Here is a 251,436-nt window from a genome sequence, read left to right on the forward strand (position 1 = left end):
TAAACTTTACTTAACTTTCAAGAAAAGTAACAGAGAAGTTACTAAAATAAAATTGGTCTAAATGATAGTAATCTTAATGATTATTTCAGGATATTTCTTTAACTTTAAATTTCCTCTGTACAAGTTTTCTTCCCCTTTCTTTCAATGCTACTCAGGGTGTCTGAAGAGGGTTAACATTTGTGGAAATGAAAGTCCCCAAACACCAAAGTTACTGTGGTACTTTCACCCTCGCTACTCCCGCAGCCTTCTGCTGGGATTTGAGCTCCCAGAGGAATCATCTGATACAAAACTGACCACACCAACCGAGTCCAAGGACACTGTTTGTGTAATACAGAGAGTGAATGAGACAGTTTCATTTCTGCTCTCTAGAAATTGCACAATTACTGCAGTTGGGTGTTTTTGTTATGATGAAAGTGCGTATTCTTTTCCCCCCTTTTTTTCCCTTTCCTAATATATATTTTTATTAGGGCGACTGGTTTAGCAGTAAGTGTTAAGCAATAGGTTTCTTTTTATCTTTTACAAATTTCTCTTAATTTAAATTTAAAACTAAATATGGAAGTATGATTGAACTTTTTCTTTTTTTTAGTTTGAATCTCATGTTTATATGCCACCCTTATATGACTCATTTTTTCCCAGCCACACCTACAATAGTTTCACTTTATGAACATCAGCATCTGTTGTAGCAAACGTTGTCCCAGTGTGACTGTAATAAATTTGAAATACAGTTGGATTTGGGGTTGTTGCACCTTGAGCTCAGGTGAATGAGATTACATCATTAAAGACACATTTATGAGTAAAAAGGGAGATTATTGTTGTGTATGTGGCGATGTTAGAGGCAGGAAAAAGAGAAAAAACTGAGAAAATTCTTTTCTAATGATATTTCCTATGCAGGTAGTCATATGACGGCATTATTTGGGAGGTGGGAGGATGGGGAAAGATGAAGGTGTCAGGAAGATCACGCAACCTAATCTAAAAATATGAGCTGCCAAAAGGGGAGTGGAGATGATGCATATCACACATTAGATATGTGGCAAGCTTGGATGTTCAACATGAAATGAAGACTTAACTTGGAGCAACTCCCGTGATTTTTGCTCATCATCATTAAAAGCGCACTCTTCGTCCTGTTTTTAAGACTTTAGAGGTGTTTTTGAAGTGCTTGGTGACTGGGTTTATTGCCTATGAGCACCACAAGATGGCCCTATAATCATTGGAGTGTGTCTGATGGGTTGCACCGAAGATGAAATGAGACTGTCAGCTGGGGGAAAATAAGCAAAAGTGTCTTTAATAACTGTGGCTCCCTGAAGTGAAGCCTTTTAAACGTGACTCTGATTCAAGGGTGGGTGGTATTTCCTGGTGTTTGTGTGCCTCTGTGTGTGTGTGATGCTATTTGACATCACCGGGTGTATTTTGACACAGAAAAAGGTCAGTTGAAATGTTAATGATGTACGCGTTTTGTTTGTGGTGTGCACACGGTGTGTTTTTTTAAAGTTTTTTTATTACCACAGAGCAAGCATTTGAATTGCTGTCAAAAGGGGTGCTCTCTTTTCAGGAGTCAGCCCATTGACAAGGTACATCTAATTCATTTGGCTGGTTTGTTTTGATGACTCACGATTTAGATGTCATCGCCTCTGATTCATCACCGGGCCCCTGCCTGTGGTGGAAAATGCTCTTCCTCACAGATAATATGGAAAGACAGTATGCTATGCTGGGATGCATACCACTGGAGATGGATTTAATTAACATGAAGATTTAATGCCGGGCTCATTTGTCCAGAAGAGTCTTTAAGTGAGATAATTGGGTTTCAGTTAATTCTTAGAGGTAACCAATCTAGTAAACTATTAATTATGTATAGCTTTAAAATACCCGTTCAGTGTAATACGAAGTCTTCTTACTCATAGACCTTGACCCCTGTGTTTCCTTGAATCTGGTGTATTTACTCATCAGAGAAACAAAAACTAGTGGTGTAAAAGTGTACAGCAGGACAGCACATTTTTATTTCAGACGAGTGTGCTGTCGTGTCACTTTCCGATCACAGCAAAGACTGTGACATCGACTGGATGTGAGTGTTGGATCTGAGCACAGCCATCAGATGAATGTGAGGGCCAGCAAAAGCAAAAGCATGCTTGGTAGGATATTTTCATCCACTGGGAGTGTGGTGCAAATGCCAGAGCGAGCACGGTCTAATAAAACCACAGAGCATCCTAGCCCGGACTCAACACAGAGGGCCACCTGCAGCTCAAAGCAAGGCACGTTGCAGTATTGCATTATTAGAATTACTCCTCACACCGAAGCTCAAAGCTGTGCTCGGATGCAGAGTGATTAACCTGAGGGAACTTCAGAGCAGAATATAACCTGCTGAAGTCAATCTAAGAGCATTTCCTTCATGGGGATTTCTTTAAACTTTCTAAACCACAATTCTTATGAAATCCTTTCACCAGATAAATGAATAGTGGTAGAGTAGTTAATTACTCTAACATTTAAGACAGCCCCAGGATTATATGTGACAGTCAAACCTCAAGGGTACTGTATATTTATTACAATTGTTGAGTCTTCAACTAACACCTGACGGCAGGAATTAAAGAATAAAGATTAATTTTATTGCAAATAAATACTACTGATGATTTCTGATGTCTGTCAGTTGTGCACTGTTAGTGTTTAAAGATGGCATTACTGTCATGGCTGGGGCAGCAGTCGTGTGGTGGAATGAACGAGGACCCAAGATGCAGATGGCAGTGGAGGTGCAGGTGGAGATTTATTTACAGTGAAAAACCCAAGGTGAGGGCAGAACTGAACAGAAACCTAAACTGGGAAAACTAACACAAACAGAGGACACGAGGCGAGGACCAGAGCGCCACGGCGATATACCAAAAGGATGCAGAGAAATGCAGACGACGCAACGAGGAGCACAGGCAGACACATACTATAAATACACACACCAGGTAATCAGGAAATAGCACACAGGAGGGGACACAGCTGGAACTAATGGGCATAACGAGACACAGACCTACAAAGTAAAACAGGAAACGCACAGACTGTTTTACAACACAAAACTCAGGCACCCGAACAGAGCACAGAGGGAAGACACAGGTAGGGATAATAAATGTGACAACCAAACCCAAAGAACTAATACAAAATCAGAATAAACTAGAAAATGATAATAAACTCCAGTTCCAAATAATTTGAGGTGCTGGGTAAAATGTAAATAAGAACAGAATGCAATGATTTGCTTATCTCATAAACCCCTCACAACAGAACACAGAAGGTTAACAAACAAACGAGTTTAAGAAAACTGTTGACTCAGCTTGAATTTGATGGAAGTAACATATCTCTAAAAAACAACAAGAAGAACAAAAAACTGGAGCACCTGCTCTTCTTTAACAATAGTCCATAAACCTCTGAGAACTAAGACCAGTAGCTTCACAACAGTCCTGGGACTTCTTAGTCATAGTTCTTGTTTCTTGATGGACAAATGTTTTCAGGTCCTGACTGCAGGCAGGGCAGTTCACCATCCAGACTCTATTACTGCAAAACCACGGTGTTGTTATACATGCAGTATGGAGTTTAGCATTGTTTTGGTGAAATTTACAAGACCTACCCTGAAAAAGTAATCATCTGAATGGGAACATATGTTGTTCTAAAACCTGTATATGATGTCAACTTTACAGACACAAGTGCCATCAGAAATGCAGGCTTTAAAAACGGAGCACTGACTATAAGCTGCAGGCTCTCTCTCCTTGTTACTCCAGAGGTCTGACCACAGTTTTTCATTTTGTCTCAGTCCTTTTTAAACGAGCTTTGGCTCAGAGAAGACGACGGGTCGACATATTGTTTCTTCTTTGCAACAATAAAGCTTTAAGCTGTATTTGTAGATGGCACGGTGAACAAACAGACAGTAATTTCTGGAAGTGTTCATGATTGATAGAGCCCAATTATAATGCAGTGTTGCCTGAGGGCCCACAGATCAGACATCAAGACTGATTTTCAACTTTGTCCTTGCACGTACAGAGATTTCACCAAATTTTTGTAATCGGTTAATGAGATTTAAGTCTTCACAATTTTGCTTCTCTAAGATCTGTAGCTGTAAAATGTTCCTCCAGCTTAGTACTCCTTATTTTTCAAGCTTTTGTCTTTTGTCCAAACAGTGTTTTAAGATGTATTGCCGCCACCAAATTCAAAATGATATAATATTTCTCATGAAACAATAAAACGTGTCAATTTTATCGCTTGATATACCCTCTGTGTTGGGTTTTTCCTGTGTTTTTTTAATATTTTACACAGCATCCCAAATTTCACAGATTTGGATTTGTAGAAGTAAATAAAAAAAATAGAAATTTTCAGGTCATTATGCAAGTTTAAACTGCAGTGTGTGGAATTTATGTCTTCTTCCACTACCCTTGCCATGGACATCAGCTGCTTCAAAAACAGCTGGTGGCATTAATTGTTCAGTCACGTGGCATTAAGTCATGGCAGAAAACGAGGGCACCATAAAGTGATGCCATTAACAGTCTGGCAGTCCAACAATTTAGAAAACACGTTGGAAATATGGTATTTATGTTTGATTTTCTTGTCATTAATTTCACTAAATCTATGTGTATTGCACATTCCTTAGAAACAGATGCATGTAAAAGATTTAATGGTGTGCATTTTAATCATTTAAAGACGACGGTGGAGGAAAAATTGCTACTTCAGACCTTGACCTAAATAACCTGACCTGACACGGTGGTCTTATTGATGATTGGTTGTTAATCCTGTGTATTAACTCTCAATGTCCATATATGCAGCTGTCTCACACCAGAAAGTGCTTTGCATGCCGCTGACCCGAAAACCTTCCCTGGTGTGCCTCGAGCTAATTTTTCACCACATTAGCCTGGGCAGACATAAAAACTGGGCCACCGTGAGGACAAAGCCAGTTTGTGTATACATCCACAGCAGGAAGGCATGGGACAACGCAGCGGAGAAAGAGCTGGAGTGTTCTGAATACTTCACTTCTCAGAGGCATAAAGACAAAGAATTAGGTGATGAGAAAAAAATCCCCAAAACATCAGAGTGACACGTGAGTGCGAGAAAGCATTTCCTGCCTGTGTGTGTGGATATGTGGCGGTACACAGAGACACACACCAGTACAGGCTAACCAGGAGGTGAGAGCAGGGTTTGACATTGATGAATGCCACCCTCTCCTTTCCGTCCTCTCTGTCTTAGAGGCACAGAGGAAGCTTTCTACCGCTTTCCTTTTTTCAAGAAAGAACCTCATCAGCATTCAGCATGCATCACCAGCTCACTGCATCCAATCACGTGCTCTCACCATACAGAGCGAACATTTGTGACTGTGTGTGTGTGTGTAAAGTCTGTGTGTGATGATGGGAGACTGGCATAGACAGGCAGGGAGAATCCCTTTGTGCTGCCTGTGAATGCCCAAGGTCATGTATGAACACATCTGAGACGGGCACCAAGAGGAAATAATAACATTCCAGGTCAAAGTGTGTGATTTGTTTGTTTGCTTGCAGTTCGTTAGGGTTAGTGGAAGCAAAGGGAAGATAAAAGGGTGCTTCTCGTTGGCTAGATTTGCCTTAGATTATTAATCTAAAGTGATGCTTCATCTCCCTTCTCTCCAAGAAAACCCTCCAAAGCTCATACATTTAAATTTATATTCAATCATAATCTTAGGTTAATCCAAAATGGTTAAGTGCTAAAAGGGGGATTAGAGGTGTGGGAGCGAGAGCTCGGCCACAAGTCGATTTCTCCGAGAGATTGCACTCATGTTTGAGACCCAGTTCCCATGGCAACCAGTTACTGTGGCGTACCTGACCTATATATGTGCTGTATGTACACAAACATGTGCTAACCATCTGTTACTGTTGCTTCGTACAGTGGCTCATGGGGACTTTGAGGAGCTGCTTAATGAGTTTTGGTAATTACAACAACAAACACAGGAGCCATAAGCTGCTTTTCACCATTTCTCATGAGCTGTGCAAACAGAAACCGCCACTCACACGGATGCATGTTATGTGTTTGTAATTAGCACTGTAAACGTAAGAGGACACGATTTTAGATATGGTGACACCTGACATGTTGTACCAGCAAAGCGCTCCAAAACGTACCACTAATAATAAACCGCCATAACTGCTGCAATGCTGGAAAGTAAAGTTACTCAAGAAACTTAATTACAGTTTTAAGGTAGATTTTACCTAATAACATTTCAGTTCAATTTTATCTATGTAGCACCAAATCATAACAACAGTCACCTCAATACTGTAAGTTACTTATTCTTCAATAATAAAGAGGAAAAACAATTAGATGACCGCCTATAACCAGGTCATCTAACTGTTGACCTGGCCTATGAGCAAGAACTTGGTGACACTGGGAAGGAAAAACTCCGTTTTGACAGGAAGAACCAGGCTCAGGGAGTGGCAGCCATCTGACTCAACAGGGGGGGACAGGACAAAGACCTGCTGTGGAAGAGAGCCAGAGATGATAATAACCAGAGCTGGCAAAAGTACAAACAATCTGTACTTATGTAGTATAAATCCTACTGTTAAAAAAAATACTCCAGTAAAAGCTGAAGTACTGATTCAACTTCTCGACTCAAGTAAAAGTAAAAAAGTACAGACTCTGAAATGTATTCAAAGTAAGAAAGTAAAAAGTTTGGAGGATGTTTCCATTTTGTACGAAGCTAGCTGAACCTTGTGCTATATTAACATAATGATAAAATAATATCAGTAGAATAAAAACCTTAGTCTTTTTAAAAATTCGAATCATATTCAGCTTGAATCAGAGGGAAAAGAAGGAAAATAAAAAAAATATATATCTATTTTCTGTTTCCTACATTGTAGAGGGCATCTTTGCCTCTAAACAGGAAAATGTGCACAGTCAGGGGGTTAAAGTGGATTCAGCAGGTGGAAGAACCCTAACTTTGCTGTAATGGTTCAGTGTGGGGAAAAGAATCATAACTCATGGTAATTTCTATTGAGAGCTCCAGTAGATTTTCATAGTATGCAGGCTGTGATCAGCTGACCTGCTGCGCTTTGTGGATGTACACAACTGAATTCAACAACATGTCAGCAGATGTTTCATGAGTTGTCCTGGCTGATTTCCATCCTCTACACTGACAGTACACTGTTTATGTTGTCTTTTTTCCTAGACGGTATAAAGTTGGAATTTAGTGAATGGATCTCAGCATCATCAGCTAAAATCATATGAATCTCTGTTGCACTTTATGTAACCTAACTCTGAAAGCACAGGATCTCTACTTTCACGTCATTGCAGCTACTAGAATAAGCAGCTACCCATTATTAAGATATTTCGCCTTTTAATCACGTGTAAATATAAAATAAGTAGCATTAAAATGAATAAAACAAACCTCAGAGCCTATTTTCATTTGTCTCCAGCACCAATCCACATAAACGTACACACTCCGCTTGTCACCAGATGAACCTTTTGATGTATTTTTCCACTTCCTGGTTGTAAATTGCTTTTCTAACACCATCCATCACTCCAGTTCAGAACAGCACAAAGTGGAGCCTGCTGATAGATTATCAATAGCCAGTGAATGACAGGGTGGAGAGAACCAGACAGGTCGGTAATTTGCTTTAGCTGACATGATGAGAATAAATTACGATCTGTGGTTCATATATATTAATAAAAATGTAACTAATGTAAATTAATTATTTTGATTTTCTGTTTTATTATAACAGAAATGGCACGGCTAACATCAGCCCTATGAGTTGATAAATGAAAGTCAGCACACAAGTTTTTAATTTGCTCACAGACGAAACAAACTGTGACACTGAGTTAATATGACTCACAGCTATCTGTTGCCATAGAAAGAAACCAAACTACCCCGACACTTATTTGGACACGTTTCCAGGTGTCTGATGAATTTGGGTCCAATATGCCCTCTGTATTTAGCTCTGTTTTGCTCTCCTCCTTGGCAACAAAATGCTTCACTGTGTTCACCAGCTAATTTTTGCTTCATAACTTTTGCACTGTCCACTTCCTGCTGTGGCAAAACAAATTTCCCACACGTGGGACTAATAAAGGTGATCTTATCTTATCTTATCTGATCACTAAAAGCATTTTCAGACATGTAACATTCCTAGAATTATCGTTTTATTCAGGCGACAGTGTTCTGTCATTTAGAACTAAAGTAAAATTCATGCTGTCATTGGAATCATGACTATAAGGTGACAATAGATAAAACATCAACAATGAGGACAAAACAAGGTATTGGTGCTTGTTTCTGCATCATAGACATTAAATTGTTCCTTTTTTTAGATTAGGTGTCCTTTATTATTTTTTTAGTTTGTTTCTTTTGTGTTCTTTTTTTCATATTTTTGTTTGCATGTACTATAAAATTGGAAAAAGTACAAAATAAAAAGTTTAAAAAAAATTGTTCCTTCTTAGACATTGAGTCTACGTTAAAGGCCAGTAACAACGCGTGAAATTGATTTGGTTGTCATTTTTGCTTTTTTCAGCTCTGACTTCCTGTAACTAGGTTCTGCAGTTATGAAGTTATGAGGAAATGATGAAAATACTTGCACGTTCTTTTAATACATTGATTCTGATGTGGCCGAGGGAGAATTTCTTAAATAGATTTTATGTGGAATAGCCCATAGCTAACTCTTACATTAAAGTTTTTACTTAATGAGAGTGTAAGGGATATCCATACAAAATGTTTTACAATTGTGGCAATAATCACTGTCAGCATCTTTATGCCATTAGGAATAGCTAGTTATCCTTAAACAAAGGCTCTGAGAGAAATTTAAAACAAATGATTTAACATGTGATGATATTTTCCTCCATGTATTTTATTGTGGTCAATAGGCAGGCTGGACTCAAATGCAGGACTCAGAAAGCAGGTTAAATTAATTTATTTACAGTGGTTGCTGCAAATGAAGTATTTACAAAATCGTCTAGCAGGAAATAATCCACAGTCTCCATTTACAAAGCGGTCTTCAGGTAGTGCGTCCATTAGTAAATCCAAGTCTGCAGAGTTTCCTTTACAATTGTGTCTCTCACATGAACACCGTAGCAGGGAAACATCCAGGATCCTGCACAGAGGAAATGAGAGACTAGAAATCTTTAGATAAACAACTGAAAACAGACTTGCAGGCCAGCAGGCTCACTAACGCAGTGCGACACTCAGATAAGCAGTAAAGGGTTGCCTCCAGCTTAGGTACGCTGCCAGCAGATTAGCTGATGACAAACAGGGCGGAAATCCAGGAAGACCCCACCCCTTTAAGGTAAGGTGTGGTTATCCAGACACACACACACATCATGAGAGACAGAGAGGAAGAAAGACAAACAGCAGGCAGAGATGCCCATGAGAACTGGAGGACCATGACATATTTAGGTTGAGGTGGAGGCAGATGACCCAATGTGGCATCTCCTTAAGAGAAGCATCAGAAGAAGATAATGCAGAAGAAGTTGGATTGCTATGCCATGAGGATGCCCATCACTTAGTGTAACAGCATGCCATACAGACTTGTGCTGTGTTGGAAATTAGAACCCACAAGGACCCTTATATCTGCAGGGTCGATATACCAGACTAAGCTGTTGCATAGTCTGACCTAGAAAGACTGTTCTCACTATTGTTCAGAGAACAGTGACCATGCAGGGCGCTCACACCAACATGAAGCCAAAAAGGAGTGCATGTCAAATAAGGGGCTTAACTGTGTCTGTCTGCTGTTTGGTGAGAGTAGAAAATGTACAGCAGGAGTTCAAGAGATTTTTGCTGAAAACAGCTGTCAGCTGTGACCGTAAATGGTGCAGTCACAGTGGCGATTTGGGTCACCATGCAAACCTACAATGTTGCATTAGAGCCATTTGTCGGAAAAACTAAAATAACTGATTAAATAGTGTTTTTATTCACTCAACAAGCATTTTAGTTGAGAATCATATCACCACAACCATCTGGACTTGGAAGAGAAACTGCAGTGAATTCACTGATTCAGAAGCGAACAAGATATGCTGTAGAAATGAATCAGTTAATAAGTTTTGTTGATGAGAAACGCAGACAGATGGACGGCTGTCAGTGAGGATGGTTGCTGTTGCACGGAACGATTGATTGTAGCTGCTTTAAATCTGTTGGGGTTATGTGAGCTTCATTTTCATATTCTGAATTAAAAAGTTTTAAAAGCTGAGAACGACTGACATGTTTCCTCCTAAAAACAAGTAGAGCTTCTCTGCCCTTCATGTCTTATCTGTATAAAAGAACTCACCGATCATCTTGCTTCTGCACTATGTGCTCCTTTTTTCTTTTTCTGAATTTTAATTTCTTTTCAAGATGCTCTCGCTGTCTCTCTCTCCAAAATAGCTGTAACTTCATCTCTTTTTCTCTTTTCTATGTTTCATCGATTCTGTGTAGACAGGTCATGGGACAGTGTTCCCCTGTGGGGCACTCTGGGTAATAAATCTAATTCCTGTCTACATGTGGAGGCTCATGGGAAGGTTCTGGCCCACTTTTCATCCAGACAAATATATCCTCAAATTGGAAGAAAGTGGGCCAAAAAAAAGTAGCATAGAGTAACACCTAAATTTTTTGCTAAAATCCAGCAGAGTCACCAGCTGAACTAACTATGATAACTTTAACATTTCATATAATCCAGATTTCTTTAATGGATCATTAAAGATTTAATTTTCTTGCTTTCAGCACAGTTTCCTTAAATAGTGTTTTACATATCAACTATCAATGTCCTATCTTCTAGCTTACTAAAATTATTCACATTAATATATAGAACGTCATAAATAATGGAGCTTTTCATTAATGCCAGGATTCATAAAAGCAGTGGTCATTATTAACCTAAAGGTCATAGGGCTGGGGATGTGCCATGTATGACTCACGTTTCCTGAGACCTCAGTCCCCTCTCTGCCTCATTTCTATTCATAATTTTAAAAAGGTGGGAAAGAGTGAGCACCGTGCACGTCTCCTGGGACAAAATACATGAAAATATAGGACTGGAATCAATGTCTATTCGCAGCTGTTGTGCTGATAACTAGGTCAGGAGAATCAAGCCATGTAATAAACGTGTCTAGTCACAGTTTTGTAAGAGAAAACTGCAGTGTTTGCATGATCCCATGCAGTGAGTCACTGTGATTTTGTACAGACAAAGTTTCATGTAAGAAAATCAGAGCAAAGATGGAAATGCTCTTTGGGAGAGTAAACTGAAATGAGCATGTCACTTTCAGTTATATGAAGCTAAGCATGCTATGAAGCCCCAACAGGAGAACTGTGAATCCTTTTAGCAAAAATGTATGACATCTTTTTTTTCTGCCATGCACAAAGACTGCACGTTTTTTACTAAGACTTTTTATTTAAAGACAAGAAATGACCAAAAAGGAAGAAAAAACCCAAACGAAATCTAAACACAGTATTTTTATGTCTTAAAATGATTTATTATTTAATACTTTTGTTTATTTTTTTTGCACTGTAAATTCACTCCAAAATACACTTCTTCTATTTTCATTGCTGGTTTAGACATTTGAATTATACATAAATAAAGAGCATAAATTTCTGCGTTTTCAAACACATAGTAGCACTTCTTCTGCCTTTATCCACATTTTCACATCTTCACCTATAGCTGTCTCCTGATCCAGGAAAGGGTTTGACATCTTCAGTCGCTCAGCTGACTGCAGCCATGAGAAACTTTCTGCTTGAATGCATGATAATAATTAAAAATGGAATTTATAGTCTAGAGACCAACCATTTCCGTGGGTTCATTAAATTTTAATGGTTTTCCAGAATGGGAATAGGGGGGAAATTATGTAAGATAATACATCACACTTCAGACGTCACAAGCCACAAACAATGGCAGGTGACGCTGTAGCCACTTCAGACCACTTTAGTTATTTAAAATTTTTAAAAGCTTCCTGTGGAAGTGCATCAGATGCTTGTGAATAATTGCGTGTTGCCGCGTCTCGTTAAAAAGACACAAAAGTTGACTGCAGCATAACGGCTACATTTCTTACAGTTGTGTGATTACTCTGCACCTTAGCCTCAAGATGCAAAAACAACTTAGTTGCAGTTTCTGATCTTTCTTCCATGTTACTTCTGCAAGGAACACTGAGCACAGATGCTCCCATGCTTCCATTCTGAACACAGTTCATTTCCTCACAGCTTCCCACAGAGACTGTATCTGCTGGCACAAAGTCTACCGACACAGCACTGTGCCTGCTGACACACTATGTATGAGAAGGTACCACAATTAGCCTGCAAAACCTTCCTTCTCCCCAAAGTGCCTCCCCCTCCCCTTTCCTCTTTCATCTCCCCATTTGCAACATGAGCACGCTATTTTTTGACTGCCTCACACATGATGAATATTTCTGCAAAAAAACAAAAGAGGACAACCTTCTCTGTCGGGGGCCTTTTGTGTTTTCACGCTAAGCTGAAGGCGAGCTGGTTGACTTGGCACCCGGATTAATCACACTTGAATGTTCCTTCCATTTAGCGATTCCTCCATGCCTAGTCATATTATTTCCCTCCACAGTCACATTATTTTCATCGGGGAAATCTCGGCAGACGAGGCCACCTCACTTAAAAATGCGATGGCATCAACAGATGTCATCTAGAGAGAAGTGCGACTCCAAATTCAAAGTGTAGTGATCTAAAGTCACAAAAGGACTTAAATATGTATTCCAAAATGTAATTTAGAATGCTCCAAATATCTTGTCTAGTCCTTTTTATTTACATCCCTGTTTGTTATGAGGAAAAAAACTTTTATAAAGGTGAAGAGGAGGCTTTTATTTGTTTATTTGGTACTGAATCCTGTGAAATATAAGGATATCAAACACCATACTTTCTGCTCCCTGCTGATAATCAGCAGGGTTCCCTTATCTTGCAGGGGCTCGCTACAATGACTGGATCCACATGTTTGATTTGCACAGATTTTACAACAGATGCACTTCCTGATGCAGCCGTCCCATTTATCCGGGCTTGGGACGGACACCGGGAGAACACTAGCTTGCAAATCCCTGAGGATGAGCTTTGGTTTCAAACTAAGGATCTTTCATCTGGGTGTGATTTTGTAGCTCGAGGGTGCTCATCCTGTTCCTAATTTCACAAAGGAGCAGATACCCGACCTGTTGATGGGTTAAGAGCCTTCAACGGCCTGTCCAGCTCTCCTACAGTAACTGTCTGTGTACCGGAATCTCCTCCATGCTCTTGAGACTGTTTCAGAAACGCAGCGAACCTTATGACAATTTCACATATTGATGTGTCATCCTGGAGGAGTTGGAATATATGTAGGGTTCAGGTATTGCCTCATGCTAGAAGTAGTGAAACTGATCCAAAGGATGAAAAACCGTAAAAACTGTCAAAAAAGATGAGGATGGATGGGAACACTCATTTAAAAATGTTTTTTTAACCGGTGTAAAAAAAAAAAAATTACTAAATTCTTTCTCTTTTCTTCCCTGAACTTGCTGTTCTCTGACTCTTTGCACTGGCCCTAACCCTTCCAGTGTTTAACATAAAATAACTGAAATATGCATCACAACACTTCTACGTTAATGCTTTGAACATCGAAATCTGTATTCCCATGAGTCTTTTGCAAGAGGAGAAATAACATGTTATGCTGTAACATTTACAGTAACTAGCTGTTAGCATTTTTTCCCCTGAAACACACAGGCTTTTACAGTTTTCAGCTGTAACACACATAATGAAACAATTGATGTTGCCGTCATTTGTGCAGAGGACAACACTAACTGATGAAGGAGTTATGTGTCGCTTTATTCTTAGAAAAAGAGTGCAGTCTCTTTTTAAAACTGCATTTAAAACTATGAGTCATAACAAACAGGCTGCAAAGGTGCAACAGAATCTTCAGTCACCCACGTTTATAAAAAGTATCCTGTTTTAAATGGAAACCTGAAGGTTACACGGCTGTACATTTAACAAGTCTCTGGCTCCAGGCTGTCACCAGAAATGAATCTATTGTTAAGTCTAGGTCTACTGCTCTGATGACAGAAGTCCTGATTGGTCACCACCCTGGGAATATTATTCACAGTTACAGCCGGGATTGGCTGCCGCTGGCTGTGCTGAAAATGATCACAGCAGGTTTAAGGATGCTTTCCCCATGCATAAAGCTCCGGTGCTTCCCCAGCCTGCAAGGTCATGGGCTCATAAGCCTCACCATTTACACGCCTGCATATTCAATCACTGCCGCCTAATGAGTTGTACAAATTGAATCATGTGGAAGGTTATTTAGTACTCCACCAGGTCCTCATTAGAGTTTGAGAAGGACAGAGTTTTCTCAGTGAAAACTGTAACCCCGCTAAAACAAAATTGATTACCAAGTGAATTATTAATGATTTCACTGGTGCGTGTTGTTGTTGTTAACCACACAGGTACACACAAGCCTGGATGTTTTTTGTATTAGTCACACTGATCACACAGCCATAATTGTTATTCACTTTTGGTTTGGTTTGCATGTGTGATCAGGTAGAAAAATCCAGTGTTTACTGCGATCAGGAAGTGCACAGATCCTTAGCTTCATTACTGGAGATCCATCATCTGGATGCTTCGGGATCATCATAACTTTTTTAGGAACTTTCTGTTGGCGTAGGGAGTAACACTGAAAACGAGAGCAGCTTCTCTCTTTGTCATCTTTGGTTCCTACCCACCTCTAAAGTCCCCTCCTCCTAAAGCTATATTGGGGTCTGCATGGCATAGAGACGTGCACAGTCCCGATGCCACTGTCAAACTGGCCATGTGACTTTGTTATGTTCTGTTAAAGATCACCACCATAAATTTGACTTCCTGTTCTTAACCTTTTTTCTGTTTTATTCCTATACGCTAACCATTTTGTATGTTAATCTAACACATATGTACATTGATCTTCTTGATTTTAAGCCCCAGAACAAGCTGACATGATGACTGTGTGCATCTAATTCAATGTCCAGAATAAAAGTTGTCCCTTCATGTCGTTCGTGTTTTGTTAAGCAAGCCTGTCATCACCCAAACTTTTCACACTCCTTGCTGCATGCTGTTTATTTATTTAAAGGTTAGCTAAAAAGGCAAAGGTCCCGGGTGAACACGGAGCTCCGCTCGTCTCTCTGCACGTACAGCTGCTTGTTTGAGTAAGTGCTTATGTGGATGAGTACCGGCGTCCTGAGAGAGGACAGGTGTAATATGCCTATTCAAATATGTACTTTTGCATGCCAAAGCCAAAAGAGATTTTAATTCATCGATGCTTGGCATTTTGCTGGGCTTTTATTTCCATGTTCTTGCGTTGCATTATATAATCTGTAGTCCCAAACTTATTCCCTTCAAGGAAAAAAATCCTGCACGCTAAAACGTCCCACGCCTAATCCTACCCATCCACTGATTTCTTCACCATTTATCTAATACTGGGTTGCCATGGCAACGGAGCATTAGAGTCACCCAGGCATCCGTCTCCTCGGTGTCCTTCAGCTCCTCCTATGGGATCCCAAATGTTCCAAGGCCACCTGAGGTACATCGTCGGAGCTGTATGCACTAAAGTCTTTCAGCCGTTTCAAAGGTAGACGTTAGCAGGTGAAGTTTGGTTTGTGCTTTGTGACTCAGTTGTCACTTCAGTGTTACAGGCCAATAAGATGACATCATCTGCAAACAAAACAGATACCAGCGTTATGTCATCAAAAAAAGACTCCATTCAGACTTGGACTCCCCTCGTTCTTCAGTCTGTTTTCATTTTTTAAGTTTGTTGGTGCTTTGGCAGGTTTTGTCACTGCTATAGCATTAAAACTGTTCGAGATTCAGTTACACAACTACAAAATACAAATAAACAACAAAACAAGGACTTCAAAGTGGGGTTGTAGTTCAACCTGCAGGTAAAGGGCCCTAGAAGTACCTCAAGAAGTATCTTCAGAGTTTATCATCATGTTAATCTTTTTGCATTGTCAATGCATTTCACTAGCTGGGCCCACGTCCTCATTTTAGTTTTGACAGCATTTTAGTAGGTAAAGGTGAATGCTTTGACATGAATTGAGCTGCGGTTTGGGGAAGGCCTCGAAGGGGACTGGCGATGGCTCCTGGGCCTGGCAGATCCCTGTGCACTAAATAGAAATGAAGAAGTTAAAGAATTGAGAACAAGGAGGCAGGGAGGGTGGGGCACGTAAACGAGAATGAACAGTTTGCAGAACTGGAGGAATCTATATAGATGACAACCGGAAGGAGCGTGTTTGGAGGCGTGGTCCTGCTCCTGAAATTCCGATAGATAATCTCCAATAGAAATTTACCATATGGGATATCCAGTGTTTTAACAGAGGTTTGTATTATTTTCTGTTGGACTTGTGACTCAAGAAAATTAGAATCACTGCTAATGTGATGCCATTACATAATCTTTAGATAAAATCAGCTCTTGTTTAAGAAACAGCCCCTGTTCCCTTGTGCTCAATCCAGCGAAACTAATCCTGCCAAGCCGCCTCTTCTTTGCAAAATCTTCTGCCTCATTCTGGTGCACTAAGCCATTATAAGCTAATTGCTGCCCCCGATGCTAACAGGCAGTGAACAGTCACTCTCGCTAAGCCTGGTGAAAGATTTGAGCTTTAAAAATGTTTTTCCAACGCTATATTTTGCTTTGACAAGACTGAAAGCTTCAAATGGTAAATGGCCTGTATTTATATAGCGCTTTTCTAGTCCCTAAGGACCCCAAAGCACTTTACATATCCAGTCATCCACGCACACATTCACACACTGGTGATGGTAAGCTACATTGTAGCCACAGCCACCCTGGGGCGCACTGACAGAGGCGAGGCTGCCGGACACTGGCGCCACCAGGCCCTCTGACCACCACCAGTAGGCAACGGGTGAAGTGTCTTGCCCAAGGACACAACGACCGAGGCTGTCCAAGCTGGGGCTCGAACCGGCAACCTTCCGATTACAAGGCGAACTCCCAACTCTTGAGCCACGATCGCCCCAGCTTGGACAGCCTCGGTCGTTGTGTCCCGATTCAAGGTCAAGGTGCTTGTTTTGCTTTCTAGTTAATGTGTTAACTTCTAGTAAAAGCAGTGCACAGCTGCTCTTTTTAAGTAAGGGGAAGTATCCTGTATTATCTTTAGAACTGCAACAGAAGTGTTGCATATAATGATGAATGCATAGTCAACCTTTCTATCCGAACCTTAATCTCACCACAGATCTTCACTCGGCTTAATCCACTCCTGTTCACACGTTGTTTGTTTCCTGTCCCAGTGGCCTAAGTGTGCTAAAGAAAATAGGTCAGAGATGGTGAAGTAGGAAAGAGACGCTGAATGACGCAGCTGGCCTCAGCCTGGTGCTCCAGCATGCAACTACAGATGCGCACAGTCCGTGCGAGGCTGCATGGTGCATCAGCGAAATCAAATGTCCAGAAGAATAACAGCAAGATGCTGATGGAGGTCTGATCCTGAGAGAGGAGCAGTGTGCCGGGGGGACTACACATTTAATATGTCTATTTTGCAGGGAAACAGTGTCCATCAATGCTCACTCATTATCTGGATTCCTTCACATGAATTCAAAGGAAATTCACACCAGCTGTATTTGCACACAGACTTAAAAACGTGCAGTCAATAACAGTGTTAGCGCATTTGGAATGACACTTACCACCGTCGCGTCATCCTATTTAATCTGTGTTTCCTTCACATATGTCAGGATAATATTTATAGAAGCTCATCAGAGTCAATGCCAGGATAGATGTCTGCCAATGGCAGATGGCGCTTCCTCTGGAAGCCGCAGCTTTTTAATAATGAGCTTGACGTAAAGAGCTCAGACTGAGGGAGAAAGAAACAAGGTTTGAAAAAACAAACAAAAGATAAAGATAATATATATATAATATACGGAGACAAATAAATCAGAAAATTGTAAAACATAACAGACTAAATGTTTCAGTGGAGGTTTTTTAATGCATCTGAAGCTCAGAGAGTCATATTTGCTGACACATTTACCTCACTGGGTCCTTTTTTATTTAACCACAGCTACCTGAATTTCCGACTCCCTCTTTAGATTTCCTGGCAAGTGCGTGGGGTAGTGTATTTTTGGTCTTCTTTTATTAACTGCCAGTTTAGATGTGATCCATCTTTAGAGATCCAGACTGGGGCATCTGTGATGCTGATGATGATGTAAGAGCTTCTGTGGGCCAAGACTGTGGGAGACCCACCATCTTGGCATTTTTGCAGAGACAGGAAGCCAAACACTTCATTCAAGTTTCTGACTGTCGGTAAAAGACTTCCAGGAAACAGATTTCGAGCATCATTAAAACAGATTTTGCCAGCATGATAGCACTGCTATCGCATAAGATACAGGCCTACAACTTTGCAGTGCTCCTTTCCGTGGGGTGAGGAGTGTTGCTTATAAGCCAGTGACCTACAGTTGTGGGACAGAAGTTTATGTCCAGTCAGCATGGGCACAGATGTCATGGTCATTTTGGGCTTTTAATTACTTCTTTGAACTATTCTTTTTCCAGGTTGGAGTGCACATCATTAATGACTTTAAAAAACAAGAATTGAGTGCAAAGGTTTGGATTTACTTTGTTTATCTAAGCCTGACAGGATCAGAAGTATACATACAGGCTCAAATATTGTAGCCAGGTGGAATAATCGGGGGGAGGGAGACATTTCTCCTTTCCACTAGTGGGATTGTGAGATATTGTGAGCATCTTCTCTGCTTTTGGTAAACAGTGGGTGAAGGGGAATGAAAACTACAAATGTCTGGACAAGAATCAGTCAGGCCAAGGAAGAGGGCCACAGCTAACACTTTTGGAACAAGGCATTCAGTTAACTGAGGTGAAATACTATGAAATATGCTTCTATCTATCTCCAGATTAATGCTTCGTGTGGATGAGCTGTTCAGCATTGTATTTACCAAGGAGTTACAGCTTTTTGCTAAATCCGCAAGCTTGTTGGTGTGGTTGAAGGTTGAATGACCTTGCAGGCCTGAGGGGATGAATGCCACTGGTTTTCCTTACTGTTTGCAGTATATTTTGGGGTGTTATTTCATGATTTACTGTTCTATTTTCTTATATCTGTTGATGCACTCAAAGAATACATTTCACCTTTAAATCATTCAGTTTGTTCAGAATAAAGGACCTTTATTTATTTGTCCAGACAGGACATGTATGCATACACTCAAATCTTTTAATAAGTTCTACAATGTCTTTTAATTTCACAAGGTAGTTTCTCGTAGTTTCTCTTAGCTAGCATAAAAACGATTCATTTGACAGCACTCGTCGGATTGATAAAACAGTTAAAAAACTCCTGGGAACTCAGTGAAGATCAAGACGGAGGACTGTAGATTCACACAAAAAAGATCCAAACTCCTTCAAACAGTAATTTTAACTGTCACCTTGGCCTACTCTAACTTGTCCTCTTCTCTTTGGCAGAAATCCCAGCAAACTTCCTGTAAGGAAGCTACTCACCTGTTCCAGTATCCGGATTCTGTGAGTCTTGTTCAGGCCGGATGCAAATGTAGACTCAGAATGCAGTTCTGTGAATTTATTTACAGTGATGTGAAAAAACTATTTACAGTGTCCTTCAAAAAAGGTAAAGCATCCACAGTCTCTATGTAATGTATCCATACCAATGGTCCCGAAGAGTCCACTCAGTCTTTACACTCAGTAGTAAAACAGAGTTCTCTCTCCAAACACACAAATCCTCCTCGAGGGAAACAGGCTAGGCTCTGCGACTGTGTTAACACTATGACAGGTTTCAGAGTTTTCTGTAAATAAACCAGAAAACTTAAATTATTTCTGGTCTGAGTCCTGAGTTTGGATCCATATTTTCTTGTTGCGTTGAGGTGTTTTATTAGTGTGTTGGTTCGAACTTTCTGTCAGTGTGATGAAGCGATGTAGTTTATTACAGTTTCGCAATCATTTCATTCCAAAAATCTGTTCAAAATCAAATGAAAAGAGAGCGTGGCTTTAGGTCTGAGCACCGCGACAAGTTCAATCATCTCAACATTTGAAGGCTGTGGCTCCCTTTTTTTTCTCCGCTGCTTCCACTCTCCTTTGAAGATAAGAGAGAAGCAATTAATGAGAGGTAATCCCAGAGCAATAATAACCAACCAGCTTTCAGTGTCAGGGTTGAGCTTCCCATCTGCCATTACTCAAAAGGCTGCCTATTTGATGTCCTTCTAATGCCATCAACTTCTAGGATTTGTGTAATGTTTGGCAGCCTATTCATGAAAGCATACAGGCTCATGAAGAGGATTTGGATGATTAAGCCGAGAGAGAGCCACATAGTATTATATTAAAGGGGAATTTTTCATACGGGCTGTCGCGCAACTGCAATGTGAAAGAGCAAAAGTCTCGGTCTTTTGTGTTAGACTTGTATGTCTGCCTTCAAGTTAGAAGTAAAAACATGCACCTAAAAAATGTTCTTACAAGAAACTCCAGTAAAAAACTTTGTATCTTGCACCCCGTTACTTTTATCTTTTCCTCTTCTTTATTCTCCCTAATTTCCTTCTTGCTTGCATTCTCTAAAGATCCTTCCAGCCCCCCTTTTTTCCTTCCCCACCTATACCCGTCTGTATGCATGAGCATGCATTACAAAAACCCCCGTTTGCCCCCAGGATTCTTAAGCAGGTCTGACGTAGTTGCATGGGAAGAATGACGCAGATGCCTTATTGGGAGTAGGTGGTGTAGTTCTCAGGAGAGAAACACAGGGGGGGAAAGTGGCAAAAGGGAAACAGGGCACCGTGCAGAAAGGCACGGAGAGGAGCGAGAAATGAAAGGAGACGAGGGAGCGGGGCTAAAAAGGGAGGTGACTGAGGGAGACAGATGAAGAGGGGGAATGTGAGAGGGGACAGATGGATGAATGAATGTTTGTGCGTGCCACGGCGAGGCAAATGCCAATTTACTACACCAAGCAAGTGTTTCAAATTGAAGTGATGTTTAGAAAGTGGCTGGAGGGAGATCCACTCAGATTCAAAGCACCCCCTTTTTATTCAACTTCAAATCCTGCCTGAGTGGAGTCTGGAAAACAGCTAAATGAACTCAACCAATTATTCAACCATTAGGGAGTGATATTTTACTTCTTTTTTTTAAACATGAAAATACCTGCAAGTATGCACCAGCAGACATTTGACGTTAACGGCATCTTGGTTCTGCATAAGAAAGTAACTCCAGAAGCACCTATAAGATGGACTTAACTGTTAGTTTTCAGGGATATTCTTAAATACAGTCATTTAAGTTTATCTAACGAGTATGTGCCATCAAGCTCTGAAAGCCTTTTTGTGTCCTCAGTAGCAGCATGAGCCCAGTGAGTATAAAAACATTTATTCGAGAAAATACATTCTTGTGCTTTTCTTCAGATATCGACAGCCTTCCCATATCTCTTGATTTGTGTGTATGTGTCTTTTTTCCTTTCCTTTTTCTTTCTGTTACTGTGTTTGTTTGCAGTCGTTTTAGGTTTACTCACCTTTGTCAGCCCTGCTACCTAATCAGTTCCAGGTCTATTTATAGTCCATTTTAATGAATTTTTTATGATACAAAGTTAAAGAAGTGCTCAGTTGGGTTGAGATCTGGTGGTTGTGCAGGCCGTTTGAGTGCAACTCATTGTCATGTTCGAGAAATCAGTTCGCGAGCCTTCGAGCTTTGTGACATGGTGTGTTATCCTGCTGTGAGCAGCCATCAGGAGACAGGTTCACTGTAGGCATAAAAGAGTGGTCGTGGTACTCAGGTAGACTAAATCCCTCACACCAGTACGCCACCATTGCCGGCATGGACTGCTCATACAAGGCAGGATGGATTTCGTGGTTTCTGACCCTACCATCCAAATGTTGCAACAGAAATCAATTGAATTGTAATGTCTGCTTCCTGTTTCTTAGCTGATGGCAATGGCAACAAACGTGGTCTGCTTCTTTAGCTTATCTGATTCAAGTTGAAGAGATGCTCTTCTGCAAAACTTAGTTGTAATGAGTCATTATTTGAGTATCTTCCTGTCAGCTTGGAGCAGTCTGGCCATTTTCTCTTTTTTTACCATCAACTAGGGATTTTTCTACAGTGAAGTGCTGCTCACAGATATTTTCTCCATTTGATACCATTCTCTAAACTGACACGCAATCTTGAAATGGTTCTCGGAGAAAATCTTAGTAGATCTGCATAGATCTCCATTACTCAGATCAGCCCATCTGGCTCTAACTGCCACGCCAAGCTCAAAGCCATTCATTCTGATGTTCAGTCTGACTTTCACAGGTCATCTTGATCATGTCTAATAGCTAAATGCATTAAGTTGCTGCGAAGCGATTGGCTAGTTAGATTTTTGCTTTAGCAAGCAAACAGGTGTGCGTAATAAAATGGCCAGTGAAATACACATTCCTCTGCTTTTTTCCAGTGTTAAAGAATTTTTGCTCCTTTCTTTGGTTTGTTTTGACTTGAAATGTTTTCACTTGTCTCTTTGTAGCCTTTTCATTCTCTTTACTCAATGTTTCATTACACAAAGCCAAAGAAATACCTACACTTAAAGAACAAACTAAAACTGTCATCATAAGCTTCACCATTGTTCTTAAATAAAACAAGTATAAATAAAAGAGGTAAATTAGTAGTCATTACTACCTTTATCCAAACCAGATTTTTATGTGTGTACACATACATATGCATATACACAATTATACACAAGTACACACACCATATCGCTTTAAATACCTATGAACGCTGTATATTTATGTAAAAATGTAGGTATATTTTTTTAATTTGTCATTTATACAAGCACAAAAATGCTTTTGTCTCTGTCTTTAATCTATTAAAACTTCCTTTTGAAAACTTCCTGTGTAATATCCGCACATGAACATGAATACATAAAACGTCAGTTAGGCTTTGTTATTTCATTGACAGTTTTCAACAAAGCTCAAAGAGTTTTCCTTTTCAAAGAGCCGACTCTTAACATAATGCATTTGTGTTATTACACATTTGATCTTAATCATAAATAACAAAGTGTATTCATTTCTTAAATGTTGCATAATGTAAATACGTATTCAATTCTTTCAAAAGCAGAGCAGACTTCAATCATTGCCATTCAGTGAGATTTTATTCAAAACTATTTATTTATTATTTCTGCTTCTCCTTGCAAGCTCTTGTGTTACTTCCTGTGTCTCTGCACTTTTCTCTTCTTCTTACTTTTAACTGATTGCGGCAAAGCGCAGCACGAGAGCGCAGACTCTCATCAGGACAGCATGAAAACACAATTACCGCATTTTCTGAAGTGATCCAACTGTCCGGGGCTAATCGGTGGAGTGTGAAGTGACAAACGTTTTGGATGTGCACGAGTCATTTTTTATACTTGCTGCATTTCGTGGCTTTTTTACACTGCCAAATGAGAGAAAAAACTTCGTGCCCGCCCCAAGGAAAGAAGGAGACAGAGTAAAACACATGAAAAAGTAAAGTATGCTAATATGTTCTTGGGTAACTTCCTTTAGCTTTCTTTTCTTGAAAGCTCATATTTATCAAAAGAACAACATTATCATATGCAGAAAAACCGAGACGGTGTATATAAGGTGAGAAAAACAGCGGATCTGAAGGTACAGTGAATTAATGTGTGGGTAAAAAAAAAATCAGTGCAATGACTAATGCAACATGCTAATTAAATTCATCTGGTCTGCACAGTGCTCATTTGTAATCACCAGCATGATTTCTTTGGCCGAAAAACTGCAACATTAATCTCATACACTGGGGTTGTGTTGGCCGAGCATCCTGAATGGACAGGATTTTTATGTTATACACTACAAAACTTTAATGAAGGCCATGGTGACGATTTCCTGTTGCATAAAAAGCTGTTATTGTGATGAACATCTTCTACCTTGCACTCTCAGTATCTCGGTGTTTTCTCTGGATCATTGTCACTACATTGAAATGAAGAGATTTGTACAGAGAAACATGAACACGGCATTTCCTGGGGTTTCATAATGCCGAACACTGGCTTGAAAAACAAGGTCTGCCCGAGCCATTTCTCAAATGAGAAACATCCTAAATGTTTACAGTGGCGCATGCTTTTAACTTCCAAGTTGTCCCCCCTCCTGCGTGCCTCCATCTGTTCTGATTTGGGCCAAGACTCAGTCGGTTCAGTCAAACAGGCCAAAGTACTTTTAAGAATGATTAAATTTTAAACTCTTATTCTGGTGCCAGCCATTGTACGACGTCTGCAAAAACAGCTTTCAAGAAATGCTTATGCAATGTGGCAAAATTTAATCAAGCACTGAGTTGCGTAACCAGCTTAAACCAGAACATATTGTAATTATATCTGGACCTGATTCCTATACACAGGGCATAAAGGCTTATTTGATACTTAATAAAAGTGCTTGTATTCTGTTAGGCTTAAACGTATTCCCAGGTTAAGGTCTGATTACAGATAGCTCAGGTCTGATTGCTGTAGGTGGAGCTGCAGAGATGAATTTTCATGTGAATCCAGCCCAGTGAAACTTATGTAATCAATAGGTGAAGACTGAGGTTCTCATTGATCTTCAACACTGGAGGAAAATGACACCAGGGGATTATATAACACAGAGCATTATGCTGAAATTGACTGCAATGTAACAAAGGCTGACAAGCTGTCATTAACAATGTCATCAGTTATCTTAGCTTTACGGCTGAATGGTAAGCTGATAGCTTGTACCTTCCTGCAAGGAATTGCAGCCTCATGTTGTCATGGTTGTTTTGACCCAATGTTTTGAGTTTGTTGTTTGAGATTTTCTACATTCTTTTAATTGTGTTTTTTCATTATGTGATTAAGGTTATTTTTTCATGTTCCTTCCAGGTTATATTTAATTCCTTGAGTTTTCAGCTTATCCCGTCTCCCCTGTGTTTACTGTGTCTAGTTGTAAAGTCTCCATCTGTGTAAGGCATCTCATATTTTAGTTATTTCCTGTTTTATTTTGATCGTTCCTTGTCTGATGTGTTGTACTTAGTTTCACTTCCCCCGTCTTGTTTGATCTGATTAGTTTTGATCAGGTTTCTCCTTATACAGCTGAGTTGGAAAAATCAAAGTCAGGAAAAAGTAATGCTTTTACTTTTCATTTAAACATATTTATTGTAGTAATTTTAAATATATTACAGAAAAGTCTCAGGTTGAAATTTGAAAGTGTTAATGGCATCCATTCATGAAGGCTTTGTGCAGATCCATCCAGAACTAAAACTGCCTTTAAACAATTTTATAAATCCAAACAAAAACCTGCACACAGATCACCATCTGCAACAATGACATATTTCTCTTTCAATTAGTTTTTGGCAACACGGGGATACCAGAACAAGTTGAACAACACTAACATATTTCATTTCAAGTATTGGCAAACGGATTTTCCTTTTCTTTTCTTTAAACTTGATTTCTGATGAACGGATGAATCATTTCTCTCCCTTTTATTCCCGTCTTTCGTCTGTACAAACTTTTCACCAGCTTCTTGACTTTGACCGTTTGCTACGCGCTGCTGATGGGTTGGCATATGTTTTGTTTTTGTCTTCTTTTTTTCTTCATCTCGGCGAAGATCTTTCTGCTGTTGCTGAAAACAACTACATTTCAATACAGTCTCAGAGAAGTTTGTGAAATACTCCTGAAATTTTATCTACAGATTTTCCCGGATCGTTTCGTTCCCTTTATTTCATACTGTTCAACAAAAAGGTTGCTGGAGGTGTGATGTCGTCCTTGATGTTGCTTTTACACTTACATTGCATTTTCCTTCATGAATTAGTTAGCTTTAGGCAATAAAACTGCTCAGTTTTGTTTAGGAACCAAAAGTAATTGGTCAGGGTTTAAAAGTTCAGTTTTCTTAACTGGCATTCTTTTTGCTGCCTTGTAAACCAAGGCAAGACCAACAGTCTGCTTTAAGGTCGTGTCAAAGCATCTCAATCGGATTTAAGTCTGGACTCTGACTAGGCCACTCCTAAACCTTTATTTTGTGTTTGAGACATTCAGAGGTGGATTTGCTGGTGAGTTTCAGATAATTGTCTTGCTGCATAGCCTGAGTGCCCTTGAGCTTCAGGTCAGAACTGATGGCCGGACCTTCTCCTTTCTTCTCTTCCAAGATTTTCTGGTAGAGAGCAGAATTCATGGTTCCATCATCTACAGCTGCTGAAAGAGCAAAACAACCCCAGACCATCACACTACTTCCACCATGGTGGATTGTTGGTGTGATGTTCTTTTTATGAAATGCTGTATTAGTTTAACACCAGCTGGACTCAAACGTTCCAACAAGTTCCGCTTTTGTGTTGTGAGTCCACAGAATATTTTCCCAAAAGTCTTGGGGATAACCAAAATGTTTTTTTGGCAAATGTGAGATTAAGATTTGTGATTTAGTTTTTTGAGGGTTTCACCTTGGAACTCTCCCATGGAGGTCGTTTTTGGTCGGTTTCTTTCTAATTGTTGAATCATGAACTCTGATCTTAACTGAGGCAAATGAGCCCTGCAGTTCTTTAGATATTGTGATTCTTTTGTGACCAAAAGCGCATTGATGCGCTTTTGGAGTAATTTTGGTTGGCCAGCCACTTCTGGGAAACTTCACCGCTGTTCCATTTGTGGATAAGGGCTCTCATTGTGGTTTATTGGAGTCCCAAAGCCTTAGAAATGGCTTTTTAACTCTTTCAGACTGATAGATGACAACGACTTTGTTTCTCACCTTTTCTTCAGTTTCTTTACATCATCTCACAAGCTCATCAGCCTGCTCCACAGTCAGGTTCTACTACAGGTGTGGTAGTAATCAAGCCTGAGTATGGCTACTGAAACTGAACAAAAAAGAAAAACAAGTGGCAAATCATAGTTGATTAATTATTCAACAAAGGGCCAATTACTTTTCACATAGGTCCGGGTGGGTTTGGGTAGCTTTTTTCCCTTTGATAAATGAAACGTCATGGTTCTGTACTGCTCTGGGGCTCCTGCATCACACTTTTTACTGGCCTCAGACCCCAAACCAGTCGCTTGAGCCGCTGAGCTTCCCTCGGAAGGAGAAAGTAAGCACATTCCTCAGTCTCTCTGATAAATTACTCACCTCACTCCACACTTGGACTAACCTACTTCTCTCTCCCAGAGCAACTTACCTGCAGTGCAAGTCCCAGTTCCTGAGAATGCCCTTGCCTTCTTCAAAGTTTCATTTGTGTCTGATTCAGTAAACCATTTGAACTGTGCTCATCTGTTCCTCGGGTGCTGCTTTAGAGTCTCCCAAAACCTTGTACGTCTTATATTTGTCGCACCAAGTCATCATATAAAAACTGCCTTTTGTATTTACTCGGGTTATCTTTGTATGTTAAAATCTGATGTTAAAATTTGATGATCTGAAACATTTAAGTGTGACAAACTTGAAATCGGGAAGTGGGCAAATACTTTCCAGTTCTGTACATGCACAGAATTTCTTCCAACTGAAATATATGCATTTCAAGGTCCTGCTGACTTAGATTGAAAATGGGACGTTTCGTGTCCATGCAAACGGGCAAATAGATCCAGATAGATCTTGATAACTATTTAATGTTTTGACAGGATATACATTCCTACTGCAGACATAAATGGCACAAATCTGATTTTATTTTATTTCTATTGTCCATATGAAACTCAGAGCTGTGAACAGAAAAAAAAATGGTGTATTTTGCTTTAAGCCACAGAGGTAGTAAAAAGCAGCCCTGGAGATTCAGAAAAACTGTTTTAGTAAAGACATTCATGGCACAATGCTACCACTCCCGACTGCCACTTATCCACAAAAAAACCCATGCTGAGGAGCTGGCTCCCTTTCTCTTAAACCTCACTGTCATCTGTTCAAGAAAAGGAAAAAGAAACTGATGTTTGTGATGTCTTTGTTTTTGTTCTTTTGTGTGAATCAGTTCAGGCTCTATTACAGAATACTCTGTTCCCTTTGAGGGTGACCAAAACAAATCACCCACCTCCCTACCATCCTCTTCCCCCACACTGACCCTCTGCATTTCCCCCTTCACTACATCCATGAACCCTCTTTGTTCTTGCTTGGCAGATCCATCTTTAATATCTTTTGTCCAATATATCCACTATCCCTCCTCTGCACAGCTGAAAAATTATATGATCAAAATAGGAAAAAAGTGACTCGATCAATAAATTGACTACTAACCTTGAAGAGTGAAGGCACAAAGCACGGAGAGAAAAAAACACAAGAACAAAGCTGTAGAGCTGCAGCTCACCCTAACTTAATGGTGGCAAAGACCCACTGAGAGACAGAACCTATAACTAATTTAGAATCAGCAATTAAACACAACATGAATGAGTCTGACTGGAAACACTGGGGGAGCAACAGTTATAGCATTAATTAAATTGTTTCAGAAAGGCCATGATTACACATGAAAAGATTGGCGAATATTTTAAGAATGTGTGCACACAGTATCCAGAGGTGCACATCTGTCACTGGATGCTGCGTGGTTATAGAGTTTAAAGCATCAAAGATGCAGAATATAGGCACGTATATAATCATCTCCAAAAATCAGAAGTTTAAAGGGAAAATCAAAAGTCCACAAGCATAAGGAGCAAAAGTAATCCAAGGCACAGGAAGACTGAACACAGCAGCATAAGGAGAGGAAGTGACAACGACAAGACACACAAGCTGAAGGCTGACTGGGGATGGGACACAGCTGGAAGAAATGAGACACATGTGCAATCAATCAAGGCAATCAGGAGGAAGTAAAACCGGCACTGGATGTGAAAATAAACAAGCCTTGAGACCGATACCAGCATGAATACTAACACCAAACAAGGTGTCCAGGACAAAGAACGGGCACAGGGACCTGACATGAAGCACAAGTTCAGAAAACACCAAGAAAATGAAAGCAGGGATCCAAAACCTCAAACAAGAGAACAATAAAACCAAACACCTTATTACTAATTATGGAAATAAATGTGCTGGATGCTAATAAGAAACGACTTACTTTACCATTCAGATCTGGATCAGTAAGGTGATCAAAATACCCTTAAATTAAAAGTCAATTCTTCTTCTTCTTCTTGTGCTTCTTCTGTCCGGTCACAGCCATGGTGGTGATTATATATACAGTGCATCGTCATGGCTAATACAAAGGACCATAGAGATTATGGAGATTAATAGTTTTCCTCAGACAGTAGTAGTTTATAAATAATATATATACAGTCATGAACTTGATCTGTGAAATGTGAAACATTAAAATATTACTTACTGAATACAAAAACTAAATTGCAAGTCTGTAACAATGATTTCTTATTCTAAAACAGTACCATACATGTAAATATTAAATTGGCCATTCAATTAGGCATTCGCTTTCTTTCTATTATTCTTTCCTGACGCTGTACGTGAAGCGAAGTAATTAACTGAACACCCTCTCACTTTCCTAGGTATGATTTCTTTGTGTTGAAGACTGATATTCCTCCTCCTTCCAAGAACTCGCTTCACTCTTACCCAAATTATTGATGTCTTTCCAAATCAATTGTAGCAACAGCGTCCGAGGCTTTTCTCAACACGTTCGAAAAAAGGGGAAGAAAAATTGCTTTTCAGCCTCGGTGTGAATATAACAGATATGACAAGGAGAGAGGGGCATTTTTCTAGCAAACACAATAAATCTGCCGCTCTGCGTGCAGCAGTCACTTTCTCTCTTTACCTTTGAGTTTTTAGTTATTTTTTGTTTAATGTCTCTGTGAAATGAGTTTGCAGTGATCTTGACCCTTTTCCCCCGTGACCTCATCGTTAGCAGACCCCTGACTCGCTTTAATGATGTGTTAAAACTGAAGAGCGAGTAGAACTACCCTAATTGCATTATATACAATGGGATAATTAATGAGGCAATCTGTGCTGCCTTGTATTTTGGGGCGTTAGTGCAATTAATGAGACAGAGCTGTTGTTTCTGTCTTCCACTGCTTTGAGAAGAGTGAATCACTTTTCTTTTGCAAACTCAAAGCACTCAGATTGGCACTCCCGGAGTCAAATCCAAAAAAGAAAGAAAAAAAGACCTCAAAGCTGCTAGTTTTCAAAGCATCTCATCTTTTTTCATGATGTATTATCTTTGACAAGGAGTGGATGGCTCTCTCAGTGGGCTTCCTGTTTGCTTCATAAAAGCTGTTTCTCTCCTCAGCCGTTTTAATGACAAACAACATGCATCCAGTCATATCCTGTTACCAGCCACGCTGATTATTCGAGATTACCCTGGCAACATAGGCGTGTGTATTTACACCAGATGCAAAGCAACCACTTCAGTCTGCGTGGAACACGTTTTAATCACCTCTTGGAAAACAGCGGTGTGTGTTTTGCACCCCAATCAAACTTTGTCTCTGCTTTACAGAAATGAGAACGGGCTCACAGTTTGTGATAAGAAATCCAGAGCCGGGCGCTGTCGGTAGTATAAGCGGTGACCGTGATTCACTTCTTCATTTCATTCACAGGGGTGCGCAGTATGACTCACTCGGGTCTCGACTCGTGTTACATATGTCTAAGATTTTCAGTTCATTTCTATTTTCAGCCTATATCTCTGCCTGCCTCCTCGCTCAGTCAGTGCAGCAACCAGTGGATGCAGTGGTGGAGCAAATCATAATATCATGTATTATGGATTGTTTTCTGTTGCTGTGTGATTTTAAACACTTCATTATACCACTGAGCACTGAATAAATAGAGTACTAGTACTGGAAGAATTAAAAGAAAATACTCCCCTTACCTGATACAAAACATGACTATTAATATTGATATATTTATTAAATTTAAATCCTCATTTCTAATCTAGCTAATGATTTTATGTATGTGTGTCGCAAAGTAACTCAACTGTACTTACAGACCTTTGTAGTAGTTGTGTAGTAATTTTGTACTCCCAGAACCTCTTAGGTGCCTCCATGGCTGATGGCAATGCCAAGGGTGCTCAGGTGAGAAAAAGCTCAGGCACTGACTTTATCTGTCAGTGCAGCGAGGCACAAAGTTTCAAAAATCTTCCAGTGGTGGAGACAGTATAAAGGATGTCACCAGTTGGTTTTGGGATGTGCATTTTGAAGCCTCAACTTTAGTGTTTTGTCTACCAACATTCAGTTTTTTGTTTTTGGAGCAAAAAGTCACCGCATGCTAAGTCACCAGCTAACCCTAGGAAGCTACATTCATGAACTGTATGAGAGCAGTACACAGAGAAAGACATATGCAAATTATGGCTTAATAATGACTGATAAATGCTACAAAAGGCACTACTGGGAAGAGGTCCAGTTCCAGAGAAGACCGGTTCAGGTCCAGTTAGCCAAGGTGAGGGCTAGCAGACACTGAAATGCTACAGCTGCCTGGAAGGACTCCTGTCAGTCAAAATTAATGGCCCTAACACCAGAGGTGGAAGTTGACAGTATCAATACCAGCGCTGGTATTGGTATCGGTATCGGATCAAATAAAGTTTAACATTCAGCATCCATGAAAACAAGGATTTACAAGGCTGAACAGAGTTAGCAGGAAGTTAGCTTGAAAGTTAAGATGCTATACCATTCTGACTGAGGGATTTCTAAATGTCAGAAAACTAAACAACAGCAATGTTTTTGTGGTTATTGAAATTTGGCTAGCAGGCTTATTATGGTTTTAGCTGGTGGCTACCTACAGAGCTATAGTTAAGATAATATAAACACATTAGCGCAGTGAAGAAAGAGGATGAGGGTTAACTTTCTTTCCCTCAATAAAAGTTAACATGAGGGTCCCCGATGGACAGAGACAAATGCAAGAATGTGGCAAGAAAACGACGCTGAAAACGAAGCAAAGTTCAGTGAAAAGAACATCTGAGGTGATCCCTCCACATCACAAGGTTACTCACTGATATAATGTTCAGCACTGCAGCCAACACATTAAAGCCAAACACTCTCCCTATCCGGTGTTGTGTTTTCATAGCTTCACTACCACAAGCAGAGTAGTTGGAGTGTTTGCAGACAAGTTGTAAGAAAGGATATCATACCGTGGTCAGCTGTGTTACACCACTTTTCTATTGTACCATAAAGATGCTTTTAAATGCTTTAAAGCACCCCTGCTTTAAAGCATTTTAACATGGGCCTCCACGTTGGAGCCAGCCCCTTTGTTAATACTATATTGGTGAGCAAGACAATTTTCAAATGATTTTCCAGACTGAAACCACAACTTACATTGTTGTGACAGACCAACCAATGTCTTGTTTTCAGTTATATTTTGTTTCCAGTACCTCGTTTATTTGGAGGCTCATTCTTAAAGCATGCTTATGTATGCATGACAGACACTTTGAGGATCCATATCGGATAAACATTTTTTTATGTAAACATAAACCAAATAAAAGCATCTGGAAGCACTGCTAAACTGATTCTTTTTAATTGCTTATAAAGCCCACAAAGTAAATACAGTTTAAAATGGTTGGTTGCACTTTTATAACGTGACTGATGTTTGTTGTGTGGTTGTGTGGTTGTGTGGGGTGGCAGGAAGCATTGCTTTGTCTCCACCCTACTACAGCAAGCCACTACTGAATAGGCTCAACCCTCTAGTGACAGGGTATACTGTAGCTGACAGTTATAAAAGAAGGAGGCCAACAAAACAAATTGAAATCGCTAACCTCCTGTGTGGTCTGAGATCACTGCAGCTTCAGACAGCACAAAGACTAAGGTAAAGAAAATGTGTGCTATTTGTAGAAAAGCCTGTTTTGCATACTGGACACTTCAGGTTAAAAAAATAAGTTAAAATACACATTCAATACATATGTCAATATGTACAGATGTCATATCTACAGATGTCAATCACGTAGGTGCTCAGAAGTCAAGTGCAAGCTGTAAGTGTTTGTCCATAACTCTTCTTGGTGTCATCTTCCACCCACTCCCATCCAATAATATGAAATAAATACATTTTCATAAGACCACATTTTGCCTGCAGGTTAAAAAGAAGAAAACATAACACGAGAAAAACTAAAACAAGCAGATGTTTGTTACTCAAGAAGAAGAAAAACAGCTGAAAGAATAATATACTAATAGAATACAATTTGTTTCTTGCTTGTTTTTTAATTAAGTAATGCATAATTTAGTTATAATTTAGTTTCTCCCAGATTTGCAGCTAAAAGTGAGGGTATCTCAGTTTCACCCACTCCTTATGTAATCTACTGCCTGTGAGTCTAAACTGCTGAAGGGCCTCACTTGACACAAAGTAAACGGTCGTTGCTACAAAAGACGGCGTTGTGGCTCCAAATAAAACTGATTTATCGACATTACAAAAGAAAAGAAAAGTAACAAAACAAAGAACTGCAATGGATGAAAGGACCGAGGCTGGTTCTTTAATCGCGGCGTGGAGTGAGGGGACTTAGTGACGGGACAGGCTGTTTTGTCAATAATATAAAATCTATGCCCCAGCAGGTGTCTTAAATACCCTTCACACACATGCTGACTGGAGGGTGCTCACCGAGCAGGGCTGTAAACGAAAGCATTGATGGGAGCTGTTTCCTACGATATTGTTGGTTGGTTGTTAAATGTCACGGCTATTAGGTGGGCAGCTTACGGCTTCCTGAAAGAAAGGAGAGCATTGCACTGTTCTGTTTGTGATCTCAGAGAAGAAAATTATCTTTGCTCGTCTTACCCAAATAAGGAACTATTAAAATGTTGCATTCAAGACAATGCAGGAAATCATCTCCCATGTCCACCTTGCAATGCTGATTTTGCTGCCTTCCTCTGTCAGCGAGTTTGCGGTGAACATGAATCATCTTTACAGAGCCGGTAGCTGTAATTCCTCTGTCACAGCTGCACCTCTTGTTTCCCCACTTATTACAGAAACTCATTAGCAGATAATTGAAAGTAACGACACTGATTATGAGAAGCGCTTGAACAGCATCCCCGGGGTCTTTGCAATTTACAAGCTGGCAATGACATGTACATGATTGCTGCCACAATCCAAAAGGGAGCACTGCTGTTTACAGGCAAGAGGAAAAAAATATGTTGGTTGTGATTAATAATTGTGTTTTGTTTCAGCATGTCTATCTCCATATCACCTCCCAAGACGAACCATGGACTTTGCTTTTCCCTTGTTGATTAATAAACAAAAATACTGAGTGGCTGAGGAATTTAAATAAATAAAACTTCAATATTACAAAAGAAACATCCCTCCAAAGGAGTTTAAATCAATTTAGTAAACAAATATCCCAGGTAATTTCAATGTCAATAAAGTTCAGAGCAGTAATATTCGAAGGAATATTATGATCTTTAGTAAATAAACTTTCTGTAGCAATTTGCCTTGATAGTTCCTAAAGACCAAAATAACAAAATAAAACCTTCCTACTGGGCAACCAGCAGAGATTTCTTGCATTCAAGAAATTTTAATAACTAAGACCAATCTGTAAAATTGAAATGTTAACACAATTACTGGCACAGCCCATAAAATCTTGCATTCTGCTAATGCATGTTGATTGGGTGGCTTATGAAGGACATAGTCCCTTGATGGCACGCTATTGTCACCCTTTGACAGATGGCAAGAATGCAATTCCAAAACACAAACTTAGCTGTGAGTATGAGACGCAGCTGGTTCTAGTGGTTCAAAGTGATTGCTATCAGATGGCTGCCACTAGAAATTCTGTGCTGCTGCTTGCCTGATGTATGAAATCAAAACGGCAAATGTCATGAAGTATCTCACAGTGCTGTGCATAAACAGTAAAAGACACTAATGTGGCTCCCAGGTCTGAAAGCTGAAGCCAATATTTAAGTGCCTTAAGCCTCCATTCTATTTAATGGCCACCAGTGCACCACCCCTGGTTTTTCTGTTTATATAGAAGTCAATGGGAAAACATTCCTTGGCTCTTTTGTTCTGTGACCACCTCTGCAAACACTTTCTTAAGGAATTTTCGATTATAATTATTATATGAGTCAAAAAGGAGGATCCAAGGATCCAAGGTATGCTCATTGGCTGACAACTTGCCACCCACGTGTCCTTAGCCAATAAGAATGCAGTTTCACAGTGATGTTCACCCCTCTCTTGTCACATCTTGTTTCTAAAGATCAAGAATGGTGATGATAAAAAGGCTTAATATGTCGCTGTGACATCACTTATACTTATATTTAAATGGACCCAAATGCAGGACTCTGGAGACTAAAGGGAAGCTTTATTGCTAATAATCAAAAACTAAAAAATACTAAATTCTCAGTCACAGATAAAACCAGGAACGTGGAAACTAAGAAACACACAAGACAGCACCCAACATGAGACTATATGTTAACAAAGAACAGGGGGAAACTGAATGGAGACACCCGGGAAACACAGCTGAACAGAATCCAACTAATGAACCACGGGAAGCAAAACTGAAAACAATGGACACAAGACGAGGGACTATCAAAGTAAAACAGGGGGGGGGGGGAACAGACTTAGATTAAAAAAAAAAAAACCAAAAAAACATGAGGGCAAACGGACAGGGACCACAAGTAACACCTAAATATTATAAAATATTTATAAATATTATATAAATATATAATGTAACTAAATATTATATATTATATATTTATTTTGATATATCATTTATATCATAAATTTTTCACAAGTTTCATAACTTATTTATCTTAGCAAAGTGTATGTTGCAGTTATTATGTCATGTTTCTATTTATCTTGATTTTGAACATTTGTATTGTTTCCAATTATACCTATTGTGATTTTGTAACCCCTTTCCTATGGCGCACTATAGAGAGCTAGAAGGTTTCTGAAAAACAAGTGCACAAGTGAGTTTAGCAGCAGAAGGTTTGTTAAAATTCAATGGTCAGGCTTAAGTTAAATTTTTGAAAGTAAAATGTTTAATTCAACAACTAATAAACTTATAATTGTAATTAAAATGAACGTATCAAAAGCTGGACATAGAGGGTTTTCCACCTACACTCTCAATCCACCCTTTTGAAAAATAGTAAAAGCTGGCAAAGACAGAAAAATACGATAACGCCACCGACCCCCTTTTTTTAACTTCTCTATCTTACAAGCACCACCTATGAAAACAAACTCTTTGAGAAAATGAGCTCTTCTTTTAATTCTCTAACATTATACTTTTACAGTTTAAAATTCTGAAGTCATTAATAAATATGTTCTGACATTTGGTTAAGACACCGAGATATCCATCAAAATCCTGGTCCACACTCTTGGATGACGTACTGAGTCTGTAAGACTGCCAACAGATAACAGAAAAAACAGCAGTTAGTCAATTAATGATTGCATCTGCAAGGTCGTGGAGACATTATCCCTTTAAAAAAACAGTATTAAAAACCTGTGGTTTTTAATATTGAGAACAAAAAAGTCATGTTTTTCCTAGAGAAGGGACTGAGCGCCATGCATAGGAAGTATGGGAATGCTATAACTGTGTAAAGTGTACGGACAACATCAATTTAAAGTCACTGCAAATAGCACTTTATAAATAAATGTTACTTACTTAGGGAATAAGTCTTATTTTACATGAGAGCAGATATAGAAAATATATTCAGTCTATCATGACAGATCAAAGCATCAAGTAACAATGCCACAGGCTCAGCAATACAAATCATTTAAATCAGACCTTCTAAAAATATAAGCCACACTAGAGCTATATGTAATTTTACTGGCTTTAGGGGGGATGAAACAAAGTCGGGGAAGCAAAGCACTGGTAAACAGTGACACTGTTTGTGCACTGGGCAACTTTAAATCAGTCTCACATCATAATATCAGAGCTTATATGAGGTAATGCTAATATATTAATGTGGGTTCATATAGGCAATAATAAGAGAAAAAGGCTGGCCATGCAAACTGCTAAAAAAGGAGAGACAAAGTGAGAAAGTAGATATTAATATCAAATTCTCTATATCAGAGGCTAAAGGTAGCTGTGTGGAATCAAATTAATAAAAGCTAACATTAATACTGGGCTCAGCAGACAAAGGGAAGCAGTAGAAAAGAGACAAGACTAATAATATGTCAGCTACCTTAACAGTACCTCTATACTATAGGAAATTATGATTATGTGAAACAATAGAGCGTGTTCTCATACTTGCAAAAGAAATATGTGGTAGAGAGTATAGTAATGCTAACAGGAACTGGAAGTTTTATTTTCTTCATATAAGTGGTCTTCTAAGGATAACTGGGGGGTTTCAGTCTGTGACTAAATCCAGAAAAATTGCAGTGATTCAGCTCCATGGATGCAAACAGCTATGTAAAACAAAGAAGCTGAACCGTTAACTTCAGTCAGGCTACTCGGCTTGGTTGTCGAGCTAAGCTAAGATAGGATAAGCTAAGCTAACAGGTTAGCTGTAACCTTATATTTAGCAAGAGTAGCATCAATCTTCTCATCAATCTCTTTGGTCAGAAAAATCAGCGGTTTTTCCTCAAAAACAACTATTATTTCTTTAAAACAAGTCCTAACCAAGCACATTAGTACTTTTACATATGAGCAGCTTAAAACGCTATGCTGCTAATTAGCACTGCACAACTGATCAAATTTTAAACTCAATCTTGAGGTTGCCAGTGCACAATTAAATAGATATGATCAAATGATCTTGAAATAGCATGCTTCACAAAAAATAAAATCAAATTAAATCAAGCACTCCCTAAATCAACACCTGCCCTTACCTGCATTACCTTAATCACAGCAGTCCCTATATTAATCTGGAGGAAGAACCAGACATTAAATTAGATGTACAACAAAATTCAGTAGAAGGTGGTTCTCCCTCAAAGCAGATAATCATCTGTTGTTTAGAAGTACTGTAGATTTAGGGTAGGGGATGTTAACCAAGAAGAAATCATATGGAAAGAGAGCTATGTAAATGGCCTGTATTTGTATAGCGCTTTACTAGTCCCTAAGGACCCCAAAGTGCTTTACACATCCAGTCATCCACCCATTCACACACTGGTGATGGCAAGCTACGTTGTAGCCACAGCCACCCTGGGGCGCACTGACAGAGGCGAGGCTGCCGGACACTGGCGCCACCAGGCTCTCTGACCACCAAGTAGGCAACGGGTGAAGTGTCTTGCCCAAGGACAAGACTTGGACACAAGACTGTCCAAGCCGGGGCTCGAACCGGCAACCTTCCGATTACAAGGCAAACTCCCAACTCTTGAGCCATGATCGCCCGGCTATGTGCCTACACTGCAAAGCAACTCAATTTATTCAACCACATTGAAACACACTACAAACTGCAACATAATTATTGAATGGAAGCCAAGAAACACAAATTAATGATTGCTAACAGGAAGCATCTGTGACAGTGAACCTGTATGGCACATCAGCATATCCATCCAACTCACTGAAACCAATGCAGTCACATTCCAATGGGCCAAAGATATGTGCTCGTTAAACACAGTGGGTAACAAATGCTTTAGGGAAGTAGTGATAGGTTATTCCCTTGCACAGTTACATTCACAAAGTGGCAATACCTGCACTGTATGCAAAATATGGCAGCAAGCACCTAGATATGTAGTTTACATCCATCATCCAGCTACAATGAATAGGGTGCTTCTAAGAGGTGAATTAGCACCTAATTGCCTGCAAAGGCTTTTAATTAAGAGGAATATAGCACAACTTAAAAGTGAGAACTGTGCTGTGGTGACTGTGAGTGCCAAATATCCTCAACACATATGTTAATTTTCAAGTAGGGTCATGTTTTAAATCTTGCTACACAAGCTGACATAACCTCCTTTTAGTTTCAAAGAGTCATGAAGGGGAATTCCCAAAGTCTGGGTCGACCCATCCACTCAGTGTCCTCTTCAGTCAAGCTGCTCACTATAATTGCTGGAAACTCACTAAGGTACTTTGAACCAAATAATGAAACTGAGCTCGCCCTGCAATAATGGGTGTTTTAGATTTTCATTACCAAATTGTATGAATTAGTGTAACTTATAGTTGAAGTGCATCAGTAGAATTCATCTGGACCCCCGAGGTCCATTCACAATTAAGTCATTTATTAACATTTATGTGACTTTCAGGCAATATTCTGAAACCTGGAATTAATCATGCATTATTTAAGGTCTTATTATTATTCTAGGGAGCATAGAAAGAAAGCGACTGGACTTCTCTAAGTTTCTGGAAGACATTGCACCTCTCATCCGAGAAGCTTCTTTGGTTCTAAGACCAAATGATGGAGAGTCCCGTGCATATAAATCCTAGTGGGGGTTATTCCTTAAGAAGGTCACTGACTCACTATTAATCCCGTGCATCATCACATGGCCCAAAGTGTGAAAAAAGGCATGTGTCATTATCACCAGAGGTTTCAGGTAAAACCATTGAGACCTTGCCTCACCCTATCACGTGACCCATTGAGGTCACCTGACGCAAGACCACCCCCTCTGTTCAAGATGGTCATTCACAGTAAGCATACATGGACCTCACAACCCTCTTAAGGGACAACCCCCACTATGGGAGACACCATTCGGTTTTTGAACTGAAGAAGCTTCTCGGATGAGAGATGGTGAAACATCTTCACAAAACTTAAAGAAGTTCTTTCCAAGCTCCTTAGACTACCATGACCTGAATGACTGAGAACCTGTATAGTCTTATTATTATGACAATCGTACCACTTTTTTCCAGTTTATTCATAATAACAGGCATTATAGAAATAAAATGTCACAAAACTTATGATTACTGCTTCTCAAAGTAGAGGTGAGGGAGGCAAAAGTCTGGAGGCATTTTTGAACTTAAAGTTTTATAAGTGTGATTGCCTGATATTCATAAAACTAACAGTAAATTTCTCCGTTGTAAGCATGCGTGGTGGTATTTATCCTCTGGGCTGGGTGTGAAGAGATGGAAGAATCGAAGCGTGGAAGATGACAGATGTTGGTGGGTGGCACACTCAGGTCTCGTGGCAACTGACAGTACACATTCAGGCTTCAAAATGCAGGGAGAATTTCTGCCCTGAGAGTTGACAGCATGAATATGAATGAAAATATGCAGCTTATGAGGTTCTTCGACAAAGTGGAATGTTTAAAAAAAAAAAACAGGACTCATTAATGAGTGGCAATATTTGAATTCAGACAATTTGTGGCCATCTGGGCCCAGATGTGAGCACTTCACGTGATGATTTCATTGAACACACCAGCCTTCTTATCATTATGTTTACATCTTACCGTGGTTTGTCCCTGGGCTCACATAAACACCAGCTGTTGTGCAACTTTTCTGCCCTTTGATTTTGAGCTGTGTTTATTTTAGGATTTAATTCAATTACATTGTATTAGACTTCCACAGTGCATGTAAGATGAATCTAAAAAGCTATTAAACAAACACAAATTGCAATCTGACTGTTAGAATGTGATGGATTGTGTTGTGTTTGGAGATCTGAGGGTGCCGTGCAGACTTAATAACTGATGATAGAGTGTGCAATGTTTTTAGCTTCGGGGTGAGCATGGATGATTAATTTTATGGCAACCTTTCAATTAGATTAAGTCTGATAGTGCCACTGAGGGAAGATCAGGAGGTAGAGTCGGATTAAAATCTAGATGGAAAGTCAAAGAGTCACTAGATTCATTATGTTTCATACTTCCTTAGAAGTTTGTGAGATATTTGATTCACGACATACTGTATAGGATATACCGAGACAGCATTGGATGCTTGCCTGCACCAAGGAAGCTAGTTGTGTATATGGGAAAATGCAGCACCAGCAGAAGCCCTCCAGCTTAACGATCCATCTGAGTGGGAGACAATACACTAACATAAATAAACAAGATTTTTCAGTATGATAAACCGAGATAAAAATACACAATGAAAAGCGCCTTAAGTGTTCGCAGCACCTCCACAAGAAGAAATGTGCTGCGGGTTTCTAAAACAAGGAGACAATTTCAGAGCTCTTCTAAAACGGGATCATCTCAGTTGCTATAGCAATGGTGGCAGACGACCACACACTGAGAATTTATGTCTGGCACAAACAAAATTTAGTAGCACACTGCAATCAAAGCACAAACCATACTCACAAATGGAAATATCCAAAAACATCTGACAAATTTAAGATAAAAGTGGTGGTTACGCTTTATATTATTGGGCGGAAACTCCACTTTGTCCTCTAGTACACAAACACATTTCCTTTTTTTTTTTTCCTCACACACTTGACACATCTCTTCCTGCTTGTAGCTCTCTGTCTTCTCTGCACTCTGACATTCTTTTCCTCCGCTGTCCTTTTTCATCCTGCTGTGATCAGACACTATTTCCACATCATGTTTGAGTGTAGATCTGAGGGAGTGGGTATCATCCCTTCGCGCTCAACCCCTGCTGAGATCACTATCACAATCAGAGTTTTCCGACTTTCAAATCTACAGCTGCTTCTCCGGTGCAATGCCCGTGGCTGTTTTGCAAAATGCATCACGAGACGAAGGGAATAGGTAGCGGTGCAGCTGACAGTTTCAAAGTGAATCGTCTGTAAGGTGCAGAGGCAGGATGCTGAGGAGATACGGGAGGTTCAGCTCTGTACAGTGTGTTCCTCGTGGTGTTAAAATGAGAAGAAAACAATACTACTCTGCAGCCTTCAATATGGAAAACTAAAAAAACAGAATACCTCCCCTCATTGTTTACTATGCATTTAATATGCAGAGTGCTTCTCCTGTACTTGTTTGCAAACAGCTGAATTGAAGGAAATGGTGGCTTATGTAAAAATTTAACAGCTGAAGCAGAGAGTAATTATTCTTTGTACCTAAAGCCTCTGTCTGCACAATTGTTTATCTTTTTTGAAACCAAGCACTATAAGTCACTGTCCCATCTCAGCTGTCACGGGGCAAGAGGTAGTGCCGTGCAATACTCCAGATTTTGGTATGATCCAATACCAAGTAAATATAGGTATACCAATGCTTTAACCTATGAGGTTTACAGTAGGGTACAGCAGTAGAGGTGATGGGATCAATCCAAATATTGATAGTACACTTTTTCTACTCTCTAAGTTCAGTATGTAGGCCACTGAATTTTGTTAAATAAATTTTTGGGGGGGGGAAATAGAATAATATCGATAGAATCGATATTTGGATCAATCTGCTCACTTTGAGCGATAGATGGTACAACCTGGACAGGTCAGCAATCTAGTTGCATCCACCCACATGCAACTTTTAGGATTAACTTGTGCCGTGTTTTCTTTTTTTATGTTAAGCCATTCAGCCGCACCTGGTATACATGCTGCAAGTGCACCTGTCCAGCGCTTTGATTCAATGAAACTGCAAGGTTCTGCCAGCCTCTTTTTTTCTGAGAACCATTTCACGCTGTGATAACATAAAGCTGCCAACACTTTGAAATCTTGCCACGTCTGCTTGAGCGGTGTATAGAGGAGGTGAAACCTGGTAGTTAGTGGTTGAGATCCAGTATTCTGACACGAATCTGTGAATGGTCTCCTTGTCAGTCAGCCGCACAGGCCCCTCACGCTGAGGAAGCATAACCAAAGAGGATTTAACACTTGATCTCACAGAGACAGCTGCATCCAGGGAAGATCGCTTTCCTTTGTGAACTATCTACTGAAGGCTTAACATCCAGCCATCTCCAGCCCTGGGATTCAATTTAGTTTAGCTGGCAGTCTTTAAAAAGGCTACAGTTAAGGAATAATCTGGAAAGAAAAAAATGCTTTTGGTATTTAGCCTCTCAGATTGTTGTGGAGACAGCTAATAATGAAAAAGTGCATGTCCTCAGAAAGCCCGGCAGGTCGCTGTGAGGGATAATGTCCTGTCTTGTACATTACATTCTTCAACTTTGAGTCAGTTTGACTGTTGCAGGTAACACAATTACCACACCACCACTAGGGCGGCTGTAGCCTTTTACAGGTGGATAATAGGCCATCACAAAGGACAACCTTCCCCCTACTACACAGGCCCAGTGTGCCAAGGCTGACCTTTCCTTTTTCTTGCAGTGTCTGAAGTGATTAGCTTCGCTCTGTGGCAGATATGCCACCCCACTGTCTAAAGTCAGCCTGATAACAACTTGAGCCAACTCCTCCACTCTGACAACAGTTGAGATGCAGCATGGACGGCTGGTGGGCTGATAATGGTTCCCATCTTCATATTCTAACCGTCCTTGAACTCACTTGCTCTTTGAGGGCCGTAGATAGCTCCTATCTACAGATGTGTTAATTGAGCTTTTTCAGAATGAAGTCAGCATATTCAAGTAGTCTGGGGGCTCGCTGGCAAACCAGACGAAAGCCAGAGCCTTGGGAAATCACATGATTGTAGCTGACCTTCATCTAATGGTCTTGGGACAACACAAAACTGCGGTGAATAAGCTTTGCCTGCAGTGACAGAAAAAAAAATCCCACAGTATTTTAAATTACCCTCAGAAATATCCAGCAGCCATTGCATGTGGTGCATAAATTTATTTCAACATATATTAACATTTTGTATATTCCTTTTAAAATTTTGTTAAAGACACAGTACATACAGTATTTACATGAGCTTCTACGATTTTTCAACAAAAAAACAAAAAACAGGCTAAGACGAAGGCTACTCTCTCTAGAGCTAAAATAAAACTCGATAGATTTTGACACCTCATCATTAAACTTGACAATTCCTGTCATAACAGTCCATGAGAAACAACAGTACACATTAGAACAATAGATAGCAGTTTGATGATGCTAATGGCTCTGATTTAAAACAAAGCAGCAGCTGCTCACATCTGTAATTCGCCCCAGTTTACGCACCGTAATGCCATGTTGAACTTTGCAATACACCTTACTCTGTGTTATGCTGTATTAAGTTAGACTACTACTTTACATTTCCTAATGCACACTGAAGGTCAGTCTAATCCCTGTCTTTTTCTTTTATGTAGATCCTACATAGAGTAAACAACAAGTTCTAAGGCAGAGCTAATTCACATTTCACTACCATCTACTCTAGGATTACCCTTTGATTAATTCTTTGAGGCAGCCAACATCTCAGTATACAGTACATCCTTCTGAGAGGCCTTGATATGGTCAACTCTACAGAACCACAAGTAAAGATGGAAAGAGACAAGGAAACTGATAGGGACCATCATCAGCTTTGATTATTTGCTGGAGGAAAATGTGTCATTCAGTACAATAAGTTAAGTCAGTGGTTCCCAACCCTGTTTCATATGACGTGATCCTATAGCCTCTGAAAAACACTTCAAATCCATAGCTTTCAAAATCAGTCCGCTTTTATATTTAAAGGTATTCACCTGAAATAACTGAAACTGGACAACTTTAGCTTGCTGTACGCTCAGCTAGTCAGTTAGGTATTTTGGCCATCCATTACTACTATCGTCGTACTTTAATCCTACATTTCAGTACATTCATTTGCTACTTGTTTACTACTTTTAGCAAAATGATTTAAATGCTATTATCTACCAGTTTCACAAATTATCCATTATGTTTAGGTAACAATTTTGTTGCTACTTTTAGCTAACAGATTCAACTGTGAATTATACTTTTATTATGCTATTCCAGTTGATACTCAGTGCTGTTATCTAACAATATAACTGCTAGTAACAATTTTAGCATTGACAGTTTAAAAAATTGGCACAGCTTCTAAAACCCTGCATTTTATCGGAACACCAGCAGGTGGCGCTAGCCGTGGCTGCAAAAAGGCTACCAGTCATGTAGAAGTCTATTTACCTGCTGAGTTAAGGGACTCCATCATTTACTTTGGTTTATGCTGAACAAAAAATTAAGTCTGTTTTGTAAATCTTCCTCATACTATGTTTCAAAATGAAGATTAAGTTTGGCGTGAAATCAAAAACTCATTAGCTAGCGACCCGGCAATCACAAGTCGCATCTGTTACTTTGCAACCAAGATGACAGCAGCTCAACTCGAGGCTTCAAAAAGGACTTCAGCAACCAGGAGGTGATGTAGCAATAACCACATCCATCATACACAGTTTTTAGTAATTTTTTTTAGAAGGTACTTTTTTGTTGTAATCTTGCTAGCTGCTGTATTCATTAGCTAACTGATAAATTGTTATCCAATATACTTGGCAACATATTTTTGTCTTTTTTTAGTTCTCTTAACTAATAATTCATCCATTAGCTATTTAAACAATCTATTTTAATCATTTACTTTTCTATTTTTAGCTTATCTGGCCCAAGAACCACTGAGCTTATGTAATCCCCCAGGCCCTCCATAATTAACCAAAATTACTACTCCTCTTAAAGTATTGGTCAGGTTATAGTTAAACTTGTACACTGATGTGTTTTAACCCAAATTGTGCTCAAGACTAAATTAACAATTGTTGTTTGACAGTCACTTATCCAGTTTAGTAGGAATTGCGACTCCTCCTAGAGTAGTGGCCAGATTTTGTCCAGGATACGATTAATCGTGAGCCTCCTTGACTTTTCAGATTATTTTAATTCATAGTGTGTGAAACACAACCAGCAGATTAATTTAGTGCATGATTTGTGATGGGTCATGGGCCGGATGAGCTACTATATCAATGACAATCTGGTGATAATTTATACATTCTGTTTGGTTGCCATTTACTTCTCAGTCCTCTTCAGCTTCTTCACCTAATATTTCTATGTACCCTGTGACTACCGCAGAAGTAGCCAGGGTTCATGAACTCAAGGTTGGGACTCACTGAGCTAAATCATTGTCATGAGGAGCTGTGGATGAGCACTTTTTTCTCTTTTCTTTTTTGTTCACTGGAGCTCAATTAGTCTTCGAGAAGCGGGCAGAAGCTATTAAACCTGAGGAGCGCTGGTACCGACAGTACAGGGACAGAGGTGATGAGCTGTCACAAGAGGAGTCGTTACATGAAACGAGAACACATTCACACAAAGCTGAGGTGGACACACACACCTGACTGACATAAGAGTGAAGCAGTTCAAGCAGAGAGAAAAAAAAAAAGGTAATTAGCACGCAGTGAAGCGTAGAACACACTGCTCCGGTTAGATGCATTCCTAATAAGCAGTATCTCGATGGAAGCTGAAGCCGGGGCTCTGCTCCGGTCGGGAACAATCAACAGCTCGCTCATTGTTAATGGCTGAGACTTAGGTCATCCTTCCAGACAATGTTTAAGTAATAGAGGGGCTGCGGCGACATATACCGAGTAACAATTGCAAGGTGTCGACCTGCACAGGGGCTCTCGTTAGCCTTAACTGATCAAATTAAGACAGTCTGCTGCTGCAATTGACAAACAGGAAGCATAATGATTTTTTTTTATGCAGGGAATGTGTGTTGCCCGTGATTAGGCTGGGGTGAAAGGACATGGCAGGAATTAATTAATTTGTGTGTCTGGCCAGGGTTAAGACCCAGTCAAATTAAAACCCAAAACAGTCAAAGAAGAAAAACGAAAAAGGGGACCAGCAGCTGCTACGATGATAGAGAAAGTGATATTTCTACATAGCACATCTATTTTTTTAATGATAGACTCTACACTCTGTCATGTTTTGATGCTACATATGATGCATTGACCCCGGCAGTAACCGTAAAACCCTTTCCTGTTGTAGAAAATTAATACAGCTACATCATTGAACTACCTGATATTACGGTGCCCTCCTATCAAATTATGTACAATATCGACCTTTTCTCCAAGAGTTCATTTACAAAAAAATCTTGTGCTTTTTTTCCTGTTGTTGTATTCCTCCGAAACACACATACACGTCCAAAAACGCACACGGCTGGTAGAAAAGAAACAATAAAAAGCCTTTTCTCCTCCTCGCCTCCTGTGTTCCTCCTCCATTTTCACTCAGAAAATGCACAATCCCTGCATTCAGTTGCGTTTAATTGGAAATGAATCTCACTGAGAGCAGTTCAAGATGTGGCAGATGTGTCTTCCAGCCACTCAAAGGATTCACGTTAATAATAAAACAGGAAGTGACCCACTGAAGTGTCCTGAGCTGATGCCTTTTCGCTGAGAGTCTGCCTCTCAGTCTAGACACCTACATGAAAAGATGCTTCATACAGACTGCTACATTTTTTTTTTTCATTTTTATCTTTGTAAAACTTTATCTTGAAAACATCTATGAGTTTTATCCACTGGAAGTTTGCAGGAAGTCCGAGAAATGGCAGTTGAATGTAATTGCGTAGATTGCCTTCTGATAACAAGCTTCCGTCTGAAAAGGTCGCCTGTTCAGAAGAATTTGGGGAATCTCCTGGACATAAATAAACACTAAAGTAAAGAGACACGAAGTAAATCTAAATATAATATCATAAGCACCACCACAGTGTATGGGCAGGAGAGCACAAATGTTAGGGTGGCAATAATGAGCTGCCTTGAGGAGTGACAACAGACTCTTAAACACGGCTTCTCAGCTTGGGAAGCAGTCTTTGGTCACAAATCAAAAGCTGAATAGTATTGAATGTCAGTGATAAGCTGTCCCAGTGTGCATCACTGACTGATGATGTCCATTTCCACTGCTTGGGATTGGATCCTGAGCTTCTCTTTCATGTCTAAATTCTCCTTTTTCACTGGGCTCTCTGTGCTAGTTATTAACACCTCTTCACAGCTTGTTATTACTGTGAAAAGCCCTCTAGTCTCCAGTGCTAGCGCTAGTGTGATCACACACAGATTTCTATGGCCGTCGCCATCACCATCTGGCTTTTGTTCTTGTCTCTTCCCGGAGACTGGTGCTGTCCGGACTCCTCTCTGGGAGACAACGGGTCGGAGAGGACGCTCCTTTTGAGGGGAGCCGGGCGCAGGCAGGATGTTCCCGGAGGCGTGGAAGGCTCGGGGTGTCTGTGGGAGGAACGCGAAGAAGTGGACGTCGAAGAGGTGCAGCTGCCCGTGCACACTCCAGAGCTTGACCTCTCACTTCTCTTGGCTCGACAAGACGCTCTGCGCCTGAGCTCGCTGACCAGCTCGTACTTGACAAAACAGAAGACATCCTTGACGCCGCAGCGTTTTTCCGGCTCAGCGGCGAGCAGCCTCTGAAACATGCGCAGAGCATCGTCGGTGAAGCGGCGCCACTGAGACGGGTAAGTTCCCACGGGACACCCCGCTTTCTGCCAGCGTCGGAACTCCTCATAGAAGGCGTCGGCGGGCATAGCTGCCTCCCAGGGGAAGTTGCCCGTCAGCATACAGAACACCAGCACGCCAAACGCCCACACATCCAGGCTGGTGGTCACCAAAAAACCCTCTGACCGGTTAGCGCGGCAAACCTCCGGAGCCGTGTAGGGGATGGTGCCACTCACCCGTTTCACACGGCAGCCCACACGTCGGGTCATACCAAAGTCAGCCAGCTTGATGCGGCGGCACTCGCGGTCAAACAGGAGCACGTTCTCGGGTTTGACGTCGCGGTGCACCAGGTTTTTACTGTGCATAAAGTCCAGGGCCAACCCCAGCTGCTGCATGCAGCGTTTGACCATTTCTTCTGGAAGACCCACCTAAGAGACACATACAGAAAAGAAAATCAGGCAACGTCGATTAATACAATCTGACGGGTACATTACATGGAGGAGGTGAGAGGTGACACAGAGAAAAGAGCCTTATGGTGAGAATACAGTACCAATAAAACATCGATGTTATATAAAGAAAAACTGAAACACGCAGAACCTCAGTTCTAAGTCCCGGTCCAGCCATTTTTAATGAGTCTTCAGAAGAACCTTGAAGTCGAGCATTCCCTGCACATCAGCCGGAATAGCACTAAAGGAAAGTGAAACGCTTTGCACAGAGAGGAAACCGGGACAAAGACGAGGCTCCTACCCCAAGAGAGCTTGTTAAAACTGCCGTGACTGAACATCATGACTGATTGGAGCAGCTCAGGCTGACTGTGAGGCCGGTGATTGGTGGAAGGATGAATGATGGCGTTACCTGTGGGGGTATGATGTCGAAAAGGTCCCCGGCGGGGGCATACTCTTGTCCAAACACATAGCTGTCCTCCGTTTCAAAAAGCACGTCCAGGACTTTGATGATAAAAGGACTGCAGCTAAGTGAGCCTGTTAGGCTGTATTCCCGCAGGAAACTTTTCAGCTTTGTCTTGTTCTTGGTAACAAACTTCAGGGCCATTTTGGTGCCTAAATAAATAAATGAAAAAAACAAAATCACACATTAACACAGAGAGCACACAAACACAGTTAAGCTCTGGTGTACTAAACCTGTGTCTCACATAAGTACTGCCAACATTTTGCTGTCCAACACTGTCCATGTGTTACCCAAAAAGCACTTAATGTGAATTTGGAACTATTTCCCGATACTCTCGGCGACTAGAAAGATTTCTGACTACTCAACCCTTTCTTTGTGACAGCTGCTGTGTTCATTCATCATTTACGCAAACGGTGCACGGTGAATGAAACTCACCTCCGTCACACACATAACCAGCTGTTCACAATCACAGCTGGAGGATCTCGTTAATGCTCGCACAGCTCGATAAATCTCCGACACATTGTCATTCTGCTCCACGCCGCTTTAAACACTCCCTTATACTGCGCTTATACTGAGCCAACTCTAATCTTGGGTTTCTTACAACAAAAGATTAAAAACTAAACCTGAGAAATCCTCAACCAACCCTTCTAACTCTGCCAAAATTAATTCCCAGCAAAGTGCCTCGAGACTTTGCAGCGTGCTGATCAGCCTTAAGTGGTTATGCTCAACTGTGAGGCCCGCTGGCACACCGTAGATGCTGAGATTATAACAATCTGCTATCCTAAATTTCAGTTTTTACGCTTGATTAGTTTGGAGACGGGAATGGCGGCTGGAAGAGCTTTTGCACCAACTCACCCTGCGTCCTGTGCACCACCAGGTCCACCTTCCCGTAGGTGCCCTTCCCCAGCTCGCGGATGTGCTCGTACTGTTTGGCTACGTCTGCGGCTGATAGAGAAGTGATGGCCAGGGCCTGCATATCCTCCACGGGCACCCCTCCGCAGTAGCCCATTTTTGACGTAGGGGAGCCTCCGCCGCTGCCCACCCGCCCCGGTCCAGACGGAGAAAGAGACAGGCTCGCCTTGACGCTGTGGGGCAGACTGATGGGAGAGGAGAAATCCGATTAGAATCAGATTACTATGATGATGCCTAGCACTTTATACATGTGCTATACTGCACGTGTTTATCCTTCTTGAGTGTCACATCCATGCATTACCCATCTAGACCGCCCATCCCAGGGGATGGTTAAATCAGGAACGCCTTAATGGACCTTAATTTCCATACAATCAATGCAGGGAAGGCATCTACAGGGGGAAAACTTTCAGTAAATGTGTCGTACTTCCTGCTGTCTCTCTGGATCACTCTGTCCAGCTATCAAATGTGGCTGTACTCAGACAGCACTTACTGGCAGACAGCAATGGGAAAATCAATAACAACAGGTAGAAGGAAAAGGAAACATATCGAGAGGGCTGACAGCTTTAAGGTGTAAACATGCTGGTACGACATGCATGCCTATCTGAGACGGCTCTGAACTGATCGTCGTCCGTATAAGTAATTAGCTTCGCCTCGACAACACATCTTACTTTTGCGCCACAGTCGCCCTGAGCATTTCTGTCAAACTGCTCAAAGTGAGGAATAAATGACTGCAACGGCAAAGTTTTGGCCGCTTTTCAAAAGCGCTAAGTTTGAAATAGGTCAATGCGATCCTGCGAGAATTTAAAAAAATATAGGCGGTTTAATTGAGTGTTCAGACACACATCGCTGGTAACAAATTAAATATCAGGGATGAGTGGATGCACGCGTATTGGTTACAAGGTTGAGCGAATCAAAGGAAAGTGAAAGAAAACCGAAGCTATCAAATAAAGTACACAAAATTGAGCTTTTGGTGAAATGAAGCAGAACACCCTAATGATCCCATCCATTGTCTCAGTCTCTCCTCCCGACACACACAATCAAATTTAATCATCCAATCATGCACAGTGAGCACACACACACACGCACACAAACACTAGTAGGAACCAAATCAGCACAAACAATTTTTGCTGATGGCCTTTTTCATCCGTCATTCAAAGCCAGCTGCCTTGCTCTTTGTTCTTTTTTCCCCTGGAGCCTGGTTTCTCAGCGCCGCTGCTTTAAAACCAGGCTCAGAATAAAGAGCATCAACTCTGTGTTTCCATTAACATTTTGGTACACCTTTGGTGAGAAACAAAAAAAAAAGGACTCTGACTTATTGCACAGTACTAGATGTTCAGCTGAAAATATGGCATGGGGTATATTTTCGAGGCATTTGGTTGGTGCTGCTCTTGTGGGTAGAATGTGATAAATATAGCTATTAGACAGTGAAGCCTAAAATAAGATACAGCCATTTGCAGCTTTGTGTTCTTGGCTCAACACCCTTTCTAAAAAGAAGAAGAAGGAAAAAAAAACAAGACTGCAAATAGAACGAGTGCCCTGTGTACCCCATGTACTGTGCAGATAACACTTGTTTCTTGATTTTATCATAACCGTGGAGATGGTTATATAAGAAGCTATGAATATTGTAGCCATCTCGTGCTGAGCGTCCTCGCCGCATGTAGCCTTCAGCGAGTCGACGCACGAGGCGATGACTTCCAGATCAGAGTGCAGTCCGGGTTTGGTGATACACAACACAGAACATTTCCTCTGACCGCCCACCCCGCGTGGCCCCCACAGCCCTCGATCGGGGCTTGTTTACCGGCACCTTCCAGTCAGCTCCACAGGCCGAATGTGGAGCATTTCAGCATGGATCCATAATCGCGTTACTCAGCAGCTCCCACAAAGACATCTTCCCCCACCCTGCATTTCCCTTTGCAGTAGTGAATTAAGAGGCCTAAAAATGCGACGGTGGATGGTTGGAAGATGCCCCCCCAACTGCACCCTGCAGAGATGTTGTAAATGTGAACAACAGGAAAAAGGCAGTGCAGTGAAGGTGGAGGTGAGGTGTGGGGATGAGGGTGTGTGTTTTTTTCCGTGTGAGTGTTTGCACGCGAGTGTCTGGGAGGGGAGGCAGGTGTATCAGTCCCACAGTGACACTCTATTAAAGGCTCTTTGTGTTCCTACCTCTGAGAGGGAGCAGCTGTCAGCCTCAGCACGACTCAGCGTTTGTGCCCGACCTACTGATCTGCCCCGCCGCCCTCTGCTCCCTCCTCGTCCTCTCAGGCGGCCACAGACAAGGTAACGCGCACATGCTCCACATACAGATGAAGATTGGGCTCGAGACTAATTTGCATATCTGGGGATTTTTGGAGCCAGTCTTATTCATTTCAATCAAAATAAAACAGCTCCCTAGATTGGCTGCTTCTTCTCATATTTGTGTTTCCGTTTTGTGAGAGGCCTAAAAACAACTGCAAAAAACTAATGATTTTTTTTATGTATAAGAAAGAAACAATCTGTTTTCCAGATTTATTCTTATTCTGTTTGGGAGATAATGCACTATAACAAGCTGTTTCCCCTTCTTACTGTTTTACTTCATTATCACCACAGCGATGGACTGACATTTCGTGTTTCCTCATCCAAGCTTAAAAAGGGAGCTGTTCACCTTTTGTTCTAGCTGGAGACAAACATAGTTGAACCCTGTGACAGATGCTCCTAGCTTTTTCTTCCACTGTCAAATGCTCAGAGGGTGTAGCCCTAAAAGCCAGGGTTGGCACTGTTAGTCCATCTGTAGGCCCACTGCATCAGATTAGACTGAAGTCTCTCCTGTGTGCAATAATAGTGTACGGAGAATAAATCCTACTGGGGTGATCCTTTGATTTTAGCTTTTAGCTCTCATATAGTACCTTCAGTAGGTCTTAAATCTTACCAGTCATCCCAAAGGAAGTGCAGCTAGCTAACATTACAGCTCAGCTAAGGTGTCACACACAGGTAGATGCAGGCAATTTTTTTTTTCTTGGAGTATCCAAGTCGCAGCTCCTGACATTGATAAACACTGCTGGAGAGCTTTTCAAATATATTTTATGGCACTTTGAGCACCGTCACACAAGCAGGAAAGCAGACATCTCTACTCAGACGGAGTGACAAATTTCATATTAGGTTAAATCCCTGCAAAACTGAACTCCATCCTCTGCCTGCGTTTGTGTTTAGTGTCACCGTGCACACAGGGTACGCCAGCAGGTCAACAGGGCAAACGTTCTGTTCGTGTTGATCTGAGCATTTCAGCGTTTGCTTCTTCAAGTGCAGCTTCACAGAGATGTCTGGAGACTCTTAACGGAGCGATTTGTCCTCCAAAGATAAACTGTAATAATGTCAACAATTCATTACCATAAGAAATCAGAGCTCGGAAGCAGACAAATCCTATCTGTCACATTAACATGGGGCTCATTAGGGAGAATTATTGTGTATTCAGTGAGCTACTGGATCTCCTGGTGTGATGAGTGTGAACGGCACAGCTGCAATGAACTGTGGCCTGACTTTGATCAGGACATGAAGACTTTATGAAGGTACGATTCAGATATAAATCGATATAAATAAACATAATAGATTATATATAATAATAATAATATTTTTTAAGATGAAAATGTATTAATCAATCTCCAATTAATATGTTAATGTGCATAAAGCGTATATATTATGGAAAGCGGAAACAAATCCAGCAGCTTTACACACACACACACGCACACACACACACACAGAGTTTGTGCTTTTAAGTCCGTCCCTGCTTCCTCCCTCCTCTCCTTCATCTCTTTTGTCTATTGCTGAAAATGTAAACAAGGGGCTAATGAAAGAAATAAATAGATTGCAGCTTTACCTCTCTGTGTTACTAATGGACTAGTTGCTTGGCTCTCGGCAGAAGAGTCATTATGGGTGAGGACTGATCTCTTGTGTCCAATTTACTGTCAAAATGCCCAACGTGCCTCGCCTGTGGGTCAAAGTGAAACCAGCGAGTGAAACGCGACGTGACTAATGCTGTCTGTCTGGGAAAAAAAGCAACTGCACGCAGCGAACAACATGTACAGTATCTGTTGGTCTGTCTGTCTGCATTTCCTTCCTTCTTGTCTCGCTATAGGTGGGCAGAATAAAAACACCGATCATTCAATCTAAACTAAATGGCTTCCTCCTGACAGCCACTTGCAGGGAGGACACTCTGTTCTTTGCCCAGAATTTTTAAAAAAAAGAAGCTGAATCTCCTTCGTCAGCAAAACAAAACTTCATGCCCAGTGAGTTGGTGGGTTTAGTGCCTCCGTCCTGCTGTGCTGTGATAGGTGAACCAGTATCCACAGACTGCAGACGCTCACTTTGACAAATCACCTGCTCTCAGCCCTGCACAGCTGCCCATATGGACGAACCCCTGCTGGGACCGAGCCTGTCGTAACCTGCTCCTGGCTTGCCTCGCTTCTGCCCTCTTTCCCCCATCATCCCTCCCTCCCTCTGCTGTATGTCACACAGCCTGGAACAAAAGCTGCCTCCTGCTGGAAAGACCAAAGACTCTGTATGGGATAACCCAAGGTTAAACCTTCCCTAACAAGGACTGAGAGCGGTGGTTAGCTGTGAGGGGTGACACTGCAAAGGACATGTCGTTCAAAGACGACAACCAAGGCCTATCTGTGACATAAAAGGGCAAAAAATATGAAAAAAAAACAACCTTAAGAATAGCAGCTATCATTATTGTAGTTTACGATTAAGGTCTGAGGTATAAGAACTTGTAAACATCTGATCAAAAATCAACGTCACCCTCGCTGTGATGTCTGTCAGCGGTGCAATAAGCTGCCTATGGGAGAAGCTGTAAGCTACCCTCACTCTCTTACAGCCTCACAATCCAGTAACCTAAAGTGATGAGAATGAGAGAGAGATGGTGTGGAAATCCAGTGAGAGAACTGAAGCATTGCCTCCTCAGTAACCACACAGCTCGTGTCCCTGTGATGTCACAAAGATGGGGGAATGTGACTTTAATTTGAGCTCGGTAAAATGGGGTTTAAACGGGGGTGTAGATAAATGATGTAACAGCTCCGTTAAGGAGCTGTTAGTTGCTTTTTTTTTTCTCCCCCAACCCTGAAAAAAAACAACCTCTACTTCAAGGCAAGCTAACAGTATATGGTGCTTTGTTATCTTGCACAAACACAATAGCCTCTAAGCACAATTACTAATGCTGATTGCTCAGGCTGCATTCACTAACTCTGCTTTATCTCTCTCTAAATACATCGGTGACAGATTATTCGTTTAAATCTGAAGCTGAAGACAAGAACAGACACAATTCAAGAATTGACTGACCAGTTACTAGAATAACGCCATATTAACGCAAACTGAAAAAAGGCCTTAAATAACAGAGTCTATACAGTGTTATTCGCACAGGACGAAGAAGGAAAAGAAGCCAACAGAGAAAACACAAGCACATGTGTCACAATATGTACACTAATTGGGTGTCATTAGATGTTCTAGGATGTAATCTGCACGTAATTGTTTTGTTTGTGTATTTTTTATACCCAGCAGGGGCCAGACATCTGAGCAAGGGGAGTAAAGAGCTTCGTGTCTTCTATGCATTTTAATTGACAAACCATTTGCATTCTTTGTGTCCTCTGGGCAGCCATGTTTTACCGTGACAGCCACTGCACAGGCAAACCGTGCCTGCTTAAATGGGATCTTTTGATAAAGAGATCTAAATCGGGCAAAACTTTGTTAAAGACGGCGTATTAGTCACGTGCACGTGGGTGTCAATGGGCGGAGATGGGTTTAGTAGGAGCTGGAGCTGGTTATTGCCCATTATAGCCTACTGTAGCTATCTGTGGAAGCTGGAGAAGTTCTGCAGGGTTTGTTTGGAACATTTTGGGTAACTTCACGCTGCTTTTTCTGTCATAAACAGTTAAGAATTTCAGCTGAAAGCGTAGAGCCCAACTTTAAGATCACATCATCTCTGGGGTGTTTTGTTTTCACACCGTTCAGGTCAATAATGTGCGTCTCCTACTTCACCAGAAAAAATTTTAATAAATCTGCCAAAGCAGAAAGAAATGTCAGCCACTGCAGCTCCTTTATATACAACCGTTGGCTGCTGTTGTGTTTCAGTTAGAGTCCATTACCAGCCTCCAGCTTGTGCTTTTTATGGGATTTTCAAGTCAGCTTCTCATTTAAATGCATTAGACAGCATTAGGGATGAGATATCACCTGTCTGCTCTGGACAAAGTCTGAAAGGGCCATTAAAGACCAGGATGCCCTCACATCCACAGTGCGGACTGAATAACAAAAACAAGGAGGGGGGGGGGGGGGGGTGATATATGCAGGTATCACAAATAATGTGGATGAAAACACAGATCGGGTCTTTTCTCAACCATTAATACCAGTTAGAATGACTCATAGCCTGGTGGTGGGGAAAAGATAAAGCTGCTGTGCTGTATAATAAGTGCTGACACCGGGATATTTTTATGTGCTCCTGTATTATTCATGCACGGATATGTTGTGAGTGGGTCAAAGTTGAAAGTCGCTCAGAGTGGGGAGCACCAGATTTTAATTGCAAGAGCGTTTTATTACATTTAAAGTATCGCAAATAAAAATTGGGACACTAAAAGGAAAAATAAAGATTTTCTACTTCAGCTGTTTCTTTCCTTCCTCTCTCATTTGCAGTGTCATGCATCATGCAGGCTGACCCGGTTTCAGGCACCTCGGGGTGCATGTGAGGTGTTACTCACTCACCTGCTGGCGACCTGTCTCTCTCCTCCATGGTCCTGCATCCGCTCGGCGAGCAGAGCCTCTGCGCTCTGCTCTGCTCAGCGCCGATCCGTTTGATCCGGTTCTCCTCGTTATTATCGATCACTCAGAAACGCCACAGAGTTCTTAAAAAACAACAACAACAAAAAACACCTTAAAGCCTTCGCAGTTTCACAGCGGGCAGCCTGCTGCCCCCCTGTTTTCTGGAGATGCTCTTCAGTTTGAGACTTTCTTTGGAGGCGGGTGGAATCAAAGCAGCATCTGATGCTCAGTGCTGAGATGGGGACACATGCTGGGATCCCTCCTCTGTGCGCCCACCATCTGAACCTGCCGTGCAGCGGGAGGATGAGGACGAGGAGAAGGATGAGGAGGGTGCGTGTTTATCTTTCGCTCCTCCAGCGGTCCGCATGACCCAGTTCAGCACCACACACACATACACACTCAGAGGCGAACCCATTCATTCGCATCCACGCAGGAACCTCAGCGCAGCTCCGCTCTGCACGCACGGACGCGTTTGCGTGTTTCCTGCGCTCCTCTCTGAACTCAGCCCAGCGGCCCCGCTGTTACTGACGGCCGGTCAGTCCGTACTGTCTTTCGCTCTAGAGTTGGACAGTGGGTGTAGGGGAGGGGAGGGGGTGTCTCAGATGTTTCTCCTGTGCAGGTCCTACCAGTCAGTTTCTTCATTGTTCGCCGTCTCCACCCCTCCGGCAAACTAATACGCTCACGTGTCCTAGGTCCTAGCGCCGGACGCGTCCACCCAACGAGCCTAAAATGCCTCCAGGGGCTTCTTTAACTTTTGATTCATGCTTTGAACGAGCAGGCTTCTCCGCTCTTGCGTAATTCAACAGCTTATGCCCCCAATTGCGTGTACTTCACACGGTGACTTTGCCAACTGTCCTTATTAGGTAACAGCGAGGCAAGACTTTCGATTAATTCACTGCCCGGCAGCTCCCCCTTTACTGTACATGTTAATCAACAGGCCTCCCGCCACACTTGTTTGCCAACCACAACAGATTGGACTGAGGAAAACGCCGTGATGTAATGGCTGGGTTTGTTTGGAGAATGCAATGCTTTCACACGTTTATGATTTTTTAGTGACATCCACTATTGATCCATGGGGTTTAATAAGATGTTGGTCCACCTTTGGCTTTCCACAAGGTTTAGGAGTGTGTTTATTGGAACTTTTGACCACTCTTCCACAAATGCATTTGTGAGGTCAGGCACTGATCTTGGATGCGAAGGCCTGCCTCACAGTCTCCACTCCGATTCACCCCAAAGGTGTTCTCTCAGGTTTAGGTCAAGACTCTCAAGTCAAGTTCTTCCAAACCAAATTAGCTCATCCATGTCTTTGTGGACCTTGCTTTGGGCACTGGTGCGTAGTCATGTTGGAACATGAAGGGGCCATCGGCAAACTGTTCCCGCAAAGTTGGGAGCTTGAAATTGTCCAAAAGTTCTTGATATGCGGAGGCATTAAGAGTTCCTTTCGCTGGAATGAAGGGGCTGAGCCCAACCTCTAAAAAACAACCCGACACCAAACTTTACACATGACACAGTGCAGTCAGAAAACTGCCATTCTATTGGCAACTGCCAAACCTAGACTCATCCATCGGATTGGCAGACAGGAAAGTGTTATTCATCACTCCATAGAACACATCGTCACCGCTCCAGAGTCCAGTGGTCATGTACTTTGCCACACTTCAACCAACACTTTGCATTGGAGATGTAAGGTTTTCATGAAGCTGCTTGGCCATGGAAACATATTCCATGAAGCTCTCTATGTGCTGTTCTTAATCTAATCTGAAGGCCACATGAAGTTTGGAGGTCTGTAGCCAAAGACTGCAGAAAGTTGTTGACCTCTGGGCATTATGTTCCTCAGCACACCGTGGCTGAGTTACTGTCATTCCCAATCACTTCCACTTGAGTGTATCCTTCTCTCATCCTCCCCCTCTTCTGATGAAGAACAGGACACTGATACCCAGCGTGTCAGTAAAGGTGAGTATGGTGAGTATATCCTTCTCTCATCCTCCACCTCTTCTCACGAAGCTTCTCCTTCAACCTCAGTTCTCACCTCCTCAGCAAAGAGAAGCAGAGAAGACATCTGCACTGAAGAGGTAAGTGCAAAGAGGTGCAAGGTAAGTGATGACACGTTCTGTGGCCCTTCAACATCATCAGGTTCTTTTGGTCTCAGACGCCTCTGGGACAGGCCTTTTAACCTTTCACTTGATGACAGTGACCCTGACTAGGTGATGTTAGAGCTTGTTCTTAAACTTTAAAAGTTTAAGTTGGCCTTTGCGTCTTGCAGTGTTTGTAAGACACTTTCTTGCTTTGAGGACAGCTTCTTGTAAATATCCTTTACTTTTTAATTAACTTTGTAATGTTTAAGTTAAGCCTTTGTGTCTTGTGATGTTTGTAACACAGCTAACTAAGAATATCTGACTTTTAAAGAATATTAACTAACACATGTGAAATGTATTGTTTTTTTCTTAATATGTGACATTGCCTGTGTGACTGTAAGGTAGTGTTTTAGGTGTTGTTACTTCTATTTTTGTTAATATCACAGGTAACTGTTTAAATGACTTACATATTTTTTCTCACGCTCTAGCTCACCATGCAGGACAAAGGTAAGTCCGTACTTAATGTCAACACAAATAAGTAGAAATGGTTTAAAAATGATGTCGTGAACTGACTGTAGTCTCTTGTTTTTACATAAGATATAGCCTGTGGCTAAGGGATCACAGGTAAGGTGAAAACACATAACAGAAGAAAAGTAAATTGAACAAATCAGTGATCTGTGAATTCATCCTTTTCTCTTTGTCTTTTTGTCTTCAGGTGCTTTACGCTTGTCCTCTCCCAGCATTCCAGACGGCGCTAACACAGAGAGATGCTCCACCCAGAAGACAGCCTTACCCCAACCCGATGAGAAGGATGGATGACCAAGTGACAAACTGGAGAGTGGTGCTGTGTTAAGTTATCACCTCATATTGGCTACAAACTGTCTTGAAGACTAAATGCTTCCAATAGCTGGTATAAATCATCGCCCTACAGTACTGTAGGTCTAAGTTTATTTATAGTTATTGTGTATATATGTTGAGTTTAAAATAGCATTTTAACAACATGCTGCAGCTACCTACTATGGAAATGCTGTTTTGTGTTAAAATTAAGTCTTTCTTGTGTTATTGCTTTGCAGGGCAGCTGAGAGTGGACAGAGTCATACCTGACTGGCCACAGCACCACTCCTCTTCACCCAGGGTGAGGAGGGTCCTGACTCCGCCTGCACAGAGGGAGTTGTGAACATGCACTTCTGTGTCGGTGGGTTTAGGAGCCTCCTCAAACACACACGGATAAAGACTGTCACTGGAAGATGTCTCCATTGCATCAGCAGGACAGGACGTAAGCATTTGTATAATGTTACAGTTTGTGATGTTTTATACATGTTTTTATTGCTTCATTTCAAACTAGGAGATATAAAATAAACCAGTTTTCATAATAGTTTCTGTCTCTTTAGTTGTTTTCTTAAAGCGATCCATTCTTTCACAAATGTTTGTAGAAGCAGTCTGCACGTCTAGGTGTTTGGTTTTATACATCCTCTTGTTTTTATACGTGGAAGTGATTGGACTGCTAATTTATATCAGACCAGCAAACTGTGCTCCTTATACTTTTCCTTATTTTCCCTTTTCACCCAGCATCGAAATAACAAAGAGAGGCAAGTTAGACTCAGATTACATATTGACAGTGAAAAATAAGCTGTTATGGCAGCTAAGGTTTTAGGAAAAAGAAGAATGACTCGTATAAAAAGGGGCAGCACAGGGGAATGTGATCTTTAGTTTCCTGAAAGTGAAAAAATCTGACCCATGTTGTTTTAATCCTTGTTGGGGAAGTGCTGGGTATTGAATAGCTGCATCTTCAGCAGCTCTCGGAGGCATTCAGGTGTCTCACAGTGCGCTGCACCATTAGGCCAACAGGCAGCGAGGCGAAGACTTTCCTCGGGGTTATCGTGGGAACGGAGCTGTCATAAATCATCGTGAAGGTCAAGAACTGTGCGCCGACAGCAGAGAGCATGAAGGGTCAAATACACTGAGGACACAAACACACACACCTCCAAGCTGTGAACAACTAGGGCTGCTACTCCTCTCCTCCCCTCCTCACTCCTTTTTTTTTCCAGGCACAAAACTCACGTCCCAGTTTTCACTTTTTTGTGTGTCACCTAAAGTTTTCCGCCTCTTGAAAGATGATGGCCTTGTTTTTTTTTTTTCCATGTTCTCAAATTCATCTTCATGTAGTGTTTACTGCATTACTTTGTATCCTAGCTTCACTTCGAACCGCAGTGTCCTAAGAGGAATTTACACAAGGCCTCAAGAACCAGAAAAGCCTTCTTCCACCCACAGTCCAAAGACAGTTGGTTAGGTTAACTGGTGATTCTAAACTGATCATAGGTGTGGCCGCAAATGTGGGGTTTTTTTTGCCTCTCTCTGTCTCTCTGTCCAGGATGTACTCTCTCACCCAACAGCTAGAATAGGCTCCAGCCCCCCGTGACCCATATTGGGTAATTGGATCAGCCAAGAAGAAGGAAAAGTACAAAAGCAGAAAGTTCCCTCAGAGATGGGACAAACCCTTCTGTTTCCACATTAATATGAAGACTAGTTAGCGACCTTAACAACCCTTTCCATCAACTAAATATCTGGGAACTGTTGCAACATTTGCTTTGAGTGGTAAAAAAGTATTTTAAAGAAGAAGATTTTCTTATTTAATGTCATACCCTATTAAAACGTTAGATGCTCATATATAAAAAATGGACGTTTCAAACAATGACATCAGCATATGTCTTCTTAGGCAAAAGCACAGGTTTTAGACTCCTGCAAACATGTAATTTCAGATCTTTTTTTTCTACTTTTGGTCCTGTGTGATGTCAAAGAAGTACAGCTGTTTGTGAGGAGCAGCCAATCAGAAGAAAGCTGGCTTAAAGGGAGTGTGGCCTTAAAATAAGAGAAACCAAAGTGAGTAGCTGAAGACAGAAGACAAACTACTTTTTGGCTTCGTGTAGGTTAAAAGGGGATTATTTTGAACTGTGGAAAACCAAAACGTGTGGAAACTTGACCTTTAAATAAATACTGGAGAAAAGTACCCTACTGAATTGAAACTTAGGCTGGTGGATTCTTGCTGTCTACTGACTCTTATTCCTTATATTCCCACTTTATGCCATTTCCCCAGTCTTTTATTTTGTCATTAGAAAGTACTATTTTATTTTTAAGCGAAATAAAAGCGATCAATGTTGACTATTGATGCGTTCACAGACATTAAGAAAATTTTAATGTCATAATCAAAGTGACACAAACCAGACTGTCCAAGTTTCAAGCTGTTTCCTTGTCTCAGAAACTACATTTCCCACATTGCAATGGGCCCGTCACAGGGCGATGACGCAAAATTTACGCGCGTGTAACCTTGTCTTCCTACTCAGTAGTGTTTCTAAATCAGGCGTGGATACGTTAGTTCGTTTTTGATTGTTTTTTTTTATTCCGAAGTTATGAGCAGATATATTTTACCCGTGTCTGTCTTTGGAACAGTGTTTGGATGCGCTGTTTTACTGAAGTGAGTAACTAATCATCATCATGAGTGAAGGAAATTGCCTTCCCGGGTTTCCTCCGTGGCGTGAGCGATAAGCAGAGTTTTGTCCTTTCCTTCTAAGATTCCTAATTATTTAAAGTAACACTCAGGTATGCCGTTCAGCTGGGTTAGTTACAGCGCCGGGAGCAGCTTGGGAGAACAAGGAAACACAGACTGCTTCAGGTTGCCTTCCCAAATCAACTCAAAGGTTTATTTGATACACAGCAGTTTATATAGATGAAAAAAAAGGTTCGTGTGTCAGCTTTCCCAGTTCAAACCGGTACAGACCAAATAAGGAAACGTCTTCCTGCCTTGTGAGCAAAGAAGTATCCTGTGTAGTTTATCAGTTCAGCTATAATTTATGATCATCCCAGCAAAATACACTCCTAGACATAAAATACAGAGTTCTTTCATTAGTGAATTCTGAAACAAACCACCTAGCCTTTAACGAGCCTTTTCCAGGAGATAAAGAAAAGGGAGGATGGGAGTAAGGAAGTGGTCTCATCTCTGTGGTGTTTTCGACCTTGGGGTACCAGCTTGTGAGTCCTACACATTAATTCTTGGGTCAGAGAGAAAAAGAAAAACAACTAGTAGATGGGCCATATTGAGTAACAGTTTTCCTGTATAAAACAATATCCTGTAAATGCTACTATGGTATCAAAATACCTAACAATGAGTACACTGCGATGTTTCTGGGTGCTTAATTTACACTGGAAATGTGTCATTTCTCAAGTGCATTCAATTCAGTGACAGAGAGTCGTCATACTGGGTATTGTCACGTTATTTAGTAGTTTTTGGAGTAACTGAAAGGGAAACACTTCACTCTTACACAACCCCACAAGGTACAGCCTTCTTGGCTAAATGGTATAGCTGAATAGAGCAGATTTTACAGATTCAAAAGGTGTTAATGAAATTCTGTTCGCACATTAAAGAGCGTGAAGGCAGGGTGATTTTTGATTTTCTGCCTTACTTAGTCAGAACAAAAACAAGAACATTTTGGGTAGTGCTGTGCAATACTTTTAACCTATAAAGGAAGCTTATTATAAGCAATTTATTTATCCAACACAATTCATCGGGCTATATGCTGAACTTAGAGCGGGCAATACAATATCAAGTCGATACCGGATCAGGTTTTTTTCTGGTAATGTGATGAAACACAAATAAAACCGGCAGAATGAACATTTCAGACACTGTGTTAATGCAGGCTCCCTTCTCAGACTGACACACTGTAAAGCCTCTCTGATTTCATTTCATTAACCTAACCCATGCATGTGTTTGGACTGTGGGAGGAAGCCGGAGAGCTTGCAAACTCCCCATTTGAACCCAGGACCTTCTCACTGTGATGAACGTCCTGTTAAATAAGTACGAAGCACTTTACAGGCAATAATCCTGTGTGGTGGCATGTTCTCCCTGGGTACCCTGCCCTCCCACGACCCTGACTTGCCCAGTGGTTAAGAAAATCGATGGCTGGATAGAAAAACAACAGTAATGCTGAGTTATAAAAGCAGCTATGTAGATTAGCTGCTGCAGGCCAATTAAGCTGTGAACTGAGATCTGAGGGTGGTTATGTAATGTTCACAGGTGTGACGACCTCTGGTTGTTTGCTCGAGTGAAATAAATCTTGCCGCTCTTCTCATATCTTACTTTCTGCATGCCCTCGCCTCCTCTCCTTGTGTTTTAGGCTTACGATGTTGATTTATTCGCCTGAACTGAAGAAAAACCCACTTTAGGTCAAGTCTTGTTGTTTTTAAACGTGGCGTATCAATAAAATTGACTTGACCTAACCTCCCACCTGAGATGCAAGCAGAGCAGGCGAGAAAGGAGTCAGGGCCTTTAACAAACTTAGATGTTGCTTCAGAGCTGTCATTCTAAAGCAGTCCCAGCATAATGTGAGATTCACCCGAATCATCTGCTCACTGTTTTGCTGATGCTGCCAGATGAGTTTGCAGAAAGTTTTGACACTCAGTGATCTGTGTGTCATGCTCACGGCTTCTTTTTGCTCCTTCTCGAGGTACATTTAAAGAACTGAGACATCCTTCAGGAGGGTGAGTGGCAGTCTCCAGTGTTTGAATAAGATACCAATAAACCTTTGTTTAATTATTTTCATAGAGACCGTATGACTGGAGGCCGGTGTCCTAGTAAGGCTACCATTAATGAAAAGACTGTGGTTATAACAGGAGCTAACACAGGCATTGGAAAAGAGACTGCCCGAGAACTGGCTAGAAGAGGTATGGAGAACCTGATTCCCCTCTGATTTGGTGCAAAAAGGTGCAACTACTTCTCTCTCACTGACACACCTTGCCTTTTTAAAAAAATAAAAAAATTCTCAACATCATCAGGTGGTCGGATTATTATGGGATGTCGCGATATGGAGAAGTGTGAAGCAGCTGCAAAGGAAATTCGGGGGAAAACCCTGAATCCTCACATTTATGCACGTCGCCTCGACCTGGCCTCCATGAAGTCAATCCGAGAGTTTGCAGAGAGGATCAAACAAGGTGATGAACCCAGAACAGTTCAGTTTAAGGTACGGGAGTAAAGCCTGCTTCTGTAACACTGTTTCTACTGTAGAGGAGCCGCATGTGGACATACTGATAAACAATGCTGGGGTCATGAGGTGTCCACAGTGGAAGACAGAGGACGGCTTTGACATGCAGTTTGGAGTGAATCACTTAGGTACACACTAACCTCTAAAAATCACAAGCTAGACTGACTATGCATTCCAGTGAAATTTCCCTTCGTCCGTCACGAGCTGATTCTGAGTTTGTCTCCCACCAGGCCACTTCTTACTGACGAATCTTCTGCTGGATAAGTTGAAAGAGTCCGCCCCCAGCAGAGTGATCAACCTGGCCTCTCTCGCCCACATTGTTGGAAAGCTTGACTTTGAGGACTTGAACTGGGAGAAAAAGAAGTTTGATACCAAGCAGGCGTACTGTCAGAGCAAGCTTGCCAATGTTCTGTTCACCAGAGAGCTCGCCAAGCGATTACAAGGCAAGTCTACTGGCTGCTGTATATGTGGGCATGTGTGGGAGAGAGTACGGCCTGTGTTCTTGTTTGTAATTGGCCAGTGGACACGTATATGTGCGGTATGTATTTTTAAACAATGCTGTGTGCAACAGGCACAGGAGTCACAGTGAATGCGGTGCACCCGGGAGTTGTTGCCACGGAGCTCGGGAGGCACACTGGCCTTCACCAATCACAGTTCTCGAGCTCTCTGCTCAGTGAGTATCCCGTTTCCTTACTGGATCCCGAATCAATAAAAGCTCACCACACTTAGCCCAGTCTGTGTAGACGCTAACACATCGGGAGAGGAACTGTTCTTTTTTTCTTATTAATTGGGGGGGAAATTTAAAATAACGTAACACACATCTAAAATAAGTTCTATTTAATTTTAGTTGCATAGCTCAACACTGTGACAAATGAATTTTAACTGTAACTCATGTTACCGCTCAAAGTCATGTAGTTTTTAATAGCACAATTACAGACAGTGTAAAACATGGTTGTAGCTTCTGGGTTGGAAAAATAAAGCTGATGCAGAAAGCTGATGCAATCTGTCTGAACACCACCAGATGGCGATAGATGTAGTTGCAAAAAGACATCTGAGGGAAATCTGCTTTCTGTCTTCACCTATGTAAATGCTTTCCTGCTAAATTCATGGGTTTAGTTATACTGAATACAAACTTAAATCTATTTTGTAAACGTTGGTCATGCCATGTTTCAAAAAGTAGGATTATCTGTGGTATTTTCCACTCGCTTATTGACTAACGACATATTCATCATAAGCTGTTACCCAAAATGGGACTTTTGGATGTCACAGTAGCTACGTTCATCCTTTATACTGTTTAAAACTAAAATGCAGGTGCTGCACATTTATTTCTCTGGTTCTCGACTTACAGTGCTGTGCAAAAGTCTTGAGCCACTTCCCATTTCTTTATATTTTGCTTTCAATGAGCCAGACTTGCTCTTTTATTATGGTGGTCTTGAGAAATACTTCCCCAGGATTTCTAAAAGACTTCTTTGAACACAGAAAAGTGCCATCAGATTTCAATCCACCACGCAATACCATCTGGAAAACATCTGAGTGGTAATGGCTTTGTTTTTCAGCACAACAATGATCCTGAACACACTGCCAATGCAGTAAAAGCATAGCTGGATAGAAAAACACACAGGGGAACACAATCGGTCATGGATTGGCCTCAGCAGAGCCCGGACCTCGACGTTATTGAGCTAGTGTGGGATCATCTTGACAGAGAACAGAACAAAAGCAGCCAACATCCAAGAAAATTATTTTTGCAGGTGTTTCAATAAGTCGCTGCACATATTTCACATTTTCCAGCAAAATATAAAGAAGTGAAGGCTTGCTAAAGACTTTTTCACAGTACTGTAAAATAATCTAAAATATGAATCAGCAAAGAAATGACATCCCAGTTCTATTAAAGCCTCTTAAATCAAACACCAGCAGTGTGGCAATGTTGTTCACTTACACTGTATATAAAACACTGATGCAGCCCCCTCCCTGCCTCTAACCTATATTCTTTCTAAGTGTATAGTGTTACCCTGGCAACTCCAACACAGGAGATGAGGATTTCAACGACAACTTCCTTCTATATTTTTTAAAGCTGTGAATGTACTTTACTGCTAAGGGAATGCAAATTCCAGGGTTTAGACTTAATAATTAAAGCCCTTATCTGTGGATAAGGGTTAGGCTATAATACTAATACTTCAAAAATAAATAAATAAAAATAAAAACACCTTAAAACCTAAGAAAAAGGGCCTGCAAGTTCCCAGTTGCATCTAATAGAGGATGATGTTGTAGGAGGATAAAGCGGGGTGTGTTTAAAGCTAATGTTACTCAGTCAGATCCACCTCCTGCTTTTTTACATCTGGTTTGAATCCCCTTGGCTACATAAACATTTTCTACTGTGGAAAGCAAAGTTTTTGGTGTTGAATTAAAATGAACCTTTCCTCCCAGGTCCCTTTTTCTCATTGTTGGTGAAAAGCCCAGAGCACGGGGCCCAGCCCAGCGTCTACCTGGCCGTGTCTGAGGAGCTGGAGGGGGTGACGGGGCGGTACTATGATGTTATGACCGAAAAGGAACCAGCGCCCCAGGCCCTGGACGATGAGGCAGCTTGTAGGCTGTGGGAAGTCAGCAGCAGGCTGGTGGGTCTGGAGCACGAAGGACAGCCCAGCGTGTCAAACCCATCAGCGGAAGGCCAGAACAAAGCTGCACAGACAAACTCAGCGCAGACACTCGGGCAGAATGTAGGAGCAGCTGTCAGCACTGTAGGCCTATAGGTCCTCTGAGCCAGCAGGAAATAATGGACCTTTATCACTTGAGCTGTGCCAGACACAGGAACAATTCTCTGTCTCAGACTTTGAGTCTGAGTGTCTCTATAATAGCAGTCTTTTGTATGTTCATTTATGTTCCTGCCTCAGGATGTTCTCTCTTTTAAAGAGAATCTGTAACATTGAAACACACTTACGGATTCAAAGTTACATCCAGTTTGTATTTCTGACTTTTCTCTGCTTGTTCTAGTGATAAAATGCAAGAAGTTTTAAAATAAAGTGCTACCATGTCATTATGAGCAAAAAAGTGAAAGAGGGTTTTCAACATACTCCTAAAAACCTGCCATAAAACAAACATAATGTTGTTTTGTTTTTTATGTCAAAATCACACCAACGTCCTGCTTTCTGTGGAGTTGAAACCTTGCACATTAAAATACACACCAGCAGAGGCTGTGTATGGTATGCTTTCTTTCACAGAGCACAAAATCAAATCTCCTTTGGTTGAATCATGTCTGTAATTGGAGAAGAAAGCATTGTTATGCAGTCTTACTGGAGGACTGGAGCTTTGAAACTTTTTTTGTGAATTCCGTCATGAAAAGTTGAAATAAAGCGCCACCTGCCTGCTTAAGATTAAAATACATGTGCTGAAAACCACATGAAACCCTATTTAAGAATTTGTTTTTTTTTTATTCATACATGCAGATTTGGCAATAATTTCTTCAGCTGTACAGCGGTGTTAATTATTTTTCCTTCAAATTAATTTGGCTTAGAAAGCATTTTTTTTGTGCACTGAAACTATATATTAAAACAACTTTACAAACGTAACTGACGAATTTACACACTAACCTTAAATTGTTCCAATTTATTATTGGAAGTATTAGAAAATATCTAAAAATACAAAGTATGACACTAAAGTTAAATGCAGGATCGCTTATGTTATTGCACACTCTTATGAGTTCTGCTTCATCGTCCTCACAAAAACAAATCAAGTTACCAAAGAACTCACAGTGCAGGTCTGATCCTCTCAGACATGCAGCCTGAGTGCAAAGAAAAACATCCATCCCTTAAGTATTTAGAGGATCCATTGCACGGGGTCCTCTCCAACAGTGTTTTCCAAAGTAAAGATCAATAGGGGGTGAGGGAGGAGGACACTGCACTAATGCACACTGATCAGCATCAGCCGTGATACCGTAAACCCTCAATCGTTTAATTCGGGGTTGGTTTACAGATGGAGACCCTCGCTGGTGCCATCCTAGAAGCTGATGGCGATTGTAGACGAGCAGCAGAATAATAACAGGGTTTTCCTTTGCTGGGGAGGAGACTGCCTCCAGAGGATGGTGCCGTCTGAATCAAACCAGCTTTGACCTCTAAAGTTTAGGACTCACAGCACCTTTTGAATTTTAACTTTGCTTTATTTGTATATTCATATATATATATATATATATACACATACATATACATATATACACACACACACACACACACACATATATATATATATATATATATATATATATATATATATATATATATCCGCCGTTTTTAACGTGTTTCGACCGGGATGTATTCGTTGTCTTGAATGCACCCTTGTCGGACTTCATTGCCCACTTCATTGCCCACAATGCACCACTAAATAAATACGAAAAGTAAACGTCCAAGGTACAAATCGTTCCTACCAGAAAAAAAGGTGCTAATGAGTGAACTATAAATGCAGATACGGGTGGGCCTGGTCGTGTGTTAGTGTTTCGTGTTCAGCACAGAGGCATTGGACTGTCAGCGCTACTAACCAGCTCGTCGTCTTCTTCAGGTAACACGACGAAGTGCTGCAAGTACACGGAGCCATACTGTTAATTAAAGGTGTTGGCAAAAACAACAACAATAGTAATAGTAAACTCTATTTTAAAGAGACGAACAGCTCACAGTACTCTGGAGCAGAGGTAGACCACTGCTTTGAGTGAGGCATGTTATTTTGCAAGTCCTCGGCTTGCCGTTTTTATTTTTTTAAATGACAGTATTTTATTAAAAACGTTTATTAGTGACTATAAATGAGAGCCTGCTTCACAATTTTCACTGTTCCGCTTTGGTAATGCAGTTTTCTTGTAGTATGACCTCTCACCTTGCCAGGAATTACGCAAACGTGTGTTTAAATATGCTGCTAACTTGCATTAAAGTCTCTGCACTCTGCAAAGATTTCAAAATAAGAGCGTCATACTGGATAAAACTTGTTTGAATACATGACAGTCCCAATTTTAAAAAAAAAACTTATTTGTTTTTATTTTGCATTTCTTTTCGCTATTTTTCTTACAGACAATCAACATGGCAGAGTCGAAAACAAAGGCAGAGCTGCTGCCTGAAGATGTTGACACGGATGACTGTCTGACTTCATACACTTACATCTACAGTCCGGATTTACTGAAGTAAGCATGAAAATATGCGTTTCCATCAGCACGTGTGATTTTAGTCTCTTTCCTGACCGTTTCATGGGGTGTACTGTATTTTACAGAGACCAGGTTGCTTTTATCACAGGTGGAGGATCTGGACTCGGTCTGCGCATAGCTGAAATCTTCATGAGGTGAGAAGATCTGCCTGCTCATCTCCGTAACAGCCAATCCTGTTGCAGTCAGTAAAATATCACATTGAACTCTAACAACATTTTAATTATTGATCTGTGCATGGTAATGTGCCGAGGTCTCGCGCAAACCCTCAATTTGTTATATTTTACTTAGTTTAATCACAGTTCTCTGGGCTTTCTGAAGGTCTTTGAAAGGTTTTCTTTGGACATTGGCTCCTGTCTCACTCATTTTCAGTTCACTCCTCGCACCAGACCATTTTCTGAAGGATGTTTTTAAGTGTTTAAGCCACTTAACACTAACCAAAGGTGGTGATGTTTGTTTGTTTTTTGTTTTTTTTACTTTAATGATTCAGACTAAAGCAATGAAAGTTGTTTATACATAACATAAAACTTTGCAAAGAAGCAACTTTAAATTGCATCTTTAAGGATGAAGTGGTAGACAAAAACCCTGTCTACAGCAGATGAACGGTATCTAAAAATCCAGCAAAGAACTGACAAAGGACCAGAGAGATGACCCTTCATTTCATTCTTCTACTGTTTACTTTAGCCTCAGTTGAAGGTTCAGTGGTCTCAGTGAAAGGGTGACTTTCAAGAAACCATTTATAAGGAAGGGCAACTGGGTGAAAACGCCAAGGTATTCCTGATTACACAAGAATTAGACTGAAAATCAGGTACATTTTCATAGCAAAATACACAGAAATGAGAGAGGGCTCAAGTGAGGCTCACTCCATGATGAAGCTACATTTGCCTAACCTTGTGCTGTTCTACCCTTTGTTACCTTACTTTCCATCCTGCCTGCCTCATATCTACCTTCTTTATTTATGGGTTGATGATCTTTTCCGGTTCTGATCAGCACAATGCAGCATGTGTTCTCTCTGCAGTGTTCTACATTTTCTCTGTCTTCCAGGCATGGCTGTGACACAGTGATTGCCAGCAGGAACTTAGACAAGCTCAATGAGGTTCACTCTTCCCACTCTTTCCGCAATCATAGAAGATCATTATATAACACGAAGATGCCAGTGTTAATGAATATTTATCCCTAGGCTGCTAAAAAGCTGTCAGCTGTGTCAGGGCGGCGCTGTCTTCCACTGTGTATCGACGTGAGGCAGCCCGACAGCATCATGGCTGCTGTGGATGAGATCCTGAAAGAGTTTGGCCGTGTGGACATCCTTGTTAACAGTATGTGATGCCTCGTGCACAAAGACCAGCTTTATATATCTCATGCATCTTATGGAAAAAAACAAACAAAAAAAAGGCGGGGCACCCCGCCACAAACAATTCCTGACCTTTGCAATCCAACCACTGAAGGTCCAAATGATTTTTAAAGCCAAAATAAGTGCAAATGTACTCTGTTCAAAGGTCAAGTGTGAAAGGTTTTGGTTTAATCATCAACCTTCCTGATACCTCATCTTTTTATCTTGTATTTTTACCCTGTTGCATCACTGTAGCATGATTAAGTGTTAGATACAGGTCATCTGTGCAAACTGATCTTTATGTCAGCAATTAGGCACTGCAGAGTTCTTTGCCTTGGAGTTGTCATAATTACTGTGCTGGTTTCAATCACAGATGCTGCTGGGAACTTCCTCTGCCCTGCTACCGCACTCTCCTTCAATGCCTTCAAGACCGTTCTGGATATAGACACGTTGGGTACATTCAACACCAGCAAGGTGGTTTATGAGAAGTGGTTCAAGGTACGGCGCTCGTTCTGTTTGTGTGATGCAGTGTTTCTGAGCTGTGCTGAAAGAGCCACAAGTACAGTTGTTAATGCTTTATCTGCCACAACATCAAAGTCTTCAATAAGATTGTTTTCCTGCAATACATGCTAGTCACCAGAAGAGGGCAGTGCACATTAAATTACTTATTGCATTACGATTCACTCAGGATCATGGTGGCAGCATAGTCAACATCTCTGCAACGCTTGGATACAGAGGACAGGCCCTGCAGGTGCACGCTGGCTCTGCCAAAGCAGCAAATGGTGAGGTGTGTTTTTTTTTTTTTTTTTTTTTTTTTTTTTTTTTTTTTTGGGGTGTGTGTGTGTGTTGTGTAGTGATATTAAAATGCAAATCTAATATCTCCATGCTGTCTTTCTTGTACCCAGATGCCATGACCAAGCACCTGGCTGTGGAGTGGGGGCCCAGTGGAGTGAGAGTCAATGCTGTGGCTCCAGGTCCCATCTCTGGGACAGAGGGCTACCGCAGGCTGGGTAAACACTGAGCTTAAATAATGATCCGTCAGTTTAAGGGATCTGTATTTGATCTTATAAAGTCTAAAACAACTTCAGGCAAAGCATTGATACTGTTGCCACTGTGCAGGCTTCTGCTGGAAACGAGCATTTATTCCTGATTTTGTCAATTTTCCAATATAGAAAGTTTTTGTACAAAGCCACTGTTTGGGATGAGCTGCCTCTGCAGTGTTAAATCTACAGCATTGATTCTCATGGGTACTTCAGATTAAAAGCCCTGAAGAATGTCATTTGGCTAGAAACACTCTGTGAATCACGTGCATCAGCATGATAAATTTAATTTTTGGTTAAGGGAGTATGATGTTTATTATGGTGTGATGCTATGTTTGCTGTATCCAGTTAAAGGAATTCTAGGAAGTGTCAGAAATTGCCAATTAGGTAAAGCATGTTCAGGCACATTTTTATAACACATTTTATCTTAGAATTCTTTAAAGAAATCACTACCTCATGATGATGATGATATCAATCTTTACAAAATTATTTAAAAGCATGAGCTCTTGAAGTCACCTAAGGGCTGTTGGGTCAAAAATACTGTAATCATGGTGTATACGTGTAGCTTACATCATCTGAGGATGCTCGTTTCTTCTTAAAACTTTCAGGTGGTCTTAGAGTGGAAGCTGCTGGTGCTTTCCCGTCCATTCCTTTGCAGCGAGCTGGCAACAAGACAGAAATGGCCCACTGCGCTCTCTTCCTGGCCAGCCGGGCGTCGTCTTACACGACTGGAGCCATCCTGGTGGCGGATGGTGGGGCCTGGCTGACCTCAGCCAACGATGTCTCCATGCTGTTGGGTATAGCTTCCTCTAAATCTGCTAGACTCTGAACGGGGCTCTCCTTTCCTCCTCCTGACGCCTCCCTCCCCAGGTGTGTGGGAGGAGGTGAAGAGAGAGTACAACTAGGAATGTGATTGTGCTGTTTTATGTTGCAGGAATGCAGTGAAACCTGTAATAATTGATGTGTATGTTATTGTCTTTCAGGTTATTGGTCAGCTGAACACAAAAGAGACAAGTAATTGCTGAAACAAAGAAATATTGCAGCCATCTGTAGTACTGAAATGCCACGTGTACAGTATTTGTAGTTCATGTAATCTACTGGTGCCTTAAGTCAGTATTGAGACTCATGGAGTTGAACACTAATGTACTATATTTGCTGTACTATAGTAGTTTACAGTCTTAGAAATTAAAGAAATACTTTATTACAAATAACCAACTTTGTTTCTCTCCATTCCACTGCTGTAAGTGTGCATTTAATGAAATCATGATAAAATATTTACCTAATATCTAAGGGTGCTGTTTGTATTTGTGGTCAAAAATCAGGTAACTGTTTCACTCTGTCAGATTGTGCCTGCAGCATGGAGCAAACTTTTAATTTTAAGTTACAACTGTTTAAGTTTGGGTCTTCGTGGCTGATTCAAGGGGGGGGGGAAAAAAAACTATGCTCATACAATGATTTTTATTTTTTAAAGTCTTACATGGCTCTAAAGGCTTATCCAACAGGTGCCCAACGCAAGAGTGAACACAAGGTCAGTAGGTGGGGAAAGTTTCTGAAGCACTCTGTTTAGTAAGATTTTTTATTTATTATTATTATTATTATTATTAATGTTATTATTATTGCTGGAGCAATTCTGCAAGTAAAACTGACCAATGTGTAGTGACTTAAAGTCTTCATCAAGGCCTGACAAATGCACCATACCAGCTCTGGGACGTTATTAGTGTGTGTGCGTGAATGTATATTTCATACACAAATTTAACAACCAGTTCGACAGGGATTCACAGTACCGCTGAGAGTCAGATGGGGGCGCCAAAACATTACTTTACATCCAATAAACAATTCTCCACAATCGTTTGTAATTTATAAACATAATTATATGGGTTAATATGTTATATGAGGAATATTTGTTTTACCCAGACAACCGTGCAGCCTGCTGACTCTCGCTGATCACGGCACTCTGATCTCTGTATAATGTGGAAGCTCCTCTGCTGAACCTTAACTTTGACCTCTGTGTAAATAAACATGAGTGCGGACCAGTGTTTTGAAAATTGTCTGTGGGCTTTCCAAGCAACGAGAAGACAGATAAATAAATCCCAGTTGGTGGCTGCTCATGATGCCAGTGATACTGCGGGGTGTTTAGTACGCGTGCGTGAAACGTCAGTGGTGTGTATGCGGCTGGAGGAGGAGGATGGGACACTGCTGATGCTGATGCGAGAGCTTTCGGCGTCTGTAATCAACATCGATGGTCTGACTGCCAAAACGATGGAGTTTCTTGGCCTCATTTGACACCCTGTTGGTTTCACTGTGGTCATCAGCGGGGGACGCTAGCGCAGGTGTGCTTTTGAGGACAGCGGAGGGATTTGATGAGGGAAAGAAAACGGTTTCGTCTCGTCACTCGTCTGGCCTGGCTTCTGAGGGACACAGGTGGACCGCCGCTGGAAAACGGCATCAAAATTAGGCAGTGATATTTTACTGCGAAGAGGACGATACTTCACGTAATTACCCTTTGAACCCCGAAGCTAGCATTTTGGTATTGTTTTATCAAGAGAGGACGAAAGTTAAGCTTGAGGGTTTTTTTTGGTGTGTTAGCCAGCTAATAGGCTAATTTCGTTAGCAAGCCTGTTAGCAGCTTCCCCGACCAATGGCACGGGAGAAGTGGGATGCTCGAAGGAGGAGTTAACGGTAGTTGCTGGCTTAAATTCATTCGAAGGAAAGACGGTCGGTGACACATGTGGGAAGCCGCTTTGCAACAACAGATTTGGCGTTAACGTTTTACAGCTTGGTGTTAATTCAGCTTCGAGTAACGCTGCTTACGTCGCTTCCCTCCGAGGCGATTGATAAGATTAGATAATCGGCTAATAAGGCTAATGTTGACAAACACTCTTGACCTAACGCGTTAATTCGTAACTCTAGTGTTTCATATCACCTCGCTGTCAGAGATGCTGTAAAGTCGTGTGCTTGTCGGTTCAGTTTCGAGACGTTATTGAGCAACTTTCAGGCCGCAAGTGAAGCATGCTGAAGCTGGAACATCTGACAACTACCAGGAGCGGACCTGTCATGGCAGAAAGGGATATAGTGAGTCCAGACGCATTTCCATCAGCACCATATTCAGTATGGCCAGGAAATCAGTATGATTTCTAGATTTAGGTAATGCTGTTCTCGAGATGTGGGGGGCAACCACTGAATTAAAAGTCAGAAATAGAGTCTTAGGCGTTTTTTCTAAACCTGCATATCTTCTTAAAACTATTGTAGTTTGTACTTCGTAAAATCACAATATCTGATAGCATCTTTTAAATGATAGCGGTGGAGAGCGCTTGTGGGGGCTCTCCACACTTGACTCACAATTTCACTAGAGATGTGCTGTGCCATATAGAAGCATGGCATTAAAATTGAAGGATTGGATCTTGACAGTAGTGAGATAAAAATAAATAGATACAAATCAGCAGCTTTCATAGGTTTCCAAAGGTGAACAGCCAGCATAAATGGAGCCGACAGTTGTGTCTGGCCCTTTGGGGCACACGCAGTGGGAGCCAGAGCAGCCATTTCCTCTTGGATTTGAGACACTGGATTCAGACAATGCAGGTGTGCCCTGTCAAAACAAGAGTGAACAGACGGGTTTGGACTTCAGGAATGGCGACCAGAACAACATATCCCAACAGACTCAGAAGGAAAAGGATTTAGTGGACAACCACCTGAATGTCTCAAATCTTTCTTTTGGAGATTTGCAGTTTGAGGGAGATCACACCACTATCTCCCAAACTTTTCTCCACAGTACTCACATTAAGGATTTGTCTTGCACAGAAAAAACAGAGGGACTTGATGAAATTAGTGACTGCACATTGTCCTGGCTATTTTCTCCCAACTTCGCTGATGTGATTGGAAAAAACTCTGCTCAAAAGGAGCTGACTCTTAAACGGGATTCCCCTCTGGAGGACTTAGAAGTCCTCAGTAGTCGGGTTGCGCTAATAACCCTCAGCGTGCCATCATCTCCAGTGAAGACCGATACAGGGGATCCATTTTTGCTAGTAGATCTCTCCAATGAACATCCTGCTCCCAACTCAGAGTCTTCAGGCGAGTTAAACCCACAGGGTGTCAGTGAGGAGCTGGTAAAGGTGCCATGTAAGGAGCAGGTCGACCTCCCTCCCTTACAGAGCAGGGAGACTTTGTCACCTGAAATTGGAGACAAAGGTTTATTCCCTGATCAAGTGACCGATCTACCTGTAACCAGTAGCGCTACCCTACAAGGTTTACCTGAGAACTGCCTCCTTCATAACACACACAGCACACCGCTGGAGTGTTTTGAAGGATCTGTGCCTTTGTTGGATTTAGACGTTCCAGATTTTGACAGCAGCCTAAGCCTGTGGCCTGCCAGTGCTGCCTCTGTTATCTACACAGGAACTCCATTAGATGTATCATCAGAGGAGTTAGAAGTGGTACATGAAGAAGCTGCTGTTATTAGGAATCTTACTTTGGAGCAACAAGGTGAGAACGACCTGCTTGCTCTGGGTTTATTAAACGAACCTTCATCACTGACACTGCCTCTGGTTGAAGATGCCCTCATCCAGGGTGATCTCAGCAGTCAGAGTTCCTCTGTGGAAAACACGCCTAAGGATTTGATGGAAGACAACATCTGTTCTGAAGTCAAAAATCAGGGAAATGAGGCAATGGCTTTGGATCCGTGCTTGACTGTTGAAGAGGTCCACGATGACGAATCTTGGGACTTGAAACCCCAGGAGGGAGTGCGGAATGAAAACAGTCCAGCAGCTGAGGAGAGGCCGGCCGACACTACACAGCTCCAGGGTTCAGGCTGTGATGAAGTGGCCTCTTTTGATTTTTCAGTTCAGGATTTAAATACAACTTCTTCTGAGCCTGAGTGGACTAGTGAGCAGGCCGTGGAGACGGTCTCCCTCTCCAACATGGTGGTAGATGACTCACTGCCGATGGTCTCAGCTGTGAGTGCAGGGGAGGAAGAAGTCTCCCCTCTGAAAGCTGTGTTCGATGCTTTAGACCAAGATGGTGATGGCTTCGTCCGCATTGAGGAGTTCATGGAGTTCGCCACTGCCTATGGGGCCGATCAGGTGAGAAGCTTGGTTTTTTTGTTTTTTTTTTTTAGGTTTTTTTTTAAAAATTTTTTTTTTTAGTCTTGCCATTTTTGAGCAGGCAGCTTCTTTGTACCGTATGTTGGGTAAGATTCAGTGTAACACAATAAACTGCTCCATATGTGTAAAATCTTTAGTATTGATTTTTAGCAGGAACTTGGAGTGCTTCCTGTAAAACACTGGTAATTAAATAAACTAAAATCCATCTACGTCTCATGTCTGTGTTTTAGAATGTGTATGATCCAGATTTATTTCAGATAAAACAAGTCAACTGTCAAAATGTGGTCATTTATCTGATAGGTTTTTGGGTGAATGTTTAAAACCTTCATACAGACATGAAAGCTGGCTCAGGTGATGTTACAGTGTCACGTAATGGAGTGGTAACTTAACCCCTGCTGAGGTGCTGGTATGTTTCTCTGCAGTTTCCAATGCTTAGTGTAACAGACAATACTGAAAGTGCAACTTATTATGAAAACCATGCCTGGATTAGTTTGTCATCTATCTTCAGTGAGTGTTGAAAGGCCAGGACTTGTTTTTCTCTCTGATAAATCTGTTAAACATGCTGTCTGTAATGAGTTATGTCAGGCCTGAAACTCCATATGTCAAATGACAGAATGCTCACTTCTTCATTTGTACACTCTGTGGCTAGGGGATTACCCCTTGTGGTATAGCTGCTGTGTGTCTCTGTACCCATTAGCCTCACTGGTTTGATGTTATCTTCCCCTTTACATCAGGTATTCAGTTTTATTTCCACAAAAATAGGCCTGTCTGTCAGGGGTACCTAAGTGAGTATACATTAATATTAGAATTTTAACATGATCTTCTTTAGCAGTTTTTGATATGTATATATCAGCATGAAACTAGCCAGCTCAAAAGATGTAGGTCAAAAAATTTGGGCAATAAGTTAATTTCCGCTACTTTAACCAGCTTGTTTTTAACACTGTGAACCTTTGGTACACACACACACTCACACACACACACACACACACACACAAAACGTAATGCGTGCTCACTAATGCTTTTTAATCTCTTCTTTCTCAGTTCAAAGCACCTCTATTGCTGCTGCTCTGTCCTGTGTCTAGCCATAGGCATCTGCAGCTCTCCAGGCAGGGAATTGTGAAGGATTAAGAATTAAATGTATTTTCCTGAGTCGGAGGGACTTCGTGCTTTGCGTGCAGTTCACCAGCTGCCGATGACCTTGTTTCGAGTGACACAGGAGCACAATGTCTCATGTTTGGTGTAATTAAAATAAGTTGCACCTGCTGATTGAGAGAGTGCTAAAGTTGACACATCTATGACACTGAGAGTTATTTTTTTTTTTCCCAGAGGTGTGGTCTGTTTGACTGTTATTTCCTGCCAAAAGGTGCTATCCAGATTGTGCAGGTGGCTTACTTGTTTGTTTGTTTGTTTGTTTGTTTTTCATTGTGTTAGCTATCCAATATCTGGTTTGCAAGAGCTCCATGAGCTAAATGTGCCCTCAGAGGAGGCTCCTCTCAGATTTCTGTCCTTTCCTGAGACCAAGGAGATAAACGTTTAGGCGCGCTTGTTATTTCTAACCTTATTTTTTTTTTCATTTGCAGTTGTCGAGCAGTCAGCAGACAGACTTATCTATAGAATTTGTGGAATGTTTTAAGCATGTTACCTTTAGGTGAGTTCATCATTCAGTAGCTCACACAAGGATCTGTAGAAAAGTCAGCTCTGCTTCAACAGGGCAAACATATTCACTTTATAATTGTTTCTTTGCTGAGTGTTGAAAGTGTTTTTCTCCTCCCATATCAGTGCGAACCACATATAAATGTGCTTTTGATATTTGACTAAGCCTTTCCCTGATATGTCATTGTATTTCAGCTATCTGGAGATAAAAGCAGTTTGAATAAGCTCTATGCCTGACCGAGTCCAAATGGGGAAATTATGACCTGGGCCTTGGTGGTAACACAAGTGTTTAAATATGTTGGTTCAAAAACCACAAGGCAAAAAGTAATACAGATCCATAAAAAAAATGCCCATTGAGAATTTATGATAAGCTCATCGTGTCATGTTTGTTATGTCATAGTTTAGCTGGCAGCTAGGACTGTAACTTGGGTTTCTCTTTGCAAATACCCCCAACACCTGATAAACACCAGGAAGGTATTCATAAGACATTTGCATGAATGTTCAGATGGCGTTCGTATGCTAAGCATGCAAATGTTTCCTCTAGAATTATTCCAGGATGTGATACCGACTATAACCGCACACAAATGTAGTGTATTGCGAATAACATGGCAGGGAAACACTGAGCACCAAATGTCTCTCTGCAGTAGTGAATCCACTCTATGAAACCTTTTTGACTATTTAAAAAAATTAAAAATAAATGTCCTGTCTGGCAGGTCTTAGTATGGCGCTATTGAAAAGACTTTCTAACTCCCACTCACTCTCTGGTTTTGACCCTGATTCTGCACAAAAGCCACACTGAACTTCATTGAGTTTGGGACTCTCTTCTGAGTCGACATCACCAAACCTACTTTGGTCAGCCTCCCTCCCATCACCCACTGCTGTTATGCACCACCCCTCTAATCCTCAGTGGAATGCCCCAAGCCCTGAAACATCCCCTCTCTTTAGTTCCCTTTTGTTTTCATCTGTGTTTTATTTACAAAGACTACTTATTTATTTTCATCCGAACCTGCCAAACTTATGATTATGGCTATCAAAGTTTCGTTTGGCAACTGACTATTGCGAAATGCCCTTTAGGAAACACTCTCACCAAAGGGTATTCTTCTCATCGGGGTTATGCACAAAAGTGGTCTGTGTGGAGGCGGTCAGGCGTGCCCCGGCACTGATTAGACACAAATGGAGGAAAGCGAAAAACCACAGTGCTTTGCTCCGCTGAGCAGTGGAACCGTTGAGCTGCATCTGACTTTTTATCTCAGTCTTTCCTCTAGGTCTCAGGGCTGTACATCTGTCTAAAAAAAGACACTGTAAAAGCTAAAAATGTAAGTTACCTTTTAGAAATGGAAGAAAGGATTAACACAGACACAAATAAACATGAAAAGTGCTTAAATCTATTTAATATAAAATCTTTCTGGAAAATAAGTGTTTAAAGAAATTACTTTTCAGAGATTTTGTATTAAATAGATTTATCAAGTTGTATGAAATACTTGTTCCATGTAAATAAACTATGTTATTGTTTAATATGTTATTGTATCAGGCTTAAAATAGGAAAAACAGGTCATATAGAGAACAGCAACAGTCAAAACAAGGACAATGATAAAAGTTATGTGAGTCTTAGAAGAGGATAATCTGATTTCTTTGCCCGGTTAATAGGTTGATGCAAAAATGAAATCACATTCACCTTTCAGTTTTTAGGTTAGACCTAGGAATAGCCAGCAGGCTCCACTAACAAGACCTGAGGGGCCTGGCACTGCTGTACAGCTGAAATGTAGGCCATGGACACTTTCCACAGGATAGTAGCTTAAAACTGATCTGGGAGCTTTGGCACTGGAGGTTTTTACAGTAGCGTATCCTACTCGGCTCAGTGGTGCATTTTTTTTTTTTCTTCTAATGCCACAGAAACGATACCCAAAAGCTGTTCTTTGCTTTTTATATCAGACGTGCACAAAAACGTCACTGAAACCACTGATGCTCGTTAACTCCCCGCTCACACCTCAGTTTTCTCGCCTTGCCCAGAAAGAGGTGTTTGTGAAGAGCTGTGTGGAATAAAAGCGTTTCCTCTGAGCTGTGATGTTCTGTGATGTTGGGATGTGGAAAAAGCTTCAGTAAAACACCTTACGCTGACCTAAAGCACACTTTGTTTTTCTTCTTCCGTGGACTTGCATACATGAAATCACTTGCTGTTTTGTGGTTGTGTTTTGAAGCCCCAGTTTTTACACTACACCTGTCACCGTCTTGGTTTTGTTTAGTTAGAAGTGTTCGAGAGTGTGTAGAGTGTCAATTTATCAGGTGATTCAGATAACTTCTAATTTAAGCCCGATAGCATGCAAATAAAATGCTAGAATTTCTACCATCAAAGGAGTATTTTTGCATGGTCTGTTAGAACAACCAGCGGGCATTACAACCTACAGCCTTTCTGTCAGTTAAAGCAGTCACTACTGTAAAATGTGTAAATGGATACAATGTAAATGGATGAAGTTATTAAACAAGTTCACCCTTATGAAAGGAGTAATAACCTATGGAACCTAAAAGCAGCAGGCTGGTTATTTATGCTGTAGAGATGGGAAAGTTAATCTCATGCATTGTAGGTACTTTGTCCATGTTGTTTTGTTTTTTTTAAGTGCACAAAGCCACTGTGCCTGAGGTTTTGGATTCTACATTTTGAAGTGTCAATGTTAGCATTTTAGCTGTTGTAGCGCATAGACGTTACTATATATGGATGAAAGGTTGCTAAGCTATCAGCTATCTCTAGCAGTCGTGGTTAGCAAGCTGTATTCATTAACTGTGCAGGGTGCAGTGAAGAGAGTCTGTGTGGATTGACTTTTGGTCATTTAAGGAACGGCAGTTTTTCACACTTATGCTTCGGCCCTTGGGGTCCTACTATTGATCAACATTTCTGACAAAAAATACTTTGCTGTATTTAGTGAGGATTGGCCCTGCTTTCATGTGACTGCATAGTTGTAGCACACATGTGTTATGCTAGCTATACCCAGTATTTTTTGCTGGATGTAGTTTTTGTTTATTTTAGAAGCGAGCTGTAGTACCCTTTGCATGTTTGTCTTGTTTGAACAGAGCATTTAGTTGGTAATCTATCCTTCTGTTTTTTTGTTGTTATTGTCCAATAACTTTTTAGTGCATGAGAACCAAAGAGGCACGGATGATTAAACAAAACAAAAAAAAAACCAAAACTTTATTTAAAAAAAAAAAAAAAAAAAAATGTAAGGGGGGGAAACCTAATGATTCCTAGTTGCTAGGGTTCAATACAAAAAACTGTCTTCATCTGTGCTCTTTTTAAACCTAGAAAATGGTGAGCGTATCAAATCTGCTGTAAGAAAAAGGGTTCACCATTGCAGACAAGCTTGCTGGATGCTTGAACTCAACATTGCTGCATGAACTCTTATTTAGCGATACCACTCACTCCCCTTCTCTCACCCAGTACAGCTGGATTTAATTAATCAAACCCAGATCATAAGCCACAGGCTTGACAGAGTCAGTTTGAGTAGTTTCAACCTTCTCAGCCTCTTGAGTAGGAGCTCAGTATTGCTAAGAAGATCAAGTTATTTTTATGTGTAACTGATATAAAAAATGTTCCAGAGACGCCACGCACAGAACAGCAATCCCTTTAACATGTTCACACTGTGCTGACGTTCTCAGAGAAGAAGTGATCCCAAACCACAGAAACCTCACGTCGCTGGTGCTCCCACCCAGCTGCTCTAATTCTGTTACATGCTTGAAAGTATGCTGCAATCATGTGTTAGTCTTTTTTTCCCCCATGTGTGACATTTTATGCTCAGAGGGTGAGGTACTTTTGCTGATAGCTAGTTCCCAAGTTAAATCTCTGGAAGCCAGATAACCTATCCAAACAAGCCCTCTTGGTAAATTAAAAAGATTTATTAAAAAAAAAAAAAGCTATAAAGCTAACATCCTTATAAACTTGTCCAGAATTCAATAAAGTGAAACTCTTTACATCTGCAAAAGTTGATTTTTCTTCTCAAGCTCTAAAGTGTTTTATTGGTGACTTTCTGCTCCTGTAATCAAAAATGGAGCTTGTGTAATTGTGCAGTTAAACTGTCAAATGAGTTGAATGATCCTGAGTATGACTTCTTAACAGTTTTATGAAGCCCAAAGCAATTTTGAATGCAGTGTGCTTCCCCCCCCCCCACTGAAGTCAGTATGCAAACATTGCAGCTAAGTAGTTTGTCGTTCTTTGTGGAAAACTTCCCCTTATGTCAGTCATTACATCTCCCTGAAGCATCCATGCTGAACATATGGTAGGTTTATGACAGGGAGCTTTTATGATGTCAGTGTAGTGAAATCTTTCTTGTTTGTGTCCCTCTTTAGGTGAAGGATCTGACAAAGTTTTTGGATCCAAGTGGGCTCGGTGTCATCAGCTTTGAAGATTTCCACCGTGGAATCTCTGCCATTAGCAATGGAGGTGAGTCATCGCGCATCTCCTTTTGTTTTCCTTGTAAACTTGTTCCTTAGTACCCTCTTTTTGTGGACCCACTACGTCTGCTTGTTTCAGACACTTGTACAAAAAATCTCTTGAGCTACCCCTTGCCCCAATTTCTTTACATTTTGTTTCCAAAGAGCCAGACTTGTCCATTTCAGTCCAGTCTGACCTTTATTTTGTGTGTATGTGTGAAGCCACTTAACAATAATCTATGAATTATTCAAGCATTAAAAAAAACCCCTGCTTCATACTAGAGATGGACCGATCCGATATTACGTATCGGTATCGGTCCGATACTGACCTAAATTACTGGATCGGATATCGGAGAAAAATAAAAAATGTAATCCGATCCATTAAATATCACGAAAGCACCTCGCAAAACTTGCAACACGCCGTAACTCACCTCAGAACGTTAGCACGTCGGAGCAGTATGCATCACGTGATAGAGGGCTGTGGCATGCGGGACCTGTCGGTGGTCTGGATAGCATGTGGAGCTTCGCTAGCAACCTGGCATTTCATCTCCGACAAAGTTATCCCCGAGAGAAGTAAAGCAAGTGTGTAAGTCCATCTCTGAATGTTTGTAAAGCATTCCTGCATTAAGCTTAACAAGCGACTGCCTCTCGCTCTCCGGCTGCTACTTCAATCGTGAAACTGCTTAATGATCAGCTGATCGGCTTTTCTGTCGCGAGTCCGTCTGTCTTGTTTGTTTTTGGCCCACTTTGCACCAGAAAGAGGAAACCAGCGGCTGAACAACAGCAGCACGTTTAAGCTTGATAAGCTGTTGTTAGAATTTATTTAATATTACTTTCTACTCGAGGATCTTTTTCTATGTAGCTGACGTAACTGTGCAGGGGCGGATCTAGCAAAGTTTAGCCAGGGGGGCCGATAGGGCATGAACAGGGAAAAGGGGGCACAAAGACATACTTTTCTTTCTTACTCTCATTTAAAATGTCGAGCTTTTAATAAATAATTATCTGACACCCAAAGTTTTAATTTGATGTAAAATGAATAGAAGTCAATTACTGTATATAGTGACTATTAAGTCTAATATATATACCCTAGTAAGCTATAGTACTTTTTACTTTGGGATGGTACCATCTGTGCTGTCTGCAATTTTGTTGAAGAAAGATGCTGAATCTATTTAATATTTCTTGAAAAATAATTGATTTCTGTGCATTTTTTTTCACACTTCATCAAATTAAGGTTGATTACGTCGATTAAGCATCATGAGGTGGAGCGTGAGGGGTGGTTCCCTATTTTTTATTTATTTATTTTTGTTGTTGCTGGGAGTTGGAACCCTATTAGTTAGGTTGCTTAATATTTACGCTAAGTACTCTTTAAAATACCAGAATAGTGAGGATGGTGTAGGTTTAAGTTTATTAGATTGATCAGTATTGCTGAACTATGAAATATTTTTTTTTGTATACAGGTATAACAGAATAGCTTTAGTGTAGTTGTTGTTTTAAACTTGAGTATGAACTTGCAGACTTGCAAAATGCAGCAAGATATTTTAAAAAACAGTTTTGTTGATTAAAAAACACTATATCGGATTCATATCGGTATCGGCAGATATCCAAATTTATGATATCGGTATCGGTATCGGACATAAAAAAGTGGTATCGTGCCATCTCTACTTCATACCTGAGCACACATCATTAGAGATGGCATGTTGCATCCTGAGTTTCTCATTCAGATCAGACACAACTCCTAATCCTTTTTGTGGGTTTGTTATAACATCAAAATCAAATCTTATCCAAATATTGAATTAACGTTCACATTTGCTCAAAAGTGGACATTAGTTCAAAGAGAGAGTGCTGGGTGTGTGGTGATGTCATTGCAGCAGTGAAACTGATGCCTCAATCTGCCCGGACTATTGATTTGAAGAACTCATTCCCAAGGCTTTCTAGGTTGCATATATCCAGTTTCTCAAACCATTAATAAGTCATGCACTGGAAAGTGTTAGATGCACAGACACATGGGCTGACTGGTGAGGTTTCAGAGCGGGATTGGCAGAGGGAGAGATGAGGTTTGGGCAGAGCGTCCTGTTCATCTTAATTATTTACAGTCTTCTCTCTCTGCCCTGTCCTCTCAGTTTTCCCCACTATATTTTTCTTCCACTAGTCACTACTGTTGATGCAGAGTACAGTGATGAAAACACAAAGAAAGGACAGATACTGCCTATATTTGCTTCCAAGGATAAATATCTCAACGTAAACTCTGCTTTTGTGTACATTTTCTTACTAGATGCTCTTATTTCACTGCTCAAGCAGTCTCAAGTAACTGGTTTAATAGGCAGTTTTTGTGCTCCTGTCATTTGAGCAGAGTCGTTCTGGTTTGTTTTGGTGTTTTTGTTTGATTAGTGCACATACCATATTCAAGGAACAAGGATGATATTGTTGAAACTGGCCACTAGTATTGTCCTGTGTTTCCCTTACTGCCTCTCCATTACTTTAGGTGCGTCTAGCTCTGTGGTTAATGAATCAGTTTTTTCCTCCTAGGAGAAAGTTTCTCATTGGTGTGTGAAGATCTAACTTCCCAAGTTGCTCACACACTGCTAACAAAATCACAGTGTGCTTGTCACTTTTCAGCTAAACTATTCCTATTTAGAGCCACTGCATCCATGTCGTATTCATTACCCCAGCAGTGACCTCCTCTTGTTGTAAACGGAGGCCAAAATCTGCTCCCTCGGGTCCCAGCCTGGCGTATACGTTCATCATAAGCTTCACTCAACTTTCTTCTTTTGTTTCCATTTTTGGATCACTCCTCACGGAAAATTGTACCTTTTTAATAAAGGGAAGTCTGCAGGCTATGGAAATGCCTTGTATCCCATAGTGGCTGTGGCATGTCTGGAACAACAAAACATTGCCTAGAAATATTTGTGCTCTGAAATTTTTACATGATGCCAAGAGACTACAGGTGGGCAGCCTGCTTCTCAGGCCCATTCTTTGTGCACTCCTTTCGCTTCAATAGCCCACAATGTCTGAGTCTCCAAGAGCAAAGGGTTGCATAAAAACCCTTGGGTCTACTGCCAGGACACTGTTTGTGTTCTGTTCTCCCAGCAGGGCGCTATTCATTCCTCTGTTTACTAGATACGGAGCCGCAATGGCTGATGGGACTGTCGTTGGTCCGTCTCAGGTTGCACTGTTGGTGCTTTCAGTGGAGGGTTTTATTGACAAATATAAAGTGGATATGGTTGCTTGTTGCCCTTTTTACAGTTTTATTGTACCAGTCGCTTGACATTCTGTAGCCCCTCAAACGTCTGTAAAAGTTACATAATGTTTGCTGTCAAATCACTCTTAGATTGCTGACTGTAAATATACAAGTAGGGCAGCTCAGGTGTAGACTCTGAAATGTGCTGATTAAAATGCTTAAGTCTGTTTTTCTCCCCCCTCTAAAAGTCAACATTTAAAATGAATCTTTGTTAACGGTGACACCTTTACTCATTTGCAAATTGAGGCTAATAATTTAATTAAATGGAGGTTTGTTCTTTTTACCACTGTAGGGAGAAGCAGGTTTCATGGTTTATTTATAAAAAAAAAAAAAAATAGAGAAATGTTAATGTAAACCGAAGACTGACATTTTAATAGAACCAAAGTAAGGCACGAATAGATTAAATAAATGCAGTTTTGTTATTGTGCTGTGCATGTAAGGGGAAACAAAAGCTGACAGGCTCTTCAATTTTAATCCCAAATTGTGCACAACATTTACATAAACACCTGAATCCATTGGTGATAATTTACCTGCACACTTGCAGGTGTGTTTTTTTTTTTTTTTGTTTTTTTTGTTTGTTTTTTTTTTCCTTTTAATTGTATTTTCCTTCAGTTGTTTCATTCACCTGCAGAGACATAATCCTGCATCCTGGCTCTCTGCTTTCTCATGGACATTGTACTGTGCAGACCAGTCTCGTGTTTGTTGAGCCTTCTTTTCTGTTTGGCTTTGTTTGTTCTGTACACATTAAACCTGTCTTCCTCCTGTCACATCTGCAGGCCCGGAGCCACAGCTATACAGTGTAAACTACAGTCCAGGGGATGGAGCTGTCGGCTGTCAAGAGGAGTACGATGAGGTGAGGAGCCATACATGGAGGCTTAGTCGCTCTCAAGTTGTGCATGCGGTCCAGCTGTTGTGCTGTCAGTTCCTGGTGGTGCATGCAGCAGCACAGTGTGAAGCTTGCAGGCTGAACTCCCTGTGTACTCTCACTCTTCCCACTGTAATTCACCGAGTGGCTTGCAAAGCTATCATTACTGCTCTATGAATGCTCCACGGGTTGAACACCCTGGTTTGGCTGACACTAAATAGCATCTGGCAGGCGAGGCTTTTGAGTATTCTTTGACAAATATTGAATTAGCTGGAATGTGAGCTTGTTTTCATGTCTCTGGACTTTTTTTTCTTTTTTTTTCTTTACTGTTGTGGGCAGCATATCTAGAATTCCTGTCTTCTCTGGTGTATGAAACTTGTATATTTAACAATCATTTTTGCTGGCCTCTGCAGAATTGAAAGGTTTCTGCTATTATGTGTGCCTCGAGCTGTGCTGGAGGACGACTGTTGTTTTAGTGGCTTTACAATGCATGGTATCGGCGCCCTCTCTTGATGTTGTGTAGAAGTGCAGTCACGTATGTGAGAGACTGATTGAATAAATATTTAAGCATTCTTCACAAATACTAGGATATAAAAATAAATAAATAATAAAAACAGAATTGATCTTTGTGTACTTTTTATTTTGGCTAATCTAATTTGAGCACAATAACTGTTATAGAGCTTCACTTGATTGACAGCTGAGGCTTAAAATTACAGTCATGGCCTTGTTGCAAACTAAATTTAAATGCATTAAATGAATCCACTAGGTTGACAAGTTGCTCTGCACAGTAAGGGCTTTACATGTGAAAGCTTGGTTTTCACCTGAGTTGCTTAAGGTTTATTTTCAGATGAGGTCTTGCTTTTCATAGATGTGAGACTTCTCTATAGATGACAAGACATGCCAGCCAGTCAAAGGGAAGGAAGCGAGAGGGCTCTACATGTTTGCAAAGAGAGGGGGGAAAAAGATAAGAGATACTGCTGGTGGGAGCAGTGTTTTATTGTCTGGCCATCTGTGAGTCTAGATGGATTCACACTTGTTGGAAAGCTTTTAGTTGTAGTTAAGAAAGCAACTTGTTATATTCTTTAAGGAAATGAGTGCACATAAACTGGGTAGATGACATACTTGCATGGGAATCATACTTCTGCATCAGGTCTACACTGTGACTTAAGCCATAAGCAGAACCGCATTTTAATCCCACACCACAACCTTCTCTAAACCTGATGTGCACATCCTGAGAAATGCAACTACACGTCGGGTCGACGTATACCAGAACAACTTGAGTAAAAGGTTGCAGTGTAAGGATAAGAGGAGTTTCTGGTTGCTACATTAGTTATGACATAGATTTCCAACAGAAGTCTTATCAAGCTTCAAAGTACTTTTTTAACAGGGACAAAGCCTGTTATGAATTGTATTATTTCTCAGTGTTTTTGTCTTGTCATATCTGTTGATTCCTTGGATGTTTATGGGTGATTTCTTTTTATTATTTTCCAAAAATAGCCATTTGAATTACTTACTACCTAATTACTACCAATAGATGCGGCTATTTGAAAGTAACTGTAAATTATCATCACCGAGGTGAATATACCCTAGCTGTAGCAGTCCACGCAGTGTTAACTGTTTTTGTTTTATTCTCTTTAGACTTTGGTTCCTTGTTTTTATCCTTGATGCAATTATCTATAATATTTTTTCTACTTAAAATATCCCAGCCGCTTTGGCTGCAAGTTTTTGGAACCCATAAGCAGAGTCCGGGGGTTTATTCTGTGAATGTTTGAAGGCGACGCCACACCTGTGTCCGTGGCCTTCTTTTTTTCCTCGAGTTTCTGGCAGGAAAAAGTTCCCCTTGCTCTCGCTCTCTGTCAATGGCCGTGCTGTTCTGTCCCTGTTTGCTTTCAAAACAAGCAAGGTGAGGCTGTTCAGCTCGAGCCTGGCATGAGAGAGAAATGCAACACCCAGTCCACCACATTTTTCCTTTATTAAATAACTTCTGCCCTTGCTGATGTTCACATTTCCACCTCAGCTTTAATTGCTTTACAGGGACAATGACAGGTGTTGTTGAGCTGAAACTTTGTTAAACACTGCCCCCTCAGTGTTTGCACACAGACTGTTTAATTTAGGTGGTTGTAACGTGGAGACCTCGTTCGCTGTACAGTCTTAGACATGCAGAACGTGGCGTGATCATTTAAACGTTAACACTGTGGCACTAAGTGAAGTTCTGAGGGGCGAGCCGGGAATGATTAAATTGTTAATCTTAACTGTTAGCTGATTGTGTGGCATTTTCACTCAGAGCTGTTAGCAGCTGATTGAGCATTACAGCTGACTTCTGTTGCTCTTTGGACTTTGTCACTGTCTCCACCCCTCTGACCACCCAGTGTGCAACAGTATTATTATTTTTTTCCCTTCCCTGACGCTCTCTGCACTCTCTCTGAGAGTGAAGGTGAGGAAGGAATAGTAGGAGTTATAAGTGGGCTCTTATGGCAGGCCAGCTTTTCCGTGAGTGAGCCTGGGCAGGAAAAATGGTTTTTGGCATGGTGGATACCCCTCAGGGTCCCTCATCTTCTGATACTCCATGTAGACTGGTATGTTAAATTTTCCAACATGACTCACCTTTGCCTTATTATCGCTTCACAGCTCTGACACCTGATGAGTCTCTGGTTGCTGATGACTTCAGATGTCTATTTTCTGGCGTGTATCAGTTTTAAGCAGTTGGTATTTGTTGTTTGCAAAGCATTTTGTTTGAACATGTTGCTTAGAGGTGTTGATGCAGCAGGTTTTGCTTGGAACTGCCATCAGAAGCAGTCTCTGAAGTCTGTTTGTGCTGAGATTTATTTGCTCGCTGCTTTAATTGGCATCAGTACCTGCTGGCTAGACAGGAATATTCAAGATTAGCTCATCTTTGAAATGACTGCCTTGTTGACAGCTGTAGTTTGTGTGTGTGTGTGTCAAATAAACAACAACTGACAATCTTATTTATCTTCCCCAAAACAACCAAAGCACCATGGTGGTTAGTCTCATTCAAATTCATAATCATAAGAAATGTGTAGAGCACTGTGAGTACTTTGTATTGGGGCAGTGTTTGCTCGATGTTAATACTTACATTCGGCCAACTAAAATAATATTTGCGCATATTAAATTCCACCCATAAATATGCCCAGCTAGTACTCCAGTAAATTATTAAAATTGTGATGGATGTGGAAGTTTACCGCCTGAGTGCTTTCCTGTAATGCAACCTTATTCTGTTTTTGTGACTGCAGCAAAATGAGGTGACAGACAGTGCATACCTGGGCTCCGAGAGCACTTACAGTGAGTGCGAGACCTTCACTGATGAGGACACGGGGGCCCTTGTACCTCCTGAGATGCACGAGGATGTGGAGACGGACAGCGGCATCGAGGCCACGCTACACGACCCTGAAGATGGCAGCAACAGGTTGGTATATAAATTTCATGTCAGTGTTGGCTGCTATGCCTTTATTTCCTGGGGAAAAAAAAGAACTTGTGTGTTTGTTCAAGGCTGAGAAAATTGGATTGTAAACTTCAGTGTCTTGAGTCATACATCATCCCTTTATTCCACTTGTCATGAGATGCAGAAATCATGTTTGTAATGGCTCCTGGGTACAGAAATCTCCCCCAAAAATGTGTGTTAAATCTCTAGCTGAGGGTTAGCCCTGGAGCTGCCCTGCACTGCCCTTTTACACAGATCATGTGGTTTATGGGTCTTTCGTGTGTGACACTGGATCACTTGGGTTCTATGTGGGTCAGCAGACAGGCAGATTAAAGAGAGGCAATAGACTAACTTAATGCCTTCAGTTCCCCTGAGGTCATCCATGTGTTACTGTGTTGTCCTTAATGGAGACACCTGTATTTCATATCTAAGTATAGATGTCAGTGGTTGATTTACCTGCTATCACTTAAATTATGTGCTGGTAAATTTCAAAAATGGTTTCATCCATACAGGAGACAAAAGGTTAGTTAGTAACTCTCTGTAATAAAGACTTTTGTTGTTTTGGCCAAATTGTTGTTCTAAGCTTCAGTATTGCCTCAAAACTTCGCCGGCAGAACATCAGTAATGTTCTTTAGCTTTTTTCTTTCTTACTTTTATTTTTCTTAGTGAAATCATACATGCTATAGAGTATTTGGGGCGAAGGTTCATAATCAGTGAGAACATTCACTGTTAGTGTTTTTAGTATGACTGAACCGGAAAGCTTATTCAGAGATAACTTGGAATCTGCACAGTGTAAGCACAAGAAACCTTGAACACAGAAAGCCCTTCTACTATTCTTTACCTACGGTGGTCGGAGTGAAGGAGTCTTTTTACTGACCTGAAAAGAGGCTGAGATCTACTCATCTTCTTTGGTTATTTAGTAAAGCTGTTTCTAATAACAGCAGGTGAGTTGTTTTAAAAGTTCTCTTTGCTAAAATTGGTCATTGTGTGTTTTCAAAAATAGTTTTTTTTTTTTGTTTTGTTTTTTTTTTAAAATCCATTCATGGTGAATGTGGGTTTAATTGTTTTGCTCTGGACTTTTAATTGGTTTTACTGTTAAATTTGAGGTTGTGCTCTGTAAAGCGTTCAGTTATCTCAGCACCAGTGCAGCCCACTCACAGTTGACAAAATTAGTAAAGTCTGCATTCCAGATCTACAGACTAGCGGGAGGTGAGGGTTGGTGTTTGATTCTCACATTAATATTTTCGTCAGTAGTCCTCGTTTAATCGAATTAAAGACTGTAAGATCTTCTTTTTTTTTCTTTTTTTTTTTTTGTCGTCTCAAACAGTCGGACACTTCAAATGACGGCCCACATAAATAACAGTGCCGGTTGCTGTGGCAGATGAGATTCATGTCAGCATGCAAGCGTTCTTGTTGATACAGTTTTTAGGGTAAACACGAGAGAGGAAGTGCACAGCTATGTGGCTTCATCTGCTGACTGTGTGACCTGTCTGTCCGGCTTGGTGACGGATCGGAGTGGACTGCCTGACATGGATGTGTTTGGACTTCCCATTCCATGTGTGAACCTTGAATTCCAGGAAGTGTTGAGTTGGCTCTTTTTTTGTGTTGTTTCCCCCCATTTTTTTTTTTTTTTTTTTTTTTTTGCAAGGCTAATCTGATTCTGCCTCTCCATTTACTCAAGTCATCACCCACACCTCTAAGTCTGACTCAAAGTTACATTTTAAAGTGTTTATATTTACTCACCTGCTTACTAAAAACTGGAAATGCATTAATTGCCAAAAAAAAGGACCCTTCCGTAATACCAGTGATATCATCAATCCTGTGAAAGGAGATTAGGTCCTATTTAAAATGTTATTACTGTCCAACACTGTCTATATAAGTTTTTTTTTTAATACAGCTTCCTTGTCAAATACAATCTTTGGCTTACTGTGAGCATTACTGATGAAATGAAACTAAGTGGACGCTACGTCAGCTGAGGTTTTGCCATGTAGCATGGTTAGCTGAGCGAACCCTAGCTCGAGTCTGCATTCAAAAGAGATTTTAGGATAGGAGTATATGCACTGAAGTGGGGATTAAGAATCTAACAGGATTAGCCACCTCCTCCCTTCTCTGTCCTACCCCTGTGTCCCCCACACACATTTGGCCCTTGGACAGTCAGCAGGGCTGTCTGTTGGTCATTGCTTAGCTTCAAATCTGATTAAGCCACTCAGTCAGCCTTTACCAGTACACGGCCTTAAGTCTTTGCGGCAGCAGCATCCGTCATGTAGCGCTGGCAACTTGCAGCTCCGCAGGATTTGTTTTCTCCACACTGGAGAGTGGTGGTTTTTGTTTTTAGATTGAGGTAAACTGTGAAAATTCAGGATTCCACTCTGGTTGTCAGGGGTTTTAACTCCAGTTGCTCCGAGGCTTTCACGCCAGGGCAGCGGAGGGCGCTTAAAAATGCGTTCTCTCTCGTCACCGTCTCTCTGTGCGAGGGACCTCAATATGGGGCCAAGTAGCAAGAGCCTGAATAAAGGGTGAGTAACAATAACATTGGTTTTGTTCAATTTAATCCGTTCAGCTCGATGCGTTTTTGTTTTGGTGTTTTTTCGCTAAAACTGAATTATTACTTCTTAAGAGTGCTTAGGAGTGTTGGCTTTGAATTAGACAATAAGCAAAACAAATCATGTCACAATGCGCTGAAAAAGCAGAGATTTCTGCTGATTTAGGCATCCTCTTCCTGTAAGAGTGTGTTTGTGCACATTTAAGACCTCCAACATCCTGCTGGACTACAGGAAAGCTCTTCTCTGAACTTTTCCTGGTACATGAAAGTAAATCTTGTTTTGTAACTCAAATTTACTATAAAGTCCTTAAGACCAGCCCTCCACCTGAATTATGTTTTGCTGCACACAACAGCCAGAGCAGTCATGTGGGTGAAAGTCTCAGGTTTTTCAGTAAGCTTGACCCACATTAAACACCACAAAGACTCCAGTCACATGTCTCAGGTGTTGCCCTTGAGGTTTTGCATTAACAGAGTACAAGACATGTTGTTTCAGCCAAAAGCAGGCCTCGGGATTAATGTGAATTAACAGATTACCTTTGAAGACGAGCGATCGAACTTGTCCAGACTGTTGCTCTTCTCGGGGAAAGATTAATTGTGCTTGTTTTGATCTGGTTAGATCCAAGATTCTGAGCTTTAGAGATTAAGGTTTGTTAAGTTTATGGAAGTGTGGCTATTTATGCTCAGACAGATGTTACTTCTGTCTTAACCTGGCACTTTTTTTTTTTTTTTTCCTCTTTTCTTTTTTTAACTCGGACTTGACATTAACAGTGTTGTTGTTTACGCCTGTGGGCACGCTCAGCAACTCTTCCACTGTGTGTTTCAGGTTTTCCTTGAACTCAGAGCTCCATAACCACTCCCTGGTGACGGTCATTGGTGGAGAGGAGGAGCACTTTGAGGACTTTGGGGAAAGTAACACTTCAGAGTTGCTGCTGGAGAGCACCACAGAAGGGCCCGAGGGAGAGGGTGACTCCCATCTCACACAGACGCCTGAGCAAGTCAATGGCTCAGCATTGCGCTCCCCCAGGTATGAGCTTGTCTTCCCTACACAACTCAACTCAGGCTTCCCGAAATTTAAGTTATTTGTAGTGCAAGTTATTTCAAATTTTAACCCAAAGTCTGTAGATCTGAGAAGCCATTAATAAGTGTAACCTGCACAAAGGTTATTTCTAAACGACATGAATCTATGAGAATTTAGGCTGTGAAATCATGGCTTTATTTTTATCAGCCCTTCCTGATAAGAGGTGTGAGACTGTCACATTCTCAGATGTGCTGTCCAGGCCCTGATGCGTATCTTTACATTCTTCAGAGAAAATGTTTCTCTTTTAACAAAGACACTGAGGTCAAGCATTGATAAGACATATCTGGAGACATCCTTGCCACCACTGTCTGCCTTCTTTTCTTGCCAAGGGAAAGATAAGATGGCCTGAACACAAAGTTCATTCTGGTTTAACTCTGCTTGTTGTAACAAAACTGAAAATGTGGATTTATTTCTCTTTTGGATGCTTCTTGGTATCCTTGGACTAAATGTGTTTTCAGTCAGTGTGTCTTAAAGGTGGCATCTGTTAGTGCAGGTCAGACAAAGATGGATGTTTTTGTTGCACTGAGTTTAGACGTCTTTAAGAGGCTCCAGCTGTGTAAAGTGCCCATTTAAAAACAGAAACGGCACGAGACACAAACGTATTCACGCTCTGCACCTTTATGTTGAATAAAGCTCCTGTTTTAGCCTTTTCCCGCTCATTTGTTCCCTTCCCCCCTCTTTTTCTCATCAGAGACTCTAAGCCGGATAATGTGTAATATCCGCTTGGGTGATATTTCAGTGACTTGACTTGCCAGGAAGCTCTTAACAGCTAACTGCCTAGTTGTTGTAGCCTACTGACAATGCAGAAATAAGATGGGGTAACTGGATTGGCACTAATAATACCATTTCAGTTATCACTATTAAAGACGTCAAGTACAGCCTCACTCAGTTCCTGCTGTTTTAGTAAAGCCTTTGTTAACATTAGAGGAAGGCTACATCACTATAGATGTATTATAATTCTTAGATTTTTGTTAAGTATATAAGCTCTAAAGAAATATTATGTAATATTTTTAAACAGAAAGTGCATCTTTTCCCATACAAGTTGAGCAAAAATCTGTTTAGTGGATAGACTCGAATCTCATACACAGAAAATAACCGCATCCCACAAGCTTCACCCACTCGGTGTGAATGCGTCACCGTGTTTTGAGCAAATCATGCTCATTGTTGGCTCATGTATCACTGCTGCCTACACACACACACGCCCCCACATTTATCTACATATTACCGTACTGAGTACATGTGCACACTCTGTCGGGTTAGTCCTGTTCTGCACAAACACACATCGCTGTGGGCATCGTTTAACACGCTGTCAGGATAAAATTGCTCAGTATGATGCTGCATATGGCCATCTAGTGACTCTCAGTCTGTCGTGTAACGCAGCCTCTCTGCCTCCAGGAACCGAAACGGGTGCCAGTTTATTAGGTAATTCAGGTCTGACTCTCCCTGAATAAACAGCAGCTGGTAGACGTGATGTGCAGAGAGCAGCAAGGAAATAAAATTCAGGCAGGCAAATTAATGGAATGGGTCTAATCACTCAATAAAGATAAGCACAGTCTTTATCTAAGAGATGTTTTGTTTCCTTACACTATCCAGAGCACGAGTCACAGCCACACTGCCGTCTGTCTCACGTCTCCTCTCAGCACTGCAGCCTTCACTTGTCACTCTTTTCAAACTCTTCTGTGGATTTCTCTGATACCCCAGTGGTGTCCCTTCCCACCTGTGTTCACCCCCTTACTTGTCCAGCACTCACCACATCCTCCCTTTCCTTTTCTTCCTCCTTGTTTCCTCTTTCCAGTGCACCCACTTCTCCCCCTGGCTGCTTTCAGAGCTTCCTCAGGGAGGAGGCACTGGACTTTTTCTGTAGCCAGTGTCACAAACAAATAAGTCGTCTCGAGGACCTCTCCACTCGCCTCAGTTTCCTAGAGATGACTAGGTAACACGTCATTCACAACCTCCTCTGGGTATAAGCTGTGTGACTGTGTGTGCAGTGCCGATTAGATGCAGTGTCACGCATGTTGTCATGATGATTGCATGACATTGGCATGATGGATAGCAGCGTTAGCATGTAGTATATATTAATAGAATAACATTGCTGATTTTCTTTTTTCCCATCGTTGCCATCTTAACAAATGATTTGTGAGTCTTAAAGAATGCTCATTTGAAAATAAGCATCATAGTCTGATTTTCACGTTTCATTCATTTGAGACATTAGCAGTATGAAATAATCACAGCTGAGTGGTGTCTGAGTTTCTTTTCGTTCCTCACATCATTGACTTCATGCTTCATTTGACTTTGACTGAATCCTTCTGCTAGTCAAGTGAAGGATCCTGCTTTTATTCCGACTTACTCGGATCCATATTACAGACACCCAGTAATTCCCAAACTTGGTTTATTTACAAACTGTAAATTCACAAGTATGTAATTCATTTTTGCCAAGTGCTGAAATTGCTATTTTATTTTAAAGGTTTCTGTAATACTCACATGGGTGTGTGTTAATCTGTTTGATCCTACATCAGCACCTGTTGGGTACGATTGATACATGCTGGTTTGTTGGTGTTCAGAGTGCTGTGGTGTGTGAATCCCTTGTAGCTTTAGTTATTATTCATCAACATGTTTTGTTTTGCTAGTAGATCTGCTAGTAGACAGAGGGATGAGGGGTTGGATAGGGATACCAAGCTGCGGTGTCTCTTTCCTTTTCATCGTTTTCTCTTCCTGACCATTTTTCCTGTTGTTCTGTCTCCCCATCCAGCGCTGGCAAGCGGCTATCCAGCAAGAAAGTGGCGAGGTAAGCCAAACTTTAGCTCTGTATTCTGTAGATATCAGCTCCCTTTTCTAGTATTATTGTAATTAATGGTTGTTTTTGGAAGCAGTTGTTTATCAAATATGAGTGGATAAGATGGAGTGATGTTTTTGCTCTTTACATGCAGACACCTCCTCCAGAACAGCTCAATGACTCTGGACACCATGAGCGACTTGACGCGGGACATCCTGGAGCTGGCTGACAACGACATCACAGACAAGGTGACAGTTGTGGTTACGCCGAGTGAGCTGCAACAGTTTTCACCTGTTACAGTTGTTGTGAAAGAAAGGAGGAAAACATTTATTGGCAGCCAGATCGATCGGTATAATTGTTAATAAGTCAAAACAAGTGTTTTTTTTAATTTTTAATAACTGTGAAATGTGTATACTGTCCAGGTGCTGCTCCTTGAGCGCCGAGTGGCAGAGCTGGAGAAGGAGTCCGAGGCTTCAGGGGAGCAGCACGCACGCTTGCGCCAGGAGAACCTTCAGCTGGTGCATCGGGCCAATGCCTTTGAGGAGCAGCTTAAGGAGCAGGAGCTCCAAGCTGACGAGGAACTGCAGCAGGAAACCCGGCGTCACAAGGAGGCCCTCAGCAAGCTGGAGAGAGAGAGAGGGTTGGAGATCGAAAACATGCAGGCGAGGTGAGGAGACTGCGAGGGGGGGAAATGGGTGTTTTTACACCTTTGTGGCTCCACGAAATATCAAAATATAGATTTTTACTGTATTTAATTTACTGCTTGTAATTATAATTATAAATGCACTTTGATCCCTTGTGCCTGCAACAGATGGGTTTTTGCGTCGTTTATATTTAATGGTGTTTTATAACAGCCTTGCTCATTGTGAGAAGAGGTTGTTGTTTTTTTTTTTATTGGAGGACTCATGGCTCTGCACTGCCACCATATGGCAATAATCTTCCACTGATGCTATTTTTTTTTTTTTTTTTTTTTTTTTCTCTTCCCCTTGTGCAGTCAGATTGTTAAATATTAATCAACTGAGCTGTTGTGGAGTTTTTGGTTTTGGTGTGTACTTTTGACAGATCTGTGCTTGTTCCTCAGGCTTCAGCAGCTGGACGAGGAGAACAGTGAGCTGAGGTCCTGCGTTCCTTGTCTTCGAGCAAACATCGAGAGACTAGAGGAGGTGATGACATCATTGTCACGTTGCTTTGTCTTTTCTCTTTTGTGGTCCTATCATAATATCTCCCTTGCATTCACTTGTAGGGACTGTAGCTCCGAAATGACAACACAGGCACGGCTTCCTCAAGACGGGCGCTTTGCTTCTATTTATTGAACGCCGTGAAAACTATAAACATAAAACACAAAAGCTGTAGGCATTTCAGTCACTTAAAAGTAACACATGTGCTTTAACAAAAATTACCTTGTGGCCGCCTGTCACTTCAGAGGTCCTAGACGAATAACCTTATAGTCTTGTGCATTCTAAATTAAATAATTAGAACACCATACATTACAAATTTGCACAATATTACACTTACAACAAATACCTTGTACAGCTAGTACACAAACCAGACTTCTGCAGATGGCTCACTAAAATCCTTTGTGTGATTATCAAACACAGGCCTCACAGCCATCACACCCAAACCTCGTGATAATAGCGGTGCAACATAAAAATTGTTCTTTGTGCCAAGACGAAATCATCTCATACACCAGATAAAACACACCTTCACAATATGTTCCACAGAAATTTACAAGCAAAAACATTTTAACTGCTGGAACGAACCATTAACCTCTTTTATGCAGAAGCCATTTCTGTGACACTTGCAAGGAATCATTTTATAATTGTTTTTGTCTCTTCTTGCTAACACTTCCCCACGTCTTTATTTTTTATTTTATTTCCTTCTCCAGGAGAAGCGGAAGCTGCAAGATGAGGCTGAAGCCATGGCCGACAGGCTGATGGAGGAGACAGAGTCTCGCAGGAAGATGGCCGACAAGCTGAGCCATGAGCGCCACCAGAACCAGAAGGAGAAGGAGTCCACGCAGGAGGTCAGACATGTTTTGTTTCTTTTCTCCGTTTGAAATGCGTAGCACAAAAATATAAAAAACAGAATACAGCTAGATCCCATCATATTAAAATTTTACATCATCTCGTTTTTTGTCATTAACATGATTTTTCCTCACATCCTTGATCTGTTTGTGCCACAGCTGATTGAAGATCTGCGAAAACAGCTTGAGCACCTACAGCTGTACAAATTGGAGGCTGAGGCAAAGAGAGGACGTTCACCTGGAGCAGGGCTGCAGGAGTACCAGACCCGCACCCGTGAAGCCGAGCTGGAGCAGGAAATAAAACGACTCAAACAGGTACCAAAAGAATCCTCATTCTGCTGTTTTTGTTGTCTTTGCGGTTTTGAGATGGAGAGGGGAATAATTTAGCAGCTGCATGGATTCAGTGTCTGACTTAATCTCTGCAGGACAACCGTACTCTTAAGGAGCAGAATGACGAATTAAACGGCCAGATTATCAACCTGAGCATCCAAGGAGCAAAGAATTTGATGTCTGCATCCTTCTCTGACTCCCTGGCTGCAGAGATCAACTCTGTCTCTCGCACAGAGGTAGGTTGAGGAAAGAAGTCGTGAACCGCATTCGCTGTCGGCTTTTCCCTCACTTCTGCTTCTCTCTGTTTCCAGCTGATGGAGGCCATTCACAAGCAGGAGGAGATCAACTACAGGCTCCAGGACTATATTGACAAAATCATCGTGGCCATCATGGAGTCCAACCCCTCCATCCTCGAGGTCAAATAAACAGCCAGAGGGACTCTACGGACTGCAATTAAGAAAATTGGAGATATTTCTAATAGAGGATATAAAAATATTCTGGAAGGAGAAAATAAACAGTAACGCCCAACTCCCCCCATCAGAGAGGATTTAACAAACAGTTCATGGCTGTCGTTGACAAATAAGCTAGTTTATTTTTGGTTAAGTACCCATCGAGTCTGTGCTTTTTGTGAGCGTCTGTGTCGGCCTTCCTGATAACACTTGGGTTCTGATGACGTCCATGTTGGTGGCTAGAGGGACCCAAGATTCCCCGTTTGAGTGAATGAATGTGTAAATGTGTGTGAGAGGGAAATATCCTACAAAGTAGAAACCCCTTTTCCAAACGATGCTAGAGCTAAAACCTGATCAGTTGTACCTAAAGGCCTTAAGTAAAAGGTGATCAGTCTTCATTAGTTATGCTACACATGCCTCAGTTCAGTCAGCGAAGGCTTGCTGGGATGGTGGCAGCATGATGGCTCAGATCATCTGAGCCGCGCTGAATCGTGTTTTTAAACAAAAGCCGTATGAAGCGCCGCTCAGGAGCCGAGTAGAATCTGTCCTTAACATTTTAAAAGTTTGCAGTGCTTCGTAGCACCGCGCGCTTCTCTCCTTTAACAGAGCTCAGCCGTCTTTTCCAGGGAACTTCTGCTGGGTCGCAGACAAGGAATGCCTCGGGGGGGGGGGGGGGGGGGGGGGTGTTTTTGATGTGTTCAACATTCCCCTTTTTTGCTCTGGTTTTGGAAGAAGCTTGGCAACACTAGGAGTGGAAAACATTCTTGAAACCTTCAAGTGATCTGTGTGCTTTATATCATTTATTTTTACAATGAAACAGGGTCCTGCAGGTCTTCAGGTGGGCTGGAAACACTACGCTTCCCATCACTCACTGGCACAAACATTTAGATATCTCCCATTTATTGCACAAAGTATAGGCTGGGTATACTGACTTTAACTCTCCAGACACTTGAACTGAACTTGAAGGGAAGCTGGCGAGTGATGGTGGAAACTGTAGTTTGGCTTCAGTGAAGTCCAGCCCACCTGACCTCTGCGTTCTCTTGCTGAGTGAAAGCGACAGGGAAGCTTATCAGTTTTTGTTTTTCCTTCACGAGCGATTTGTTATCAGTGGAAATGTCGTTGTGACTGAAACGCTTACAAATGACAACTGAGAAGAATCCAGACTTTGTCTTTTGCACTACATTTTGATTTAAATATTGTTTTTGTTGATGGAATAGAAAAAAAAGTTTATTGTAAAGGGATGAAATCATAAATGAAGATTGTCAAGTGTGGGATTTGTTCCTGAAGGAATCCCACTCATGCTGTATTGGGGGAGGGTGTTACATTGCTCTAATATAATTACATCAAATTGAGTTTATTTAGGAAAAAAATCCTGCAGCCATGACTTCAGATTAGTTTGTCATTGAGAGCTCAGATGAGCTTTCTGCTGACTGTCAGCCAGACCTAATCTGCATATAACATTGAGGAGAAGTGGCAGACCTTGGTAGCAATAATGCTGGCCCATGAAGTGGACATTGATGGGTGGGTTGAAGGGACAGGATAAAGAAAAGCTGCTCTCCATTTCCTCTGCTTAAAACGTTTCTCCTTATTGCTGTAATTGAGGACGGCAAGAAGGAACAAGGACTGATTCTGTGCTCATCGGTACTCTGCAGCCATCTTCAAACACATGGACATTTTTTTCCCCCTCTGACCTGAAAGTGGATGTTTAAGTTGGATTTACATGCCAGGCATCTTGTTGGACTCGTATCATGAAGACTGGGGGGAGGGGGGTATTTTTGTCCAAACAGCATGGCGTTCCGCACACACACACGCTAAAATGAATTCCTGTTTTTCATACGTTCACCTCTGAAGTCTATCTCACCGCTCCTCTTCTTCACCTGCCACTCCATGAAAAATGGCCTTGGATGTAAATGACTTGTACATGTAAAGTTTTTTCTACACTCATTCTAGATTCTAGGTATTTTTATAGTCAGGAGAAAAAAAAAATAAGAGCGTTTCTTTTCGTCTTATGCTGAGAGACGGCTGCCTGTACTCTTCTCTAGCATGTAGCGTGTACAGTATCGTTTGGGTTTCTCTTTTCTCTCATTTTAAATCACATGCAGATATTTATTCGACTTACACTCTGATCTGTTCTGCTGAAAATATATTTGTACATTTTTGAATTCATGAGGGGAGGTGATTAATTCACAGTGAATGAATCTATGGGCGAATTTACCGAATTCTGAGAGTTTAAAGCAAAGTTATATAATGTTTGGGGCAGTCAGCAAACACAAAACAAAGCTTGAATGTGACCTGCTCAGTGCGGTGATCTGTTGAGGTCTGGGCTCTCTTCCATTGTGCTGATGCTGCTCTGACCTCTTGGGTGTTGTGATTTAGATACGGCTGAGTCTGCAGTTTTCTAATGTCGTCTTCCCAGATGGAGTCAGGTACTGCATGGAAACACAGATTTCTTAATGTATATTTTACTTGTTTGACTTGTTCTCACTGAAGAATCATACGCTGAAACATCGGACGGCAGAGCTGTAGGTTGAGACCTCGATGTGACACACAAAACCTCGTATCCAGGCTCTATGTTCAGCTTCCTGCCCTTTTTTTTTTTTTTTCTTTTTTTTCTGTGGTTCTGGGGGTTCTTTGGGGGGGGGTTTCCACGACAGATTCTTTATAATACTGAACCATTATTATGCTATAATGTAGAAACAGGACGACACCTGCGCACAGTGGGATACATGACACTCGATTGGTGTTTTGTCTTTCTGACAGACGGTTTGATGACTGGCGACAGTTTGATTAGTCGGTGAAGCCACAGAGCTGACAAAATCTTTTCTTTCAGCAGAGCTGAAGGTGATTGCACTTTAACCAGATCTCTCTTCATTTTACTCCTGCCTTTTAAAAATGACCAAAGACTTATTTAAACATTGACGGATCAAGTTATCCATTAGATTCACTTTTATTAACACTTCTCCTGTTCTAGTAAAAGATAAAAACACGCTTTCGGCTTGGAAAGGAAAGAAGAAGAAACTGGCCTGCTAGTCTAAACACTGTGCCTCTGTCTCAAACTCCTCTAAACTAACCTGATCATGAGCCCTGGGGAAAGCACTGACCACGTGACTGTCAGTTTGTTAAATTATAATGATGAAATCTAAACTGTAAATATGAATTGTCTTTTTTTTTTCTCCTTTTTTTTTGTGGATTTCTTTTGTTTTTGTTTCTTTCATCTCACGCTCACTTCCAGTGTCCAAAGAAAGTTTGCTCAAGGCACAAACGTCACTACTGGAGTAGTGCATGGCTTACCATTATGTGACATGGGAAGATTAAAAGAGAATATTGTAGAGGAAAAAAATAAACTGTAAAACTATTTTCGAAGATAAATGTATAAATTATAACAGTATTGGTTACAGCTGTATTTTATTTTTTTTTCTGAGATCCCCAAAATGATCTAATCCTAATTGTTCTTGGGGAGCTATAATTCAGTCATTGTAAACAGAGAAAATTTAAAGGTAAAGGTGAAAGTAAGATTAGAAAATAAAGGAATAAAATGATCTGTGTGGTATTGGCTCATTTTGTTCGCGGACTCGATGCCTTGTCTGATCAACAAACCACAGACGCCTCCAACCGGCCATTCAGCACCATCTGCTGGTTATGCTCAAAACAACACAAATCTCTCATGCTCAGTGTTTACAAACTGCCCAAACTCAGTGTGTCTGTTTTATTGTATTTTACACTGCTCAGAAATATTAGAGGAGTACTTGATCACCACAGTACAGCATAAATCAGTTAAACTCCATGTAGGTGGTATGAGGTGCCAATGTCCTGTGCTGACACCCCAACACCATTTCTGTCGGCATTTCCCAGAACACACCAAAATTGGAGCGGCTGTCTCCTTATTCCCCCGAGTAGCGACCAAGACACCAACAAAGAGACCTGTACAAACAAAATTGTCCAGTTCTAATGAGTTTGTATTTGACATGACCACCTTTACTCTTCTGCACAGCGAAAGGTCACTCTTAGCTTAATTTGTCGTTTCTTTAAGTAGTCTTCAGAAATGGTTCTCCAGGCTTCTTGAGACCATTTCTGAAGATGTGATGAACCGTAATGATCAACTGAAAGTCCAGATGCTTGGTTTAACTACAGATACAATTTAAAACTCGTTTGCTGACCACAAATCTTTTGCAGTTTTCAATACTTGTGTACTATTACTTATGTAGCATAAAGACTTTTACCTAAATAAAGTACGTGAAGATTCGTCAGTTTGCTACACTATTTATCTCTGATCAGATACTCCAGTTACCAGCTGCTGAAACGTCAGTAATGTTGAAATGTACTTTTATATCTTCGCCTTTTGATGTTGGCATTAAGGCACGAAGTCATTATTTTATTTCTTGTTATATTTACAATAAGTTATGCGTATACAAGTGTGTTGTTAATCGATATGAGGGAGGTTATCCACTGATTAGACAATCTGCAACGTTACCAAAATAGATTAAATAAATCGTAGGTTTCTTGAACGCCACATCGGACCGATTATACCCGGAACCAATTCTATCCTGCTCACCACGAGCGTATTTTGGTGCTGCACTCTCGGAATCGCAAACGGCTACGGCGGCATGATTCTCTCGCTGAATCCACAGCTGTCCGTGGGGACGGATAATTTCCCCTGAAAATAAAGTCCTCATTTTACTGTGAGTGTAAATCGTGCTCATGAAAGCTCGTGTCGTTATAAAAATGTGCGGCTGCACATCAGCTTGACAGGCTAACAGCTGAAGCTAACCCATTCAACATATGGGACTCTACTAGACTTCATACTTTGTAGCACAAGTTTTTATTTCTCTACTTTTCTTAGTAAGTTGGAGGCTAGACCTTGGTAGAAACACTGCTGCTTGTCGTTATAATACCGTTATAAAAAAATGGAGTCGCTAACTACAAATACTGACGTGCGACTAACGGTGACCCGGTGTTTCCGCACACTCAAGTCATCCACGGACAGCTCAGACATCATTACGGCTCTTCGGACACTCCACTCCTACTTGGATGAAGGACCGGACAGCACAGCCACCTCAGCTGAGCGTGCAGAGTTCAGGAGAGCTCACTACTCTTCCGCTCTGCAGCTGCTGGTCAGCAACATTCAGGCTGACTGGTTACACCAGCTGACAGCAGCCCAGCGCGCAGAGCTGTGGGACGGCCTCTTCCTCGCAGGACCTCCAGAGCAGGCGCTCCTGGTGCTGATGGATGCAATAGGAGAGCTGAGGTGGGTGGTGCTGGGTGTGACGTGCTTATCATCATCATCTTCTTTAATAACCTTAATGCCTGTGTCTCGCCCCTGCAGACCCACCTCAAATCTGGACCACGTGGTCAGCATCACTGAGAAGTTCCTTCAGCGTGGTCGCCTGGCTGAGCTGCTCTGGTCCTACTGTCTGGAGGCAGCGCCCTCTGACTCGCAGCAGCTCAGAGAGACGCTGCTGGGGCGTATTAGCGCGTTGCCAGACATTACCGCGAACAAGCTACAGCTAAACAACAGAGCTCTTTTCCGTCCTCAGCAGTACTACCCACTGCTGGCCACAGAAATGCTCACTGCCCTGGAGCACACCTGCCAGGCACTCAGAGGTGAAGGGCATCTGTAAAGCAATGATGACACATTATTAGGAATACTACAGTGTGTGCCAGGAGACATCGTAATCTCTCATTCTGTGTGTTTGTAATTTGTAGCTGGAACGGACTGTAATTTGACTTTTGTGGCTCAAACACTTGGAAAAGTGTGTATCCAGGGGCACGGCGGTGAGTTTAAGGATGTATTTGGTTATAGTTGTTTGTCTCTGTACTGCAGGAGTCCTTAAGCTTTTTCAGGTTGAAAGCCAGCCTTCAGAACCTGAAAAAAATTCATACTCACGCTAAATTAAATAAAGATCAGCGCATTAGAAAACTTATTTTTCCTAAAATAAAAATATCAGTTTATTTTTCACCTAGTTTTCCAGTGGCTCTGCTCCCCACACTTTGCAAACCTCTGCAGTGTGTCCTCCCATTGTGCCACAACCTCCTGCATGTCTTTTGCTGTCAGAACATCCTGTTATTACTTATACTCCCCAGCTACTTTATTAAATGCACTTTGCTACTACTAGCTTTGCTCTCTTTTGCCATCAGAACTTGTATAAATTCAGACCATTCTCATTTTTTTTTCTTCACTTTTGTCCTGCTGCAGGTTCGGTCTTGGCTGTGATGGCTCCTCGTCTGTCCGCGTGCACGCGCTCAGACATGGTGTGGCAGAGGGTTTGCTGGAAGCTGCTGGAAAACGTTCCCCAGCGATGGATGGAGAGCGTGCTCACTGGGCTGGTGCAGGCTGTTAGTGGGTGAGACTGTTGCAGATTCAGAGAATCTGGGAAAGTCTTTTTATTTTATCCAGCTGTCAGATCTGTGTTTAATGGCGCACGTTTGTTGTGTTTTTGTTTCTTCAGGCCGGACGCACTGGGCAGGATCATCGGAAACCTAGTGCTGACAAATAAAAAGGCTCAGTTTGTCATCACTCATAAACTTCTGTTACTGCAATATAAGTATGAGGTACTACAGTAACTTCCTCCCTGACAGTTATATGTGTTATGAATATCGTGCTTTAATCTGCGGCTCTTTTCCTAGACTCGTGTTCTGAGAATTATTCTTGGTTACCTCGCAGCAGACAGGGATCGCAGACCTCTTCTTATCCAGGTGGGTGGACGTGAAGTTAAGCAGCCTAATATTATAAACATATTAGAATATAAATAACCACTTCACACCCTCACTCAGCTGTGCTAATGTGTTAGTTAATGATTTTGGTGTTTTCAGGTTTTACGGTCTGTGTCCCAGGCCTGGGCTAACTCCAGCGCAGTGAAACACACGCCTCTGGAGCAGCAGTTATACGTCAGCAAAGCCCTCCTGCTGAGTGTGAGCCTGCTGAAAGACTCTGAGATACAGGAGCTGCGCTCAGGTATAACAAAGCCTTCTGCTTTGTGCCCCTGAGGATGAAATAAACCCTGACTGTTGGTCTGTTTTTGTTTGTTTTTTAATTAAGAAAGACCTCACGGAGCATAAGATCACTTCAAACTCCATTATTAACTATTCTGGAGCTTCTGCATGACCCTTACTAGATGATTTATTAGTTATATATTTTTACATCTTCATATTTGTGCACATTAAATAAAAATCAGTCAGAGTTTTCAGCAGTAAAATTACTACTGATACTAATCAGATACTACAAAACAGCTACTGAAGTAATAAAATACTTGATTAAACTGAAGTCAGTTACACTGACCGGTTGAATCCGTCTCTCTCAGAGTTACTTCAGTGTATGCTTGGCGGCATGCAGACCCACCTTGACAGCAACGTGGTGCGGATCAGGCATATGGGGATGGTGATTGGAGAGTACCTGAGCTCCCGCATGGATATCAATGGAACCAAGCTTAAATTTGAGGTACGGTTCATTTATAGCAGGAGCAAATATAACAAGCCACCACGAGGCAGCCTGTCATTGTTTGTACTGGACTGTGAGGCTCGTGTGTGAGGTGATGCTGTGTCGTGTTCTAGTACGACCAGGACGAAGAGACTCGTGAGCTGCTGTCTCTGTTGGCTCCCGGCGCCTGTGACGAACCAGAGGCTGAGCCCGTAAATAGGTAGGTCGTACTCCCTGTCACTTCTGCTTAAAGATGTAAAAAGATGAAACTGCCAATCAGCTGACTTGCAAAGTGATGAGAATATTATTTTTTAAGGATCCTGAAATGTTTTACCTAAAATTTTAAAAATGATCTGATTCATCTTAAATGTATGCAATATGTATTAAATACAAATACAAAAATATTGTGTCATCTGTCATCTCCAGAGCTGACGGTCCTCAAGAGACAGCTGAGTCAGCTCAGAATGCATCGCAAACTACATCAGGAGCTCAGGCATTAAAAACGGATCCAGACTCTGATCTCGATAGGTATGTCAAGCATTCAGTAAGAATGACATCCTTTAAAGATTTTTTATTTTTTTTTTTAAACCCAACTTTTACATGTTTAGAGCATATATAAAAGTGCACGATTAACCTTTTATCACTCCAGTGACGATGAGCTCACTCCGTACGATATGTCTGGAGATCAGGAGATCAGTAAGGCGTCCCCGCCTCGCTACCTACGAGACTGCCTGGAAAGTATGACTTCACCCATCTCATCCCTGTTTGCCTTATGTGATCACCTGTGTCGTATTCTCACTCCAGCATGTCCTCATGTTTCAAACTTATCTAGTTTTAATATCCTCTGAGGACCCAGTGCGCGTGGAGCTTGCTTTGAAAGCTGCTGAGAGTTTGGTGCGGAAGAACAGTTTTGCAGCCAGAGAGGTACGACGGGAATAAGAGAGGCTCTAAGATTTGAATATTTCCTCTGGAAGATAGGGGTAAAATGAATTGATGTTATAATGTAGGTGTTTTCATTCTTGTTTTCAGATCAGTGTCCAGATGTCCAAAGTCCTCCTTCATATGGACGACAAATACAACATTAACGGCTTCCTGTACCTCAGGCAGGCGACGATGGTGGCTCTCACTGTCACTGACTGTATTCCTGTATGTTTGCCTTCTCTTAACAAACTACACACAGCTCCACAAACTTTCACTCATAACCAAACTGTATTTCTGTGTCCTTTGGTAGGTGGCTCACTATTTAACCACAGAGTTTTACTCCTTGAACTACAGTCTGCGCCAGAGACTTGATATCTTGGAGGTAAAACGAGAGGTCATAGTGGTTATCTGCGTGATGGTCTTTGATCATTGCTACATATCATGTAATTATGGCCTCCATTATTTGATATCACAGGTTCTTGCCTTAGCAGCTCAGGAGCTCTCTAAACCAGTCACTGAAAAGAAAGCTGCATCCATAAGCTCTGCTACAACAGCTGAGTCGACTCCATACCTCGGTGACAACCCTGTTCACTGGCAACAGGTGGTAGAAAAGCGAATCCAAAGCAAGACAAAACGCCTCACTAAGGTACTTCCAGTCTCTCTTGTGATTTGGAATTTGAGTGCAAGCTCACTCTGAAAAGTAATTTTGTGTGTTTTTGCCACAGAAAGTCAACCAACCTGTTACTAAGGCAACACCAAACCGCTACGCCCCTGTTGCCGGGCACTTCTTTTTCCCTCTGCTTAAAAACTATGACAAGTAAGCATGATCCTTGTTTTCAAATCCATGAACTCAGCTGTAAGAGAACATTTGTTTAATACATGATACCTTCCTGCTAGGCCTCAGGTGACCTTTGACCTGTTGGGCAGTGACCACCTGGTACTGGGCAGGCTGATCCACACTTTGGGCCTCTTTATGCATCTAGCAGTCAATGCACCGGTACATGAATTTCTCCTTCTCTGGCCTATTATAGATGCTGTATTTGTTTTACAATGCCTCTGTTATTTTGCTTCAGATAGCCGCACAGATGGGCTGCGCTTTGCTGGACTTTGTGTGGGCAGTGCGGTACCATGCTGACCAGTATGTGTGATTCATTATCTCTGTTTGTCTCTGTAGTGTAACACAGAATAATATCTGTGGACCTTTGTTGTCATCTAACCTGAATTCTGTGTGTTAAAGGATGGTGAGACGAGGCGTCCTCTTCGCTGTTTGCTCTGTGTTTCTGAGCATGCCCAGTCAGAACCTGCTGGTGGACATCAGTGATCAGCTGTTTGAGACCAGGTCTTGGCTGGCAGGTATTAAAAAAAATGTGGTGTGACATTTTAATGACAGAAAAGAAAAAGCCCGATGCCACACCTGCACCTGATAACTGTCAGCAATCTGTCTTTACAAACACACAAAAAGATAGTGCACAGTCATTCACAGCTGGACTGGACATTTCTGGGAAGCTGATGAGGAACCAGGATGTCCTGTAATACAGGGGTGTCCGTGATTTGATTGGCTTTTCTTTTTTTCTTTTTTTTTTATCCCAATGGGAATAAAACTCAGAGCTGAGTGATACAGGTCAGAGGGGTCACAACTTCCGTTTTACAGGTTGCAAATTGTCAATACTACTACTAATAATAATAATGTTACTGTCCACAGATGTTGCTGAAGGAGACCCGGATGCAGATTGCAGGAGTCTGGCGGTGCAGAGCCTGGTGCTGCTGGATAAGAGCTTGAAGAAGCAGCTACAGGATCCACAAGCGCCGACTGTGGAGACGTGACACAACGTCAGCAATGCACAATGACATTCTGGGTGTGTGAATACCCACACATGAAGAGAAATGCGTCTTTAATGTAGATGTTCCTTTAGCTCAGGCATGAATCCTACTTACTGCAGGTGCTGCTTTTTTAAAAAAATATCCTGCAGCATAGTGCCAACCAGAAAACATCTTCTCACACATGCACTAATGGCACATACGCTGGTTTGTGTATTCAGTGTCCGATTTACAAACCAAATGAAATATTAGATGGAAGATGAAGTTTTCCTTAAATAAAAAAGTTTAAAATGTATTAAAATATTTTGTTATGAGGATATCCTTTCTCTGCTTCTTTCCTGTATGGGTACTCTCTGTACTTTGGTTGTTTGTTTGCAGAGGACATCCTGTGAACATTCACATGAATATCACTCTGACAAATAATGGAAATACTATTAGTACTTCCTGTTGTCATGGTCAGAGGAAAGTCCACCACTGCATTGTCTGATAAAATGAAACTACAACGTCTTTTTTATTAGTCTGTTTGAATTCATATGGTTAATTACATTAATTATTTTCATTGTTAAAAAGTTAAAATGTTTTATAATTCAGACAACTGTATTCCTTGTTCTATCTAAAGGTTACACTGACAGTTTTGTACATTAAAAAGATTCTAAATTTATTTTTATTGAGAGAAAGTGTAGGGTTTTGTTTTGTTTTTTTCAAATAATTAAATCTGATGACGATGGGAAATGATTGGGATTTCAGTGTTTTGCCATGTATAAATATACTAGTGCTAAACAAGGAAATAAAAATTAAATATGCCTAGGTTTTGACAAAAACTAACAATATGTAGTTTGGTCTTTAAGTTTTTGAATAGAGGCATTTGTTATTTTGTGGGTTTACCTGTGCACGCCACTACTCAGTAGATTCAATTCAAACTATATGACTGAAGTGCAGACTTTCAGCTTTAATTCAAATGAATATGACATTAGCTGGCTTTTATATAAGTAACCAGACAAACTAACGATTTAAGATATAAGGACTGTTTTTAATACTTGGATGAAAATCCTTTCCCCGATTCCATTGCCAAACAGCTGCTGCTTATTTGTGGGTTACTCTCTCAGTTTTGTCTTCAGCAACTAAAAAGCAGCTCTGTTAAGTTGAGATCAGAGCTTTGGGGGTGCTGAGCACCCAGAGAGCTGCCCATCCAGGCAAGGTAAACTGTACTCGTCACGATGAGACTTCTTCCCTGTCTCTGTCGGTCCCTGCATCCTTAAATGTCTCCAGATGTCCCGAGTTCCCTCTGACTGTCTCCTTGGTGCATTTAAACCCCTGTTCCTCCCTGTCCTCGTCGTCTGTTGTATTCATCTCCATTATCAGTCATAATTTTACCATCTTTGTGCAAGTCTGCAAATTTCTTTATTAAATCATAAGATTCTTAAATTCATCAAGTCTCTCTGTGCCTGGGTCCTCGTCACAAAACATGACATCACTGTTTTGTACATTTTAACAATTTAATCCCACATTTTTTGAAAAGATGTAAGAAAACCATCAAATGTGATAAAGGTTATTTAAATGCTGCTAAAGAAGAATGGATTGGAAATTAAAAAAAAACAAAACAACATATCCTAACCTTAATTACTGCGGGAGAATAATGAATGATGCTCATAGTGAGTAAAAAGTAAACTGAGTGCATTTTTTGGACAGAGATTCACTTTTAAAGTGTGTGTTTAATATAATACAGATACATAAAAAACACTCCAAACTGTACAAAATATTATTTAAAAAATTACAAAAATGGAGACACCTTGGCCTTTGGTACAATGTATGAAAAGATGTTTACTGCAGATACTACTATGGCTCTGCAGATTTGTTCTTTTCTTTTATCCTATGTCGCCTCACCTTGAGGTTGGTAAATCTGTCGATCACATTTTGGTGGTCAAGTCTCTCAAGCATCTCTTTCTCAACTGACATCACAGCCAGGTGCTGGAGTCTGCTTTGACCCATGGTCCTTCTCAGCCAGGTATGGAGCTGACTCAAGTCACTAAAAGACCTCTCACAGCTACAGCTGCTAACTGGGTTTGTTAGGGCAACCTGAATAACAGTTTTCAGTGTGGGGAAGATCTGATTATCCAGAAGATTGTACAATGTTAACATATCTGGAATGGCACCAGCCTCACTCTTGAGCTTCAAAAAGTTTTTGGCAACTGTGACTTCCTCTGACTGAAGTTCAACGTGGTAATGCAGTGCCAGGCCAGGGCTGACAACCCACTTTGTTTTGCAGATTCTGTACAGCAGAACACAACTTCCAGATTGTACGAGTAAAATTAGTTGTTTTTTTCTTTGCCAGTTTAACAGTTTGTGTTGTGCCTGTTAGTACTCCCTGTCTGTTTTCTTACCTGGTTCTTCCTGACCTTGTACTTTCTCCTCATGTTCTCCTCTTTCCTCTCTCCCTCTTTTGACTGACTATCATACACAAATAGATTGTATTCAATTAGATTAAAAAATACTATTAAGATCACTAATAAAAAAAGTCCTCTCTCAGTTTCCTTTTAACCAAAAGGCAAATAACCAAACCACATGTACATCTAATAAAGGACATAAATATTGAAACACTGATCCAACATTATCCTTTATTGATGGATCATTTGATTTCACACTTTTACCTGAATGTGGCTACTTTAAAAAAAAAAGAAGAAAGAAAACACTTCCTCATATCCATTATGAACCTGGCTGCCTCTCTGTACACACACACACACACACACACACACGCACGCACGCACGCACGCACGCACGCACGCACACACACACACACGCGCGCGCACACACACACACACACACACACGCACACACACACACACACACACACACACACCATATAGTGCTACATAGGGGGTATGCTGAAAATAGAGGGTGATAAACTGGGAAGGTGAAAACTAGTGAGTGAGTGACAATGAAAAGGCAGTTTTCATACCGCTGTAGCTATAATGGAGCAGACTAACAGCACTAATGTTTCTATTGTTGTCCTCTTCTATTTCATATTGTGCTGAGTGAGCGTGCCATCAGCCTGACCAATAAGAGCCAAGAGTTGCAGTGATAGGCAGGCTGAACCAGCAAATAGCCAGAAACAACTGGTCAGTGCAGCACCGCCTCAGGTACCACATACAGATTTTAACTGGCTTCTGACTTTGTGTGGTGTGGAGTATGCTAGATTTTATATAAATATGGATGAGATTAGCTGGGGATGAACAAAATCTCCTTCAGCAACTATTAAATAGCCAGAAGGGGCCAGACAGTCAATATATTAATTCAGCGTTCCTACAGAACAGACCGTAAAGCATTCCCAAAAAGTCAAAACAATTATTTTAGCAGCTGATTTCTGTACTTAAAAAAACCCCAAACAAACATTTATTATAGCTCTATTATGTAGGTAATGTAGGAGACGTGGACACAAATACACAGAGGGTTAACGAGGGAAGTGGGAGCACACGGGGAACACAGGCGACACTGATAATCATAACGAGACACGGCAGGAGTAACACAACACTGACGGGAGACTATCAAAGTAAAACAGGAAGCACACAGAGACGCAGACCAGATTGGAAGAGAACACAGACATAGCGGGCTGGGAAAACATGGAATAAAACACAAGGAGGAGAAACGAGGCATGGGGGCTGGCAGATACACAGAGGGGGCACACAGGGGGTAAAGTCACGAGGGGAAATCAAATAAGCAACATCTTAACAGAACAACCGAGGGACCCTAAAGCTGACATCAAACAACAACAATACAAGACACACAAAAAACCAGGTAGAAGTCCCAGGACCATGACATGCAGGTGGTTACATATGGTTAAAATGATTCAAATGCACTAAGTATGCATGTTTTTCATATCAATATAGTCCATAACTTGATTACTGTCTGTAGCCCACATGATTAAACACTTTAGTTACATAAAACATGTGAGGTTAGATTTTATCTACTGTATAGCCTGTATAGTAAATTAATATGTAGCCCAATAAGTATAAAATCCAGAAAGCTACACAACATGGGGCGGTTCATTTACAAACACAGTTCTAACTTGAGTTTCACACAGTTTTTATTAGAAAACAATCAAATTGTTAAATGCTTCAAGTACACAAAATGTCAGAAATCTGCACCGTCATGAACAGAAATTTAGACCTAATTTTTCGTGATTTGTTGATTAACCCTCCGAGGTCTAAATCCCACGTTGTGCACATCAACATCACAGATTTGTACAAATAAAATTTATAACAAAGACATGTTAAATATTAAGCACTGGAAACAGCTTGTTGTTTTGTTGCCATAGCGTTTTGTTTTGTCTCCATTTAAAAGATATCAAAATCTGAGCAAACAACTTGATGTCAAAAGAATCTCTGCACATTCCGCAGTCTTTGCTGCTAAAGTGACATCACAGCATTTAAGCATGTTTGAATGAAAACATCAGCATATGAACACAAAACGGAAGAGACACTGCAACCGAATGAAAGCAGACCACTATTTAGTGACATTTGGACGTTTCCCTGAGGATTAACTGCTGTGTAATCTACCAAGAACTAAAGTAAGCTCAAATTTCAGTTTATAAACTCAAGATCATTTACTTAAATATATAAAGCCTGATTTCCCTGCTTGCCAGGACAGTATTTATGTACTTTACATTGTGCAAGACTAGACTATATTTTCCATCATAGAGAGGATGATGTGGATCTATTATTCAGGAAAACAAATGAAGACTTAACTATTTGTCAGCTGATGTAATATTTGACAAATGATACATAAATTAGAAAATGTTCTTAATCATATCTTAGAGTGACAGAAGCTCTTTTTAACACGATTATTTCTCAGATTATTTTGTTCATTTAGGAAAATAGAGAAGACGTAAGTTTTGTTCTCAAACAAACTATTAGAATTTCTGAGAAACTGAGCCTACGTGCACATGTACACGGCTATTTTTGAAAGCGCAGCTTTGTCTCTGCATTTGGGCCTTTCGTCCACACCTAAACAGCAGATTGAGTCACTGAAAGGTGAGATTTTTAAAAAGCACGTTTTTGTGTTCAGGTGTGGACGAGGAAAACGGACATTTACTCAGGCAATGTCAAAAGTGTGCGCCGCTGTTGAAGTCACGCTGTGGCCACGTTATTGTTTACGTGAGATCAATTTCTACAATGGCAGATGTAGACAACATACTGTGTCTGTTAATCTTAGTATCTGCAGTTTTTACACGCTTACATCAGACGTGGATTCTACATTCAACACAGATGCTCTCCCAACCCAAATCCTGACGTCGGTTTGGAAGAAATGTAATTTAAAAAAATGACATTTATGTATGCTGTATGCATTTAGTCCATTCCAAAGTTGTGAGTCTGTCTTTAGTTATTAACATTTGAAACGATGAAGGCACGTGAAAGTAACACAAAATTAGCTGCTTTTCCAGAAAAAGACAAAAACTTCTCAGAAGTACGTAAGGTTTTATGAAGTTTTCCCACCCAGGCTTCTAGACTTCTGATTGGCCAACATTTCTACACGGTTAAGATTTGGCGTGTTCTTGACAGCGTTTCACTTTGTTTTTAGTGTTTAGATGTGGAAGGAGATATTTTTTCAAAACTGCACATGTGGACTGGATTTTTTTTTTTTTTAAACGAAAAAGGAAAATTGTCCGTTTTCAAACATAGCCGTGTACGTTTGGACGCAGCCTAAAGTCATCACAAAAAAAGCAAATTCTCTGAACATTCTGGGTTGAGGTTTAGTGATCATTGTTGTTTTGTGTTCCTTGTAGTCAAAATGAGTGCAAGTGGAGACGGACCACAAAATAACCAAAACGGTAAGCACATGTACTCAGTCTTGAAATTGATGAAAAACAGATTTTCAGCAGATAGTTATGGATGTTAATTAAAAGATTTAATGATCTTGCAGGCCAACAGGTTAACCCACGAATGTTGGCAAATGGAGATCAGGAACCTGCTAATGGCTTCCTGAACGATCTGTATCTCGCTCTCTGTGATTGTTGTTGCTTTCTACATGAGCTAATAGCTTCAGTACTGGCACAATATGACAATTACCTTTACGGGGACGAAGACGATGACGACGACGACGACGACGACGATGACGACGACGACGACGACGATGACGACGACAACGACGATGACGGCGACGACGATGACGGCGACAACGATGACGACGACGACGATGACGGCGGCGACGGCGACGGCAACGATGACGATGACGACGACGACGACGACGACAACGATGTTCAAAATATTCATGTGAGGGACAATAATGCCAATGGTGACAACGATGAACAGCACGGGGATCACAATGATGTGGTTGTGATCATTTTCAATGTTGGTGGCATTGAAAATGAGGAGGCATTTGAAGGCCGCATGGATGGTCGCCAGTACATCCCAGAAGAGGACCCTCAGCCAGGTGTTTCCAGGAAGAGGTCTAGAGAGAGGGATGAAGAAGATTTAGGAGCAAACAAAAGAATGAGATGGAGCGATGATGACTCTGAAGTATTTGAAGATGCGCACGAAGAGCTTGAACACGAAACTGGAGGCTCGAGGAAGCGTTCCCGAGAGGATTTTGAGCAAGAAGAGCAATACTTGCCTGTGTGCAAACTTCAGAGGTGTTCAATTGAGTCGACCAGCAGCAATGAAGACTAAGACTACTTCGACGGGTTTTTTCAGTATCCTTTCAGTAATCTGATGGCCTACTCAGGTGATCCTGAATCCTCTATGCTGCAATAAGCTGGGCATACACTGTGCTGCGATTTTTCAGTCGCGTTATTCGGCTCCTGATCAAACTGTAGGATTGACTCGCAGGGGTGAGAAGTTTGATCAAGGCCAAACTCGGGACGATCCCCAAAACGATCGCACGACTGAAAAATCGGCTCAAAATGGGCCAAAAATCGCACAGTGTATGCCCAGCATTAGGCTGCCGGGGGATTCCCATGATGCACTGGGTGTTTCTTCTTCACCCACTATGTTTAATAGACCTCTGCACTGAATGGTACTTGTTATTAACCTCTGTCTCTGTTCCATGTCTTTATACTATTTTCCTTGCCCCTCCCCAACCGGTCGCAGCAGATGGCCGCCCCTCCCTGAGCCTGGTTCTGCTGGAGGTTTCTTCCTGTTAAAAGGGAGTTTTTCCTTCCCACTGTCGCCAAAGTGCTTGCTCATAGGGGGTCATATGATTGTTGGGGTTTTCTTTGTAAGTATATCTTACAATATAAAGCGCCTTCAGGTGACTGTTGCTGTCATTTGGCGCTCTTTAAATAAAATTGAATTGAAAATTAAATAGATGTCACTGTGATGATTTCTTCCCTGCGTAGAAAGCTTAGACCCAAATGCAGATTCAATGCACATGGTTAAACTATTTATAAGACTTTGTTTAAAGAGAGGGAATGGAGAACGTGGCTCGAGCTAGGAGTGTCAGCAGACAGCAGGAACCAGAGGAAAAGCTATCGAGAGACTGAACACCTGGCTCCTGATGGGAACAATCCAACGGGAATTCTGCAACAGAGGGAGAAGAAGTTGCTGGACGGGTAAGGGAGTTTGAGGGTAGGATGAGTATGTTGGCAGAGGAGACCTAAACACAGGGAAAACAAGGTTAAACACAGGGAAGGAGCACGCCAGAACTGGAGCAGAGGGGAAGCCTAGTTACCACTGGAGATGGCAGAACAAACTGGCGAGGAGTAGCAGGCAGCGCTGGTTTAAGAAGCCCTCCTGCTGATTGTTTGCAGATGAGGCCCAGGTGAGATGCTGGAAACTCCACCTCTGAAGTGTGGACACAGTATCCCCATTCCAAGTGGAAAAGCCCCTCAGACACTTCCATGGTGCATGACAAGAAGGATGAGAAAGCATTCATGGTCCATCCATCCCTCCGTCAGCGTAATGCCTAAAAGTTTATTCAGATGTAAATGTATTACATTTTTAAATAAAGATCATCAGTGTTTTTAATGACGCTGCAGTTCATTCATGTGTCTCTATTGGACAGTGTTGTAGAAGTTACAGAAGACAGGAATCAGTTCCAGCTTGGCCTGACATTTGATCACTAGTGATGTGTGATACCACTGATTTCCTTTCCGATCCCATACCAAGTAAAATTCAGGGTGGTATCGACGATACTGCTCCGATACTTTGTACAAAAACTTTACTCTTTTATTGTATCTCAAATTATAGCGTCATAATCATTACAGGACATCAGATTACTTGTTCTTATCACTTAATAATGCAGAATTCATCATATAGAAATCAAAAACCTGAAGTTGTGCACTATGTGAACACCTTGCCTGCCTGCAGCACTAAAGGACTCCCTGAGAGACGTCTGTCTCACCCTAGCAGCACCCGTCCTTCTCCTCCTCTTCAGTTTGCCTCAACATAAGCTCGTCATATTCTGTGATATGATTTACTTTGAGGTGTTTGACAAGGTTAGTGGTGTTGCCACAACACCTCACTTTCTTGCCACATGTATCGCAAACCACGTCTGGGCTGTTTGTGGATGTAAAATACGTGCGCACATGACTCCAGTTACGCTCAGCCATTGTTGTGAGTGCGCACGCCACAGGCTGCCACACATTTATACAGCCGTATTTCACACATGACTATAAAAGGCGGAAGAGGGAGTAGTTCTTTCCAATGTAGACAATCTGAATGATAGTTTCTTTCCACTGTGTTCCTGTTAATGAAAAACTACAATTTACCCCAAAATGATTCAAATATCGATATTTTAATGTGGAAACCTTCTGTTTCCACATCTGGACTTTCTGTTGCTGCCCACGCGGGTGAAACTTTCTTTGAAGTGGCTCATTGAAGTTGTAATTGATAATCAATTCCCACACAATGAGAGAATCCAATCAATTTGTTTATCAGGGGAAAGGTGTGATTTCTTAGGACACTGGAGCCTAACATTAACTGGTTTAAAATTAGCTTATTTCCATAAGAAGAAAAACATACTGAGAAAGAGATCACCAAAATATACATGTACAAATGTGAAATAGTCATATGTAGTGTGAAAGAGCTATTTGACATCTTTAAATTCAAAGTAATGTATAAATCCACTTACATAAAACATGAAAAGGCGGCGCAGCGATGCCCATCTCAGCCAGTGTATGATGGTGGGGCAAGATGGCAGCTTCCACAACATGACGCCAGCTCCTATGTATTTTTAGTAGATAAATGATACGTTTATGTATCAATTTGTTGGAAGATGTAATTACACCTTAATTATGTAATTAGAAGCAAAAATGATTTTTTTTAATCAAATCACCTCAAAAAATTACTGTACTTACTTTCTAAATCATTCTTTACCTCTGAAAGGGGTGGCTGTGGCTCAGGAGGTGGAGCAGGTCATCTACTAATCAGATGGTTTTTGGATCGATCCCTGGCTGCTCCAGACTGCATGCTAACTGTCCTTGGGCAAGACATTAACCCCAAGTCACTCTCTGATGCATTCATCAGAGTATGAATGTGTGTGAATGTTAGGTAGAAAGCACAGAAAAAGGGCTTCTATGAACAGGTGTGAATGAGGCAACCTGTATAGAGCGCTTTGAATGTTCAGGTAGAGTAGAAAAGCACTGTAAAAATTTCTCTGTGTTGATTTCTTTTGGACCTCAAACATTACTCACCTTGTTGCAGGTTTCTTTATTAATGCTGAAAACCCAGAATGGAAACTGACCTTACTGCTTCCTTCCTTTCCAAACTATTGCGGCTCCTCCAACCAACGGCCGCGGCAGGCTAAACATGAGGACACAGATGACGTGCAACAGTAAACACATGAGATACACCTCTGTACTATTTGCTACTTTTATTCCACATACAACTGTCCACTGTACAAATCGGCACACGGCCTCAAACCATTAAACAAATGCACAGACTGCACAAATAACTGCACCATTTACTATGCCAAATTTCAACATTGGCCTATTGCATAACTTAGTGCAGAAGTATACATAAACCAAAAGATGCATCAAAATGATTCAAGCTGCGCTCAAGCTGCAGTCAACAGAAGGTTTCGCCTCATGCTCACCCTACCTTTCTGCTCATTAACATCAGGTGCCGTGAACAGGTGAGTGCAACCACATTTATCACACCCATTAAATCCTTTTATCTCATTGTGTTTGAATAATTGTAATTCCTTCTACTGGGATCTCAGCCAGAAGTCCATCTTTCACCTCCAGCTCATTTAAATCTCAGCTGCCAGACTTATAACAAATTCAAAGAAATAAATCATCATTCTCCTCCTCACAACCTTTTGGGTATACGATACATGGGTACAAGCCTTGTTACAGATTTGGTCACTTTTTATGAACCAAGTCACTGCCTGCATTCTGCACATCAGACACTCTTAGCTGTCTGTGCAGCCTGGCTCAATGCAAAAAGAAAACAAACCGTTTCGTGTTTTAACTCTTTGAACTTTTCTTTTGTGTTTTTAACTAAGATTTTATTGTGTTCTTTAACACACTTTGTAACTGTTTTGAAAGTGCTAGGCAAATTAACTGTTAACTATTACTGTTATTATTGTTATTGACAGTCTGGAGCTTTGGCAGTATGGAAGGTGGATGCGAGAGGGAGACTTCATGGAAACCACCTTGTAAAACATGAATACAAGAAACCTTTAACTTGCTGCATCTTCAGACCGTCCACACCTGGAGAGTAAGCAGCCTTCGAAGTCCCATATCAAGTGGAAGAGTATGACATTTTTTTAATCAAATACTATTTTTTGTATTTTATTATAGTGATGTGGCAATGCTAGCTCGAGCATCTGTGAGAGGAGATGAGCGTGCGCTGGACAAGTTTAGCTGGAAGGGGGCACCTCTGAAGATGGGGCCACAGGAGGGACTTGGATTCTTTATCTGCACTGCAGATGGTAGGAGTTTGTGATTCCTGTTGGAGTTTGGAAAATTAAATCATTTGTTATTTTCAATGCATTTGACCATACTTTCTTTAAGACACAATTTGTTTTTTCATTGCCTTGTATAATTTTGTCTGAGGCCAGCAGTCTTCTGCAGTCACAGCCCTCAATGTATAAAGGCTGTTTATTTTATTTGTTTGTTCTGTAAATTGCATTGATGATACTTTGCTTTATTTTTGAACAGTTACGAAGAACAGTATGAGAAAAGTATTCATGGTTTTAGAAAGTCTGATTAATCCAGCAGACTTGTTGAAAATTATATCAAAAGTGTATTTTGCCTCTGTGAAGCAGTAATCCTGTGGGAGTCTCCAGAAAGGGGAAAATACAACAAGCTATAATGCTATTGATCCAGAATCCAGTCTGATCTTTAATAAATATGAACACTTTGTGGTTTGAGCTGTCAGATATTCCACTTATTTCATCTTTAATCCCATGTCTTATGCATATAGGTAAAGTCCATAGTGTGGATGAGTATTGTAAGACGAGTGTCCTTCTCAGTGTGGAGGGCTCCATCAAGAAACTTCTCTACATGCTACGTGCTACATAACTATGTTTTGTCTCTTGATGAGACTCTGGGATATGAGAGGGGAGAGATGATCAACTGTGTTTCATACTGTGCAGGCAAAGGCAAAAGTTTGCACAGAATTGTAAATGAAAAGAAGCTTTTTCTTTCCCATCACCATATTCCTGAATGTTTGCAAATGCATAGGTTTAAAAAAAAAAACTCGTTGCTTTTTTAAAAATTCTGCAACACTCAGAAATCCTAGCAGCTGGCACCACCAATGGACGCATAGCAATGTGGAGGATGGTGGTGCAGTCGGGTAGCAGTAGAGGTGACACTAAGCCCCAGTGGAAACTGCAGACACCAACAGAAATTGGAGGAAATGTCACTCAGCTACAGGTAATGTCTTGACCAGCATTAGTACATTACTTTCGTTTGGTTTAATTACACTTTTATTTTAACTGGAGATTGACAGTAACAACACTGTTTTTCTTTGAGCCAAAATTTCATTGAAGGAAATTTCAATGCAGCTTTGATGCTGGATGGAGACAGCAACGCATTTTAAAACCCTGACTTGGACTGTGGGAATCAAGTCTTTACAATACGCACACACACACACACACACACACACACACACACACACACACACACACACACACACACACACACACACACACACACACACACCAGCCTGACCAATAAGAGCCAAGAGTTGCAGTGATAGGCAGGCTGAACCAGCAAATAGCCAGAAACAACTGGTCAGTGCAGCACCGCCTCAGGTACCACATACAGATTTTAACTGGCTTCTGACTTTGTGTGGTGTGGAGTATGCTAGATTTTATATAAATATGGATGAGATTAGCTGGGGATGAACAAAATCTCCTTCAGCAACTATTAAATAGCCAGAAGGGGCCAGACAGTCAATATATTAATTCAGCGTTCCTACAGAACAGACCGTAAAGCATTCCCAAAAAGTCAAAACAATTATTTTAGCAGCTGATTTCTGTACTTAAAAAAACCCCAAACAAACATTTATTATAGCTCTATTATGTAGGTAATGTAGGAGACGTGGACACAAATACACAGAGGGTTAACGAGGGAAGTGGGAGCACACGGGGAACACAGGCGACACTGATAATCATAACGAGACACGGCAGGAGTAACACAACACTGACGGGAGACTATCAAAGTAAAACAGGAAGCACACAGAGACGCAGACCAGATTGGAAGAGAACACAGACATAGCGGGCTGGGAAAACATGGAATAAAACACAAGGAGGAGAAACGAGGCATGGGGGCTGGCAGATACACAGAGGGGGCACACAGGGGGTAAAGTCACGAGGGGAAATCAAATAAGCAACATCTTAACAGAACAACCGAGGGACCCTAAAGCTGACATCAAACAACAACAATACAAGACACACAAAAAACCAGGTAGAAGTCCCAGGACCATGACATGCAGGTGGTTACATATGGTTAAAATGATTCAAATGCACTAAGTATGCATGTTTTTCATATCAATATAGTCCATAACTTGATTACTGTCTGTAGCCCACATGATTAAACACTTTAGTTACATAAAACATGTGAGGTTAGATTTTATCTACTGTATAGCCTGTATAGTAAATTGATATGTAGCCCAATAAGTATAAAATCCAGAAAGCTACACAACATGGGGCGGTTCATTTACAAACACAGTTCTAACTTGAGTTTCACACAGTTTTTATTAGAAAACAATCAAATTGTTAAATGCTTCAAGTACACAAAATGTCAGAAATCTGCACCGTCATGAACAGAAATTTAGACCTAATTTTTCGTGATTTGTTGATTAACCCTCCGAGGTCTAAATCCCACGTTGTGCACATCAACATCACAGATTTGTACAAATAAAATTTATAACAAAGACATGTTAAATATTAAGCACTGGAAACAGCTTGTTGTTTTGTTGCCATAGCGTTTTGTTTTGTCTCCATTTAAAAGATATCAAAATCTGAGCAAACAACTTGATGTCAAAAGAATCTCTGCACATTCCGCAGTCTTTGCTGCTAAAGTGACATCACAGCATTTAAGCATGTTTGAATGAAAACATCAGCATATGAACACAAAACGGAAGAGACACTGCAACCGAATGAAAGCAGACCACTATTTAGTGACATTTGGACGTTTCCCTGAGGATTAACTGCTGTGTAATCTACCAAGAACTAAAGTAAGCTCAAATTTCAGTTTATAAACTCAAGATCATTTACTTAAATATATAAAGCCTGATTTCCCTGCTTGCCAGGACAGTATTTATGTACTTTACATTGTGCAAGACTAGACTATATTTTCCATCATAGAGAGGATGATGTGGATCTATTATTCAGGAAAACAAATGAAGACTTAACTATTTGTCAGCTGATGTAATATTTGACAAATGATACATAAATTAGAAAATGTTCTTAATCATATCTTAGAGTGACAGAAGCTCTTTTTAACACGATTATTTCTCAGATTATTTTGTTCATTTAGGAAAATAGAGAAGACGTAAGTTTTGTTCTCAAACAAACTATTAGAATTTCTGAGAAACTGAGCCTACGTGCACATGTACACGGCTATTTTTGAAAGCGCAGCTTTGTCTCTGCATTTGGGCCTTTCGTCCACACCTAAACAGCAGATTGAGTCACTGAAAGGTGAGATTTTTAAAAAGGACGTTTTTGTGTTTAGGTGTGGACGAGGAAAACGGACATTTACTCAGGCAATGTCAAAAGTGTGCGCCGCTGTTGAAGTCATGCTGTGGCCACGTTATTGTTTACATGAGATCAATTTCTACAATGGCAGATGTAGACAACATACTGTGTCTGTTAATCTTAGTATCTGCAGTTTTTACACGCTTACATCAGACGTGGATTCTACATTCAACACAGACGCTCTCCCAACCCAAATCCTGACGTCGGTTTGGAAGAAATGTAATTTTAAAAAATGACATTTATGTATGCTGTATGCATTTAGTCCATTCCAAAGTTGTGAGTCTGTCTTTAGTTATTAACATTTGAAACGATGAAGGCACGTGAAAGTAACACAAAATTAGCTGCTTTTCCAGAAAAAGACAAAAACTTCTCAGAAGTACGTAAGGTTTTATGAGGTTTTCCCACCCAGGCTTCTAGACTTCTGATTGGCCAACATTTCTACACGGTTAAGATTTGGCGTGTTCTTGACAGCGTTTCACTTTGTTTTTAGTGTTTAGATGTGGAAGGAGATATTTTTTCAAAACTGCACATGTGGACTGGATTTTTTTTTTTTTTAAACGAAAAAGGAAAATTGTCCGTTTTCAAACATAGCCGTGTACGTTTGGACGCAGCCTAAAGTCATCACAAAAAAAGCAAATTCTCTGAACATTCTGGGTTGAGGTTTAGTGATCATTGTTGTTTTGTGTTCCTTGTAGTCAAAATGAGTGCAAGTGGAGACGGACCACAAAATAACCAAAACGGTAAGCACATGTACTCAGTCTTGAAATTGATGAAAAACAGATTTTCAGCAGATAGTTATGGATGTTAATTAAAAGATTTAATGATCTTGCAGGCCAACAGGTTAACCCACGAATGTTGGCAAATGGAGATCAGGAACCTGCTAATGGCTTCCTGAACGATCTGTATCTCGCTCTCTGTGATTGTTGTTGCTTTCTACATGAGCTAATAGCTTCAGTACTGGCACAATATGACAATTACCTTTATGGGGACGAAGACGATGACGACGACGACGACGACGATGACGACGACGACGACGACGATGACGACGACAACGACGATGACGGCGACGACGATGACGGCGACAACGATGACGACGACGACGATGACGGCGGCGACGGCGACGACGACGACGACGACAACGATGTTCAAAATATTCATGTGAGGGACAATAATGCCAATGGTGACAACGATGAACAGCACGGGGATCACAATGATGTGGTTGTGATCATTTTCAATGTTGGTGGCATTGAAAATGAGGAGGCATTTGAAGGCCGCATGGATGGTCGCCAGTACATCCCAGAAGAGGACCCTCAGCCAGGTGTTTCCAGGAAGAGGTCTAGAGAGAGGGATGAAGAAGATTTAGGAGCAAACAAAAGAATGAGATGGAGCGATGATGACTCTGAAGTATTTGAAGATGCGCACGAAGAGCTTGAACACGAAACTGGAGGCTCGAGGAAGCGTTCCCGAGAGGATTTTGAGCAAGAAGAGGAATACTTGCCTGTGTGCAAACTTCAGAGGTGTTCAATTGAGTCGACCAGCAGCAATGAAGACTAAGACTACTTCGACGGGTTTTTTCAGTATCCTTTCAGTAATCTGATGGCCTACTCAGGTGATCCTGAATCCTCTATGCTGCAATAAGCTGGGCATACACTGTGCTGCGATTTTTCAGTCGCGTTATTCGGCTCCTGATCAAACTGTAGGATTGACTCGCAGGGGTGAGAAGTTTGATCAAGGCCAAACTCGGGACGATCCCCAAAACGATCGCACGACTGAAAAATCGGCTCAAAATGGGCCAAAAATCGCACAGTGTATGCCCAGCATTAGGCTGCCGGGGGATTCCCATGATGCACTGGGTGTTTCTTCTTCACCCACTATGTTTAATAGACCTCTGCACTGAATGGTACTTGTTATTAACCTCTGTCTCTGTTCCATGTCTTTATACTATTTTCCTTGCCCCTCCCCAACCGGTCGCAGCAGATGGCCGCCCCTCCCTGAGCCTGGTTCTGCTGGAGGTTTCTTCCTGTTAAAAGGGAGTTTTTCCTTCCCACTGTCGCCAAAGTGCTTGCTCATAGGGGGTCATATGATTGTTGGGGTTTTCTTTGTAAGTATATCTTACAATATAAAGCGCCTTCAGGTGACTGTTGCTGTCATTTGGCGCTCTTTAAATAAAATTGAATTGAAAATTAAATAGATGTCACTGTGATGATTTCTTCCCTGCGTAGAAAGCTTAGACCCAAATGCAGATTCAATGCACATGGTTAAACTATTTATGAGACTTTAGAGAGGGAATGGAGAACGTGGCTCGAGCTAGGAGTGTCAGCAGACAGCAGGAACCAGAGGAAAAGCTATCGAGAGACTGAACACCTGGCTCCTGATGGGAACAATCCAACGGGAATTCTGCAACAGAGGGAGAAGAAGTTGCTGGACGGGTAAGGGAGTTTGAGGGTAGGATGAGTATGTTGGCAGAGGAGACCTAAACACAGGGAAAACAAGGTTAAACACAGGGAAGGAGCACGCCAGAACTGGAGCAGAGGGGAAGCCTAGTTACCACTGGAGATGGCAGAACAAACTGGCGAGGAGTAGCAGGCAGCGCTGGTTTAAGAAGCCCTCCTGCTGATTGTTTGCAGATGAGGCCCAGGTGAGATGCTGGAAACTCCACCTCTGAAGTGTGGACACAGTATCCCCATTCCAAGTGGAAAAGCCCCTCAGACACTTCCATGGTGCATGACAAGAAGGATGAGAAAGCATTCATGGTCCATCCATCCCTCCGTCAGCGTAATGCCTAAAAGTTTATTCAGATGTAAATGTATTACATTTTTAAATAAAGATCATCAGTGTTTTTAATGACGCTGCAGTTCATTCATGTGTCTCTATTGGACAGTGTTGTAGAAGTTACAGAAGACAGGAATCAGTTCCAGCTTGGCCTGACATTTGATCACTAGTGATGTGTGATACCACTGATTTCCTTTCCGATCCCATACCAAGTAAAATTCAGGGTGGTATCGACGATACTGCTCCGATACTTTGTACAAAAACTTTACTCTTTTATTGTATCTCAAATTATAGCGTCATAATCATTACAGGACATCAGATTACTTGTTCTTATCACTTAATAATGCAGAATTCATCATATAGAAATCAAAAACCTGAAGTTGTGCACTATGTGAACACCTTGCCTGCCTGCAGCACTAAAGGACTCCCTGAGAGACGTCTGTCTCACCCTAGCAGCACCCGTCCTTCTCCTCCTCTTCAGTTTGCCTCAACATAAGCTCGTCATATTCTGTGATATGATTTACTTTGAGGTGTTTGACAAGGTTAGTGGTGTTGCCACAACACCTCACTTTCTTGCCACATGTATCGCAAACCACGTCTGGGCTGTTTGTGGATGTAAAATACGTGCGCACATGACTCCAGTTACGCTCAGCCATTGTTGTGAGTGCGCACGCCACAGGCTGCCACACATTTATACAGCCGTATTTCACACATGACTATAAAAGGCGGAAGAGGGAGTAGTTCTTTCCAATGTAGACAATCTGAATGATAGTTTCTTTCCACTGTGTTCCTGTTAATGAAAAACTACAATTTACCCCAAAATGATTCAAATATCGATATTTTAATGTGGAAACCTTCTGTTTCCACATCTGGACTTTCTGTTGCTGCCCACGCGGGTGAAACTTTCTTTGAAGTGGCTCATTGAAGTTGTAATTGATAATCAATTCCCACACAATGAGAGAATCCAATCAATTTGTTTATCAGGGGAAAGGTGTGATTTCTTAGGACACTGGAGCCTAACATTAACTGGTTTAAAATTAGCTTATTTCCATAAGAAGAAAAACATACTGAGAAAGAGATCACCAAAATATACATGTACAAATGTGAAATAGTCATATGTAGTGTGAAAGAGCTATTTGACATCTTTAAATTCAAAGTAATGTATAAATCCACTTACATAAAACATGAAAAGGCGGCGCAGCGATGCCCATCTCAGCCAGTGTATGATGGTGGGGCAAGATGGCAGCTTCCACAACATGACGCCAGCTCCTATGTATTTTTAGTAGATAAATGATACGTTTATGTATCAATTTGTTGGAAGATGTAATTACACCTTAATTATGTAATTAGAAGCAAAAATGATTTTTTTTAATCAAATCACCTCAAAAAATTACTGTACTTACTTTCTAAATCATTCTTTACCTCTGAAAGGGGTGGCTGTGGCTCAGGAGGTGGAGCAGGTCATCTACTAATCAGATGGTTTTTGGATCGATCCCTGGCTGCTCCAGACTGCATGCTAACTGTCCTTGGGCAAGACATTAACCCCAAGTCACTCTCTGATGCATTCATCAGAGTATGAATGTGTGTGAATGTTAGGTAGAAAGCACAGAAAAAGGGCTTCTATGAACAGGTGTGAATGAGGCAACCTGTATAGAGCGCTTTGAATGTTCAGGTAGAGTAGAAAAGCACTGTAAAAATTTCTCTGTGTTGATTTCTTTTGGACCTCAAACATTACTCACCTTGTTGCAGGTTTCTTTATTAATGCTGAAAACCCAGAATGGAAACTGACCTTACTGCTTCCTTCCTTTCCAAACTATTGCGGCTCCTCCAACCAACGGCCGCGGCAGGCTAAACATGAGGACACAGATGACGTGCAACAGTAAACACATGAGATACACCTCTGTACTATTTGCTACTTTTATTCCACATACAACTGTCCACTGTACAAATCGGCACACGGGCTCAAACCATTAAACAAATGCACAGACTGCACAAATAACTGCACCATTTACTATGCCAAATTTCAACATTGGCCTATTGCATAACTTAGTGCAGAAGTATACATAAACCAAAAGATGCATCAAAATGATTCAAGCTGCGCTCAAGCTGCAGTCAACAGAAGGTTTCGCCTCATGCTCACCCTACCTTTCTGCTCATTAACATCAGGTGCCGTGAACAGGTGAGTGCAACCACATTTATCACACCCATTAAATCCTTTTATCTCATTGTGTTTGAATAATTGTAATTCCTTCTACTGGGATCTCAGCCAGAAGTCCATCTTTCACCTCCAGCTCATTTAAATCTCAGCTGCCAGACTTATAACAAATTCAAAGAAATAAATCATCATTCTCCTCCTCACAACCTTTTGGGTATACGATACATGGGTACAAGCCTTGTTACAGATTTGGTCACTTTTTATGAACCAAGTCACTGCCTGCATTCTGCACATCAGACACTCTTAGCTGTCCGTGCAGCCTGGCTCAATGCAAAAAGAAAACAAACCGTTTCGTGTTTTAACTCTTTGAACTTTTCTTTTGTGTTTTTAACTAAGATTTTATTGTGTTCTTTAACACACTTTGTAACTGTTTTGAAAGTGCTAGGCAAATTAACTGTTAACTATTACTGTTATTATTGTTATTGACAGTCTGGAGCTTTGGCAGTATGGAAGGTGGATGCGAGAGGGAGACTTCATGGAAACCACCTTGTAAAACATGAATACAAGAAACCTTTAACTTGCTGCATCTTCAGACCGTCCACACCTGGAGAGTAAGCAGCCTTCGAAGTCCCATATCAAGTGGAAGAGTATGACATTTTTTTAATCAAATACTATTTTTTGTATTTTATTATAGTGATGTGGCAATGCTAGCTCGAGCATCTGTGAGAGGAGATGAGCGTGCGCTGGACAAGTTTAGCTGGAAGGGGGCACCTCTGAAGATGGGGCCACAGGAGGGACTTGGATTCTTTATCTGCACTGCAGATGGTAGGAGTTTGTGATTCCTGTTGGAGTTTGGAAAATTAAATCATTTGTTATTTTCAATGCATTTGACCATACTTTCTTTAAGACACAATTTGTTTTTTCATTGCCTTGTATAATTTTGTCTGAGGCCAGCAGTCTTCTGCAGTCACAGCCCTCAATGTATAAAGGCTGTTTATTTTATTTGTTTGTTCTGTAAATTGCATTGATGATACTTTGCTTTATTTTTGAACAGTTACGAAGAACAGTATGAGAAAAGTGTTCATGGTTTTAGAAAGTCTGATTAATCCAGCAGACTTGTTGAAAATTATATCAAAAGTGTATTTTGCCTCTGTGAAGCAGTAATCCTGTGGGAGTCTCCAGAAAGGGGAAAATACAACAAGCTATAATGCTATTGATCCAGAATCCAGTCTGATCTTTAATAAATATGAACACTTTGTGGTTTGAGCTGTCAGATATTCCACTTATTTCATCTTTAATCCCATGTCTTATGCATATAGGTAAAGTCCATAGTGTGGATGAGTATTGTAAGACGAGTGTCCTTCTCAGTGTGGAGGGCTCCATCAAGAAACTTCTCTACATGCTACGTGCTACATAACTATGTTTTGTCTCTTGATGAGACTCTGGGATATGAGAGGGGAGAGATGATCAACTGTGTTTCATACTGTGCAGGCAAAGGCAAAAGTTTGCACAGAATTGTAAATGAAAAGAAGCTTTTTCTTTCCCATCACCATATTCCTGAATGTTTGCAAATGCATAGGTTAAAAAAAAAAAAACTCGTTGCTTTTTTAAAAATTCTGCAACACTCAGAAATCCTAGCAGCTGGCACCACCAATGGACGCATAGCAATGTGGAGGATGGTGGTGCAGTCGGGTAGCAGTAGAGGTGACACTAAGCCCCAGTGGAAACTGCAGACACCAACAGAAATTGGAGGAAATGTCACTCAGCTACAGGTAATGTCTTGACCAGCATTAGTACATTACTTTCGTTTGGTTTAATTACACTTTTATTTTAACTGGAGATTGACAGTAACAACACTGTTTTTCTTTGAGCCAAAATTTCATTGAAGGAAATTTCAATGCAGCTTTGATGCTGGATGGAGACAGCAACGCATTTTAAAACCCTGACTTGGACTGTGGGAATCAAGTCTTTACAATACGCACACACACACACACACACACACACACACACACACACACACACACACACACACACACACACACACACACACACACACACCAGCCTGACCAATAAGAGCCAAGAGTTGCAGTGATAGGCAGGCTGAACCAGCAAATAGCCAGAAACAACTGGTCAGTGCAGCACCGCCTCAGGTACCACATACAGATTTTAACTGGCTTCTGACTTTGTGTGGTGTGGAGTATGCTAGATTTTATATAAATATGGATGAGATTAGCTGGGGATGAACAAAATCTCCTTCAGCAACTATTAAATAGCCAGAAGGGGCCAGACAGTCAATATATTAATTCAGCGTTCCTACAGAACAGACCGTAAAGCATTCCCAAAAAGTCAAAACAATTATTTTAGCAGCTGATTTCTGTACTTAAAAAAACCCCAAACAAACATTTATTATAGCTCTATTATGTAGGTAATGTAGGAGACGTGGACACAAATACACAGAGGGTTAACGAGGGAAGTGGGAGCACACGGGGAACACAGGCGACACTGATAATCATAACGAGACACGGCAGGAGTAACACAACACTGACGGGAGACTATCAAAGTAAAACAGGAAGCACACAGAGACGCAGACCAGATTGGAAGAGAACACAGACATAGCGGGCTGGGAAAACATGGAATAAAACACAAGGAGGAGAAACGAGGCATGGGGGCTGGCAGATACACAGAGGGGGCACACAGGGGGTAAAGTCACGAGGGGAAATCAAATAAGCAACATCTTAACAGAACAACCGAGGGACCCTAAAGCTGACATCAAACAACAACAATACAAGACACACAAAAAACCAGGTAGAAGTCCCAGGACCATGACATGCAGGTGGTTACATATGGTTAAAATGATTCAAATGCACTAAGTATGCATGTTTTTCATATCAATACAGTCCATAACTTGATTACTGTCTGTAGCCCACATGATTAAACACTTTAGTTACATAAAACATGTGAGTTTAGATTTTATCTACTGTATAGCCTGTATAGTAAATTAATATGTAGCCCAATAAGTATAAAATCCAGAAAGCTACACAACATGGGACGGTTCATTTACAAACACAGTTCTAACTTGAGTTTCACACAGTTTTTATTAGAAAACAATCAAATTGTTAAATGCTTCAAGTACACAAAATGTCAGAAATCTGCACCGTCATGAACAGAAATTTAAACCTAATTTTTCGTGATTTGTTGATTAACCCTCCGAGGTCTAAATCCCACGTTGTGCACATCAACATCACAGATTTGTACAAATAAAATTTATAACAAAGACATGTTAAATATTAAGCACTGGAAACAGCTTGTTGTTTTGTTGCCATAGCGTTTTGTTTTGTCTCCATTTAAAAGATATCAAAATCTGAGCAAACAACTTGATGTCAAAAGAATCTCTGCACATTCCGCAGTCTTTGCTGCTAAAGTGACATCACAGCATTTAAGCATGTTTGAATGAAAACATCAGCATATGAACACAAAACTGAAGAGACACTGCAACCGAATGAAAGCAGACCACTATTTAGTGACATTTGGACGTTTCCCTGAGGATTAACTGCTGTGTAATCTACCAAGAACTAAAGTAAGCTCAAATTTCAGTTTATAAACTCAAGATCATTTACTTAAATATATAAAGCCTGATTTCCCTGCTTGCCAGGACAGTATTTATGTACTTTACATTGTGCAAGACTAGACTATATTTTCCATCATAGAGAGGATGATGTGGATCTATTATTCAGGAAAACAAATGAAGACTTAACTATTTGTCAGCTGATGTAATATTTGACAAATGATACATAAATTAGAAAATGTTCTTAATCATATCTTAGAGTGACAGAAGCTCTTTTTAACACGATTATTTCTCAGATTATTTTGTTCATTTAGGAAAATAGAGAAGACGTAAGTTTTGTTCTCAAACAAACTATTAGAATTTCTGAGAAACTGAGCCTACGTGCACATGTACACGGCTATTTTTGAAAGCGCAGCTTTGTCTCTGCATTTGGGCCTTTCGTCCACACCTAAACAGCAGATTGAGTCACTGAAAGGTGAGATTTTTAAAAAGCACGTTTTTGTGTTCAGGTGTGGACGAGGAAAACGGACATTTACTCAGGCAATGTCAAAAGTGTGCGCCGCTGTTGAAGTCACGCTGTGGCCACGTTATTGTTTACGTGAGATCAATTTCTACAATGGCAGATGTAGACAACATACTGTGTCTGTTAATCTTAGTATCTGCAGTTTTTACACGCTTACATCAGACGTGGATTCTACATTCAACACAGACGCTCTCCCAACCCAAATCCTGACGTCGGTTTGGAAGAAATGTAATTTAAAAAAATGACATTTATGTATGCTGTATGCATTTAGTCCATTCCAAAGTTGTGAGTCTGTCTTTAGTTATTAACATTTGAAACGATGAAGGCACGTGAAAGTAACACAAAATTAGCTGCTTTTCCAGAAAAAGACAAAAACTTCTCAGAAGTACGTAAGGTTTTATGAGGTTTTCCCACCCAGGCTTCTAGACTTCTGATTGGCCAACATTTCTACACGGTTAAGATTTGGCGTGTTCTTGACAGCGTTTCACTTTGTTTTTAGTGTTTAGATGTGGAAGGAGATATTTTTTCAAAACTGCACATGTGGACTGGATTTTTTTTTTTTAAACGAAAAAGGAAAAACGTCCGTTTTCAAACATAGCCGTGTACGTTTGGACGCAGCCTAAAGTCATCACAAAAAAAGCAAATTCTCTGAACATTCTGGGTTGAGGTTTAGTGATCATTGTTGTTTTGTGTTCCTTGTAGTCAAAATGAGTGCAAGTGGAGACGGACCACAAAATAACCAAAACGGTAAGCACATGTACTCAGTCTTGAAATTGATGAAAAACAGATTTTCAGCAGATAGTTATGGATGTTAATTAAAAGATTTAATGATCTTGCAGGCCAACAGGTTAACCCACGAATGTTGGCAAATGGAGATCAGGAACCTGCTAATGGCTTCCTGAACAGACTGTATCGCGCTCTCCATGAATATTGTTGCTTTCTAGATGAGCTAATAGCTTCAGTACTGGCACAATATGACAATTACCTTTACGGGGACGAAGACGATGACGACGACGACGATGACGACGACGACGATGACGACGACGACGATGACGACGACGACGACGACGACGACGACGACGACGACGACGACGACAACGACAACGACGGTGACGACGACGACGATGATGACGACAATGACGGCGGCGACGGCGACGGCGACGACGATGTTCAAAATATTCATGTGAGGGACAATAATGCCAATGGTGACAACGATGAACAGCACGGGGATGCTGTGGTTGTGATCATTTTCAATGTTGGTGGCATTGAAAATGAGGAGGCATTTGAAGGCCGCATGGATGGTCGCCAGTACATCCCAGAAGAGGACCCTCAGCCAGGTGTTTCCAGGAAGAGGTCTAGAGAGAGGGATGAAGAAGATTTAGGAGCAAACAAAAGAATGAGATGGAGCGATGATGACTCTGAAGTATTTGAAGATGCGCACGAAGAGCTTGAACATGAAACTGGAGGCTCGAGGAAGCGTTCCCGAGAGGATTTTGAGGAAGAAGAGCAATACTTGCCTGTGTGCAAACTTCAGAGGTGTTCAATTGAGTCGACCAGCAGCAATGAAGACTAAGACTACTTCGACAGGTTTTTTCAGTATCCTTTCAGTAATCTGATGGCCTACTCAGGTGATCCTGAATCCTCTATGCTGCAATAAGCTGGGCATACACTGTGCTGCGATTTTTCAGTCGCGTTATTCGGCTCCTGATCAAACTGTAGGATTGACTCGCAGGGGTGAGAAGTTTGATCAAGGCCAAACTCGGGACGATCCCCAAAACGATCGCACGACTGAAAAATCGGCTCAAAATGGGCCAAAAATCGCACAGTGTATGCCCAGCATTAGGCTGCCGGGGGATTCCCATGATGCACTGGGTGTTTCTTCTTCACCCACTATGTTTAATAGACCTCTCTGCACTGAATGGTACTTGTTATTAACCTCTGTCTCTGTTCCATGTCTTTATACTATTTTCCTTGCCCCTCCCCAACCGGTCGCAGCAGATGGCCGCCCCTCCCTGAGCCTGGTTCTGCTGGAGGTTTCTTCCTGTTAAAAGGGAGTTTTTCCTTCCCACTGTCGCCAAAGTGCTTGCTCATAGGGGGTCATATGATTGTTGGGGTTTTCTTTGTAAGTATATCTTACAATATAAAGCGCCTTCAGGTGACTGTTGCTGTCATTTGGCGCTCTTTAAATAAAATTGAATTGAAAATTAAATAGATGTCACTGTGATGATTTCTTCCCTGCATAGAAAGCTTAGACCCAAATGCAGATTCAATGCACATGGTTAAACTATTTATGAGACTTTAGAGAGGGAATGGAGAACGTGGCTCGAGCTAGGAGTGTCAGCAGACAGCAGGAACCAGAGGAAAAGCTATCGAGAGACTGAACACCTGGCTCCTGATGGGAACAATCCAACGGGAATTCTGCAACAGAGGGAGAAGAAGTTGCTGGACGGGTAAGGGAGTTTGAGGGTAGGATGAGTACGTTGGCAGAGGAGACCTAAACACAGGGAAAACAAGGTTAAACACAGGGAAGGAGCACGCCAGAACTGGAGCAGAGGGGAAGCCTAGTTACCACTGGAGATGGCAGAACAAACTGGCGAGGAGTAGCAGGCAGCGCTGGTTTAAGAAGCCCTCCTGCTGATTGTTTGCAGATGAGGCCCAGGTGAGATGCTGGAAACTCCACCTCTGAAGTGTGGACACAGTATCCCCATTCCAAGTGGAAAAGCCCCTCAGACACTTCCATGGTGCATGACAAGAAGGATGAGAAAGCATTCATGGTCCATCCATCCCTCCGTCAGCGTAATGCCTAAAAGTTTATTCAGATGTAAATGTATTACATTTTTAAATAAAGATCATCAGTGTTTTTAATGACGCTGCATTTCATTCACGTGTCTCTATTGGACAGTGTTGTAGAAGTTACAGAAGACAGGAATCAGTTCCAGCTTGGCCTGACATTTGATCACTAGTGATGTGTGATACCACTGATTTCCTTTCCGATCCCATACCAAGTAAAATTCAGGGTGGTATCGACGATACTGCTCCGATACTTTGTACAAAAACTTTACTCTTTTATTGTATCTCAAATTATAGCGTCATAATCATTACAGGACATCAGATTACTTGTTCTTATCACTTAATAATGCAGAATTCATCATATAGAAATCAAAAACCTGAAGTTGTGCACTATGTGAACACCTTGCCTGCCTGCAGCACTAAAGGACTCCCTGAGAGACGTCTGTCTCACCCTAGCAGCACCCGTCCTTCTCCTCCTCTTCAGTTTGCCTCAACATAAGCTCGTCATATTCTGTGATATGATTTACTTTGAGGTGTTTGACAAGGTTAGTGGTGTTGCCACAACACCTCACTTTCTTGCCACATGTATCGCAAACCACGTCTGGGCTGTTTGTGGATGTAAAATACGTGCGCACATGACTCCAGTTACGCTCAGCCATTGTTGTGAGTGCGCACGCCACAGGCTGCCACACATTTATACAGCCGTATTTCACACATGACTATAAAAGGCGGAAGAGGGAGTAGTTCTTTCCAATGTAGACAATCTGAATGATAGTTTCTTTCCACTGTGTTCCTGTTAATGAAAAACTACAATTTACCCCAAAATGATTCAAATATCGATATTTTAATGTGGAAACCTTCTGTTTCCACATCTGGACTTTCTGTTGCTGCCCACGCGGGTGAAACTTTCTTTGAAGTGGCTCATTGAAGTTGTAATTGATAATCAATTCCCACACAATGAGAGAATCCAATCAATTTGTTTATCAGGGGAAAGGTGTGATTTCTTAGGACACTGGAGCCTAACATTAACTGGTTTAAAATTAGCTTATTTCCATAAGAAGAAAAACATACTGAGAAAGAGATCACCAAAATATACATGTACAAATGTGAAATAGTCATATGTAGTGTGAAAGAGCTATTTGACATCTTTAAATTCAAAGTAATGTATAAATCCACTTACATAAAACATGAAAAGGCGGCGCAGCGATGCCCATCTCAGCCAGTGTATGATGGTGGGGCAAGATGGCAGCTTCCACAACATGACGCCAGCTCCTATGTATTTTTAGTAGATAAATGATACGTTTATGTATCAATTTGTTGGAAGATGTAATTACACCTTAATTATGTAATTAGAAGCAAAAATGATTTTTTTTAATCAAATCACCTCAAAAAATTACTGTACTTACTTTCTAAATCATTCTTTACCTCTGAAAGGGGTGGCTGTGGCTCAGGAGGTGGAGCAGGTCATCTACTAATCAGATGGTTTTTGGATCGATCCCTGGCTGCTCCAGACTGCATGCTAACTGTCCTTGGGCAAGACATTAACCCCAAGTCACTCTCTGATGCATTCATCAGAGTATGAATGTGTGTGAATGTTAGGTAGAAAGCACAGAAAAAGGGCTTCTATGAACAGGTGTGAATGAGGCAACCTGTATAGAGCGCTTTGAATGTTCAGGTAGAGTAGAAAAGCACTGTAAAAATTTCTCTGTGTTGATTTCTTTTGGACCTCAAACATTACTCACCTTGTTGCAGGTTTCTTTATTAATGCTGAAAACCCAGAATGGAAACTGACCTTACTGCTTCCTTCCTTTCCAAACTATTGCGGCTCCTCCAACCAACGGCCGCGGCAGGCTAAACATGAGGACACAGATGACGTGCAACAGTAAACACATGAGATACACCTCTGTACTATTTGCTACTTTTATTCCACATACAACTGTCCACTGTACAAATCGGCACACGGGCTCAAACCATTAAACAAATGCACAGACTGCACAAATAACTGCACCATTTACTATGCCAAATTTCAACATTGGCCTATTGCATAACTTAGTGCAGAAGTATACATAAACCAAAAGATGCATCAAAATGATTCAAGCTGCGCTCAAGCTGCAGTCAACAGAAGGTTTCGCCTCATGCTCACCCTACCTTTCTGCTCATTAACATCAGGTGCCGTGAACAGGTGAGTGCAACCACATTTATCACACCCATTAAATCCTTTTATCTCATTGTGTTTGAATAATTGTAATTCCTTCTACTGGGATCTCAGCCAGAAGTCCATCTTTCACCTCCAGCTCATTTAAATCTCAGCTGCCAGACTTATAACAAATTCAAAGAAATAAATCATCATTCTCCTCCTCACAACCTTTTGGGTATACGATACATGGGTACAAGCCTTGTTACAGATTTGGTCACTTTTTATGAACCAAGTCACTGCCTGCATTCTGCACATCAGACACTCTTAGCTGTCCGTGCAGCCTGGCTCAATGCAAAAAGAAAACAAACCGTTTCGTGTTTTAACTCTTTGAACTTTTCTTTTGTGTTTTTAACTAAGATTTTATTGTGTTCTTTAACACACTTTGTAACTGTTTTGAAAGTGCTAGGCAAATTAACTGTTAACTATTACTGTTATTATTGTTATTGACAGTCTGGAGCTTTGGCAGTATGGAAGGTGGATGCGAGAGGGAGACTTCATGGAAACCACCTTGTAAAACATGAATACAAGAAACCTTTAACTTGCTGCATCTTCAGACCGTCCACACCTGGAGAGTAAGCAGCCTTCGAAGTCCCATATCAAGTGGAAGAGTATGACATTTTTTTAATCAAATACTATTTTTTGTATTTTATTATAGTGATGTGGCAATGCTAGCTCGAGCATCTGTGAGAGGAGATGAGCGTGCGCTGGACAAGTTTAGCTGGAAGGGGGCACCTCTGAAGATGGGGCCACAGGAGGGACTTGGATTCTTTATCTGCACTGCAGATGGTAGGAGTTTGTGATTCCTGTTGGAGTTTGGAAAATTAAATCATTTGTTATTTTCAATGCATTTGACCATACTTTCTTTAAGACACAATTTGTTTTTTCATTGCCTTGTATAATTTTGTCTGAGGCCAGCAGTCTTCTGCAGTCACAGCCCTCAATGTATAAAGGCTGTTTATTTTATTTGTTTGTTCTGTAAATTGCATTGATGATACTTTGCTTTATTTTTGAACAGTTACGAAGAACAGTATGAGAAAAGTGTTCATGGTTTTAGAAAGTCTGATTAATCCAGCAGACTTGTTGAAAATTATATCAAAAGTGTATTTTGCCTCTGTGAAGCAGTAATCCTGTGGGAGTCTCCAGAAAGGGGAAAATACAACAAGCTATAATGCTATTGATCCAGAATCCAGTCTGATCTTTAATAAATATGAACACTTTGTGGTTTGAGCTGTCAGATATTCCACTTATTTCATCTTTAATCCCATGTCTTATGCATATAGGTAAAGTCCATAGTGTGGATGAGTATTGTAAGACGAGTGTCCTTCTCAGTGTGGAGGGCTCCATCAAGAAACTTCTCTACATGCTACGTGCTACATAACTATGTTTTGTCTCTTGATGAGACTCTGGGATATGAGAGGGGAGAGATGATCAACTGTGTTTCATACTGTGCAGGCAAAGGCAAAAGTTTGCACAGAATTGTAAATGAAAAGAAGCTTTTTCTTTCCCATCACCATATTCCTGAATGTTTGCAAATGCATAGGTTAAAAAAAAAAAAACTCGTTGCTTTTTTAAAAATTCTGCAACACTCAGAAATCCTAGCAGCTGGCACCACCAATGGACGCATAGCAATGTGGAGGATGGTGGTGCAGTCGGGTAGCAGTAGAGGTGACACTAAGCCCCAGTGGAAACTGCAGACACCAACAGAAATTGGAGGAAATGTCACTCAGCTACAGGTAATGTCTTGACCAGCATTAGTACATTACTTTCGTTTGGTTTAATTACACTTTTATTTTAACTGGAGATTGACAGTAACAACACTGTTTTTCTTTGAGCCAAAATTTCATTGAAGGAAATTTCAATGCAGCTTTGATGCTGGATGGAGACAGCAACGCATTTTAAAACCCTGACTTGGACTGTGGGAATCAAGTCTTTACAATACGCACACACACACACACACACACACACACACACACACACACACACACACACACACACACACACACACACACACACACACACCAGCCTGACCAATAAGAGCCAAGAGTTGCAGTGATAGGCAGGCTGAACCAGCAAATAGCCAGAAACAACTGGTCAGTGCAGCACCGCCTCAGGTACCACATACAGATTTTAACTGGCTTCTGACTTTGTGTGGTGTGGAGTATGCTAGATTTTATATAAATATGGATGAGATTAGCTGGGGATGAACAAAATCTCCTTCAGCAACTATTAAATAGCCAGAAGGGGCCAGACAGTCAATATATTAATTCAGCGTTCCTACAGAACAGACCGTAAAGCATTCCCAAAAAGTCAAAACAATTATTTTAGCAGCTGATTTCTGTACTTAAAAAAACCCCAAACAAACATTTATTATAGCTCTATTATGTAGGTAATGTAGGAGACGTGGACACAAATACACAGAGGGTTAACGAGGGAAGTGGGAGCACACGGGGAACACAGGCGACACTGATAATCATAACGAGACACGGCAGGAGTAACACAACACTGACGGGAGACTATCAAAGTAAAACAGGAAGCACACAGAGACGCAGACCAGATTGGAAGAGAACACAGACATAGCGGGCTGGGAAAACATGGAATAAAACACAAGGAGGAGAAACGAGGCATGGGGGCTGGCAGATACACAGAGGGGGCACACAGGGGGTAAAGTCACGAGGGGAAATCAAATAAGCAACATCTTAACAGAACAACCGAGGGACCCTAAAGCTGACATCAAACAACAACAATACAAGACACACAAAAAACCAGGTAGAAGTCCCAGGACCATGACATGCAGGTGGTTACATATGGTTAAAATGATTCAAATGCACTAAGTATGCATGTTTTTCATATCAATACAGTCCATAACTTGATTACTGTCTGTAGCCCACATGATTAAACACTTTAGTTACATAAAACATGTGAGTTTAGATTTTATCTACTGTATAGCCTGTATAGTAAATTAATATGTAGCCCAATAAGTATAAAATCCAGAAAGCTACACAACATGGGACGGTTCATTTACAAACACAGTTCTAACTTGAGTTTCACACAGTTTTTATTAGAAAACAATCAAATTGTTAAATGCTTCAAGTACACAAAATGTCAGAAATCTGCACCGTCATGAACAGAAATTTAAACCTAATTTTTCGTGATTTGTTGATTAACCCTCCGAGGTCTAAATCCCACGTTGTGCACATCAACATCACAGATTTGTACAAATAAAATTTATAACAAAGACATGTTAAATATTAAGCACTGGAAACAGCTTGTTGTTTTGTTGCCATAGCGTTTTGTTTTGTCTCCATTTAAAAGATATCAAAATCTGAGCAAACAACTTGATGTCAAAAGAATCTCTGCACATTCCGCAGTCTTTGCTGCTAAAGTGACATCACAGCATTTAAGCATGTTTGAATGAAAACATCAGCATATGAACACAAAACTGAAGAGACACTGCAACCGAATGAAAGCAGACCACTATTTAGTGACATTTGGACGTTTCCCTGAGGATTAACTGCTGTGTAATCTACCAAGAACTAAAGTAAGCTCAAATTTCAGTTTATAAACTCAAGATCATTTACTTAAATATATAAAGCCTGATTTCCCTGCTTGCCAGGACAGTATTTATGTACTTTACATTGTGCAAGACTAGACTATATTTTCCATCATAGAGAGGATGATGTGGATCTATTATTCAGGAAAACAAATGAAGACTTAACTATTTGTCAGCTGATGTAATATTTGACAAATGATACATAAATTAGAAAATGTTCTTAATCATATCTTAGAGTGACAGAAGCTCTTTTTAACACGATTATTTCTCAGATTATTTTGTTCATTTAGGAAAATAGAGAAGACGTAAGTTTTGTTCTCAAACAAACTATTAGAATTTCTGAGAAACTGAGCCTACGTGCACATGTACACGGCTATTTTTGAAAGCGCAGCTTTGTCTCTGCATTTGGGCCTTTCGTCCACACCTAAACAGCAGATTGAGTCACTGAAAGGTGAGATTTTTAAAAAGCACGTTTTTGTGTTCAGGTGTGGACGAGGAAAACGGACATTTACTCAGGCAATGTCAAAAGTGTGCGCCGCTGTTGAAGTCACGCTGTGGCCACGTTATTGTTTACGTGAGATCAATTTCTACAATGGCAGATGTAGACAACATACTGTGTCTGTTAATCTTAGTATCTGCAGTTTTTACACGCTTACATCAGACGTGGATTCTACATTCAACACAGACGCTCTCCCAACCCAAATCCTGACGTCGGTTTGGAAGAAATGTAATTTAAAAAAATGACATTTATGTATGCTGTATGCATTTAGTCCATTCCAAAGTTGTGAGTCTGTCTTTAGTTATTAACATTTGAAACGATGAAGGCACGTGAAAGTAACACAAAATTAGCTGCTTTTCCAGAAAAAGACAAAAACTTCTCAGAAGTACGTAAGGTTTTATGAGGTTTTCCCACCCAGGCTTCTAGACTTCTGATTGGCCAACATTTCTACACGGTTAAGATTTGGCGTGTTCTTGACAGCGTTTCACTTTGTTTTTAGTGTTTAGATGTGGAAGGAGATATTTTTTCAAAACTGCACATGTGGACTGGATTTTTTTTTTTTAAACGAAAAAGGAAAAACGTCCGTTTTCAAACATAGCCGTGTACGTTTGGACGCAGCCTAAAGTCATCACAAAAAAAGCAAATTCTCTGAACATTCTGGGTTGAGGTTTAGTGATCATTGTTGTTTTGTGTTCCTTGTAGTCAAAATGAGTGCAAGTGGAGACGGACCACAAAATAACCAAAACGGTAAGCACATGTACTCAGTCTTGAAATTGATGAAAAACAGATTTTCAGCAGATAGTTATGGATGTTAATTAAAAGATTTAATGATCTTGCAGGCCAACAGGTTAACCCACGAATGTTGGCAAATGGAGATCAGGAACCTGCTAATGGCTTCCTGAACAGACTGTATCGCGCTCTCCATGAATATTGTTGCTTTCTAGATGAGCTAATAGCTTCAGTACTGGCACAATATGACAATTACCTTTACGGGGACGAAGACGATGACGACGACGACGATGACGACGACGACGATGACGACGACGACGATGACGACGACGACGACGACGACGACGACGACGACGACGACGACGACAACGACAACGACGGTGACGACGACGACGATGATGACGACAATGACGGCGGCGACGGCGACGGCGACGACGATGTTCAAAATATTCATGTGAGGGACAATAATGCCAATGGTGACAACGATGAACAGCACGGGGATGCTGTGGTTGTGATCATTTTCAATGTTGGTGGCATTGAAAATGAGGAGGCATTTGAAGGCCGCATGGATGGTCGCCAGTACATCCCAGAAGAGGACCCTCAGCCAGGTGTTTCCAGGAAGAGGTCTAGAGAGAGGGATGAAGAAGATTTAGGAGCAAACAAAAGAATGAGATGGAGCGATGATGACTCTGAAGTATTTGAAGATGCGCACGAAGAGCTTGAACATGAAACTGGAGGCTCGAGGAAGCGTTCCCGAGAGGATTTTGAGGAAGAAGAGCAATACTTGCCTGTGTGCAAACTTCAGAGGTGTTCAATTGAGTCGACCAGCAGCAATGAAGACTAAGACTACTTCGACAGGTTTTTTCAGTATCCTTTCAGTAATCTGATGGCCTACTCAGGTGATCCTGAATCCTCTATGCTGCAATAAGCTGGGCATACACTGTGCTGCGATTTTTCAGTCGCGTTATTCGGCTCCTGATCAAACTGTAGGATTGACTCGCAGGGGTGAGAAGTTTGATCAAGGCCAAACTCGGGACGATCCCCAAAACGATCGCACGACTGAAAAATCGGCTCAAAATGGGCCAAAAATCGCACAGTGTATGCCCAGCATTAGGCTGCCGGGGGATTCCCATGATGCACTGGGTGTTTCTTCTTCACCCACTATGTTTAATAGACCTCTCTGCACTGAATGGTACTTGTTATTAACCTCTGTCTCTGTTCCATGTCTTTATACTATTTTCCTTGCCCCTCCCCAACCGGTCGCAGCAGATGGCCGCCCCTCCCTGAGCCTGGTTCTGCTGGAGGTTTCTTCCTGTTAAAAGGGAGTTTTTCCTTCCCACTGTCGCCAAAGTGCTTGCTCATAGGGGGTCATATGATTGTTGGGGTTTTCTTTGTAAGTATATCTTACAATATAAAGCGCCTTCAGGTGACTGTTGCTGTCATTTGGCGCTCTTTAAATAAAATTGAATTGAAAATTAAATAGATGTCACTGTGATGATTTCTTCCCTGCATAGAAAGCTTAGACCCAAATGCAGATTCAATGCACATGGTTAAACTATTTATGAGACTTTAGAGAGGGAATGGAGAACGTGGCTCGAGCTAGGAGTGTCAGCAGACAGCAGGAACCAGAGGAAAAGCTATCGAGAGACTGAACACCTGGCTCCTGATGGGAACAATCCAACGGGAATTCTGCAACAGAGGGAGAAGAAGTTGCTGGACGGGTAAGGGAGTTTGAGGGTAGGATGAGTACGTTGGCAGAGGAGACCTAAACACAGGGAAAACAAGGTTAAACACAGGGAAGGAGCACGCCAGAACTGGAGCAGAGGGGAAGCCTAGTTACCACTGGAGATGGCAGAACAAACTGGCGAGGAGTAGCAGGCAGCGCTGGTTTAAGAAGCCCTCCTGCTGATTGTTTGCAGATGAGGCCCAGGTGAGATGCTGGAAACTCCACCTCTGAAGTGTGGACACAGTATCCCCATTCCAAGTGGAAAAGCCCCTCAGACACTTCCATGGTGCATGACAAGAAGGATGAGAAAGCATTCATGGTCCATCCATCCCTCCGTCAGCGTAATGCCTAAAAGTTTATTCAGATGTAAATGTATTACATTTTTAAATAAAGATCATCAGTGTTTTTAATGACGCTGCATTTCATTCACGTGTCTCTATTGGACAGTGTTGTAGAAGTTACAGAAGACAGGAATCAGTTCCAGCTTGGCCTGACATTTGATCACTAGTGATGTGTGATACCACTGATTTCCTTTCCGATCCCATACCAAGTAAAATTCAGGGTGGTATCGACGATACTGCTCCGATACTTTGTACAAAAACTTTACTCTTTTATTGTATCTCAAATTATAGCGTCATAATCATTACAGGACATCAGATTACTTGTTCTTATCACTTAATAATGCAGAATTCATCATATAGAAATCAAAAACCTGAAGTTGTGCACTATGTGAACACCTTGCCTGCCTGCAGCACTAAAGGACTCCCTGAGAGACGTCTGTCTCACCCTAGCAGCACCCGTCCTTCTCCTCCTCTTCAGTTTGCCTCAACATAAGCTCGTCATATTCTGTGATATGATTTACTTTGAGGTGTTTGACAAGGTTAGTGGTGTTGCCACAACACCTCACTTTCTTGCCACATGTATCGCAAACCACGTCTGGGCTGTTTGTGGATGTAAAATACGTGCGCACATGACTCCAGTTACGCTCAGCCATTGTTGTGAGTGCGCACGCCACAGGCTGCCACACATTTATACAGCCGTATTTCACACATGACTATAAAAGGCGGAAGAGGGAGTAGTTCTTTCCAATGTAGACAATCTGAATGATAGTTTCTTTCCACTGTGTTCCTGTTAATGAAAAACTACAATTTACCCCAAAATGATTCAAATATCGATATTTTAATGTGGAAACCTTCTGTTTCCACATCTGGACTTTCTGTTGCTGCCCACGCGGGTGAAACTTTCTTTGAAGTGGCTCATTGAAGTTGTAATTGATAATCAATTCCCACACAATGAGAGAATCCAATCAATTTGTTTATCAGGGGAAAGGTGTGATTTCTTAGGACACTGGAGCCTAACATTAACTGGTTTAAAATTAGCTTATTTCCATAAGAAGAAAAACATACTGAGAAAGAGATCACCAAAATATACATGTACAAATGTGAAATAGTCATATGTAGTGTGAAAGAGCTATTTGACATCTTTAAATTCAAAGTAATGTATAAATCCACTTACATAAAACATGAAAAGGCGGCGCAGCGATGCCCATCTCAGCCAGTGTATGATGGTGGGGCAAGATGGCAGCTTCCACAACATGACGCCAGCTCCTATGTATTTTTAGTAGATAAATGATACGTTTATGTATCAATTTGTTGGAAGATGTAATTACACCTTAATTATGTAATTAGAAGCAAAAATGATTTTTTTTAATCAAATCACCTCAAAAAATTACTGTACTTACTTTCTAAATCATTCTTTACCTCTGAAAGGGGTGGCTGTGGCTCAGGAGGTGGAGCAGGTCATCTACTAATCAGATGGTTTTTGGATCGATCCCTGGCTGCTCCAGACTGCATGCTAACTGTCCTTGGGCAAGACATTAACCCCAAGTCACTCTCTGATGCATTCATCAGAGTATGAATGTGTGTGAATGTTAGGTAGAAAGCACAGAAAAAGGGCTTCTATGAACAGGTGTGAATGAGGCAACCTGTATAGAGCGCTTTGAATGTTCAGGTAGAGTAGAAAAGCACTGTAAAAATTTCTCTGTGTTGATTTCTTTTGGACCTCAAACATTACTCACCTTGTTGCAGGTTTCTTTATTAATGCTGAAAACCCAGAATGGAAACTGACCTTACTGCTTCCTTCCTTTCCAAACTATTGCGGCTCCTCCAACCAACGGCCGCGGCAGGCTAAACATGAGGACACAGATGACGTGCAACAGTAAACACATGAGATACACCTCTGTACTATTTGCTACTTTTATTCCACATACAACTGTCCACTGTACAAATCGGCACACGGGCTCAAACCATTAAACAAATGCACAGACTGCACAAATAACTGCACCATTTACTATGCCAAATTTCAACATTGGCCTATTGCATAACTTAGTGCAGAAGTATACATAAACCAAAAGATGCATCAAAATGATTCAAGCTGCGCTCAAGCTGCAGTCAACAGAAGGTTTCGCCTCATGCTCACCCTACCTTTCTGCTCATTAACATCAGGTGCCGTGAACAGGTGAGTGCAACCACATTTATCACACCCATTAAATCCTTTTATCTCATTGTGTTTGAATAATTGTAATTCCTTCTACTGGGATCTCAGCCAGAAGTCCATCTTTCACCTCCAGCTCATTTAAATCTCAGCTGCCAGACTTATAACAAATTCAAAGAAATAAATCATCATTCTCCTCCTCACAACCTTTTGGGTATACGATACATGGGTACAAGCCTTGTTACAGATTTGGTCACTTTTTATGAACCAAGTCACTGCCTGCATTCTGCACATCAGACACTCTTAGCTGTCTGTGCAGCCTGGCTCAATGCAAAAAGAAAACAAACCGTTTCGTGTTTTAACTCTTTGAACTTTTCTTTTGTGTTTTTAACTAAGATTTTATTGTGTTCTTTAACACACTTTGTAACTGTTTTGAAAGTGCTAGGCAAATTAACTGTTAACTATTACTGTTATTATTGTTATTGACAGTCTGGAGCTTTGGCAGTATGGAAGGTGGATGCGAGAGGGAGACTTCATGGAAACCACCTTGTAAAACATGAATACAAGAAACCTTTAACTTGCTGCATCTTCAGACCGTCCACACCTGGAGAGTAAGCAGCCTTCGAAGTCCCATATCAAGTGGAAGAGTATGACATTTTTTTAATCAAATACTATTTTTTGTATTTTATTATAGTGATGTGGCAATGCTAGCTCGAGCATCTGTGAGAGGAGATGAGCGTGCGCTGGACAAGTTTAGCTGGAAGGGGGCACCTCTGAAGATGGGGCCACAGGAGGGACTTGGATTCTTTATCTGCACTGCAGATGGTAGGAGTTTGTGATTCCTGTTGGAGTTTGGAAAATTAAATCATTTGTTATTTTCAATGCATTTGACCATACTTTCTTTAAGACACAATTTGTTTTTTCATTGCCTTGTATAATTTTGTCTGAGGCCAGCAGTCTTCTGCAGTCACAGCCCTCAATGTATAAAGGCTGTTTATTTTATTTGTTTGTTCTGTAAATTGCATTGATGATACTTTGCTTTATTTTTGAACAGTTACGAAGAACAGTATGAGAAAAGTGTTCATGGTTTTAGAAAGTCTGATTAATCCAGCAGACTTGTTGAAAATTATATCAAAAGTGTATTTTGCCTCTGTGAAGCAGTAATCCTGTGGGAGTCTCCAGAAAGGGGAAAATACAACAAGCTATAATGCTATTGATCCAGAATCCAGTCTGATCTTTAATAAATATGAACACTTTGTGGTTTGAGCTGTCAGATATTCCACTTATTTCATCTTTAATCCCATGTCTTATGCATATAGGTAAAGTCCATAGTGTGGATGAGTATTGTAAGACGAGTGTCCTTCTCAGTGTGGAGGGCTCCATCAAGAAACTTCTCTACATGCTACGTGCTACATAACTATGTTTTGTCTCTTGATGAGACTCTGGGATATGAGAGGGGAGAGATGATCAACTGTGTTTCATACTGTGCAGGCAAAGGCAAAAGTTTGCACAGAATTGTAAATGAAAAGAAGCTTTTTCTTTCCCATCACCATATTCCTGAATGTTTGCAAATGCATAGGTTAAAAAAAAAAAAACTCGTTGCTTTTTTAAAAATTCTGCAACACTCAGAAATCCTAGCAGCTGGCACCACCAATGGACGCATAGCAATGTGGAGGATGGTGGTGCAGTCGGGTAGCAGTAGAGGTGACACTAAGCCCCAGTGGAAACTGCAGACACCAACAGAAATTGGAGGAAATGTCACTCAGCTACAGGTAATGTCTTGACCAGCATTAGTACATTACTTTCGTTTGGTTTAATTACACTTTTATTTTAACTGGAGATTGACAGTAACAACACTGTTTTTCTTTGAGCCAAAATTTCATTGAAGGAAATTTCAATGCAGCTTTGATGCTGGATGGAGACAGCAACGCATTTTAAAACCCTGACTTGGACTGTGGGAATCAAGTCTTTACAATACGCACACACACACACACACACACACACACACACACACACACACACACACACACACACACACACACACACACACACCAGCCTGACCAATAAGAGCCAAGAGTTGCAGTGATAGGCAGGCTGAACCAGCAAATAGCCAGAAACAACTGGTCAGTGCAGCACCGCCTCAGGTACCACATACAGATTTTAACTGGCTTCTGACTTTGTGTGGTGTGGAGTATGCTAGATTTTATATAAATATGGATGAGATTAGCTGGGGATGAACAAAATCTCCTTCAGCAACTATTAAATAGCCAGAAGGGGCCAGACAGTCAATATATTAATTCAGCGTTCCTACAGAACAGACCGTAAAGCATTCCCAAAAAGTCAAAACAATTATTTTAGCAGCTGATTTCTGTACTTAAAAAAACCCCAAACAAACATTTATTATAGCTCTATTATGTAGGTAATGTAGGAGACGTGGACACAAATACACAGAGGGTTAACGAGGGAAGTGGGAGCACACGGGGAACACAGGCGACACTGATAATCATAACGAGACACGGCAGGAGTAACACAACACTGACGGGAGACTATCAAAGTAAAACAGGAAGCACACAGAGACGCAGACCAGATTGGAAGAGAACACAGACATAGCGGGCTGGGAAAACATGGAATAAAACACAAGGAGGAGAAACGAGGCATGGGGGCTGGCAGATACACAGAGGGGGCACACAGGGGGTAAAGTCACGAGGGGAAATCAAATAAGCAACATCTTAACAGAACAACCGAGGGACCCTAAAGCTGACATCAAACAACAACAATACAAGACACACAAAAAACCAGGTAGAAGTCCCAGGACCATGACATGCAGGTGGTTACATATGGTTAAAATGATTCAAATGCACTAAGTATGCATGTTTTTCATATCAATATAGTCCATAACTTGATTACTGTCTGTAGCCCACATGATTAAACACTTTAGTTACATAAAACATGTGAGTTTAGATTTTATCTACTGTATAGCCTGTATAGTAAATTAATATGTAGCCCAATAAGTATAAAATCCAGAAAGCTACACAACATGGGACGGTTCATTTACAAACACAGTTCTAACTTGAGTTTCACACAGTTTTTATTAGAAAACAATCAAATTGTTAAATGCTTCAAGTACACAAAATGTCAGAAATCTGCACCGTCATGAACAGAAATTTAAACCTAATTTTTCGTGATTTGTTGATTAACCCTCCGAGGTCTAAATCCCACGTTGTGCACATCAACATCACAGATTTGTACAAATAAAATTTATAACAAAGACATGTTAAATATTAAGCACTGGAAACAGCTTGTTGTTTTGTTGCCATAGCGTTTTGTTTTGTCTCCATTTAAAAGATATCAAAATCTGAGCAAACAACTTGATGTCAAAAGAATCTCTGCACATTCCGCAGTCTTTGCTGCTAAAGTGACATCACAGCATTTAAGCATGTTTGAATGAAAACATCAGCATATGAACACAAAACTGAAGAGACACTGCAACCGAATGAAAGCAGACCACTATTTAGTGACATTTGGACGTTTCCCTGAGGATTAACTGCTGTGTAATCTACCAAGAACTAAAGTAAGCTCAAATTTCAGTTTATAAACTCAAGATCATTTACTTAAATATATAAAGCCTGATTTCCCTGCTTGCCAGGACAGTATTTATGTACTTTACATTGTGCAAGACTAGACTATATTTTCCATCATAGAGAGGATGATGTGGATCTATTATTCAGGAAAACAAATGAAGACTTAACTATTTGTCAGCTGATGTAATATTTGACAAATGATACATAAATTAGAAAATGTTCTTAATCATATCTTAGAGTGACAGAAGCTCTTTTTAACACGATTATTTCTCAGATTATTTTGTTCATTTAGGAAAATAGAGAAGACGTAAGTTTTGTTCTCAAACAAACTATTAGAATTTCTGAGAAACTGAGCCTACGTGCACATGTACACGGCTATTTTTGAAAGCGCAGCTTTGTCTCTGCATTTGGGCCTTTCGTCCACACCTAAACAGCAGATTGAGTCACTGAAAGGTGAGATTTTTAAAAAGCACGTTTTTGTGTTCAGGTGTGGACGAGGAAAACGGACATTTACTCAGGCAATGTCAAAAGTGTGCGCCGCTGTTGAAGTCACGCTGTGGCCACGTTATTGTTTACGTGAGATCAATTTCTACAATGGCAGATGTAGACAACATACTGTGTCTGTTAATCTTAGTATCTGCAGTTTTTACACGCTTACATCAGACGTGGATTCTACATTCAACACAGACGCTCTCCCAACCCAAATCCTGACGTCGGTTTGGAAGAAATGTAATTTAAAAAAATGACATTTATGTATGCTGTATGCATTTAGTCCATTCCAAAGTTGTGAGTCTGTCTTTAGTTATTAACATTTGAAACGATGAAGGCACGTGAAAGTAACACAAAATTAGCTGCTTTTCCAGAAAAAGACAAAAACTTCTCAGAAGTACGTAAGGTTTTATGAGGTTTTCCCACCCAGGCTTCTAGACTTCTGATTGGCCAACATTTCTACACGGTTAAGATTTGGCGTGTTCTTGACAGCGTTTCACTTTGTTTTTAGTGTTTAGATGTGGAAGGAGATATTTTTTCAAAACTGCACATGTGGACTGGATTTTTTTTTTTTAAACGAAAAAGGAAAAACGTCCGTTTTCAAACATAGCCGTGTACGTTTGGACGCAGCCTAAAGTCATCACAAAAAAAGCAAATTCTCTGAACATTCTGGGTTGAGGTTTAGTGATCATTGTTGTTTTGTGTTCCTTGTAGTCAAAATGAGTGCAAGTGGAGACGGACCACAAAATAACCAAAACGGTAAGCACATGTACTCAGTCTTGAAATTGATGAAAAACAGATTTTCAGCAGATAGTTATGGATGTTAATTAAAAGATTTAATGATCTTGCAGGCCAACAGGTTAACCCACGAATGTTGGCAAATGGAGATCAGGAACCTGCTAATGGCTTCCTGAACAGACTGTATCGCGCTCTCCATGAATATTGTTGCTTTCTAGATGAGCTAATAGCTTCAGTACTGGCACAATATGACAATTACCTTTACGGGGACGAAGACGATGACGACGACGACGATGACGACGACGACGATGACGACGACGACGATGACGACGACGACGATGACGACGACGACGACGACGACGACGACAACGACAACGACGGTGACGACGACGACGATGATGACGACAATGACGGCGGCGACGGCGACGATGGCGACGGCGACGACGATGTTCAAAATATTCATGTGAGGGACAATAATGCCAATGGTGACAACGATGAACAGCACGGGGATCACAATGATGTGGTTGTGATCATTTTCAATGTTGGTGGCATTGAAAATGAGGAGGCATTTGAAGGCCGCATGGATGGTCGCCAGTACATCCCAGAAGAGGACCCTCAGCCAGGTGTTTCCAGGAAGAGGTCTAGAGAGAGGGATGAAGAAGATTTAGGAGCAAACAAAAGAATGAGATGGAGCGATGATGACTCTGAAGTATTTGAAGATGCGCACGAAGAGCTTGAACATGAAACTGGAGGCTCGAGGAAGCGTTCCCGAGAGGATTTTGAGGAAGAAGAGCAATACTTGCCTGTGTGCAAACTTCAGAGGTGTTCAATTGAGTCGACCAGCAGCAATGAAGACTAAGACTACTTCGACAGGTTTTTTCAGTATCCTTTCAGTAATCTGATGGCCTACTCAGGTGATCCTGAATCCTCTATGCTGCAATAAGCTGGGCATACACTGTGCTGCGATTTTTCAGTCGCGTTATTCGGCTCCTGATCAAACTGTAGGATTGACTCGCAGGGGTGAGAAGTTTGATCAAGGCCAAACTCGGGACGATCCCCAAAACGATCGCACGACTGAAAAATCGGCTCAAAATGGGCCAAAAATCGCACAGTGTATGCCCAGCATTAGGGTGCGGGGGGATTCCCATGATGCACTGGGTGTTTCTTCTTCACCCACTATGTTTAATAGACCTCTCTGCACTGAATGGTACTTGTTATTAACCTCTGTCTCTGTTCCATGTCTTTATACTATTTTCCTTGCCCCTCCCCAACCGGTCGCAGCAGATGGCCGCCCCTCCCTGAGCCTGGTTCTGCTGGAGGTTTCTTCCTGTTAAAAGGGAGTTTTTCCTTCCCACTGTCGCCAAAGTGCTTGCTCATAGGGGGTCATATGATTGTTGGGGTTTTCTTTGTAAGTATATCTTACAATATAAAGCGCCTTCAGGTGACTGTTGCTGTCATTTGGCGCTCTTTAAATAAAATTGAATTGAAAATTAAATAGATGTCACTGTGATGATTTCTTCCCTGCATAGAAAGCTTAGACCCAAATGCAGATTCAATGCACATGGTTAAACTATTTATGAGACTTTAGAGAGGGAATGGAGAACGTGGCTCGAGCTAGGAGTGTCAGCAGACAGCAGGAACCAGAGGAAAAGCTATCGAGAGACTGAACACCTGGCTCCTGATGGGAACAATCCAACGGGAATTCTGCAACAGAGGGAGAAGAAGTTGCTGGACGGGTAAGGGAGTTTGAGGGTAGGATGAGTACGTTGGCAGAGGAGACCTAAACACAGGGAAAACAAGGTTAAACACAGGGAAGGAGCACGCCAGAACTGGAGCAGAGGGGAAGCCTAGTTACCACTGGAGATGGCAGAACAAACTGGCGAGGAGTAGCAGGCAGCGCTGGTTTAAGAAGCCCTCCTGCTGATTGTTTGCAGATGAGGCCCAGGTGAGATGCTGGAAACTCCACCTCTGAAGTGTGGACACAGTATCCCCATTCCAAGTGGAAAAGCCCCTCAGACACTTCCATGGTGCATGACAAGAAGGATGAGAAAGCATTCATGGTCCATCCATCCCTCCGTCAGCGTAATGCCTAAAAGTTTATTCAGATGTAAATGTATTACATTTTTAAATAAAGATCATCAGTGTTTTTAATGACGCTGCATTTCATTCATGTGTCTCTATTGGACAGTGTTGTAGAAGTTACAGAAGACAGGAATCAGTTCCAGCTTGGCCTGACATTTGATCACTAGTGATGTGTGATACCACTGATTTCCTTTCCGATCCCATACCAAGTAAAATTCAGGGTGGTATCGACGATACTGCTCCGATACTTTGTACAAAAACTTTACTCTTTTATTGTATCTCAAATTATAGCGTCATAATCATTACAGGACATCAGATTACTTGTTCTTATCACTTAATAATGCAGAATTCATCATATAGAAATCAAAAACCTGAAGTTGTGCACTATGTGAACACCTTGCCTGCCTGCAGCACTAAAGGACTCCCTGAGAGACGTCTGTCTCACCCTAGCAGCACCCGTCCTTCTCCTCCTCTTCAGTTTGCCTCAACATAAGCTCGTCATATTCTGTGATATGATTTACTTTGAGGTGTTTGACAAGGTTAGTGGTGTTGCCACAACACCTCACTTTCTTGCCACATGTATCGCAAACCACGTCTGGGCTGTTTGTGGATGTAAAATACGTGCGCACATGACTCCAGTTACGCTCAGCCATTGTTGTGAGTGCGCACGCCACAGGCTGCCACACATTTATACAGCCGTATTTCACACATGACTATAAAAGGCGGAAGAGGGAGTAGTTCTTTCCAATGTAGACAATCTGAATGATAGTTTCTTTCCACTGTGTTCCTGTTAATGAAAAACTACAATTTACCCCAAAATGATTCAAATATCGATATTTTAATGTGGAAACCTTCTGTTTCCACATCTGGACTTTCTGTTGCTGCCCACGCGGGTGAAACTTTCTTTGAAGTGGCTCATTGAAGTTGTAATTGATAATCAATTCCCACACAATGAGAGAATCCAATCAATTTGTTTATCAGGGGAAAGGTGTGATTTCTTAGGACACTGGAGCCTAACATTAACTGGTTTAAAATTAGCTTATTTCCATAAGAAGAAAAACATACTGAGAAAGAGATCACCAAAATATACATGTACAAATGTGAAATAGTCATATGTAGTGTGAAAGAGCTATTTGACATCTTTAAATTCAAAGTAATGTATAAATCCACTTACATAAAACATGAAAAGGCGGCGCAGCGATGCCCATCTCAGCCAGTGTATGATGGTGGGGCAAGATGGCAGCTTCCACAACATGACGCCAGCTCCTATGTATTTTTAGTAGATAAATGATACGTTTATGTATCAATTTGTTGGAAGATGTAATTACACCTTAATTATGTAATTAGAAGCAAAAATGATTTTTTTTAATCAAATCACCTCAAAAAATTACTGTACTTACTTTCTAAATCATTCTTTACCTCTGAAAGGGGTGGCTGTGGCTCAGGAGGTGGAGCAGGTCATCTACTAATCAGATGGTTTTTGGATCGATCCCTGGCTGCTCCAGACTGCATGCTAACTGTCCTTGGGCAAGACATTAACCCCAAGTCACTCTCTGATGCATTCATCAGAGTATGAATGTGTGTGAATGTTAGGTAGAAAGCACAGAAAAAGGGCTTCTATGAACAGGTGTGAATGAGGCAACCTGTATAGAGCGCTTTGAATGTTCAGGTAGAGTAGAAAAGCACTGTAAAAATTTCTCTGTGTTGATTTCTTTTGGACCTCAAACATTACTCACCTTGTTGCAGGTTTCTTTATTAATGCTGAAAACCCAGAATGGAAACTGACCTTACTGCTTCCTTCCTTTCCAAACTATTGCGGCTCCTCCAACCAACGGCCGCGGCAGGCTAAACATGAGGACACAGATGACGTGCAACAGTAAACACATGAGATACACCTCTGTACTATTTGCTACTTTTATTCCACATACAACTGTCCACTGTACAAATCGGCACACGGGCTCAAACCATTAAACAAATGCACAGACTGCACAAATAACTGCACCATTTACTATGCCAAATTTCAACATTGGCCTATTGCATAACTTAGTGCAGAAGTATACATAAACCAAAAGATGCATCAAAATGATTCAAGCTGCGCTCAAGCTGCAGTCAACAGAAGGTTTCGCCTCATGCTCACCCTACCTTTCTGCTCATTAACATCAGGTGCCGTGAACAGGTGAGTGCAACCACATTTATCACACCCATTAAATCCTTTTATCTCATTGTGTTTGAATAATTGTAATTCCTTCTACTGGGATCTCAGCCAGAAGTCCATCTTTCACCTCCAGCTCATTTAAATCTCAGCTGCCAGACTTATAACAAATTCAAAGAAATAAATCATCATTCTCCTCCTCACAACCTTTTGGGTATACGATACATGGGTACAAGCCTTGTTACAGATTTGGTCACTTTTTATGAACCAAGTCACTGCCTGCATTCTGCACATCAGACACTCTTAGCTGTCTGTGCAGCCTGGCTCAATGCAAAAAGAAAACAAACCGTTTCGTGTTTTAACTCTTTGAACTTTTCTTTTGTGTTTTTAACTAAGATTTTATTGTGTTCTTTAACACACTTTGTAACTGTTTTGAAAGTGCTAGGCAAATTAACTGTTAACTATTACTGTTATTATTGTTATTGACAGTCTGGAGCTTTGGCAGTATGGAAGGTGGATGCGAGAGGGAGACTTCATGGAAACCACCTTGTAAAACATGAATACAAGAAACCTTTAACTTGCTGCATCTTCAGACCGTCCACACCTGGAGAGTAAGCAGCCTTCGAAGTCCCATATCAAGTGGAAGAGTATGACATTTTTTTAATCAAATACTATTTTTTGTATTTTATTATAGTGATGTGGCAATGCTAGCTCGAGCATCTGTGAGAGGAGATGAGCGTGCGCTGGACAAGTTTAGCTGGAAGGGGGCACCTCTGAAGATGGGGCCACAGGAGGGACTTGGATTCTTTATCTGCACTGCAGATGGTAGGAGTTTGTGATTCCTGTTGGAGTTTGGAAAATTAAATCATTTGTTATTTCCAATGCATTTGACCATACTTTCTTTAAGACACAATTTGTTTTTTCATTGCCTTGTATAATTTTGTCTGAGGCCAGCAGTCTTCTGCAGTCACAGCCCTCAATGTATAAAGGCTGTTTATTTTATTTGTTTGTTCTGTAAATTGCATTGATGATACTTTGCTTTATTTTTGAACAGTTACGAAGAACAGTATGAGAAAAGTATTCATGGTTTTAGAAAGTCTGATTAATCCAGCAGACTTGTTGAAAATTATATCAAAAGTGTATTTTGCCTCTGTGAAGCAGTAATCCTGTGGGAGTCTCCAGAAAGGGGAAAATACAACAAGCTATAATGCTATTGATCCAGAATCCAGTCTGATCTTTAATAAATATGAACACTTTGTGGTTTGAGCTGTCAGATATTCCACTTATTTCATCTTTAATCCCATGTCTTATGCATATAGGTAAAGTCCATAGTGTGGATGAGTATTGTAAGACGAGTGTCCTTCTCAGTGTGGAGGGCTCCATCAAGAAACTTCTCTACATGCTACGTGCTACATAACTATGTTTTGTCTCTTGATGAGACTCTGGGATATGAGAGGGGAGAGATGATCAACTGTGTTTCATACTGTGCAGGCAAAGGCAAAAGTTTGCACAGAATTGTAAATGAAAAGAAGCTTTTTCTTTCCCATCACCATATTCCTGAATGTTTGCAAATGCATAGGTTAAAAAAAAAAAACTCGTTGCTTTTTTAAAAATTCTGCAACACTCAGAAATCCTAGCAGCTGGCACCACCAATGGACGCATAGCAATGTGGAGGATGGTGGTGCAGTCGGGTAGCAGTAGAGGTGACACTAAGCCCCAGTGGAAACTGCAGACACCAACAGAAATTGGAGGAAATGTCACTCAGCTACAGGTAATGTCTTGACCAGCATTAGTACATTACTTTCGTTTGGTTTAATTACACTTTTATTTTAACTGGAGATTGACAGTAACAACACTGTTTTTCTTTGAGCCAAAATTTCATTGAAGGAAATTTCAATGCAGCTTTGATGCTGGATGGAGACAGCAACGCATTTTAAAACCCTGACTTGGACTGTGGGAATCAAGTCTTTACAATACGCACACACACACACACACACACACACACACACACACACACACACCAGCCTGACCAATAAGAGCCAAGAGTTGCAGTGATAGGCAGGCTGAACCAGCAAATAGCCAGAAACAACTGGTCAGTGCAGCACCGCCTCAGGTACCACATACAGATTTTAACTGGCTTCTGACTTTGTGTGGTGTGGAGTATGCTAGATTTTATATAAATATGGATGAGATTAGCTGGGGATGAACAAAATCTCCTTCAGCAACTATTAAATAGCCAGAAGGGGCCAGACAGTCAATATATTAATTCAGCGTTCCTACAGAACAGACCGTAAAGCATTCCCAAAAAGTCAAAACAATTATTTTAGCAGCTGATTTCTGTACTTAAAAAAACCCCAAACAAACATTTATTATAGCTCTATTATGTAGGTAATGTAGGAGACGTGGACACAAATACACAGAGGGTTAACGAGGGAAGTGGGAGCACACGGGGAACACAGGCGACACTGATAATCATAACGAGACACGGCAGGAGTAACACAACACTGACGGGAGACTATCAAAGTAAAACAGGAAGCACACAGAGACGCAGACCAGATTGGAAGAGAACACAGACATAGCGGGCTGGGAAAACATGGAATAAAACACAAGGAGGAGAAACGAGGCATGGGGGCTGGCAGATACACAGAGGGGGCACACAGGGGGTAAAGTCACGAGGGGAAATCAAATAAGCAACATCTTAACAGAACAACCGAGGGACCCTAAAGCTGACATCAAACAACAACAATACAAGACACACAAAAAACCAGGTAGAAGTCCCAGGACCATGACATGCAGGTGGTTACATATGGTTAAAATGATTCAAATGCACTAAGTATGCATGTTTTTCATATCAATATAGTCCATAACTTGATTACTGTCTGTAGCCCACATGATTAAACACTTTAGTTACATAAAACATGTGAGGTTAGATTTTATCTACTGTATAGCCTGTATAGTAAATTAATATGTAGCCCAATAAGTATAAAATCCAGAAAGCTACACAACATGGGGCGGTTCATTTACAAACACAGTTCTAACTTGAGTTTCACACAGTTTTTATTAGAAAACAATCAAATTGTTAAATGCTTCAAGTACACAAAATGTCAGAAATCTGCACCGTCATGAACAGAAATTTAAACCTAATTTTTCGTGATTTGTTGATTAACCCTCCGAGGTCTAAATCCCACGTTGTGCACATCAACATCACAGATTTGTACAAATAAAATTTATAACAAAGACATGTTAAATATTAAGCACTGGAAACAGCTTGTTGTTTTGTTGCCATAGCGTTTTGTTTTGTCTCCATTTAAAAGATATCAAAATCTGAGCAAACAACTTGATGTCAAAAGAATCTCTGCACATTCCGCAGTCTTTGCTGCTAAAGTGACATCACAGCATTTAAGCATGTTTGAATGAAAACATCAGCATATGAACACAAAACTGAAGAGACACTGCAACCGAATGAAAGCAGACCACTATTTAGTGACATTTGGACGTTTCCCTGAGGATTAACTGCTGTGTAATCTACCAAGAACTAAAGTAAGCTCAAATTTCAGTTTATAAACTCAAGATCATTTACTTAAATATATAAAGCCTGATTTCCCTGCTTGCCAGGACAGTATTTATGTACTTTACATTGTGCAAGACTAGACTATATTTTCCATCATAGAGAGGATGATGTGGATCTATTATTCAGGAAAACAAATGAAGACTTAACTATTTGTCAGCTGATGTAATATTTGACAAATGATACATAAATTAGAAAATGTTCTTAATCATATCTTAGAGTGACAGAAGCTCTTTTTAACACGATTATTTCTCAGATTATTTTGTTCATTTAGGAAAATAGAGAAGACGTAAGTTTTGTTCTCAAACAAACTATTAGAATTTCTGAGAAACTGAGCCTACGTGCACATGTACACGGCTATTTTTGAAAGCGCAGCTTTGTCTCTGCATTTGGGCCTTTCGTCCACACCTAAACAGCAGATTGAGTCACTGAAAGGTGAGATTTTTAAAAAGGACGTTTTTGTGTTCAGGTGTGGACGAGGAAAACGGACATTTACTCAGGCAATGTCAAAAGTGTGCGCCGCTGTTGAAGTCATGCTGTGGCCACGTTATTGTTTACATGAGATCAATTTCTACAATGGCAGATGTAGACAACATACTGTGTCTGTTAATCTTAGTATCTGCAGTTTTTACACGCTTACATCAGACGTGGATTCTACATTCAACACAGACGCTCTCCCAACCCAAATCCTGACGTCGGTTTGGAAGAAATGTAATTTAAAAAAATGACATTTATGTATGCTGTATGCATTTAGTCCATTCCAAAGTTGTGAGTCTGTCTTTAGTTATTAACATTTGAAACGATGAAGGCACGTGAAAGTAACACAAAATTAGCTGCTTTTCCAGAAAAAGACAAAAACTTCTCAGAAGTACGTAAGGTTTTATGAGGTTTTCCCACCCAGGCTTCTAGACTTCTGATTGGCCAACATTTCTACACGGTTAAGATTTGGCGTGTTCTTGACAGCGTTTCACTTTGTTTTTAGTGTTTAGATGTGGAAGGAGATATTTTTTCAAAACTGCACATGTGGACTGGATTATTTTTTTTTAAACGAAAAAGGAAAATTGTCCGTTTTCAAACATAGCCGTGTACGTTTGGACGCAGCCTAAAGTCATCACAAAAAAAGCAAATTCTCTGAACATTCTGGGTTGAGGTTTAGAGATCATTGTTGTTTTGTGTTCCTTGTAGTCAAAATGAGTGCAAGTGGAGACGGACCACAAAATAACCAAAACGGTAAGCACATGTACTCAGTCTTGAAATTGATGAAAAACAGATTTTCAGCAGATAGTTATGGATGTTAATTAAAAGATTTAATGATCTTGCAGGCCAACAGGTTAACCCACGAATGTTGGCAAATGGAGATCAGGAACCTGCTAATGGCTTCCTGAACAGACTGTATCGCGCTCTCCATGAATATTGTTGCTATCTAGATGAGCTAATAGCTTCAGTACTGGCACAATATGACAATTACCTTTATGGGGACGAAGACGATGACGACGACGACGACGACGATGACGACGACGACGACGATGACGACGACAACGACGATGACGGCGACGACGATGACGGCGACAACGATGACGACGACGACGATGACGGCGGCGACGGCGACGGCAACGATGACGATGACGACGACGACGACGACGACGACGACAACGATGTTCAAAATATTCATGTGAGGGACAATAATGCCAATGGTGACAACGATGAACAGCACGGGGATCACAATGATGTGGTTGTGATCATTTTCAATGTTGGTGGCATTGAAAATGAGGAGGCATTTGAAGGCCGCATGGATGGTCGCCAGTACATCCCAGAAGAGGACCCTCAGCCAGGTGTTTCCAGGAAGAGGTCTAGAGAGAGGGATGAAGAAGATTTAGGAGCAAACAAAAGAATGAGATGGAGTGATGATGACTCTGAAGTATCTGAAGATGCGCACGAAGAGCTTGAACACGAAACTGGAGGCTCGAGGAAGCGTTCCCGAGAGGATTTTGAGCAAGAAGAGGAATACTTGCCTGTGTGCAAACTTCAGAGGTGTTCAATTGAGTCGACCAGCAGCAATGAAGACTAAGACTACTTCGACGGGTTTTTTCAGTATCCTTTCAGTAATCTGATGGCCTACTCAGGTGATCCTGAATCCTCTATGCTGCAATAAGCTGGGCATACACTGTGCTGCGATTTTTCAGTCGCGTTATTCGGCTCCTGATCAAACTGTAGGATTGACTCGCAGGGGTGAGAAGTTTGATCAAGGCCAAACTCGGGACGATCCCCAAAACGATCGCACGACTGAAAAATCGGCTCAAAATGGGCCAAAAATCGCACAGTGTATGCCCAGCATTAGGCTGCCGGGGGATTCCCATGATGCACTGGGTGTTTCTTCTTCACCCACTATGTTTAATAGACCTCTCTGCACTGAATGGTACTTGTTATTAACCTCTGTCTCTGTTCCATGTCTTTATACTATTTTCCTTGCCCCTCCCCAACCGGTCGCAGCAGATGGCCGCCCCTCCCTGAGCCTGGTTCTGCTGGAGGTTTCTTCCTGTTAAAAGGGAGTTTTTCCTTCCCACTGTCGCCAAAGTGCTTGCTCATAGGGGGTCATATGATTGTTGGGGTTTTCTTTGTAAGTATATCTTACAATATAAAGCGCCTTCAGGTGACTGTTGCTGTCATTTGGCGCTCTTTAAATAAAATTGAATTGAAAATTAAATAGATGTCACTGTGATGATTTCTTCCCTGCATAGAAAGCTTAGACCCAAATGCAGATTCAATGCACATGGTTAAACTATTTATGAGACTTTAGAGAGGGAATGGAGAACGTGGCTCGAGCTAGGAGTGTCAGCAGACAGCAGGAACCAGAGGAAAAGCTATCGAGAGACTGAACACCTGGCTCCTGATGGGAACAATCCAACGGGAATTCTGCAACAGAGGGAGAAGAAGTTGCTGGACGGGTAAGGGAGTTTGAGGGTAGGATGAGTATGTTGGCAGAGGAGACCTAAACACAGGGAAAACAAGGTTAAACACAGGGAAGGAGCACGCCAGAACTGGAGCAGAGGGGAAGCCTAGTTACCACTGGAGATGGCAGAACAAACTGGCGAGGAGTAGCAGGCAGCGCTGGTTTAAGAAGCCCTCCTGCTGATTGTTTGCAGATGAGGCCCAGGTGAGATGCTGGAAACTCCACCTCTGAAGTGTGGACACAGTATCCCCATTCCAAGTGGAAAAGCCCCTCAGACACTTCCATGGTGCATGACAAGAAGGATGAGAAAGCATTCATGGTCCATCCATCCCTCCGTCAGCGTAATGCCTAAAAGTTTATTCAGATGTAAATGTATTACATTTTTAAATAAAGATCATCAGTGTTTTTAATGACGCTGCAGTTCATTCATGTGTCTCTATTGGACAGTGTTGTAGAAGTTACAGAAGACAGGAATCAGTTCCAGCTTGGCCTGACATTTGATCACTAGTGATGTGTGATACCACTGATTTCCTTTCCGATCCCATACCAAGTAAAATTCAGGGTGGTATCGACGATACTGCTCCGATACTTTGTACAAAAACTTTACTCTTTTATTGTATCTCAAATTATAGCGTCATAATCATTACAGGACATCAGATTACTTGTTCTTATCACTTAATAATGCAGAATTCATCATATAGAAATCAAAAACCTGAAGTTGTGCACTATGTGAACACCTTGCCTGCCTGCAGCACTAAAGGACTCCCTGAGAGACGTCTGTCTCACCCTAGCAGCACCCGTCCTTCTCCTCCTCTTCAGTTTGCCTCAACATAAGCTCGTCATATTCTGTGATATGATTTACTTTGAGGTGTTTGACAAGGTTAGTGGTGTTGCCACAACACCTCACTTTCTTGCCACATGTATCGCAAACCACGTCAGGGCTGTTTGTGGATGTAAAATACGTGCGCACATGACTCCAGTTACGCTCAGCCATTGTTGTGAGTGCGCACGCCACAGGCTGCCACACATTTATACAGCCGTATTTCACACATGACTATAAAAGGCGGAAGAGGGAGTAGTTCTTTCCAATGTAGACAATCTGAATGATAGTTTCTTTCCACTGTGTTCCTGTTAATGAAAAACTACAATTTACCCCAAAATGATTCAAATATCGATATTTTAATGTGGAAACCTTCTGTTTCCACATCTGGACTTTCTGTTGCTGCCCACGCGGGTGAAACTTTCTTTGAAGTGGCTCATTGAAGTTGTAATTGATAATCAATTCCCACACAATGTGAGAATCCAATCAATTTGTTTATCAGGGGAAAGGTGTGATTTCTTAGGACACTGGAGCCTAACATTAACTGGTTTAAAATTAGCTTATTTCCATAAGAAGAAAAACATACTGAGAAAGAGATCACCAAAATATACATGTACAAATGTGAAATAGTCATATGTAGTGTGAAAGAGCTATTTGACATCTTTAAATTCAAAGTAATGTATAAATCCACTTACATAAAACATGAAAAGGCGGCGCAGCGATGCCCATCTCAGCCAGTGTATGATGGTGGGGCAAGATGGCAGCTTCCACAACATGACGCCAGCTCCTATGTATTTTTAGTAGATAAATGATACGTTTATGTATCAATTTGTTGGAAGATGTAATTACACCTTAATTATGTAATTAGAAGCAAAAATGATTTTTTTAAAAATCAAATCACCTCAAAAAATTACTGTACTTACTTTCTAAATCATTCTTTACCTCTGAAAGGGGTGGCTGTGGCTCAGGAGGTGGAGCAGGTCATCTACTAATCAGATGGTTTTTGGGTCGATCCCTGGCTGCTCCAGACTGCATGCTAACTGTCCTTGGGCAAGACATTAACCCCAAGTCACTCTCTGATGCATTCATCAGAGTATGAATGTGTGTGAATGTTAGGTAGAAAGCACAGAAAAAGGGCTTCTATGAACAGGTGTGAATGAGGCAACCTGTATAGAGCGCTTTGAATGTTCAGGTAGAGTAGAAAAGCACTGTAAAAATTTCTCTGTGTTGATTTCTTTTGGACCTCAAACATTACTCACCTTGTTGCAGGTTTCTTTATTAATGCTGAAAACCCAGAATGGAAACTGACCTTACTGCTTCCTTCCTTTCCAAACTATTGCGGCTCCTCCAACCAACGGCCGCGGCAGGCTAAACATGAGGACACAGATGACGTGCAACAGTAAACACATGAGATACACCTCTGTACTATTTGCTACTTTTATTCCACATACAACTGTCCACTGTACAAATCGGCACACGGGCTCAAACCATTAAACAAATGCACAGACTGCACAAATAACTGCACCATTTACTATGCCAAATTTCAACATTGGCCTATTGCATAACTTAGTGCAGAAGTATACATAAACCAAAAGATGCATCAAAATGATTCAAGCTGCGCTCAAGCTGCAGTCAACAGAAGGTTTCGCCTCATGCTCACCCTACCTTTCTGCTCATTAACATCAGGTGCCGTGAACAGTTGAGTGCAACCACATTTATCACACCCATTAAATCCTTTTATCTCATTGTGTTTGAATAATTGTAATTCCTTCTACTGGGATCTCAGCCAGAAGTCCATCTTTCACCTCCAGCTCATTTAAATCTCAGCTGCCAGACTTATAACAAATTCAAAGAAATAAATCATCATTCTCCTCCTCACAACCTTTTGGGTATACGATACATGGGTACAAGCCTTGTTACAGATTTGGTCACTTTTTATGAACCAAGTCACTGCCTGCATTCTGCACATCAGACACTCTTAGCTGTCCGTGCAGCCTGGCTCAATGCAAAAAGAAAACAAACCGTTTCGTGTTTTAACTCTTTGAACTTTTCTTTTGTGTTTTTAACTAAGATTTTATTGTGTTCTTTAACACACTTTGTAACTGTTTTGAAAGTGCTAGGCAAATTAACTGTTAACTATTACTGTTATTATTGTTATTGACAGTCTGGAGCTTTGGCAGTATGGAAGGTGGATGCGAGAGGGAGACTTCATGGAAACCACCTTGTAAAACATGAATACAAGAAACCTTTAACTTGCTGCATCTTCAGACCGTCCACACCTGGAGAGTAAGCAGCCTTCGAAGTCCCATATCAAGTGGAAGAGTATGACATTTTTTTAATCAAATACTATTTTTTGTATTTTATTATAGTGATGTGGCAATGCTAGCTCGAGCATCTGTGAGAGGAGATGAGCGTGCGCTGGACAAGTTTAGCTGGAAGGGGGCACCTCTGAAGATGGGGCCACAGGAGGGACTTGGATTCTTTATCTGCACTGCAGATGGTAGGAGTTTGTGATTCCTGTTGGAGTTTGGAAAATTAAATCATTTGTTATTTTCAATGCATTTGACCATACTTTCTTTAAGACACAATTTGTTTTTTCATTGCCTTGTATAATTTTGTCTGAGGCCAGCAGTCTTCTGCAGTCACAGCCCTCAATGTATAAAGGCTGTTTATTTTATTTGTTTGTTCTGTAAATTGCATTGATGATACTTTGCTTTATTTTTGAACAGTTACGAAGAACAGTATGAGAAAAGTATTCATGGTTTTAGAAAGTCTGATTAATCCAGCAGACTTGTTGAAAATTATATCAAAAGTGTATTTTGCCTCTGTGAAGCAGTAATCCTGTGGGAGTCTCCAGAAAGGGGAAAATACAACAAGCTATAATGCTATTGATCCAGAATCCAGTCTGATCTTTAATAAATATGAACACTTTGTGGTTTGAGCTGTCAGATATTCCACTTATTTCATCTTTAATCCCATGTCTTATGCATATAGGTAAAGTCCATAGTGTGGATGAGTATTGTAAGACGAGTGTCCTTCTCAGTGTGGAGGGCTCCATCAAGAAACTTCTCTACATGCTACGTGCTACATAACTATGTTTTGTCTCTTGATGAGACTCTGGGATATGAGAGGGGAGAGATGATCAACTGTGTTTCATACTGTGCAGGCAAAGGCAAAAGTTTGCACAGAATTGTAAATGAAAAGAAGCTTTTTCTTTCCCATCACCATATTCCTGAATGTTTCCAAATGCATAGGTTAAAAAAAAAAAACTCGTTGCTTTTTTAAAAATTCTGCAACACTCAGAAATCCTAGCAGCTGGCACCACCAATGGACGCATAGCAATGTGGAGGATGGTGGTGCAGTCGGGTAGCAGTAGACACTAAGCCCCAGTGGAAACTGCAGACACCAACAGAAATTGGAGGAAATGTCACTCAGCTACAGGTAATGTCTTGACCAGCATTAGTGCATTACTTTCGTTTGGTTTAATTACACTTTTATTTTAACTGGAGATTGACAGTAACAACACTGTTTTTCTTTGAGCCAAAATTTCATTGAAGGAAATTTCAATGCAGCTTTGATGCTGGATGGAGACAGCAACGCATTTTAAAACCCTGACTTGGACTGTGGGAATCAAGTCTTTACAATACGCACACACACACACACACACACACACACACACACACACACACACACACACACACACACACACACACACCAGCCTGACCAATAAGAGCCAAGAGTTGCAGTGATAGGCAGGCTGAACCAGCAAATAGCCAGAAACAACTGGTCAGTGCAGCACCGCCTCAGGTACCACATACAGATTTTAACTGGCTTCTGACTTTGTGTGGTGTGGAGTATGCTAGATTTTATATAAATATGGATGAGATTAGCTGGGGATGAACAAAATCTCCTTCAGCAACTATTAAATAGCCAGAAGGGGCCAGACAGTCAATATATTAATTCAGCGTTCCTACAGAACAGACCGTAAAGCATTCCCAAAAAGTCAAAACAATAATTTTAGCAGCTGATTTCTGTACTTAAAAAAACCCCAAACAAACATTTATTATAGCTCTATTATGTAGGTAATGTAGGAGACGTGGACACAAATACACAGAGGGTTAACGAGGGAAGTGGGAGCACACGGGGAACACAGGCGACACTGATAATCATAACGAGACACGGCAGGAGTAACACAACACTGACGGGAGACTATCAAAGTAAAACAGGAAGCACACAGAGACGCAGACCAGATTGGAAGAGAACACAGACATAGCGGGCTGGGAAAACATGGAATAAAACACAAGGAGGAGAAACGAGGCATGGGGGCTGGCAGATACACAGAGGGGGCACACAGGGGGTAAAGTCACGAGGGGAAATCAAATAAGCAACATCTTAACAGAACAACCGAGGGACCCTAAAGCTGACATCAAACAACAACAATACAAGACACACAAAAAACCAGGTAGAAGTCCCAGGACCATGACATGCAGGTGGTTACATATGGTTAAAATGATTCAAATGCACTAAGTATGCATGTTTTTCATATCAATACAGTCCATAACTTGATTACTGTCTGTAGCCCACATGATTAAACACTTTAGTTACATAAAACATGTGAGGTTAGATTTTATCTACTGTATAGCCTGTATAGTAAATTAATATGTAGCCCAATAAGTATAAAATCCAGAAAGCTACACAACATGGGGCGGTTCATTTACAAACACAGTTCTAACTTGAGTTTCACACAGTTTTTATTAGAAAACAATCAAATTGTTAAATGCTTCAAGTACACAAAATGTCAGAAATCTGCACCGTCATGAACAGAAATTTAAACCTAATTTTTCGTGATTTGTTGATTAACCCTCCGAGGTCTAAATCCCACGTTGTGCACATCAACATCACAGATTTGTACAAATAAAATTTATAACAAAGACATGTTAAATATTAAGCACTGGAAACAGCTTGTTGTTTTGTTGCCATAGCGTTTTGTTTTGTCTCCATTTAAAAGATATCAAAATCTGAGCAAACAACTTGATGTCAAAAGAATCTCTGCACATTCCGCAGTCTTTGCTGCTAAAGTGACATCACAGCATTTAAGCATGTTTGAATGAAAACATCAGCATATGAACACAAAACGGAAGAGACACTGCAACCGAATGAAAGCAGACCACTATTTAGTGACATTTGGACGTTTCCCTGAGGATTAACTGCTGTGTAATCTACCAAGAACTAAAGTAAGCTCAAATTTCAGTTTATAAACTCAAGATCATTTACTTAAATATATAAAGCCTGATTTCCCTGCTTGCCAGGACAGTATTTATGTACTTTACATTGTGCAAGACTAGACTATATTTTCCATCATAGAGAGGATGATGTGGATCTATTATTCAGGAAAACAAATGAAGACTTAACTATTTGTCAGCTGATGTAATATTTGACAAATGATACATAAATTAGAAAATGTTCTTAATCATATCTTAGAGTGACAGAAGCTCTTTTTAACACGATTATTTCTGAGATTATTTTGTTCATTTAGGAAAATAGAGAAGACGTAAGTTTTGTTCTCAAACAAACTATTAGAATTTCTGAGAAACTGAGCCTACGTGCACATGTACACGGCTATTTTTGAAAGCGCAGCTTTGTCTCTGCATTTGGGCCTTTCGTCCACACCTAAACAGCAGATTGAGTCACTGAAAGGTGAGATTTTTAAAAAGCACGTTTTTGTGTTTAGGTGTGGACGAGGAAAACGGACATTTACTCAGGCAATGTCAAAAGTGTGCGCCGCTGTTGAAGTCACGCTGTGGCCACGTTATTGTTTACGTGAGATCAATTTCTACAATGGCAGATGTAGACAACATACTGTGTCTGTTAATCTTAGTATCTGCAGTTTTTACACGCTTACATCAGACGTGGATTCTACATTCAACACAGACGCTCTCCCAACCCAAATCCTGACGTCGGTTTGGAAGAAATGTAATTTTAAAAAATGACATTTATGTATGCTGTATGCATTTAGTTCATTCCAAAGTTGTGAGTCTGTCTTTAGTTATTAACATTTGAAACGATGAAGGCACGTGAAAGTAACACAAAATTAGCTGCTTTTCCAGAAAAAGACAAAAACTTCTCAGAAGTACGTAAGGTTTTATGAGGTTTTCCCACCCAGGCTTCTAGACTTCTGATTGGCCAACATTTCTACACGGTTAAGATTTGGCGTGTTCTTGACAGCGTTTCACTTTGTTTTTAGTGTTTAGATGTGGAAGGAGATATTTTTTCAAAACTGCACATGTGGACTGGATTATTTTTTTTTTTTAAACGAAAAAGGAAAATTGTCCGTTTTCAAACATAGCCGTGTACGTTTGGACGCAGCCTAAAGTCATCACAAAAAAAGCAAATTCTCTGAACATTCTGGGTTGAGGTTTAGTGATCATTGTTGTTTTGTGTTCCTTGTAGTCAAAATGAGTGCAAGTGGAGACGGACCACAAAATAACCAAAACGGTAAGCACATGTACTCAGTCTTGAAATTGATGAAAAACAGATTTTCAGCAGATAGTTATGGATGTTAATTAAAAGATTTAATGATCTTGCAGGCCAACAGGTTAACCCACGAATGTTGGCAAATGGAGATCAGGAACCTGCTAATGGCTTCCTGAACGATCTGTATCTCGCTCTCTGTGATTGTTGTTGCTTTCTACATGAGCTAATAGCTTCAGTACTGGCACAATATGACAATTACCTTTATGGGGACGAAGACGATGACGACGACGACGACGACGATGACGATGACGACGACGACGATGACGGCGACGACGACGACGATGACGACGACAACGACGATGACGGCGACGACGATGACGGCGACAACGATGACGACGACGACGATGACGGCGGCGACGGCGACGGCAACGATGACGATGACGACGACGACGACAACGATGTTCAAAATATTCATGTGAGGGACAATAATGCCAATGGTGACAACGATGAACAGCACGGGGATCACAATGATGTGGTTGTGATCATTTTCAATGTTGGTGGCATTGAAAATGAGGAGGCATTTGAAGGCCGCATGGATGGTCGCCAGTACATCCCAGAAGAGGACCCTCAGCCAGGTGTTTCCAGGAAGAGGTCTAGAGAGAGGGATGAAGAAGATTTAGGAGCAAACAAAAGAATGAGATGGAGCGATGATGACTCTGAAGTATTTGAAGATGCGCACGAAGAGCTTGAACACGAAACTGGAGGCTCGAGGAAGCGTTCCCGAGAGGATTTTGAGCAAGAAGAGGAATACTTGCCTGTGTGCAAACTTCAGAGGTGTTCAATTGAGTCGACCAGCAGCAATGAAGACTAAGACTACTTCGACGGGTTTTTTCAGTATCCTTTCAGTAATCTGATGGCCTACTCAGGTGATCCTGAATCCTCTATGCTGCAATAAGCTGGGCATACACTGTGCTGCGATTTTTCAGTCGCGTTATTCGGCTCCTGATCAAACTGTAGGATTGACTCGCAGGGGTGAGAAGTTTGATCAAGGCCAAACTCGGGACGATCCCCAAAACGATCGCACGACTGAAAAATCGGCTCAAAATGGGCCAAAAATCGCACAGTGTATGCCCAGCATTAGGCTGCCGGGGGATTCCCATGATGCACTGGGTGTTTCTTCTTCACCCACTATGTTTAATAGACCTCTGCACTGAATGGTACTTGTTATTAACCTCTGTCTCTGTTCCATGTCTTTATACTATTTTCCTTGCCCCTCCCCAACCGGTCGCAGCAGATGGCCGCCCCTCCCTGAGCCTGGTTCTGCTGGAGGTTTCTTCCTGTTAAAAGGGAGTTTTTCCTTCCCACTGTCGCCAAAGTGCTTGCTCATAGGGGGTCATATGATTGTTGGGGTTTTCTTTGTAAGTATATCTTACAATATAAAGCGCCTTCAGGTGACTGTTGCTGTCATTTGGCGCTCTTTAAATAAAATTGAATTGAAAATTAAATAGATGTCACTGTGATGATTTCTTCCCTGCGTAGAAAGCTTAGACCCAAATGCAGATTCAATGCACATGGTTAAACTATTTATGAGACTTTAGAGAGGGAATGGAGAACGTGGCTCGAGCTAGGAGTGTCAGCAGACAGCAGGAACCAGAGGAAAAGCTATCGAGAGACTGAACACCTGGCTCCTGATGGGAACAATCCAACGGGAATTCTGCAACAGAGGGAGAAGAAGTTGCTGGACGGGTAAGGGAGTTTGAGGGTAGGATGAGTATGTTGGCAGAGGAGACCTAAACACAGGGAAAACAAGGTTAAACACAGGGAAGGAGCACGCCAGAACTGGAGCAGAGGGGAAGCCTAGTTACCACTGGAGATGGCAGAACAAACTGGCGAGGAGTAGCAGGCAGCGCTGGTTTAAGAAGCCCTCCTGCTGATTGTTTGCAGATGAGGCCCAGGTGAGATGCTGGAAACTCCACCTCTGAAGTGTGGACACAGTATCCCCATTCCAAGTGGAAAAGCCCCTCAGACACTTCCATGGTGCATGACAAGAAGGATGAGAAAGCATTCATGGTCCATCCATCCCTCCGTCAGCGTAATGCCTAAAAGTTTATTCAGATGTAAATGTATTACATTTTTAAATAAAGATCATCAGTGTTTTTAATGACGCTGCAGTTCATTCATGTGTCTCTATTGGACAGTGTTGTAGAAGTTACAGAAGACAGGAATCAGTTCCAGCTTGGCCTGACATTTGATCACTAGTGATGTGTGATACCACTGATTTCCTTTCCGATCCCATACCAAGTAAAATTCAGGGTGGTATCGACGATACTGCTCCGATACTTTGTACAAAAACTTTACTCTTTTATTGTATCTCAAATTATAGCGTCATAATCATTACAGGACATCAGATTACTTGTTCTTATCACTTAATAATGCAGAATTCATCATATAGAAATCAAAAACCTGAAGTTGTGCACTATGTGAACACCTTGCCTGCCTGCAGCACTAAAGGACTCCCTGAGAGACGTCTGTCTCACCCTAGCAGCACCCGTCCTTCTCCTCCTCTTCAGTTTGCCTCAACATAAGCTCGTCATATTCTGTGATATGATTTACTTTGAGGTGTTTGACAAGGTTAGTGGTGTTGCCACAACACCTCACTTTCTTGCCACATGTATCGCAAACCACGTCTGGGCTGTTTGTGGATGTAAAATACGTGCGCACATGACTCCAGTTACGCTCAGCCATTGTTGTGAGTGCGCACGCCACAGGCTGCCACACATTTATACAGCCGTATTTCACACATGACTATAAAAGGCGGAAGAGGGAGTAGTTCTTTCCAATGTAGACAATCTGAATGATAGTTTCTTTCCACTGTGTTCCTGTTAATGAAAAACTACAATTTACCCCAAAATGATTCAAATATCGATATTTTAATGTGGAAACCTTCTGTTTCCACATCTGGACTTTCTGTTGCTGCCCACGCGGGTGAAACTTTCTTTGAAGTGGCTCATTGAAGTTGTAATTGATAATCAATTCCCACACAATGAGAGAATCCAATCAATTTGTTTATCAGGGGAAAGGTGTGATTTCTTAGGACACTGGAGCCTAACATTAACTGGTTTAAAATTAGCTTATTTCCATAAGAAGAAAAACATACTGAGAAAGAGATCACCAAAATATACATGTACAAATGTGAAATAGTCATATGTAGTGTGAAAGAGCTATTTGACATCTTTAAATTCAAAGTAATGTATAAATCCACTTACATAAAACATGAAAAGGCGGCGCAGCGATGCCCATCTCAGCCAGTGTATGATGGTGGGGCAAGATGGCAGCTTCCACAACATGACGCCAGCTCCTATGTATTTTTAGTAGATAAATGATACGTTTATGTATCAATTTGTTGGAAGATGTAATTACACCTTAATTATGTAATTAGAAGCAAAAATGATTTTTTTTAATCAAATCACCTCAAAAAATTACTGTACTTACTTTCTAAATCATTCTTTACCTCTGAAAGGGGTGGCTGTGGCTCAGGAGGTGGAGCAGGTCATCTACTAATCAGATGGTTTTTGGGTCGATCCCTGGCTGCTCCAGACTGCATGCTAACTGTCCTTGGGCAAGACATTAACCCCAAGTCACTCTCTGATGCATTCATCAGAGTATGAATGTGTGTGAATGTTAGGTAGAAAGCACAGAAAAAGGGCACAGGTGTGAATGAGGCAACCTGTATAGAGCGCTTTGAATGTTCAGGTAGAGTAGAAAAGCACTGTAAAAATTTCTCTGTGTTGATTTCTTTTGGACCTCAAACATTACTCACCTTGTTGCAGGTTTCTTTATTAATGCTGAAAACCCAGAATGGAAACTGACCTTACTGCTTCCTTCCTTTCCAAACTATTGCGGCTCCTCCAACCAACGGCCGCGGCAGGCTAAACATGAGGACACAGATGACGTGCAACAGTAAACACATGAGATACACCTCTGTACTATTTGCTACTTTTATTCCACATACAACTGTCCACTGTACAAATCGGCACACGGGCTCAAACCATTAAACAAATGCACAGACTGCACAAATAACTGCACCATTTACTATGCCAAATTTCAACATTGGCCTATTGCATAACTTAGTGCAGAAGTATACATAAACCAAAAGATGCATCAAAATGATTCAAGCTGCGCTCAAGCTGCAGTCAACAGAAGGTTTCGCCTCATGCTCACCCTACCTTTCTGCTCATTAACATCAGGTGCCGTGAACAGGTGAGTGCAACCACATTTATCACACCCATTAAATCCTTTTATCTCATTGTGTTTGAATAATTGTAATTCCTTCTACTGGGATCTCAGCCAGAAGTCCATCTTTCACCTCCAGCTCATTTAAATCTCAGCTGCCAGACTTATAACAAATTCAAAGAAATAAATCATCATTCTCCTCCTCACAACCTTTTGGGTATACGATACATGGGTACAAGCCTTGTTACAGATTTGGTCACTTTTTATGAACCAAGTCACTGCCTGCATTCTGCACATCAGACACTCTTAGCTGTCTGTGCAGCCTGGCTCAATGCAAAAAGAAAACAAACCGTTTCGTGTTTTAACTCTTTGAACTTTTCTTTTGTGTTTTTAACTAAGATTTTATTGTGTTCTTTAACACACTTTGTAACTGTTTTGAAAGTGCTAGGCAAATTAACTGTTAACTATTACTGTTATTATTGTTATTGACAGTCTGGAGCTTTGGCAGTATGGAAGGTGGATGCGAGAGGGAGACTTCATGGAAACCATCTTGTAAAACATGAATACAAGAAACCTTTAACTTGCTGCATCTTCAGACCGTCCACACCTGGAGAGTAAGCAGCCTTCGAAGTCCCATATCAAGTGGAAGAGTATGACATTTTTTTAATCAAATACTATTTTTTGTATTTTATTATAGTGATGTGGCAATGCTAGCTCGAGCATCTGTGAGAGGAGATGAGCGTGCGCTGGACAAGTTTAGCTGGAAGGGGGCACCTCTGAAGATGGGGCCACAGGAGGGACTTGGATTCTTTATCTGCACTGCAGATGGTAGGAGTTTGTGATTCCTGTTGGAGTTTGGAAAATTAAATCATTTGTTATTTTCAATGCATTTGACCATACTTTCTTTAAGACACAATTTGTTTTTTCATTGCCTTGTATAATTTTGTCTGAGGCCAGCAGTCTTCTGCAGTCACAGCCCTCAATGTATAAAGGCTGTTTATTTTATTTGTTTGTTCTGTAAATTGCATTGATGATACTTTGCTTTATTTTTGAACAGTTACGAAGAACAGTATGAGAAAAGTATTCATGGTTTTAGAAAGTCTGATTAATCCAGCAGACTTGTTGAAAATTATATCAAAAGTGTATTTTGCCTCTGTGAAGCAGTAATCCTGTGGGAGTCTCCAGAAAGGGGAAAATACAACAAGCTATAATGCTATTGATCCAGAATCCAGTCTGATCTTTAATAAATATGAACACTTTGTGGTTTGAGCTGTCAGATATTCCACTTATTTCATCTTTAATCCCATGTCTTATGCATATAGGTAAAGTCCATAGTGTGGATGAGTATTGTAAGACGAGTGTCCTTCTCAGTGTGGAGGGCTCCATCAAGAAACTTCTCTACATGCTACGTGCTACATAACTATGTTTTGTCTCTTGATGAGACTCTGGGATATGAGAGGGGAGAGATGATCAACTGTGTTTCATACTGTGCAGGCAAAGGCAAAAGTTTGCACAGAATTGTAAATGAAAAGAAGCTTTTTCTTTCCCATCACCATATTCCTGAATGTTTGCAAATGCATAGGTTAAAAAAAAAAAACTCGTTGCTTTTTTAAAAATTCTGCAACACTCAGAAATCCTAGCAGCTGGCACCACCAATGGACGCATAGCAATGTGGAGGATGGTGGTGCAGTCGGGTAGCAGTAGAGGTGACACTAAGCCCCAGTGGAAACTGCAGACACCAACAGAAATTGGAGGAAATGTCACTCAGCTACAGGTAATGTCTTGACCAGCATTAGTACATTACTTTCGTTTGGTTTAATTACACTTTTATTTTAACTGGAGATTGACAGTAACAACACTGTTTTTCTTTGAGCCAAAATTTCATTGAAGGAAATTTCAATGCAGCTTTGATGCTGGATGGAGACAGCAACGCATTTTAAAACCCTGACTTGGACTGTGGGAATCAAGTCTTTACAATACGCACACAAACACACACACACACACACACACACACACACACACACACACACACACACACACACACACACACACACACACACCAGCCTGACCAATAAGAGCCAAGAGTTGCAGTGATAGGCAGGCTGAACCAGCAAATAGCCAGAAACAACTGGTCAGTGCAGCACCGCCTCAGGTACCACATACAGATTTTAACTGGCTTCTGACTTTGTGTGGTGTGGAGTATGCTAGATTTTATATAAATATGGATGAGATTAGCTGGGGATGAACAAAATCTCCTTCAGCAACTATTAAATAGCCAGAAGGGGCCAGACAGTCAATATATTAATTCAGCGTTCCTACAGAACAGACCGTAAAGCATTCCCAAAAAGTCAAAACAATTATTTTAGCAGCTGATTTCTGTACTTAAAAAAACCCCAAACAAACATTTATTATAGCTCTATTATGTAGGTAATGTAGGAGACGTGGACACAAATACACAGAGGGTTAACGAGGGAAGTGGGAGCACACGGGGAACACAGGCGACACTGATAATCATAACGAGACACGGCAGGAGTAACACAACACTGACGGGAGACTATCAAAGTAAAACAGGAAGCACACAGAGACGCAGACCAGATTGGAAGAGAACACAGACATAGCGGGCTGGGAAAACATGGAATAAAACACAAGGAGGAGAAACGAGGCATGGGGGCTGGCAGATACACAGAGGGGGCACACAGGGGGTAAAGTCACGAGGGGAAATCAAATAAGCAACATCTTAACAGAACAACCGAGGGACCCTAAAGCTGACATCAAACAACAACAATACAAGACACACAAAAAACCAGGTAGAAGTCCCAGGACCATGACATGCAGGTGGTTACATATGGTTAAAATGATTCAAATGCACTAAGTATGCATGTTTTTCATATCAATACAGTCCATAACTTGATTACTGTCTGTAGCCCACATGATTAAACACTTTAGTTACATAAAACATGTGAGTTTAGATTTTATCTACTGTATAGCCTGTATAGTAAATTAATATGTAGCCCAATAAGTATAAAATCCAGAAAGCTACACAACATGGGGCGGTTCATTTACAAACACAGTTCTAACTTGAGTTTCACACAGTTTTTATTAGAAAACAATCAAATTGTTAAATGCTTCAAGTACACAAAATGTCAGAAATCTGCACCGTCATGAACAGAAATTTAAACCTAATTTTTCGTGATTTGTTGATTAACCCTCCGAGGTCTAAATCCCACGTTGTGCACATCAACATCACAGATTTGTACAAATAAAATTTATAACAAAGACATGTTAAATATTAAGCACTGGAAACAGCTTGTTGTTTTGTTGCCATAGCGTTTTGTTTTGTCTCCATTTAAAAGATATCAAAATCTGAGCAAACAACTTGATGTCAAAAGAATCTCTGCACATTCCGCAGTCTTTGCTGCTAAAGTGACATCACAGCATTTAAGCATGTTTGAATGAAAACATCAGCATATGAACACAAAACTGAAGAGACACTGCAACCGAATGAAAGCAGACCACTATTTAGTGACATTTGGACGTTTCCCTGAGGATTAACTGCTGTGTAATCTACCAAGAACTAAAGTAAGCTCAAATTTCAGTTTATAAACTCAAGATCATTTACTTAAATATATAAAGCCTGATTTCCCTGCTTGCCAGGACAGTATTTATGTACTTTACATTGTGCAAGACTAGACTATATTTTCCATCATAGAGAGGATGATGTGGATCTATTATTCAGGAAAACAAATGAAGACTTAACTATTTGTCAGCTGATGTAATATTTGACAAATGATACATAAATTAGAAAATGTTCTTAATCATATCTTAGAGTGACAGAAGCTCTTTTTAACACGATTATTTCTCAGATTATTTTGTTCATTTAGGAAAATAGAGAAGACGTAAGTTTTGTTCTCAAACAAACTATTAGAATTTCTGAGAAACTGAGCCTACGTGCACATGTACACGGCTATTTTTGAAAGCGCAGCTTTGTCTCTGCATTTGGGCCTTTCGTCCACACCTAAACAGCAGATTGAGTCACTGAAAGGTGAGATTTTTAAAAAGCACGTTTTTGTGTTTAGGTGTGGACGAGGAAAACGGACATTTACTCAGGCAATGTCAAAAGTGTGCGCCGCTGTTGAAGTCACGCTGTGGCCACGTTATTGTTTACGTGAGATCAATTTCTACAATGGCAGATGTAGACAACATACTGTGTCTGTTAATCTTAGTATCTGCAGTTTTTACACGCTTACATCAGACGTGGATTCTACATTCAACACAGACGCTCTCCCAACCCAAATCCTGACGTCGGTTTGGAAGAAATGTAATTTTAAAAAATGACATTTATGTATGCTGTATGCATTTAGTCCATTCCAAAGTTGTGAGTCTGTCTTTAGTTATTAACATTTGAAACGATGAAGGCACGTGAAAGTAACACAAAATTAGCTGCTTTTCCAGAAAAAGACAAAAACTTCTCAGAAGTACGTAAGGTTTTATGAGGTTTTCCCACCCAGGCTTCTAGACTTCTGATTGGCCAACATTTCTACACGGTTAAGATTTGGCGTGTTCTTGACAGCGTTTCACTTTGTTTTTAGTGTTTAGATGTGGAAGGAGATATTTTTTCAAAACTGCACATGTGGACTGGATTTTTTTTTTTTTTAAACGAAAAAGGAAAATTGTCCGTTTTCAAACATAGCCGTGTACGTTTGGACGCAGCCTAAAGTCATCACAAAAAAAGCAAATTCTCTGAACATTCTGGGTTGAGGTTTAGTGATCATTGTTGTTTTGTGTTCCTTGTAGTCAAAATGAGTGCAAGTGGAGACGGACCACAAAATAACCAAAACGGTAAGCACATGTACTCAGTCTTGAAATTGATGAAAAACAGATTTTCAGCAGATAGTTATGGATGTTAATTAAAAGATTTAATGATCTTGCAGGCCAACAGGTTAACCCACGAATGTTGGCAAATGGAGATCAGGAACCTGCTAATGGCTTCCTGAACGATCTGTATCTCGCTCTCTGTGATTGTTGTTGCTTTCTACATGAGCTAATAGCTTCAGTACTGGCACAATATGACAATTACCTTTATGGGGGCGAAGACGATGACGACGACGACGACGACGATGACGACGACGACGACGACGATGACGACGACAACGACGATGACGGCGACGACGATGACGGCGACAACGATGACGACGACGACGATGACGGCGGCGACGGCGACGGCAACGATGACGATGACGACGACGACGACGACGACGACGACAACGATGTTCAAAATATTCATGTGAGGGACAATAATGCCAATGGTGACAACGATGAACAGCACGGGGATCACAATGATGTGGTTGTGATCATTTTCAATGTTGGTGGCATTGAAAATGAGGAGGCATTTGAAGGCCGCATGGATGGTCGCCAGTACATCCCAGAAGAGGACCCTCAGCCAGGTGTTTCCAGGAAGAGGTCTAGAGAGAGGGATGAAGAAGATTTAGGAGCAAACAAAAGAATGAGATGGAGCGATGATGACTCTGAAGTATTTGAAGATGCGCACGAAGAGCTTGAACACGAAACTGGAGGCTCGAGGAAGCGTTCCCGAGAGGATTTTGAGCAAGAAGAGGAATACTTGCCTGTGTGCAAACTTCAGAGGTGTTCAATTGAGTCGACCAGCAGCAATGAAGACTAAGACTACTTCGACGGGTTTTTTCAGTATCCTTTCAGTAATCTGATGGCCTACTCAGGTGATCCTGAATCCTCTATGCTGCAATAAGCTGGGCATACACTGTGCTGCGATTTTTCAGTCGCGTTATTCGGCTCCTGATCAAACTGTAGGATTGACTCGCAGGGGTGAGAAGTTTGATCAAGGCCAAACTCGGGACGATCCCCAAAACGATCGCACGACTGAAAAATCGGCTCAAAATGGGCCAAAAATCGCACAGTGTATGCCCAGCATTAGGCTGCCGGGGGATTCCCATGATGCACTGGGTGTTTCTTCTTCACCCACTATGTTTAATAGACCTCTCTGCACTGAATGGTACTTGTTATTAACCTCTGTCTCTGTTCCATGTCTTTATACTATTTTCCTTGCCCCTCCCCAACCGGTCGCAGCAGATGGCCGCCCCTCCCTGAGCCTGGTTCTGCTGGAGGTTTCTTCCTGTTAAAAGGGAGTTTTTCCTTCCCACTGTCGCCAAAGTGCTTGCTCATAGGGGGTCATATGATTGTTGGGGTTTTCTTTGTAAGTATATCTTACAATATAAAGCGCCTTCAGGTGACTGTTGCTGTCATTTGGCGCTCTTTAAATAAAATTGAATTGAAAATTAAATAGATGTCACTGTGATGATTTCTTCCCTGCATAGAAAGCTTAGACCCAAATGCAGATTCAATGCACATGGTTAAACTATTTATGAGACTTTAGAGAGGGAATGGAGAACGTGGCTCGAGCTAGGAGTGTCAGCAGACAGCAGGAACCAGAGGAAAAGCTATCGAGAGACTGAACACCTGGCTCCTGATGGGAACAATCCAACGGGAATTCTGCAACAGAGGGAGAAGAAGTTGCTGGACGGGTAAGGGAGTTTGAGGGTAGGATGAGTACGTTGGCAGAGGAGACCTAAACACAGGGAAAACAAGGTTAAACACAGGGAAGGAGCACGCCAGAACTGGAGCAGAGGGGAAGCCTAGTTACCACTGGAGATGGCAGAACAAACTGGCGAGGAGTAGCAGGCAGCGCTGGTTTAAGAAGCCCTCCTGCTGATTGTTTGCAGATGAGGCCCAGGTGAGATGCTGGAAACTCCACCTCTGAAGTGTGGACACAGTATCCCCATTCCAAGTGGAAAAGCCCCTCAGACACTTCCATGGTGCATGACAAGAAGGATGAGAAAGCATTCATGGTCCATCCATCCCTCCGTCAGCGTAATGCCTAAAAGTTTATTCAGATGTAAATGTATTACATTTTTAAATAAAGATCATCAGTGTTTTTAATGACGCTGCAGTTCATTCATGTGTCTCTATTGGACAGTGTTGTAGAAGTTACAGAAGACAGGAATCAGTTCCAGCTTGGCCTGACATTTGATCACTAGTGATGTGTGATACCACTGATTTCCTTTCCGATCCCATACCAAGTAAAATTCAGGGTGGTATCGACGATACTGCTCCGATACTTTGTACAAAAACTTTACTCTTTTATTGTATCTCAAATTATAGCGTCATAATCATTACAGGACATCAGATTACTTGTTCTTATCACTTAATAATGCAGAATTCATCATATAGAAATCAAAAACCTGAAGTTGTGCACTATATGAACACCTTGCCTGCCTGCAGCACTAAAGGACTCCCTGAGAGACGTCTGTCTCACCCTAGCAGCACCCGTCCTTCTCCTCCTCTTCAGTTTGCCTCAACATAAGCTCGTCATATTCTGTGATATGATTTACTTTGAGGTGTTTGACAAGGTTAGTGGTGTTGCCACAACACCTCACTTTCTTGCCACATGTATCGCAAACCACGTCTGGGCTGTTTGTGGATGTAAAATACGTGCGCACATGACTCCAGTTACGCTCAGCCATTGTTGTGAGTGCGCACGCCACAGGCTGCCACACATTTATACAGCCGTATTTCACACATGACTATAAAAGGCGGAAGAGGGAGTAGTTCTTTCCAATGTAGACAATCTGAATGATAGTTTCTTTCCACTGTGTTCCTGTTAATGAAAAACTACAATTTACCCCAAAATGATTCAAATATCGATATTTTAATGTGGAAACCTTCTGTTTCCACATCTGGACTTTCTGTTGCTGCCCACGCGGGTGAAACTTTCTTTGAAGTGGCTCATTGAAGTTGTAATTGATAATCAATTCCCACACAATGAGAGAATCCAATCAATTTGTTTATCAGGGGAAAGGTGTGATTTCTTAGGACACTGGAGCCTAACATTAACTGGTTTAAAATTAGCTTATTTCCATAAGAAGAAAAACATACTGAGAAAGAGATCACCAAAATATACATGTACAAATGTGAAATAGTCATATGTAGTGTGAAAGAGCTATTTGACATCTTTAAATTCAAAGTAATGTATAAATCCACTTACATAAAACATGAAAAGGCGGCGCAGCGATGCCCATCTCAGCCAGTGTATGATGGTGGGGCAAGATGGCAGCTTCCACAACATGACGCCAGCTCCTATGTATTTTTAGTAGATAAATGATACGTTTATGTATCAATTTGTTGGAAGATGTAATTACACCTTAATTATGTAATTAGAAGCAAAAATGATTTTTTTTAATCAAATCACCTCAAAAAATTACTGTACTTACTTTCTAAATCATTCTTTACCTCTGAAAGGGGTGGCTGTGGCTCAGGAGGTGGAGCAGGTCATCTACTAATCAGATGGTTTTTGGGTCGATCCCTGGCTGCTCCAGACTGCATGCTAACTGTCCTTGGGCAAGACATTAACCCCAAGTCACTCTCTGATGCATTCATCAGAGTATGAATGTGTGTGAATGTTAGGTAGAAAGCACAGAAAAAGGGCTTCTATGAACAGGTGTGAATGAGGCAACCTGTATAGAGCGCTTTGAATGTTCAGGTAGAGTAGAAAAGCACTGTAAAAATTTCTCTGTGTTGATTTCTTTTGGACCTCAAACATTACTCACCTTGTTGCAGGTTTCTTTATTAATGCTGAAAACCCAGTGTAGCATCCAGTCGAACTGAGAAGGCCAGAACTGATGGTTGTTGAATGACCTTTATTATTCCTTGCCGTGTATCAGACAACGAACCAACGTAAGAGCTAGACAAACAAATAAAACAATTACCATATTATTCATGTAACAGCATCTTAACCGCTCATTACGCTGGTCTAACCGTTTTCTATTAAACTATATAAAACATATTATGCATTTCAGATTGCTCAAATTAAATCACATACATTACAAACCTTGTTCCCCTGTCGACTGTAGCTAGAACCATTCGTTTTTGTACAATTTAACTATATTCTTCTCTCCCTTTTCTCCGTTAGCATTAGTTTTCCGTTTTCTTCCATCTCTTTTGCACATCAAGTTGTTTACCGTTACATCATTCACTTCCGGTCACACAGGAAGTTACCACAATAAAAGTACAAATTTTATATTACGTGAATATGCGCTAGCTTTACATATCCGCCTTTACACTCCCACCAAATTATTTGCTGTTACAAACAAAATAAAACACAAATAATTTCTAAACAGGTAACTTAACAATGATAATACCTTTGTATATGCAACAACTAATTCTCATTGCATTTTAACTGCTTAGTGCATCTTGCTTTTGACAACTTTCTAACAGTAGAACCAACTTATGAACTGGGCGTTCCACTGTAGACATCTTATGCAAACGTTCACCCCTTTTACTAAGGTTTCTGTCTGCAAAGGTTACTTTGACCTTTCTCACAAGTCCATCTTCGTCTGTTATGGTGTCCACAACCCTACCAAGTCTCCATTGGGATCGTGGCAGTATTTCTTCCTTGTCCATCACTATGTCACCTACTTGCATATTCCTTTTAGCAGCATGCCATCTCTGCCGAACCCTGATGTTGTGAAGATATTCTCCAAAATTGCTCCGTTAGGTATTGTACCTGACGCCATTGCTTCCAAGCGTACAGATCCTCTTTAACAAACTGTCCTGGAGGAGGCAAAGCTGTTGTGGTTTTCATAGTTAGGAGATGATTTGGAGTTATTGGTTTCAAACTGTTTGGATCATTGAGCTTGTCTGTCGTCAACGGGCGGCTGTTTACTATTGCAGCTGCTTCATAGAGAAAGGTTCTGAGCGATGAATCGGTGAGTCGTCTCTTTGCGAGAGCAAGTGTGGAGTTGAGGATACACGAGGTCTGCGGTTGTGAGGCCGGTTGGATGTGCTGCCATATTCTCTGAAACGCCTGTGGAGACGGCTTATGGTTGAGAAATGAACATTCAATGCACGGGCGACAGATCTGGTTGACATTCCTGCTGTCAGCATGCCAATTGCACGCTCCCTCATTGCTTGTGGCATCTGTGGCATTTTGCTGTGAGACAAAACTGCACATTCCAGGGTGGCCTTTTGTTGTGGGCAGTCTGAGGTACACCTGTGCACTACTCATGATGTCAGATCAGCATCCTGATGTGGCACACCTGTGAGGTGGGATGGATTATCTCAATATAGCAGATGTGCCCACTACCACACATTTGGACTGATTTGTGACCACTGTTTGGGAGGGATGGTTATATTGTGTATCTGGAATGAATTTTAGGTCTCTACGTCCATCCCATGGGGAATGGGAGCAGTAACAAAGGTGTTGCGTTTACATTTTTGTTGAGTGTATATTATACTGTTGCGTAAACGTGCCTATCCAGAGTTGGGACTAGGAATAAGTGTTGCAGACTTACCTGCCTCTCTGCAGCTTCTTTCCCCCTGTTAAATTTACACATAAAATCTGCAATCTTAAGTCCACCTTGTTAATCAACCAAAGACCCAGACAGAGTCTTAATTCATTCGAAAGCCTGATGCTTAGCCTTTTCCACCCCAGCTGGAACACACAAAAACCTTTTTTTATTTTTTGTTATCTATCATCCACCTGGGACCTACTTAAGAGTTTGTGCCATATTTCTCAGACTTTTTATCTGATTTAGTGCTCAGCTCAGATAAAATGATTGTCGTGGGTGATTTTCACGACCATGTCGAACTCTAGATCTTTTTCTGACATATGGCATAGAAACTGAAAACTTAATAATATTTCCTGAAAACCATCTTTTGTCAGACTCTGGAACTCTCTCCCTTTGAGCTTGAGATCTGTGGACTCAGTGGTCTCTTTAAATAAAAAAAAAAAAAGGCTAAAAACTCATCTTTTTAAACTTGCTTTTGGTTAATTCTTGTTTTTGTTTTTTGTTTTAGCTTTTCTGTGAAGGACTTTGATTTTGATCTTGAAAGGTGTTATACAAATAACATTATTTCTTTAAGGTATTTTTTCTCCAATTGATCTTTCTGAGTTAACTTCAGTAATTGCTTCCTCCAAACCATCAACGTGTCTTTTAGACCCCATTCCTGCAAGCAGAGGTGGCTAGTAACGAGTTATATTTACTCCGTTACATTTACTTGAGTAAGTTTTTGAAAAAAACGTACTTTTAAAGTACCTTTTTTGCACGATACTTTTTACTTTTACTTGAGTACATTTATGAAGAAGAAACGGTACTTTTACTCCGCTACATTTGCAAAATTCGACTCGTTACTTTTTAAAAAATAATTCGTTTAACACATTAGATAACATGCCGGCAGTGGAGTTTCCGGTAACTTTTTTACCAGTAAGATGTGGCCATGCAGTCACATGACCAGTTTGAAACTGTGGCGGTCAGAGCAGCCCAAGCGTTTCAAAGTAGCGGACACACGGAAAGAAGAAACACGAAAACATGGCAGAGTCTACGCTAGAGCTGAAGAGGATGAACAGCATTTTCCTCACATACAAAGAATGTTTCTCTTAAAAGCAGTACAAAAGAACAGCTATGTCTTCAGTGTCGGTGTCTTTAGTGAGAGCCAAAACAAACAAACTCGTGTAACCTGAGGAAACGGTAAGTTTTCTCTAAATATCTTTTTAGCTGTGGTTAGCTGGATGTCAGTCTTATGTTACAGCAGCTGTGTCGAGTTCGAGCTGCGAGTGAATGAAAAACATTGACCAGGCAGCTGTGATTGAGCAGCAATGTCCATCCAACTCTTTTTGTGGTTGTTGTAGTCGTGATAATTTTGTGAGGCCACATTGAAAAGCCTCGGATACGGAAGCGTAGAGCTGCCACCCAGGCAAAAGAAAAATAGAGCTATATGACGTTATAACATGAAAAGTATATTATTATTGTTCTAACAATATACTACCATGTTAGTACAATATACCTTTCATGTTTGAACAATATAATATCACGTTATTACAATTAGGGCTGGGCCATATTATACCGTTCACGGTAATACCGGTATAATGTTAGGCAACGATAGGAAAATGAAATATCGCGATAGAATATGAGTAAAACGCGCATGCGCAGTGCCTTTGTTTTCATACGCACATGGCCGATTGTTGAGTGAAACAGATGAACCAGAATTGGTTTGTAAAAATGGTGCAACTTCCGTGATGTGGAACTGGTTTGGTGTTTGTCCGTCAGATACACGACAAAGCACATTTTTTTGCAGAACATGCAAGCGGCCGTCATTATTGTCGTATTTGTCGGACTAAGATGCTCTTAAATCTGGGAGTAATCTGGGTCCAAAACTCTGTAATTTTCAGGTCAAACAACACTGCAGCACCACTGAGAGTTAAAAACTGTCTAAATTCTTTCATCTTTAATAAAACGATCAGCATTGCTGCTTTACCAGGTGTAACTATGAAGTTTAACTTCCAGGCATCCATGAAAACAAAATTTATTACATTTAACGGAGTTAGAAGTTAGCAGGAAGCTAGCGGAAGTTAGCTCGCTAGTTTCGCTAGTTACGTAAGCATGATATTGCATGTTCTGACTGAGAGATTTCTGAAAAAATTCAAACGTACAGCTCTGCTATCACTTCCAACATAAATGAAGACAGGAAACTAAACAGCAGTGACGTTTGTAGGGTTACTGAAGTTGGGCTAGCTGGTATATAATGATGTGCTACGTGATCGCTAGTGACACAGCTATGTTAGCATAACATAAACAGTGAAGCTGGAGGACAAACACTAACACTTTTCCACTTATAAAAGTTAACGTTAAGGTTCCTGATAGTTAGAGACAAATGCAATCGCATGGCAGGATGCTGTAAACGGACCAAACTTCAGTCAGGAGAACAACTGAGATAATCCATCCACAATACAAGGTTAGTCATTAATATACTGCAGCAACATGGGAATAGAGCAGCTGCCAGAGAATTCAACATTAATGAATCAATGGTACAGAAGTGGAGGAAGCAAGAAGAATGAGTTTAATAAAGTTTGATTTATCTGACTGCTTTGTTTCGCTTAATGTGCCTTATAATCCCTTGCACCTTATGGTCCGAAAAATACGTACTGCACACTGCAGTTTAATGTTGCAAAGCACCTCTTTTTAACTTCAGTGGATATTATACATGGTTATGCTCAGGATATGTCAGCCCATTTCTACTGGAAATGCCTTTTGGTTAAACTTTCAGCAAGGAATTTGCATTTGCACTGTTACATTTTTATAAAGCTTTAATGTACATAAAAACCAGCTTCTTGTTTAAGTGAAAATAAATGGAAGGTTGTCTTTTTGCGCTAGTAATGTTGTGGAGTTGTATTTTGTCTCGCATCAATTATATTGTCAGTTATATCGTTATCGCAAATTTCAAATATATATCGTGATAAATATTTTTGGCCATATCGCCCTGCTCTAATTACAATATACATAATTATCACGTTCGTACAATATAAATATTATATTGTACGAATGTGATATTATATTGTTCAAACGTGAAAGGTATATTGCACGAACATGAAAAGTATATCGTTATGACAATAAACTTTTCACGTTATAAAGTAATATAGCTCTATTTTTCTTTTGCCTGGGTGGCAGCTCTACGCTTACGTATTCGGATGAGCTTGCCAAAGTCCTACAAGTTGTGCCTCCATCTCCTGTGTCCCGATCACACGCTGCACTGCCGTGCTGCTCCACCTTTTCTCTTTCATTTCTGTGTTTGTGTGAGAGGCTGCGTTGAGGCGCGACAGGATTTCAAACAGGTTTGATTGTCTTGCGACCATACGATTGATGATTGGGAGCTGGTCGTGAGGTGTTAACTGCTTTTCGTTACCCCATGTATACTACACGATGCACACACTATTAAGGCAAAACTTGGGCCGATCCCCAAAACGGTTGCGCAACTGAAAAATCGGCTGAAAATGGGCCAAAAATCGCACAGTATATGCTCAGCTTTTGGAGGCTAGCTCCAAACAAACATCTGCAGCTTGGCAGTGTATACAGCACTATAATGACCAGACCTAATTCTTTTGAAAACCATACATCTTTCCACAGGTCTCCACTTCATCAGACATCACCTAGACTCAGAGCTGGATGAGGCCAGCACAAACAGCGGCCTATTCGACGAAGATGATGGATCCATGGGGTCAGGAAAGCCAGAAGCAGGGGAGCTGGAGAGGTACCTTTCTTGTCCATTCACTGGAGGTGTGGATCTATTGCATGGCGTTCCTCACATCAAGAAGCTGTCGATCAAAGTCAGTACAGCTCTTCCTGCATCTGGAGCTTGTGAAGGACTTCTTAGTCATGCAGGACTCCTGTTCACTGCTAAACGGTTACAGCTTCACAGAAAGAACCTTGACAGCAAACTGCTGCTGAAGCTTAACCATCACCTTACTGAGTGAAGAAATGGCACATTTTTGCTAAATATGCAGAAATAAATGCACACCCATACAATTTGTGGTAAACTGAGCTGCCTTGTATGTACATATGTTGAAGATGCCTCGTTCTAATGTTTTCTCTGAGGCTGCTGCTGTTTACATATTTATATTATTTACTGTAGATATTGGTGAAAAAAGCTTTATGTTGTGAAAAACTGAAATCTGGAAATTAGAATTGTTGTGCCTTATTTTGTTGATGTTTTCACATATAGTCCTTTTGAAAATACTAAAATTTGTATTTTTACTCTTACTTGAGTAACTTTTTTGACCACTACTTTTCACTTTTACTTGAGTAATAATATTTTAAAGTAATGCTACTCTTACTTGAGTACAGTTTTTGGATACTCGACCCACCTCTGCCTACAAGACTGCTCGAAGAAGTCCTGCCATTTATTCATGCTTCAATCTTAAATATGATCGACCTATCTCTAATAATCAGCTATGTACCACAGGTGGCAGTAGTTTAAACCATTAAACTTAAAAAAACATCTTTTGACCCAGCGGCCTTAGCTAATTACAGGCCAATCTCCAACCTTTTTTTTTTTCTCATTCCAACAGTTCTCGAAAGACTAGTTGTAAAACAGCTAACATCATCTGCAGATGAATGGCTTATTTGAAGCACAGAAACAGCTTTAGTGAAGGTTACAGATGATCTTCTTATAGCCTCTGACAGCGGACTCATCTCTGTGCTTGTCCTGCTAGACCTCAGTGCAGTGTTGAATACTGTCGACCATGAAATTTTATTACAGAGATTAGAGCATGTGGTAGCTTTTACAAATACTGTGTTACAATGTTTAAATCATATCTAATAGATTCCAATTTGTTCATGTAAATTGGGAGTCATCTTTACACACTAAGGTTAACTATAAAGAGAATGCGTTTCTTGAAGAAAATGCGAATGCTGATACGTTAATATTCTTTTAGCTGTAATTCTGTAATTGCTGAAATATTTGGGTAACTTGATAAATGTAGCACCCCTGACTCAGTACTCCACTATAGCCGGATACGCCCTGAGTTCTAGTTACCTTGAACTTACCCAGTTGCCCAGAGTGCAAGCTCCCCTGAGTTACACACGTAACACCTTTATCTTACTCTGAACTATAGATAAGAAACAGTACCAGACACAAGATCTTCTGTTTAAACCAAGCAGGTTTACTTAATGAACTGGTGAACACCCAATAAATCAATAAAGTAAGAAGTCTCTTGCAATGATAAAATATAACAATAATAACAGTTACACAGTTCTTTACCGTAATGGGCCTCACACACACACTCTCACACACCACCCAGTTTCCCAAGTCCCCTCGGTGCAGGCCTGGATCGATGGTAGGGTGCGTAGGAACCAACGGTCCTAAAAGAAAACAAAATGGTGCTCCTACCTGGAAACCTTAGTCTTTTGTCCACAGTACACTCACAGCACACCGAGAGGTCCGTTCCTTAGGTCGCCGAGCTGCACGCTTACTCCTTTTAAGCAGCAGACCTGGGCGAAGACTCCTTCTGCCCCCCCCCCCCCACACACACACACAGGATTGTACATTAACATAAAACTTTTGTCGGAACCATACTGAATTTCACAAGAGAAACATATGAAGAGAGAGAGAGAGAGTATGCATAGTATGCAAACAGCTACCAAACAGCCATCATAATTCGTCATACAATGAGAACAGGACAAATCAACAATTGACAATCACTAATTAATATTACAATCTGTAACATAATGTATCGTTTGGAGTTTAGTCTGTTACTGTTACCATTTTTACCATTTCTTTTTGGAGCAACTGTAATCCACATTATTTCCTTAGGGATTAATGAAGTATTCTGATTCTGATTGTTACAGGATGACCTGTCATTATCCAATGACACATCTGCTTACCTGTATCTTTTGCTCATTTCTCCTCCTCTTCTTTTCTCTTTTTTCTAAACTGAAGACCTGATGGCTTTGAACCCAGGATTCAAATCATGAATACATAATGGGCTTGGATTTACAACATTATGAATGAAATGTGCTCTATTTGGAAGCAGCAGGGCCCCCCTCCCCTTCCCACGGGTTGTGTGTAAGACATTAAATCATCAAACTGTAAATTATAAATTTTAAATTGTTAGTGATCCCTTTGCCTCGAGTTCTAAAGTCTGTATTTATTTTCTTACTCTTCTTATATTTATTGTTTGTTTACTTGCACTGCTGTAACTGGAGCCTCGCCGTCTCATCTCTCTATATACTGGACTGTATGTAGCGGAGATGACAATAAAGTTTACTTTGACTTCAGCAGCGAGCAGGCGCACCGAGGAAAAACAGTATCTTACTGACAGGAGCTTTTGAGAGAGGGCCATCAAATGAGCAGATAAATTAGTTTTCAATGAAAAGATAATTGTAAAAGTCATCGACTGCCTCCAACTGCCCAGATTTGAACCACCTGTCTGCTGAAGACAAATCCATCAATGAAAAATAAGCCTGAAATTAATGTGCCAATCAGAATGCTCTATCATTCCCATACATTTAAATTCACTATCTGAAAATAACTGCCAAAGAGCTTTGAGTTGGACTGCAGTAAATACTAAAATAGTGTTACTCTGTAGCAAATTCCTGTCAAATTTGTCTTGGTGCGCCTGCTTAAAAAACTGCTTCTAAATCCAAGATCTTGACTCCTATCAAAATAGTTTTTAAACCACGAGGGTCCAAAAGACTTGTTCTACACAACAGTGTATTTTAATGTTTCTGGTCTCAAAAATGTGGTCACAAGAGTAAAAACTTTCAGTCTTTTCTGCTCTTGAGACAAACTCCTCACTCAAAAGACAATGGATCACAATGGGTCAGTTAGATAGTACTTCCTTTACTTTCATCTATGAAGCTCAAAAAGTGTACATCTCTTAGCTTTGAGAGACACATCGTTAGGAAGTGACCCACGATTGGAATGCTTTGAGGGTAAAATGATGGCTGTAGAGCGAAAACTGTGGACACGGCAGCAGCTGAGAGATACGTTTTTAAGATGAATCTTTTGGTTTCTGCCACTGTGGCAGCTGATCTTCTCAATTAAACCGCCAACATTCCGTCCCATAGAGACATCCATTATAAACTGTGAAACGGGTGAAAGGAAGCATGAAACTTAAACTGGAACTGATGGAAAAACTTTAAAAGGTATTGAAACGATAAATACAACCTGAAAAGTTCAATGTCTTGGCTTTGTTTTAAACTTTGAACAGTGTCTGTAGGTGAACGTATGTGGAAGCAGAGTTAACCCTTTTGCTCCCCTTTGGGGCAGCTCCAGACCCCGGGGGTCCCAGAGGAGTACCCCTGGGTCGCATTTCACAGGCCGCGCATCAGGGTTGGCTCCCGCGCCCTGTACACCCACGTTTCCCTCCCTGAATGCCACTCCCATTTCAATTTTTCTCCTAGTTTCAGGCAGGCTCTATCACGTTCATCCATGGGAGGCCGCTGTTAACCCTTGTGCTCCCCTTCGGGGCAGCCCCAGACCCCGGGGGTCCCAGAGTACCCCACCCTCAGTAGAGACAGGTGAATGAAAATGAAAAAAAAACCCAGAACGATCATTTGGGGTCGTCGAGTGCCCCAGAGCGATTCTAATGGGTTTCGTCAGGGGCTCGGGAAAGAAAATGTAGCACTTGGGGGCCACGCACAGAAGCTGCTGCGGCAGCGTGGGGGTCATTGATACCCCAGTACATGAAAATGAAGCATAATCAGAATCAGAATCACAATAATGATAATAATGATAAGAAGAAGAAGAATACAACACATAGACGCTTCTGAGTTTTATTTTATTTTATTTGAAATTACACTCAAGGATGTGTAATTGGGCGCCTCCTGGGTGAGGTGTTCCAGGCATGTCCCACCGGGAGGAGGCCCCGGGGCAGACCCAGGACACGCTGGAGAGATTATATCTCTCGGCTGGCCTGGGAACGCCTTGGTATTCCCCCGGATAAGCTGGAGGAGGTGGCTGGGGAGAGGGAGGTCTGGGCCTCTTTGCTTAGGCTGCTGCCCCCGCGACCCGGCCCCGGACAAAGCGGATGAAGATGGATGGATGGATGGAAATTACACTCGCGATACAACTGAGGCAATCTGGAAGGCAAAATAAAAGTCAACAATGGGGTTGAATCAGCCTTTCAAGACAAACGAATCTCAGTAGATATGTCAAGAACAGGTTTACATGAAAAAAAAAGGTTTACATGAAAAAATATCAACAAACGGTCTGTGTTTCAGGCGCTCAGTGCTGTACAGCGCCTCCTGTGGATGAACGTCATAGAGCCTGCCCGAAACTAGGAGAAAAATTGATACGGGAGTGGCAGCCACAGAGGGAAATGATGACCTATCCAGGGCCATACCATTTAGTGACATGCGCCCCCCCCCCCCCCGGGGCTGTATTTTTGATTACAATATCAACAAACTGTCCGTGTTTCAGGCGCTCGGTGCTGTACAGCTCCTCCGGTGGCTGTGAATACATGATAAAAATGTCACCGTAGGATGCGTGCATTGAAAGAATCAGCCTTTCGTGACAAACGAATCTCAGCAATCTCCTTTGTAACACTCTGTGGCCAGCTGCAGCTGGCCGATTTTCACCACATCCTCTCCCACCAGTTTGTCGTAGGCCTCGGTGATGGCGTTGAAGATTTTCCTCGCCGATTTCAGCTCATGCAACAGCGTCTCCGCCACGGTGCCGACCTTGACGTCGCCCGCTTCCATGTTGCGGGCGATCAGGAGACGATGAATGGAAGGAATGAAACGAGGCGTGAGGAGTCTTTTCCTGATGCTGTAATAATGTTCAGCGTAAAAGTCATCGTCCAAGACTCGCAGACACTCGTGTTGTCTCTGGCTGGGGTGATTGGTCTTGCACCCGTTGCACGCTTCGGTGCGGTACTCGTTGATCACTAGGTCGAGTAGGTGATAAACCGCAGTTTTCACTGTATCGACGAGTAAAGAAGACGCCCACCCGTCAAGCTCGGCGTCTTGCCGCTCGCCCACCGCCACTTCGCGTCGGACAGTATCTCCCCCTCTTCCGAGGAACTGTCAGTTGAGCCGTCCGAGGAACGGTCCTCCTCGTCGCGACTTAGGGGTGCAGAGTCCATCTTTTTCTATTTTTTTTGTTGTTTTATAGCGACTTCATAGAACAGCTACAGCATAGGCAAACATTCAGTGAGTAAGTAAGTAAGTAAGCAAGTAAGTACAAGTAAATCTACACCGCTCCTTCAATTCGATCCTCTCCTCTTCTTCCCTTTTTCTTTGTTCTTCCTCCTTTCTCCCCTTCAGCTTTTCTCCTTCGAGTTTCTTCTGGGCCGCCTTATACATCTCGTCGGTGTAGTGGTTTCCTCCACTGAAATCCACCATTTCATCTATTTCATCCAGAAGACAGCCCCGGAGTGTCGATCACAGCGATATTTCTTCCGTCTTCGCCCTCTGCCTCTTTTCTGAGACAGGCGTCGGTGACAGACTCGGGCGAAACGTCTTCTTTGAAAGCGTTCGCATCCCCCAGGATGGTGTTTCCGGACGCACTCTTTCCCGATCCTGTTTTACCGACCAGAAGGAGTCTCAGTTCTTCACGGGTCGCAGAGCCTGCGGGGTTGGGGAAATGATGGTAACATTTGAATCATTCCAGAAAAAAAAACCCATAAAACACTACGTTACACTAGGCTTTTCTTTTGATGTTGACAGCAAGCAGTTTGTCCACATAAAGCGAGTACCACAAGCAGCACACAACCCTGGGATTGCACTTTACCTTTGTATCGATGTTGACAGCGAGCAGTTTGCCCACATAACGAGCACAAGCAGCACACATCCCTGGATCCGGCCTTTGGTCGCCAACATTTTCAGTAAGCTAATGTTAGTATACACATCCAGAAATGCATATACTGTATGCATATATATATATATTGTACATATATTTATTAGTTTCAGATTTAGCCATTCTTATATTTTGCTTGTTTTACGTTATTGTATTTTGCACAGCTCTGCTGCTTGTGAAGCACACAAGAATTTCACTCACGTGTACTGTACCAGTGTACCTGCACATGTGATGTGACAATAAAAGTGATTTGATTTGGATTATAATATTATTTTATGCCATGTTAGACCCCTAATTAAAGATTGTGAATTATTATGTAGTTTTAGTTTGCATTATTCTCCTGAATTAGAAGAAGGTGATAACTATTGCATTTGTTAAACTGATTTGCATTACATTAGACTGCTGATTTATTGTGAATGAATGATATTGTTTAATGATGCATTATACTGCTGAGTTAAAAGAAATACTGTTCGCAGAAAGTCATCGCCTTATTTGTCTGATTAGAAGAGAACAGAACATACTGGAGAGGTTTTCTGCCCCATCTCAGCAGGAACAGATAAACAGGGAGCCAAGGTCATAGCTTAGGCGCTGTGTGAGAGAAAGAATGTGAATGTTTAGGCTTTTATCATTAGGTGGGGGCCACTAGAGGCTATAAGAGTTTGATCAATGCTCCACCATTTTGAGATCTGATGCTGTCTGCGTACGGTGTCCATCTCCCACGCGTGTGATCATTAAAATCATCGTTTGACTCAACCCGGCCGGACCAGTGTTGTTATTGTGGTTTTTCCTCTTGTATCCATCCCCAATATTTCAATCCGTAACACTAAGAAAAGAAGAAAGAAAAAAGAGGTGAAATTAAGGCACATTCAAGGAAAGTATTTCAGATCAGATTAGCAAGTTAAACCACACTGAAAATACACGTTGAATAAACCATGGCCCCAAACTGGTTGGTTGTCCCATGTGTTTCCCCCGTAGCTGCTCCGGGCGCACACACAATGAGCCCTGGTTTCGCGACGCAGGCGTAGCAACGACCTCCTTCTACTCCTCACTGCCTCCTGTGTGTGTGTGTGTGTGGTGTTCGCAAAACCCGCCCTCCCTCCCGGTGTTCGCGTACTAGGCAGGCCAAACAGCTGCGCTTTCACTAGCGAGGCACTTGAGAATGATGGAGAGAGAGCAAGGAGGACACGGAGGCACGGAAAGCCCGAGGTCCTCACCGACGGGGGTGTTCGCGAAACCGGCCCTCCGGAGACCTAAGTGTACACTAGTGAGGAGCATGAGAACGATGTAGAGGGAGCAAGGATGAGGAGGAGGCAAGGAGTTTCTGAAGTCCAAACGGAGGGCGGTGTTTGCGTAATAGGCACGCCAAGCAGCTGCTCTTTCACTAGCGAGACACTTGAGAAAAATGTAGAGGGGCAAGAAAGATGGGGAGCAACGGAGATCCCAAGGTCTGCACCGAAGGGGGTGTTCGCGAAACCCACCCTCTGCAAACCTAAGCGTACTCTAGTGAGGAGCGTGACAAGGATGTAGAGGGAGCAAGGAGGACGAGGAGGCACGGAGAGCCTGAGGTCCAACTGGAGGGCGGTGTTCGCGTAATAGGCAGGCTAAGTAGCTGCTCTTTCACTAGCGAGGCGCAGGAGAACGATGGAGAAGGAGCAAGGAAGACGAGAAGCAATGGAGAGCCCGAGGTCCTCACTTAGGCCCATTTACGCGTAACCCAAGTAATCGTGAAGTAGAGAGCACCCCCGGTCCTCACGGAGGCCTTTTATCGCGTAACCTTTGGCCCCTCTGGCTAAGCGCTCGCCTGCGAGGAGCAGGAGAACGGAGCAGAACGAAGAAGGAGGACGCTGAGGCAGGGAGAGTCCGAGGTCCTCACTGAGGCCCGTTTACGCAAACACTGCCGAAAAGGAGACGATGATGATGATGATGATGTGAAGTTGAGAGTTGTTTCCTCCGGCGGTGCGGGGTCCCTCCATACCCCAGTGTTTCCCATCCTAACTTACGAATGTGCATTGGGGTTGCGAAATACCCCATCGCGATTACTAAGGGGTCACAGTGTATCCACGTAGTAGAAAGCACCCCCATTCCTCGCGAAGGCCAGTTTACGCGAACACTACCGAGAAGGAGAAGATGATGATGATGATGTGAAGTTGAGAGTTGTTTCCTCCGACGTTTCGGGGTCCCTCCAGACCCCAGTGTTTGCCATCGTAACTTACGAATGTGCATTGGGGTTGCGAAATACCCCATCGCGATTCCTAAGGGGTCACACAGTACCCACGGAACACAGAGTGCCCGAGGTCCCGAGTTAGCCCTGTTTACGCGTTATTTGGGGCCCACCCGGCTAAGCGCTTGCCTGCGAGGAGCAGGAGAATGGAGCAGAAGGAGGTAGGAAGGCGGCAGGGAGAGTCTGAGGCCCTCAAGGAGGGCGGTTTACGCGAACTCTGGCCTCTGTAAAGCCAAGCGTCCAACAGCGAGGCCCAGGAGAACTGAGGAGAGGGCCAGTTTACGTGAAGACTACCCTCTGTAAAGCTGAGGGTTTGCAAGCGCAGGGTAGAAGGACCAAGGAGAAGGAGGAAGGAGACGATGATGATGATGATTTGAAGTTGAGAGATGTTTGCTCTGGTGATTCGGGGTCCCTCGAGACCCCAGTATTTGCCATCGTAACTTACGTATGTGGGGTGGGGTGGCGAAATACCCCATCATGATCACTAAGGGGTCACAGAGTACCCATGGAGCACGGAGCGCCCGCGGTCCTCACTTAGGCCGGTTTATGCGTAACCCGGGGCTAAGCGCCTCTCCAGCGTCCCTCCAGACCCCAAGGTTTGCCATCGTAACTTACGCGATCGATGGAGGGTTACAACCAATTAGGTGCCTTTGTCCGACGCTGTGACGAGACCCGCTATAGCCGGAAGTCCGCCTGATCCCCATCTGCCCCCACCGCGAACCGGAGCCCTGTTTCGTAAGCGACGAGAGGGGCTTTTACCTCGTCGCAAGCATATCCTATCCACATAGGATATGCTTGTGAAGATGGAATATGGGGGAGAGCAGAAGTGCGTTAAAGTTCCACAAAGTGATGAATGAAGGACATGCATATTGTATTGAAGAAATAAGTGATGAGAATGTTGTTATTTGCATTTACCAGCTCACCTATGTCAGACTTTTTGATAAACAAAATTCTAATGAAAGTGAGAACTGTCATGATCCTGGGCCATGTTGGCCCAGTATTCTTAGTTTTCATGTATTTTTGTATTTTGTTCCTTATTTAGGCCATGCTTCCTGGGTTGCCCTGTTACGTTGTTCCTTATGTGTTTTCCCCTTGTGACTCTTACCCCCTGTGTGCCCCTCTGTGTATCTGTGAGCCCTCGTCTCTCCTTGTGTTTTATTCCATGTTTTCCCCAGCCCGTTATGTCTGTGCTCTCCCCGTGCTCTCTCTCCTCCTGTCTGAACCTCCGTGTACTTCCTGTTTTACTTTGACAGTCTCTCGTCAGTATGCGTCATGTTGTGTTCACTCCTGCCCTGTCTCGTTATCTGTGTCAGCTGTGTTCCCCATGTGTTCCCACTTCCCTCGTTAACCCTCTGTGTATTTATGTCTGCGTCTCCCTCAGTTCGGTGTCGTGTTCTCCCTCATGACTGTGTGCCCCTCCGTGTGTTTCCTCGTAAGTCAGTTCCTTAGTACTTTCCAGTTTAGTTTCATGTTATTTTGTATCGCTGTTATCTTTTGTCATCTTTTGTCAGCAATAAAGCTGTATTTTGAGTTCAGTCCTGTTTTCCCGTGAGTTTGCGTTTGGGTCCTATTTCCTGCCTGCCACACAGCCAGTTCATGACAAGAACATGTACACTGTTACATCTTTCAGAAAATGTTTTGAAATTGTAGTGCACAGTTCAGAATAAATGTTTTTCAAAAACCATTGCGTCTTTTTAGTAAATGTTTATTTCCAAAAGAAATTTCTAAAAGTTCAAAACAAGAAAATTCACGCTTTTTAGAATTAATTAGAAGATAACTCTTATGTAGTTAAACTAAAATACTCTTTGAGAGTTAATATATAAACTCTTAACACCTAGTTAGCATTAGTAAGTGTTAAATTATCAACTCCAGACAGATTTGGTGTTTAACACTAAATCAGAGTCAACGTTCCAACTCTCCAAAAAGAGTTAAATTAACACTCTCTGGTGTGGACTGTCGCGAAATCGATCAATGTAGAGCAGTGTCACAAACCACGGAGGCCCCAGGAAAGTGCAATCAAACGTTGAGTTTATTAACAGCCCGGAGAAAACATCAACATATGTCTTCTAATAGCTATAAACAGACATAGAACTTCTCATTTTGATAACACCTTCCATACAAGGTAATAATCTTAAGCCCTCAGAGTGACTGAGGGCTGGTTATCGCCTCCAGTCATCTGTTACCAAGTAGAATAAGATGCAACAGGTTTGCAACAAGAAGCTGGAAACATTTGGGCCTCTGCTCAGGCCTATTCCTAGATTATATGTATTATATGCACTGTAAGCATGCATTGCAGTTATCCTTCTATGTTCTAGTTTCCCTCAGCATGTATCACCTGGACAGTCACGCCAGTGAAGCTTAAGACCCTTAATGAACCGAACATCAACTCAAAATAAGCACAGATATGCAATGTGTATAAAATACTTCTAACCGTACTTGTAATAAAAGTTAACATAATGGAAGGATCCTCAAATGGACATCTTCAATAAACAACTGTAATGCAGTATCAATACTGTGAGAAATATTATTAGATGAAATAATGCTGTAAAGAATGTTATTAATGCAATTACAATGATGCAGATTATATGGCAGCAATAAAAGAATTTCTGTATCTTCACAGCACCCATATAGACACTTTCATAGTGTTGAAATCAAATCTGACAGTGTTAATTTGAACATGCTGGATTTGCTGTGTGCAGGACGCCGGCCCTCGAGGCCTGGAGTTTGACACCTGTGGTCTAGGGGCTCACTGCTGTAAAAACTCTGTCTCGGTTTTGTATGCTGCACATGAACTCAGCTGGGGATTAATGGATGTAAAAGTTCTCTGGTGTGCAGTAATGGTTATCCACACAGAGCTCTAAAATTCAAAACCTGAATCTTAAATTGGACTGAAATTATCGGTAAGCCAGTGTAACTGAATTTTTAACATGGTCATATTTGAGTACTTAGATGTTTTGGTAAGAAAATTGCATGCAGTCCAACTTTTAATAAATTCTCACCGCCTATGAAAGGTCTGTAACTTAGAAACATCTTGGGGCTTAATAGATATATGTAACTGAATATTATCTGCACCCCAGTGATAGGAAATTTTCTTTGAAAGTGCAGAAAAAAGGTAAAAGCCCCCAAAATTCACACGACGGGTAAGAGAAGTGGACCTGAACTTCAAAGCAGCTACAAAAAAGGATCGCTCAGACACGTGTGAAGAGAACTACTCTATAGCAACATACTTTAAATTTACGAACTTATTTGATACCAAGTAAATACAGGACCGATATGGATACTTTCTAGGTTTTTGTTTATTTATTTATTTTGAGACCTGGAATCTAATTGTTCCCGTCTTTAAAGCACTTTGGGTCAACCTCTATTGTTTAAATGTACTTACAAACAATAGCCATGTAAGTCAACACAAAAGTGCATGTTTCATAGTGCATATTTGAGGTATTGTTTTAATTTCTTTTCTTCTTTTCTTTTCATTACTATATAAAGCACCCTGAGTTGACTGTTGTGATTTTGCACTATATAGATAAATTAAAATGATTATTATTTAATGATGAAATTATGAAATTATTTATTAAAAAAACAAAACTATTTATCGAACACTAGATACTGAACTGGTATATATTCGTTACCAATACCAGCATTGGTATTGATACTACTGATATTTGCCGACCTCTCTTATTGAGCATGTGATGGTCAACAGTATCAAGAGAAGAGGTCAGGCCCAAGATCAGCAAAGCAGAACATTCTCCTGCATCACCCAGCATCAAACTGTCATCAGTCCAATAAACAGCACAGAAGCCTGATTGTGATTTATGAAGTGCTTGTCCAGGAGAGCTGTCGCATAGCCACAATCTTGGCTAAAATCTTTGCAACAAACGGTTAAAAATAGTGTTATTCCTTAAAAAAAAAAAAAAAAAAAAAAAAAACTAAATAGATTGAATAAACTATTTTTTGTAATTATTATAGTAATTTTGCTGAAAATGTTTTTGGATGTAAACGTTTACTTGTCAATAAAGCTTCCAGAAAGAAAAAAAGCGGGGTACTTCCGGTCTCCGCTGCTTCGTAAACGTGCCGTACGTCATTACGTGTTCATATTTACGGCAGCAGCTCCATCCATGTGGTTTTAAGATCTGCGGTTTCTCGACGTCAGCTGCTGAAGAAGCGTAGCAGTCGCTAACTATGTTCATGTAAACAACAGTGAAGGATATGGTTTTTGACGCTTTGTTTTACAGCTAACACGATGGCGCAGCCGGCGGAGAAAGGTATGTGTCACTACAAAGTTATTTATTAAAAACACAGCAAGCCAGCATATTTTACTGAGCTGACCAAGACCTCTGCTTGTAACCCTGCAGACGCTTCCCTAAAAGTGACCAAGTCAGCATTTTATACTTCCAGTGTCACAAAAAGAGCTCGTGACTGTAGAAGTTGGCTGAACACGAAACTCAGTTCGCTCTGTGCGTAATTAGCACACATAATTCTCCACTCTGTTCTTCGTAATTCATAAGCTTAACTGAACAGAACAAGAATAATTACATATATTTTTTCCTCCTTTAAAAACAAAAAACAGTGTCAGGTCGCACAGTAGCACTTTGTTAAAAACCAAAAATATCCTCAGACATAATAAAATATTTGTTATATTGGCTGCTGCACTTTTAAATCACCTGATGTTGCCCTTTCTTTATTGTGCTTCACTGTCTTGCAGCATACTATCGCTTTGTGGTGCTCTTCTTTAACTGTCTGCTGACCTTTGGGTCCTACTTTTGCTTCGACATTCCCAGTGTGTTACAGGATCAGTTCCAAGGGGTGAGCAAGAGGCAGCGCTGCTTACAGATCGCATCAATATTGCACGACTTGATTATCAGCAGGGAAAGACTGATGTTGTTTTTAATGTTTGACAGAACCTGACGTGTCCCAATGCGACGGTGATCAATGGGACAGTGGACTGTGTGGAGGGACTGGGGATGACCCCTCAGCAGTACAATCTTCTCTATGCCATCTATGCTTGGACGTAAGCACGTTAATGCATTGATTTCACTGTGAAAATGCAGAAAAGTGGCTTATCAATGAGAAGCTTCTCTCTGTTATCAACAGGAATGCAGTAGTGGTGATCCTGGCTGGATTCCTGATTGACAAATTAGGAAATCGCTGTAAGTTTTGTTTTATGTTTTCTCTCTGCATGGTCTGCAGTTATTTTTAATCTACTGACAGTAAAATGATGGTACAACCATTTCTTTTGCTCCTCTTTGCAGTCGGTGTGTTTCTCTTCTCTTTTCTCTGTGTTTTGGGCTCATCGCTGTTTGCTCTCGGCTCCCACTTCAAGGGATCTCCCTACTTGCTGCCGCTAATGCTCACCGGCCGTCTGCTGTTTGGATCAGGCAATGGATCTCTGACTAGTAAGTTCTCTTCATGGATATGAACAAATATTCTCTGCAGCGTTGCCTTTGAGGAGCATTTCTTAACCACTCAGTTACCTTTCTCCTTCTTCATTAGTTGTTCAGAATCGCATCACAGCCTTCTGGTTCAAAGGGAAGGAGTTGGCTTTGGCTTTCGGCCTGACCCTGGCCTTCTCGCGGCTGGGCTCGGTGTTGAACTTCTTCCTCACGCAGAAGTTTGAAGAAAAATATGGCATGCAGTGGACACTCTGGGGTGGTAGGTGACGAATGCGAAGAAATCTCAAGGATTATGGTGTGGTGCCATGTGACCTGGGTTTCTCATGTTATTGTTTCTTAGGCGCACTGTTGTGTGTGCTGGGCTTCACTTCCGCTGTCATTGTCAGCACCTTGGACAAGATTGGAATGAGACAGCTGGGTCTCGATGGAGCCATCCAAGAAGAGTCTCGCAAAGTGGTACGATCAATATCCTTTAATAATAACAACATGCATACATAGGGATGGGTATCGTTTAGGTTTCATCCGATACCAGTACCAAACCGGTACTTTTGAAACAGTGCCGGTGCTTAAACGGTACTCAAACCAGTGCTTAAAGAATAAAGAACACAAAATTGGTCCAAAAACCTCATGTTCAGCTGTTATTTTGTAAAAAGATAACAATGTTAGCCTTTTCTGCAGCTATAGGGCATATATGGTATCACTCTTGGCTGGAAGCAGTGCTTAAATAATGGAAAAAACACAAACTTTGTCCAAAAACCTCTCATGTTTAACTGTTTTCCACTTTTTCTTTGGTCATTTTAGCCTTTTTGGCCAGGGTGAAGGGAGTATCTGCCATCAAACAAGAAGACAGCCGCATGTAACTACGACTTTGTTTGCTAGTTCACCTTACATGCATTAATGTAATAACGTGGTTAGCCTACTCAACGTAAATTACGCATAAACAACATTAAGCTACTCACGCAGAGAAGAACGGCTGCTGCTGCTGCCATCATCATCCGTCATCATTTCTGCTACACTGGCAGGGCTAGGGGCCAGGACTCTCCTCTTCGGGTTTTTGGGGGATGTTGCTAACTCCGGGTCGATAACAGGCACCACACCCGCAGTAGATGTGCTCGGTGTGAGGTCTCGCAGGAAGCGATCAAATACGGCGCATTTCTCGGCTTTTAAAAACACCGCTATGCGTCGCCAGGTGTTTCATCGGATTTGAGGTGTTACCTCTTTTGCACAGTATGACCTTAAAGCACTTGTTGCAGGCTGCTGAGTTTGCATCTTTTGCTGTGAAGTACAGCCAGACTTTTGACCGCTTCGCCTTGGGCATTTTTAATCTGTAGCTCTGCTCTAAAAGAACGTACGTACCTGGGCCCACCTACTATCCTCGGAAACGTAAAATGATTGGCTAGAATCTAAAGTGTATCACAGCTCAGGAAAAACAAGCACCGAAATGAAGCACCGAAATCTGCGCTGCTTTTCGGTCTGGTTACTACCGTTTATGTCAGAACCGGTGACATCATGGCACCGGATACCGGTACCCATCCCTATGCATACGTAACATTGATGATTTAAACCTTGTTTTTTCAGTATTATGGACACACTAGTGATCTGTGTGTGGAGCATCATTTATTGTTGTGTGTTTTTTATTTGTAGAGGATTCAGGATGTGAAGCTCCTGTCAGTAACATACTGGCTGCTGGTTCTCACCATCATGTTCTTCTACAACGGCATCTTCCCCTTCATTGCTGATGCAAGGTAGAGTTCTTGACATAAAGTGTGTGCATACTGATGAAATACAGTGATGTGAAAAAAATGTTTTCCTCCTGCCTGATTTCCTGTTTTTGTTTTTGTTTTTTTGCTTGTTTGTTTGTTTTCAAGCATTTGCGATAACTGGCAATGCGTCTTCACAACGCTGTGGAAGAATTTTGGCCCATTTGCAGAATTGTTGTAATTCAGCCACTCTGGAGAGTTTTTCAGCATGAACCAGCTTTTTAAGATCATGCCACAGCATCTCAATCGAATTCAGGTCAGGTCTTTGACTAGACCACGCCAACGTTTTTATTAGATAAGATGAATTAACTGTGGTGTGTCAAATCTTTGGAAAGCTGAGTTTAGTTTCTCTAGCCACACCCAGGCCTGATTACTTCCAGACGTTTTTATAAAAGTAACACAGCATTTTAGAAAAGGAACATTAAAATATGGTGGTGGTAGTAGAGCAGGGCGATATGGCCAAAAATATTTATCACGATATATATTTGAAAATTTGCGATAACGATATAACTGACGATATAATTGATGCGAGACAAAATACAACTCCACAACATTACTAGCGCAAAAAGAAAACCTTCCATTTATTTCCACTTAAACAAGAAGTTGGTTTTTATGTACATTAAAGCTTTATAAAAATGTAACAGTGCAAATGCAAATTCCTTGCTGAAAGTTTAACCAAAAGGCATTTCCAGTAGAAATGGGCTGACATATCCTGAGCATAACCATATATAATATCCACTGAAGTTAAAAAGAGTTGCTTTGCAACATTAAACTGCAGTGTGCAGTACGCATTTTTCGGACCATAAGGTGCACGGGATTATAGCGCACATTAAGCGAAACAAAGCAGTCAGATAAATCAAACTTTATTAAACTCATTCTTCTTGCTTCCTCAACTTCTGTACCATTGATTCATTAATGTTGAATTCTCTGGCAGCTGCTCTATTCCCATGTTGTTGCAGTAATGACTAACCTCGTATTGTGGATGGATTATCTCAGTTGTTCTCCTGACTGAAGTTTGGTCCGTTTACAACATCCTGCCATGCGATTGCATTTGTCTCTAACCATGAAGAACCTTCACGTTAACTTTTATAAGTGGAAAAGTGTTAGTGTTCGTCCTCCAGCTTCACTGTTTATGTTATGCTAACATAGCTGTGTCACTAGCGATCACGTAGCACATCATTATATACCAGCTAGCCCAACTTCAGTAACCCTACAAACGTCACTGCTGTTAAGTTTCCTGTCTTCATTTATGTTTGAAGTGATAGCAGAGCTGTACGTTTGATTTTTTTCAGAAATCTCTCAGTCAGAACATGCAATATCATGCTTAGGTAACTAGCGAAACTAGCGAGCTAACTTCCGCTAGCTTCCTGCTAACTTCTAACTCCGTTAAATGTAATAACTTTTGTTTTCATGGATGTCTGGAAGTTAAACTTTATAGTTACACCTGGTAAAGCAGCAATGCTGATCGTTTTATTAAAGATGAAAGAATTTAGACAGTTTTTAACTCTCAGTGATGCTGCAGTGTTGTTTGACCTGAAAATTACAGAGTTTAGGACCCAGATTACTCCCAGATTTAAGAGCATCTTAGTCCGACAAATACGACAATAATGACGGCCGCTTGCATGTTCTGCAAAAAAATGTGCTTTGTTGTGTATCTGACGGACAAACACCAAACCAGTTCCACATCACGGAAGTTGCACCATTTTTACAAACCAATTCTGGTTCATCTGTTTCACTCAACAATCGACCATGTGCGTATGAAAACAAAGGCACTGCGCGTGCGCGTTTTACTCCCATTCTATCGCGATATTTCATTTTCCTATCGTTGCCTAACATTATACCGGTATTACCGTGAACGGTATAATATGGCCCAGCCCTAGGTGGTAGTGTGATGGTCTGGGGCTGTTTTGCTGCCTCTGAACCTGGAAGACACGCTGTGGTAAATGGAACTGTGTGGCACGTCTATCAAAACATCCTGACGGAGAATGTCAGGCCATCTGTTCATGACCTCAAGTTGAAGGGCACCTGGGTGACCCAAACCACACCAGCAAATCCACCTCTGAATGGTTGGAAAAAAACAAAACAAAATGAAGACTCTGGAGTGGCCTAGTCAAAGTCCTGACCTGAGTCTGATTGAGATGCTGTGGCATAACCTTAAAAAGGCAGTTCATGCTTGAAAGCCCTCAGATGTGGCTGAATTACAACATTTCTGCAAAGATGAATGGGCCAAAATTCCTCCACAGCGCTGTGAAGACTCATTGCCAGTTAACGCAAACGCTTAAGTGAATTTGTTACTGCTAACGGTGGCCCCGCCACTTATTAGATTTAGGGGCAATTACTTTTTCACACAGGGCCATGTAGGTTTGGATTGTAATGTAATATTTACATTTGTTTGATCTGAAACATTTAAATGCGACAAAGATACAAAAAAAAAAACACCTTTACACACCACTTTCAGAGCAACCAGTGAATTATAACCCAGCATTCCTTTGAATAGACCAGCACCAAAGTGATACTGGTGTCATAAGCATTCACATCTGCCATTTATTCTTTTCATTTGCCAGCAAGTTCATCCAGGATAAGTACAGCTACTACAGCCAGAAGGAGGCGGCTTATATTGCAGGAGCAGTCTATGACAGCTCACTGGTCCTCTCAGCCAGCGTGGGCATTCTCATCGTATGTATCTTTAGTCTACACCAAATTGTATTCCTGCATTGAGTTGAGTTGGTTTATCATGAAACACTCTCGCTGCCATGTGTTTCAGGATTATGTGGGTCTGCGGGGAGTCTTCGCAGTGGCGTGCGCTGTCCTCACGCTGCCCGTGTTTGGACTCCTGGCTTTCACTTTTGTCCCTCCTCTGGTTTCAACCATATGGCTGGGAGTCACCTACTCCTTTGCGGCTGTGAGTAAATAGACATCAGTAAAATGGTAAATTATTACTATGAATTAATGTATTTCCTAGTATGTTAAACTTGTTGCTGCCTGTGTGGCATTCCAGGCCAGCATGTGGCCGTCTATTCCCCTTGTCGTACCTCAGGCGACCCTGGGAACTGCCATGGGCCTGGCCACCTCCGTACAGATGATTGGGATCGGGATCTCCAATCTCGTTGTTGGACAAATACTAGGCACCAAGTCCAGGTGGGGAGAACCTGACATTAGAATCTCATTGCCGTGCACTAATGTCCTTCCAGTCTTGTTTAGCTTTGCAGTTTCTCTATTTGTGTTGCAGTGAAACTAAGATCCCGCTGTGGCGTTGGCAGAGGATGATGATCTTCATGTTGGCCAACACCATCAGCTGCATTGTGACCTCAGTGCTGCTTAATGTTGTTGATCACAGACAGGTCAGACATCTGTAGAAGTTATCTCATGAGTTTATACTCTATACACACACTCAGCAGGAAGTTAATTATTATTTTTTTGTCCCTACAGGGTGGGACCCTGAACAAGACAACCAAGAAGTCAGGGCAGGAGCAGAGAGACCCGGACCGAGAGCCGCTCACCCAGGCAGAGGAAGAGCCAAATGAGCAAGATGGTGATGCTGTTCAATCTCGTTCTATTAACTCTTAAGGTTTTCATTTGCACAGTTTTTTGTTATTTGAGCATTATTCTTGCTGTTTTTGAGTGATGCAGTCAACTCAGAAGGTATTCAAGACCTTTCCTTTTCCTTTTTCATGCCATTCATTAAGTTTTCAGCAGCTCTGACGAGTATCCCTATCATACAACCATCATGCTGCACTGTAGGGATTACAGTGAAGTTTTGAGCAGGTTATGAGTCATGTCTGGTGTTGGCTAGATTATCTTTTCCTTTCCTTTGAGAAAGTTTGCTGTTTGGAAGCTCAATGAATCTGTTATGCCTTTTAGTTAGAGTAACTTCCATGTGGCTGCACAGCCGTGAAGGCGATTAGTAAGGTGCTGTTGAGATGGATATCCTGGGCTTCTCTCATCTCACAGATAACCAAACTACCGTTAAAAGAGTCTCAGGTCCTTGGTCGCCTCTTTGACCGAGATCCTTCTTGCAAGAAAAGCATACGACGAGTCCTGCCAAATCAGGTCCTTTATATCACTTTTTTTTTAAAAGTCAAATCGTTCCTGATTGCTTCAGAAGTTGTTTTAAAAATAAAAAATTTCTTTAAAAAATCTACAGTTATAAACCATGTTTTAAATTCCCTCTGGTGGATTTCACTCAGGTTCTAGAAACATTTCCAGGATTGTTAAAGAAAAAGGGATGTATCTGATGATGGTAACACAAAAGCAAACAGTCTGAATACTTTTGTAAGTTACAGATTTCTGTTCGAGTTTTAACTTTGTGTTAAAAATTGATTACAAACACTGAAACACATTTTGTCAGTCTTGTTGTGACTATGACTTTACTGCTATAAATAATTGTGTGGAAATTCCTGCAGTTACTAAATTTTATTTGTAACAACAGTGAGATTCTTGTAATTCTGCTGCTTTCCAAACTTCTATCATTTCAGTTTAGTATTTTATCTGTGCAACTTGAAACTTAATTTGTTTTCCCTCACAGTGACCACAAACACAGCACATGACAGACACGATCAGCACCTAGCTGCTACACACGGTGGTGCTTATAACTGCTAGAAAGAGTTATTTCTCTCACACATTTGGTTTCATGAAAACAGATTTAGAAAAGAGTCATCAGAACTTGCGTTTATTGAAATATGCAACATAAATGGTGATCATGTAAGTAGTGTTCACAAAATGTTTTTCTTCACACAAACATGTTAAAGATGTTCTTGCAAAGTTGCGATTTCAGCACGTCAACTTGACCTGCAGGTGGAGCGTTCGGTTGTAGTCTCTTTTATGAGTGCATGTTAAACACACAACAGCCATTAGGTGGCGCTCCTCACACATGTACAGTTTGTATCAAGATCATGGGATTGTGAAGAGTCCACTTTTCTCTTTGCAGGATTTTCACCTCAGTTGGATGTTTCCCGTATTTTAACCTTTTGAATTTTATTGTCAATCCCCAAATATGCAATGGGCCCTTTTTTTTAATTTTTTTTTTTTATAAGTGATTGTGGGAATTTTGGGGGAGGTAGGCAGAATAACAGTACTTCATATCACACCCATCAAACTGTCAACACCTGTAAGAATGTGGCCTTGGTTAAAATAGCTGCAGATAAATAGCAGCACACCCTCTTCAGTGAATACCACAGAGTCTTTAAGGCGTTCACTGATTTTCCCCATGCCGCCTAATTCTGGACATGCTACTACTTTTTATATTGTTAGTGACATCGGTGTATTTAATTCCGTTTTCCATTTGTATTGGTCCAGTGATACTCGGTCTTGTACAAGTTTTTTCCATTTCTAAAAGACAAAACATCAATGCTACTAAATAAAATCTAAATGCAAATACTTGTGCAAAATGCCTTTTGATTCTTGAGTCATAACTTACAGTATCAAGGAGTATGACAGGAGGAAGAAGTAAAGTTGGTGAATCTGACAACATTTGAAGATTTTCAATTCATTCCTCTGTGCAGCTGTAACCAGGTTAAATCAGTTATAATAACAATAAATAAAATAAGCTGCATTTTCTTCTCTTTTGATAAGAAAAACAATCCTGCAGATGATGTAACAATCGTACTGTTCTGGATCTGCTGTGTCACATTTACTGTTCAGTCACTTGTGTTGTGCTTCATTCATCTGCTGGTTAGATTATAGCAAAGCTGAGACAGCATGAGTAAGGTGGGTTAAACGGTGTTATAAGGTTAGTGAATATCATTTACATGTACATGTGTGTCTGTGTCCAGCTGTCCTTTAGTTCAGCCATAATCCGTCCAACCATCAAACAGACTGACTTGTACAGATATGGATGGCCCTTTTTTTCAAAGCTTCAAATACGGGCATACAGCTCATAATCTTCTTAAAAAACTGCCCCAATTGAGTAGAAAAGTAAGATTCGAATGCTGACATACTTGTGTGAAGTCAGTGTTACTAAAACTGAGGTTTTAGTAACGGAGGTTACTTGAAAGAGACTTCCAAGAGCTGAGATCCTCTATTACTGTGAGGATCAACCCTAAAAATACACCTCACCTAAGCTTCTTAAGGGGTGTGCGGTGGGAGTTAGTCTGCGACTGCCTGATGGACAACACACACTAACGCTGACTCACAAAGTCGATTTAATACCTGACATTCCACACAAGGGCTTGACCTCTTCAAGTTTGCTTTATGGTTTCTAACCAGCAGTCGGTCTTCAGCCTGAACTGTTTGGCTGAAAGTCTCGACAACATGAGCGTGTCAAGCCTTCTCAACCTCAGCAACCTGGGCAAGATCTGCGGCTCCAGCCACAGCAACGACATGATAGTTCTGGACCGGGTGAAGAGGAAGAACTCCGTCAGGCGCATGTCAATAATTGAAGACGGTCAACTCGCAGAGGTTCTCTACTTGATTCCAAAGCAGTCCATAATGGAGCAGCTACCGTTCCTCAACCCTAACGACTACATTCTGTGTGAAAAGCTGGCAGGTATACCTGCAGAGCTGTCAGGTAATGACTCGTTACTTCATTAGGTGTTAGCTATTGGTCGTATCTTTTGAAAAATGAGCTGCTGCTTGATATTTCCCTCAAGTTTATAAAGTGGTATAACGTTTTCTCTAATCCATACTGGGTCAAAATTATAGATACAGACATAAACCCCTAACTAATATTTAGTTAAATGTTCCTTAGCAAGTTGTACCTTTGTTAAAGATATTTTATTATCAAAGTACTCAGATGCAATGAAATATCACTCAGACACTTAGAGCAGTTTTAAACGTGCACGGGTGAGAGACTCAGGGAGAGACTCACACACCTCCTTGGTGCAGTCTGGCTTTATTTATACACATCATGAAGCATACAAAAAAGGAAATATCATCCTTATCTTGTCAAGAAAACAGGTGTGGTTTATCAAAAAACTTCGTGTTCTCTACAAGGTTGTTTCTTACTCGTGGGTGGCGGTTTCCTGCTAGTGTGAAGGCAAACAGTGACAATGTGAAGGCAAAGACTGATAATGTGAAGGCAAGCAGTTTCCGTTATAAAGTAGGGAGCCAGCAATTAAAATATGCAGCTGGTTGAGTACAGAACAGAAATATAAACACTCTTAGCTGATTATTATATGAATAATAAAATCTTAGAAAGCAAAAATACTCTGACATTCCCTCCTGTTGTTTAGATTTCTTACATGACAGTACTGTTATTTTTGTCAGTTCATAACCTCTTGTCTAAACATTTTCGGTTTGAACGTCATAAAACAGTCCTGTGTTCAATTAAACTAAACATTACTGTATGGATCATCTTTCAAAATTTCTTCCATTTGAGACATCATCACATAAGCATTGATAGAAGTTGTCACCATGTTTGATACCATTTTCTTCAGACAGGGTACTACACATGTTGTGAAAACACATAACAGTAAAAGCAAAAATGCTATTCCAACAAGTCCTTTAATCAGAAGGGACTTCCATGAACCACCTAGTAACCATGTCAACCAATCATCAGTGCTTGTGACATAGTCTTGTTGTTCAGCATCTTTAATCTTTCTCAAGGTGTTCAAAGCGTCGGTCATGTTTTGTGAGTGTATGTTGTCTGGGATGTATGTACAACATGTAGTGTCAAACAATACACACAAACCTCCTTTTTCAGCTAGAATCATGTCTAGTGCGACTCTGTGTTGCATCACTACAATGCGTATTGCGTCGATTTCTTCATTTTGCGCTTTGTTGATTTTCATTGAAGCATTTAGAAACAGTCCAAATCGATAGTCAAGTGTCTCGATCCTCAGCATGTTTTTCCCAACTCCTACCCAAGGGAACAAGGAGTGGAGGACTTTCTGACCATCAGTCCATAGTTTGAAGTTCTTGGGCACATCTGATCCATAGACTGAGTCATGTGGCATTACTTCAGTGACTTCAGCAACTTCACGTTTTGCTCTTGACGTGTGTGTCTCTGCTGTGATCTTGAAGGTGTGGTCTGAAATTAGTACTGGTGCACACAGACCGGTGGAGTTCGGTGGGAGCATGAAGTAGGTTTTAGGCCCGCAGGCCCAAGCGGCTCCCTAGACCCAGAAAGTTCCATTTTTGAAGGTGTGTATTCCTTTGGATTGGGTCAGGTCAAGTGTCTGTGTGCAGTTGCGGTTTCGTCCAAGTTTCCTGTTTCCATCGGAGAAGTTGAAACACATTGGGTGCTGTATGTCCGGCGGCAAAACTATGGCGAATGATTTGTTTTTTGTGTTGTTGGCTTTGACGTTTACCCAATGTTTTTCGTTGCAGGTGTAGTTCCAGTTCGTCAGATTGTAGGCACAAGGGGTTGTCTGTTCAATTAGGATACGTCGTTGTGAAAGTGGTTTCGTGACACGTTTGACGTCTGTGTCACTACACCATGGAATTAGGTCTTCTTTCTTTGTGCTTTGACCTTTTAGGGTCAGTCCTGTTGCCATCAAATCTCTGCGTGTGCAATTGCCAGTTGTTGCTTTGTTGAACACACACATCGCTTCATCAAGTTCAGGTGCCTTTCCATATATTGTTGCGTGTACGGCTGTTGTTGGCATATGTGAACATACATAGCATTCCGTGCTGTTGTCGGTGCGTGTTCTATCATACACATATCTATACCACGCGTTGTTCATCCATGGGTGGTTATGGTCTTGGTTCAGGTCACGTAGATGCGAATTATCATGTGTCCATCTTTTTTGCAGGTGGTGTTGTTTATTTCCTCTCATCTGGGTGAGTGTTAGTAGGCTCACTAGGAGCGCAATGCTGGCCACTAGGAGGACAAGTGTCTTCATGATGACCAGGCACACCTAGACTTCTGGTGAGTAGACTATTGGCGAGAAGTAAAAAAGGGCGGGATATACCCAATCAGCCCTTCCCTTCACCAATAGATCACCTAGAAGCCAGGGGAGCCGGCGTCTAAGCGTCTGGATTGTCACTCACTTTTTTACAGTGGCTGTGGTGGATCCAAGATGGTCTTTCTGCTATTTTGCAGGCGGTGGGTGTGGTAAGCAGTGTTGGTCAAGTTACTTGAAAAAAGTAATCAGTAACTAATTACTGATTACTCCCCCAAAAAAGTAATCCCGTTACTTTACTGATTACTTATTTTCAAAAGTAATTAATTACTTAGTTACTTAGTTACTTAGTTACTTTTTAAAAACACGATTTACAACCTGAAGAGGTGATAAAGTGATAGATCTTTCAGCCCAATTCTACTTTTTCTACATAATCCATCATACAAAATGTAATCAAATGGAAAAGTCTCTTTTTTTAACTTGTTTTATCAGTTTTAATCTTTTAACTTTATGCATCAAGCAAAACATTTAATTGCAACATTCTCTGACTTGAATAAATTAGTTTAACATTTAAACCTATTTTCTACACATTCCAGCACATAAAATAAAATATTTTTTGTGTTTTCACTCACTCTTTCAAACAGATGCAAGTAAAACACAGCAGAAAATAAATACAATCAAAGACTCAGCGGTCCTTTTGCTCTATTTTCACCTGTAAAGCAGGAGCAGGGTAGGCGGAGGGTTACCCTGGTGCAGGTGTGCTGCGGTCAGTTGAAGAATCCGCGCGAGTGTCTCTGTGAGTTTCCCATCACGTCGTAGCTACTCGGTGCTTGCTCAGAAGTTTAGGGGTTTTTTTCGCTGTAAAAAGAAGTTTTCTTCCCACGCACGATGGACGCTAATGTTTTTGTCACTTTTTATGGAATCAAACTCAAAGTAAGGTCAGTACTTCCACACTTTAAACGCTGCACGCTCATACTCTCTCCCGCACTCGATATATTATCCATTGTTGATCTGCACACAGCTGCTGTCACCAACGTCGCACTTGCTTACGTCACTGTCATGAGACATTCTCGCAAAAAAATCACGGTTTTAGTAACGCAGTAACGCAGCGTTCCTACGGGAAAGTAACGGTAATCTAATTACTGATTTTGCAATAGTAATCCCTTACTTTACTCGTTACTTGAAAAAAGTAATCAGATTACAGTAACGCGTTACAAGTAACGCGTTACTGCCCATCTCTGGTGGTAAGTAGGACTTGGTATGGGCCCTCCCACCTTGGTGAACTCCAATTCTTTCTCTGGAGTACTTTGATCAGGATCCAATCACCTGGTTGTAACCTGCAAGACACTGGAGAGAAATCACTCGGCAGTTGGTTGTTTAACACAATCTCTTTATTTTCAAACAGTTTAGTCATCCATTCTGCTAGGGTAGTTTCCCTTATTGATTTATTAATAGGTTCACTGGTAATTGGCAATGGAAACGCTCTCCCGTGGATGATTTCAAAAGGTGTAAGTTTCTGAGAACCTTGTGTTATTCTCATCCACATCTTTACTAGGCCTAGACATTCAGGCCATGGTCTTCCTGTTTCTTCCATGCATTTTCTTAATCTCTGTTTTATTGTGCCGTTAGTTCTTTCCACTAATCCTGCGCTTTGTGGGTGATATGCACAGTGATGTTTGATGCTAAATCCTAGAGCTTCAGAGACTTTGCTGATGATGTCATTAACAAAATGTGTTCCATTGTCTGACCTTATCAGACTGGGAATGCCATATGTGGGGATGAAGTGATTGCATAAACACTTTGCCACTGATATTGCATCTGCTCTTTTTACTGGATAGATTTCTGGCCATTTTGAAAATACATCTATAATTACTAGAGCATATCTTGATGCTTGGCATTCGTTAAGTTCAATAAAATCCATGTGGATTGTATGGAAAACTAGCCTCTCTTAGGTCTTAAGTTTCCTTGTGAGTTGTGTTGTTTTTTTTTGTTTTTTGTTTTTTGACAGAATAGGCATGTTCTTACAAATTATTCGCTAAAGTTTCAAAATTTATAGTGTGTATTGCATTGTTTATCTATACTATATCTCCCTCCTGTTGACACAGGTGTTTACCTCATGTGTCACTACAACCGCTGTCCTGTGTAATGACTCTGTTAATATAGGTTTTCCATCACAGACCATTAAGTCATCTTTCAGTTTACTCCACATTTCAGCCACTTGTTTTGTTCAGTGATTGTTGCAGCTTGTTGTTCGGTTTTTAGTACATCAAGTGGTATTTGTAGGCAGTAGTTGGTTTCTAGTAGCTCTGCCGATTGTTTGCAGCCTGTTTTGCTGCTTGTTCTGCAAAATTATTTCCTTTTGTGACAATATAATTGTCTTTTTGATGTGCTCCACATGTGCACAGTGCCAATTGTTTTGGCAAGGTGATCACTTCCAGCAAGATTTTTTTTTTTTTTTTTTTTTTTTTTATAGATGGAACATTACATTCTCACTTGAGGCATTTTTAGATAATTTCTAGTTTTTCAAAGAATTCACACATCTCACACATCTTACATATTTTAAACAAGTATTGTCACGAATTTGTTTCCAAATCAACAAAATAAAATAATCAAACAAAACCGAAAACATACATGAGTCAGGACCCAAAAAGAAAAATGCTGCTACTGAAACAGAGCAGACATGTGAGGGAAAACTGAGCTCACAGACAGCTGCATGTGTTGGCTTTTATGCAGCTTCTGCTCTAAAAACAAATAAATAAAAAATAAAAGAAAATGTGTAACATGCTCATCAACTTAGCGGTGTCCACATATTTAATTCAGCTTCACAATCCTGTAACTTTAGCTGTTGTCTACAGGGTTTGGCTTATTAGTTGTTACTATAGATGTGCTCTATATCTCAGTAATATTTTATCCAGGTTTTCAAGCATGTCAAGTGCCTCTATGCACCTAAGTAGTTTAGATATTTCCTTTATTTTCTTCATCTCCTATGTCATTATACTGAGTTTGAGCAAACCTTAAGCTTGATGCAGACTACTTCATAACAATTGTCCATCTCACATCATACTGACTAGGTTACTTCTTATTATTATCATCTTTTTCTTTCCATATAATAACAACAGTATATTACAACATTTTATCAGTGTATATAAAAGTGTATATTACTATACTACTACTGAGCCAATTTAATAGTTGGGATCATCTTACTCAGCAAACAGATAACTTAGAATTCATCCAATCTGTACAAATTTGCTTCTTCTCTGAACAGGTTTGTGCCTACTTTTTAGACTGGTCTTCTGTTTGCCTCATCTCAGATCCAACCTTCGGTCACTTTCATTCTTTCTGTTGCATGTCTAACCAAGCAATTTATTATTATATATTTTATATTTTATTTTGTGTCCATCAAGGGCTTCGGGTGATCTGCAGCTTCACCTTTTCCCAAGCTGGAGACATTTACCTTTTCACACACTTTCCTTGGCTGACCAATGACACAGCCTTAATGTACCTTATGCATCTCTCTATTTTATTTAAAAGGTTTTCGTGTGAATTATTTCCTTTTATTTATTTTATACATTCTGGGCATGAACGTCTTGCCAACTATGTTTCATTGTTAATATAAGTTTACAGGTTGTTATCCTTCCTATTATTAGTTTCAATACATTAAAAATAAGTTCTAATGTAATTTTGTCTTTATTTATTTTATTTTTGTACTTCTTATATTTATATCTATTCGTTGAGGTCTGTTTCCAACCTTTTTAAACTACTTTGATCTCTAGTTTTCACTTAATAAGGGTTTTATCAGTCACTGCAGTTTGTCCGGCGCCTGGACATTTTTCTCTAGCCACTGCTCGTCAGCAGTGAGTTTTGTTGATTTATTACCCATTTTTCTTTCTTATTATTTTTATTAGCTCATAGATATATTTACGTTTACACACACACATACACACCCGTGGTGCTTTCTCTGGCACGAGGAATGGGAGAGGCTATTGACACGGCCTTCTACTTTCAAGCTAGCCTTGAAAGCGGTGTCAATTTTATGTGATGAAACACAACCTTTTCCCGTTCCACCAGAACTCGAGCAACCAACGGTAAACAATTCGGTGGAGTAGTTCAGCCTCCTTAATGTGCTGTAAAATCAACTTACTCCACCAACAAAACAGTAAAACAACAGATTATACGCGTAATGAGTTTTTTATTCTGGGCAACACTGTGTCTTTCTACATTGCTCCAAGCCCTCTTTCAGGCGAGCTGCTTCGTAACCTCTACGAGTCCTTTTTCAGACGAGAATGTTACTATCCTGTCGTATTTTGACATTAAACTTGCTCCAAGCCCTCTTTCAGGCGAGCTGTAACCTCTACCAGTCCTTTTTCAGACGAGAATGTTACTTAATTAATCTGTCATACATTGACGGGAAACTATTTAATGTACAGACCACAGGTTGCCTCAGTCGTTTTGCGCAAGATGTGAGTGAGTGCTAAATATTCACCTGAGTTATTGTGTGGTTGCTTTGGTTTCCTTCATCAACCCCTGAAGTCGTGGACCTCTTATAAGAACGCTGGCCAGAACCCGAACGTCACGTCTCTGGACTTTATCCTCTGCCTGGAGAGGAGTCGACAGCGTGGGCTTCTCACGACGTCAGGACTTGACGAAGGTCTCCTATTGGAGCATTGAAAAAAATATCAATGTCCACTCCGGCTCGAAGGACCAATTAAATGTTAAAGATATTTTATTATCAAAGTACTCAGATGCAATGAAATATCACTCAGACACTTAGAGCAGTTTTAAACGTGCACGGGTGAGAGACTCAGGGAGAGACTCACACACCTCCTTGGTGCAGTCTGGCTTTATTTATACACATCATGAAGCATACAAAAAAGGAAATATCATCCTTATCTTGTCAAGAAAACAGGTGTGGTTTATCAAAAAACTTCGTGTTCTCTACAAGGTTGTTTCTTACTCGTGGGTGGCGGTTTCCTGCTAGTGTGAAGGCAAACAGTGACAATGTGAAGGCAAAGACTGATAATGTGAAGGCAAGCAGTTTCCGTTATAAAGTAGGGAGCCAGCAATTAAAATATGCAGCTGGTTGAGTACAGAACAGAAATATAAACACTCTTAGCTGATTATTATATGAATAATAAAATCTTAGAAAGCAAAAATACTCTGACAACCTTGGATCAGATGCTTTTGGTATCCATCAACAAACTTCTGACACAATTCTGGCTGAATATTTGACTGATAGAATAGGTAGAGTTAAATCAATTGGTTTCTTGGCACAGACACGGCTTTTAAGTGTAGTTCACAAATTGTCCATAGGGTTGAGGTCTACATGCACTCATGATGACTGCATGCATCACAGTTTCAGTCATCATAAGTCTGCACAACCCTTGCTGTGCACATCTTGAAGCTGAAGTTTATTGAGCAACACAAGAAAGTCCTGAAACATCACAGAAGACAGCTAAAGTGTATAATGACAGAATTATTAGTTGGTTTTAGAAAAGGTTAAACATCTGAAGCCTTTGCCAGAAAACATCAAACAGACTTTGAACAGTTCTGGAAACAAAATCTGGGCAGTGGAACGAGGTGATCAGTGTTTATTGATGATGTATCTGCTGACAGAAGAAGCAGGATAACTTTTGAAGTACACAGGACGATGCTCTCTGCTCGGTTTCAGACAAATGCTGCAAAATTATTTGGACATTGCTTCACAGTGCAAATGGACAATGAGGCATGGCTTTTGCAGCGAAGCGCAAAAGCAAAATAAGAGTTTGGTGCCAAAAATGCACTTTTCTGAACACAAGAGCCAATTTAAAATAAACTATTAGCCAAACAGGCATGCAGAGATCCCCCAGGAACGTTCAGTCCCAGAATGATCTGACAGTCCCAGCTGCTGCACCAGTGTGATTGTTTTTCGAAAACAATCAAGTAATCCTGATATATGATCATCATTTATGTAATGCCGACATAGAAAAGTTTGTATGTTTTTCCCTCTAAAAGAAAACCCCAACACTAATACTTCAGAATAACACACAAGTGCAGCAGCGTTATATTTCAGAGAAACAATTACATCGTTGCAGTGAGCTCACATTCACATACTCTCCCCCTCGGAATGGATGAGGTCATAGATTAGAAGCACAAGAGAATTTAATGGCAGTCCTGCTGTCCTCTGTCATTGACACACACACACCACACACACACAAACACACACCCCTGGCCTTTGTGTTGTGGAACCACCCCTTTCTCTTGGACCAGCAGTCCAGTTAGTGCCTCTCCTCACTCACGCCGTGAACTTCAGCGCAGAAGAACAGAAACCATGAAACAGAAAGGTAGACATTTTCACGTGTGTTTGTGTTTGTGTATAGGTAACAAAGAAAGGAAAAATGTCTCCTTGTGTATATTTTTGGTTGTCTTTTTATATTTATGAGATGTTATTTGTGTTGAGTCAAAGTTGGATCCGGATGACACTTTTGGTTCTGGTAGTAAAAATGAGAAATGTGACGTTTTCATTTCAGATAAATTTATCACTGAACACCTACATCTATGCTAGATTGACACTGTGCATGTGTAAAAGTGTACGGTGAAAAGTGCAAGTACAACTGTTACAATAAAAGTAGAACATAGTTGGGAAAGAACAGCATGTGATTTCAGAAATACCTCTGAATTAAGCAGCGATTAGCCCACTGTGCAGCAACAAGGAGCACTCAGATGTGACTAAAATGTGGAGGTGACTCTTATCAGAGTGAGGGTATTCTGTCTTCCACAGCAGCAACAAGAAACATCTATAAATAATTTAAAGACATTCAACTAAATGAGCGGTTATTTGTATAATATTCTCACACATGGTGCTCTCTACTCTAGAAATTCCCATTGCTACTTTGCTCCTACTGAACCTGAAGTAATTTGAAGGGTTACACTGATTTTACATCTTTGTAGTGTTGGAATCACAGCCTGAGTGCTTTAATACAGCCTCTGTAGAGCGCAGGTAGGGTGCTTTTAAATCTGTCTGCCCAAGATAATGATGGCATCACAATACACTGCAAGACTTTGATTTGTAGTACATTACAACATCTGTGAATATGAAAAAACAGCCTTAAAAATCCAGATTAGAAATGTAAATATTCCCTGCATCACAGTTTTATTTAGGTTTAGTAACGTGTCACTTAAGTAGATCTCTGAGCTAAGGCAAAAACAGATTTTGTACAATTCTAATGAACTTGAAAGTCATTGCCTGGTATAATCACCTTTATTATTTAACACAGCCTGAACTCTGTTAAGCAAGTTTTCTCGTAATTTATCTAAGTAGTCTTCAGGAAAGTTTCTCCAGGCTTCTTGAAGGACTTTCAAAGCTCTTTTTTGGCTCTTTGTAGGCTTTCCTATTTTACTGCTCTTTAAAGATGATCCCACACTGCTTCAATAATGTTGAGGTCTGGGCTCTGGGGAGGCCACCGTGTGTTTTTCTATCCGAGTACTGTATGCTTTTACTGTTGGCAGTGTGTTTGGGATCGTTTCCACGCTTAAAAATGAGGCAGTTGCCACTCAGAGGCTTTCCAAATGGTATTAGAAGGTAGATCAAAATCTGATGTTACTTATCAGTATTCATAATTCCATTAATTTTCATAAGATCTCCACCACCACTGGTTTTACAGCTGTCTGGAGACACTCGCTGTTGTACACTGTTTTATTATCAGAATTCTCTAATTTGGACTCATCACTTCATCAGAGCTGTTGTCAGATACTTTTTAGATAATGTTTTAGGCCTGCAACATCTTCTTTTGTCCTCCACTTATCCAGTTTCCTCATGTTTTTTAAGGTCACATTGATATGCCAAATTTCCAGCTAACAGCTCTTTGGGAACCACCTTCCTGATATCGCCAAAAGTTAATTCTGTCCATGTGGACGTTGTGTTTTCAGTGGGAGAAACGTTTCGTAACTCATCCAAGTGACTTCTTCAGTCTCAGCTGACTGCAAGTTTCCTCAATCTTATAAACAGTACATTAATGACTGAAACTAGCACCACTGAAGGAACAGTGGGCTGGGAGGTCATTTCCTTGATCATTATTCAAGGATCAACTTTTGGGGAATTTCTTACCTGGATGATTGAGCATCAAGACACCTTACTGATACAAAAATACTACTTTATGCCTGTCAAACTGTGTTACCTTTGGCATTTTTCACAGATTCGGCTAAAGAATTTTCAATGTTTCATAGGTCAGTTTTAAATGACAAATGAACCAATGTCCAAAGGAAAACTTTGAAAGAGCTTCAAAAAGCCTGGAGAGCTATCGTTCAAGACCACCTTAAAATATGATAAGAAAGTTTGACTCCTTGTAAAGTGATGAGCGGTGATGAAATGATAGGCAATGAGACCTTTGCACATTATTTATTATTGTGCAAATTATATGTTATTAAAAAACAAATTCAAAGTCAGGCATTAAGGTTACTCGGATGAAGTCCCGAAGCTGATTTGGAAATGTATTTGTTTGACAATAGAGTTCTAAGAACCACTGAAGTTTAAATCTTCTGATGCCATTTTACTTCCCCCTACGTACATAAAAACTAAGCATACCAAAAATAGATGCTCCCATACTCCTCTCTCACACACACACACACACACACAGATACAGATTTTCATAGCTGGGCTGTGTGCGATTAGCTGTTCGGCTCGGGTTTCTCTCCATTTGCTGTCTTTCTAAATCTACCGTTTGCTAATACTTGACACATATCACATATCAGCTTCAGATTCTGGAAGAGATCAAGAAAGTGTGGGAGGGCATTAAAAAGCTTTCCATCTGAGGGCTTCAATCATTTTTTAGTTTTACCATTTAAAAAAAGACAATTAAAAGCACACAAAGGGTGCATATACTTCAGTGCAGGATGACACCACACAGTGCAGAATAGTACAGCTAGACCTGAATATATCCATCATCTAGTTTCCAGCAAGAACAAAACTTAAAGTATTTCTGACTTCAAGACAAGTGAATTGCATGAATTCGTGCTGGCAGAACATCTCTGTCATTAACAAATGTCTGAGGCGCTCTAGGACAAAGACCTGTTTCAATAGTTGTTACTGTCCTATGCCCTAATTGATGGGCTACATTCCAACTAGGATCATCCCATCTGCTCTAACACTCCAGATTTTTATGTTCAGTTTTGTTCCATAACATTGGGATAGATTTTTGATTGATAGGCTTTTTCATAACTGTTGTGCTAAATAATGTACATTTAACCATAGTGTCTGTACAATGAGCCTTTGAGATATGGTCCCTAAATGTCGCTTGTTGCCATAGTAAGAAATCTCTCCTGGTGCGGGGCAGATCGGAGCCACATACCAGCGGTGCTTGACTCACTTCAGTAACATTCACAAGCCCGTGCAAAAAACATTTCACCTTCAAGTCTGCACAAATCTTTCTGTTTGAATCAAATAAGTTTAGACCCAGCTCATTGAAATTAGTGTGACTAATAGTATCTGAGACAGATTTCCAGTTAGTGAATTTAATAAGAGTGTGTATGTGTGTGTATTATGGAGCACTGTTGACTTTTTGGTTGCCAGCAGTATATGAAAAATGAAATTCATGTGTCTATCTCTTTGTATGCAGAGTGTCCGATTACTGGATGACAGACTGCTCTCGACACAACACATTCTTTCCTCCCTCTCCTTAGATAATCACATTAAGGACGTTTCAAGAGGCTGTGATTAGATTGTACAGGCACGCTGGTGCTGCCATTCAGAAAGATACAGAAAGAGAAATTATCTTAAGAGTTTTAGTAAGATATAAGACAAAACTTTGCACAAGGGCCACTGCTCTTGTACATTATACCTACTAAAAGTGGTGTAACATTAAAATTTTTATGTTTCCATGGTGGGAAAAACTTTTGTGATGTTGTCTGACTTTTGTGGGGTAATATCCACCTGGCCAGCCTGTATTCAAAGTCTGTGGATGTGTAATTAAGCCAAAACATAGTGCACATGTACCCAGTTCTGAAAAAGCTGGGATGCTGTGTAAAAAGTAAATATTCTCTTGTAAATAAAAAGAGAATGCAATGATTCTGCAAGTCTCTTAAATCCATATTTTATCCACAATAGGACCTAGAAACATATTAAATGTTTAAACTGAAAAAATGTACTGATTTAAGAAAAATATTAGCTCATGTTGAATTTGATGGCAGCAAAATATCTACAACAAAAGTTGTGGCAGGGGGTGGGGGAGTAACGTTGCCCCATTCTTGTCCGATACAGGATTCTAGATGCTCAACAGTGCCGAGTCTTCTTTATTGTATTTTTTGTTTCATGTGGTGCCAAATGCAGTCCAGACCACGCAGTCCTAGACTGCACATAGGGTGGTATGAAGCCATGTTGTTGTAATAGATGTTTAACTTTGTCTTGCTGAAATATGCAAAGCCGTCCCTAAAAAAGACTTTTTGGATCATATTCATAAATGGCTTTTGGATAATACACCCTTTAGCCTACATTTGTGGATGGCACAGTGGACTGTGTTTACAGACAGTGATTTCTGGAAGTGTTCCTGAGCCCATGCAGTGATTTCCACAACAAAATCATGACTGTTTTTAGTGCAGTGCTGCCTGAGTGTCTGAAGATCATGAGCAAACAAATACTTTCCAGCTTTGTCCCGTGCGCACAGAGATTTCTCCAAATTTTTGAAAGTCTTTGATGATGCTGTGTAACGTATATGATGAAATATTTAAAATGTGCACAATTTTATGTGAGGAATATTAGCTCTGCCACTCTAAGAAGCTCTTTTAACCCAGTCATGTTAAATACTTTGTCGAGAAATGTTCTTACAGCCTTTTCTTTTTAGTACCAACTTTTTAAAATGTTGCTACCATTGTATTCAAAATGCATATTATACCTTTCATGAAATAGTGCCATATTTTAGTTCAAACATCTGATATTTTTCTTTGTTCTAATGTGAATAAAATACAGGTTTTACATACTACACAGAGTCCGAACCTTTCAGATTTGGGTTGTATGTTTATCTCAGTTATGTAAAAGCTGAACTGACTGGCTGACAGGATTAACGTTATGAGCTGTTCAGGCAGAGCAGGATAAATTCCTCCTATGGATGAAAAACGATGATGACAGAGATGATTGCTTTACAGTGACTTGTATTAGAAAATGAAGTAATGTTGATTGTCATGTAATGGCACTGTGGGCGTGTACATTTGTGTACATATGAGGGGCACAGCGACACATTTTGTGTTTTAACCTCACTGGTTTGCATGGCTCCAGGGAATTAGGTTTAACCAACTGGTTCTAGACAAATAGAGTGGGAAAATAGAGTGAAACCTGTGAGAAAATAAGTAAGTCCTTTAATGATACTCTTTATTTCCCTAAAATTGAACTCAGTTTTGTTATGTTGCTAATGGTTGATAAAAAAAAAAAAGACATGATCATAAATGGGAGCATTTAAACTAGTGTTCTGAGAACCACTGGTGTACACCGTCCTAACAAGTACTGGGCAAGTTGCCTTAAATTATCTGAGGACATTCATGGTCCCCACAGGATGAATTCTGGATCAACAGGTCAAAATTTTAGTTCGTCCAATTACTTTTTAAAACACCTGCAAAAAAAATGGCCAGTCCTCATCTCGTCTTAAGCACTTATTAGCAAATGTGAACATGCTATGTTGCTAAACATGTTCACAGACTTTTGTGTCTGTGGAAGTTTCCTCTACCAACATGATGTTGCAAATATTAGTTTGCAAATAATTATGGAAGACTCTGCAATGCACAACTCTGTTGCATACAATAGACAAAAAAGAGCAGTGTAAAGAAGCAAAACTATAGCAGTTAATCGACTGATCAATACTTAACTAATTTATTTATATCTTGTGTTCATGTAGTACTACACACCCAGGATAGCTGCCACCCCTGCCCTCCAGCAGGGAAGAAGGTCATCTGCTGCTTCAGGTGTGGGGAGTCATGCAGAGGAGAGGTGCTGCGTGTTCAGAGCAGCTACTTCCACATAAACTGCTTTACATGCAAAGGTGAGTGTTGATGGAAGGACACCACTGCACTGGTATTACTGTCCTGGTAACGCAGCACTCGAGTTTTAGGCTGAAAGAGGAATCTGTTTATAACAATGTTCCTGATTGTCATTTCCATTTCAGTCTGGCTTTGTCTAACCAGACAGTGATGCAATTTTCCTGAGGACAACAGGCCAGTAATTCAGCAGTCTATTGTGAGAACCACCTGGGTTGTCAAATGGCCAATCAGTGGTGTTACTCTGCTTCGTGGAAAACATGCAGTGCTTCCTCTGCAAGCAATTGTCCCCACTAATAAGCTCTGACAAGCTTCTAGTGTTGTTGTCCTTTCATGTCATTGTGACGATGTTTACAGCGCAGGGGAAACAAAGAGACTTTCAGAGAAGAGAAGCTTGCAGTACGGAGAGAGCAGGGCGAATGAATCAATGTCTGACTGTCAGAAATGTGTCTATCAGTGTTACACTGCAACACATTGCTGTTAAAATACAGGACATTTTAAAGTAAAGTAACCACACACTGTTACTGTTATTGTTCTTCAGTCAGTCTTTTTTGAGTCTGTTGCTTGCAAAATCATACCACTACCTCATTTCGTAAACATATCTCATACAAAAATTCAAATGTCAGGAAAAAATATTGCAGTGAGCCAAAGAGGTAGTAACTCTGGTCAGCAGCTATCCCAGTAGTTTCACATGAATGCTAATATTTATGTTAAAGTAAATCTTGTGTCATATCAGATGTGTTGTGTTTAGCGTTTGATTGTATAAGATGTGTGATTTATTTTTCAGCTGTTTATGTGGCCAAGGACAGTGTTAAGCTTTCGCCAACTTGGTGCCAGTAAAATATAATATCCTTGTTAAAATGCAGTGAATTAGGGCTGTTGATATTTTGTGGAGGACTGTCATTATTTTTGTGCAAATTTAAAGAAATTTGCACAAAGTTTCTATTGATTAAAAAAAATCTCCTGCTTTGAACATGGAAGCAGGGACATGTTCAAAGATGGTTGAATTCAAAATAGCATAATTTGGAACTTGTTTACATTGTTAGAGAGTAGCAGGCGGACAGGAATAGAGCAGCACAAATCTGTCCTTGGCATTGTGTGCATTCTGTTGTGGCAGGCGCAGCAGGACAGGTTGGATGCTGCAGTATCAAATAACTAATAACAAGCAGACAGACAACTCTATATATCGCCTGTAAACTGGCACGAAGCTGATCAGTACACACGCACAATGTTTACATTGTGTGTAATGCACAAAACCACAGAAATGTTTCAGGAAGCCTTAAAAATCAGAGGGTCAGGGAGCAGAAATAGCCGATGCTTTATTAACTTCCTACTGTGACAACATCAAGAGTGAAGGTGACACTTTACGTTAGCTATGGTCTGAAAACTAAACTAAAGGGCAACAGAGTAAACAAATGCACAAAGACAAAGGGAAAAGTAAGAAATATTACTTTTTAGACCAACTTAAAGTGGCCACTTTGGGGTCAAAGGTTTGATGGGTTTTGATGAAAAAGATGTCTGCAATGACTTAAAGATAAATGGGTCAGGCAAAGTCTCTAAATAGAGCTGGTAATAATCCTCTTTGGTGTTATCACTAGCTTTTACATCACTAACTTGTAACAGTCTTGATATAAAACATTGTAATATTGATCAGATCTTTCTCTGAATGTGTCTCTGTGCAGTGTGTGGCTGTGATTTAGCTCAGAGTGGCTTCTTCATGAGGAATGGGGACTACCTCTGCCCGCTGGACTTCCAGCGACGTCATGGCACAGCTTGCAACAGCTGTGGAGAATTTGTGGAGGGAGAGGTGGTTACGGTGTTGGGGAAGACCTACCACCCAGCCTGCTTTGTTTGCGCCATTTGCAAGTAATCTTAAAAAATATGTTTGGGAGGTTTTAGTTCTACATACATGTCTTACAAATCTGTGGTATAAGTGTGTCTCTTACTTTGATTCTCAGACAGCCTTTTCCTGCTGGGAATTGTGTCACCTTCATTGGAAGAGACTGCCTCTGCCAGCGCTGTATGGAACCTGTGTCGCCGTCTCCAAACGCCACCAGCTATTCCAGCAGTAAGAGCATTCCTGCATACTCTCTAAGCAGTGTTCATATCAAAATATTTAAAAAATATATCAAAGGTTTTGATCCCTTGTAGTTTTAATAAGACAGTGGATTATACATTGAACACTGGCCAGCTGTGGGTCTTCTGCCAGCTGCTTGTGTATTTAGTCTATCCTGTCTTCAAGAGTCATTCAAGGTCAACATCTGTTAGCAAACAGGAAGTTTAAGTCTTCACTTTTTTGCAGGTAGCACATCAGACTCTCCTGTGCTTGTGTAGAACGAATTGGATAACAAAAGTATTTGGGATCATTCATGAAATCTGCATGTAAGAGGGGGAAAGAAATCAATCATCAATTGTAAGCCTTTTCTGTGTCTGGGTAATGTCACCTTTCTTATCACTATGACGGCTACACAGTGTCACTAAATCCAGTCTAATACCCGCCTGCAGCTGTTGTGGATTTCTTTACAACCCTTTAAGTTGACTTTCCTTCATGAATCCAGTCATCCTATTGTGAACCTGCCAGTATGAAGCAAGAGATACAGTAAAACGTAACTCTTTACCTCTGCTTGACCTCGTCTGTGTACTGATTATAGATAAATGGGGGATAAATCGGGGATTTGGACTCACAAAGCCTCTGGACTAAGAGGATCTCTCCGCAGGAGTGTGCGGAAAGGTGCTTTTCTCATGGCAGAGATTCATCAAGCTGCTGGAAACTTTCCTCAGAGATGTTGGTCCATATTGACATGAGAGCATCACACAGTTGCTGCAGATTTATAGACTGCACAGCCATGATCTGAATTTCCAGTTCCATCCCAAAGGTGCTCTATTGGATTGAGAGCCAGCGACTGTGGTCATTTTACTACAGTGAACTTACTGTCCATGTTCAAGAAACCAGGGGAAATGATAAGAGCTCTGATGTGTTTCCTGCTGGAAGCAGCCGTCAGAAGATGGGTAGAGTCAGGTCTTGAAGGGATGGCCATGGTCAGCAACAACACTCATGTAACCTGTGGTGTTTAAACATTACTCAGCACTAAGGTGCCCAAAAATGGAAGCTCAGAGGGGACAGGGCATTCTCTGTTGCCTCCCCTAGTTTATGGAATACATTTCTTTAAAGCTCATCTTAACACACATTTATAGTTTCTGGATTTTGACCCAACATTGGTTTTTTTGGTATTGTTCTTACTTTTCATCATTGTCATTGTATTTATTTTTAGCATACCAAATATAAATGAATGAGTTATTATTTTAGGTACAGTTGCCTTCCTATAAGCGCCAAGCAGTCCAGCCATTCCCCTTTGACCTCTGGCATCAACAAGGCCATTTTTCATCCAGAGAACTGCTGCTCTCTGGATGTTTTCTCTTATTCAGATCATTCTCTGTAAACCCCAGAGATGGTTGTGTGGTAAAATCCTAGCAGATCAACAGTTTCTGAAATACCCTTTCCTCACTGTGATGCTTGGTTTGAACCTCAGCAGGGTGTCTTCACCAAGGTCTACATGGCTAAATGTCATGTGATTGGCTGATTAGATATTTTCATTAATGAGCAGCTGAGCATGTCTAATAAGTTGAGCAGCTGCCTTCTAAGTGACCACTGAGTATAAACATATATGTTGTGTTTTCAGACTGCACTGGCTGTGGGAGAGACATCAAGAATGGACAGGCTCTATTAGCCCTCGGAGGCCAGTGGCACCTAGGCTGCTTCAAGTGTAAAACCTGCAGGAAAGCGTTGAGCGGAGAATATATCAGGAAGTAAATATAAATGTCTCATTCATGTACTCACTCATTCAATATGCTTTGTCTTCCGCTTCCTTAATCTTTTATTTCTAAATTGAGTATGATATGATGAATGCTGCTAAAATGATGATATAAAAGTTCCACATGTACTGCTGGGTAAGAGTATGTCATGTGCATCTTTCAGGGATGGAGTTCCCTACTGTGAGAGAGACTACCAGATTCAGTTTGGGGTAAAATGTGAAGCATGTCAGAAGTTTATAACTGGAAAACTCTTAGAGGTAAGAGAGGTCGGCTTTCAGCGAAGAGTCTTTGTTTCTTTTTCTGTTGCAGTACATTTTATTACAAACATTAGTCTCAGAAGCCCTTCAGAGATTTAAATCTGTTAAATTCCTCTTTGTAGTCCGTAGCTGCCTGTCTTTAATTTTGCTGAGTGTTCATGCAACTTCTTTCCCTGGAGCGTCGCGTGTGCCGCCACTTCTTCTGTTCCTAAAAAGGTCTAATCACCTGTTTTGAATGTTATCTGTCTATTTAATGGCTATTATCATTTCCCACTCCTAACAAGTGTCCTCCCACTCTAACGACCACACTCTAGGCTGTTAACACCTCATTTAGTCAGCGGTCCAACTACACTGCTGGGCAGACGTAACCTGGTGAACTGCAATGTGATTTCTGCAGCTGTTCATTTCATGCAGCTCCTGCACATACGCAGTCTGTGAGCCACTTTTGTCTTCCTCATTATCTGACTTAGGCTGGGGACAGACATTATCACCCCAGCTGTGCAAGATGCAGCCAATGCGACAGGATGTTCACAGAAGGAGAAGAAATGTATGTGCAAGGTCAGTTTGAGATCGTAGCCTCTCTTTAAATAAACGGCCTGTCTATTCGAGACCAAGAAGCATTTTTGGTCATTGATGAATGCATAAGAACGGTCCTGTTGGTTAAAAACGGTAAAAGTCTTCTCATTTTGGTAAAAGTTGCAAAAATCAATTGTCTCTTCTTTCACAGGATCAGTAATTTGGCACCCAGATTGCAGAGAAACCAGCAGAATGGAGGACAGCTACAGGGTAAGGTTTTTTTTTACTCATTGTTAAACATGTTAGAGGCAGTTTGAGGATTCTTACTATCATTTTCTAAAACAAATATAAGTGATTTTACAAACTCACAGAGCAAAGACTTACTGCAGCTGTAAAAGGTGATTTCTTTACGAGATGTATTCCTCCCCAGGTCGGGAGACCTAAAACGCCCTGTCTTGATTTCTTTTTCCCTCAACATGAACTGAAGGTTAATACTGCGAGCAGGTCTGCGGTTTGCAGTGAGCAGGCTGCGATCTCGTGCTTCGAGATTAACCACACGTGCTTGTTTCACAATTCAATATGACAGACACTTTGCTCACCTGGCTGGTCAAATCAGAGCTTGTTTCATCTGATTCACAGTCTACATTAGATTTGTTTGCATTGCACAATGATTAGCAGGACCTTTAATAAGCTACTGCTTCTGAATGAACTTTGTTGGCAGTGTTGCATGCTCGCCTTCACACTTTTTTTTGCCATCAACCACATTGAAATTGGCTGGAAATCTCTTAAATAATCACATTACTTAGTTAAGTGCCTCTATTGTACACTGAGTGTGCCATGGATTGCATTCCTGAAAATAACGCTTGTGTGTGCGTGGATGTAAAGCCATGTGAAAGGCCACAATCAACAGCAAAAAAAGAGTACCGTTTCCAAGGTAGCTCTTTCTGTTGCTTGATTTTTTTCTCTCCCATTCTCAGCAAACTAGATCATCATCTGAAAGCTCCTGTTCCAGGCCGGGCTCATGCACTCCTGGCAGCCCAGGTCGAACCATCTGTGTAAGTTCACAGGCCAGCATTTGCGTCTATGGTGTGTGATTCACCGTGGGTTGATCTGTGTTTGACCTATCCTTTATTTATACAGGGGAGTCGCACGGACGGAGTTTCCCCCTTGCAAAAAAATTCATATTGATGTGAAATGTGGAGGAACACTTAGGGAAATAGAACATTAAAATCAGTAACATAATTCAACAAGTGGTACCTTGACTGATTGGAACTAGTTTCTTGGTGCTTGTTAGGCAAAATGTGATTTTAGTTGTGGCTGAATGATAAAGAATGTCAATGCATCCATAAATTTACTGAGAAAATCAGGGTTCGAATGCATTCAGACCGACTTTGATCACAAAAACTGGTGCTTTCGGTGTAAATCGTTTCCTCCACCCAGCTTTTTATCACCCACAGAAATGAAATAAACTTTACTCCCACCAAAACACTTCAGAATATAAGAAAACTACCTCTGCTGTGCACAAAAGCCTGGAAATCATTTTGCATGTTAAAACAAAAACATTGGATTTTATTCTAGACTAATGGAATCCGCTCACCTCATGTGCCTAAATCGCGGGATTAAAGTTTAATTCCTCCCTGAAATGATGTAATAAGACACCTTTGACCTTTCATAAGACCTAATCTGTTGTGTCTGCTCCTTGTGCATCCTCTTCTCTCCTTTCCTCCCTGTCCTGCTCCCAGGCCAAAGTAGATAATGAGATCATTGATTACAGAGACTTAGCAGCAATTCCCAGAGTCAAGGCTATATATGATATTGAGTATCCTGATATGATATCTTATAAGTCTGTGAATGACCACCCCTCCACTTTGGATGAGAAAGGAAACACACAACACAGCCAAAGAGTCCAAAAAAGTCCTGCAGAGGTAATTACATCCAACGCTCCAACTTGTGTCGAGTGACATGTTTGTGTGTTTATTTTATTTAGGAGTCTAACCAACTACTTGTTTTTCCTCATTCTTGTGTTTAGTTGTATTTGGCCAAGAAAATAAAAACATCTATTGTAAAAACAATTCTTTAGAGGGACAGATCACCCTAAAATGAAATATGCATGTCATTATTGTGGAATGTGGAGCTATTTATCTATTTAGTCTGTTTCACTGTCTTGAAGGAAGCATGCTGTGCAGGGAGGTGGATGCTCATGACAGTGGCAGCAGTAATGACGTCTCTCTGAGCTTAGCTGTAATGTGAGGTAACTGCATGCTTCCTTTAGTTTGGTAGGTGGAGTCAGAGTTCCTACATTAAACTGCTTAAAATTAGATCAGTGGAAGCACCGATGCTGAGGTTTTCCAACATGTTTTTTGGTTCTTGCCATTTAGTTCAGTTGTATTCAAAAGAAGCCAAAACTTGGCAGCTAACATCAGAACAGTCGAGATGGATAAATAGCGCCACAGACCAGAAGAAAAAGCATGTATATTTTTGTGAATTGTCCCTTAGAGTGTGCTTTGAAGCAAGAGTGCTTCAAGTTTAAATTTTTACATTAAAATGGTCCATCAATCCACTTTCATGTGTTTATCTCACATTGAAATCTGAGTCAATGTTTGAACATGAATCTCTCGAAAGCTATTAAAGATACAAGCCTCAAATTTTCACTGGTCTCACTTGCCATCACAATGAACCAGAATCTGTAGTTGGGACATATACATCGAAAAATGTCTTCATACGGACTAATTAAAATATGAAAACAATTGAAGAAGCCCTGTCAAGTCCCATATTTGAGAGTGTGCACTAGTTAAAATAAACAACCTTGACATTGCAAAAGACAATTAGTGAGTATTTCTAAACATTCAGATTTCATAGTCATGCAAAAATAAAACACAGATTACTTGTTAACATGAAATTCTTAGTCTAAAAATGAAAAAAATCGTATTTTAATAAACCAATACTCAGATATTTTGAGATGTATCTGTCCCAAATTACAGATCCTGAGTCGTTTTAAAAGGGATTCAGGATTTGATTTTTTTTATAGTTTTTTAGATTTTCATTGTCAAGCATTGCCTCTAAGACTGACAAATGAAGATAAAACACATGGAGAAAACATATAAACTTTCTAATTTGGGATGGAATCACCCATATGCTTTGTTACCTTCGAATTAACTACGCGATTCAGTGAATGTGCTGATTTTGCTTCTTTTCTTTGTCTGATTTAGTCACCAGAAATCAAAACTGAACCCACAGAGGTAAAACACACTTTTATTAACTTTACTTACAACAGACGCACAGAAATACCATGAAATCTGGTATCATACAGTGTGAGCCAGTCTTCCCTTTAAATCGATTTATTTTCACGTGGAGTTTCAGCTGGCTTTGTTTTCCTCTTCTCAGGAGAGTTTTGAAATAAGAACACGTGTACCCAAATCTAAAAGCCAAGGGCCTTTCGGACTTCATACAATGTATCATCGCCATAGCTACACTCCAACTTCGTCCAGATCACCACAACACTTCCACCGACCAGGTGAGATAACACAAAAGAAGCATACCAACACTCTTGTTTAAAGATATGAAATGCATCCCATGTTCAGCTGTTCTCTGTTTTACCACCACAACTCCTTCTGTCTGCACTTCCCGAAATCCAAAGGGTTCCCGCTTTCTTCCTCTTTATTCTGTGGCAACACTGGCACTTCCCCTCCTTCTCTTTTATATCACACCTTTCCCTCTCAAAGCAAAGGTAAGACCCCTGCTTCTGTGCCACCCTCTTTAAGTCTTCTCCTCTATTAGTGTGTTAAATTGCATTTTGTATTCCTTATTAACCCAAATTATTTAATGGTGAACGCAGCACTGGATTTCATTTGGATGAAGTCTGAAACACAAAAATAATACCAACAAACTATTTGGAACTAGCACGCATGGTTCACTTTATTCTTTGAAACACTGTGCCACCTAGTGGTCAAAATTCAGAACTTAAATTCTGCCTGGTTTAATTATTTTAAAATGGCTTTGATTCGATAAATAAATATTTCAGTCTCTTTACAACTTCACACACAACTTCCTGTGCAGCTGTGGTTATTTATAGCAGCGTTGTGCCTTTGAGTGAAGTTTATCGTGTGCGAACGAGATCTGCCGAGCTTTGATCAGTCATCACTGGTCTGTGTTTTTGTTGTGGTATACTACAAACTAACTGCCTTAAGGAAACCATTTTTGCATTTTTCATTGCTTGAAATGCTTCCTGATTTTGAGGGTTGATGTTTTCAATTTCAAGCAAGACGCTAGTGTTAATACTAACTGTTTAAAACACTGAGAATAAAAGTGGAATAGTTTGACAGCCACCTTCCAGAGACATACATTCATACTAATCTAATGTTTCCACTGTGCAGTAGTGAAAAAAATGAAGCATCTGCTAATACTGCATTCTTTTCTGACAGCAGACGAAAGCTTCAACGTGTACAGGAGGGCCCCGATTTATAAACAGCAAGGTACAGTATTTAAACCTGGTATAAGTTATGCTTGAATCACTCAAAATTACATTTAAGTTTCAGTTGTGTTGTTTAAAAGTATGCATTTGTATCTTTGTAAGTTAAGCTAAAGAAGCGACTTTTTATCAAGACCTTAAGATCTTGATAAAACTTTACCTCAAGTCACTACAAGATATTTTAAAGTCAGTTTTGCAGTATAGTTAGTAGTAAATGGCTGAGCTAAGAACCGGAGAAGGTAAATTTTTCTCAGTAGGTCTATTTCGGGCAAAGATCCCAGTGTAAGTGTAAATCGTCTCGTGATGAGCTTATCTGTCTGCTTTCACACAGATCCAAATTCCTTGACATCCCCAGCATCCTCTTTGCCCGGTCGGAACAGCCTCAGCCCGGTAGGACACGCGTTACTAATGCTTAAATCTCACTTTGGAAAGATTGCATAAGCCTGGTACATGACATTCGTCTAATTGCTGAATTAATTAGATACACACTTTGATTAAGCTTTGTTTTAAAGTCAAATTAAATGAGACACATCTACAAACAAACATTTAATCTTGTACACACACGCACACACACACACACATACATATATATATATATATATATATATATATATATATATATACAGTTTATTTATTTTTAATGCTTTTCTATTTGATATATGTAGGCGCTAAATAAACACTTTAGAAAAGGTTATTATATTAATATTGTGAAAATTTTGTTTTCATGTGTTTTCTAAGCCACGGCCAGCTGATTTCTCCCACTACCATGACGACAGATGCAGAGGTATCCATGTAGACAGATGTGGTTAATTACTATTTTAACTACCATTAAAATGAAATTAATTACACTTTGTTGGGATTTACTCTCGCTCTTTCAGACTTCAGGGTATGTGACAGTAACCGAATGGAGTTGGTATTCGAGTCAGTCCTGGTTCCCTGTTTGGTTTGTGGCATATTTTTTTGAAGAACTGGCCTAACTCATTGTGTGAATATATCTTTATTAACTCATATTTCTACATAACCCGCTTTTTAATCATGCATATATTCAGCTTTACTCGCATTTATCTGGAAATAATCAGCAAGTCTTCAATCAGGTCATGATATTTTCCAATTGCATGTGTTTGCTTCATTTTGTAGCTCATCTATGACCATCAGTACCCATTAACACAAATGGAGAGAGGAGTGTCTATGCCTAATTTGTTGGAACCAAATGCAAGTATTATATTTTATTTTATTATATAATTTGTCTTTTAACACACTTATATCACATGAGAGTTTTAGTAGATGCACCTATGGTGTGATTCCAAAAAAGTAAGTTGGTTTGTTCTCGGGTTATTGCAATCACAAACTTGGGTCACCACAGCACCCACATGGTGGTGTGATGACAATACCACATCGGCCTTTTACGGCTGAGGGATATAGCGTCTGGTTCCATAGCAGGTCCTGAAAATATGTAAATACAACCTCAGCTGAACAGCAACACGACACATTACACCATGTTTAGCAACATAACTTAAAGTAATGATAAAGTATGACTTTTTCTGTTGTGATTTGGGTTTTGCTTGGGATCACTGTCCTGCTGCATGGACCCAGTTTTGCCCAAGCTTTAGTTGTTGGACAGATGGCCTCACATTTGATTTTATATAAAGTGCTCCATAACAAATGCTCCAAACATGGCCCAGTGCATTATTGCCAGACATCTCCACTTTGGTTTCATCTGCCCAATACATTGTTCCAGGTGTCTTGTGATTTGTTCAGATGCAACTTTGCAAACCTGAGATGTTTTCTAATTGTACAGCCATGAACTTAAACATTTAACACACTTGAATGCTTCAGACCAGCAAGCTGCCAAAACATCTGCTTTTATGCAACAAGTTCTCACATTTGTTGATGATCAATTAACAAGTGAATACTTACCCACTAAATTTCTATGGAAGCAGTAAGGGTGGACTTGTTATTTTTCACACACTGCTTCTGAACTTTGGCTTAGTTTGTGTTAAACAATGAAACTGTAACTTGTTATGTATTTTTCTTCATCTTAAGTTGTATTTACCAAATTTTAAGACCTGATGAGGTTGTGTAGATTTAATTAATGAAATGTTCTCAAATGGTTTTTATTTGTTTGTCAAGATCTATCCATATGAAATGCTCACAGTTAGTAACAGAGGACGAGTGAAGCTTCCCAGGGATGTTGACAGAACAAGACTTGAGGTGTGGCTTAAATGGTTTTCTTTAAAAAAATAGTTATAAGTTTCACTTAAATGTAATGTTTGAGCTTTATATTAAGAAATAATCAGACAGAATTACTCTGCGGCTTTATGCACAGAAACATTTAGTTCATCCTGCTTTCTTTTTGCAGCGTCACCTGTCCCCAGAATCATTCCTCCAGATCTTTGGAATGGATATTCAAGAATTTGACAGACTTCCACTTTGGAAACGTAATGACATGAAGAAGAAAGCCGATCTTTTCTAATACATGCTGTGAATATGCGATGCACGAGTTCCTTTGAACCTGTATGTTTATTCCAATGTAAAAAATAGCACAAAAAGTAAGGACATTTGTGGTTGGTTGATTTTTCTTCTTTTGTCTTTTTAATTTTTTTGTAACAATTGCATTTGTAGATTCAATAGCAAAATAACTGGTAGAGAAGATTTGGCAATTTTTTTCATGGGCACAACCCACAGACTGCTCAACCTACAAATACATTTTCTTACAAATGTAGCACCATTTAAGGGAGAATAAACCGGCTTTTCAGCCGCATAAGATTTGTTGCCAAGAAGCATTGTTCAAAGCATCAACCAAACAAATGTCCTTACTTTCTGTACTAAATTTATTTGGCACAGAAATATGAAATGTTTCCCTAAAAACCGGACAGTTCACAATTATCCTGGGACACTGTACCTTTATCACTTTTTTTTAGTTGTTCATAGGTTAGAGTAAGGAATAATAGCATAATTAATATTATAATATTCAAAACTTAACCTTATTTATTTGTGTTTCCACGGGCAGCCGTGTATCCTCTAGATTCCCTGCTTATATTAAACAACTCTATATTTTTATTCTTGGAATCTGCTAGAGCAGCTGTTCATGATTCACAGTTTTAAATAATTTTCCTTTCCCTCTCCTTTATGACAACTTTCTTCTGGTTCGTAGATGTCCTCACAACAGATCTGTGCCTGAGATGACAATATTAATACATCATACAGAGCCAAGGGTAGAATAAACTGTCAGTGTTTAGCGGTTTAAAGCCTGAACTTCAGACGCATAGATATTATCGCTTGGATCATTTGAAACCATGGCCTTGTTTAACATGAGCCTCCACCGTAGTAACTGTATGCAACACTATATGGACAATAGTATTGGACCGTGCCTCTAGGATCACTGAATTTAAGTGTGGTACTGTAATTGGATGCCACTGTTGCAGAAAGTAATTTTGTGAAAAGCCTTCCCTTCCAGATATTGAGTGATCAGCTCTGAGACATTTTATGCTACACTCAGCAGGCACTTTGTTAGTGTCGCTCAGTTTGAACTTCAGCAGGTCATGTTCACCAGCGGTCCCCAACCAGACCGGTGTATGTTGGACAATATTTTCACGGACCGGCCTTTAAGTGGTCGCGGATAAATACAACAAAATAAAACCAGTACCAGTACCAAAAAAGAAGAAGATTTATTCATAACACACGAGAAAAGACCCAGGGAAACAGAGTTAATGATAAAAAAATAAAGATAAAAACCCTGAAAACCATAAATTTCACACCCGAGCCTCAAGTCTCATGGCCCCGTACCAAACAACTCATGGACCACTATCGGTCCACGGCCTGGGGGTTGGGGACCGCTGATCTACACCATGCCTAAATGCACTGAGTTGATGCGCTGTGATTGGCTGGTTAAACGATTGTGTTACCGAGCAGAAGAACAAATGTACCTAACAAAGTTGCTGGTGAGTATATAAGTAAAACATAAGTTTGCTGGTGAAAGAAACTGAATATGATGATGATATGTTTTCCTATTATGTTTATAGAATTTAACTCTGTTTCATACCCAGTGATATAACAGAAGTACTGGCATGCTGCAGGAATTCCTCAGACCTGAATGGATCCTTTATGTAAATCCCATTGATTTTGTTGTGGCTACTTGTTAACTGTTACAATCAAGCTCAAAATAAAGTCACTGATGCACCATGAGCAAGTAGCCTGCGATGAATATAAGTTCAGTTTTCAAACAAAATCTGAACAGTCTGCTTGCTTTTTTCCACAGCAAGTAAGCAAACAAAGAACAGAGTGCCACTCAGTTGAATTTCAATGTAATTCTATTTATGTTCTTTAGGGAAAACATACGGCATGGACGATGTTACAAAAACCAAAGGAAGACAATTTTTAAACACTAATTGGGGAGATGGGAAACATCAGGGAACACAGCTGAACAGAATCTGACTAACGAGACAACAAAACCAAAAACAGCAAAATAAAACAGGAATACACATTTGACACATTGACAACGTTGAGTCCACTGTCAGAGGCCATAAGTAATATTACTAACCCTCACTAGTTCTGTTTCTGTACTGTGACGAGTTCTGAAACCTAACTGAACTCTTCAAATATACCATTCCTCTGCAGATAATTGGTTAACTGTTTTACAACTACTTAAGAATTTTTGACATTAAATTGACATAAAAGTTTAATTACTGCCATAATAAAAGCCTGTGGTACAGAGGTCGTTAATAAAGACAGCATACACATATTCAAGACAGAAGCATTAATTAATGGTAAGACGTTTTTAAGCAGTCTTGTAGGAATGGGGTCTAAGAGACAGATTGATTATCTGCAGGAAGTAATTATACAGTTTGTGAAGGTTCTCAGTCATCCAGGTCATCGTAGTCAAAGGAGCTTGCAAAGAAGTCCAGACGCTTTTCTTTGCAAGCTCCTTTGACTAATTATACAGTTGCACATACTGTTCTTGAGAACTTTATACTTGGGCAAAACTAGCAGGTCTAATACTGAAAAGAAAACTGTAAACGCCTATTTTAAATGCAAAGAATACAGATGATTAACCATTTAATGCAACTGTCTTTTTTTTATTAGGAAACATCCACAAAGCCAAAAGAGCGATTTAAAATCTAAAGAAGAACATTTGGTGAAAATGCCCTCAATGTGTAACTGTAAGCACAAAGAGCACTGAAAATGCTGTTTTTGGCCAAATGGGAACATTTTCTTACTACCATCTTCCTGCAACTTTGAAAAGCAGCTGCACTAAAAGCATGTCGTTGTTTTTTTTTGTTTGTTTGCTTTTTATGGACAGAGTCGACTGCCGATGCAACCTGAAATTGGTTTGCAGCCTTTTAAAGTGATCCTTCAAAATCCTTTATGTTTCTATAAAAATTCCTTAACTGGAACACCTGTGCACACATGCACACCTGGGGTTGTGTATCTCTTTTTCAAAGGAGATCTGACCAAGAAGCCATGCTTTATTTGCACTTTATTATTAGACACTTTATTTATATAAAGGGTCCTTAAACATTTTTACAATTCAAGCTACACTGAGTACTCATCTAATTAAATTCTATATAAAATGCACAATACACAAAGTGTGATAGGTGCCAGCTTTTCTAACCAAACTAGGCTTTCCTTAAAACGTTTTATATGAAATTTAAATAGAAATCAAACATTGCTTTTTCCTCTGGTGGGGTTAGCAGATTTGATCATTTGTATTTGGGATGAATTTGGTAAAACAAAGATGGAGGCAGAGAAAATCAGGAAACAGCCATCTGAGTTTAAATCAAACTTCTAGACTTATTTTTTTAACAAGGATCAAGGATTTAATCAAGGGAAATGAATGTGTCGCATGGGAATTGCCTTCGTATGAAAATAAAGTACAATAGGAATAATAAGATCACGAGGGCTCTGTAATGTTCCTGAATCCTGTTGTGGTGCGATCATTATTTTTACTGTCTCTCTACTAACAGGAAGTAGCACTTTTTTTTAATTAGCTTAACTGTTGTTGATAGCGTTGCTCAGAATGGAGTGTAAATAAGAGAACATGGCTGAAGCCGGCAACTCCAGATGATGGTGTAAGCGTGCTACCAGAAACAAAAAGCTGGCGACACAACATCACACCATAAAATCTTTTTCATTAACCGAAGACGTTAAAGCTAACTCTTAATCTGTTCCATTAAAAAAAGCAACCAATGCTGGGCCCAACTAGCTTAATAAAGCTATCTTTCAATTAGAAATTAGCTAAGAAAATAACATAATCCACCACATACTTTATCTGCAAAGACCAGCATTCATACAACACTGTGAAAAGGGGTTTTGTTACATGCTCAAGATGATGTAACCCAGGTAATGTGATGCTGTCGTGTTTTTTTCACAATTGTGCTTAAGGTATACAGCAGGGATATAAAACTAATTTTATGTTGTGTGCTGTAAGTGGACCAGTGAAACCTCCATTTCTGTCAGTGTAAAATATTTAATCCTTGAGATATTTTATAAAAAGACATCTCAGAGATTAGAATTTCAACATGGCAAACATCCTGCATCACATCATTAAGCATGTAGAACATAGTATGTTTCTTCAGTTCTCAGCACTTGGCTCCTTCTTTTTCGTAATCAGTTCTACCCATCTTTTCTTGAATTTGATTACTTGTTTTAATCTAGGTCTGGAATAAATTGGACCTGAGGCACCATTGCATTTTATTTTGGTTAAGTTAAATGTGTGTTTGCAAGCTAATTAGTAATTAACATCCTTAGCTAGCTAGCTAAGTCAGCTGCCAGGAAAAGCCGTGTCCGTTAGCTAATCCATAGACATAAATAAATTTAAGTTAAAAATAAACACTTAGCTAAAGTTGAGATTTTGCAAGAAACTTTGATCAGAAAAAAAATAACAACTGGAAAAAAAAAAAAAACAACTGGAAATGATCAAAAGTGAAGTAATTATTAAGAGTGAGAAAATACTTGAATATATACAAATGACACTCTTAAGACGACGGGACGTAAGTGATATTTCAACTTGGTACTCCACAGTATTGTAGTTTACTTACCCTAGTGTAACAATAATTGAAACATTTGATTAAAACTTTTTTTTAAACTTGTATTAAGCAATAGGCTTAAACATTAAATTTAAAAAAAATTGTTTCTCCATGAACCCTTTCAGACTATTACATACTACAGCATATTTAAGAACAGAAATTTGGTGATTTTAATAAGCAATGTCATTCTCTGAATATTTTATTACGGACATATTTTATCCGTCAAGACTTATTTGGCTGAATTTTGAGCTGCGAAGGACTATTTACAAATTTATCTTCCCTGATCTTGAGCATGATCCAGTTTTTGGTTACTTGCTGTTGAATACCCCTTTCTGTACTTGCAAGATCTCCACCGGCAGTTTCCTCTCATGAAAATTTGTTTCTCTGCCATTGCCCAGCAATGCCAGTGGAGATGTGGTCATCCACAGAAGATGGACAAGGCTCGATGCTTTGTGTGATGGCTACCTTTTTGTGGTAGTATTGTACAGCATCCATACGTGAAGCATAGGAATCTTGGCCACTTTTTCTGTGATGGTGTTCATTCAAACCCTTTGGGAAATTATGTTTTTAGGAAATAAATATATTAGGAAATATTGCCCTTTGTCTGTTGACTTTGGACTTTCCATTAACCTTTTGGCAGCAAAATAGAAACCTGCAATTTTATTCTTTGTATGTTTTTTTAATTTAAAATAATTTTAAATTTTTACTTTTTTTTTTTGCCAGGGTAGCCGTCACACTTTTCACTGATGCCACAGTTCTTTCTCTTACTCTGTCATCCTCTTCCAAGCCTCTAACCCTAGCCTTTCCATCTAGTGGGACTTTCTAATTTGTTTTTCCCCACAATAAATTTAGCTTGTATATTGCTGTAAACATTTTTCTTTTTTAAATTCACCTTAAATTCAGCATGGCTTTGATTTGATATTGCATTTTACATTCTGCAAAATGCACTGATTTGAAATCAACAGCTTTTTCGAGAGTTATTGGGTGACATCCTTTAAGGTGCAAACTTGTCGTTAATCTCCGGGGACCTGGCATATGTGGACATCACATTTTGGGTTGTCTAGGCCACAATACTAAATTTTACTTTACAAGGGCCTGATATCCACTTACGAGGACATTATACTGCCACTGTTCTATCGAAATTTAAAACAAATATCCTCTTATGTGGATCTCATTTTTCTCAGAACCAAAAATCAGGTTAAAAAAAATTTCAGGTAATTCTTTGTTTTTACATTTATCAGGTCCCAATCAGCCCAAATAGAAAAGAGAAATTAAAAGTGCATGCAATGAAAGAGTTCAGGTCTTAGGAGGTTAATCACAATCTTAGCTCTTTCCTGTACTTTTTTACCATTTCTTCTCTACCTTGATTTTTCTGCTTTAAAGGCATTTTATTAATAATTTAATAGGGAAAGTTTTTGCAATACTGTCGATTTATAGCTGACCAAGACATTAACATGCTGTAGATTTATAGTTAGAAAGTCGTGGTTATATATTTTTAAATTACATTGAAATGCAATGGATTTATAATGTTAGAGGAAATTATATTGAAATACTGTGGGGCTGTAGTTCAAAATTTTGGATTAGTTCACTCTAAAATTTTATTGAAATATCGTGAATTTATAGTTGTAAATGTATCGATTTATGATAGACTGGGAAAATATATTGATACGCTGTCGATTTACGTTTGAAAAAATGTGAATTTATGGTTGGAAATTATATTGAAACGCTGTGGATTTATGGCAGACCAATTCCATCCTCTCAGGTAAGTGTTGTCATTTTGTCACTCCCAGTTGTGTCTATTATAATGGAGTGCAGATTAATTAAAGCTCAGTTGTTTCAAGGCTGTTCATTTGACTGTCAATTATCTCTAACAAATGTGTTTCACTCAGCTAATGCCAATGCCTTGGTTGAGGTATTCCACTGACCTCATCTGTGACACATGCAGATCAGGTTGCACATTTAATTTGCTGAACCACTGAGGTCGGTGACTGTTCATTTTTAAATCTGTTTGCAGAAACACTGGTTGTAGGAACCTCAGTTGCTTCACTTGTGGGTGAAATAAATGAGGTAAATGGTGCAAGACCGATATTAAGGATGTGTCTGGTGACAAAAACTACTCCTTGGCCCACAGAGTCACGGTCCGCGGATGCAGACTCTGTGGAGGTGAGGTGTGGATTCAAAAGTAGACTCGTGGAACAGAAATTGGTTTTAGCGGAAAGCGAGCTGTTTAATAAGGGCTGGTAGAAAAAATACAAAAAAAGGGCAATGGCTGAACTAAACAAAAACCTAAACTGGGGTAAACTAAGATTAAATATGAAAACACCCCGAACATGAATTTGATTGTGAACGAGAAACCTGGACTTAAGATACATGAACTCATGAAACATAAGACACGGAAAACAGACAATGAACAAAAGGAGACAGGACTTAAATACACAGAAGGGTAACGAGGGAAGTGGAAGAAGACAATACATGACTAAGACACAAAAAGGACGAGGGAGACTTAAACACAAGGGAAACGACACACTGCAGACACGACATAGACAACATAGTGAGGGAAACAAACATGGGAGGAACCTAAACCGATAAGAACTAAACAGAGAAACCGATAAGTGAAAACAGAACTAACAGAATCCTAAACTACTTTTATAAAATTATATAACTTAGAGCATAATACAAAAAGGCACAAAACTCAAAATGCTGGGTCAAAGTGACCCAGAACCATGACACACATACACAACTGGAGCTATAACAAAAAGGAATGAAGAGCTGAAAGATTTGTGTTAACTCTGGTAGCAATAGTTTCTTCTTCGTTTCTTTGAAGACCTCCTTGGACAACATTTTGTTCACTCTCTTCAGATCCATTTAGGGTGTGAGACTGTTCAGGTTCAAAGCAGTTTACAGAAACACTGGTTGTAGGAACCTTGGCTGTTTCACTGGTGGGGAACCGTTCAGTTCCCTGCTGACTTTCAGTTGTCAAATTGAATTTGTGAATACGTTCTTGTTCCCTTGTTGTGCTCGAGGTTGAGCAAGTACTCCCAGCTTGGTGTATTATACTGCTCTTGTTTCTGCAAACCTTTCTGAAGCGATACTAGCTAGAATAGGTTGTTTATTAGTTTCACTCAACCTATAGAGTTCTCTTGGTTGAGGTCTTTCACAGACCTCATCTCTGGAATCATCTGCATCAGACTTTTAGTATCCAAAAAAATTGCACTAATGAAAACCTGTCCATTCTCTCTCTTGCTTCCCCTGCTCTTCTTTCCTCCATTTCCCTCTGCAATCTGATATCCCCCCCTAATCAAATCTAACAATTCATCTCCCCTGTCCTCCTTTCTCTTTTGGCTTCTTTGCTCCAGCTGGCCCTCACCCTCATCTTCCTGCTCTTCTTGAACCTGCTCTTGGAACTGCCGAACTGGGCATTTGAGTGTCCTCCTGGATGGAGGCAATTAGGACTGGAGGCCTGGTAGAAAGCCGTCCTAACTCCTCATCCATAAGGGGCAAACCAGGGCAGTGTAGCAGCAGTGGCCTTCCCACATTCACCTGACGTCGGACACATGCAATTCTAAAGGCAGAGGAAATCAAAATTGGCAGTTTACAAAAACAGCAACAGCACAGTTTCACACAAATACACTATAGTACATTTTTTGTATGTTCAGCAAATAGTTTATATAATCACCACTATTACTTTTTTACATTTAAATTAGAAAATAAAAAATCTGAAGTACTCATTCACTTGTAATGATCCGTTGTGACACACACTAGATGATCCTCACGCAGTCCCCATGACTCGAGAGCTTCCCCAAGGCCTCTGGCTATCATTTCTCCTGTGTGGTCATCAGGAAAATAGCCTGTCTGTAAACATCAGCTGAAGAGTGTCCAGTCTCGAATGAAATGCACCGTCCTGCTCATATAGGGGTGCATTGTGTGCCTTGTCCACATATCCATTGTTGCAGCGTAGTATGCAAAGTTGTGGACTTCCTCCTCTACTTTGGCCCAACACTCGTAATATAAACGAGGCAACTCGTGTGTTTTCGGATGGGCATTGTGTACTTGGAGTCGAGTATTTTTACTAATGCACGAAACCCGTTTCTCAACAGTGTAAAAAGGGATCATATCTTTGCAGATATAAGTTGCAATGGCGGCTGTTATCTCCTTCCATTTTCGTGAGTCTTTGTTATGTGGCGTGCCACGGCACTCTTCTGCATAACAGATTACAAACTGCACACTGTTGCTGTACCTCCACGCCACAGTGGCTGAGTTTTGGGCTCCAGTGAAAAGGTTTTCGTTGTCTCGGCGGAGTTTAATAAACTCCTCCATCTGCTCCTTGTTACCTAAAATATATAAGAGGCCATTGGAGTAAATTTTGTTTACTACCATCTAACACAACATGGTTACTCAGCAAGCATCCTGTACGTTTTCTGGTTGATGTTTGTACAGCATTTAATATTCAGCTGTGTGAAAACTAATATACAACTTTTATGTTTAAAAAGGAGCGGGACCCTGCATCTACGTAAGTTACATAAGTTTAACGAATGCTAAGAGTTTAACTTAACATTTATAATAATAATAATAATAATAATTAAATGTCACATTTTTATCGCTAAGTCAAAAATACCCTACATTTAAAAATGAATGTTTCCTCTGCCGCTGTCGCTGTCATTTTCACTTTTAGTCTTTGGAATCTGAGCGTCCATCTTTTACATTTTTAAGATAAGTTTTAGCAATTTAATTTCCCATCTTTGTTTTTCCAGCTTCCATCTTTGTAATTTCAGTTTCTGTCTTTGTCTTCTATATATCACCTTATGGAGGTAAACACAGACGACACGGAGCTCTTAGTTCTCACTCCTGCTTTATTCCTCTCTTCACATCAACTGAACACATCGCGCCACAAAACACAGCAACACGCTTCCTCAAAACTGGGTGTGAGAAGCCCTCTAGTGGTCCACCACAACCTCTTCCAATACTCTCTGGAATTCCATTAAATCTCTCCTCTCATTTTCTGTTTCAATATTTGCATTTTTCAGTATTTGCTTCCAGAATTCAGCTTGCAGGTGTGTGATTTCAGTTGCTTTTTGTTTTTCTTGTGGCTTTTCAGTCACTTTCAGTGCCAACTGCATTTTATTCTTCTCTCCCATTGCTCTCTAGACCACCGTCATTTTCATCTTTGCCTTTTTCTGCCAAGAGAACTGATTTTATACATATTTGGATGCATAATGATTAAAACTAATTAAATGAATGAACAATTGAACATATTCTTTAAAAAAATACTTAAGATTGAATGAAATTGTAACAATTCTTATTCTTTATTATTCTTTTGTCAGTGGTATTCTTAAATGTCAGTTTGCATATGTAATGTTAGACTTGTTATTAGGCTATTTACATCACTCTTTATGCCTTTTTAGAGCCCGTTAGTAAGTCAGAGTCCCGTCAGCGGGGCTTCCGAATTCGGGGTTATCACTTGGGTCATGAAGACTTCAAATATTTAGTGCTTTGCTAATTTAAAAAAATACTTCTTACTTGTTTCCTATTAGAAAGGCATCTTAAACTTCTATGCTGCTATATCTCTCTGGTGAAGCTAGTCTGCCGGAGTTAACGGAGATGATGGGACTCTTTCATTCATGCCTGAGCATGGACTTTTGTCTATAGCCATAAATAGGCAAGAAGTTTCAAGGCAACAGTGTTTATTCAGTTTATCACCCAGATGTTCAGCATAGACTCACAAGTCTACAACATGTCTCAGAGAAAACAGCACAAAAGAAAGAAAGTTTGCGCCAGCTCTCCTAGCTGGGGTGATCAGCCAAATAACCCAGATCATGTTTTATCAATCTGAACAAGTTGTGAAGAAATGGATTAAACAAACAGAGGAGAAGAGAATTCAACTAGAGGACACATGCAGAGAGATGGAAGCCTAAAATAAACACAAACAAACAGGACATGACAGTTAGGGAATGATCTTTAGTCAAGCATGGCAGTTATTATAAACTTGACTACAGAATAGAATAGAATAGAATAGAATAGAATAGCCTTTATTGTCATTGTACAGAGTACAACGAAATTGGAGTGCCACTCACTTGGTGCAAGTTTCAATAATAAATATAAATGTAAAATATAAAAAGTACAATAAAACAATCGCAAGTATTCAAACAATAGTAAGTAAGATATATACAGGATAGCAGCATTAATATAATGACAGTATGAATAGCAGCATAATACAATGGCAGTGACGTATGGTATAGCTAAGCAGGTTCAATTGTTTTTGTGCTTATTTACTACGGTGATAGCTCTGGGAAAGAAGCTATCCCTGAATCTGTTTGTCCTGGTTTTATGTGACCTGTACCGTCGGCCTGACGGTAATAGTTCAAACAGTTGGTTGCTGGGGTGAGAGTGGTCCTTGATGATATTGCCAGCTCTGCTGAGGTACCGAGAGTTTACAATGACCTCCAGGCTGGGCAGAGAGCAGCCAGTGATCTTCTGGGCTGTGTTGATGACCCTCTGCAGTACTTTCCTGTCCGCAGCTGAGCACCCTGCATACCATGTTGTTATGCCGTACGTTAGGATGCTCTCTATGGTGGCTCTGTAAAATGTCACCAGCAGCCTCTCCTCCAGGTTGTTCCTCCTGAGCACTCTCAGAAAGTGGAGATGTTGCTGGGCCTTTTTTACCACCGCCGTGGTATTTGCAGTCCAGGAGAGGTCATCAGAGATGTGCACGCCCAGAAACCTCATGGAGTGTACCCTCTCCACACAGCTCCCGTGAATGTAAAGTGGGGCCGGGTCTGCTCTGCCCTTCCTGAAGTCCAAGATAAGTTCTTTAGTTTTCGTGGTGTTCAGTTGGAGGTTGTTAACTGAACACCACTCAGTCAGTCTGTTGACCTCATCTCTGTAGTCCGACTCATCCCCCCTTGAGATGAGTCCAACCACTGTGGTGTCATCCGCGAACTTTATGGTGGTGTTTGAGAGATGGGTAGGGGAGCAGTCGGATGTGTAGAGCGTAAACAGGAGGGGACTCAAAACACATCCTTGTGGAGACCCGGTGCTGAGTGTGATGGTGCTGGACAGGTGGGGGCCGAGTCTGACAGACTGTGGTCTATTTGTCAGGAAGTCCTTGATCCAGAGGCAGATGGGGGTGGAGAGTCCCAGGTGAGACAGTTTCTGGACCAGGATCTCCGGGATGATATGATTGAATGCTGAGCTGAAGTCCAGAAAGAGCATTCTCACATAGCTTCCTCGGTGCTCCAGGTGACTCAGCGCAGTGTGGAGCGCTATGGTGATAGCGTCCTCGGTGGATCGATTTGTCCTGTAGGCAAATTGGTGGGGGTCCAGAGTGGGAGGCAGACCGGCCCTGATGTGCTGACAGACCAGTCTCTCAAAGCACTTCATCACTACAGGCGTAAGTGCAACAGGCCTGTAGTCATTTGGGCTGACCACAGCTGACTTCTTGGCGATGGGGATGATGGTGGAGGTTTTGAGGCAGGGCGGGACGGTGTTTGATGACAAGGAAAGGTTGAAGATTTTAGTGAAGACTCTGGTCAGTTCGTCAGCACATGCTCTGAGAACCTTTTCATGTATTCCATCAGGACCTGCCGCCTTCCTGGGATTCACTGACCTTAGAACACACCTCACTTGATGCTCCCTGAGTGTTAGTGTGCCAGTGCTGGGGGCGGGTGGAAGTGGTGTGACAGCTGAGGGCCTGGTCGTCTCAAAGCGGGCGAAGAAACGGTTTAGATCCTCAGCCAGCGAGGCATCAGTCCTAGACGTCGCCTGGTTATTGCTTCTGTAGTTGGTAATGTGATTGATCCCCTGCCACATTTTTCTGGGGTCGTTGTCAGCAAAGTGATCTTCAATCCTCCTCCTATAGGCAGCCTTAGCTTTCCTGATGGTGACGGAAAATAAGAAAAACGATGCTCAGTTACAAGAAATGTACAGCTGCAAGAAATGCAATCAATAAATGAGGAGATAAACTGGAAGCTCCAAGACACAAAAAAAATCAGGTTTGCAAGTAATGCTTATGAACCACTGAAGTTCTGTGTCCAGCCGTCGACGGCTCCCATGCCGCCACTTGGAGGCTCAGGAGAGCCTTCCAAGCCGCCTGCTCCATTAGAGGTCCTCATGCCAGCTGGTCCTGCCAAGCTGCCTGAGGAACTTCGCCTGGGCTGCCGCTGTTGGACGTGCAGCCGGCCTCCAGAACGGCTTTTCCTTCGTTGCTGGACGCAGTTGTCTGCCAGGCCTGCCTGTCCGCGCTGCTGGTGCTGCAGCCATCCACCAGACCTGCTTTGCCTTCACCTGCACTACCACGGTCTTCCACATGGCCAGCCTCAGGACCTGCTTTGTCTCCGTCACTGCCACTGGACACGCAGTTATCCGCCAGACCTGCCTCGCCTGCGCTGCTGGTGTTCCAGCCGACCGCTAGACTTGCCTCGTCTGCGCCACTGGTGCAGTCTTCCACACGGTCAGCCTTCAGATCTGCTTCTCTTTCACCACTCGACTATTTTCAATTCAATTCAATTCAATTTAATTTTTATAGCACCAAATCACAACAACAGTCGCCTCAAGGCGCTTTATATTGTAAGGTAGACCCTACAATAATACATACAGAGAAAAAACCCAACAATCATATGACCCCCTATGAGCAAGCACTTTGGCGACAGTGGGAAGGAAAAACTCCCTTTTAACAGGAGGATTCAGGGTCACTTGATCCAGCCCTAACTATATGCTTTAGCAAAAAGGAAAGTTTTAAGCCTAATCTTAAAAGTAGAGATAGTGTCTGTCTCCCAAATCCAAACTGGAAGCTTGTTCGATAGAAGAAGGGCCTGAAAACTGAAGGCTCTGCCTTCCATTCTACTTTTAAATACTCTGGGCACAACAAGTAAGCCTGCAGTGCGAGAGTGAAGTGCTCTAATGAGGTGATATGGTACTATAAGGTCATTAAGATAAGATGGGGCCTGATTATTTAAAATCTTGTTAGGGTTTTGTTTTCCTTGAAATCCATTTAACCATTATTTTAACCATTAAAGCAGGAATAATGAAATCTTCTAAAAGTTTATAGTTCAAATTCAAACATCAGTTTCAGTCAATTAAGCTCAAAATCATTGTTTGCAACTCAGATTTACAAAACGAATTAGTCTAGAATTCAAATTCTGGAGTCATACAATAAAGAACCAGTATTTCCCACACAGATTTTAAGGTTTATGATATAATTAATAACCAAACTTGACAAAGTATGGTGATGTCTGAATTTCTGAATCTCTTACACTTCACTAACACAAATGCAGTGTTTACCTGTACGGAGACTGACAACAACTTCATTTTACTCAACATTTACATTCAGCAATAACTTCCTTGTCAAATGCTTATGCTCATCAGATTAAATAGGCTTGTTAAAAGACATTATATTTAGTTCTTAATGTCAGATTTAGCTAATTAGATTCATTTAAAAAAGATATAGCAGACAAGTTCATATTTTATTGATGAAAACTTTGACAGAGGAGCAACAAATAATTAAAGAAAGGAATGTCAGGACATATCATTTCTAGTGTTTTTACAGCCGAGTCTTTTGCATGTTATGATGTTTTGGTGATTAAAACAAAAACCAATGCTGATAATATGCAAGAAAACTGAAGTGAAGGAAAGCAATGACTCTCTATCTGACCCTGACTATGACCTGAGCAGCACTCTCGTCTCTGCAGTTTAATGAGGTAGACGTGGAGACAGAGTTCTTGAAGAAGTCAGACGCCTCCTGTGATGTTGCTTGTCTCATGTACGACATCAGTGACCCCCATTTATTCAACTATTGTGCCAGCATATACAAGGTCAGTTACAGGACCATTTGAAGGATAAAGTGTCAATTTCTATTCATTTTTAATTTTGAGATCAGTTCTACTTTTACTGTGTGTTTTGCTGCTGTTTACCCACAGTTACCCTATCTGATAACAGTTACCCTATCTGATAATCCAGCACAGCTCACTTTGCAGCCTCTCCAAGTCTTTACCGTTCGTATATGTAATTACAGAAAGATAAGTTTGGAGAGCTGAAGATTGCAGAGGTTAGACGGTCCAACATATTAAATAGACTTGAGACAGACATCCTTCCAGCATCATTATTAGTTTTTTAATATTTGTTTGACTAAAGAAAGATTCAGTCACAATTACTCTGCAGTTACTAAGCAACATGTAAACATGTTCTATGCTGTTGCATGCTGGGGGAGCAGGCTGAGGGTCGCAGATGCCAACAGACTCAATAAACTAATCCATAAGGCCAGCAATGTTGTGGGGATGGAGCTGGACTCCCTCAAGGTGGTGTCGGAGAGGCGGATGCTGTCCAAGATAAAGACAATGTTGGATAACACCTCCCACCCACTCCATGACATGCTGGTCAGTCACAGGAGCACGTTCAGTGAGAGACTGAGATTACCGAAAAGCACCACTGAACGACACAGGAAATCTTTCCTGCCTGTGGCCATCTCCCTGTACAACGCATCCACTTAACACACTGTTTGCTGCTACAGCTACACATGTTTCTTTTTCAGCTATTTATTTATGAGTGACTTATGTATGTATGTATGTATGTATATATATGTATATATTGTACTATTCTTAGTTAGTGTATTGTCTGTCTTGTCTTAATGTTGGTTTATAATGGAGCACTGTAACAAAAAATAATTTCCCCCAGGGATCAATAAAGTATTCTGATTCTGATTCTGAAACATAAACTGTGATTTCATTTTCTTGTATTCGGACCCACTGGCTGTAATTAGTTGACAACCCCATAGTTATGTGTTATCTGAATTACATTAGAACACCCTTTTATATAAATTTACTCTCCCTCAACTCAGCTTTTCAGTGTTTGAATTTTTTCTATTTTTTTATTTAGCAACATTACATGGAAA

General features: G+C 40.9%; 15 protein-coding genes and 9 long non-coding RNA genes across 32 annotated transcripts; 22 read left to right on the forward strand and 2 right to left on the reverse strand.

Moving 5' to 3' along the window:
• Window positions 1-43,089: 43,089 nt before the first annotated feature.
• Window positions 43,090-56,892, reverse strand: sbk1 (SH3 domain binding kinase 1). The gene is made up of 4 exons (XM_085465965.1): window positions 56,181-56,892; window positions 49,401-49,642; window positions 48,495-48,697; window positions 43,090-48,067 (listed from the first exon to the last, which is right to left on the reverse strand). Exons 1-4 carry the CDS (start codon window positions 56,216-56,218, stop codon window positions 47,243-47,245), a joined length of 1,308 nt encoding a protein of 435 aa, XP_085322091.1. The 5' UTR covers window positions 56,219-56,892; the 3' UTR covers window positions 43,090-47,242.
• Window positions 56,893-61,609: 4,717 nt separating this feature from the next.
• Window positions 61,610-67,745, forward strand: LOC146702901 (retinol dehydrogenase 13-like). Of its 2 annotated transcripts, none has more exons than XM_085465966.1 (7): window positions 61,610-61,781; window positions 63,906-64,024; window positions 64,136-64,291; window positions 64,365-64,469; window positions 64,572-64,784; window positions 64,913-65,014; window positions 66,766-67,745. In XM_085465966.1, exons 1-7 carry the CDS (start codon window positions 61,717-61,719, stop codon window positions 67,086-67,088), a joined length of 1,083 nt encoding a protein of 360 aa, XP_085322092.1. In that variant the 5' UTR covers window positions 61,610-61,716; the 3' UTR covers window positions 67,089-67,745. The 2 variants fall into 2 exon arrangements, with proteins under 2 accessions (XP_085322092.1, XP_085322093.1); XM_085465967.1 differs by lacking the exon at window positions 61,610-61,781 and adding an exon at window positions 62,525-63,807.
• Window positions 67,746-68,705: 960 nt separating this feature from the next.
• Window positions 68,706-73,169, forward strand: decr2 (2,4-dienoyl CoA reductase 2, peroxisomal). 2 transcript variants are annotated; one of them, XM_085465969.1, is made up of 10 exons: window positions 68,706-68,886; window positions 69,387-69,496; window positions 69,583-69,651; window positions 70,559-70,610; window positions 70,695-70,830; window positions 71,218-71,342; window positions 71,533-71,626; window positions 71,750-71,854; window positions 72,493-72,754; window positions 72,868-73,169. In XM_085465969.1, exons 2-9 carry the CDS (start codon window positions 69,396-69,398, stop codon window positions 72,711-72,713), a joined length of 903 nt encoding a protein of 300 aa, XP_085322095.1. In that variant the 5' UTR covers window positions 68,706-68,886; window positions 69,387-69,395; the 3' UTR covers window positions 72,714-72,754; window positions 72,868-73,169. The 2 variants fall into 2 exon arrangements, with proteins under 2 accessions (XP_085322095.1, XP_085322094.1); XM_085465968.1 differs by having other exon boundaries at window positions 72,493-72,681.
• A 1,724-nt stretch (window positions 73,170-74,893) lies between these two features.
• rab11fip3 (RAB11 family interacting protein 3 (class II)) lies at window positions 74,894-100,187 on the forward strand. 2 transcript variants are annotated; one of them, XM_085465970.1, is made up of 14 exons: window positions 74,894-76,959; window positions 82,969-83,062; window positions 87,067-87,143; window positions 90,407-90,579; window positions 93,960-94,160; window positions 96,010-96,147; window positions 96,964-96,999; window positions 97,142-97,235; window positions 97,410-97,654; window positions 98,069-98,150; window positions 98,873-99,010; window positions 99,170-99,325; window positions 99,436-99,576; window positions 99,652-100,187. In XM_085465970.1, the coding sequence occupies exons 1-14, from the start codon at window positions 75,364-75,366 to the stop codon at window positions 99,763-99,765; spliced, it is 3,285 nt and encodes a 1,094-aa protein (XP_085322096.1). In that variant the 5' UTR covers window positions 74,894-75,363; the 3' UTR covers window positions 99,766-100,187. The 2 variants fall into 2 exon arrangements, with proteins under 2 accessions (XP_085322096.1, XP_085322097.1); XM_085465971.1 differs by lacking the exon at window positions 96,010-96,147.
• Window positions 100,188-104,102: 3,915 nt separating this feature from the next.
• Window positions 104,103-110,259, forward strand: telo2 (TEL2, telomere maintenance 2, homolog (S. cerevisiae)). The gene is made up of 20 exons (XM_085465972.1): window positions 104,103-105,034; window positions 105,113-105,390; window positions 105,493-105,561; window positions 105,983-106,130; window positions 106,236-106,338; window positions 106,414-106,482; window positions 106,600-106,741; window positions 107,088-107,224; window positions 107,338-107,423; window positions 107,630-107,731; window positions 107,853-107,941; window positions 108,036-108,127; window positions 108,233-108,349; window positions 108,435-108,506; window positions 108,600-108,770; window positions 108,850-108,941; window positions 109,022-109,121; window positions 109,198-109,262; window positions 109,362-109,477; window positions 109,827-110,259. Exons 1-20 carry the CDS (start codon window positions 104,694-104,696, stop codon window positions 109,946-109,948), a joined length of 2,511 nt encoding a protein of 836 aa, XP_085322098.1. The 5' UTR covers window positions 104,103-104,693; the 3' UTR covers window positions 109,949-110,259.
• Window positions 110,260-114,129: 3,870 nt separating this feature from the next.
• On the forward strand, window positions 114,130-117,238 carry LOC146702905 (uncharacterized). Its single transcript, XM_085465973.1, has 3 exons — window positions 114,130-114,506; window positions 115,722-115,766; window positions 115,859-117,238. The coding sequence occupies exons 2-3, from the start codon at window positions 115,727-115,729 to the stop codon at window positions 116,602-116,604; spliced, it is 786 nt and encodes a 261-aa protein (XP_085322099.1). The 5' UTR covers window positions 114,130-114,506; window positions 115,722-115,726; the 3' UTR covers window positions 116,605-117,238.
• A 2,027-nt stretch (window positions 117,239-119,265) lies between these two features.
• On the forward strand, window positions 119,266-121,537 carry LOC146702906 (uncharacterized). The gene is made up of 3 exons (XR_014921915.1): window positions 119,266-120,594; window positions 120,678-120,808; window positions 121,303-121,537. It is a non-coding gene; the product is annotated as an uncharacterized LOC146702906 (long non-coding RNA).
• Window positions 121,538-123,195: 1,658 nt separating this feature from the next.
• On the forward strand, window positions 123,196-126,269 carry LOC146702907 (uncharacterized). The gene is made up of 3 exons (XM_085465974.1): window positions 123,196-123,561; window positions 124,777-124,821; window positions 124,914-126,269. The coding sequence occupies exons 2-3, from the start codon at window positions 124,782-124,784 to the stop codon at window positions 125,633-125,635; spliced, it is 762 nt and encodes a 253-aa protein (XP_085322100.1). The 5' UTR covers window positions 123,196-123,561; window positions 124,777-124,781; the 3' UTR covers window positions 125,636-126,269.
• A 2,539-nt stretch (window positions 126,270-128,808) lies between these two features.
• LOC146702908 (uncharacterized) lies at window positions 128,809-130,548 on the forward strand. The gene is made up of 3 exons (XR_014921916.1): window positions 128,809-129,619; window positions 129,703-129,833; window positions 130,328-130,548. It is a non-coding gene; the product is annotated as an uncharacterized LOC146702908 (long non-coding RNA).
• A 1,522-nt stretch (window positions 130,549-132,070) lies between these two features.
• LOC146702909 (uncharacterized) lies at window positions 132,071-135,305 on the forward strand. 2 transcript variants are annotated; one of them, XM_085465975.1, is made up of 3 exons: window positions 132,072-132,585; window positions 133,799-133,843; window positions 133,936-135,305. In XM_085465975.1, the coding sequence occupies exons 2-3, from the start codon at window positions 133,804-133,806 to the stop codon at window positions 134,667-134,669; spliced, it is 774 nt and encodes a 257-aa protein (XP_085322101.1). In that variant the 5' UTR covers window positions 132,072-132,585; window positions 133,799-133,803; the 3' UTR covers window positions 134,670-135,305. The 2 variants fall into 2 exon arrangements, with proteins under 2 accessions (XP_085322102.1, XP_085322101.1); XM_085465976.1 differs by having other exon boundaries at window positions 132,071-133,843.
• Window positions 135,306-137,844: 2,539 nt separating this feature from the next.
• LOC146702910 (uncharacterized) lies at window positions 137,845-139,584 on the forward strand. The gene is made up of 3 exons (XR_014921918.1): window positions 137,845-138,655; window positions 138,739-138,869; window positions 139,364-139,584. It is a non-coding gene; the product is annotated as an uncharacterized LOC146702910 (long non-coding RNA).
• Window positions 139,585-141,106: 1,522 nt separating this feature from the next.
• LOC146702911 (uncharacterized) lies at window positions 141,107-144,341 on the forward strand. 2 transcript variants are annotated; one of them, XM_085465977.1, is made up of 3 exons: window positions 141,108-141,621; window positions 142,835-142,879; window positions 142,972-144,341. In XM_085465977.1, the coding sequence occupies exons 2-3, from the start codon at window positions 142,840-142,842 to the stop codon at window positions 143,703-143,705; spliced, it is 774 nt and encodes a 257-aa protein (XP_085322103.1). In that variant the 5' UTR covers window positions 141,108-141,621; window positions 142,835-142,839; the 3' UTR covers window positions 143,706-144,341. The 2 variants fall into 2 exon arrangements, with proteins under 2 accessions (XP_085322104.1, XP_085322103.1); XM_085465978.1 differs by having other exon boundaries at window positions 141,107-142,879.
• A 2,539-nt stretch (window positions 144,342-146,880) lies between these two features.
• Window positions 146,881-148,620, forward strand: LOC146702912 (uncharacterized). Its single transcript, XR_014921919.1, has 3 exons — window positions 146,881-147,691; window positions 147,775-147,905; window positions 148,400-148,620. It is a non-coding gene; the product is annotated as an uncharacterized LOC146702912 (long non-coding RNA).
• A 1,523-nt stretch (window positions 148,621-150,143) lies between these two features.
• Window positions 150,144-153,383, forward strand: LOC146702913 (uncharacterized). The gene is made up of 3 exons (XM_085465981.1): window positions 150,144-150,651; window positions 151,865-151,909; window positions 152,002-153,383. The coding sequence occupies exons 2-3, from the start codon at window positions 151,870-151,872 to the stop codon at window positions 152,745-152,747; spliced, it is 786 nt and encodes a 261-aa protein (XP_085322107.1). The 5' UTR covers window positions 150,144-150,651; window positions 151,865-151,869; the 3' UTR covers window positions 152,748-153,383.
• A 2,539-nt stretch (window positions 153,384-155,922) lies between these two features.
• LOC146702914 (uncharacterized) lies at window positions 155,923-157,695 on the forward strand. Its single transcript, XR_014921920.1, has 3 exons — window positions 155,923-156,733; window positions 156,817-156,947; window positions 157,442-157,695. It is a non-coding gene; the product is annotated as an uncharacterized LOC146702914 (long non-coding RNA).
• Window positions 157,696-159,165: 1,470 nt separating this feature from the next.
• LOC146702915 (uncharacterized) lies at window positions 159,166-162,394 on the forward strand. Its single transcript, XM_085465980.1, has 3 exons — window positions 159,166-159,662; window positions 160,876-160,920; window positions 161,013-162,394. The coding sequence occupies exons 2-3, from the start codon at window positions 160,881-160,883 to the stop codon at window positions 161,756-161,758; spliced, it is 786 nt and encodes a 261-aa protein (XP_085322106.1). The 5' UTR covers window positions 159,166-159,662; window positions 160,876-160,880; the 3' UTR covers window positions 161,759-162,394.
• Window positions 162,395-165,234: 2,840 nt separating this feature from the next.
• On the forward strand, window positions 165,235-166,675 carry LOC146702916 (uncharacterized). The gene is made up of 3 exons (XR_014921921.1): window positions 165,235-165,746; window positions 165,830-165,960; window positions 166,455-166,675. It is a non-coding gene; the product is annotated as an uncharacterized LOC146702916 (long non-coding RNA).
• Window positions 166,676-168,217: 1,542 nt separating this feature from the next.
• LOC146702917 (uncharacterized) lies at window positions 168,218-171,439 on the forward strand. Its single transcript, XM_085465979.1, has 3 exons — window positions 168,218-168,694; window positions 169,911-169,955; window positions 170,048-171,439. The coding sequence occupies exons 2-3, from the start codon at window positions 169,916-169,918 to the stop codon at window positions 170,803-170,805; spliced, it is 798 nt and encodes a 265-aa protein (XP_085322105.1). The 5' UTR covers window positions 168,218-168,694; window positions 169,911-169,915; the 3' UTR covers window positions 170,806-171,439.
• Window positions 171,440-174,716: 3,277 nt separating this feature from the next.
• Window positions 174,717-175,743, forward strand: LOC146702918 (uncharacterized). Its single transcript, XR_014921922.1, has 3 exons — window positions 174,717-174,781; window positions 174,865-174,995; window positions 175,490-175,743. It is a non-coding gene; the product is annotated as an uncharacterized LOC146702918 (long non-coding RNA).
• A 1,529-nt stretch (window positions 175,744-177,272) lies between these two features.
• On the forward strand, window positions 177,273-180,483 carry LOC146702919 (uncharacterized). The gene is made up of 3 exons (XM_085465983.1): window positions 177,273-177,746; window positions 178,962-179,006; window positions 179,099-180,483. Exons 2-3 carry the CDS (start codon window positions 178,967-178,969, stop codon window positions 179,845-179,847), a joined length of 789 nt encoding a protein of 262 aa, XP_085322109.1. The 5' UTR covers window positions 177,273-177,746; window positions 178,962-178,966; the 3' UTR covers window positions 179,848-180,483.
• Window positions 179,968-183,721, reverse strand: LOC146702920 (uncharacterized). 4 transcript variants are annotated; one of them, XR_014921926.1, is made up of 5 exons: window positions 183,088-183,721; window positions 182,807-182,940; window positions 182,490-182,592; window positions 182,245-182,336; window positions 179,968-181,077 (listed from the first exon to the last, which is right to left on the reverse strand). It is a non-coding gene; the product is annotated as an uncharacterized LOC146702920 (long non-coding RNA). The 4 variants fall into 4 exon arrangements; XR_014921923.1 differs by having other exon boundaries at window positions 182,490-182,623; XR_014921925.1 differs by having other exon boundaries at window positions 182,471-182,623.
• Window positions 183,722-200,635: 16,914 nt separating this feature from the next.
• Window positions 200,636-209,077, forward strand: LOC146702921 (lysosomal dipeptide transporter MFSD1-like). Its single transcript, XM_085465984.1, has 13 exons — window positions 200,636-200,813; window positions 201,254-201,354; window positions 201,450-201,559; window positions 201,643-201,698; window positions 201,801-201,944; window positions 202,042-202,200; window positions 202,282-202,397; window positions 203,586-203,686; window positions 206,266-206,377; window positions 206,466-206,603; window positions 206,700-206,839; window positions 206,931-207,042; window positions 207,131-209,077. The coding sequence occupies exons 1-13, from the start codon at window positions 200,792-200,794 to the stop codon at window positions 207,266-207,268; spliced, it is 1,449 nt and encodes a 482-aa protein (XP_085322110.1). The 5' UTR covers window positions 200,636-200,791; the 3' UTR covers window positions 207,269-209,077.
• A 1,784-nt stretch (window positions 209,078-210,861) lies between these two features.
• LOC146702922 (uncharacterized) lies at window positions 210,862-212,521 on the forward strand. The gene is made up of 2 exons (XR_014921927.1): window positions 210,862-211,806; window positions 212,350-212,521. It is a non-coding gene; the product is annotated as an uncharacterized LOC146702922 (long non-coding RNA).
• Window positions 212,522-218,747: 6,226 nt separating this feature from the next.
• LOC146702923 (actin-binding LIM protein 1-like) lies at window positions 218,748-237,714 on the forward strand. The gene is made up of 20 exons (XM_085465985.1): window positions 218,748-218,801; window positions 224,337-224,480; window positions 226,158-226,341; window positions 226,434-226,543; window positions 228,156-228,282; window positions 228,452-228,545; window positions 229,016-229,103; window positions 229,273-229,331; window positions 230,039-230,116; window positions 230,804-230,986; window positions 232,271-232,300; window positions 232,446-232,575; window positions 232,699-232,788; window positions 233,483-233,533; window positions 233,861-233,919; window positions 234,268-234,313; window positions 234,408-234,472; window positions 234,667-234,741; window positions 235,660-235,740; window positions 235,889-237,714. The coding sequence occupies exons 1-20, from the start codon at window positions 218,789-218,791 to the stop codon at window positions 236,000-236,002; spliced, it is 1,821 nt and encodes a 606-aa protein (XP_085322111.1). The 5' UTR covers window positions 218,748-218,788; the 3' UTR covers window positions 236,003-237,714.
• The last annotated feature ends 13,722 nt before the right edge of the window (window positions 237,715-251,436 follow it).

This window comes from Copadichromis virginalis, linkage group LG8, assembly GCF_057382275.1.
Source record: "Copadichromis virginalis isolate Kocher_CV1m ecotype Utaka linkage group LG8, C_Virginalis_male_GT1.1, whole genome shotgun sequence".
NCBI lineage: Eukaryota > Metazoa > Chordata > Actinopteri > Cichliformes > Cichlidae > Copadichromis > Copadichromis virginalis.

What these genes read in the sequence shown, in the direction of transcription:
- sbk1 (XM_085465965.1), bottom strand. Translation starts at nt 56,218, where the DNA reads ATGCAGGACCATGGAGGAGAGAGACAGGTCGCCAGCAG. An exon ending in GGTGGTGCACAGGACGCAGG is followed by an intron (nt 48,698 to 49,400) that starts GTGAGTTGGTGC and finishes TTATTTATTTAG; the next exon opens with GCACCAAAATGGCCCTGAAG. An exon ending in TCGACATCATACCCCCACAG is followed by an intron (nt 48,068 to 48,494) that starts GTAACGCCATCA and finishes TGTGTCTCTTAG; the next exon opens with GTGGGTCTTCCAGAAGAAAT.
- LOC146702901 (XM_085465967.1), top strand. Translation starts at nt 63,734, where the DNA reads ATGAGTTTGCAGAAAGTTTTGACACTCAGTGATCTGTGTGTCATGCTC. An exon ending in CCGAGAACTGGCTAGAAGAG is followed by an intron (nt 64,025 to 64,135) that starts GTATGGAGAACC and finishes CAACATCATCAG; the next exon opens with GTGGTCGGATTATTATGGGA. An exon ending in GTTCTCGAGCTCTCTGCTCA is followed by an intron (nt 65,015 to 66,765) that starts GTGAGTATCCCG and finishes CTTTCCTCCCAG; the next exon opens with GTCCCTTTTTCTCATTGTTG.
- decr2 (XM_085465968.1), top strand. Translation starts at nt 69,396, where the DNA reads ATGGCAGAGTCGAAAACAAAGGCAGAGCTGCTGCCTGAAGATGTTGAC. An exon ending in TTTATGAGAAGTGGTTCAAG is followed by an intron (nt 71,343 to 71,532) that starts GTACGGCGCTCG and finishes CGATTCACTCAG; the next exon opens with GATCATGGTGGCAGCATAGT. An exon ending in CTCTGCCAAAGCAGCAAATG is followed by an intron (nt 71,627 to 71,749) that starts GTGAGGTGTGTT and finishes TCTTGTACCCAG; the next exon opens with ATGCCATGACCAAGCACCTG.
- rab11fip3 (XM_085465970.1), top strand. Translation starts at nt 75,364, where the DNA reads ATGGAGCCGACAGTTGTGTCTGGCCCTTTGGGGCACACGCAGTGGGAG. An exon ending in TCCAGCAAGAAAGTGGCGAG is followed by an intron (nt 97,000 to 97,141) that starts GTAAGCCAAACT and finishes CTTTACATGCAG; the next exon opens with ACACCTCCTCCAGAACAGCT. An exon ending in ATCGAAAACATGCAGGCGAG is followed by an intron (nt 97,655 to 98,068) that starts GTGAGGAGACTG and finishes CTTGTTCCTCAG; the next exon opens with GCTTCAGCAGCTGGACGAGG.
- telo2 (XM_085465972.1), top strand. Translation starts at nt 104,694, where the DNA reads ATGGAGTCGCTAACTACAAATACTGACGTGCGACTAACGGTGACCCGG. An exon ending in GATGCAATAGGAGAGCTGAG is followed by an intron (nt 105,035 to 105,112) that starts GTGGGTGGTGCT and finishes TCGCCCCTGCAG; the next exon opens with ACCCACCTCAAATCTGGACC. An exon ending in AGAGACTTGATATCTTGGAG is followed by an intron (nt 108,507 to 108,599) that starts GTAAAACGAGAG and finishes TTGATATCACAG; the next exon opens with GTTCTTGCCTTAGCAGCTCA.
- LOC146702905 (XM_085465973.1), top strand. Translation starts at nt 115,727, where the DNA reads ATGAGTGCAAGTGGAGACGGACCACAAAATAACCAAAACG. An exon ending in ACCACAAAATAACCAAAACG is followed by an intron (nt 115,767 to 115,858) that starts GTAAGCACATGT and finishes ATGATCTTGCAG; the next exon opens with GCCAACAGGTTAACCCACGA.
- LOC146702907 (XM_085465974.1), top strand. Translation starts at nt 124,782, where the DNA reads ATGAGTGCAAGTGGAGACGGACCACAAAATAACCAAAACG. An exon ending in ACCACAAAATAACCAAAACG is followed by an intron (nt 124,822 to 124,913) that starts GTAAGCACATGT and finishes ATGATCTTGCAG; the next exon opens with GCCAACAGGTTAACCCACGA.
- LOC146702909 (XM_085465976.1), top strand. Translation starts at nt 133,804, where the DNA reads ATGAGTGCAAGTGGAGACGGACCACAAAATAACCAAAACG. An exon ending in ACCACAAAATAACCAAAACG is followed by an intron (nt 133,844 to 133,935) that starts GTAAGCACATGT and finishes ATGATCTTGCAG; the next exon opens with GCCAACAGGTTAACCCACGA.
- LOC146702911 (XM_085465978.1), top strand. Translation starts at nt 142,840, where the DNA reads ATGAGTGCAAGTGGAGACGGACCACAAAATAACCAAAACG. An exon ending in ACCACAAAATAACCAAAACG is followed by an intron (nt 142,880 to 142,971) that starts GTAAGCACATGT and finishes ATGATCTTGCAG; the next exon opens with GCCAACAGGTTAACCCACGA.
- LOC146702913 (XM_085465981.1), top strand. Translation starts at nt 151,870, where the DNA reads ATGAGTGCAAGTGGAGACGGACCACAAAATAACCAAAACG. An exon ending in ACCACAAAATAACCAAAACG is followed by an intron (nt 151,910 to 152,001) that starts GTAAGCACATGT and finishes ATGATCTTGCAG; the next exon opens with GCCAACAGGTTAACCCACGA.
- LOC146702915 (XM_085465980.1), top strand. Translation starts at nt 160,881, where the DNA reads ATGAGTGCAAGTGGAGACGGACCACAAAATAACCAAAACG. An exon ending in ACCACAAAATAACCAAAACG is followed by an intron (nt 160,921 to 161,012) that starts GTAAGCACATGT and finishes ATGATCTTGCAG; the next exon opens with GCCAACAGGTTAACCCACGA.
- LOC146702917 (XM_085465979.1), top strand. Translation starts at nt 169,916, where the DNA reads ATGAGTGCAAGTGGAGACGGACCACAAAATAACCAAAACG. An exon ending in ACCACAAAATAACCAAAACG is followed by an intron (nt 169,956 to 170,047) that starts GTAAGCACATGT and finishes ATGATCTTGCAG; the next exon opens with GCCAACAGGTTAACCCACGA.
- LOC146702919 (XM_085465983.1), top strand. Translation starts at nt 178,967, where the DNA reads ATGAGTGCAAGTGGAGACGGACCACAAAATAACCAAAACG. An exon ending in ACCACAAAATAACCAAAACG is followed by an intron (nt 179,007 to 179,098) that starts GTAAGCACATGT and finishes ATGATCTTGCAG; the next exon opens with GCCAACAGGTTAACCCACGA.
- LOC146702921 (XM_085465984.1), top strand. Translation starts at nt 200,792, where the DNA reads ATGGCGCAGCCGGCGGAGAAAG. An exon ending in GGCGCAGCCGGCGGAGAAAG is followed by an intron (nt 200,814 to 201,253) that starts GTATGTGTCACT and finishes ACTGTCTTGCAG; the next exon opens with CATACTATCGCTTTGTGGTG. An exon ending in ATACTAGGCACCAAGTCCAG is followed by an intron (nt 206,840 to 206,930) that starts GTGGGGAGAACC and finishes TTTGTGTTGCAG; the next exon opens with TGAAACTAAGATCCCGCTGT.
- LOC146702923 (XM_085465985.1), top strand. An exon ending in CGCCACCAGCTATTCCAGCA is followed by an intron (nt 226,544 to 228,155) that starts GTAAGAGCATTC and finishes TTGTGTTTTCAG; the next exon opens with ACTGCACTGGCTGTGGGAGA. An exon ending in TTGACAGAACAAGACTTGAG is followed by an intron (nt 235,741 to 235,888) that starts GTGTGGCTTAAA and finishes TTCTTTTTGCAG; the next exon opens with CGTCACCTGTCCCCAGAATC.